Source organism: Globicephala melas, chromosome 3 (assembly GCF_963455315.2).
Source record: "Globicephala melas chromosome 3, mGloMel1.2, whole genome shotgun sequence".
NCBI lineage: Eukaryota > Metazoa > Chordata > Mammalia > Artiodactyla > Delphinidae > Globicephala > Globicephala melas.
In genome coordinates, this window is record NC_083316.1 from 153,609,380 (window position 1) to 153,897,737 (window position 288,358).

Genomic DNA, 288,358 nt, shown 5'->3' on the forward strand with positions numbered 1-288,358 from the left:
CAGCAAAATAGATTTACTTCACTAGAACAGTCCACCTAAGTCACCAAACAAATAAACAAGCAAACAACAACAACTAGGCTGGGGGTGGGGGGTGGGGATGAAGACCAGTATCCAAATTTGTTAACATATATTTTCTAAAATTTCCGGTTTCCAACAAAAAGTTACAAGATGTGAAAAGAAACAGGAACATCTGCCCATGCATGAGGAAAAAATAAAGCAGACAACACAAACTACCTATGAGAGGACCAAGATGTCAGATGTAACAGACAAAAACTTCAAAGCAGCCATTGTAAATATGTTCAAAGAACTAAAGGAAACTGTGCTTAAAGAAATAAAGGTTGATATGATGACAATGTCTCATCAAACAGAGAATACAAATAAAGAGATATAAAATTATAAAGAGGAAGAAAATGGAAATCTGGGGTCGAAAGCATAGTAACTGAAGTGAAAAAATTACTAAAAGGGCTCAAGAGTATATTTGAACTGGCAGAAGAAAGAAATAGCAAACTAGAAGATATATTGATTCAGATTATACAACTTGAAGATCAAAGAGAAAAAAAGAACAAAAAAAAGTAAACAGGGCTTCAAAGAAATGTGAGATTCTATTAATCTCACCAACATATGCATAATGGGAAGAATAGAAGGAGAGGAAAGAGAGAAAGGAACAGAAAAAATTGTTTGAAAAATAATAGCTAAAAATTTGTCAAATTTGATGGAAATTATTAATCTATACATTTAAGAAGCTCAGCAAACTCCAACTAGGATAAACTCAAAGACATCCACATACAGACATATCATAGTAAAAATTCTGAAAGAGAAGGAGAAAAACGTTTGAAAATCTTTGAAGCAGCAAAAAAACCCCAGCCCATCATGTACAAGAGAACATCATCAGAATCAAAGGTAGGCAGTGAGATGATGCATTCAAAGTGCTGAAAGAAAAATATGTGTCAACCAAGAATCTTATACCCAGCATGACTATCTTTCAAAGAGTAGGCTGAGCTCTGGGAAGTGTCTTGTGACTAAATGGCAGGTACAAGAGTAGGGGACGGAAAGCAAAGTAGGTGGCTAATGCACAAAGAGGTGTTTGGCTTTTACCCTTTAAGTCCTTGAGATCCAAGGGTCACAGTCCCTAACAAGGTCACATTCTTTTCCAGAAATATGGTCCTATGATCAGTGTGCTAGGTGAAAACGAAGGTATAGCTGAGGACAAGGAGGTCAGCAAGGAACTGAGAAAGAGGGTAAGAAGTGAAGGAGAGAAACATGGCTGGGTGGATGAATGATTGGATGGAGCAGAAGTGATGGGAACAGACAGTGCTAAGGAAGTGGATTGACAGAACTTGGGGACTGACTGATTGTGAGGGGGCAATGTGGGAGTAGGATGCTGATGACCAGAGCTGGAAGGAAATAACAAAGATCAGAGCAGAAATAAATAAAATAGAAACAAGAAAATAACAGTAGAAAAGATCAATGAAACCAAAAGCTGATTTTTTGGAAAATATAAAATTGATAAGTCTTTAGCCTGGCTCATTAAGAAAAAAAGACAGAGGACCAAGTAAACAAAATAGGAAATAAAAGAGGAGAAATCACAATCAATAATACATAGATATAATCGTAAAAGTATACTATGAACAGTTATATGCCAACAAATTGGCAACTTAGAAAAAATGGAAGAATTTCTAGAAACATACAAAATTTCCAAAACTGAATCAGGAAGAAATAGATAACCTGAACAGACCAATTACTAGTATAGAAATCAAATCAGTATTCAAAAAACTCCCAGCAAACAAAAGTCCAGGACCAGATGTCTTCACAGGGGAATTCTCCCAAACATATGAAGAAGAGTTAATACCAATCCTTCTCAAACTATTCCAAAAAATTTAAGAGGAGGAAACACTCTCAAATTCATTCTACAAGGCTACCATTGCCCTGATACCAAAACCAGACAGACACTACAAAAAATAAAATAAAATTACAGGCCAATATCTCTGATGAATATAGATACAAAGATCCTCAACAAAATATCAGCAAACTGAATTCAACAATATAGAAAAGGATCATACACCATGATCAAGTGGGATTTATTCCAGGGATGCAAGGATGGTTCAATATCTGCATGTCAATCAATGTGATACACCACATTAACAAACAAAGGATAAAATCACATGATCATCTCAATAGATGTAGAAAAAAAGCATTTGACAAAATTCAATATCCATTTATGATAAAAACTCTCAAAAAGTTTGTATAAAGGGAACATATCTCAACATATTAAAGGCTATTTATGACAAAACCACAGCTAACATCATACTCAGTAGTGTAAAGTGAAAGCTTTTCCTCTAAATTCAGGAACAGAAAAATGATGCCCACTTTCACCACTTCTATTTAACATAATATTAGAAATCCTAGCCACAGCAATCAAATAAGTAAAAGAAATAAAAGGCATCCAAATTGGAAGGAAAGTAGTAAAACTGTCACTATTTGCAGATGACATGATACTATATACAGGAAACTCTAAAGTCTCCACCAAAAAACCATTAGAACTAATAAATGAATTTAGTAACGTTGCAAGATACAAGATTTATATACAGAAATCGATTGCTTTTCTACACACTAAAAACAAACTATCAGAAAGAGAAAGCAAGAAAACAATCCCATTTATAACCACACCAAAAAGAATAAAATACCTAGGAATAAACTTAACCAAGGAGGTGAAAGATCTATACTCTGAGAACTATAATATATTGATGAAGGAAATTGAAGATGTTTCAAATAAACAGAAAGATACCCCATGTTCATGGATTGGAAGAAGTAATATTGTTAAAATGTCCATACTACCCAAAGCAATCTACAGATTTAATGCAATCCCTATGAAAATACCCATGACCTTTTTCACAGAACTAGAACAAATAAGCCTAAAATTTGTATGGAACCACAAAAGAAAAAACAAAAAAAGAATAGCCAAAGCAATCTTGAGAAAAAAAGAATAAAGCTGGAGGTATGAGGCTCCTTGACTTCAGACTATATTCCAAAGCTACAGTAATCAAAATAGTATGTTACTGGCACAAAGCAGACACATAGATCAATGGAACAGAATAGAGAAATTTAATCTATGACAAAGGAGACAAAAATATAAAATAAGGAAAAGAATCTCTTCAATAAGTGGTTCTGGGAAAATCAACAAGGGGACCTAATTAAACTTAAAAGTTTTTGTACAGCATAGGTAACCATCAACAAAACAAAAAGACAACCTACTGAATGGGAGAAAATATTTGTAAATGGTATGTCTGATAAGGGGTTAATATCCAAAATATATAAAGAGTTCATACAACTCAACATCATATCAAACAAACTGATTGCAAAATGGGCAGAAGATCTGAATAGACATTTCTCCAAAGAAGACATACACATGACCAACAGGCACATGAAAAGATGCTCAACATCGCTAATCATCAGAGAAATGCAAATCAAAACCACAATGAGATATTACTTCATACCTGTCAGAATGGCTATCATCAAAAAGACAACAAATAATAAATGTTGGCAAGGATGTGGAGAAAAGGGAACCCAAGTACACAGTTGGTGGAAATGTAAATTTGTATAGCCACTGTGGAAGACAGTATGGAGGTTCCTCAAAAAACTAAAAATAGAGCTACCATATGATCCAGCAATTCCACTCCTGGGTATACATCCAAAGAAAATGAAAACACAAATTCAGAAAGATAAATGCACCCCAATATTGCAGAATTATTCACAGTAGCCAAGGTATGGAAGCAACCTAAGTGTCCATCAACAGATGAATAGATAAAGAAGATGTGGTATATACATACAAGGAAGATGTGGTATATACATACAAGGAATACTACTCAGCCATAAAAAGGAATGAAAATTTGCCACTTGCAACAACATAGATGGACCTGGAGGGTATTATGCTTAGTGAAATAAGTCAGACAGAGAAGACAAGTACTGTATGTTTTCACTTATTATATGGAATCAAAAAATAAAATGAATGAATATAACAAAACAGAAACAGACTCACAGATACAGAGAACAAACTAGTGGTTACCAATGGGAAGAGGAGTGAGGGGAGGATCAAGATAGGAGAAGGGGACTAAGAGATACAAACTACTATGTATATAATAAATAAGATACAAGGATGTAATGTACAGCACAAAGAATATAGCCACTCTTTTATAATAACTTTAAATGGAGTATAATCTATAAAAATATCACTATGTTTTCCACTTGAAACTAATATAATATTGTAAATCAACTATACTTCAATTAAGAAAAATAAATACAAAAAAGAAAGAAAAACAAAACTCTTTAAGAATCAGGAAAAAAACAAGTTAAAACCAAGATGAAATACAACTTTTATGCCCAAACTTCAAAATTTAGGAAGGTAGGGACTTCCCCGGTGGCACAGTGGTTAAGAATCCAGCAGCCAATGCATGGGACACGAGTTTGAGCCCTGGTCCAGGAAGATCCCACATGCTGCAGAGCAACTAAACGCACGAGCCACAGCTACTGAGTCCACATGCCACAACTACTGAAGCCCGCGTGCCTAGAGCCCGTGCTCCACAACAAGAGAAGCCACCACAATGAGAAGCCCATGCACCTCAACGAAGAGTAGCGCCCACTCGCCGCAACTAGAGAAAGCCAGTGAGCAACAGTGAAGACCCAACGTAGCCAAATAAAAAGTTAGGAAGGTAGATAATATCAAATATTGATGAGAATGTGAGGGGATGAGGCCTCTCATTTGCTGATGAGGGAGTTTATGTGTGCTGGCCATGCTGGCAAATGCTTTAGCAGTATTTTGAATAATTGTGTGCATATTTCCTATAAACCAGTGATCCCACTTCTTGGTATAATTCTCCTCTCTCCCTAAAATGATTGCTCAGGGATGTAGAAGATAAATCAATCAGATTCCAGACAAGAGAAATTAAAATCATGCTAAATGGGAGTACTTAATACAGGGACCTGATATAAAAACTTAAATGGATTTTTAAAAATATTTATTTACTTACTTGGTTGCGCCAGGTCATAGTTGTGGCTCGTGGGCTCCTTAGTTGCGGCAGGCGGGCTCCTCAGTTGCGGCTGAAGGGCTCCTTAGTGGCAGCTCGCTGGATCCTTAGTTGTGGCAGTAGGCTCCTTAGTTGTGGCATGTGAACTCTTAGTTGCAGCATGCATGTGAGATCTAGTTGCCTGATCAGGGATTGAACCCAGGCCCCCCACACTGGGAGCATGGAGTCTTATCTACTGCACCACTAGGGAAGTCCTTAAATGGATTTTTTTTTAATGCAATGATAGCTCCAAAGGAGAAGTGGGTTTTAAATTTTAGTAAGTATCGACCAATTACTTTCCAAAAGGGTTGTGTCAATACTCAGTCCTTTCAGTCATGAGGGAAAGAAATGGTCAAAGAGAGCCCTGCTAAAGCCACTGTCATCCCAGGACACCCAGGACACCCCAGGAAGGGCATGAGAGTGCCCTTCTGTGATGCTATGGCCAGCACCAGGGGCTTTTATTCTCTAATTTTTGCCAAGTTTCCAATAAAACTTTATTTAAAAAAACAAAAACAGGTGGCCAGTATATAGACAATAGTTTCCTGATTTAATTTTTTTACTACTGCATTAAAATATTTATCTTGTTTGCTGAGTTTTTTGGCTCCCCTTTGGTTAAATTCTGCACCTGGGTTGAAGCCCTGTTGAGTTGTCTGCTTGGAGTCTCACAAAGACCAAAGCTGGTGCCAGTGCTGCATGGGGCTACCAGGGAGGCGCCCTTCTTCTGACACCCCCAACCCGGCTCAGGCATGCATCTGTAGAGCAGGCAGTCCCAGCCAACCTGTCCCCAAAGCCATGCTGGGCCTCCTGCACCTTCAATGCCAGATATCAGATGCCTAACTGGATGGTAAAATTCCTCTGCCAACCTCCCCGCATCAGTTGCTCACAGATCTGTGTCCATTTCTTCTTCACAATGCCCTGGGATCTATTCCCTCCTCTCCATCAAGCAGCCCTCCCTGGGGACTGGCCTCAGTCCCTCTCACCTTGGGTTCTGAAGGGCATCAGGGGAGCCGTGGCCTCACAGCTTGAGAGCTTGCCCTAAATTCAAAGTTGACTGTATACCCCCTGCTCACAGACAATCCTTTCCTTCAGCCAGACATGAGCTTCCTGAGAGCCTTCTGTGTGTGTTAGAGATGGAGCACCCATGGTACTCACACCCTGAGGGGACTAAGGCAAAGGAGGCACTTTCCTCCATGCAAAATGTAAAATAGTGCCCCAAAATTCAACCATCAAGATTAATAATATTTTAATGCAATATTTTAAAAAATCAAAACTAAGGCAAAAAATCCATGGGGAACAGAAGATCAACATTTTAAATAGAGACAGGATTTGATTTTCCCTTTTGCCTCAGGCTCCAGCACTTTGACGGATCCTATCTTTGATTTTTTAAAATATTGCATAAAAATAGTATTTATGCTGATGACTGAGGTTTGGGGCATGCTTCTTATATTTTGTACCTGAGATAAGTGCTTCTTCACTCACTGTACCCTAACCCTGGCCCTGGTAGATACAGTCAATAAATAGTAGGCCCAGTAGTAATTTCAGAAAGTGATAAGAGCTCTAAGTGATAAGAACTCTAAAGTGATAAGAACTTTCATTTTCAAGAGAGATGAAAATAGACATTCACACAAGAACATGTACGTGAATGTTCATAGCAGCATAATTCATAACAGCCAAAGAGTGAAAACAACCCAAATGTCCATCAACTGATGAACTGATGAACAAAATGTGGTCACTTTATGCAATGGAATATTATTCAGCCATAAAAAAGATTAAGGTATTGATATATGCTACAACATGGGTGAACCTTGAAAATAATGTCCTAAGTGAAAAAAGTCAAACATGAAAGGCCACAGATTGTATGATTCCATTTATGTGAAATGCCCAAAATAGGCAAATCCATAGAGAAAGTAGATTAGTGGTTGCAGGGTTGGGGGAGGGGGATGAGGAGAGAATGCTAATGAGCATAGGGTTTCCTTTTGGAGTAATGGGTGTTATTGGAATTGGAATTGGACATTGATGGTGGTTGAACAATCTTGCGAATACACTCAAAAGCACTGACTGTATACTTTTAAATGGTGAGTTTTATGTTACATGAAATTTTATATTATGTTAATTATATCTCAAGTTAAAGAAAAATTAAATAAAGCAGGATGACAAATAAAGACTGAGAGGTAGGATATTAGAGAGTCAGGGAAGTCCTCTCTGAGGTGAGGACACTTAATGGGACCTGAGTAACAAGAAGGAGCCAAATGTGTGTTGAGGAGGAAGAAGTTTCCCGACAAAGGCACCAGCCCACGCCAAGGCCCTTAGGCGGAAACAACTTGTAGTGTGTTCCTTCATTCATTCGTTCCACAAGTAGTTATTTAGCACCCACTGTGTGTTAGGCACTGCTCTCTGAGGATACAGCTGGGAACAAAACATCCTATAATGTGATGTTAGAATGTGGAAGCAGCTGTGGACTAGGAAGAAAAATTGTTTGGAAGGGAGAGAGTTTGGGGTGGGAAAGACTACATTATATAGGGAGATCAGAGGAAGTCTTACTGAGAAAGTAACATTTGAGCAAAGGGGCAAACGCAATGGTGGAGAATGACAGCAGAGAGGTGGAGGCATCCAGGGCCTGAGGCCATGAGCTGGCCAAGGACTGGACTATGAATGTATGGGGAGCCGCTGGAGGGTGTGAGCAGACAAGTGGCATGGCTGGACTCGTTTTCAAAAACTCAAGCTTGCTCTGCCTGCCTTAGATTCCATGCTCCCACTGCCCACATCAGCAAAGCTTGATAGCAAACTTTATTTAGCAGGTGGGATTGTTTTTTAAAGGAACTCTTATGTCACCTAAGTCCCAAATATGACACTGACTGGAGCTAAACAGCTCTGGATGTCTGGATTCCTCAGGGCTCCATGATGAACTTTAGCCAGGGTTCTCAAATCCAGAAGTTTAAAAGGAACTATTGCTGTGGCACCTGTGGCAGATGCAGGGTCCTAAGCACTACCCATGGGGCTCAGGCCCAGGAGTCCCACTGGTAACCTGTGTCCCCAGGTGATGCTGACACAGGTGGTCCACAATCCCCATGTTGAGGATACAGTGGCCTGGGCACCACAGAGCATGGTATCAGGCAGAGGCACAGTTGGAGACCCACATTCTGGTCCAGACCCCTTGGGCCAGGCCTGCGTGGTGGCTGCAGTTTAGTTACTTGGAAGCAAACATTTAGAACTGGAGATTGTATATACCAATCTGGGTCTCAGGCTTCTCTTGAGAAGCTGCTGCACCTCTGCCAGCTCTGGGCCACAGCAATTCTGTACAATCCCAATGGCCTTCTCGTCTCTTCCTGTGGCTTGCCTGGGCTGTAGTCAGTTGTGTTCAGGACCCTGAGGAGGCTGTGAGGCTGGCATCCATTCAGATGAAATCTATCCACAGCCCTCTGTCATCTGGTCTGGGCTTAATTTCCCATTCACTTGAAAATTACACTATTCGTTTTTTCCTTTTTTACACCCAAAAGAGAAGGTTCCAGAACCTGTCAGGTATGCCTGGTGGCCCTTCCTCATAGGTGGGTTCTGAGTGATGGAGTCAGGATTGGTCAAGCTGGGGGAATAAGTCAGGTTGGCTCCCAGGGAAGGCATATGTCCCCTCTGTCACCAGAATGGAACTCACCTACGAATCTCAGAGGAGCAGCTGAGCAGTGAAGGAGGCATTGAGGGCACTCTGGTTAGGGACCAGGGAGAAGGGCAGAGGTTCCTATCCAGACCTCCAAGAGGACAGAGGACTTGTTGTGGGCTGTAGCCTCAGTGTGGGCCTAGGGGAACAGCCTCTTCCTCTGTGACTGGCCAGCAGATGCTGTGGAAGCCCATCCCATGCCAAGCATGGTGTAGGTGCTGAGACAGGCAAGGACATTTAGCAGTGGCCTCTAACCCTAGCTGGAAAGACAGGCATGCATGACAAAATGAATTGAAACTTTTGCCCTGGCCACTGGGAAGCTCACTGGGGCTTGCAGAAGTGGTGAGAGCATAGCATTGCTCATGCAGACACTCAAGAGGAAGTATTTACAATGGCCCCTCTGAAGAGAAAAAGACCAGAAGGAGGCACATGCACTGTAAGCATAATCATGCCAGGGTGACTGCATGAGGCTGAATAATGGCTCCCAAAGATGTCCAATCCTAATCCCGGGAACCTGTGACTGTTACCTTGCATGGCAAAAGGGACTGCAGATGTGATTAAGTTAAGGATCTTGAGATGGGAGATTATCCTGAATTATCCAAGTGGGCCTTAAATGAAATCACAAGTATACTTATAAGTGTACTTACAGAAGGAGACTCGACTGCAGAGGAAGGTGATGTGATGGTGGAAGCAGAGATTGGAGTGATGAGCTTTGAGGATGGAGGAAGGGGCCATAAGCCCAGGAACACAGGTGACCACTAGAAAGTGAAAAAGTCTGGGAAATGGATTCTCCCCTGAAGCCTCCAGAAGGAACCAGCCCTCTCGCCACCTTCACTTTAGCCCAGTGAGACTGATTTAGGACTTCTGACCTCTAGAACTGTGAGAGGATGGAAGTGTGTGATTTTAAGCCACCAAGTTTGTGGTGATTTGTATCACAGCACCAGGAAGGGAATACAGTGACTCTCTCCCAAGTAGTGGGGTCCAATTCCATGAGCAAGAAGAATGTGTGGAACAGCTTCAGTGGTCTGCAGACCTTGCTTTTGGTCATTGGGTGAGTGTATTTGACTCTAGGGCCCCAGAGAAAAAAATTACCACAGCTTTGCTGGTGTGGGACCTGAAACTAACAGTCCCAGGCTCCCCCAACCCCCGTACCCCTGCCATCACCAGGAAAGCAAAGCTCACTCCCTCAGTGTCAGCTCCTGAGGACCCAGCTGGGGGTCACATCTCCAATACACCCCAGCCTGCCCTGCCTGGGGATGCTGACTCGAGGCCTTTGGCAAGAAAATGTCGTAAACCTCTTGGCCAGGGCAGGAGTTGGGGAGGCTTTGCCAAGGAGGTGACATTTGTGTGAGCCTTGCCCGGGTAACAGTTCAGAAGGGAGAAAGCAGAGTGGGAGGGGCTGTGGGCCCAGGGACCCCATGCACAGAACTGACAGGCCTAGCTCCCCATCTCTCCACGGGGCTGATTATGAACAGCGGTGCCTGCAAACAACAGAAGCGAACTCTTTTTGACTCAGCAGAGAAGGGATTTATTGGAAGCCTACCAGGCAGCTGACAAGGTCAAGAGGAAGGTGGGAGAGGCAGGCTTGGGCAGGAACCAAGGAGCCAAGGAGAGCTGAGACAGGAATTGATGGGGAACCATCCACTCTGGGGCCTCAAAGCCATGCCTCTGAACTCTGCGACATACAGTGGCATCGTGCCCCAGGGCACTCCTCGGCACTGCTGTCCCATGAAGGGCCTCTGCTGACCTCAGGCTCCAGGAGGGCCACCACGAGGCTGCATGCCCATACCCTGGCTCCTGGGGACAGGAAGACAAATCTGCTCCCTCAGTTTCCTTTGATTCCAGGAACCAGAGCCTGGGGCATCTGTGTAGCCACTGCAGGTAAAGGAGAAGTTGGTCCTGCACTGTGAGACCCACTGGGCTCAGGGCTGTGTGCTCCCTCACTGATGTGTTCTCTGCCAGGAGAAGCCTGGGCTCAGAGGGAATCCCTCCTTCCCTCCCTTCCTTCCTCCCTCCCTCCCTCCCTTCCTTCTTCCTTTCCTTTTTTCTTTTCTTTCCTCCATGCTACAAATTGAATGTTTGTGCCTCTCCAAGTGCACATGTTGAAGCCCACATGAATAGGATTACTGCCCTTATAAAAGTAGCTCAAGAAAGCTCTCTTGCCCCTTTCACCGTATGAGGTTACAGCAAAAAGATATCTAGGAAGCAGGCTCTCACAAGACACTCAATCTGCTGGCGCCTTGATCTTGGACTTCCAGGACCAAGAAATGTGAGAAATAAATTTGTTATTTATAAGCTACCCAGTCTATGGTATTTTTGTTGCAGCAGCCCACATGGTCTGAGATGCTCCAAATTCAAATAATTTTCCCTAATCAAATTAATAATAACTTACTATATTATTATTATTAATTTAAATTTAATAATACTTAAAAACATAAAGGAAAAGTAAATATAAACAGAAGTCCATTTTCCAGTGATAACCACTGTTAACCTTTTAATAAATATATTTCCAGAAATGGTTAAAATTTGTCTTTACATATCTGCCTCCACATAAATAGGTTTATGTGTATGCATTCATGTAATTAGGATTACATTTCCAGTGTGATTTTTCAACTTTCTTTTTTGCTTGGCCTTTCCCCTTCTCCTTCCCCCTCCACCCAATCTCCATGCTCCAGAGGTAGCCTAATATGCACCCTTCCATATTTTATATAATTTTTATCACAAGGGGTTTGGGTCATTTTTAAAATTGGTTCTATTACAGATGCTTTCCTGCATCTTGCTTTTCTCAACCACCAATACTCCTGGAAATCCCTCCCAGTCCACAGAAAAGCTTTAATTCATTATTTTTAACAGCTTTATAATATCCCTCTATATAGATGCACCATTATTGATTCAGCCATTCTCTTTCTTTTTAATGTATCTTTATTGGAGTATAATTGCTTCACAATGCTGTGTTAGTTTCTGTTGTACAACAAAGTGAATCAGCCATATACATACATATATCTCCATATCCCCTCCCTCTTCAGCCTCCCTCCCACCCTCCCTATCCCAACCCTCTAGGTCATTGCAAAGCACCGAGCTGGTCTCCCTGTGCTATGCTGCTGCTTCCCACTAGCTATCTATTTTACATTTGGTAGTGTACATATGTCGATGTTACTCTCACTTTGCCCCAGCTTCCCCCTCCCCTCTCTGTGACCTCAAGTCCATTCTCTATGTCTACGTCTTTATTCCTTCCCTGCCACTATGTTCATCAGTACCATTTTTATTTTTTAGATTCCATATATATGCATTAGCATACGGTATTTGTTTTTCTCTTTCTGACTTACTTCACTCTGTATGACAGACTCTAGGTCCATCCACCTCACTACAAATAACTCAATTTCATTTCTTTTTATGACTGAGTAATATTCCATTGTATATATGTGCCATATCTTCTTTATCCATTCATCTGTCAATGGACAGTTAGGTTGCTTCCATGTCCTGGTTATTGTAAATAGTGCAGCAATGAACATTGTGGTACGTCTCTTTTTGAATTATGGTTTTCTCAGGGTATACGCCCAGTAGTGGGCTGGGTCATATGGTAGTTCTATTTTTAGTTTTTAAAGGAACTTCCATACTGTTCTCCATAGTGATTGTATCAGTTTACATTCCCACCAACAGTGCAGGAGGGTACCCTTTTCACCACACCCTTTCCAGCATTTATTGTTTCTAGATTTTTTGATAATGGCCATTCGGACTGGTGTGAGGTGATACCTCAATGTAGTTTTGATTTGCATTTCTCTAATGATTTGTGTTGTTGAGCATCTTTTCATGTGTCTCTTGGCCATCTGTATGTCTTCTTTGGTGAAATGTCTATTTAGGTCTTCTGCTCATTTTTTAATTGGGTTGTTTGTTTTATGATATTGAGCTCCACGAGATCTTTGTATATTTTGGAGATTAATCCTTTGTCCGTTGTTTCATTTGAAAATATTTTCTCCCATTCTGAGCATTGTCTTTTTGTCTTGTTTATGGTTTCCTTTGCTGTACAACAGCTTTGAAGCTTAATTTGGTCCCATTTGTTTATTTTTCTTTTTATTTTTGTTACTCTAGGAGGTGGATCTTGCTGTGGTTTATGTCAAAGAGTGTTTTTCCTATGTTTTCTTCTAAGAGTTTTATAGTGTCTGGTCTTACATTTATGTCTTTAATCCATTTGGAGTTTATTTTTGTGTATGGTCTTAGGGAGTGTTCTAATTTCATTCTGTAACATGTAGCTGTCCAGTTCTCCCAGCACCACTTATTGAAGAGGTTGTCTTTTCTCCATTGTATGTTCTTCCCTCCTTTGTCATAAATTAGGTGACTATATATGCGTCGGTTTACCTCTGGGCTTTCTATCCTGTACAATTGATCTATATTTCTGTTTTTGTGCCAGTACCATACTGTCTTGGTTACTGTAGCTTTGTAGTATAGTTTGAAGTCAGGAAGCCTGATTCCTCCAGCTCAGTTTTTCCCTCTCTAGATTGCTTTGGCTATTCGAGGTCTTTTGTGTTTCCATAAGAATTTTAAATTTTTTTAATTTAATTCTGTGAAGAATGGCATTGGTAGTTTGATAGGGATTGCACTGAATCTGTAGATTGCTTTGGGTAGTATAGTCATTTTCACAGTATTGATTCTTCCAATCCAAGAACATGGTATATTTCTCCAACTGTTTATGTCATCTTTGATTTCTTTCATCAGTGTCTTATAGTTTTCTGCATACAGGTCTTTTGCCTCCTTAGGTAGATTTATTCATAGGTATTTTATTCTTTTTCTTGCAATGGTAAATGGGATTGTTTCCTTAATTTCTCTTTCTGATTTTTCATTGTTATTGTATAGGAATGCCAGAGATTTCTATGCATTAACTTTGTATCCTGCAACCTTACCAAATTCATTGATTAGTTCTAGTAGTTTTTTGGTGGCATTTTTAGGATTTTCTATGTACAGTATCATGTCATCTGCAAAGAGTGACAGTTTTACTTCTTCTTTTCCAATTTGCATTCCTTTCATTTCTTTTTCTTCTCTGATTGCCTTGGCTAGGACTTCCAAAACTATGTTGAATAAGATTGGCGAGAGTGGACATCCTTGTCTTGTTCCTGATCTTAGTGGAAATGCTTTCAGTTTTTCACCATTGAGTATGATGTTTGCTGTGGGTTTGTCATATATGGCCTTTATTACGTGGAGGTAGGTTCCCTTTATGCCCATTTTCTGGAGAGTTTTTTATCATAAATGGGTGTTGAATTTTGTCAAAAGCTTTTTCATATGTTTTTTATTTCTTAATTTGTTAATATGGTGTATCACATTGAGTGATTTGCATATATTGAAGATTCCTTGCAACCCTGGGATAAATCCCACTTGATCATGGTGTATGATCCTTTTGATATGTTGTTGGATTCTGTTTGCTGGCATTTTGTTGAGGATTTTTGCATCCATGTTCATCAGTGATATTGGTCTATAATTTTCTTTCTGTGTGATATCTTTTTCTGGTTTTGGTATCAGGGTGATGGTGGCTTTGTAGAATGAATTTGGGAGTGTTCCTCTCTCTGCAATATTTTGGAAGAGTTTGAGAAAGATCAGTTTTAGCTCTTCTCTAAATATTTGATAGAATTCACCTGTGAAGCCATCTGGTCCTGGACTTTTGTTTGTTGGAAGATTTTTAATTACAGTTTCAATTTCATTACTTGTGAGAGGTCTGTTTATATTTTCTAATTCTTCCTGGTTCAGTCTTAAATTGTACTTTTCCGAGAATTTGTCCATTTCTTCATGGTTGTGCATTTTATTGGCATAGAGTTGTTTGTAGTAGTCTCTTATGATCCTTTGTATTTCTGCAGTGTCAGTTGTGATTTCTCCTTTTTCATTTCTAATTTTATTGGTTTGTGTCCTCTCCCTTTTTTCTTGATGAGCCTGGCTAAGGGTTTATCAATTTTGTTTATTTTCTCAAAGAACCAGCTTTTAGTTTCATTGATCTTTGCTGTTGTTTTCTTCATTACTATTTCATTTATTTCTGCCATGTTCTTTATGACTTCTTTCCTTCTACTGACTTTGGGTTTTCATTGTTCTTCTTTCTCTAGTTGCTTTAGGTGTAGGGTTAGATTTTTTATTTGAGATTTTTCTTGTTTCTTGAGGTGAGATTGAATTGCTATAAACTTCCCTCTTAGAAGTGTTTTTGCTGCATCCCAAAGGTTTTGGGTTGTCATGTTTTTGTTGGCGTTTGTTTCTGCATATTTTTTTATTTTTTCAGTGATCTCTTGGTTATTTACTAGTGCACTGTTTAGCCTCCATGTATTTGTGTTTTTTTACAGTTTTTTTCCTGTAATTGATTTCCAATCTCATAGCATTGTGGTCAGAAAAGATACCTGATACAATTTCAATCTTCTTAAATTTTCCAATCCTTGATTTTTGACCCAAGATGTGATCTATTCTGGAGACTGTTCTGTGTGCACTTGAAAAGAAAGTGTATTGTGCCACTTTCGGGTGGAATGTTCTATAAATATCAATTAAATCTATTTGGTCTATTGTGTAATTTAAAGCTTGTGTTTCCTTATTTATTTTCTGTTTGGCTGATCTGTCCATTGGTGTAAGTGGGGTGTTAAAGTCCCCTACTAATACTGTGTTATTGTTGATTTCCTCTTTTATGGCTGTTAACATTTGTCTTATGTATTGAGGTGCTGCTATGTTGGGTGCATAGATATTTATAATTGTTTTATCTTCTTGGATTGATCCTTTGATCATTATGTAGTGTCCTTCCTTGTCTCTTATAACATTCTTTATTTTAAAGTTTATTTTATCTGATACAAGTATTGCTACTCCAAGTTTCTTTTGATTTCTATTTGCATGGAATATCTTTTTCCATCCCTTCACTTTCAGTCTGTATGTGTCATTAGGTCTGAAGTGGGTCTCTTGTAGACAGCATATATACAGGTCTTGTTTTTGTATCTATTCAGCCAGTCTGTGTCTTTTGGTTGGAGCATTTAATCCATTTACATTCAAAGTGATTATCAGTATGTATGTTCCTATTACCATTTTCTTAATTGTTCTGGGTTTGTTTTGTGGGTCTTTTTCTTTTCTTGTTTTTCCTGCCTAGAGAAGTACCTTTAGCATTTGTTGTAGAGTTGGTTTGGTGGTGCTGAATTCTCTTAGCTTTTGCTTGTCTGAAAAGCTTTTGATTTCTCCATTGAATCTGAATGAGATCCTTGCTGGGTAGAATAATGTTGGTTGTAGGTTTTTCTCTTTCATCACTTTAAGTATATCCTGCCACTCCCTTCTGGCCTGCAGAGTTTCTGCTGAAAAATCAGCTGATAACCTTATGGGGATTCCTTTATATGTTATTTTTTGTTTTTCCCTTGCTGATTTTAACCTTTTTTCTTTGAATTTAATTTTTGTTAATTTGATTAATATGTGTCTTGGTGTGTTTCTCCTAGGGTTTATCCTGTATGGGACTCTCTGTACTTCCTGGACTTGGTGACTATTTCCTTTCCCATGTTAGGGAAGTTATCTACTATAATCCTTCAAATATTTTCTCAGACCCTTTCTTTTTCTCTTCTTCTTCTGGGACCCCTATAATTCAAATGCTGGTGCATTTAGTGTTGTCCCAGAGGTCTCTGAGATTGTCTTCAGTTCTTTTCATTCTTTTTTCTTTATTCTGCTCCTCAGCAGTTATTTCCACCATTCTGTCTTCCAGCTCACTTATTCATCCTTCTGCCTCAGTTATCCTGCTTGATACCTTCTAATGTATTTTTCATTTCAGTTATTGTGTTGTTCATCTCTGTTTGTTTGTTCTTTAGTTCTTCTAGATCTTTGTTAAAAATTTCTTGTATTTTCTCAATCCATGCCTCCATTCTATTTCCAAGATTCTGGATCATCTTTACTATCATTACTCTGAATTCTTTTTCAGGTAGATTGCCTATTTCCTCTTCATTTATTTGGTTTTGTAGATTTTTACCTTGCTTCTTCATCTGTGACATATTTTTTGGCCATCTCATTTTCTTTTTCTTTTTTTTTGATGGTTGGGATTGTGTTTCTGTCTTAATGGTTGTTTGGCCTGAGGCTTCCAACTGGAGCCTGTAGGCTGTTGGGTAAAGCTGGGTCTTGGTGCCAAGATGAGGACCTCCGGGAGACCTCACTCCTATGAATATTCACTGGGGTCTGAGGTTCTCTGTTAGTCCAGTGGTTTGGACTCAGAGCTCCCACTGCAGGAACTTTAGCCCAACCCCCAGCAGTTCACTTGGGGGTTCCTTCCATCTCCTTGGGGATTGAGGTCACACACCAGCATCTGACAAGCACCCTGGTTGTGGGAGATGCGAACTCTGCATCTTCCCAGGCTGCCATCTTGACTCCACCTCTCCAGCCATTCTCTTATTGATGAGTATTCATTTTGCTTTTGGATTTTTTTGCACCCAAAAAATCAATGCTGCAATAGCCATACTTATACACAGTAATTACATATCACTGATTTTATTCCTGTGAGATAAATTTCCAGGAGTGAGATTGCTGGGTTGAATAGTGTATCTTTCAAATTTTAATTGATGTTGCCAGATTTCTCTCAACCAGCCATGTATGAGAATAAATTCTTCCCCATATTTTTACCAACAATGGAAGATTTAGCTCTTTTCAATTTTCAGACATTTCGTTTGGGACACACACATACATTAAACGGCACCATAACATAGAAGCTGTTTTAAAACTAGCTATTTTCCATTTAACTTTATGTCATGGACAGATTTCTATATCATTATGGAAATTTGGTACCTCTTAGCATCCCTGATCCTTCTTTTGGTAACAGCACCCCACTTCCTTTTGGGATATGAAATCTGCCCCATTGTATCCACTTTCAGTGGAACTTTAAATGAGAGTCTTTCCTCTCAGGCCAAGGAGAGAAATTGTGAACAAAACTGGACCAGACAGACTCTCTTAAAAGGAAGGTGCACAGCAGTTCCTGCTCCATAACAATTCTGAATTCCACTTGGGAATTTGTTGCCAATTCCCTGACTTGGGTTCTTCTCCCTGGGAATGAGTCTCCATGAGAATCATTGGGTTTGCCTTCTGAGTCATTCTTAAAAAAAAAAAAAAAAATACCCTGTGTTTTCACTTGCTTCCTACTCACAGAAAGTTGGGGGTCCAAAAGGCCACAATGAATCTTTATTGTCTTGTAATTCCTTTTAAAATGTTGTACACTTACTGTGTATCCAATTGTAAGCCACTCCATTGGATAAAAGCCACATCTTCATTTCTTTCCGGAATAAGCCTTTTTCATAGCTTGGGCTGAGAATCAGGGTGCTATGGGACAAGGCCCTCAGGATTCTTGGAAGCCTGCTTATCTAGTTGAAAGAGTCTGGGAGATACATTCTTAAAATTCTTAGAGGCCCACTTGTTTTGCAGGGATTCGTAGGAACCCTACTGAGCACACTGTTAAATCTTTCTTAGTGTTTCAGATCTTTGCCCTAACTTTGAGAATCTTTTGCTGGTAAAGGCTAGGGATGAAAATTTTTATTTTTCAAACCTATGTAGTCCTGGCTTTTAACTATTTTATCTAAGATCTGCTTCAAAGTTGAACTGCAAATTTTTTACTTCATTTCTTCTCATATTTTCTTACAGGCAGTCAGAAAAGGGCAGTTGGCCTTTTCTAAAATCTCCCCAGAATTCTCACCAACCAGGTTCACAGGTTCAGTAAGTACAGTTTCTATTTTCCGCAATGCTACAGGTGACAGTGTTGCCAAACTACATAACAAGGGTCCCAGTCTCCTTTTCTCCCGCCTCCAAATAACATTCTCTTCACTGTCCTTCAGGTGTTCATCAACAGTCTCCTCAAGGCCCCTTAAGTGCCCAACCACCAACCAGTCCCTATGCCAATGCCCCATGTTTCAGGTTTCCATTAAGATAGCACCCCACTGCCAAGTACTGAAATATGTCCCAGTTAGCTATTGCTGCATAAAAAATTACCCCAAAACTTAGTGGCTTCCACAATCATTCTATTTTATCTCACAGTTTTGTTGGTCATGTATTCAAGGAGGGTTTAGCTGCAGATTCTTCTGCTCCATGTAACATCAACTGAGGTTGTTTGGTGATATTTAACTAACAGATAGGTTGGTCCAAGAGAATCTCACCGTAAAGGAAAAACCCAGATTTCCCCGTCCTATGTAGAGAAAAACCCCTTTCTTCCTTACTATGACTTTCTTCCCTATGAGTCTCCTTTATTAACTCACACAGAGCATTTTACTTCTGACACATCTGGTCACAACAAGCAATTCTCTGTGACATCAGCTGTGTGTTCTAAAATTTAACTCAATTCTAACACTATCTACCTGGAGATAGCTACTGTCAGGTCCCACAGGGTAAGGGCCCAGTCCCATAAGACAGTCCCCCCAACTTCAGATGCCAGTCATAAAACCAGGTTGTCACCTTTGCTTCTGACCAACCAGTTACAGATCAGAGGTTCCAACAACCCCCTCCTTGGGTTCAATTAATTTGCTAGAGCTCACAGAACTCAGGGAAACACTTACTTACATTTACCAGTTTATTAAAGGGTATGACTTTTGTACAGATAAACAGCCAGATGAAGAGATACATAGGGCAAGGTCTGAGAGGGTCCAAAGTGCAGGAGTTTCTGTCCCCATGGAGTTGGGGTGCATCACCTTCCCAGTGTGTATGTATTCACCAACCTAGAAGCTCTCCAAACCTCCTACTCCTGGGATTTTATGAAGGCTTCCTCACATAGGCATGATCAATTATTAAAACTGTTTCTAGCCCTTCTCCCTTCTCTGGAGAATGGGGTGGGGAATTGGGGCTGAAAGTTTCAAACTTCTCAACATAACTTGGTCTTGCTAGTGACAAGCCCCATCCAGGAGCTCACTCACAGTTACCTCAATAGAACAAAAGATGATCATAGTGCTTTTATCACTTAGAAATTAACAAGGGTTGGGACTTCCCTGGTAGCGCGGTGGTTAAGAATCTGCCTGCCAATGCAGGGGCATGGGTTCGAGCCCTGATCTAAGAAGATCCCACATGCCACGGAGCAACTAAGCCTGTGTGCTACAACTACTGAGCCTGCACTCTAGAGCCTGCAAGCCACAACTACTGAAGCCCGCGCACTGTCACAAAGAGTAGTCCCCGCTAGCTGCAACTAGAGAAAGCCCACGTGCAGCAATGAAGATCCAACGCAGCCAAAAATAAATAAATAAGTAAATATATTTTTTAAAAAAGAGAGAGAAACTCACAAGGGTTTTAGGAGTCCTGTGTCAGGGATGGGATCAAAAACAAATATTAGAATAAGAGATGTTTCCTAATGTTTTAATCACTTAGGAAATTATAAGGGTACCAGGAGCTCTGTACCAAGAACTGGGGGCAGAGACCAATATATATTTTCTGTAATCTCACACTCACTGGTATGACTAGCACACTGGGGGATAACCATAAGGTTGAGCTCAGTGGAGACTATCAACTGGAGCACCTATGGTTGTTCTGTATGTATGATTAGCTTAGGATGCCTCACAGCATGGCAGCCTCAGGGTAATCAGGTTTCCTACATGGTCACCAGATTGCTACAAAATTGGCATTCTAATAGGATAAATGGAAAGTGAATGATTTCTTATGATTTAGCCTGAAAAGTCCAAGAATATTACTTCCACGGCATTCTGTTGTTTAAGTGGATTCTAAGCCCAGCCTAGATACAAGGAAAATAACGGAATAGATTTTAACTCTTGATGGGAAAATTGCCTTAGCATTCAGGGTGGGAAGTAGTTGATGACAAATATCATGGAGACAAGTTATTACAAATAGAACATATCCAAATTGAAGCACAGAGATTTTTTAAAAATAAAAGAAAATACAGAAAACAGTGTTAGAGACATGTGGATCACATGAGTGAGAGAGAAAACATGGAAATTGGGGCCCCATAAAGTGAGAAGAGAGAAATGGAGAAGAAGCAATATTTGAGGAGAGAATGGTTGAGAATTTTCCAAAATTAATTAAAGACATCAAAGCACAGATTCAAGTTGCACTGCAAACCCCAGAAAGATAAGTACAAAGAAAACCACACTTAAGCATATTATAGTAAGAATGCTGAAAACCAAAGGAAAAAAAGAGGAAATCTTAAAAGCACTGAAGCCACTTCCAATGCAGCGCAGGGGGGCAGTTTCCCACACATACAACCAAGTAATTATTGTACACCAGAGGAGTATCCAAGAATTCAATTCAACTCAGTTCTGACACTATATACCAGGAGATAGCATCAGATTCCACAGGCTAAGAGTTCAATCCTTCAAGACTGCCCACAACCAACTTTTCAGATGCCAGTCACAAGCCAAGGTGCTTCTGACCACCAGCTATAGATTGGAGGTTCTCATGACCCGCTCCTTGGACTTCAGACACCAGTCACAAGGCAATTGTTTTTTTAGACATAATGCTATGTCACACAACAGACAACAGTAACATAACCTTTTTTAAAATTTATTTATTTTATTTATTTATCTTTGGCTGTGTTGGGTCTTCGTTGCTGTGCGCAGGCTTTCTCTAGGTGCAGCGAGCGGGGGCTACTCTTCGTTGTGGTGCGCAGGCTTCTCATTGTGGTGGCTTCTCTTGTTGAGGAGCACGGGCTCTAGGCATGTGAGTTTCAGTAGTTGTGGCTCACGGGCTCTAGAGCACAGGCTCAGTAGTTGTGGCACACGGGCTTTGTTGCTCCGCAGCATGTAGGATCTTCTCAGACCAGGGCTCGAACCCGTGTCCCCTGCATTGACAGGCGGATTCTTAACCACTGCGCCATCAGGGAAGCCCTAACATAACTTTCATATGCACTAGGAAACAAAAAAAAATTGTGTGACTCACCTGATTGCAATATTCACTTTATTGCAATATTCACGTTACTGTGGTGGTCTGGAACCAAACCTACAATATCTCCATGGTATGCCTGTACATTACCTTCAAAGAAGCAAAAATAAGATCGATGGCAGACTTCTCATCAGAAATGACGCAAACCAGAATACAATGAAACATCTTTAAAATACTGAAACAAAATAATTACTAAAATTTTATAGCCAAAGAAAATGTCCATCAAAAATGGAGGGATATAAGGGCTTTTCAAGAATTAAAAAACCAAGAGAAATTCATTCTTAGCAAACTTATTATAAAACCTAAAATCTCAATAAAGTTCTTAAGTCAGAAGAAAAGTAATCTCAGAGAGAATTACAGAATTGAAAAAAGAAATGAAAAGCACAGAAAGGGTAAATATATGGGTTAAAATAAATGAATACAAAACAATAAAAGTAATATCATGTGGGAGTTAAAATACATGTAGAAATAAACACATACCAAAGTAATGCACAACTCAGGAAGAGTCTATGGAATTGAACTGTTTTGAGCATCTAACATTAATAGGGAAAAGGTAAAGGGAATAATTTGTATTAAGAAATGGTAAAAAGTAATAATTTGTTACATTCTTTTTTTAACATCTTTATTGGAGTATAATTGCTTTACAATGGTGTGTTAGTTACTGCTTTATAACAAAGTGAATCAACTATACATATCCATGTATCCCCATATCTCCTCCCTCTTGCGTCTCCCTCCCACCCTCTCTATCCCACCCCTCTAGGTGGTCACAAAGCACTGAGCTGATCTTCCTGTGCTATGTGGCTGCTTCCCACTAGCTATCTATTTTACATTTGGTAGTGTATATATGTCCACGCCACTCTCTCACTTCGTCCCAGCTTACACTTTCCCCTCCCTGTGTCCTCAAACCCATTCTCTATGTCTGCACCTTTATTCCTGTCCTGCCCCTTAGGTTCTTCAGAACCATTTTGTTTTTTTTTTTAGATTCCATATATATGTGTTAGCATAACAAGAATGTTTGTTGCACTCTTTAGGTTAACTATGAAAAGACTAACAAAAGAAGTGTAGTTAACTATAAAATGAAATAATCCAGAAGATTTGATTAGTCCAAAGAATTCAACAGAGAAGTGAAAAAGTAAAATTGGTCAAAGATTAATAAGATAGTAGATATCAACACAATTATACATTAAATAGGAACAAGCTAAATATTGCAAGTAAAAGATCACAATTGTCAGACTAGATTTTTAAAAATCAACCACACAGTACTTAAAAGAAATAAACCTTAAATATAAGGACACCAAAAGGTTGGAATTTAAATGATGGAAAAAGATATACTAGGCAAATATTAACCAAAAGAAATTTGGTCTAGCTATACGAATGTCAGATATAGGAGAATTAGAGGCAAGAAGAATTAGTAAAGGTAAAAAGAGACATCATATAATGTCTTGGTCCATTCAGGTAGCTATAACAAAATATCATTGACTAGGTAGCTTGTAAACAGCAGAAATTTATTGCTTACAGTTCTGGAGGCTGGGAAGTCCTAGATCAAGGTACCAGTGTGGTCTCCTTCTGGTGATACCCCTCTTCCTGGTTCATAATTGGTACCTTCTCACTATGTCCCCACATAGTGGAAGGGGCAGAGGGCTCCACCCTCCTGACCTACATACCTCTCAAAGGCCCCACCTCTTAATACCATCATCTTTGGGTATTAGGATTTCAACATATGAATTTTGAGGGAATACAAACATTCAAACCATAGTATATAATGATAAATAACTCAATTCAGCAGTAAGACAACACAATTCTAAATCTGTATGGACCCAACAACATAGTTTCAAATACATAAAACAAAACTTAAAAGAACTGAAAAGAGAAATCCAAAGTTATAGAGGGAGACTTTAACATACCTCTCCCAACAGTTGACAAATACATATATAAACTTGCAAGAAAGTAAGAGAAGTCACTCTTACCCAACCCTTAGATGACTGCCTTCTTACATTTTGCTGCTAAGGTATACCATCCCCTTATTACTTGGCCAAATAAGGAGTTCCTAGAAATAGAAAAGAATAAAACCAAACAACCTAATAGAAAGATAGGTAAAGAATGAACAAACAATTCATACACACACACACACACACACACACAAAGAAATGAGAGGTCCTTAAATATATGAAACAGTGCATGTTCTCACCAATAACAGAAGAACTGCAAATTAAAATCACACCAGCTTTTTTTTTTTCACACATAATATTGACAACACACTCTTGACAAATTGTCAAGTTTGTGGGAAAATGGGTCTGCTCAGGCTTCCATAACAAAATACCATAGACTGGGTGGGTTAAGTAATAGAATTCATTTTCTCACAGTTCTGGAAGCTGGGAAGTCCAAGGTCAAGGTGCCAGTTGATTTAGTTCCTGGTGGGAGCTCTGTTCTTGACTTGTCGGCACTCACTATGTGCATCTCACTATGTGCTCACATGACCTCTTCTTTGTGCACATGTGGAAAGAGAGAGAGAAAGCAAGCTTTCTGGTGTCCCTTCTTAAAAGGGTGCTGTGGGACTTTCCTTGTGGCACAGTGGTTAGGAATCCCCCTGTCAAAGCAGGGGACACGGGTTTGAGCCCTGGTCTGGGAAGATCCCACATGCCGCGGAGCAACTAAGCCTGTGTGCCACAACAACTGATCTTGCGCTCTAGAGCCCACAAGCCACAACTACTGAGCCTGCGTGCCACAACTACTGAAGCCCATGCTCCTAGAGCCCATGTTCCACAACAAGAGAAGCCACCACAATGAGAAGCCCATGCACCACAATGAAGAGTAGCCCCTGCTTGACACAACTAGAGAAAGCCCGCATGCAGCAGTGAAGACCCAATGCAGCCAAAAATAAATAAATACATTTATTTTTAAAAAATAAATAAAAGGGTGCTAATCACATCAGACCAGGGCCCCACCCTCAAGACCTTATCTAACCCTAACTACTACTCCAAAGCCCCACCTCAAAATACCATGACATTCAAGGGAACACAAACATTCGGTCCATTATAGCATCCCATGAAGGGCAATTTGGTAATGGCTATCAAAATTACATTACATTTATCCTTTGACCCAGCTATCCTGCTGCCAACCAATATAGCAGTTGTTATGGACTGAATTGTATGTCCCTGTCCCCAAATTCACATGTTGAAGTCCTAACCCCAAGTAACTCAGAATGTGACTATATTTGGAGATAGGACATTTATAGAAACAATTAAGGTAAAATGAGGTCATATTGGTGGACTGCAATTCAATATGACTGGTGTCCATATAAGAAGATTAGATTAGGACACAGACACACATGGAGGGAAGACCACATGAAAATATATGAAGGCCATGTACAAGCCAAAGAGAGAGGCCTCAGAATTAAGTCAACCCTGCTGGCACCTTGATCTTGGATTTCTAGCCTCCAAAATTGTGAGAAGATAAATTCCTGTTGTTTAAGCCACCATATCTGTGGTATTTGTTATGGCAGCCCTAGCAAACTAATACAGTAGCACACATGCAAAATTCCTTACTTTACTCATTGTTTATGATAGGAAAGATAGGTAACACTCCAAGTGTTCATCTAGAGGGTGCCCACAGTTAATAGATGGTGCTGATTAAAATAACTGTGGGCCACCTAAGTGATAGAATGCTAGGTAGCTGTGTAAAAAATGGCAGAAACTGTGTATTAAAAAAGACATGATGTTAAGTTTATAAAAAAACATATTACAGAGCTGGACGGGAAGATGGCGGAAGAGCAAGATGCGGAGATCACCTTCCTCCCCACAGATACATCAGAAATACATCTACACGTGGAACTGCTCCTATAGAACACCCACTGAATGCTGGCAGAAGACCTCAGACCTCCAAAAAGGCAAGAAATTCCCCATGTACCTGGGTAGGGCAAAAGAAAAAAGAATAAACACAGACAAAAGAATAGGGACAGGACCTGCATCAGTGGAAGGGAGCTGTGAAGGAGGAAAGGTTTCCACACACTAGGAAGCCCCTTCGTGGGCAGAGACTGCAGGTGGTGGAGAGGGGAAGCTTCGGAGCCGTGGAGGAGAGCGCAGCAACAGGGGTGCGGAGGGTAAAGCGGTGAGATTCCTGCACAGAGGTTCGGTGCCGACCAGCACTCACCAGCCCGAGAGGCTTGTCTGCTCACCCACCAGGGCAGGCAGGGGCTGGGAGCTGAGGTTCCGGTTTCGGTCGGATCGCAGGGAGAGGACTGGGGTTGGCGGCGCAATCACAGCCTGAAGGGGTTAGTGCACGACGGCTCGCTGGGAGGGAGTCCAGGAAAAAGTCTGGAACAGCCGAAGAGGCAAGAGACTTTTTCTTCCCTCTTTGTTTCCAGGTGCATGAGGAGAGGGGATTAAGAGTGCTGCTTAAAGGAGCTCCAGGGATGGGCGCGAACTGTGGCTAACAGCGTGGACCCCAGAGACGGGCATGAGATGCTAAGGCTGCTGCTGCAGTCACCAAGAAGCCTGTGTGCGAGCACAGGTCACTCTCCACACCTCCCCTCCCAGGAGCCTGTGCAGGCTGCTACTGCCAGGGTCCTGTGATCCAGGGACAACTTCCCTGGGAAAACGCACGGCGAGCCTCAGGCTGGTGCAACGTCAAGCCAGCCTCTGCTGCTGCAGACTCGCCCCGCACTCCATAACCCTCCCTCCCCCTGGCCTGAGTGAGCCAGAGCCACCGAATCAGCTGTTCCTTTAATCCTGTCCTGTCTGAGCGAAGAACAGACGCCCTCAGGCGACCTACAAATAGAGGCGGGGCCAAATCCAAAGCTGAACCCTGGGAGCTGTCTGAACAAAGAAGAGAAAGGGAAATTTCTCCCAGCAACCTCAGGAGCAACGGATTAAATCTCTACAATCAACTTGATGTACCCTGCATCTGTAGAATACCTGAATAGACAACGAATCATCCCAAATTGAGGAGGTGGACTTTGAGAACAAGATATATTATTTTTTCCCCGTTTCCTATTTTTGTCAGTGTGTATGTGTATGCTTCTGTGTGAGATTTTGTCTGTATAGCTTTGCTTTCACCATTTGTCCTAGGGTTCTGCCAGTCTGTTTTTTTTTTTACTTAAAAAAATTTTTTTTCTTAATAATTATTTTTTATTTTAATAACTTTATTTTTTTATTTTACTTTTTTAAAATTTTACCCTCTTTATTTCTTTCTTTCTACTTTTTCTCCCTTTTATTCTGAGCCGTGTAGATGAAAGACTCTTGGTGCTCCAGCCAGGAGTCAGTGCTGTGTCTCTGAGGTGGGAGAGCCAACTTCAGGTCACTGGTCCACAAGAGATCTCCCAGCACCACGTAATATCAAATGGCGAAAATCTCCCAGAGATCTCCATCTCAACGCCAACACCCAGCTTCACTCAACGACCAACAAGCTACAGTGCTGGACACCCTATGCCAAACAACTAGTAAGACAAGAACACAGCCCCGTCCATTAGCAAAGAGGCTGCCTAAAATCATAATAAGGCCACAGACAGCCCAAAACACACCACCAGATGTGAACCTGCCCACCAGAAAACAAATTCCAGCCTCATCCACCAAAAACACAGGCACTAGTCCCCTCCACCAGGAAGCCTACACAACCCACTGAACCAACTGGGGACAGACACAAAAAACAACGGGAACTATGAACCTGCAGCCTGCCAAAAGGAGACCCCAAACACAGTAAGATAAGCAAACTGAGAAGACAGAAAAACACACAGCAGATGAAGGAGCAAGGTAAAAACCCACCAGACCCAACAGATGAAGACGAAATAGGCAGTCTACCTGAAGAAGAATTCAGAATGATAATATTAAAGATGATCCAAAATCGTGGAAATAGAATAGAGAAAATGCAAGAAACATTTAACAAGAACCTAGAAGAACTAAATATGAAACAAGCAACGATGAACAACACAATAAATGAAATTAAAAATACTCTAGATGGGATCAATAGCAGAATAACTGAGGCAGAAGAAAGGATAAGTGACCTGGAAGATAAAATAGTGGAAATAACTACTGCAGAGCAGAATAAAGAAAGAAAAGAACTGAGGACAGTCTCAGAGACCTCTGGGACAACATTAAACGCACCAACATTCGAATTATATGGGTTCCAGAAGAAGAAGAGAAAAAGAAAGGGACTGAGAAAATATTTGAAGAGATTATAGTTGGGAACTTCCCTAATATGGGAAAGGAAATAGTTAATCAAGTCCAGGAAGCACAGGGAGTCCATACAGGATAAATCCAAGGAGAAACACGCCAAGACACATATTAATCAAACTGTCAAAAATTAAATACAAAGAAAATATATTAAAAGCAGCAAGGGAAAAACAGCAAATAACACACATGGGAATCCCCATAAGGTTAACAGCTGATCTTTCAGCAGAAACTCTGCAAGGCAGAAGGGACTGGCAGGACATATTTAAAGTGATGAAAGAGAGAAATCTACAACCAAGATTACTCTACCGAGCAAGGGTCTCATTCAAATTTGATGGAGAAATTAAACAATTTACAGACAACCAAAAGCTGAGAGAGTTCAGCACCACCAAACCAGCTTTACAACAAATGCAAAAGGACTATCTCTAGGCAAGAAACACAAGAAAAGGAAAAGACCTACAATAACAAACCCAAAACAATTAAGAAAATGGTAATAGGAACATAACATATCGATAATTACCTTAAATGTAAATGGATTAAATGCTCCAACCAAAAGACACAGACTGGCTGAATGGATACAAAAACAAGACCCATATACATGCTGTCTACAAGAGACCCACATAAGACCTAGAGACACATATAGACTGAAAGTGAGGGGATGGAAAAAGATATTCCATGCAAATGGAATCCAAAAGAAAGCTGGAGTAGCAATTCTCATATCAGACAAAATAAACTTTAAAATAAAGACTATCAGAAGAGACAAAGAAGGACACTACATAATAATCAAGGGATTGATACAAGAAGATGATATAACAATTGTAAATATTTATGCACCCAACATAGGAGCACCTCAATACATAAGGCAAATACTAGCAGCCATAAAAGGGGAAATCGACAGTAACACATTCATAGTAGGGGACTCTAACACCCCACTTTCACCAATGGACAGATCATCCAAAATGAAAATAAATAAGGAAACACAAGCTTTAAATGATACATTAAACAAGATGGACTTAATTGATATTTATAGGACATTCCATCCAAAAACAACAGAATACACATTTTTCTCGAGTGCTCATGGAACATTCTCCAGGATAGATCATATCCTGGGTCACAAATCAAGCATTGGTAAATTTAAGAAAATTGAAATTGTATCAAGTATCTTTTCCAACCACCACGCTATGAGACTAGATATCAATTACAGGAAAAGATCTGTAAAAAATACAATCACATGGAGGCTAGACAATACACTACTTAATAACGAAGTGATCACTGAAGAAATCAAAGAGGAAATCAAAAAATACCTAGAAACAAATGACAATGGAGACACGACAACCCAAAACCTATGGGATGCAGCAAAAGCAGTTCTAAGAGGGAAGTTTATAGCAATACATTCTTACCATAAGAAACAGTAAACATCTCGAATAAACAAGCTAACCTTGCACCTAAAGCAATTAGAGAAACAAGAACAAAAAAAAACCCAAGTTAGCAGAAGGAAAGAAATCATACAGATCAGATCAGAAATAAATGAAAAAGAAATGAAGGAAACAATAGCAAAGATCAAAAAAACTAAAAGCTGGTTCTTTGAGAAGATAAACAAAATTGATAAACCATTAGACTCATCAAGAAAAAAAGGGAGAAGACTCAACTCAATAGAATTAGAAATGAAAAGGAGAAGTAACAACTGACACTGCAGAAATACAAAGGATAATGAGAGATTATTACAAGCAACTCTATGCCAATAAAATGGACAACCTGGAAGAAATGGACAAATGCTTAGAAAAGCACAACCTGCCAAGATTGAATCAGGAAGAAATAGAAAATATGAACAGACCAATCACAAGCACTGAAATTGAAACTGTGATTAAAAATCTTCCAACAAACAAAAGCCCAGGACCAGATGGCTTCACAGGCGAATTCTATCTAACATTTAGAGAAGAGCTAACACCAATCCTTCTCAAACTCTTCCAAAATATAGCAGACGGAGGAACACTCCCAAACTCATTCTACAAGGCCACCATCACCCTGATACCAAAACCAGACAAGGATGTCACAAAGAAAGAAAACTACAGGCCCATATCACTGATGAACATAGATGCAAAAATCCTCAACAAAATACTAGCCAACAGAATCCAACAACACATTAAAAGGATCATACACCATGATCAAATGGGGTTTATTCTAGGAATGCAAGGATTCTTCAATATATGCAAATCAATCAATGTGATACACCATATTAACAGACTGAAGGAGAAAAACCATATGGTCATCTCAACAGATGCAGAGAAAGCTTTTGACAAAATTCAACACCCATTTGTGATAAAAATCCTGCAGAAAGTAGGCATAGAGGGAACTTTCCTCAACATAATAAAGTCCATATATGACAAATCCACAGCAAACATTGACCTCAATGGTGAAAAACTGAAAGCATTTCCACTAAGATCAGGAACAAGACAAGGTTGCCCACTCTCACCACTCTTATTCAACATAGTTTTGGAAGTTTTAGCCACAGCAATCAGAGAAGAAAAAGAAATAAATGGAATCCAAATCGGAAAAGAAGAAGTAAAGCTGTCACTGTTTGCAGATGACATGATACTATACATAGAGGATCCTGAAGATGCTACCAGAAAACTACTAGAGCTAATCAATGAATTTGGTAAAGTAGCAGGATACAAAATTAATGCACAGAAATCTCTAGCATTCCTATACAATAATGATGAAAAATCTGAAAGTGAAATTAAGAAAACACTCCCATTTACCATTGCAAGAAAAAGAATAAAATATCTAGGAATAAACCTACCTAAGGAGAAAAAACACCTGTATGCAGAAAATTATAAGACACTGATGAAAGAAATTAAAGATGATAGAAGTAGATGGAAAGATATACCATGTTCTTGGATTGGAAGAATCAACATTGTGAAAATGACTGTACTACCCAAAGCAATCTACAGATTCAATGCAATCCTTATCAAACTACCACTGGCATTTTTCATAGAACTAGAACAAAAAATTTCACAATTTGTATGGAAACACAAAAGACCCCGAATAGCCAAAGCAAACTTGAGAAGGAAAACGGAGCTGGAGGAATCAGGCTCCCTGACTTCAGACTATACTACAAACTACAGTAATCAAGACAGTATGATACTGTCACAAAAACAGAAAGATAGATCAATGGAACAGGATAGAAAACCCAGAGATAAACCCACGCACATATGGTCACCTTATCTTTGATAAAGGAGGCAAGAATATACAGTGGAGAAAAGACAGCCTCTTCAATAAGTGGTGCTGGGAAAACTGGACAGGTACATGTAAAAGTATGAGATTAGAACACTCCCTAACACCATACACAAAAATAAGCTCAAAATGGATTAAAGACCTAAATGTAAGGCCAGAAACTATCAAACTCTTAGAGGAAAACATAGGCAGAACACTCTATGACATAAATCACAGCAAGATCCTTTTTGACCCACCTCCTAGAGAAATGGAAATAAAAACAAAAATAAACAAATGGGACCCAATGAAACTTCAAAGTTTTTGCACAGCAAAGGAAACCATAAACAAGACCAAAAGACAACCCTCAGAATGGGAGAAAATATTTGCAAATGAAGCAAATGACAAAGGATTAATCTCCAAAATTTACAAGCAGCTCATGCAGCTCAATAACAAAAAAACAAACAACCCAATCCAAAAATGGGCAGAAGACCTAAACAGACATTTCTCCAAAGAAGACATACAGACTGCCAACAAACACATGAAAGAATGCTCAACATCATTAATCATCAGAGAAATGCAAATCAAAACTACAATGAGATATCATCTCACACTGGTCAAAATGGCCATCATCAAAAAATCTAGAAACAATAAATGCTGGAGTGGGTGTGGAGAAAAGGGTACACTCTTGCACTGCTGGTGGGAATGCAAATTGATACAGCCACTATGGAGAACAGTATGGAGGTTCCTTAGAAAACTACAAATAGAACTACCATATGACCCAGCAATTCCACTACTGGGCATATATCCTTAGAAAACCATAATTCAAAAAGAGTCATGCACCAAAATGTTCATTGCAGCTCTATTTACAATAGCCAGGAGATATAAGCAACCTAAGTGTCCATCGTCGGATGAATAGATAAAGAAGATGTGGCACATATATACAATGGAATATTACTCAGCCATAAAAGAAACGAAATTGAGTTCTTTGTAGTGAGGTGGATGGACCTAGAGTCTGTCATATACAGTGAAGTAAGTCAGAAAGAGAAAGACAAATACCGTATGCTAACACATATATATGGAATATAAGAAAAATGAAGAACCTAGGGGTAAGACAGGAATAAAGACACAGACCTACTAGAGAATGGACTTGAGGATATGGGGAGGGGGAAGGGTAAGCTGTGACAAAGTGAGAGAGTGGCATGGACATATATACACTACCAAACGTAAAATAGACAGCTAGTGGGAAGCAGCCGCATAGCACAGGGAGATCAGCTCGGTGCTTTGTGACCACCTGGAGGTGTGGGATAGGGAGGGCAGGAGGGAGGGAGACGCAAGAGGGAAGAGCTATGGGAACATATGTATATGTATAACTGATTCACTTTTTTATAAAACAGAAACTAACACACCATTGTAAAGCAATTATACTCCAATAAAGATGTTAAAAAAAAAACTGCCTAAAAAATAAACCAACAAATTACAGAACAGAATATATAATATATATATTTAATATTTAATGTGTAAATATATTCATTTTACCCATGTTGAGAGAGGAGATAAGATATACAAGCATTTATTTGTATTTGCATAAAGAAATATGAAAAATGGAAGTTTACACAGAAATCAATAAAAGTGCTTATCTGTTTGGTGGGGAGGATTGCTTGATCTCTGAAACATTTGACTATATTCCAGTGATGTATCCCATGTGAATATATCCCACATGAATGTCCCATTCTGATAGTCATTAGTGCTGTTCACTGATCCTTCTTGTTTTCCTCCTGCTAGACCCATGATCAGACTGCACTTCTGCATCCCTTGGAAGTTAGATGCAGTCATGTGACTTGCTTCAATCAATGAAATGTGTGCAGAAGTGACAGGTGCTATGCACTTCTTCTCACTCCAGAGATCAGTAGTGTCCAAGCAGTGAGATCTCTGCTGGCCAGAGTCCTTGAGTAAGAAGTCCATGAAGTGAAGCTGCCAACAACTCGGGATGAACATGTAGCCCAAACAAGGTTGGAAAGTCAATGGAACTTTGGCATTGTTTGTTACCACAGAACAACCTAGCCCATCCTGACTGACACACTTACCTGTTCAAGAATAAAATAAAATTAGAATTAAAAATAAAAATACATGTATCAGTCTGAATCCAGTCAGGAGAGAGAAGTCACTGAGTAATTTGAACAGAAAAATTTAATACAACAAATTATTAACCACAAGAGGGGGTTGGAATAACAAGGGGTTGGTTGGTAAGAAGTAAAGAGAACTATAAAGAATAAGAGAGCATTATAAAGAAGAACTTCATGCTAAAAATAAAAATGACAACGTGAGGGCTTCCCTGGTGGTGCAGTGGTTGGGAGTCTGCCTGCTGATGCAGGGGACACGGGTTCGTGCCCCGATCCGGGAGGATCCCACATGCCGCGGAGCGGCTGGGCCCATGAGCCATGACCGCTGGACCTGCGCGTCCGCAGCCTGTGCTCCGCGGCGGGAGAGGCCACAGCAGTGAGAGGTCCGCGTACCGCAAAAAAAAAAAAAAAAATGACAGCGTGATAAATGTGGCAGTTTCCTAAAACATAGAAAATTTTAAAACTGACAAGAAATTGAAAACTTTGAATAGGCCTGTAATCTTAAAGTAGTCAAGCAGCTCTGCATTCTGTTTTATTAAGGAAAAGGGCCTTTATTTCCTCACAGGCTACATCTGCCAGGACTCTTTTGGTGGTGAATAATAGGGATCCAACACAAACTGGTCCCAGCAAAATTCCAGAGTCCTTGGCTCAAGAAACTTGAAAGTCCAGCTCAGCTATGCCTTGAGGCCTACCTGCACCTGCGATACTATCAAAAGCGTGTTCTTTCCTCCTGTCCTGGTTCCCCTCTTGGGAAGACCCTCCCCAAGTGGGTGGGCAGCACAACCCCTCTCCCAGCTGTAGCTCACAGCTGACCTTCCATGAGTTTGGCAACCCTTCTCCCCATAAATTCCAGCAAGGATTTGGAACACCACCCCCTTGCAGACCAGCCAGAAGCACATGTCCACACTGGGCTCTTTGCTGGCCTGTCAGCAGGTCTGCATCGTGATTTTCAGGCCCCTGGGACTTCTGCCCTCATGGGCCCCTTCCTCCATAAAACATATTTTATAATCTATTTCACAATCGCATTGGTATGAAGATGAATATAATCTTAGACCCCTAAAAGATAATGTTTTTTCTTCTGATTTTAAGAGAAATTGAAACACTGCTGTGAGCCCCTGGAAGTATTGTGGGCCCCAGACACTGTGCCTTCTGTGCCTAAAGGACAAATCAACCTTGCTTTGGGGTGACTTTCTTGGCCAAGCTGGGACAACTAGCTCCTCTTGAACCTAAGGAGGCAGGGCTCACCCAGAAGCACGTGAGCCAAGAGCAGAGTGAGGGTTCCAGAAAGAAAACTCAAGGGTCTTTCATCAAAGAAGGTAGTTATGTAAAGAGGTTCCATACAAGCAAATCACAGATGATCCCAGGCCAGGCACAGCTGAGGAGCTTGCACCCCCTCTCAGATACACACTTCCTGTGCCAGATCTGCAACTGAGCTGGGGTGGGAGTGAGGGAAATGGGAATAGGCAGTGAAGGTATGGAGAAAAAGGTATATTGAGCTCTGACCTTGAGGGGTTCACAGGAAGGACCTGTTTTCCTGGAGATCGATCTGTTTGAGAGCTGTATGGCTGTTAGCCTAACTGATGCCATCTTGGGTCCTTACAGTTCCTCCTGTCCTTTCTGTGACCCTACCCAGGACTGTACTGTAAAGTAAGTCACCTCTTTGTCATCAAGGGCTTTTTAGTTAATAGGTATTGCTTAATAATCATTGGGACCAGGTGGCCTCTATGTCCCCAAACAACAATGAAAAGCTTCACTGACCCAGTGCCAATGAGACTAGTTACCCATTAACACATTTTGACTTAGGAATGTATGTCCTATTTCCAAGCACCTTGTGCCAGTGGTCCCTTGGTGGTGTGGCACGCAGCTATAAATACTTCTGGATCATTGTCCCTCAATCCCATCCTGTGAGTAAGTTACCCTATAATAACGTGCTCCATGGATTATATGGAGCTACCTGCCTTGTTTTTTGGTCTCCAGATGCCTTCTCAGTTCAGTGGGCACTTTCCATTCCTTCTGTCCTCCAACAAGAATAAAATCCAACATCCTGCTAGAAATGCTGGCTGGTCAACAGACCTGGGGCTGAATTCATTCGTTTGTTCTTCAGTCAACTTTCATTGAGTGTTGAAACCACTGGTCTAAGTGGAAAGTGCAAATAGGGCCTGCAGGGCACACAGCAATGAGATGGGTGGGGAAGGGAACACACCATATTTTAGTGTGTTTAGTGTTTCCTTGAACTTTTAATTAGCGGTCTTAACTATAGTCACCAGGCTGTACATAGATCCCCAGAACTTACTCGTCTTATAACTGGAAGTTTGTACCCTTTGACTAACATGTCCCCATTTACCCCACCCCCACCCCCCAGGCAACCACCAATCTACTCTCTGTTTCTATGAGTTCAGCTTTTTTAGATTCCATATATACAGGCAAACCTCGGAGACATTGCAGGTTCAGTTCTAGACCATCACAATAAGGCAAATATCACAATAAAGCAAGTTACACGCATTTTTTTGTTTCCCAGTGCATATAAAAGTTATGTTTACACTATACTGTAGTCTATTAAGTGTGAAATAGCATTATGTCTATAAAAAAAAGATGTACATACCTTAATCTAAAATGCTTTATTGTTAAAAATGCTAACCATCATCTGAGCCTTCAGCAAGTCGTAGTAGCAACATCACAGATCACTATAACAAACATAATAATAATGAAAAAGTAAAATATTGCAAGAATTACCAAACGTGAAACAGAGATGGCACTGATAGACTTGCCTGATGCAGGGTTACCACAAACCTTTAATTTGTAAAAAAATGCAGTATCCACAAAGTACAATAAAGGGAAGCACAATAAAACAAGGTAAGCCTGTAAGTGAGATCATATGATTTTCCTCTTTGTCTGACATTTCATTTAGCATAATGCCTTCAAGTCCATCCATGTTGCTGAAGAAGGCAAGATTTCCTTATTTTTATGGTTGAATAATATTCCATTTTTGCTCTTGAGTTGTATGAGTTCCTTATATATTTTGGATATTAACCCTTTATCAGATATATGATTTGCCAATATTTTCTTCCTTTCCATAGGCTGTCTGTTCATTTGTTGATTGTTTCTTTTGCTGTGCAGAGCTTTTTATTTTGATGTAGACCCACTTGTTTATTTGTGCTTTTGTTACTTGCATTTTCGGTGTCATATTCAAAAAGTTATTGCCAAGACCAATGTCAAGAAGGCTTTTTCCCTATGTTTTCTTCTAGAAGTTTTACAGTTTCAGGTCTTATGTTTAGGTCTTGAATCCATTTTGAGTTAATTTTTGTGAGTGGTATAGGACAGAGGTCCAATTTCATTCTTTTGCCTATGAATATCCAGTTTGCTCAACACCATTTATTGAAGAGACTGTCCTTTCCCCATTGAATATTCTCCTTTGTCATATATTAATTGACCACATATGAGAGATTTTGTTTCTGGGTTCTTGATTCTGTTCCATTGGTCTATGTGTCTGTTTTTATGCCAGTATCATACTGCTTTGATTACTACAGTTTTGTAATATAGTTTGAAATCAAGAAATGTGATGCCTCCAGTTTTGCTCTTCTTTCTCAGGATTGCTTTGGCTATTCAACCTCTTTTGTGATTCCATACAAATTTAAAGATTGCTTTTACTTTTGCTGTGAAAATTTTGTTAGAGATTGCTTGAATCTATAGATGGCTTTGGGTAGTATGGACATTTTAACAATACTAGTTCTTCCAATGCATGAAGACAGCATTCAAGGTTTATTCTTATCTTCAGTTTTCATTAACTTGATTATAATGTGTTTTCCTTTGAGTGTGGTTTTCTTTGAGTTTAGCCTCGAGATTTGCTGAGCTTCTTGAATCTGGAAATGTTTGCCTTTCATCAAATTTGGGGATTTTTCAGCCATTATTTCTTCAATTTTTTTTCTGTACTAATCAATTTCTCCTCTCTTTCTGAGACTCCAATAACACTAGTCATAAACCTTTTGATATTGTTCCATGATCTGTGAGCTCTTCATTTTTTTCACATTTTGTTTCTTTGTATTTTTCAAATTGGATAATTTCTAGTGCTCTACCATCAAGTCAACGATTTCCTCTGTCATCTCCATTATGCTATATATCCCACCCAGGGAATTTTTAATTCAAATATGGGGGAGGGGGGGTTCTTGTTCTAAAATTTCCGTTTGGTTGTTTCTATTTCTATGCTGAGAATATTTATCTTTCCTTTTTTTAAAGAGTGTTACTTTTACCTCCTGAAGCATAGTTATAATAGCTACTTCAACATTTGGGTTATCTGGGGGTTGGCATCTTTGTTGATTATCTTTTCCCTTTAGAATTAGTCATATTTTCCTCATCATTGATACTTCAAGTAATTTTAGATTGTATCCTGGACATTTTGAATATCATGTTGTGAGGTTCTGGGTACTGTTAAAATCCACTGGAGAATGATCTTTTCGTTGTGGTGGTTTTAGCAATCAATCGGTCCTAGTTAGGTTCAGACTATAAGTTCTGTCTTATCTTCTGTGGGTAGTAGATCCAATGTCACCTTAGTTTTCAAAGGCTTTGTTTGGCAGGAATGTAAAGTGGCACAGCTACTCTGGAAAATATTTTGGCAGTTCCTTATAAACTAAACATGCACTTACCATATGACCCAGCAATTTCCCTCTTGGGCACTTATCTCAGAGAACTGAAAACTTATGTTCACACAAAACCTGTATACAAATGTTCATAGCAATAGTGGCTTTATTAATAATAGCCCCAAGCTGGAAACAACCCAAATGTCCTTCATCAGGTGCATGATCAAATGAACTCTGGTACAACCATACAAAGGAATATTGCTCAATGATAAAAAGAAACAGACTATTGATACATATCACAACTTGGCTGGATCTCATAGGAATTATGTTAGTGGACAAAGCCAGTCTTAGAAGGTTACATACTGTATGATTTCATTTATATGATGTTCTCAAAATGACAAAATGACATAAATGGATACCAGGTTAGTAGTTGGCAGAGGACAGGGATGGGGGTGGGTACAACTATAAAGGGGCAACAGGAGGGGGTCTATTTGTGGGGATGGAGCAATGTTGTGTCTTGATTGTGGTGGTGGTTACACAAATCCATACATGGGATAAAACTGCATAAAACTACACACACACACACACACACACACACACACAAGTGCATGTAAAAGCTGGTGAAATCTGAATAAGGTCTGTATCTAGTTAATAGTATTACACCAATGTCAACTTCCTGGTTTTGATATTACATGTGTAAGTTATATAAGATGTCTCCACTGGGGGAGGTGGGTGAAGTTTACACAGGATTTTTAACTTCCTATGAATCTATAATTATTTCAAAATAAAATGCTTTTTAAAAGACTTTGTCACTTTGCTTTGGGTCTGCTCTGTGCAGGTTGGAGGTGAGCCTGGGATATATATCTGCTCACCCATAGAATTCGGGATCCCTCCTCCAGCTATCTCCTCTCTGGGAATTGCCCCACACTCTCTGGCTCATATGAGTTTCCTATTGGAACTTTAGGTATTCACACTGTTGGTACAGTATTGCAGGTTTGCAACTAAGGCTGTCCTCAGGGCAGGGAGAGGGTAGAAAAAAGAAAGGAAAAATAAAATGAGCCCAAGGATTTTCCCACACATACTTCATCTTGCAGAGGCTCCTTTCCTAGTCCTCTGGATAGAGAGATGGTTTCTCTGCACAGTTTTATACTGGGACTGACCTCAATTCAAAACTGGGAGATGGGGGCTTCCCTGGTGGCGCAGTGGTTGGGAATCCACCTGCCAATGCAGGGGACTACAGGTTCAAGCCCTGGTCTGGGAAGATCCACTCCAACGAAGAGTAGCCCCTACTCGCCGCAACTAGAGAAAGATTTTGCGCAGCAGCCAAGACCCAACACAGCCAAAAATAAATAAATAAATTTATTTTAAAAAAACTGGGAGATAACAGAAGAAAAGAATCTGGGAATCTTGTGTCCATTATGGGTTATTCTTCAAGTTTTGGATCTTCTCTCCAATCTGCCTGTCATTGCTAACATGTTTACTTGTTTACTTTGTCCAGAGTTTTTAGTTGTAATCAATGAGATAGATAGAATTTAGTGGTCTTCATCTTGGCTAGCCTCAGAACCCTTAAATGTAATGTTTAATCTTTCCAGTTACCATGTGAGATCAATAGTACCTCTCCTATTTTAAAGATAAATAACTTGAGGTTTAATGAGGTATAGTCTCCTGCCCAAACCCATATAGCCAATGCTAAGGTGAAAATATATATACAATTAAAATTAGCTCATGAAACAAGCTGTTGAGTGGAGTCAGAAAGCAGGAGGGGGCAAAAAAGAAACACTCTGTTAGAACAGAGTGGTGGGGAGATCAATGGTGAAAAGGGACAGGAAGGGGAGAGAGTAGGGAAGGCGAGTAGGTCTCTTCCTGATGGGTCAGGGCTGTATCAGGCAACAGCTGCTCTGCATTGAGGGTACTTACCCAGAACTCACCCCCTTTACATGCACCTCCATGGATTTCTTGTGAGCTAACAGGCCAGTCTAAGCAATGATGTAATTCTATTCCCTTTTCCAGTCAGGGCCCAGGCTTAACCCAATCAGCCTTGGCATTTCCTTGTTGACCACATTTGTCCAGGGGCACCTGGGCAGGTCACCACAATTGGCTGAATATGAGGTTTTTATTCTACAGATGAGAGAAGGCTTTCTCTCTTCCCACCCAACAGGAACAAGGAAATATGTTGTTCTACTTACTGCTGGCATCCATCTGCAGCTGTGAGAAAAGACAGGCTTGGACAAAGCCCATGCAAGATAGCCTGCCTGGAATCTCCTTTTCCGCTAGATTTCCTTCTCAAGTGAGTCAATTTAGGTCAGTGTTTCTGTTACTTGCAGCCTAAAACGTCCAAATGGACCCCTCCCAGCCTGAGCCACTCTTAGACATGTTCCAGGAGCCACCTGATCCCAAGTTGGTGCTGGAGAACCTTCTGACTCTGAGCCCAGGATAACAGCAAGCCTGCCTCTGGTCACAGGTTGGGACTCCAAGTGCATCTGTTATTGTCCCTACCTAGATCTATGTCCCATATGCTTGTGAGTGCATCCTTGGGAAACCACTGTGTTTTTTTTCCACACCAATAACCAATTCCTCAACTCTCCAGACACCAGCCAATTCTGACAACAACTGGGTGTCCCATAATCTAATTCAATCCTGACACTAACTACTTGGAGTTAACATCAGACTCCACAGGTTAAGGGCTCAGTCTCACAAGACTGTCCCCACTTCAGATGCCAGTTGCAAGTATCAGATCCCCAGGTAATCCTCACTTCTGTCCAGCTCCCCAGGTGTTTCCCCACACACACACACACACATGTTCCATATTTGATAGAATGACTCATAGGATTCAGTAAAATACTAATTATTACCAGTTCATTATAAAGGATACAACTCATGGGCTTCCCTGGTGGCACAGTGGTTAAGAATCCACCTGCCAATGCAGGGGACACGGGTTTGAGCCCTGGTCCGGGAAGATCCCACATGCTGCAGAGCAACTAAGCCCGTGCGCCACAACTACTGAGCCTGCGCTCTAGAGCCTGCAAGCCATAACTACTGAGCCCACGTGCTACAACTACTGAAGCCCACGTGCCTAGAGCCCATGCTCCGCCACAAGAGAAATCACCACAATGAGAAGCCTGTGCACTGCACCAAAGAGTAGCCCCCACTCAATGCAACTGGAGAAAGCCCACGTGCGGCAACGAAGACCCAATGCGGCGAAAAATAAATAAATAAAATAAATAAATGAAAGGATACAACTCAGGAAAAGCCAAATGGAAGAAATGGGGACAAGATATGGGGAAGGAGGGTGTGTGGAGTTTCCATGCCCTCTCTGGGCATGCCACCCTTCCAGCACCTCAAATGTGTTCACCAACCTGAGAACTCTTCAAACTCTGTTGTTTAGTAGTTTTATGGAGCTTCTAATACACAGGCATGATTGATGAAATGGTTGGCCATTGGTGATTAACTCAGTCTCCTCACTGGAGATTGGGGGGTGGGGCTAAGTGTTCCAACCCTCTAATCATGCCTTGGTCTTTCTGGTAACGAGCCCCTATGCCTGAAGCTATCTAGGGGCTCCCAGCCACCTCATCTCCTTAGCATACAGAAGATACTCTATCACTCTGTAGATGCCATGGTTTTAGGGGCTGCATGACAGGAACCAGGGGCAAATATCAAATACTTATTTTTTACTGTACCACAGGCTCCATTCTCAGTCCATGGGGTTGTGTTGAAGGGACTCCATGTCTGCCTCCAGGAGTGCCCATGGGGTAAGGTTTGGCCAGTCAGAGCATTTATCCACTTGGTCACAATGGCTATCTCAGTGATGAACTCATGAAATAAGACAAACCAATGAGACTCAGAATACAGAATGGAAAATCCATTGAGAAAGAAAAGAATTTTCTGTCCTGCTATGCCCTTCTGGGATTCTGAAAGAACAGAATGCTCCCCCTGGACCTGCTGGAGGTCATCTTGTACCCATATGGGGAGAGCCCACCTGAGAATGAATGAAGGCAACCAAAAAGAGAGCAAGGCTGAGAGTGGGTCAGAGGAAGCCCAGCTCTGATGATATCATTTGACCTCTTAGATTCACTTGTGCCTGAGCTTAGACCATGCCCAGACTTTTCATAAGTGACCAAATAAAATTTCCTCAATAATGAGCTGGATTTCTGGTATCTGCAACTAAAATGGCCCCAATTAGTACATACCACCCCATGCCTACAGGGCCACCAGGCTGTTGTGGGGTCTGCCCCAACTGCCCTCTTCACTCATACCCCAAAATCCTCACTCCTTCTTCATTCTTAGAGTTGGGTCCCCTCAGTCAGGAGGCCTAATTTAAGAATCTTCTAAAATGAGCGGGACAGGTGACATTTGCCTTCAGGATGTCAAGACATCCAGAGGCCAGGCATAGAGTTTTTCTGCACTCCCACTTTCTCTATATCAGTGAGGACTGCTTTCAGATACAAATAATGGGAAATCTTCCACACAGTGGTTTAAAAAAGAAGCACAAAAGAATACAGAAGGACCCAGGCTCCTTCACCCTCCCTTCTCCACCACCCTTAGTGTGTGGTTTCCATCCTCATGATCCCATGTGGGCAGGAGAAAGGGTAAGATGTGGCAGCAGCAGACCTTCCCTCCCAAGACACTAGCCAGAAATGCATCTTGGTTGGAATGTGCCCTGAGGGAGGGGATCTTTATTTGCTTATGTATTCCAAGTTCTTAGAACTGCTGCTCAGTCAAAATGAGCTTAATGAAGGAGTGAATAGATGAATGGATGGATGGATGCCGTACAGGAAAACTGAGTTTTTACCTCCTATAGCCTCTACAGTGGAGTCAGGCAAGAGAGGAGGGGCTGGAATGGCCACTGAATGATACCTCACAGCACCTGCCACCCATTCCCCAAGTTGGCATGCGGTCTCCTGGCTCTCCCCATGGCCCTTCATCCTCCACAGGTAGGATCTCTTTTCATACATCTGAGCAGGTCTGGATACCCCCACCCCAAACTTTCTTAGGAGATTCTCACCCACCAGGGGGCATATGCTTCACTGGGAGATGTGTTCTCCACGTTTTGGTAACGTCTCCTAGGGCAAAAATGATTGGCAGGAAGGAGATCCAACTGTGACTGCAGCCTGGGTAACAAGCTGCTCCCCCCTGCCTTCAGTAACAACATTAAACCAAACTGGCACAATTTTTGAGTAAGGACTAATAGGAATATTGCCTGCATTCATACCTGATGTGCTGCAATAATGTGAGATTTATCTTCAGCGAAGATGCACACAGTCAATAGACCAAATTTATGTCTATTTTTGCTCCAAGGGCTGGGGACAGAATCGTTCAATGTATGGAGAGTATTAGGCCTGTGAAGGAGAATTTGACTGAGGGTCACTGGGAGCCACCGCCCCCCCAATTCTGCCAGCCCAACACTGTACAATCTCCCTACCCTTGGCTCCACAATCCCACTACTTCTAATAGGTTCTAATAGGTTCTTCAGTGGTCTCTTGATGGGTCATCAGAGATAGCTTTTTTATAATTGCAAAAGGAACACAACATTTTGAAAATAGAAAAAAAATGTAAAGTAAAAACAATTACCTTCTTGGCCTTATTCACACATGTGAACTTATTTTACAGAGTGATAACCAGAGATTTATTTTGTATTCTGTGTCTACGCTCAACAGTACATCATAAGCATTCTTCACATTGCTACAACTTGTTCAATATATTAATAGCTGCATAATCATCCTCAAATTTGTTGTACCATAATTTGCTTAACAAGTAAATGAGCTTATTTCCAACGTTTTGCCCATATAGCTAATGCTGCAATAAACATCTTTGTGCACATAGTTTTATTTTTCTTGTGTTCCACATTGTTTTAAAAGCAGCATGAAGCCTGGTGTCAGCTCTGGACTGGCAGTTTGCTTTGCAGTAATCCCCAGGTGAAAGAAAAGCTTCTGGGACTTTAATATTAGTCTTGAAGCGGATCACAAATAAATGGAAGCAGCACGGCCTCCCAGCTGGATGACGGGTCTGAAGAGAAAGATTCGAAACCCCACTTCTACTTCTGGAAGAAACCAGCGGCATTCACCTGGCAGGAAGTAGGATCAAGCAACCTGTGTGGTTTTCCTGCAGCAGACAGAGCTGCCCTTGTCTCCTGTGCCACCGGGCTATGTCAGCTCTGGGGGCTATTTCTCCTCCACTGATGTTCCCTTGGCAGGCTGACAGTCAAGGTGCCCTGAGTTACTAGGATCAAGGTGTAGGCACCTGACTCAAACTAGACCAGTCAGATGCTTTCTTCCTGAAGGGATGCAACGGTGACTTAGCCCAACAGCTGTGCCCTGATGAAGCCACCCCTCTGTTCCCACTGCTCAGACTCCCAGAGTCGGCTGGGTGTTGTCCTTTCTGAGACTGACCCTGCTACCTTGCCTTCACCAGACAGCTTTCCAAAAGAGTCTCTTTCTGTACACATCTCTCCAGCCTGTGAACAGAGGGTCCTTCCAGATACAGCCAGGACCCCTGGCAAGGGGCCCTAGGGATCCCAGGGGCCACCACCCCAGGTCAGCCTGAGGACCAGCAGTCAGACATGAGGGCTGGTCTGCCCAGGCTAGCTCAGCCCAGCTGGCGTCTCCTCTCTCAGTCATTCGTCACTCTGACCAAATAAATCTTGACAAAGGACGAGGTGATGCCTTCAATCCTGCTAAAAGGTTCCCACCCCAGCAGCCTGTGCCCACTCAGCATCAGCCCCAGGCCCCACCCGAACTCCTGGAGGAGCCTCTGGCTTCCTGGCCTGGGCCAAGTACCAGGAAATCCAGGCATCTTCTGAATCCTGAGCCTGGCACCAACCTGCAGGACTGAAATGAGTGAGGGTCCTAGAGCTGGCCAAGACTGGTCTCCACCCCAGGGACACCACCTCATTAGCTGGGACAAGTTCACTGGGCAAAAATCTCACTTCTCTGAGCTTCAGTCTCCTCATCTGAAGAATGGGCATACAATCCCTATGTTTGAGAGTCCTCAGGAGAATTAAATTCTGGACTCAGGACCTTTACAGGTTCCAGATCTGAGCCGTTTTGTCTCTTATCACTCCTCTGTCTACAGAGATTTTCATAGCATCACCCAATCCAACGCCAGGCCCACTCTCATGGAGGTGGCCTATGAGCCCACGGCTCAGAGGACCGCCAGTGTGGCAGGTCCTCACTACCCACGTCCCGCCATTACTTCCCTGACACCACCCCACCAGGAAAGGGAGGGAAGGCTGCCACTTCCTTCGTCTAGTGGTCCTTTTGGAGGTGAGAAGACCCTGGGTCACTTCCATTTTTTGAGGTTCTTGGTATATTAAAAATGAGGAAATTTACAGTAACTGTGGTATAACTTAAGTGTCCACATAAAAAAGTATGAAAAAAATAGTATTCATATTATTGACAAGACAATGGCAGAAAATGCAGTATATTTTCTGGTGAACTCTAAACAGTATATCTGGGGTAGGACACAAGCTCAAATTTGCAGGACGGCCATCTACTTCTTATGATCTGCTGGAGCTGGGCCTGTGACCTCAAAGTCTGAATTTCTAGAAAAAGACATAACCAAACCCAATGCAGAAACTTCATTTGATCCCATTCAAAGAAAACATGGGGGCCAGGGGGGATTTTTAGACGTTTAGGAACCTTTGAATAGGGTAAGATATGGATTATTTTACAGAATTGCTATTCATTGTTTTGGTCATGGTAATATAGAAGAACAGCCCAAAGGGTCATAAAATGGTTCAGGAAAACAATTTTAAAATAAAAGCGATAGGTAAAGCAACCAAATGTTAACACTGGCTGAACCCAAGTGATGAGGTACAGGGCTTCACTGTGCCATCCTCCAACTTTTTCTTATACTTGAAGTTTTTAGTTAGGAAAGATTAAGAGTTTTGGATTACCAGTACAAATGTATTTTACATTTTTCTAAATAAAATGCTGTTACCTTGTGCCCCTGCTTGCAGTGGGGCTCCCGGTGCCTGCGTGTACAGGATACTGACCAGCCTGAGGGTCTATCCGTTTGGGACAGTCTGTTCTGGGTAATGGCTGTGGGAGGGCAGTACTGCAGTCCTCACCCAGGCAGCCACTCAAACCCTCACAAGTCCCTGTGCCTCCAGTAGCAAGTCAGAGGGAAATGGGGTGACTGCAGCAGCTATAGCTTCCAGGCACCCATCATCTGATTTGTAGCTCTCAGGACTATAGAGAGAGAGGTCATTAGTATCACTTCACAGAGGGAAATTGACCTCAGAGGGAACATGAGCTTGCAGAGGTCACACAGTTGACATGTAGCCAAGCAGGGATTTGAACCAGTGGCATTCTGGTACACCACTCACAATAGTCGAAAGGTTGAAGCAATCCAAGTGTCCATTGACAGACTGATAAACAAAGTATGGTATATACATACAATGGAATATTATTAATCCTTAAAAAGGAAAGATTCAGACACATGCTACATGACTGAGCCTGAAGGACATTATGCTAAGTGAAATAAGCTAGTGACAGAAGGACGTATACTGTATGATTCCACTTATATGAGTGGAATAGTGAAATTGGTAGAAACAGAAAATAGAATGGTGGTCCCAGGGGCTGGGGGGAGGGAAAAGTTATTGTTTAATGGGTACAGAGCTATCAGTTTTACAAGATGAGAAGAGACTGGAGGCGCATGGTGATGACAGTTGCATAATAATGTCAGTGTATTTGAGGGCTTCCCTGGTGGCGCAGTGGTTGAGAGTCCGCCTGCGGATGCAGGGGACACGGGTTCATGCCCCGGTCTGGGAAGATCCCACATGCCGCGGAGCGGCTGGGCCCGTGAGCCATGGCCGCTGAGCCTGTGCGTCTGGAGCCTGTGCCCTGCAACGGGAGAGGCCACAACAGTGAGAGGCCCGTGTACCGCAAAAAAACAAATAATAATAATAATGTCAGTGTATTTGATATCACTGAACTGTGCACTTAAAATGGTTATGACGATAAATTTTATGTTAGGTGTATTTTACCACAATTTTTTTAAAGGTAGCTTTGTATCACTACTTATAAATGAAAAATCTCTTGACCTAATGGAAAGGTCTCCATAAAATTAAAGACTATTACACTCCAAACGCAGGTTGTTGTTAACATTGCTCTAGATGCTGGTGCCTGCTGAAGCTGTGTACGAAGACCTCATCCCACTTTGTTTGAAGGGGGATCATGTTAAAAGCACTTTAGATCCAACTTTCTCCTTGACAAATTCAGAAGGGCCAAAAGAGAGCTTGAAAGGACCTGCTTTCTCCCCAACTGACTTAACAGGGTGGCGTCTGTGGGTCTCTGTAATTGTTTCTTATGCCAGGGGGCAGGAGCACCCCACACTCTGAAACACCCTTGTAAGGACAAGGTAGTAGGGGGCATGAGCTTTTCAAGCAGGGGCAGGCCACAGCACGTTAAGTAATAGGAGCAGAGTAAGAAGATCCCACCACAAAGAGCCCTACCATGTAGGCCCGAAGAGGCCCAGGACTGTTTGGAAAGGGAATTCCTAGGTCTCAGGTGCCTGAGCAGAGGTACCTTGGTTCCAAGGACTCCTTGCCCTGTGAGAGGGGTCCAGCTGTGAGAGGGCCAGAGCAGATCCCTCTTTCAGTACAGGGCCTAGGATGGTGGCCTGGTTACTTCCTGTATGCAAGTAAATAAAACGCAGTCTCAGGACAGGACATGGACTAGACAAACAAAGGTAGTGGGGACGGAAGGGAAGGAATTGGAGGGAGAAATGGTTAAGAATGTCGATAAGAAGGCACCAGTGGACATCTGATGTGTTGGCCTGCACTACATCCATACCCTTTCCCTGGAAACTGCGCCTCAGCTTTCCTTCGGGATGCTGCCTCTCTCTGGGATTCTCAGTACAGTTGGTTGAGCAAGGATGACTTCCACCCCCTTTCCACTATAGGAGGCAGGAGATCCAGGCCTGGCTCGTCAGAAGATGCCATCCTTCCTCCCTGCTTCATGGCAATGATGAGTATGCTGCCCAATATCATATAAGCTCCTGAATTCAGCTACACCCAAATCTAGACTCACCCTTCCCTTTCATTTATGCTTTAGAAGGGTGCACAGCTTAACTGATACGGTGTGTGTGTGTGTGTGTGTGTATAGGGTAGCGTGTGTGCTGGGGGGTCTGGGGTGGGGGGAAAGTCTCACCACAGTCTCCACCTTGTCCAAGGGACTCTGGAGGTTTCATCTAGTCTGTAGGGGTCCTTCCTAATAACTCAGATGTCCTTAAAGATCCGGGCCTAGTGAGCCCTTGTACTCTTATTTGCACAGAAGCATCCTCCCTGTGATGCCAATTATATGACTTGGAGTTGACCAGTTGAAATGTGTAATCCCATTGACATTTAATCTTTAAATTAATTTTAAAGTTTTAGCTCTTTTTCTTTTGTAACCTCATCTCAAACTCTTCCAGAGGCCCTTGGAAAGCACCCGGGCTCTAGATCCTAGGCGCATCACGCCTGACGTATAAACACGTCCGAGCTCGGGTTAAGAAAGCGCCGGGGCCTCCTAGGGCCCTCGTGCAGGCGGCCGGGAGCGGACAGGCCCTCGCACGCATGCGCGTGGAGGCGGGGCTGAGCCCCAAGCCTGCGCCGTGCCACCCGGCTGACAGTGGGCGGGGCGGTGGCGAGCGCGCGCCTGAGGCAGCAGCTCGGCGACCGGGACTTTGTGTTCCAGAGACCCTTCTTCGGGCGCATCTCCCACCTCTGTCGTGTCCTTGCGAGGCGCCCCCACTCGGCGGGACCGGCCCCGGGGAATGGAGAGGGCCCGCCCCCATGGCCCTGGAGGGACCCGGAGGAGACTATCGCGCGCGGGCTGACCCGTCGTCCTCGCCGAAGGGGCCCATGGGCGCGTCCCCGTGGGCGAGCCGCGGACGTGAGGGCGGCGAGCAGCAGGGCCGCGGCACCGAGGAGGGCCGTGCTCGTGCCCGGCCCTGCACCGGCCGCGCGCGTGCGCTCCCGGAGCCGCGGCGGCCGCACCCGCGCCGCCTCTCGGCGCCGGCCCGGGAGCCCGGTCCGAGAGCAGCGGCGGCGGCAGCCGGAGGGACGATGAGCGGTGCGGCGCGGGCGGGCCCGGCCCGGCTCGCCGCGCTCGCGCTGCTGACCTGCAGCCTGTGGCCGGCGCGGGCAGACAACGCGAGCCAGGAGTACTACACGGCGCTCATCAACGTGACGGTGCAGGAGCCCGGCCGCGGCGCCCCGCTCACATTCCGCATCGACCGCGGGCGCTACGGGCTCGACTCGCCCAAGGCCGAGGTCCGCGGTCAGGTGCTGGCGCCGCTGCCCATCCACGGAGGTGAGTGCCTGGCAGCGGAGAGAGAAGCCGTGGCGAAGCGGCGGGCGATGGTCCCCGGTCCCTGGCCCCGCGGGAGCCGCAGCCTGGGCGCGGGGGCGGCGGGCGCGGCGCCCCAACCCCGGCCCGGATTGTCGCGCAGCTCGGCGGGCGGCCCCAGGGTCGAGGTTCCCGTCGTGTGCACCCCCGCCTGCTCACTCCTGGGATGAGGCTTCAGACGCGTTGTTGGGTTCTTCTTTTGAGAAAGACTTAGAACGTTCCTTTTTGGTTTAGTTAGCTTGTTTACAGGAAGGCATTGAACTGCGAGTTTGCAGGGACAGCTCAGACAAAGGAGGTGGTGGAAGAGCGCAAAACTAGTTCATGATGGATGAGGTCTTAACCTGTATTTTGGAATCCGCAGGTTCGTTCCCGAAATCACAGACTTAGCGCTGCGTTGAATCTCAAAGGATGAGGCCCTTTTCTAATGTAGAGGCGTGCCGTTTTTCTTAAGTGGCAAGTGAGAGGAGGGTGGAGGAGAAAAATGGGCATCTTCTCTGTTGCTTTTGGCTGTTATTCTGCCCCACCAGCTTTACTGTAATTTGACGCCTGAAAATCATACGTTATGAAGAATCCAATACCAATTGGAACCTGTAGCCAAGTCTTCAGGTCACGGGAGTCTACCAAAGGGGAAATAGGTAAAATTTTCGAGAGTTGTCTCTGAAGCGTTTGGCTTAACCTTACGTCTTCCTATTATCATAGGCTCTGTTTAATTATTTGGTATAAAGCATATATTTGTATAAATTTCTGGCCATGTTTTAAAGGAAACTTTTCCCACACTGTGGAGTATGATTTTGTTTTTTGGCCCACAGCAAACTTTTTGGAAAAATGCCTACTATTCTTCTCAACCTCCACCCACTCTCACCCTGAGAATGCTGAGAGGGGACTCTTTTTTAAGCTGCTGTTCATGTTAACATGACCTAAACTAGGCAACCTAAATAAGGTAATGGTGTTTGGTTTTATACTCTAAAATATTAAAACATCATGCGCCTTCTGAGATCTGTATTTGGATGCTAACGTGCTAAGCTGTTTTCTTCTTTGAGGCAATCTAGCTGAGGAAGAAGAATCAGGTAAGGCTTTGACTGTAGCCTGTCCCCAGTTTACACCTGCCTTTTAAAAGTTCATTTTTACACCAGTAATCAAGTGTTAGGGTACACTTCTCATCTCCACTTTGTTAAAAAAAGGCAGTTAGGGTCCCACCTTGCCCACAGAAACAACTTTGGCCTTTGGTTCGTTCAGTAAATATTTGCCTGCTTGTTCTGTGCCAGTCACTGTGGTTGGGACACATAATGTTGCCAAACTATGGCACTGACAATGGTAGTCTATTTTCTGGTGCTTAGATCTGTGAGGGTCACGTGGAAGGGGAGGAAGAGGAAGAGAGAGAGGCAAACTGTTCTAGAGCAAGAGCTGGCCCTGTGCAGTATTTTGAAATCTGTGGTTTGCTTTGGGGCTTGATTCCCCCAGGCACCCCAAATACATGATCCTCATTTTAGATACTTACCTCATAAGTGATCCATGTTCTGAAACTACTTGTTGCTTGCCCATCACCCCAAACAAAAGCTCCATCTTTAAGAAAACTTGTTTTAGGTGTTTGGAGAGAAAGGTATTGGGCACTGATGTGTGGGTAAAGGTTAGTCCTATTCCCCTGTCAACGAGGTGGTAGCATTAAAGGATTAAAGGTTCTGAGTCGTGCTGTACATAAACTGTGTGACACTGGGAAAGTACTTTGTGACTCTAAGAAAGTAATTCGGCCTTTTAGCCTCAGTTTCATCTGCAAAGTGGAATGGTGAAATGTTTACACCATAAGGTTATTGAGAAGTTTAAATGATTCCTGCATTCTTTCAAGAGGAGATTTGTTAACCTAAATGAATCTCTAAATTGGTGGAGTTTAAACACGGCATCAATGTGAATACATTGGAGCAGTGTGTGGAAACTGAGTCTGCAGTCAGTTCCCCTGAGTGTCTGTCTTCTCTTCCTGTCCTCTGTTCTCTAGAGGCTCAATTTGTATCTGCACAGCATGAGATTGCTCCATGTTTTCTCATGGTGTTGGTGGGATCCTGCAGGTTTGGGTCTGGCTTTGTACTAAGGGGTCTGCACACATAGGGTTTTTCAATCCAGCAAATACTAATTGAAAACCTACTGGTACCAGCCACCATCCAAGGCACTGGGGCAGAGGGAGGGGCCACAGCAGTGAACAAAACAAATCTCTCTCCTCTTCCTGAATCTCACAAGTCTAGTGGCGGTTTTTATGTCAGTTTACCTGTAAATTGTTTCTAAACCGATGGATTAACATGAAATCTAAGACATTTTTGTGCTTTTGCAGCAGGAATTTAGGATGTATTTTATTTTTGGTTTTTTTTTGTTTCTTGGTTTTTTTGGCTGCACCATGCACTTGCAGGATCTTTAGTTCCCTGACCAGGGATTTGCAGAGTCCCAACCACTGGACTGCCAGGGAAGTCCCAGGAATGTATTTGAAAAACAAGAATTGTGGTAGAAATCTCTTAAAACTTTTCCTGTTTAAGAAAATGGCTTATGTCAATTATACCTCAAATAAAAAAAGAAAGAAAACGGTTTAAAATTTGAGTAATATTTGGGTATTTCACATTATGATATTCTTGATTTAGTGAGTCTCAAATTTTTGTATTTTTAGAAAAAATTATGCATTCCTTCTGACTCTTAAGCTCTTATAATTTGATTCTTAACATGTTTATTGAAGATTTACTGTGTGTTGACACTGAACAAAGTGATGTTCAAATTACAAAAAACAGTTATGAGACAGAATTCCTGGCAAAAAAAAACAGCTGTGGTCAATAGATGGGAAATTAATGAAAATTCATTTTGAGGACAAATGTTTGGGAGAAATGAACATAAAGACAAAATAACTTTACAGTTTTCCTAGAGCTTAACATGATGACTCATTTTAAATCTATGACTTGGTTTGTGAAAGTAAAAACCTTTCTTGTTATTTTGCATTGTTTCTATTGATTAGGCATGTATGAATTACTGAGCAAGATTTATTTGTCCTATATCTTTAAAGGGCAAATTGGCTATTTTTTCCTTAGATGCTTTAGTATTTTAAAAGTACATTTTGGAAACTTTAAACTTTATAAAATATTTCATAAACAAGTGTTGTACTTTGAAAATATATTCTTTATCATTAAATAGATGTAAATGGAGATTCATTTGTTTGGTGACAACAAATTTCATATTTTAACTGATAAAGAATTCATTTTTAGAAATGGACTTTTGAAAGAACACACCTTATATTTATGTACAGATCGTGGTTCATGGTTGCTTTCTTACTACTTACTCAAAGGGTGAGCTTAGATCTAGAAACAAATGTAAACTAGCTAGCATTTACTGTGCAGTGGACATTGTAAATGTGCTTTATGTGTGTGCACACTAACTTTTTGTTTGACCCTAGCGTGGGGGTTGGAAGAGGAGAAGGCCCTGTTGTTGATGATGTCATTTTGTATGCAGATGTGCTGGTGGGAAGAATTTGGTAATGGCCACTTAGCCTAGGAATGTTCAGGATTGGATGTTACAGCCTTGGAGAGCAATTTTACCAAATAATAAACTTTTTTTGGCCATCTTGCTGACTGTAGGGATACAATAACATTTTTTTAAAAATCTTAGATTCTTATGTTTTATGTGATTCTGTTGGAAGAATCCATTAAGCCTGAATTTGATTTTTAAAATTCTGAGAGTAAAGGTGATTAATGTGGAAACAAGATCTTGGATGAAAAGGGCCATGTGATGTTCAGTTTCATAATGGCAAAGGCAGGGGCTACTGGATATAGTTAGAGATTTCAAAATATTCAGAGAAAAAGTAAGTGTGATCCTAGAAGCAGAGATCCTGAAAGGAAGGAGAATTCAGGAGATGGAGGCTCTAAAAACCAGATTTTGATATAAATTAGATGACCAAGCAATATATGATAAATTATATTTGTGTTGAAATTTAATAATTTAGAATTTAACAATTTAGAAAATGTTTTTACATACTGTATTTTTCCTTTGCTTTTGGATGATTCATTAGCATATAAATATTTGAATATATATATTTAAACATTTGACCTCCCCACCAAATATCCATCCTGCTGCCATCCCATTTCTCTGTTTCTCTTTATGGCAAAGTGTTGTCTATACTTGTTGCCTTCAATTTTTCCTCCTGTTATTCTTCACATTGTGAAGTTCTTTGATTGTTGTGCCAGTGATTTTGATAAAGACATGACATATTTAACTGAAATATTGGACTACAGGATCCTTAGGATCTCAGTATATGGAATGGTGGGCTGAAACTAAGAAAAAAGTTAATAGGAATGAATATGTAGTCTTGATTTGGGTAAAAAAAAAATTAGCTGCAGGGAAGGGAGTTGAGGGGAGATGAGGCTTAGAGCTGCATGTCACAGGACAAAGCCTGCTCACTGACGAGCTCATTCTAATCTTGCATGCATTTGAGCATCTGGATCCTGGGTGGCACTGGTCGCACTTCGTTATAGGCCAAGCACACCTTTAGTTCATGTTCAATTCTGACTATGAGTTTTAAGAGATGAACAAACTACAGAGCATTGTTTTGAATATTACAAAAGGGAAATCCTTCATTTGAAGGAACGTTCGATTAGATGGCTTCCAGGATTCCCTCCATCTTGAACAAAGTGTGACTGTAAAGTAATAAGACAAATCTTGTTAAACAAACCTGCCGGAATAAACCCATTAAGGATACTGTTTTTTTCACATCAGTCACATGGGTGTGTATGTGTGCATATATATACATACATACTGTACAACAATGAAAACAAATTTAAACACTTAGAATTTGTTTTGTGAGATTATCTTTTTGATTGAACAATTTGAAAAATACATGCAATATACCAAATCTTTGTCTTTTCTGGATAGATTTTAATTTTGACAATTGAAAATTATTTTTGATGCAGTTTTTTAACGTGCTTGTGAACTCTTTCTTTAGATAATTCTCAAAGAAGTCTGGTAGTGTTTTGGACCATGTCCACATCACTGGGATGCATGAATAGTCCTCACAGCTGGTTCTTTTATGTATAGCAACCTTGACTTATTTACAAAATGAAATTAAGTTGTCAGGATCATCAACATTTGTTTGTTTTATCATCTTAGAGTATTTTATGCACTAGGCATTCATTTTTTTCCGTAAAGCATAGTAAGTGTAGATTTCTTTACTGCTGGAAGCAATTTTGAGTGAAATAAAGGGAACCCTTCAAATGTCAAATGAAGTAAATTAAAAAGTCCTTGATAAGCACCTACACTGTGCTTGTGTTATACAGGTTCTGTGGTGTGTGCAAAAGACATAGTATGTAATTGTACCTGAGAGAACTTGGTTTTCTTGTTGAGATCAGTCTTGTCTGGATGGCACAAACAGGACATGCCATTGTAGAAGGTGGTGCAAGCTGTCTGCAAACTCCAGCCAGGGGGCCAGCCACCTGTTATTGTAAACAGAGCTTATTGGAACACAGCCATGCCCATTCACTCACATGTCTGTGGTTACTTTCAAGGTACACCGGCAGAGTTGAGCAGTTATTACAGGAGCCTGTATGGCTTCCAAGCCTAAACTACTTATTCTCTGGCCCTTTAAGAAAACTTTTGACAACCCACAATCCCTGTTCTAAAGGTTCGTTTATACCTTAGTTTTTCCCATTAAAACTATTTTATGGATTTATGGGTGAGAATTTGATTACTCAGTTGTCCCAAACTGTGAGCTCTTGGAAATTAGGGACAGTGTCTTCTTTGTTTCAGCCAAACACCTAGGACTGTGCCTGTCACTAGCAAGCCACTGTAATATGTGATTGCATTTAATCCTGTGGTGCTTGGTCTGGTAGTGAAACTGATAGCAGGCATTGCTGGAAGCTGTATGGTGGGATGGGGGATGGTGGGGTGTTGATGGACAGAATATACTGTAGGGCCTCTGTTATTATGCTAGATCGTAAATGGTACAAAGATCAGAGAAATGAAAAATTATTTGGACTTGTAGTCTAGAGAAGTTCCATTGAAAATGTGGAAGTTGAAGTCAAACTTGATTAGTTCTGCTTCCAGCCATAATGGAGTAACAGACACCAGGTTTATCTTGCCACCTAAAGTGACTGGGAAACCTGACAAAGTTGTTTTAGAAATAGGTCAAAAAACAGCACAAGACAGTGATCCCTGAGAGAAAGGAAATAAACAACAGAGCTCTGTGACCGCCTCAGTTTACCTCCTGGAGAGTTTCCAAGCTGCAGCACAGGGAGGGGGGGACCCAGAAAGAATCTGGTGGTCTCCCCGAGTTGATGAGACAGAGTTCAGAGCTCAGGGAGGCAAAGGCAGCTTGAATGTGTGAGGAGGTCAAGTATAGGAGAGGAGGGAGCTGCACAGAGAGCAAGCTCTGGAAAGCTGCAAGGGGGTACCCTCAAGCCTTTGGCTGAGTACTGATCTGCACGTTTTATGGAGAACTGTTAAAACTTAGCAGGTGGAAGAATTGTTGGAGTTCGCACAAGGCTGGGAATAGTTCATATTCTCACTAATCAGAGTAGAAAGACCTGATGCACAAGGCATGGAGTGAGGCCAAATTAGCCCTGGAGAAAGCCTGTTCTGGACCCACCTACCAAAGCTTAGAAGCAGACCTTAAAAGGATCAGATTTATTCGAAGTAACTAATCCTGAACAAACCCCAATAATATTTAAAGGAATACAGTAAAATCCAGCTCCCCAAAACATGAAATCCAAGACTAGCATCCAATCAAAAATTAGCAGACAAGCTAAGAAATAGAAAAACATGACCCATAACCAGACAGGAAACAGGCAGTAGAAACAGTCCCAGAAATGGGGCAAATGATGGAATTGCAGATAAGGATGTTAACACAGCTATAACAAATATACTCAGTTTGTTCAGGGAGGTAAAAGAAAACTTGAACATAATAAGGAGAGAAATGGATCTAAAAAAGACCCACATCAAACTTCTAGCAGTAAACTCAAACCTGAAAAAGTACAGGATTTATATTGACAGAGGAAGGAGTATACTGAGAGGATGGTATTTCCTGCTTTGGTGTTCTCTCTTTATCCCAGGCAGTGATATAGTTAATATATATTGGGTAACTACTGTGTACCAAGAATGGTGCCAAATACTGTACATGGATTATCATTTAATACTTGTAACAGCTCTCGGTAGTACTATATCCTCATTCTGTGGGTGGGAATTTAAGGCACTCCAGTCTCGCACTTAGTGGGTTTTTTTCTTTATAGCACTTAACATGGTTGGAAATTATATATCTATCTTGTCTGTTTCTGAAGGGAGAGATCCTGTCTCAGTGTCCACTCTTGCATACTCAGTGCTTAGTGTTGAGCCTGGAACATAGGAGGGTGGCACTGGTAATTAGTGTTGGACGAATTAAAGCGAGTGAGGTAATCCACCAGCTGAATCTTGTGGTGATTCGGTAGAGTTTGGACTTGATGTAGGTCTGTCTGACTGCAGAGCTTATACTTTAACCACATCTTGTATCGCTTCCCAAGTGGGTTTAATAAATTATGATATATCTATTTAGTGGAATGTTACATAGCCATTAAAGGGGATCATTGTGAAAGCTGGCTGTATCCTACAAAAGTAAATGCATAGTGATTGAACTGTGACTGTGTTAAATATGCTTACAGTGGACAGGGACTCAAAGTAATATGCAAAGATTAAAATGGTTGTGTTATGTTGATTGGATTGTGGGTGACATTTCTCATTTTCTTTTCTCTCTCATTTTTTTGAAATTATTTTTAATATAAAACCTTCTCCATAGGGGGAAAGTCATACTCTCTAAAGTGAACAAGTATGTGTCTAAGGTTGGTATTTTTTTTAAGTTTATTCCCTAGCTTCAAGAAGAACTGAATGAATTCCAAGCAGTGGTTAGAATGAGTAGAAAACTGGAAGACACTAGAAATAACTGAAGAGGGCATGTTTTTCACCAATAAGAAAAGAGGAACTCTCATGTTTTTCACCAATAAGAAAAGAGGAACTCTAAGACCAAGTGTTCTTGTCTTAACAGGAATCAAGCTAAAATGTGTCATCGTTTTGAGCAGTTAGTAAATCCTAGAAAGGGACAGGACTTGGCTTTTGTATGATATTTTTATCATGATGATATTAATGCTTTTATTGGTTTTGTTGGCTTTCACTGTTTAAGATCAATCTGTAGTTAAAGCATGAAGACTTAACTATGGGTAATCTCCACTTTTTGAAAGTTCGCTTTACACTTTGCTTTTACAAAAGACCTACATTAGTACCTTTTTTTTTTTTTTTTTTTTCTTGTGGTATGCGGGCCTCTCACTGTTGTGGCCTCTCCCGTTGCGGAGCACAGGCTCCGGACGTGCAGGTTCAGCGGCCATGGCTCACGGGCCTAGCCGCTCCATGGCATGTGGGATCTTCCCGGACCGGGTCACGAACCTGTGTCCCCTGCATCGGCAGGCGGACTCTCAACCACTGTGCCACCAGGGAAGCCCTAGTACCTATTTTTGATTTCCTCTTCAGAAATCTGAAGAGGATTTTCGCTTTTAATGGAAAAAAGGCAAGAAGCGAAAATAGCATTCAGCATTTGTTTTGTAGCCTGACAAGCCAGTGTAGAGACAGCTGCACCCAGAGCAGTGAGAGCGGCCCCGCCAAGCTCCTGCCCCGGAACGACACTCAGCATCTTAACATTGAGCTGCCGTAGCTGTGAACCGTGTCTGTGAGCATCTGTGCTCTATCTTGATTTATTTTGTGGGTCCGTTAGCAAGATGTGTCCTGCAGTAATTGCTTCTTCTCTTTTTGCCATTTTGGCTTACAAAAGGTTTCACAGGAATGCTCGACTTTTGTGTAGCAGAGAAACCTGTATAATTGCAGACCAGAAAGGAAATGTTATCAACCTTAAGAGTATACAATTATAAATAGATGACAAAGCTGGAGAAATAGAAGAGAGAAAGGAGATATTAGGGACAGGTGAGGGCCAGTATCTTCATCTCATCTCACAGGTGAGGATTCAAGAGATAGTCTGTAATTGCAGAAACTAGAAATGTTTAACTGCAGTGGAAAATAATGAAATAATAAAATCAGAAGAGAGGGAAGATGGAGAAGTGTTAAGTGAGCAGAATCCTAATTTGTGACATCGTAAATCCACACACAATGTCTAAAGTTGAGAAACCAGGAAATAATGGCTGTAAGCCTTTTTAGAACTAGTGGAAGGTGACCACCGGAAGAACTAAAAAAGAGCTAGTTAAAAGTGGTTGCCTCTGGCGACTGGGGGTGATGGGGTGAATGGGGCTGATGCACTTTGCTGTATGCCATTGGGTGAATTTGTCTTTTTTTAATCCATGTACACAGTATGATTCCCACTCTTTCCCCTGTGTGCACTGCAAATGAATTCTGCCCCCTATTTTTTTTTCTTTGAAGAAGCTCCCTGTTTTCCCAACATCTGAGCTCCTCTCCATTCATCTTCTCCATGCTTTCTGTCACCCAAGCAGCTGAATGTTGCTGGAGAAAAATCTTAGAACCCAACTGACTGAGGTTTGAGATCATAAAACTTAAGCAAAAATAAATGGGCACTTAACAATATCCAGTAATCCAAAAATATTTTCTTGTAAAGAAATAAGAGAACTCTTTGTGACAACAATTTTTTCCTCTCTCCACATGCCTCCTGCGACAGCTTCCTGTATCTTTACTTTTAGCCTAATCTTCTCCTCTGAGCTCTGGATTCGTATATTCAACTGCCTACTTGGTATCTTTAACTTAAATTTCTCAGAGACACCTCCAGATTGATAAGCTTCAAATGGAGCTTTTGATATATATCTATTTTTTGCCTTCCAGTCTGCTACCACTGTTCCCCAGTCTTCTCCATCTCAGTAAATGACATTGCTGTCCGCTCTTGTTATTTAAACAAATTTCATCCTGGCTTCTTTTCCTCACATTCCACATCTGATCCATCCTCCACAGTTTACCTTCAGGGTGTATCATATCTATCTATTGCTTGCCATTTTCACTCCTGCCATCTTGGTACAGGCAGCAACCATCTCTTACCCTTTTTTGGTCTTTCTGCTTTTTCTCTTAACTTCCATCAGTCTTTTCTCCCTGGTAGCCACAGTGATCTTGAAGCTTCACCCAGTCATGTCACTCCTTGCTTAAACTACCCTTCAGTGGTTTCTTATTGTCCTTAGAATGGAAATCTGAACTCCTTACTGTGGTATACAAGGCACTTGCTGCTTGGTCTGGCTCCAGCCTTTCCTTCCCTCAGGCCATTCATCTCACCCTTGCTCACCATGCTGAAGCTACCTGTATTCTGATATTCTTTCGTTCCTAGGGCTTCTGAGTTTTCTTTACAATGTGTACCTTCTTGCTGGCATCCCACTCACCTCTACCTCCTACTCTCCCACACAGTGTTTGCTGTATTAGTAGAGCTTTATGGTTCTTTGATACTGTATAATGGCCAGTTAAAAGGGCCATGGAGATGGAGACATGGGGAAGGAATTTTAGAATCTGAGAACTTAACAGTCATCAGTGATCATCAAGTCTAACCACCCATCTGAGGCCTCAGCATTACTATCCAATGGTTTTACAGCTCAAGCTTGAACAAATGAGTGACAGAAATCTACCACATTCATCTCTGGAAAACAGAATGTTAGAAAGTCTTTTTTTCTTTTGGAGGAAAAAAAGGCAGTTCAAAAATTTGTAGACAGTAGTTAATTTCCTTGTCTGACTCAAGTCCTCTAACCCTTAGACTTCATATTCCTATTTCTATTGACCATTCTTAAGAATATGGTATTGTAAACCATAGAAAGCAATATTCCACTTAAAGGATGCAGTGAGTTGAATAGTGTCCTACAAAACTTCATGTCCACCTGGAAGCTCAGAATGTGATCTTATTTGGAAATAGGATCTTTGCAGATGTAAGTAGTTAAGGATCAAGATAAGATCATACTAGTTTAGGGTGGAGCCTAAATCCAGTGACTGGTGTACTTATAAGGAGAAGAGAGGATACAGAGAGACAATGGGAAGATAGAGGTAGACAGAGATAGGAGTTACGCTGCCATCACCAGGGAGTGCCAAGGATTGCTGGCAACCACCAGAGGCTTCGGAGAGAGACATGGGACTATTTCTCCCTTGGAGCCTCCAGAAGGAGCCAGCCCTGCCAACACCTTCACTTTGACTTCTGGCCTGAACTGTGAGACAATAAATTTATGTTGTTTTAAGCCACCAGGTTTGTAGTCATTTGTTATGGCGGCCCAAAGAGAAAAGCATAATTGAACAGTATTGCAACTTGGTTTCACCAATGCAGAAAAGAGTAGAATGCTTTTTTTCCATCATTCTGAACACCTGCCTAGAGTCATGTAGGTTCTTTTGGTAGCCCTGATCACTGACTCATACTGAGATTACTGCTGATTAGACCTTCTAGGTCTTTTTCATGGAGGCTGCCCTAAGCCAAGTGATTTTACCTTTACGGGGTTCAGCCTGTTCATTCAGCCTTTCAGGATACTTTTTGAATCCTGATTTTTCATCCAGTCTTTACTCTTTTTAGCAGCTTTGTGTCACCCGTGAAGGTGATGAGCATACTTCCTGTGTCTTCATGTAGGTCAGTGGTTCTTAACCTTCTGGGATTATGGATTCCTATTAAGACTTTAATGAAAGCTGTGGACCTTTCTGATGAAAAATACTTATTTGTGTATATGTACACAGAGTTTTCAATAAAGTTTAAGAGGTTCAGATGCCTGTTGAGGCCTCAAGTGGTCCACGGACCCAAAGTTAAGAACGCTGCTCTAAGTTATTGATAAAAGTATCGGAAGAGTGTGAATGAACAGACCCTTGTAGTGTGTTTCTAAAAACCTTCTAAGATGGTTGACATTATTCCATTAATCAGCACTTCTGGGGGAGTGGGGAGGGCATTTAACCATTTTCTAATTTACTTTATTGACTTTGCATGTAGTACATATTTCTTTGTCTTATGATATCATAAAAGACATAATCAAGTTCTTTGATGGAAAAAAACAAATATATTGTATTTACTTTGTTTCTGATTTGCTAGGAAGGAGAAGAAGTGCATTTTTATGGCTTAATAGTATGTTATTTTCCTATTGCCACTGTGATCAATTACCTCAAACCAGGTGGATTAAAAGAACACAAATTTATTATCCTACAGTTTTGGAAGTGAGAAGTCCTAAATGGGTTTCACTGGGCTAAAATCAAGGTGTTGGGCAAGACTGTATTCCTTCTGGATGGTCTGAGGGAGAATCCATTTCCTTGTTTTTTCCAGCTTCTAGAGACTGCCTGTATTCATTGGCTCATGGCCCCTTCCTCTATCTTCAAAATCAGCAGTGAGGCATCTTCAGAGCTTTCTGTGACTCTGATTTCCTACCTCTCTTCCACATTTAAGACCCTGTGATTACATTGGGCCCACCCACATAGTCCAAGGTAATCTCTTTATTTTAAAGTCAACTGATTACCAACCTTAATTCCCTCTTGTCATGTTACCTAACATATTCACAGGTCCCAGGGATTAGGATGGAGACATTGGGAGGATTGGGAGGAGGGCATTATTCTGTCTCCCACACATTGTGAACCTGTGCAAGCACCCCATGATTATAGCTTCCTCCTCTAAGTGTCTACAAATTATTCCTTGAATAATTATTTCTGAAATTTTTCTAGGGATTAATAGTACCCTAACTAGCCCATAATCTACACAGTCCATCTTTATCAGTTTATAAATATTGGAGTGCTATTTACACAGGTTAGTTTTCTAATGTCTCTCTTTTATGATTGCTCAAAGATCATTGTCAATGATGCAGTTTCTCATTTGCATGTTGTCACCAGACTATAATTCATCTGGATCAGAAATCCTAAACTCATGTGGGACAGCTCTTCAAATACTCATTCAGCAAATAATTATTAAACACGTGTACGGCAGGCAGGACAAGAAGTTCCTTCATGCTGTCTGGTGGCTGTCTAGTGGAAGAAGCAAGGTGAGTCAGCCCCTGTGTATTGTCTAGTGGTGAAAACAAACATTAAACAGATAATAACACAAGTAATAATTTAATAATAATTCTTGGGGAAAGTATCAGGATGCTGAGAGAGCATAAATGAGAGAACTAACCCAGTCTAGGATGCTCAGGGCAGGCTTCTCGGAAGAAACGATGTTTAAGCTGAGGCTAAAGCAGGAGCAGATATTAAACTAAAAGGGGCACAGAAAGGAAGACCATTTCAGGCCAGGAAAATATATGAAGACCAAAGGTACAAAGAAACCCTTGGTGTGCTTGAGAAACTGAAAGGAGTTGAGAGTAAGGGGAAGAGTGGTATACAGCAGAGGTGAAAAGGTGGGTCAGTACTTTCTAGGCTGTGTTAGGATTTTGGACTTTATCCCAAGAGGAGTAGAAAATTACTGAAGGGTTGATTGGTTCGTTTGTTCGTTTAATTTTTAATTATGGTAAAATACATGTAACATGAAGTTTACCATCTTAACCATTTTAGATGTACAGTTCAGTAGTGTTGACTAGATTCACGTTGTTGTGGAACCAATCTCTAGAAGTCTTTTCATCTTGCAAAACGGAAACCCTATACCCATTAAGCTATGCCTTTCCTTCTCCCCCCAGCCCCTGGCAGCCACCCTTCTACTTTCTGTCTCTATGAATTTGACTACTCTAGAAACCTCATATAAATGGAGTCATACAGTATTTGTCTGCTATAACATACACAGAAAAATACACCATCATAAGTCCACAGCTTGATGAATTACTACAGCGACCACATTGACGTCACTCTGAACCTTGTCAAGAAATAGAGCATTATGAGCTCCACAGAGCTCCCTGGGAGTCCCCTTTCAATCACTACTTCTCCCTTGCTCCCTCCCCAAAAGTAAATACTGTCCTGACTTTGAACACTAGAGATTATGCCTGCTTTTTAACTTATATACATAGAATCATGGTATGTATTCTTTTTCATCTTGTGATTAGTTTCTTTTGCTCACATCATACTGGTGAAATAAATTCATGTCATTGCATATAGCAATAGTTTTGTCAGTGATCCAGTGCATGAATATATCACATTTTACCTATTCTGCTGTTGAAGGACATGTGGGTTGCCTGTTTTTTGACTGTTACAAGTAATGCTGTCATAAACATGGTGTACATGTCTTCTGTTACATAAAATATATAACATTTTATTGGAGGTATGCTTAGGGAGTGGAATTATTCTCTCCCTCTCAATTTTCTTTCAAGCCTGGTATGTCCACAACAGTTCATCATCTTTCCTCCAAAAATCTGTTTCTCCTCCAACGTTTGCTGTTTCAGTCAACACCACCTTCTACCCAGTGTGTTATGCCAGAAACTAGGACATCATCTTTAGACCCCAACCCCCTCATATCTAATTAATTACCAAGTCCTGTTGATCCAAATTCCTGAATATCTCTAAAATGTATCTATTTCTCTCCACATCCATTGCAACCTTCTCTAATCTCTTACCTAGACTGTGGCCTCCTAACTGGCTTCCCTGTGTCTACTGGTGCCCTCTCTAACCCATTCCCTGTAGTACTGGGGCACAGACTTTTTTGGTTGTGCGTGTACATTTATCCCCAATATATGTATTATACTTAGAAATGTTAAACCACACTATTGGTCTTCTTTGACATAGTACCTTAAAGCCTAACACTTAGGTTAATAGCTAATAACAGCTGTAATAAGTGTATTTCTAATAGTGTTTCATGATCATTTCTAATTTGGGGGCTTTCTTTTACAAATCTGATTAGTTGGGTTTTTTAAAACCTTTTATGGTAACTAAAAAGAGGTTGTACAAGAGTAGAAATGTCAGCTCTTCCAATTTATTTTTGCTTTATTTTGTAGGGATGTTTTTAAGGCATTGTCCATTTAATGAGGGACATTTAGTTAAAAGTAGATGGTATCATGTATAAATCCATGTAACTGAGTATATATGCTATTTTGCAATAAACTGAAAAAACACATGTGTGAGGGAGTCACTGACATCCGCTTTACATTTGTGGGATCACTCTTCATTCAGGATACCTCAGATACCATATGAGATACACAACCATCTGCCATGGATTGAGAAAGGCAGCCTGTGTTAATCCATAATTAAATGTCATTAAACCTTTGTTTCTCATTTATTATTACAGAGTGATTTTTCTTAAAGTTGAGTAAATTTAGAAAGGTCACTAGATACAAGATCAATAAAAACACACACACAGTCAGTTGTACTTCTGTATGCCAGAACAAACAATTAGAAAATATATTTTTAATATCATTTAAAATGTCATTGGCCTTGAAAACTACAAAATACTGTCACAAGAAATTCCAGAAGACCTAAGTAAATGGAAAGACATCCCATGTTCATGAATCTAAAGACTTAATACTGTTATAGTGACAGCACTCCCCCAAACTGACCTACAGATTCAATAACCCTAAGAAAATACCAGCTGGCTTTTTGCAGAAATTGGCCAGCAAAATGTATGTGGACGTAGAATTGTCAAAACAATCTTGCAAAAGAAAAACAAAATTAGAGGGCTACATTTCCTGATTTCAAAACTTACAAGTCACTGTGGACTGGCATAGACATATAGATCAATGGCATAGAACTGAGAACCAGAAATAAACCCTTAATTTATGATCAATTGATTTTTGACAAAGGTGCCAACACAATTGAGTGAGGAAAAGAACAGTCTTTTCAACAGAGGGTGCTGGGACAACTGGATAGCCAAGAAGACTGAGAAGGAGAAGGAAGAGACCAAAGAAATATATATTGTCTTAAAAGTTAAGTGGTTTGCTACCTCTGACACTGCTGAGGAGGATGGCATGCTGAGGACTGGGAAGTAGTCTTTGCATTTGATGATGTAAAGCAAAGTGACTAGAAATTTGGAAGAAAGCAACTATAACATTTTTAAGTTTGCAAACACCAGGGCAAAGAAAGCTGGGTAATTATAAATTATTTTAATGGAATGAGAGATTACTTGAAGAAACCAGCATGAATGCACAAGCTATGAACAGCAGTTTTACTGAACTGGGAGACCTATCCTAAGAATATATTTGCTTTCTTATGAACTCAACCCATTTCCAGGGTGCTTTAGCCTTGCTCTGGTCGTCTTAGTTCTCAGGTTGTTCTCCTTTACAGGGAAACAAGCAAAAAAGTTTTTGAGAAATGTTTTCATCCATTGTTTTGTTGGCCCTGAGCGGTGGACCTATTTCTTTCCTATTCTTCTTGCTCAGAAAAAACTTAAATCTTTTGGGAAGGGATTGAGAGAAGCCCCTTTGCTTGTTCCTGTCATTATCGGCAACTTTCAACTCTTTCTGGGCTTTTTAGTTTTGGGGAGAATTTTTATAAGTCTATATTGTCATCCTGCATTGGCCTTTACTTTGTACGAGTCTTCCTTAAAGTTGAATTTATCTTGTGCATTCTTGCTGGCTTCTTCATTTCCTTTCTCATCAAGATGATTTGTAATTACCCAGCTTTTTTGCCCTGGGTTTTGCGTACTGTAAAATGATAGGTTGCTTTCTTCCAAGTTACTAGTCACTTCACAGTCTGGGTATATGTTATGTTCTGGGTAGCATTTTCCTCTGGTTACCCCTAGCAATTATCCTTTGGGAGACAAAATGAACAGTAAAGCAGATCAGGAACTTGTTAGACATCCTGCTTTTAGCTAAATGAGATTTCTGCAGTTTTGTAGATGACTGGAACCCCTATCAGTACTCTATCTTGTCTGCCAGTTTTGTGATCTGTAAAGAACTTTTGTATTTACTCCATTTGGCCAGTTGACCTTGGTATATTGCCCCCGTCAAAGTCTCATTTCTATCTCTCAGACATATTCTGAATTCTTCTTTTCACTTAAATTTTCTTGAAGGATGAACATTGTCTTGATGTAAAATAACTGCTTTTCCTTTTTTCCTCCGAATAGTAGGTTCTTAGGTAAAGTATTCTTTTCTATTATTATCGGCCAATCTTGAGACCCACTTCAACAAATCTCATTGGTTATTTTGTATATTTAGGATAAACTTTAAATATTTTTCTCATTACTTACATTTATTGGTTTACAAACATCTCAGATTATGAAAACTTTAAACTTCCTGTTCTCATTTGTTTTCTTATATGAATAGTCTCTCACCGTGTTATTTTTTTTCTAATTGTCCTCAATAGGGACTGATTTCATGATTTTTTTTTCATGTTCTCTTACCTCCTTCCTCAGCAGTTTCACTTAAAGTCCTTCCTTCAGTCAGTGGTTAGTTAGCCTCTGGACAAATACTTCTCCTGTTAGTGTGAGTGACATTGTTCCTAGCCCGTAATTTTTTTTTTTCATGAGAATGAGTCATCTCTTTTAACTAACATCATTAATTCAAGGGATAACAGCAATATCACACACTTAGCTAGCACCTGTGAAATGTAAGAAATAGTGGGGAACTGTGTCAATAGAAATTTGCATGAAACAAGGACCATTGTTTTTGTGTATGGTGTAAGATAGTGGTCCAGTTTCATTCTTTTGCACGTGGCTGTCCAGTTTTCCCATCACTGTTTATTGAAGAGACTGTCCTTTCCCTATTGCATGTTCTTGGCCCCTTTGTAGGAAATTGATTGACCATATATGTGTGGGTTTGTTTCTGGAGACTATTCTGTTCCATTGATCTATGTGTCTGTTTTTATGCCAATATCATACTATTTTGATTACTGTAGTCCTGTAATATAGTTTGAAATCTGGAAGCATGATGCCTCTAGCTTTGTTCTTCTTTCTCAAGATTGCTTTGGCTATTTGGGGTATTTTGTGCTTCCATACAAATTGTAGGATTGTTTATTCAGTTTCTGTGAAAAATGTCATTGGACTTTTTGTAGGGGTTACACTGAATCTGTAGATTGCTTTGGGTAGAATGGACATTTTAACAATATTAATTCTTCCAGTCTGTGAGCACAGATTATTTTTCCATTTATTTGTGTCTTTTTCAGTTTCTTTTGTCAGTGTCTTATAGTTTTCATTGTACGGGTCTTCCACCTCCTTGGTTAAGTTTATTCCTAGGTATTTCATTCTTTTTAGATTTGATGTATTTATTTATTTATTTTTTATTGGCTGCGTTGGGTCTTCGTTGCTGCACGCAGGCTTTCTTTAGTTGCAGCGAGTGGGGGCATTGCAGTGCGAGGGCTTCTCACTGCCGTGGCTTCTCTTGTTGCAGAGCACAGGCTCTAGGCTCACAGGTTTCAGTAGTTGTGGCACGCGGGCTTCAGTATTTGTGACTTGCATGCTCTAGAGCACAGGCTCAGTAGTTGTGGTGCATGGGCTTAGTTGCTCTGCGGCATGTGGGATCTTCCTGGATCAGGGCTCGAACCCATGTCCCCTGCATTGGCCAGTGGACTCTTAACCACTGCACCACGGGGGAAGACCCTATTTCATTCTTTTTGATGTGATTGTAAATGCGATTGTTTTCTTAATTTATCTTTCTGATAGTCTGTTATCAGTATATAGAAACACAGCTGATTTACATATATTGATCTTGTATCCTGCAACTTTATGGAATTTGTTTATTAGTTCTAACAGTTTTTTGGTGGAGTCTTTGGAGTTTTCTATATACAATATCATGTCATCTACAAATAGAGACAGTCTTACTTCTTCTTTTCAGATTTGGATGCCTTTTATTTCTTTTTCTTGTCTAATTGCACTGGCTAGGACTTCGAGTACTGTGTTGCATAAAAGTGGCAAGAGTGGGTATCCTTGTCTTTTTCCTGATCTTAGAGGAAAAGCTTTTAGGTTTTCACTGTTGAGTATGATGTTAGCTGTGGGCTTATCATTATGTTGAGGTACATTCCCTCTCTACCCATTTTACTTTGTTGAGAGTTTTTATCATAAATGGATGCTGAATTTTATCATATGCTTTTTCTGCATCTATGGCGATGATCATATGACTTTTATCCTTCTTTTTGTTAATGTGGTGTATCACATTGATTTGTGGATGTTGAACCATCCTTGTGGTGGGAGGAATACATGATGGATAGGAGCCAGCAGAAAAGAGAGCCTCAGAAATAGTTGTATTCAGTGTTATGATGCTTTTGTGGAATGGGGAGTGCTGTGGATAAAATAATTAGCACTTGTGTATGTGTACTATGATACCATGATTGTACAAGGACCTAGCAGTGATTTTTAGTTATTTTGATTTATAGCATCTCTTATGCATGAAGTATTTGTTACATCAGTTTTAATAGAAATTATTTCTGAACATGACTTTTCAAGTTAAGTGATTTGAGTTAGCCATCATTTAAAATTACTGTTAAGATGCTTTTTATTATGTCATGGAGAACATCCAACAGATATATGTAAGTTCTAAGGATGTAAAAAATAATCAAAATCCATTTGAGATCTACAGTAACTAAGTATAGAAGACAAACGATAATGGATAGCTATTGGCAATTAAACTTGCTGACAGTTCAGCTACGTATGACCCTTCTTGCAATGTTGATTGATATATCCAGCACTCTAGGTGTACAGAAGATATTATATTGTTTCCTTTTCCTTTAAAATTCTATATGAAAAGGTAGTGAAAAGTTTGTTTCTTCAGAATATATCCGAAGAGGTTAAAATTGGTGATTAATAGATCATATTTATTTTACTTCTTAAAAATATTAGATGCAAAAGTAAAAAGTAGGTAACATTTGAGAGCCTAGATAATTAAAATGTTTTGTTCAGCCTCTTCTCAACATGAGAAGCAGAAGACAATGGAATATTATCTTTAGTGTGCTAACAGAACAATAACAATCTAGACTTTTTACCCTAATTTATCATTCAAGAATGAGGGAAAGTGAAAGAAGTTTTCAGATGTGTAAAGACAAGTTTACCTGAAAAAGCAAGTTTACCCTTAAAGATCTTCATTGAAAGAAATTCTAAAAGATGTAGAATAAGTGAGAAGGAGGAAACACAGAAGGGAAAATTGAGATGTGAGGAGTACTGTGATGGTTAATTTTATGTGTCACCTTCACGGGGCCACAGGGTTCCCAGGTATTTGGTCAAACATCATTCTGGGTGTTTCTGTGAGGGTATTTTTCGATGACATTAACACATAAATTGATAGATTGAATAAAGCAGATTAAAGCAGGTTGCCCTCCCTGTTGTGGGTGGACCTCATCCAGTCACTTGAAGGCCTGGATGAAACAGAAGGGCTGATTATCCTCCAAATAAGAGAGAATTCGTCTTGCCTGACTGCCTTCAAACTGGACATTGGCTTTTTCCTGCCTTCGGAGTTAAACTGAAACATCATCGCGCCCTGGGTCTCGTGCCTGCCAGCCTTCGGACTGGAACTCCACCATCAATTCTCCAGCTTGCTGACTTACCCTGCAGATCTTGGGACTTGTCAGCCTCTGTAATTGCATGAGCCAGTTCCTTACAAAATAAATCTCTTTATACACACAGAAATATCTTACTGGTCTGTTTCTCTGGAGAACCCTGACTAATGTAAGGACTGACAAGCATCTGTAGGTAAAGTTTAACAAACATTGACTGTATGAAACATTGAGGGGATAATTAAAGTAAGGTGGAACTGCATAGTGGGCAGTTACACATACGATGAAAGGTGGTGGTTGGAGTCTCATTCTGAAGCGGGGGTGAATGGTCGTCTCCCCGGAGTACATTCACGTCCTAATCCTTGGAACCTGTGAATGTGGAAACGTTATTTGGAAAAAAGGTCTTTGCAGATGTAATTAAATTAAAGATCTTTAGATGAGATCATCCTTGATTGCGTAGGTGTGTCCTAAATCCAATGATGAGTGTCTTTATAAGAGACAGAAGTGAAGAGACAGACACAGAGGAGAAGGCCATGTGAAGACAGAAGCAGAGGTTGGAGTGATGCAGCCACAAGCCAAGGTCACCTGGAGCTCCAGAAGCCAAAAGAGGCAAGCAAGGATTCTCCACTAGGACCTTCAGAGGGAAGATGGCCCTGCCAACAACCTTGATTTAAGACTTCTGGCCTTCAGAACTGTGAGAGAATAAGTTTCTGTTGTTTAAACCACGAAGTTTATAGTACTTTGTTATGGCAGCCCTTTTAAGAGCCTTGTGTTATTAAGGAAGAAGATAGAGGCATTGATTAAATGTAAACTTTTTATCAGGTATGCATGTTAATTTTTTAAGGGTAACTTCTAAAAAATAGAACTTGAGTATGAAAAGAGGGTAATAAGAAAAGAGGGTAATAAAGAGGGTAATAAAGAAAATTTTTTTTATTCATTCAGAAGTGGGGGTGGGGGTAGTATAAAGAAGCTTAGGGATAATAAGAACAAAGTAAAGTAATAGAAACAGATACAAATATGTCATATAACTTAAACAAACTAAACCTGGCAGTTGAGACTCCTTTTGCAGTCTAGTGAAAAAGAAAACTGTGGACTTCTTCTCAGGATAGTGATCAGTACAAAAGTAAATAGGATTAAAGGAAACCAAGTATACTGAAACAAGTATCAACGTATTTAAAATATTTGTGACATAGTAATAGATGTGATTATTAACATATCAAGTAACAAGCTCTTGGTGTGGGTTTAATAACTTTAATTACCAGTATTTTGAGATAACAAAAATTAATGTAGTTGCTATTGGTTACAGAATTACAGATGAAGAAAATGCTAAATGTCAGTTAGCGTTTAGTGAAAGTAAAGACGATTTCCCTGGCCTCCTGGATTCTACCCATGTATCCTTATCAAGAACCCTTGCTTTAAATGTTAGTCTTCATATACTACCAAACGTAAGGTAGATAGCTAGTGGGAAGCAGCCGCATAGCACAGGGAGATCAGCTCGGTGCTTTGTGACCACCTGGAGGGGTGGGATAGGGAGGGTGGGAGGGAGGGAGACACAAGAGGGAAGAGATATGGGAACATATGTATATGTATAACTGATTCACTTTGTTATAAAGCAGAAACTAACACACCATTGTAAAGCAATTATACTCCAATAAAGATATTAAAAAAAAAATGTTTGTCTTCAAGTGAAGCTCTCCACTCCTGAATAGCTACCACTCCCCTCGAAGGAGGGAGGCAAAGAATTGGCATCACAGCTGCCTCCCTGTGTCAAAGGACTTTTCCAAGAAGCTTTCTTCTTATGATTTGATCTTCTTGGTGGGTTTGAGTTGCCAAGGATCCTGATGGATTAAGAGAGCCCCTCAGCAGGGATAAAGCCCCAGTCTTGACCTTTGCCACTTGACTCACATGAGAAGTGTGAGTGCTCCAAGTAACAAATTCCTGCTTAGATTGATTACAGATAAGGAGGACATTAATCCTGTGTCAGAACTGGAAACTCCAAGGTAGGGCAGCTTTCAGGGTTCAGAGATTCAGCACTCAGCAGTGTTACCAAGGATCTTGTCCCTTTCAGTGTCCCTTTGTCATCATAGCTTTAACTTTATCCTAAGATTGTTCCCCTCTTTATCACAAAATGACTGCGAGCAACAACTGGAGTCACATGTTTCCTATTCACATCCTGTGGAAAACAGAGAAAAGGCCTCTCCTTCATATGTAATTTAACTTCTGTGTGCCTCATCTTAGATCGTCTGTCTACCTCCCTCCCCCCTAAAGCTTGCTCTCAAGTAGGTGTCACTTAAAGCATGACTGTGTAGAGGTGATGCCCAAATTAAATTAGGTTTCTGTTTCTGGTTTTGGTTTGGGGTGGGTTTTTTTGGCAACTGATAGAATCCATTTGAAACCTCAAGGTGATCCCATGGCCTTGCCTGGAAGTGGGGCAAAGCTGCCAGGAAACAAATAAATTAGAAAGTGACTGTCCATTCACCTGCCTACAGGTGCTCTCCTATGCCTCCTTCTGTGTGAACCAGTAAAGACATTCAAGAATGTCTGTTAGCTCATCAAAGCAAGACCATCTCTTCCCTGCATTTAATTATCTGTATTCCTCTCCTGATTCTTAGCATTCTGATTTAGTTGTATATATTGGAAACTATGGATTTATAGAAGTAAAATTTGAAAAATAGTTTCTCAGAAAAGGGCTGATTGGCATGAAATGTTAGTGAGCATCGTTATTCCAGTAAAAAAAAGTCTGCCATCAACGTAGAGAGAATTCTAGCTCTGGAGAGCCTTAGACCTATGTCCAAGTGGTTTGAGTGTTCATGTGGAGGGAATGGAGTCAGTCAAGAAGACTAGGAAGGAGGGCTGTGAAGGAAGAGGAGGAAGAGGAAAGCCAGGAAGATGAGAGCCCTGAAAGCCAAGAGAGAAGAGTGCTCAGCTGGGACAGATGTTACTGCGAGGTCAGTTTGGAAGAGGATTAGGCATGTCCTGGGATTTAGCAACACCAAGGTTATTGGTGCCTTTTAATTAGAGCACTTTTAGTGGAGTGGCTGGATGCAGAGATTAAAATGTGATGAGGAATGGGGTGGATACTGAGGAGATGAGAATCACAGGTACAGGCAGCTCTTGAGAACAGTGGCAGTAAAATGGAGTCTTTTGAGATATCTTTCCTTCTTCTCCTTTATTTTTAAGATGGAAGAGACAAGCAGGTTTAAATGAGAGGAAAAAGAAAAAGAGGGAATGATCATTAATACAAGGTTCCTGAGAAATCAAGAAGGGCTAGGGTCCAGATCACTTTTGCAGGCCATTATGATAACAGATCCTAACAGAAAAAAAATATAACAGAAGTATGGGGTAGGGGGATTTTAAAAAGTATATACAAGGTTAAGAGAAAAAATTGAAACTTGCAAATAAGTTAGCAGAAAGTTAAAACAAAAGGAAGAGTAAACATTTTCAACTAGACTAAACAACTGATAAAGATAAGTAATAAAAAGAAATGAGATGTTAGATTTCAGTGAAAGTGTAGAAATAGTAAGAAAGTAAATTTATCTATGGAAGTGTGAAGGGATGAAAGCTAGATACTTAAGTCCAGTAGCTGAATGTATAAAATTAAGAAAATTGGGTGAAAAACAAACTTGTGGTTACCAAAGGGGAAAGGGCAGGAGGGAGAAATTTGGGATTAACAGATACACACTACTATATATAAAATAAACAACAGGGACCTACTGTATAGCACAGGGAACTATATTCAGCATCATTTAATAACCTATAATGGAAAACAATCTGAAAAAGGATATATATATGTATACATATACACACATACATACACGTACACACACACATATATAAAACTGAATCACTTTGCTGTACACCTGAAACTAGTACAATATTGTAAATCAGTTATACTTCAATTAAAAAAAAAGTTGGGAACAAAAATAAAGAATTGTATTTTTTCCTTTGAATCATAAAATTAAAATTTAACAAACGGAAAATAAAGACAAGGTAGAAGTAAGAAATCTAAAGATTAAAGAGATTATAATTAATGTGAAAACAGAAAAGCAAATAATCAGAACATACTGATAATGGAAACATCTAAATTTAGGGTAACTAGTTAGGCTCATTTTTATTTTTACTTCTTTTGTAGGAAACAACTGATAGAACATTACCCCTGTCAGAACATTACCACATGAAACAGAGAGGTCTTTCGCACAGCTTTTTCTTTATATCAGGTCTTGCTTAATCTCCCTCTGTCGTTCTTCTCTTGCTCCCGTCATCAGGTAAGTTAAGTGTCTGCTGTATGCCAGAGATACTGGCAGAGATGCTAGATCTCATGCTTTAGGAGAGACTTAGAATAAACAGCCAGTTACTAATAAAGTGTGATAAATGCTAAAATAAATGGAATCTCAGGGTACCATGGAAACATGAATAAAACACCCAACTCAGCCTTAGGAGACTGGGAAGGCGTTCCAGAGAAGATATTTTAGCACAATCCTGAGGCTTAGGAGGTGGTCAGCAAAGGAGTGGTGGGACTGGCATTTAAGGTGGAGGAAACAAGACACGCAGCCTCTGAGAGCAAGTGTCACATTGGGGTACCTGTGCTGCGTGCCTAAGGAATCCAGCAACCATGCATCAGTGCCCTAGCCCCACAAGGCTCTTGCAAGTTCTCAGGGCGCAGAAGGAAACATCACCCACACAACAATGTGGACATCACTACTTAGCAGATGGAGTGTTTGCATTTTTAAGAAATGGTGTGAAATTATTAAGTGAAATTAATCAAAGTGGAGAACTTCCGGCTGCTCTGGGGTAGGGAAGAGAGATTTTATTTATTTATTATCCACTCAGAGAGCCCTTTAAATATTCATATATTTAATATCAGCCTTTCAATATATCATCTTATTTGATTTTCACAAGAGTTTGAGAGAGGCTCTTAATCTTCGTTCTGTGTTCTTGTGCTAGTCACTTGTACACCCGCCTCCTTTCTGCTTGAGCAGTTTTCAAGTGTCTTAGCCTCCAACTTCCACTAAACCTTGAACCATTATGTTGCTCTTTTCCTTTCCTAAATTTCTAAGCACTCTCTGTGTTGGCACTTTAAACTACCTAGCTGATATTTAATTTCTGTGACAGGCATGCCTCCTCAATACATTTAGTGGTTCTTTAACACTTAAGACCAAGATGTTTGGTTCTATTGTATTTCTCTTTGGTATTTAGTACGATGCTGAGCACTTAAGTTAGTATTCGTTGAGGTGAGGATTCCATAATTGTTCCTGTCCAGAATTGTTTGGTTCTTGTCAAGGAATAAATAAAAGTCTCGTAACTATTTCTGGACTCAACAGGAAAGGCCATACAGAAAAAAACTGAAGTTTTTCAGTGATGTAAAATTTTTTTCCAGATTTACTGAGGTATAATTGACAAATAAAATTGTAAAATACTTTAATATTTTATATCACCTATAATTTCACATTTTCATTATGACTTTTAATGAAAAAAATTTACTGGTTCATAGATCTTTTATGCCATACTACCATGTCTTCACTTAATAAATTGCTTCAAGTATAAACAACTGGTATTAAATTTTGCAGTAGTGCTACTTAATCACAATCAGTCATCAGTCCTCTTGGGAATTTGTTTTAGAGCTGTTGACATTATTTTCATTGTTCAAGTTATTTTTTGATTACAGAAAAGAATAGATAGATAAAATAAACGTACCATGGTACTGATTATGAAAACCCCTTATTTTCTTTTTCTGAATAACTACTTCCTTGAACAAGAACTGGAATTTCTTATTATTGCATATTATATTCTTACTGATACAAATGTTTTCAAAGACCTTTTGTGAATGATGATTTGGATAAATTTGGGGGAGCAGGAACATTCTTTTGCTCATACAGTCTGTTGTTGGCATTTGTTTTGATAATGCAGTTGTTCATAGAATCTGTTCTTAGTGGGTGGGCATTCCTTAAGAGAATTTTAAAGTTTTCCTTCAGTGTATTTGATTTTGCTCTGTTGTTGCTCCCCTCGGTGTCTTTTCAGTGTTAGACATTGTGACAATTAGTGAACTGCTGTTCTTCTAAGTTGACAATGATACTGTCAGAGCATCAGGGAGAAAGAATGAAACAGAGTGGTAGTTATTAGGAGCAAAGGGTATGGAGTGGAGGTGTGCTGCCGGGCTGTGGGTAGACGTCACACACATTTGTGTAGAACATCCCCATGGCACCAAGCTGGATCACTAGGACAAGATAGGATGGCACCCAAAAAACTAAGGGAAGGGAAGTTAATTTTTTCAGCACTCAAGGGTAGAAGAATTACTATAGACTTTTTCACATACGTAACTCTGGTAAGGTAAGAATTGTATTTCAATCTTTTTTTTTTTAATTGGAGTATAATTGATTGACAGTGTTGTGTTAGTTTCAGGTGTACAGCAAAGTGAATCTGTAATAGAAATACATGTATCCACTCTTTTTTAGATTCTTTTCCCATATAGGCCATTACAGGGTATTGAGTAGAGTTTTTTGTGCTGTACAGTAGGTCCTTATTAGTTATCTGTCTTATATACAGTAGTGTGTATGTGTCAGTCCCAAATTGGAAGATTGGGATTGACACATACAGTCTTTATAAATTAGTAGAAATAGAAGATCAGAAAATTGAACCTGTGACAGTGCTCGACTAAGAAATCGTTGATCTAGAATTTGGACCCCAGGTCTTGCTGCTTCCATAACTGTGTTGTTTTCTCTTTACTGCACTGTGAATGAGTAAGAAATCTTAGGGAGGACAGGATAAGTCACAGGAAAAATAGTGAATGTTTCACAGAAGACAAGCATACAGATCTCTTCAGATATTCTTGAAAATTTTCCCAAGACAGTGAGGTTATCATAACACATTGGCTAAACGCTTATATTTTTAAACAGCATAATTATCTGTGAAACAGATATTACTGAAAGTAAAGTCTGTTTCAGGATTTTAAAGTTTCATGATGCCTTGACTGTGTCTTTCAATAGTTGACTACTAAAATCATGACATAAGCTTTTTTCTGTCTGTTTAATTTGACTGAGAAAGGACTAAAGTTTCAGAGTGCAGAAACTGTTTAAGGAAAAGGATGAGTCATAGTCGTCGACAATATCAACCATGGCGAATTGTGAAATCATTTATCTCCCACTTACTGTGTATTAGGAGACCCCTGGTAGCAAATATGCTCTCATTGCCATCCATCACCATGATAATAAGAGAATTTCTTTTGCTAAGCAATGTGCTTCTGGGGTGTAGAAAGCAAACATTTCCCCACTGGTGTTGTCTTTTTATACACTTTATTATTGATTAATATTTATTTAATATTTTCATTATTTATTTGCTTCTAGTGTTACCTTTTTGTGCTGTGTTCCTCTCCCTCCCTCCCTCTCAGCACTCGAAGTACTGGTGACCGGCTCCAGGAAGGGCTTGGGCCCATTGTCCTCTGGCACTGCATACATACCTGCAGTCTTCAAAATAACATTTGTGACTTTTTTCCTCCTTCTGAACTGCCCTTCCCTTTTCATTTTAACCTGTTATAAATGCGAGAATGAGGAGTGGAAAGAGCAACCGGGACAGCTTTTTAAGATTTGCGAAGAGTGCCTGAGCTATGATTACCGTATTTGCAGGATCAGAAATTGATGAGCTTCAAGTACAAATTTAAATGTACTTGAAAAAACTGTCCCTCCAAATCTAGGACAATGACCATGTAATTTATTGTCCCAAGGGATAGTTTTGGTGTCTCTATGTATCTTGTTAGACAAGTGGATATAGTAAGTTAATATATGTATGCTAATGTGAAACTGTAGGGTAATATTTACCAGTAAATATAAATTAGAGGAATAACATCTTAATTCTAGTTTCATGTTATTTTAGCTAATTTAAACTTTCAAATACAGGCCTGAACTTTTCTAATTTCCTTTGACACTTACTGAGAAATTGGTTCAAGCATGCTTGAATTTCAACAAGACTGCTGGGTAACTGAACCAAAGTTTAGTTTGGCTTCCTCATTTACCCCAAGCAAAATCAGTCTCCTTGTGGTGATGGTGGGAGATGGGGATCAAGAGATGAGTAACTGCAGATGAATGAGCAAAAGTCAGGGTAGCTCAGTCACTTGGGTTTCTGGGGGGTTCTCTGTATTTGCGTTTTTTCCCTCCTCTCTTCACCAGCCTACGTTGGATATTATCAGTCTTTTATATTTTTGTCAATCTATAAAGTTAAACAGAATTTTTCACGGTTTTAATTTGCATTACAGGTAACATTTTAATGAAGCATCTCTCTCCCTGTGCAGATATAGATTCAGATTCATTGCATTGTCCTTTGTGGATGTATTTATAGCTCTGCTGGCAGTGAGCTGCTTGAAGTGCTGTAGAGCTGTATGGTATCCAGAGAATAGTTGAGCACTTTGATGAAGACTTGATTGATTTTATTTACTTGAGGAAAAAATTAATGTCTGTTTTCTTTTTCTTTTCTCATCTATTTAGTTGCTGATCATCTGGGCTGTGATCCTCAAACACGGTTCTTTGTCCCTCCTAACATCAAACAGTGGATTGCCTTGCTGCAGAGGGGAAATTGCACCTTTAAAGAGAAAATATCACGGGCTGCTTTCCACAATGCAGTTGCTGTAGTCATCTACAATAATAAATCCAAAGAGGAGCCAGTCACCATGACTCATCCAGGTAAACAAAAAAAGGAAACTGTAGACTTTGTTTTTCTTCTGAGAAATGATTGCTTTATAGGTAGGAATTCTACCTCTTGCTCAAACCATATCATTTCCAACATAATTCAATGATTATATTTATTTTTGGTATTGCCATTTCTTTGTTGAGATGCATGTCTTTTTTTCCTTTAGTTGAACTTTTTTCTTAAATAATGACCATAAAAGCCTGTAAAACTTGCACCTATTAAGTAACTGGCTGTGACTGAATCCTTAGTCATTTTACATTTTACTTGATAACTTTGAAAAATAATATATTAGATTTAGAATCATTCATCCAAGTTATGTCATGGATTCTTAAGGATTACCTGTTTGAGAAGGATGCTTTTTATCTTATCAGGATAAATGTTGAAACTGACTTAGTAAGTATTATAATTACAGTAGTAATATTTCTTCATTTCTTGTGGAAGCATTTAGGATATTTCTAATGTACCTGTTTTAATAACAATAGTTGCAGTTTATTGAGCACTGCTGTGTATATGGCAGGCACTATATGGCTATGAGCTTTTTTGGGTTTTAATAGAATTTATTTTTTAGAGCAATTTTATGTTCCCAGCAAAACCTGGGCTTTTGCAGACTGGGTTTTTTCATTTAGTAATATGCATTTAGGTTTCCTCCGTGTCTTTTCATGACTTAATAGCTCATTTCTTTTGAGTGCTGAATAATATTCCATTGTCTGGATATACCACAGTTTATCGAGTCACCTACTGAGGGACATCTCGGTTGCTACCAGGTTTTGGCAATTATGAATAAAGCCACTATAAACATTTGTGTGCAGGTTTTTATGTGGTCATAAGTTTCCAGCTCCCCTGGATAAATACCAAGGAGCATGATTGCTGAGTTGTATGGTAAGAGGATGTTTAGTTTTGTAACGAACAGTCAAACTGTCTTCCAGAGTGGCTGTACCATTTTGTATTCCCACCAGCAGTGAATGAGAGTTCCTGTTGCTCCACATCCTCACCAGCATTTAGTGTTATCACTTTTTGTATCTTGGCCGTTGTAATAGGTTGTTTTAATTTATGTTTCTCTGATGACATGTGATGTAGAGGAGCCCCCTTTTTATATATTTTCATAGCCAATCCTCACCATAACCATGTATGGTACAGGTACTCTCCCACTTACAGACCAGGAGACTGAAGCAGGCAAGGGCCAGCAGAAGAGAGGCTTAGACAAAGGTTTTTTGATGGTCTTTCAGTTCACCAGTTCACTCTCTTAAAATTGAAACCTAGATAAACTTTCATTCTGCATTCATAAAAATTTTAAAGATTAATGACTTATTTAAAGAATTAACTTTTTTTTTTTTGGCTACGTTGGGTCTTCGTTGCTGCGTGCGGGCTTTCTCTAGTTGCAGCGAGCGGGGGCTGCTCCTTATTGCGGTTTGCGGGCTTCTCATTGTGGTGGCTTCTCTTGTTGTGGAGCACGGGCTCTAGGCGCACGAGCTTCAGTAGCTGTGGTTCACAGGCTCTAGAGCACAGGCTCAGTTGTAGCACATGGGCTTAGTTGCTCCACGGCATGTGGGATCTTCCCGGACCAGGGCTCGAACCCGTGTCCCCTGCAGGAGGATTCTTAACCACTGTGCCACCCAGGAAGCCCAAGAATTAACATTTTAATCATGTAGTTAATATTCACATAATCGATTTCAGACAGTTATCTTGCAAAGATCTCACCCTAATTGAGGGTCATTGATACTTTTGTGTGTATCTTGATAGGATAATGCAGACAGATTTAAATTTTATTGCTCTGACTTGTTTTCTTCCCTTCAAATTAAGAACTAAAAATTTTTTTTTGTAATTGCAAAAGTAACACATGCTCATTGTAGAAAAACTGAAACTAAAGAAAAGTTATAAAGAATAAAATAGAAAGAACGTGTGATTTTCACTATCCAGGGATCACTTTTCATTTCTTCAGGGAAACCAAAAGGAAATTAAGGGTCAGTCTGATTTTGCAGGACATCATGTGTGGGAACACTGAATTCAAGACTGGTTTTTCAAACTTTCAGTTACCAGGGGTAAGGTGGGGGGATAAATTGGAAGATTGGGATTGACATATACACACTACTATATATAAAATAGATAACTAATAAGGACTTACTGTGTGGCACAGGGAACTCTACTTAATACTCTGTAATGGCCTATATGGGAAAAGAATCTAAAAAAGAGTGGATATATGTATATGTATAACTGATTCACTTTGCTGTACACCTGAAACTAACACAACATTGTAAATCAACTATACTCCAATAAAAGTTTTTTTAAAAAAAGACTGGTTTTTCTGCTTAGGTCTCAGAGCAGGTGACAGTTTGCTCTCCTCAGCTGCCTTAGAGGTAAGAAAAACTTTGAAATTTTGGACCTTATCGATTTCTTCTTACTGAAAACATGAAAAATGAATAGGGAGAAATTCAGCTGAGCAGATTGTGTTTTTCTTCCTCTGTGATGTTATTTTACATACACAGAACCACAGAGAAGTAGCGAGAATGAGAGTCTTTTAAGTATAAGAAGATCTGGGGATTATTAGAGAGGGAATTGAATTTTTTTTAATTATTTTTGTTTAAAAAAGGAGGGAATTCTCTATAAATTAACATGGATTTCCCATCTGTGTTCCTTGAAATGTTAGTGTATCCAGATATGTTCCATAGATGACCCATGGAGAAAAAAGGTAAATGATAAAATAAGTTTTGGAAAATGCTTGAAAAGTATTCCACTATTATCCTAATAAACATAATGAGGTCTCTGAGAAGTCTTAAAGACTTGTTTTAATTGATGAACCTATGGTTTCCTAATTTATTTGACCATGTAACTTTTATCACATTTTAGTATACAACAACAAAAATAAGGAAATTTAGGGATAGAGTTTGAGGATATATTCTTAGGAAATGGAACTTTTGTTACGGCAAATGGAATGTAAGAGCAATAGGAAATGGCTTTATGTTGTAATTAGATACACAGAAAATTAGAAAGAATAATATGAGACGGTGACTTGATAACAATACTTTGGAGAGAAATTTAGCACCATCTGATACGTTAAAGAACTCACACATTGTGATCCAGTAATTTCACATCTAGATACGTGCTCTGGAATACTCTTCAAAGTTTGATGTGCGTGTGGATCCCCTGGAAATTTTGTTAAAATACAGATTCTGATTCAGTAGGTCTGGGGTATAGCCTGAGATTCTGTATTTTTAATAAGTTTCCAGGTGAGGCTAATGCCACTGGCCCACAGATCTTGCTTTGAGAAATAGGTAAAGACAAGAAAACTAGGTTTTAGTCTCAGATTTTTCACTGACCTCCTCTGTGATGTAGGCCACGTTGCCTACTGTGTGGGAAGACCTTTTTCGTCTCTAAATCTATTTCTCTGGAAGGCCATGAATCCCTATTATGTAGGATGACAACATAGAAAATCTTTATGCTCTGAGAACCACTTGTTTTCCTGGCTCACTAATGTGTCACTGCTTCTCTCTCCCTCCATAGAGCCCCTTCTTTTCCTGTTTCTACATGAGGTTCAAGGACCCTTCCATCAGAGTCACTAGATTCCCCCAGTGACCTATAACTCCACATCTCAAGGGGTAGACCCAAAGATCCATGCTTTAGTCCTCCCTTGCTCTCATGTCAATTCTATCCACCCTTCATTTAAGAAAAAAAACCTTTGTGCTATGCGTTGTGACATGAACTAATACGAAATGGTAAGAGTTGAAAAAAAGACCCCTGGTCACACCCTCAGTGAGTTTACTATCCAAGGCCCCTGCAGTCTTCACGGTGTCTTTTTGTACCTCTTGACAGTACTGTCCTTTTGCTTTTATGTTGTCATCATTTGCATACTAGACTGGCAGTAGAGAGAAGACTGCGGGTTTCTTTAAGTTAAAGTTTGTGTCTTATCTTTCTATTCTCTGCAGTGGGCAGCAGAATACCTTGAACAAAATAAGTATGTGCTACATTGAAATGATTTCATGAAGACATTTAGCTTTGTTAAGGTTTCTTTCCATTTAAGGATATATTTTATAACTAATTTTTAAATTTCACATTGTTAAGTATAGGTATTTCATTTTCTTGCCTTGTTGATGATGTTTCAGGAGCTTGTTCATGTTTGTTCTAATGAATGCCCTTCATCTGGTGACTGAAGGACATCTTTTCTGGCGTAGTGTCCATGACATCACTGACAGGAAGACCGCTCAATTTGTGGTTTTATTTGTTACCTCTAGTTGGCAGAATAAGTTCTTTGTAGTGAACAGATATGTGGCAGTGTAAAGGGGGAAGTTATGGGCTCTTGGATAGTTTAAAATAATGCACATTAAAATAATACACATTTGTCTGAAAGTTAAGGATTTATGTTCCTGGTTTTTAAAAATTGATATAGACTTTACTGTTTAACAGTCATAAATTGTGTCAGATCATTGTCAAATTGGAGATCTCTTTTATAGTTTTATTTGTATGTCTGTAAGAATCTGTGGACATTTTTTTCATTGTTAATGGGAAGATGAAGTAATTTAGATAAACATGTAACCAAATAATAATGCTGCTTTTCTATCTTTATGTCAGTTAGCAGTATCAAATGCTGCTTAGTGTTTCTTTGGCTGGTTGAATAGAATTAGTTAAATAGCTCTTCACCTTTTTCCCATCATATTCTCTTTTAAAAAAAAAAGTATATAGCTCTATATTTATTATCTAGCAATGAATAGAAAAAAAACACTTTGTAAAATATAGAATAAATCACTTTGTGAATAGTAAAAATTCACACTTTATGAAAACAAATAAAGATAAATCACAAACATATTGCAAAATATCTTTAAATATCCATAATTTGGGGCCACTTGGTGTCAATCTGTTATTTTATTCTAAAGCCCATCAAGAAAATGGGCTTTTAATAATATATATTATTAATATATAATAATACATTATAATATCAATATAATAGTCATACTATTGTTTTAACTGTTTAAAGTTTTTAGGTTCTAATTGAATATGGATTTAATTACCTCAGAAAAGGTTGAGCTTGCATTAAATGTACTGCTATAGCAGGAAACAGTCTTAATTGTATCTTTTGGCCTGAGTTTGCATATATCTCTTCTGTATCTTCCATATGATCCATCTACTTTTTCAAAAATTCATAATTATCAAGAAAAATCTGACACTGAAACATATAGGCAGTAGCTTTTAAAAAATAACAGCTTTTTGGGCTTCCCTGGTGGCGCAGTGGTTGAGAGTCCTCCTGCCGATGCAGGGGACACGGGTTCGTTCCCCGGTCTGGGAAGATCCCACATGCCGTGGAGCGGCTGGGCCCATGAGCCATGGCTGCTGAGCCTGCACGTCCGGAGCCTGTGCTCCGCAGCGGGAGAGGCCGCAACAGTGAGAGGCCCGTGTACCCCCCAAAAAATAAATAAATAAAAATAACAGCTTTTTAAAAAAATGACTGCTGATGATTCTGTTTAAAAACATTTCTTATAAGCTCTAAATTTGTCCTTTATTTCTCTGGAAATGGAGCGCCCCTCCCTCTGCCAGATACTTAAGACAACTTATCTTCTAGCCTTCCTGTCTAACACGGACATTGCAGGCTCAGCATCCTGAGTAAATTGTTTGGACTCATCACTTAATTTGCCTTTTTTAAATTAATTAATTTATTTATTGGCTGAGTTTGGTCTTTGTTGCTGCGTGGGCTTTCTCTAGTTGCGGCGAGTGGGGGCTATTCTTCATTGTGGTGCGTGGACTTCTCATTGTAGTGGCTTCTCTTGCTGTGGAGCACAGGCTCTAGGCTTGCGGGCTTCAGTAGTTGTGGCTCACGGGCTTAGTTGCTCCGCGGCATGTGGGATCTTCCTGGACCAGGGCTCGAACCTGTGGTCCCCTGCATTGGCAGGCAGATTCTTAACCACTGCGCCACCAGGGAAGCCCCTTGATTTGCCTTTTTATCTTGCCTGTGCTTATCCTTTCCTCTCCAGCAACAGAAGAGGAAGAAGCTAAAATAATGTAAAGGATCTGCGTGGGGTTTAGAATACTGGCTTAGAAATCAGGTCCATAGGTTACAGGACAAAAGACATTTTTTACTTGGTTGCTTTTCGTATGATGATGACCTGGATTTACAGTTGCAAGCTCAGAATTAGTCCCACAGGCACAGCTGCTAAGGAAGATGATGCAGCCTGGCTGCATGTGTCAGAGGTCTGGTGAGGCTACTTACCCCTTAATTGATGCCTTACAGTGCTCCTCAATTCAGGTTTTTCAGGGGGTGGGATGTGAGTCATATCGGGGCAGGATAATTCTTTGCTCTGCAGAACTGTCCTTTGTATTTACAGAATGTTTAGCCTCCCAGGCCCATTCCTACTAAATGCCAGAGGCACCCCTCCATGTTTGTAACAGTATAAAATCCCCCAGAGTTTCTAGACAGTTTCTCCCTAGGAGGGCTTTTCTACCTACTGTCAAATTCTAAGTCTGCAGAGCCTTTAGAGGAGGAATGAAAAGAGATCCTTTGTTGGTGAGGGTAATGGCAACAGAAAAACTGATGAAGGGAAAAGTGATAGGCTTTTATATTTACTCACATATAAGCATTTCTGGTGTTCTTTTTTTCTTTCTACAGTTACAAGTTCCATCTGGTGTCATTTCCCTTTCAATATAGATAATTTTTTTAATCATTTCTTGCAGTGCAGATCTGCTGTGATGAATTCTCTCATCATTCATTTACCTGAAAGTGTCTTTTTTTGCCATCATTTTTCAAGGACTTCAGATACAGAATTCTGGATTTCAGCACTTTAAAAGTGTTGTTTGTTTTCTAGCCTCCTTTTTTTCTGATGAGTTGTTCCCTTTTATAGAATGACTCTTTCTAAAAATAAACCTTTTAGAACAGATTTACATTTACAGAAAAATTGCAAAGATAGTACAAATAATTCACATAGACCCTGCACCCAGTTTCTCTTATAATTAACATCTTACTTTAGTATGGTACATTTGTTATACTTAATGAACCAATATTGGTACATTATTATTAACTAAAGGCCATACTTTATTGAGATTTCTTTAGTTTTTATCTAATGTCCTTTTTTAGTTCCAGGATCCCATCCAGGATATCACATTACATTTGGTCATTATGTCTCCTTAGGCTCCTCTTGGTTATGACAGTTTTTTGAGGACTACTGTTCAGGTATTTTGTAGAATGTCCTTCAGTGGGATTTGTTTGTTTTTCTTATGATTAGACTGAGGATATGGGTTTGGGGAGGAAGACCACAGAGGTAAAGTGTCATTCTCATCATATCATATCATGTACTACCAATATGAGTGATCACTGTTGATGTTGACCTTGACCACCTGGCTGTTTGTCAGGCTTCTCCACTATAAAGTTTCTCTTTTAGGACTTCTTTAGTGGTCCAGTGGTTAAGAATCCGCCTTCTAGTGCAGGGGATGCAGATTCAATCCCTGGTCGGGAAGCTAAGATCCCACATGCCGTGGGGCAACTAAGCCCACACGCCGCAACTACTGAGCCCACACGCCACAACTAGAGAGCCTCTGTGCTGCAACTACAGAGCCCACGGGCTCTGGAGGCCGCATGCCACAACTAGAGAAAAGCCTGCATGCCACAACGAAAAGATCCTGTGTGCTACAACTAAGACCTGATGCAGCCAAAACAAATTATAATAATAAAATAAATAAATAAATAAAGTTTCTCTTTTCTCTCTTCCATGCAACACTCTTCAGGAGGTCATTGTGCACAGCCCACACTTAAGGAGTGGGGAGTTAGACTTCCCCTCCTTAGGGTAAAGTATTACATATTTACTTGGAATTATTTCATCTGGATGATTCATCTCTTCTCTATAATTTATTCAGTCATTTATATGTATCAATATGGACTCATGGATATTTATTTTATACTTTGTATTGTAATACAGTGTTACTTATTTTTTTGATCAAATTATTTCAGCTTTGGCCATTGAGAGTTCTTTCAGTTGACTCCTGTGTCCTTTGACATGTTGCCATTACCATGGGTGTCGGTTTTTTGTTTGTTTTGCTTTTTTGAGGACTTTCTTCTTTTCTGGTTCTGTAAGATGCTCCAGGATCATCTTGTGTATATTTCCTGTCCCAGTCCTAGAATCAGCCATTTCTCTGAGGAACCCTAGTTTCCATTTATTGGAGAATGATATTAGAAACCAGGCTCTGGGTATTAAGTGTACTTGTTACTACTAAGGTTCTGTTGCTTCTGGGCCTTCCCAGTTGACAGAGCAAGGAAATATATGTGTGTATACTAATACCTGTATATGCACATATGTATAAATATTTCTACATATAACCATTTGCATCTATATTAAGCTAAGAATAAGTTCATACTTAGGTCTCCAACTCTAATCCATTACATTCTAATCCATTACATTACATAGATCATTCTAATTTTCTCTCTTTGCTTACCTGTAAACTCCCACTCCAAAAGCGAGAAACCTGGCTGACACCAACCACCATCCATTTTCTTAATTGTTCAGTTCACAGAGCTCTCAGACTTAGAAGTTCTTAAACATAAGTAACATATTGTAAGGCCTTTGGAGTGCTGGTGCTTGGTGTGAAAGCTAATGTAAATTACTTTCTTCTCAACTTAAATCTTCCCTGGCTGGAATGCCTAACTGTGTACTTAACTTTTCTTTCTCCACTCATTAAAAATTTTTTATCAAGAACTTGTATCTAATCAAACTTATAAGCTTTTATACAGCAAAGGAAACCATAAACAAAATGAAAAGACAACCTATAGACTGGGAGAAAATATTTGCAAGTGGTTCAACTGACAAGGGCTTAATTTCCAAAATATACAAACAGCTCATATAGCTCAATATCAAAAAACAAACAACCCAATCGAAAAATGGGCAGAAGACCTAAAGAGACATTTCTCCAGAAAAGACATACAGATGGCCACTAGGCACATGAGAAGATGCTCATCATCACTAATTATTAGAGAAATGCAAATCAAAACTACAATGAGGTACCACTTCACACTGGTCAGATGGCCATCATTAAAAAGTTTACAAATAATAAATGCTGGAGAGGGTGTGGAGAAAAGGGAACCTCTTACACTGTTGGTGGGAATGTAAATTGGTGCAGCCACTATGGAAAACAGTATGGAGGTTCCTCAAAAAACTAAAAATAGAGTTGCCATATGATCCAGCAAACCCCACTCCTGAGCATATATAAAGACAAAACTATAATTCAAAAAGATACATGCACCCCTATGTTCATAGCAGCACTATTCACAATAGCCAAGACATGGAAACAACCTAAATTTCCATCAATAGATGAATGGATAAAGAAGATGTGGTATATATATATACAATGGAATATTACTTGGCCATAAAAAAGAATGAAATAATGCCATTTGTAGCAACACTGATGGATCTAGAGATTAATATACTAAGGGAAGTAAGTCAGAAAGAGAAAGACAAATACCATATGATATCACTTACATGTGTAATCTAAAATGTGCCACAAATGAACATATCTATGAAACAGAGACAGAGAACAGACTTGTGGTTGCCAAGGGGGAGGGGGTATGGAGGAGGGAAGGATTGGGAGTTTGGGATTAGTAGATGCAAACTGTTATATACAGGATGGATAAACAACAAGGTCCTACTACTGTATAGCACCGGGAACTATATTCAGTATCCTGTGATAAACCATAATGGAAAAGAATATGAAAAAGAATATGTGTACATATAGCTGAATCACTTTGCTATACAGCAGAAATTAACACAACATTTTAAATCAACTATACTTCAATAAAATTTTTTTAAATTGAAAAAAACTTATAAGAAAACATAAATATAAGTATCTTAACTTGAAAATGACACAAAACTAGGTGGATCTTGGAACATATAACAACAAAAAGGAAGTATTTATTAGGTCAGCCTGCAAATGGGTTTAAAAAAAGTTAGTAACAAGGTTTTGTGGAGACGCGGCTTAAGTTAACAGTTCAAGTGGAGGACAGCTGGGAACCTTCAATCATGTAAGCTCAGCATATGCTAACATGTGCCATGGCTGCTAAAAAATATATTGAAGGCTTGGCCTGTATCCTTGTGAACATAATATTCAGATGAAGGAAGACATTAGTCTCATACTGCTCTTGATATTGGAAGTATTCATTCTTTGTTGAAAGAATTGAAAAAGACATTGAAAAATGATGTCCAAAAAAAGAACAGGATGGAAAAAGTCTATAAACGTGTTTTATCAAACACAGTTTGGAATTTGAGCATCAAAATGAATAATGATAGTATTTTAGACCATTAAGTAAAAAAAAAAAAATAGTAACTATGACTTCATACTGATCTAAAAAGTAAAATAAATTGAAAGTTTGATGAGGAATGGAATACTTACCTGGTCTCGAAATACCTCCCTACAGAATATTTAATAATTACTAGGGGAAAAAGAGTAACTTCACAGTGGAAATGCCTGGAGGACATCTCTTTTACAAAATGATCAAAGTGAATGTCACCAGTAATGGGATATATCAAAACTGCGCCACCTGGGAGTATTCACTGAAAAGAGCACAGCATCACTTCTGTGATGTTACTGCCAGAGGTATATGACCTGAGTCTAGCCACAAGGAAACACCAGATAAATCCAGAATGAGGGACATTATACAAAATAACTGGGCTGTAGACTTCAAAAGTGTCAAGGTCGTGAACATCAAGCAAAGTCTGAGAGACTATTCCAGACTGATGGAGACTAATGAGACATGACAGTTAAATGCAATACATGGCTCTCATCTGGGCCGCTATAAAGGACATTATTGGGAAATTGAGTAAATTGAATGGACTCTTAGATTAGTAATGTATCAGTGTTAATTTCTTGATTTTGATGGTTGTACTCTGTTTATAAATGGTTTTTTGTTTGTAGAATACACACTAAATATTTGGGGGTAATGTGGCGGCATGCTGGTAACTTACTCTTGAATGGTTTGGGGGAAAGGTTTTTGTATGATATTTCTAACTTGTAAATGTTAGATTCTTTAAAAAATCTTTTAAAAAAGAATAATTTGGGACTTTGTGAATAATTAGTATGGAGAAAAGATTGAGGTAGAGCCCCAGGGAAGATGATGTCTTTGACTATCAGAAGGACTGTTGTGTAGAAGAGGAATTTTCATTGATTCTAGAAGGTGTTTCTTATATTTGATGGCATCTTACAGTTTATTGACAGGATACAGTGATGATGCACCTTACAGTTGATGGTATTTTACACCATCAGTAAATGAAATACAGTTTATTCAGTGGTGCTTCCAAGAGCCATGAATGGGCACTTAGGAATCAAGATTTTAGTTATAAAAAAGACCTTTCTAATACTTAAAACTACCCATGGATAGAACCAGTTACCTACAAAGAGTCAGTGATTTATAGGGTGTTACTGTATTATGTTGAAGATGACCCCTAAGAGCTCTTCTATCTAAAAGATTTGATGACTCTCTTAGTGTCTGGTGATGTCTTCCTAATTACTTTCCTACCTTTCTGCCTCTCTACATTGAAGGAAGAAAGTGGCTTTCTTTTCCATGCTGGTCTTTGCTCCTGAGATCTTTTCTTTTTTATGATGTAGAGATTACCTGATGAACGCATATAGGCAGGAGGTAGTATAAGAAAAGAAACTGACATTTGAGTGCTGGGCATTGAGCCTTTGCTCCACTTGTGTGAGGTTGAAGAACTTCCTACTCAAGGAATAAAAGAACAAGGATTCAGTAGACCCTTGTTCTTTTTGAGGTCAAACTACAGTTGAGGATCATCAGGAATTATCAAGCAACTCTGGAATCGCTCAGTGGCTCACACATGGAGCTCCTGTATGTCAGCCTCGGGGCAGGAGGTTTAGGTTCAGACTTCAGCACAATTTCAAGTTAGTCAGTGTTGTGAACCTTGTGGGCATCAGCTGTATACCCATGGTGCTGGCATTTTCTTGAATCAGTACAGCTGCTCTCAAACCAGTGCACTTCCACAATGACAAAACTTCACCTTTCATTCTCTTGCTCCATACCCTGTGTCCCTCCTTTATCACAGTCATTCACTTCCCTGCCTGTCACTTCTCAGAGGCCTTGACTCCTGACAGACTTACCCACACATGGTCCTGCAATCATCCTGGCCAACTTCAGACCTTGTGGAGAGTGAACACCCAAACCTAAAATTCTTTCCTCAGATCCTTTGACCATTCCACCTCACCAAGAACCTAGGCCTCATTATTTCCTGGAATTTTTATATTCTGGAGTCTCAACTCCAGTGTCCTATTCTCCGACTGTTGCTTCTTTTTCTCTCCCTCTCCTGTCATTTGGGTTTGTTGAAGCTTCCTGTTCCTTGGGCTCTCTCTCTGTTTTCTCCCACTTATCCTCCTCCACACTTCACACTTACATTCTACTTAGATCACAAGCCACTATTTCAGTCACTTTGACAGCTTCATTTGGTTAAGAAGTGTCTACCATCACATGACTATCAGTTACCTTTAGGTCCATTTGCCTCCCAAAATGCCCTGAGTGTCAAGGAGTTTGAATTTTATTTAGTTGATGGAAGGGACACATGAAAGTCTTTGAACAGAGGAATGACATGACAGATGTGTTTTAGAAAAACCACTGACAAATCTCAGTAGGAGATATATAATTGATACAACCTGTCATCCACATTGATCAGAATTACTGCTGTATTCATTTCATAATAGAATGTAACATCTTTTTTTCTCCCTTGAATTCTTTAAGGGGTCAGTGAAGACACAAGTGAATATACTACATTTGAATAAGTGAAAGTATTGTAGATTAACATCTGAGAAGGACTTAAGTCAGTGGAAGTGAGAGTTAAGAGAAGCCCTCAGATCATAAGTGAGCAGATTCATTGAGGCACAAGCACACAGGGCTCAGCCAGTCTGTGCAATGTGACTGGTAGGTTAGTACAGAAAATCCCTGACCTACACCTACCTTTTCCTTCAGCAGCAGCCATTCTAGACCTTTAAAGAAATTTTAATCTCTTTCACTTACAATATATGGTGTTCTACTTTACATATAAAGAGGTCATTGAATTCTGTAGGAATAACTGATGCCACTATCAGAAGTTATAAAAGTATCATTGCAGACACTTAATGTGGGAATGCAGCATTCCCCTGAGCTATTTTTTATGGGAAATTTCCTAAAATTATTTAAGAGCTTTAAAATTCCTTAAAACATTGGCAGCTGATTTGAACTTAACAAACAAGTTCATCTATTAAGGCATAAAACCTCTGCTAAATGGGATTTTGCAGGTAAGCTTATAGTACAAAAGTGAAAGAGCTTATAGTAAAAGCACTTTCTCCACTTGTGGCCTAGTGCCTCAAACAGTTCATTTGCTCTTTTCCTGTATCTGCCTTTCTAGAGTTAAAGTATCAGCTGCCCGACTGAATTGGGCTTGCCCTGAGAGTCATTCTCAGGAGCGGGGTGACGAAGACAGTTGAGGGGAGAGGATGGTGATTTCTGATACTTCCCAACTGCGGGGACTCCCTGAGGTGAAGCTCAAATCCTCTTGGAAGCCAGGAGGATTGTGTTGGTCAGCAGATACCTGAGTGTTTCCCAAGGTGGTGGGAGAAATTAGAATAGGAGTTCCAAAATATTGTGGTGGGGGCTTTGTGGTTTCCTCCAAAGAATGCCTTCCTCTGCTTTCCATGAGTAATAATAATACAAGTAGAATAAGCTCAGTAAGCTGTAGCATTTATTGAGCATCGGCCATGAAGCCTGCAGGTAATATCATTTTTTGAAAGAAGAAACTGAAGTTCAGAGAGGTTAAGTATCATGCTGGAATTTGAACTTAGACATCCTGACTTCAGAGCCCAAAGGAGGTTAATTCTGAGGTTCATTTTTTGGCCCCTGAAAATGGATTTTGTAGTCAGGATTATAGCAGCATTACCATATTTTTCCACTTACCCTTTTTTCCCATTAAAAAATAGAAGTGCTAAGTGTTGCGGGGAGGGGGACTCTTTTTTACAGAAAAAATGCCAACCCAGAAGTTCTGTTTATTTAGTAGGAAAAAAAGATAAGTAGAAAAATACTGAGTACAGAACCACTTTACAAAATGTAGAAGAAATCATAGTGTTAGAAAAATCACCATTTTGCAAACACTATTATAGTAACTGATTCAGGTGGGCATTAGTGGGTGCTCAGAGCATTGAATGAAAGATTATTATTAGCCAAGTGATAAAATTCACCTTCATCAATAAAGGTAAAACCCGACATATGCTTCCTGATGTAGCATACTAGAAGGACATAACGTCACCTGTGTAGCATTCCTACCAAAAATGTTTACTTTGGAGATCTAATCATGAGGAAACAATCAGACAGATCCAGGTTGAGGGACATTTTTAAAACATATTGCCTGGACTCATCAAAAAAGTTAATGTCGTGAATGACCAAAAGGGACTGAGGAACCTGTTTTAGATCAGAAGAGACTAACAAGAAGAGACAACTATGCACAGTACCCACATCCTGATTAGGTACTGGGTACTCAACTAACCTAAACAGTTCTCAGAGTCATTATTAGAATCAGGTATTTTGAATGTGGACAGTATGTTGCAGAACAACATCATATCAGAGTTCAGTTTCTTGAGTATGATAAATGAACTGTGTCCTTGTTCTTAGGAGATAATACTGAAGTATTTAAGAAGGAAATGTCATGACGTTTGCAACTGATTCTCAATTGGTTCAGCAAAAATAAACACACACAGAAAAGGTGAAGTGTTACCAGTTGACAGATCTAATATAAAGTGCATGAGTGTTCATATAGTATTGAAATTATACTGTCGGCTTGAAAATTCTCAAAAGAAGAATAGAATTGTTTATTAAAGTAGCCATACTCAAGCAGAGGAAACAGATTCACATTAAAGAATAACAATGGAGAAAGTTTTCAATAAAATAGGTGAAATCAGGTATCGCAACTAGGTTTTTACTTAATCGGCATCTCTGGCAAATTAATCCTGGCTGCTGGGCATGTTGAAATGCATGGGATTCTGAGGCCATATTCATGATTTATTAGTATTGTTTGTCAAGGGCTTCAGATGTGAGAGTGGTGATGAATGTTCCAAATATTTGTCATCTTTCCTTGAATGTTCACATCATTACAGTCTAACTAGTTCTTAACTCTTTATCAGTCACTACTTGATCTAACCATAATTTTATCCTGAGCTTACATATTCTCTGGCATTAATATCCTCCCCCCACCCCACCCCACCCCAGAAGCTGGGCCAAGGCTTCACAGTCTTTAAAAGTGAAGTGTCTGAGCCAATCCTTAAATTAAGTTCTTTGAGCCCAGATCACCTTTTATGGGTGGGGAATGAGGAAGTCTGTGAACCTCTTCTGAAATTAGAAGGGGGTGCCCTACCATCAGATTCCCTAAGGGATTTACGACCTAAAATGGTTGAGACTAATGCCTTTGCTGGTATTCTGATGATCTGCTGTAATTATTTTTCACTTTGTTTGACCAGCAGTGTTTTAGTCTCCTTTCCTGTCACTCTTCCCAGTCTCCTCCATTGTAGTAGCATCATGAGACTACCTGTGTTTGGCTCCTCTCTCTAGTCCCTTTAAAATTGTCCTTTGCTCTTTGAGAGCAGATGCAGTTTTCATGTAATCAAGAGCAGGTGTAAAGGAAAAAGCACTCTTGTGTGTCTCTTTTACTACTCACACGGAAAACTTCACTTCCGACACTTCTGGTCACCAAATGTTTGTGGGGTTTTCCCCATACCAAGCAATTTTCAGCAACACTAGCTGGGTGTCCTGTAATTCAATTTGATTCTGACACTGTCTGCCTGGGGTTAGCATCAGATCCCACAAGTTAAGGGCTCAGTCCCACAAGACATCCCACCCCCCACACCACCGCTTCAGAAGCCAGTTGCAAGTCCCACGTTGTCACCAGTACTTCTGACCCACTAGCAGTAAGTTGAGGTTCCCACAACCCCGTCCTCCGGTCCAAAAATTTGTTAGAATGGCTCACAGAACTCAGGGGAAAACTTATATTTACTGATTCATTATAAAGGATATAATAAAGAATACAGGTGAAAACGTACATAGGGCAAGGTGTGTGAGAAGGGGCTCTCTGGCATGCCATCCTCACACCACCTCCATGTGTTCACCAATGTGGACGCCCTCTGACCTCCATACTTTGGCATTTTTATGCAGGCTTCACATCTGTAGTCCCTCTCCCTCCCCAGAGGATTGAGGAGTGGGGCCGAAAGGTCCAAGCTTCTCCTCATGGCTTGGTCTCTGGTGACCTGCCCGCATCCTGCAGCTATCCAGGAGCCCGCCAAGATTCACCCCATTAGAACAAAAGACACTCCCATCACCCAGGGAATTCCAAGGCTTTTAGGAGCTCTGTGTCAGGAACCAAGCTCAGAGACCTAATATTAGAACAAAAGATACTCCTAGTGCTGTCACTTAGGAAGTTGCAAGGGTTTTAGGAGCTTTGTCCCAGGAACCAGGGACAGAGACCAATATGTATCTTTTCTACTATTTCACAGCAGATAATTTTCCACTCTCTTTGCAAAGTGAACATTAAGGAGCCTTGATGATAGGATATGCTCAATAAATACTGTTGAAGGGATGGTTGAAATAATTAAATGCTTCTTCTCCCAAACAGCTTTCCAATTGAAATTAGGTGGTGCTCATTTAGTGTTGTTTGAATGAATGACGTTACATGGATTGGTTCCCTTGGCTACCTGTGCAGCTTTCCCACCTCCTTTTCCAGCTTGAGTCTTCAAGAGGGAGCCTCAGAACTGATTTCTAAAACCATTTGTACCTGGTGTGATTATAAAGCAATGAGACTGATTGTCATGTGTTGTTTGTGGGATCCGTCTCAGTTACTTTATAGCCATACCTGGTATCTTATACTGCAGATCATTGCCTGTTGAACAACATTTTAAAAGCACTTAAGGTTTCTAAATGGAAATTTTAAATGGTTTAGCATCGTTTTATGATTTTTTTCTGACTTATCAGAACTCTTACTTCAGAAAGATAATTAGAGTTAACTTTGTTGCTTGCTTTAATTTTGCAGTTTTCTTTCTGTTTTTGGATTTTTAATCAGTATTCTGATAAACTGCTGATAAATTCTCATGAAATGACTGGCACAATTTTGAATAAGGTTATACAAAGGTGTATGTTCCATTGGGTTAAACTTTTCTTAAAACTTTTTATTATTAAATTTCTTTTCAGTTGTATATGGTCTTTTGACTGCACATTGTACAAGGATAGTCCTTTTAGTTAAATATGATAAATGAAACATATAAACTAAATATTTAGTAGTAGTAGTCATTGAAGCCTTCGAAGGGCAAGTTTGGGGGGTTTTGATTTTGTTTTGGTGGTTTACATTTATATGCACAAACTTTATTCACATTTAAGTAAATGGTTATAATTTTCTCTTTCCCAAAATAAAATGTCTGTTCTCCTTCCTTTGACCCCCACAGTCTCGGGGCTCTTTGAAGAAGGCCTATTGTAAAAGTTGCATGTTGCCACAGGCAGCTTCCCTTATGAAAGGATGATCACTGACAGCTGGATTGGTGATAGAAAGGCTTCTCTTTTTGCTTAAAAGAAAGTGGTAAATTATTCCCTTTCTGGAGAAGGAAAGGGATAGAAATTTCATGCTGTGCATAGGAGAGAGAGTCACTTGCCTTTACTGTATTACTGCTTATGTAATTGAAAGAACTGGACGACTAGGAGAGCAACTTACAAACATCCTTATAAGTAACTTAGATAGTGGCTGTAGCGGAACCTCTGGACAGCTGTTAGAAGCAGCAAATATTTTGATGCCAGACTAGTCCAGAGTTTTAAAGTTTGGGCATTTCTCAGGAAGGGTTTGATTTCCACAAGATTTCTGGGGTAAATGAAAAAGGAACCTTCCTCCAGTCTGACATACACATAGGATCAAAGTTAGTTTCAACTGTTATTGATCAAAGATACCACCATTTGGCATTTTGCTGTTGGAACTCTATTATCAGATTTGTGTCCTAAGTCAGTGAAATTATAAAACTTTATATCCTGTACTTCTGCTTCTTTCTATTCCTTGTGCTAGTTCTACACACAATAGGTGCTCCATAAACATTTGTAAGAAAAATTAATGTAAAAAGTACCAATATTTATACTATAAATGCTTTTCCACCTTTTTATAAGGAGTTGGGACTCTCGAAAGAACATTTTAAGATGGAAAAAGTTTTACAGTGAAAACCTGCCATGATTTTATCACATTTCTATTGGTGTATAATACAATGCTGTGTACCATCTTTTGTTACATTTGGCTGATTTAATAATCTGTTTTTTAAATATAGTTGTGAGATAAGTTAATATGGTTCTTAACACTGCAATCATTTTATGCTTTAAGTGCGTTTAAGTCTTAAGTAGTACACAACAAGTTTCTGTTCCCACTTGGTGCCAGCATACCCAACTGCAACTTCATTTCATTTGAAAAGTTGAATCTGAAAACCCTTGCCATTAGCAAAAATTACAGTAGTTTTGCTAAGTAGCATTTTTATATATTTGATGTTCTATAAATTTTAAATGTCACTTGAGTATATATATTTATTTTACATTACAGGCACTGGAGATATTATTGCTGTCATGATTACAGAATTGAGGGGTAAGGATATTTTGAGTTACCTGGAGAAAAACATCTCTGTACAAATGACAATAGCAGTTGGAACTCGAATGCCGCCAAAGAACTTCAGCCGTGGTTCTCTAGTCTTCGTGTCAATATCCTTTATTGTTTTGATGATTATTTCTTCAGCATGGCTTATATTCTACTTCATTCAGAAGATCAGGTACACAAATGCCCGGGACAGGAACCAGGTGAGCTACCAGTACTCTATATTGATTGATGCTTACTGGCCATAATTCATAGACATCTGTTGTAATCATACATAATATGAATATTTTTTCATTAAAAAAAGTGGTAACCCTCAATCATTTTAATATGTTGAAAACATATCTATACAAGTATTTTAAGGATATTTGAAATACCTAAATGGAGAAATTATTAAATTTACAGTGATCACTTGGAATATTCCAGGTAAATGGTTAGCTTAATATCATAGTGTGATCTAGCTAATTCTGGTAATTTGAAGAAATATTACAAAGTTGCATTTTTAAGCTGGTAACACTGTTGTCAGTGGCAGGGGAGTTGGAAGGGTGGGGGAGGGAGACTTTTCACTATATATATTTTTGTTCCATGTGAAATTTTTTTCCTATGTGAATTTTGAACTATGTATTATCTATTCAGAAAAAATAAATTAAAAATAAATTATCTGTCCTATTTAAGCTTAGCCATGGGGCAGTGATGAGGTGGGGAAGGACCAATAGAAGAGATATATCTAGATAGTCATCCTAGAAATTCCACTGACCAGCGCAGTGGATTTCAGATGAATGAACAAAAACAGAAAAGACAACATACTGCTCTGTAGTAAAGGGCTTGCAGATGGTTTTCTGTGAGTTTATTACTTAGTTTGTTTGATGTGCTATATATAGAATATCTACCCTGGAGCCAGGTTTGAGGTATTAGGTCCCATTACCAGTCCTATGCTTTTCTAGGACACTAAGAAGTAAATTGCTTGGAGAGTGGTTTGAAGACAATTTTTATATAACACCATCCTCTCCTCAGAGTACATCTAAGTCCCCATGGAGGGGTGTGAAATTTTCATCCTTCCTCATTCTAGTGAAAAGAGCACAGACTTTGGTGTGGAGTTCAAATCCTAACCTTACCACCAGTTTGCCCTTGTCCCTCTTGCACAGTTTTTTAAGCTTCTCAACTTGTTTCTGCATCTGAAAATATGTATAAAATATCTGAAAACTATAATTTATTGAACATTTGTGTGCCAGGCTCTGTGCAGCATCCTGTACATCTTTAAAATTTTTATCATGATAATTTTTATTATTTATAATTTCAGGCTTACAGAAAGTTGCAAGAGTAATATAAAGTATTTCCTTGCCCAAATTCTCCAACTGTTAACATTTTACCATATTTCCTTTTTAACCATTTGAGAGTAAGTTTGAGATAAGATGCCCCTTTACCCTTAAATACTTCATTGTGTACTTTCTAAAAGCAAGAGCATTCTCTTATATAACCACAGTGTATAATTATCAAAATAGTGAAATTAACATTAATATCATTATCTGATCTATAGACCTTTTCTAAGTTTTGTGAAATTATCTTAATAATGTCCTTTATAGCAAAGAAAACCCTGGATTGATCCAGTCAAATTGTATGTTGTGTTCAGTTGTCACGTCTCTTTTAATCTGTTTCATGACATTGACATTATTGAAGAGTACAGGCCAGTTGTTTTGGATTTGAGCTTGTCTGATGTCTGATGTTCCTTCATGATTAGATCCAGGTTATATGCATTTTTGTCAGGAATACCAGTCCTTTACATTTGTTAGTTTTTTATTTTGAGATAGGTGTCATTTCACATACGTTTATGAGAAATAATACAGAGAGATCCCAAATATCCTTCACCCATTTTCTCCCAGTGGTAAAATCTTGCATAACTACAGTAAATATCACAACCAGGATATCAACATTGATAAAATCCACTGATCTTATTCAGATTTCTCCAGTTAAACTTGTGCTGGTGTGTGTATAGTTCTGTGCAGTTTCAGGTGACCAAGTCAAGATACAGACCCATTATCACAGGGATCTCTTGTGCAAATTCTTTTATAGCCACAGCCACCTCTCTCCTACACCCCTACATAACCCCTGACTACACTAGTCTGTTCCCCACTCTGTAATTTTGTCACTTCAAGAATGCTATATAAATGGAATCACATAGTATTTAACTTCTAGAGTTTGGATTTCTTCATCTAACCTAATTCCCTTGAGATCCTTCCAAATTGTTATATGTCAATAGTTTATTCCTTTTTATTGCTGAGTAGTATTCTGTGGCTTGGATGTACTATAACTTGGTTAACAAAATTGTTTCCAGTTTTGGCTATTATAAATAAAGTGACTATGAACATTCATATACAGGTTTTTGTGTGAACATGAGTTTTCATTTCCTTGGCATAAATGTTCAAGAGTGCAATTTTTTGAGTTATTATGATAAGCACATATTTAATTTTGTAAGAAACTGCCATACTCTTTTCCCAAGCAACTGTACTATTTTACATTCCCAGTAGAAATGTATCCCTGATACAGTTCATCTGCATCCTTGACAGCATTTGGTGTTGTCACTATTTTTCATTTTAGCCATTCTGATAGGTGTATAGTAATATCTCTTTTGTGATTTTAATTTGCATTTCTCCAATGACTGCTGATGTTGAACATCTTTCATGTGCTAAATGCCACCTGTATATCCTCTTCAGTGAAATGTTTATTCGTGTCTTTTACCCATTTTCTACTGGGTTGTTTGTTTTTTACTGTTGAGTTTTGAGAGTTCTTCATACATTCAAAATACAGGCCTTTTGTCAGAACTGTGGTTTGCAAATACTTTCTCCCAGTTTCTCCCAGGGTCTTTTGAAGAGCAAAATTTTTAATTTTGATGAAGCTTAATTTATCAGTTTTTCCTTTTATAAATTGTGCTTTTGCTGGCAAGTCTAAAAAAAAACTCTTTGACTACCCCTAGATACCAAAGATTTTCTAATTTTTTTCAAAAAGTTTTACATTTAAGTCCATGATCCATTTTGAATTAATTTTTGTGTAAAGTGTGAGGTTTAGGTTGAGGTTCCTTTTTTTGCTTATGTCTGTCCAGTATTGCACCTTTGTCTAAACAAAGCTTGATTCTTTGCCCAGTCTTTTCCTCCTTCTAATTCTTGTTTCCCAGCAACAAGTCACCTCTTTCAACTCTTTCATCTGTTCCTTCTGTTATTAACTTCATATAACTAAGTAGCATGCTATACTCCTTTTTAAAATAAATTAAAGGTGTTTTTTAAATACATTGCCATCATGAAAGAGTGAAAGTAAAATGATCAAGAGTAGCTCTAAAAGGGTGTTCTTGACAAGAAAACCCTAAAATATTGGTTTGAATGTAGTGCATCTCAAGGACTTTTGAAAAAAGCAAATGGTTTGTCCCAGGAGCCTGCTCTTTGACGGTACTGCTTTAATTAGCACCCACCATGGGGCCTGTGTGTGATGAAGGACTCAGCATAGTCACCATCTGGCGCAGGCCACAAACGGGAACTGGTTTTGCGGCTGACTGCGCGCAGACTTCCTAAGCATTCTTCTCCAGACGCTGCTGTAGCAGAGTGGTATTCTGACCTTTGTTCCTCCTTCCGTTTTTCCTAAGGTTGAGAAGCACTTGATGAAATTTTTATGTGGCTTAAAAAGCTTAGCTTATTAAAGTTTAATACGAAGGTGGCAGCAACTCAACTGGTTGAAACCTTTGGCTATTTTAAAAGAGAAACCAGAACTATTAGTGAAGAAAAATAAGTGAGTTTAAGGAGAGACTCATTTTCTCCCACAAACTGTCATCGTGAAGCAGTTCTTTCTACAGAATATGCTACCAAAGAGAGCCATGTGTTGTGAATAACTTTCTAAGCACAGTGTAATGTACACAATTGACACCATTTTATACTGGAAATAAGAATCAAATGCTTTGGCTTTTTAGTGTACTGCCAGGTATCTGTGGTTGCTCTTCTTGAAAACTTGTTAGAATACATCTGAATACAAATAGGTCAGATGATGGCTGACAGTAAACTTAAATGTCACCTTCTAATAAGACAGTGATAGTTATTCCACACAAGAGGATAGATGTTTGGTGTGTTTTATTGAAAGGGTACTTAAGGTTTTTCTGAGAAATGTAAACTTGTTCACAATTACATAGTTAATATTGTACCCTTAATCCCAAAGTGGTCAAGTTTGACAAACCAGAACAATAAAACTTTTATTTTACTGTTGAGGAATAAGGCAGGTATAAAAAAATTCCATAACCTAGGACTACTGAGTTTAGAAGGTCTTCTTAGGAAATCCCCTGAAAATGCATATGGTTTTAGGTATTTAAAACTCGTTATAGCTTCTTGCCAAAATGTATATGCAGTATTCTTAGACTTTATACATATCTCAAGGTTACTGAAATGAAATACGCTTTTGCTGCCCATTTTTATCTCAGAAGATAGCTAACTGAAGAATGCACTTGCACGTGCGAGCATGGAAGAACACTGAATGTTCTTCAGAGGAAGGCTAGTACTTTGCATGTATAATCTTCAAAAATGGTGGGTTCAAAAGTCTTTTCCTTCCAGATTGGAAGGGGGGAAGTTATTGTGCATACTGTCAAGGTTTTTCCCCTAGGAAAAGATTAGGTAGTCAAAAAGGGACAGATTTCTTCATAGTTGGATGGTAGATTGAATTTTATTATGTTTTTTAGGGATTGACAATTCCAGAAGAACTAGAAAAGGAAACTAGATCTTTGAACTGAGAATGTATTATTTTACCACTTTTTAAGTATATTGCAAGTGTTCTTTCTTTTTATGTCTTGCTATTATGATCAATTTACATAAATAAATACCACTTTCTATATTCAGAGACTATATGCCTTCTAAACATTATATCAAAGCTTAAGACTTTGTTTTTCTAGCACAAAATATTTTCTTGAGGGCTTCCGTGGTAGCGCAGTGGTTGGGAGTCCACCTGCCGATGCAGGGGACACGGGTTCGTGCCCCGGTCCGGGAGGATCCCACGTGCCGTGGAGCAGCTGGGCCCGTGGGCCATGGCCGCTGGGCCTGTGCGTCTGGAGCCTGTGCTCCGCGGCAGGAGAGGCCACAACAGTGAGAGGCCCACGTACCGCAAAAATATATATATATATATTTTTTTCTTGAGATCAGAGTGTTTCTAAGATATTCAGTTCTACATCCTTGGGGTTTAGCACAGGGCCTGGCATGTCACAGTATCTCAATAAATGCTTAAATGAATTAAAGAATGAGATTACATTCTATTGGGAAGGCAGACAGGTGTAATCAAAATACCGTGTAGTGTAAGAGTTATTCTTTTGGAGCAGAGTGATATTATTAGAGTGTTATCCAGAGGAGATAGTGACATTTGAGCTGAATTTTAAAGGATGAATAAGACTTCATCAGACAGGAACTGGGTGGAAATTCAGGCAAAGGGATCATTTTCCACAGAGCTGTGGGGAGATAAAAGGAGAGACAGAAGAGTTGAATGGCATCAGAAATAGTAGGGAGGAGACCTGAGACTGAACTGATACTGGATGAGCATATTGACACTAGAAGATGAAGGGCTTGACTCTCATGCTGAAAAATTTAGACTTTACTCTCTAAGCAGTAAGGAGTCAGCAAAGGTTTTTTAGCAGTGGAGTGATAAAAGATTCTTTTCCATTAGGAGAGGCTTGGGGGAAAGAGTTCTTAAAGAGGAAAATATTGAAGAGCAAAGGAAAATAATATTAATGAAGCAAGGTTATGTAGAGAGCTGGGGGAAGGATAGGGGCACAGACAAATGGTTACCTTGGAAAACTGTTGGGGATACTTCTTTTCAGGCAAAAGAGAAAAAGGTAGTAGTGATGAGAGAGTGAATGAAAGAAGGTGCTGACTACAAGACAGTTATCTCAGTCAGGGAAAAATTATATTTACAGCACCTGAATTTCACCAGTGTCTAAAAGAAGAAAGCCCTATTATCTGCTGATATAGACCTAATTCTGTATTTATGGGAGAGTTCTGATGACTGAACAGAAACCAGAGATGAGTCTCATTAAAGTGACCTACCATCAACATATTGTGAACCATCTGGCTTTGAACAGATCATTCCTGTTAAATTAAGCAGTATAAGCTGTTTTAAATTGTTTTCTACCAATTTAAAACTTTTGGATACTCTGCACCCAAATATAGAATAGTGTTCACATTGGTATTCTTGATGTCTTTAACCAAGTGAAATAAATTAATCTAGCCCCTGATGGTCAATATCCCTTCATATTTTATAATATGGGAAGTCTTTTAGGCATTTATAATGGAAAAAGAACTGGACTAGAAGGTCAGGAGACCAAAGTTTCTGGTCCCAGCACTTTTACTAACTTTAGGTAGATCACCTTAGTTCTCTCTGGATTTGGGTTTTCTCCTTTGTATAATAAAATGATGCATCCCTGTGGTTTTGTCCCATTCTGTAATGTTCTGTGTGTGGTGAGGTGGAAACTTGAGTAACTTTATTAACTAAAGTCAGAAGTATGGAGAATATGAGTGGGTAGAGGGTTATGGGAAATGCTTTGGAAGCTAGGGTTGGTAGTTTATACTTAGTATAGTGAGTCTCAAATTTTACTATGCAAAAGAATCATGTGGGGGCACTTTTTCCCCCTCCTTCCCCTCCTCTTTTTCTTCTTCTCCTCCTCCTCCTCCTCCTTTACTTTCAAAAACTGCAGATTCCCAAGACACCTCCTCCCTCCAGTCTTTTCAGGAAGTCTGGATAAGACATATTTACCAACTCTCAATCTGAGCAAATTACTTAATCTCTCTGTGCCTCAATTTCCTCTTCTGTAAAATGGGAATACTGTAATTCTTTCTCATAAAATGATTGTGAAGGTGTCATGAGTCAGTACATGTGAAGGACTTACCACAGTACCTAGCACATGGTATGTACTGAATAAATCTTAGTTACTATAAATATCATAATTATTTCACATTATTATTAAGTACCTGGCATGGTAGGTGACGGTAAGGGATCTTAAAAAAAAAATGATCTTCACAAAAGGAATTTGTGCTTCATCTTAGATATTTGAGTCAGCATGACGCAAATAGTATCAAAATCAAGAGGTGGGGGGAAAATGGCTTTTAGACAGATTCAAGTAAGAGAACAAAATCATAGCTGAGGTATACCTGTCACAAAGTGATGGGAAATGTTGAGGCAGGTATTTAAAACTCAAGGGATGGTCCAAAAGAAGGTAGTAACACAGAAGCCAAGTTCCAAGAAAAATATTACAATGAAGATATTTGACATTATTATCAAACACAAGGAAAAGATGTTTTTTACTTTTGCTACAGGACATTTTGAAAGTTCAGAAGTGGAAGTGATGATATATCTAAATATTTATGGAGATCTCTAATTAGGTGCCCTACATACATTCAGATCAACTTGCTGAAGCTGAACTCCTCCCATCAGTGCCTGCTCTCCTCTCTCTGCCAATCTTTCATCTACCATGATTCCTCTCCCACATAGCCAGTCACTAACTAGAAAGCTGGGATGGCCATTCTTGACTTCCCTCTCTTCTTATTCCCCCGCATCAGTCAGTCATTAGGTTCTGTCAGTCTTACCTCCTAAATCTTTCTTACTTTGTCCTCTCCTCTTGCCCCACTACTACTTGCCTAATTCAAGCCCTACTTATCTCTCTGAAGTACTAGACTCTACCTGGTCTCTCTGTCTCCAGTCTTTTCTGTGTCACATACATTCTTCTCTGGAAGTCAGATCTGAATTCTCCAGAATTCAGATCTCATCATGGAACTCTTTTGTTTAAAATTCTTCAGTAGAATTCTGATCTGAGCAGGATGGAAGCAGTGGGTATTTTGTTTAATCTTCCCAAATCCCTTTTAAAAATACAAAGAACAACTAGGATAGCAAAAGGAAAAACCCACAGACAGCATCTTCAGTGATGCCAAGGAGCAGGGTACCTCCAAGAACTTCTGGAAAAGGAGTGGTCATGCCAGACAACTAGCAGCAACAAGACCTGCACTGTAGCTCCAAGAAAAGGAGTCAAAAGAAGAAAAGGGTGGTCCTAAGAACCAGAAATCAGAATGAAAGGGCTTGACTCAGAGGGGAAACCTCAGCAAATAAATCTGAGAACAACTGGTAAAATAGCTATAGCACCACAGACTCTAATTTGTAAACAATTGAAAAAAAGACCTTGGAAACCCATTAAGGAACTTTAGGGAACACAGGGTGGTGGGGCAGCCTCAGTCCTTGAGGCAGTCAGTAACACACATGAGCATACACACTCAGCCTGGATGGATAGATGGATGGATGGATGGATGGATCAATCTAGGTAAAAACTTTAAAACTGTATAAAATCTATATGAGAAGAAGTACAAAATACTCCTGAAAGATGTATATACTTAAACAAATATATATACTGTATATATACAATATATACTTAAACAAATGGAAAAGACACCTTCTTCCTATTGAATATAATCATTCAATACAATGAATATATCAGTTCTTCCTAAATTCACTCATAAGTTTAACTTAAGCCCAATAAAACTATTTTCAGATATTTTTCTGGGGTTAGATAAGGTAATTATAAAATTTATTTAGAAGAATAAGTAATGAAGAAAAAAATCCTGAAAAAGAGGAGCAGTGAACAGGTGGCTAGCCACACCAAGTTTTATAATACCTAATAAAGCCTCTTATTTAAAAGAGTGTTAAGAGTTAATCCATGAATAAACAGAGCAATAGAACAAAATGCAAAATCCAAAAATAGACACAACTGAGTGTTGAAATTTAATACAAAGCATCATCTCAAATCAGTGGAGAAATACGAACTTTTTAATAAATGGTATGGGACAATTGGAAGAAGACAAAATTAGATCCATTCCTCAGTTGTACACCAGGATAAATTTCAAATGAAGCAGAGATCTGATTATAAGCAATAAAACTACACATATTAGGAGAAAATGAAGGCTAAATTTTCCTTTTTGATGGAGAATTGGGAAAACTTTGAATTATGGCTCAAAATTCCAGTAGAGTAATAAAGATGATTGATAAATTTGACTATTTTTTAAAGGAAAAATCGAAAAAATGAGTGACAAAAAAGATATTTGCAATTTACATTATAGACAAAGCGTTAACGACACTGATACATAAAGAAGACCTCCCCCCCCAAAAAAAGACAGAAAACCTGATAGAAAAAAATGGGCAAAAAAACGAAATAGTTCACCAGAAAGAAATGCAAATAGTTCTTAAAATGTTAAAAGATGTTCAACCACATTCATAAGTTAAATATGACTTAAAACCAAACTGAGATACACACTCATAAGTTAAATATGACTTAAAACCAAACTAAGATTTCTTATTAATCAGTGCAGGGGAAAAAATATTCTAAGGTATGACAACATACTTTCTTGACGAGGTTATAGGGAAAACAAGCATACTCATACATTGATGATGAGAATGCAAAATGGTACAGTTCCTGTGGTGGGGAAGTGGGAATTTGTAATATCTTGCAAAATGCATATGCACTTATCCTTTGTCTTAGTAACCTCACTAGTAGGAAATTAGCCTGATAATGAACTTGCAAAAGTAAAAAATGACATATTTGTTATACAATTCATTGTAATATTATTTATAATAACAAAAGACTTGAAACATTCAAATGTCCATCAATAGGAGTTTGCTTGAATAAACTAGTACTCTACACATGAAATACTCTAAATGCAATGGAGTAGTGTATAACTGTAACAGAGACTGGTTTCTAAAGCTCTCTGGATGCTGCTATGGGGTGACCTCTTAGTGCAGAACAGTTTTAGCATACCAATTTATTGTAAGAAACGGGGGGAGGGGACCATGAAAACATTGATATATATAGAGAGAGATACATATCACATATATACATATATGCACATGTACATAATGTGCATTTATTTTCAAAAGGAAACAATGTAAGGATAAAGCAAAAATTAACAAAGAGTTATTATTTGGGGGGAAGGGAACAGGATGGAGGAGATAGAGATTGATGAGACTTCCCCGTACTGGTTTTATAGTTTTGACTTTGGAACCATCTAAATGTTTTAGATCTTATTTTTAAAAAACAAAAGAAATCATCAAAATTGAAAATAAATGGAACCTAAATATATTTCAAGATGATGATATAAGCACATAGAGAAATGAATTGTTTTAGGGGACTTTTCTTTAACAGTACATTTCTATTGGGATACATTCAAAGGATAAAAAAAAAGTCTAAGCTGGAGCTTTCAGCAGCAAGGAGATACTTGAGAACAAGCTCCTGTAAATGTGAAACTCTGGGCCATTGATAAGAAAATGTTTTCAAACAATGATGAGGACAGGACTCATCAAGTATACCGAGTATATGGAATTTTTAAAAAGCAGGCCACAGGATAGAACCAAGATGGCAGAGCATAAGGACGTGCTCTCACTCCCTCTTGCAAGAACACCAGAATCACAACTAACTGCTGAACAATCATCGACAGGAAGACACTGGAACTCACCAAAACAGATAGCCCACATCCAAAGACAAAGGAGAAGCCACAATGAGACGGTAGGAGGGGTGCAATCAAAATAAAATCAAATCCCATAACTGCTGGGTGGGTGACTCACAAACTGGAGAACCCTTATACAATAGAAGTCCACCCACTGGAGTGAAGGTTCTGAGCCCCATGTCAGGCTTCCCAACCTGGGGCTCCGGCAACAGGAGGAGGAATTCCTAGAGAATCAGACTTTGAAGGCTAGCGGGATTTGACTGCAGGACTCTGACAGGACTGAGGGAAACAGAGACTCCACTCTTGGAGGGCACACACAAAGAAGTGTGTGCATCGGGACCCAGGGGAAGGAGCAGTGACCCCAGAGGAGACTGAACCAGACCTACCTGCTAGTGTTGGAGGGTCTCCTGCAGAGGCAGGGGGTGGCTGTGGCTCACCGTGAGGACAAGGACACTGACAGCAGAAGTTCTGGGAAATACTCCTTGGCGTGAGCCCTCCTAGAGTCTGCCATTAGCCCCACCAAAGAGCTGGGTAGGCTCCAGTGTTGGGTTGCCTCAAGCCAAACAACCAACAGGGAGGGAACCCAGCCCCACCCATCAGCAGACAAGCAGATTATAGTTTTACTGAGCTCTGCCCACCAGAGCAACACCCATCTCTACCCACCACCAGTCTCTCCCATCAGGAAACTTGCTCAAGCTTCTAAGATAGCATCATCCACCAGAGGGCAGACAGCAGAAGCAAGAACTACAGTCCTGCAGCCAGTGGAACAAAAACAACATTCACAGAAAGATAGACGAGATGAAAAGGCAGAGGGCTATGTACCAGATGAAGGGACAAGATAAAACCCCAGAAAAACAACTAAATGAAGCGGAAGTAGGCAAACTTCCAGAGAAAGAATTCAGAATAATGATAGTGAAGATGATCCAGGACCTCGGTAAAACAATGGAGGCAAAGATTAAGATGATGCACGAAATGTTTAACAAAAACCTAGAAGAATTAAAGAACAAACAAACAGAGATGAACAATACAATAACTGAAATGAAAACTACACTACAAGGAATCAATAGCAGAAAAACTGAGGCAGAAGAATAGATAAGTGACCTGGAAAACGGAATGGTGGAATTCACTGCTGCAGAACAGAATAAAGAAGAAAGAATGAAAAGAAATGAAAACAGCCTAAGAGACCTCTGGGACAACAATAAACACAACAACATTTGCATTATAGAGGTCCCAGAAGGAGAAGAGAGAGAGAAAGGACCTGAAAAAATATTTGAAGGGATTATAGTAGAAAACTTCCCTAACATGGGAAAGGAAATACCCACCCAAGTCCAGTAAGCACAGAGAGTCCCATACAGGATAAACCCAAGGAGAAACATGCCAAGACACATAGTAATCAAATGGGCAAAAATTAAAGACAAAGAAAAATTTATTAAAAGCAACAAGGAAAAAACGACAAATAACATACAAGGGAAAATTATTGAAAGCAGCAAGGGAAAAATGACAAATAACATACAAGGGAACTCCCATAAGGTTAACAGCTGATTTCTTAGCAGAAACTGTACAAGCCAGAAGGGAGTGGCATGATATACTTAAAGCGATGAAGGGAAGAACCTACAACCAAGATTACCCTACCCAGCAAGGATCTCATTCAGATTCGATGGAGAAATCAAAAGCTTTACAGATAAGCAAAAGCTAAGAGAATTCAGCACCACCAAACCAACTCTACAACAGATGCTAAAGGAACTTCTCTAAGTGAGAAGCACAAGAGGAGAAAAGGACCTACAAAAACAAACCCAAAACAATTAAGAAAATGGTCATAGGAACACACATATCGATAATTACCTTAAACGTGAATGGATTAAATGCTCCAACCAAAAGACACAGGCTTGCTGAATGGATACAAAAACAAGACCCATGTATATGCTGTCTACAAGAGATCCACTTCAGACCTAGGGACACATACAGACTGAAAGTGAGGGGATGGAAAAAGATATTCCATGTAAATGGAAATCAAAAGAAAATTGGAGTAGCAATACTCATATCAGATAAAATAGACTTTAAAATAAAGAATCTTACAAGAGACAAGGAAGGACACTACATAATATGGTAAAGGGATCAATCCAAGAAGAAGATATAACAATTATAAATATATATGCACCCAACATAGGAGCACCTCAATACATAAGGCTAACAGCTATAAAACAGGAAATCGACAGTAACACAATAATAGTGGGGGACTTTAACACCTCACTTACACCAATGGACAGATCATCCAAACAGAAAATAAGGAAACACAAGCTTTAAATGACACAATAGACCAGAGAGATTTAATTGATATTTATAGGACATCCCATCCAAAAACAGCAGATTACACTTTCTTCTCAAGTGTGCACAGAATATTCTCCAGGATAGAGCACATCTTGGGTCACAAATCAAGCCTTAGTAAGGTTAAGAAAATTGAAATCATATCAAGCATCTTTTCTGACCACAATGCTGTGAGATTAGAAATGAATTACAGGGGAAAAAAACATAAAAAATACCAACACATGGAGGCTAAACAACACATTACTAAATAACCAAGAGATCACTGAAGAAATCAAAGAGGAAGTCAAAAAATACCTGGAGACAAATGTCAATCCAAAACCTATGAGATGCAGCAAAAGCAGTTCTAAGAGGGAAGCTTACAGCTATACAAGCCTACCTCAAGAAACAAGAAAAATCTCAAAACAACCTAATGTTACACCTAAAGGAACTAGAGAAAGAAGAACAAACAAAACCCAAAGTTAGCAGAAGGAAAGAAATCATCAATATCAGACCAGAAATAAATGAAACAGAAGCAAAGAAAACAATAGCAAAAATCAATAAAACTAAAAGCTGGTTCTTTGAAAAGATAAACAAAATTGATAAACCATTAGCCAGACTCATCAAGAAAGGGAGAGGACTGGAATCAATAAAATTAGAAATGAAAAAGGAGAAGTTACAACAGACACCGCAAAAATACAAAGCATCCTAAGAGACTACTACAAGCAACTCTATGCCAATAAAATGGACAACCTGGAAGAAATTCTTAGAATTTCTTCTAAATTCTTAGAAATTCTTAAATTTAAGAAATTCTTCTTAAATTCTTAGAAAGGTATAACCTTCCAAAACTGAACCAGGAAGAAGCAGAAATTATGAACAGACCAATCACAAGTAATGAAATTGAAACTGAGTAAAAATCTTCCAACAAACAAAAGTCCAGGACCAGATGGCTTCACAGGTGAATTCTATCAAACATTTAGAGAAGAACTAACACTGATCCTTCTCAAACTCTTGCAAAAATTTGCAGAGGAAGGAACACTCCCAAACTCATTCTATGAGGCCACCATCACCCTGATAACCAAAACCTGACAAAGATACTACAAAAAAAGAAAATTACCAATATCACTCATGAATATAGATGCAAAAATCCTCAACAAAATACTAGCGAACAGAATCCAACAACACATTAAAAGGGTCATACACCATGGTCAACTGGGATTTATCCCAGGGATGCAAGGATTCTTCAATATACACAAATCAATCAATGTGATATGCCATATTAACAAATTGAAGAAGAAAAACCATATGATCATCTCAATAGATGCAGAAAAAGCTTTTGACAAAATTCAACACCCATTTATGATAAAAACTCTCCATAAGGTGGGCATAGAGGGAACCTACCTCAACATAATAAAGGCCATATATGACAAACCCACAGCAAACATCATTCTCAATGGTGAAAAGCTGAAAGCATTTCCTCTAAGATCAGGAACAAGACGAGGATGTCCACTCTCACCGCTATTAATCAATATAGTTTTGGAAGTCCTAGCCACGGCAATCAGAGAAGAAAAGGAAATAAAAGGAATCCAAATCGGAAAAGAAGAAGCAAAACTGTCACTGTTTGCAGATGACATGATACTATACATAGAGAATCCTAAAGATACCACCAGAAAACTACTAGAGCTAATCAGTGAATTTGGTAAAGTTGCAGGATACAAAATTAATGCACAGAAATCTCTTGCATTCCTATACACTAATGATGAAAAATCTGAAAGAGAAATTAAAAAAACACTCCCATTTACCATTGCAGCAAAAAGAATAAAATACCTAGGAATCAACCTATCTAGGGAGACAAAAGACCTGTATGCAGAAAACTATAAGACACTATTGAGAGAAATTAAAGATGATACCAGCAGATGGAGAGATATACCATGTTCTTGGATTGGAAGAATCAATATTGTGAAAATGACTATACTACTCAAAGCAATCTACAGTTTCAATGCAATCCCTATCAAATTACCAATGGCATTTTTTACGGAACTAGAACAAAAAATCTTAAAATTTGTTTGGAGACACAAAAGACCACGAATAGCCAAGCATTCTTGAGGGAAAAAAACGGAGCTGGAGGAATCAGACTCCCTGACTTCAGACTATACTACAAAGCTACAGTAATCAAGACAATATGGTACTGGCACAATAACAGAAACATAAATCAATGGAACAAGATAGAAAGCCCAAAGATAAACCCACACACCTATGGTCAACTAATCTATGACAAAGGAGGCAAGGATATACAATGGAGAAAAGACAGTCTCCTCAGTAAGTGGTGCTGGGGAAACTGGACAGCTACATGTAAAAGAATGAAATTAGAACACTCCCTAACACCATACACAAAAATAAACTCAAAGTGGATTCAAGACCTACATGTAAAACCAGACACTGTAAAACTCTTAGAGGGCTTCCCTGGTGGCGCAGTGGTTGAGAGTCCGCCTGCCGATGCAGGGGACACAGGTTTGTGCCCTGGTCCAGGAAGATCCCACATGCCGCGGAGCGGCTGGGCCCGTGAGCCATGGCCACTGAGCCTGCGCGTCTGGAGCCTGTGCTCAGCAATGGGAGAGGCCACAACAGTGAGAAGCCCGCATACCGCAAAAAAAAAAAAAAAAAAAAACTTCTTAGAGGAGAACATAGGAAGAACAAACACTCTTTGACGTAAATCACAGCAAGATCTTTTTTTTGCGGTATGCGGGCCTCTCACTGTTGTGGCCTCTCCCGTTGCGGAGCACAGGCTTTGGACCTGCAGGCTCAGCGGCCATGACTCACGGGCCTAGCCGCTCCGCGGCATGTGGGATCTTCCCGGACCGGGGCACGAACCCGTGTCCCCTGCATCGGCAGGCAGACTCCCAACCACTGCACCACCAGGGAAGCCCAGGAAGATCTTGTTTGATCCACCTCCTAGAGTAATGGAAATAAAAACAAAAATAAACAAATGGGACCTAGTGAAACTTCAAAGCTTTTCCACAGCAAAGGAAACCATAAACAAGACAAAAAGATAACTCTCAGAATGGGAGAAAATATTTGCAAATGAATCAACAAAGGATTAATCTTCAAAATATATAAACAGCTCATGCAGCTCAATATTAAAAAGCAAACAACCCAATCCAAAAATGGGCAGAAGACCTAAATAGACATTTCTCCAAAGAAGACATACAGATGGCCAAGAAGCACATGAAAAGCTTCTCAACATCACTAATTATTAGAGAAATGCAAATCAAAACTACAATGAGGTATCACCTCACATCAGTTAGAATGAGCATCATCAGAAAATCTACAAACAACAAATGCTGGGACAGGGTGGGGAGAAAAGGGAACCCTCTTGCACTGTTGGTGGGAATGTAAATTGATACAGCCACTATGGAGAACAGTAAGGAGGTTCCTTAAAAAACTAAAAATAGAATTACCATATGATCCAGCAATCCCACTACTGGGCATATACCCAGAGAAAACCATAATTCAAAAAGATCCATGCACCCCAATGTTCATTGCAGCACGCTTTACAATAGCCAGGTCATGGAAGCAACCTAAATGCCCATCGACAGATGAATGGATAAAGATGTGGTACATATGTAAAAGGGAACAAAATTGGGTGATTTGTTGAGATGTGGATGGATCTAGAGACTGTCATACAGAGTGAAGTAAGTCAGAAGGAGAAAAACAAATATCGTATATTAACACATATATGTGGAACCTAAAAAATGGAACAGATGAACCAGTTTTCACAGCAGAAATTGAGACACAGATGTAGAGAACAAACGTATGGACATCAAGGGGGGAAAGCGGCAGGGGGGTGGGGGTGGAGGTGTGATGAACTGGGCGATTGGGATTGACATGTGTACACTGATGTGTATAAAATTGATGACTGATAAGAACCTGCTGTATAAAAAAATTTTTAAAAGAATTAAGAGAGATAAAAAAGAAAAAAGAAGAATACAAACAAGCTTTAGGAAAAGGTTTACTGGTTTGGTTGGTCCACATTTTCCTTTTATGTTTGCAGAAGACTGATGCATGATAAAAAATATATGATCAATTAAGTCTAAATTTTTTTCTCTGTGTGTAAAATAGAAATTATAAAGAATAAGAAAGTATATAATCAAATATTAATTAGCAATGTCTTTATCTTTCTAAAATATATAAAAATAATAATATGTCTTAAAATAATGGTACGTTTCCTTGGATTAAAAAAAGTTTGGTATTGTGGGCAAAAAATAAAGCAACCCACAGTATAAGACTGAATCATCTCTTGTGTGAGGATCTGTATTAAAGATCAGATGACTAAGATGAAAAGTTCCAAGAAGAAGTTTATTATCCTTTAATCCTGAATTTAACTTCCCAAATTAAATTCTTTTTATGTTGCAGTTCTGAGGTATCAAAAGCTTTTCTTTTCTTGATATTATATATTATCATAATAACTCAGTTTACCATAGGAATTGGAATAAAACATCAGCTTTTGTTTCTTAGGAATATACTGATAGTCACTGAAATTCATTTCTTTGTCTCTAAGCTTATTTTATTTTAAAGAGTATATATTTTATCATTAAAAAGAATATTGACAACTGACCTCTTTTGAAAAATAGTTATTTTGTCTAATTTTTCTTTTGAAAACAGAACCATCACTAAATAGTGACGTACAGAGTATGTGAGCTAAATGGGAGTGCAACCCCAATTAAGATTTCATTTTTGAGAGCTAGAATGTTAAACTGGCCTTTTTGTTTTATATTTGTATTTTTGGTGAAGAAATGGTGTTAAAAAATCAAATTCATATTTTGTGTCAGTGATAGAAAAATCTTAATGGATATCTATTGAATTTTCTTAAATGCAATTTTACTGTTCCTTACTTGGGTATTTCTTTTGGTTAACTTATTGTTTCTGATTACATTTTTTTCTTCCACATAATTTTTTCTTTATATTTCTGGTAAAAGGGCAATAAAATTCAAATATGATGTCATGTGAGACTATATTAAAAAAATTACTCTATTGGCAAAAAGAAAAAAGTCTAAGCTGCATTTAATAGCCTTATTGTTGGTAGTATTGTTATTTTGAAACTATTATATGTAGATTGTAGAATAAAGCAAATAAGTAATTATGTTGATGATATTAGAAGGCAAGAATCAGAGTAAGAGAATAAATATTTAAAATACAGAAATATTATAATAATCCTTTAATCTTATTGAATTGAAAATGTCAGTATGGACTCCTGGTTTATTTTCCTTTTACTAAAGAATACAGAGCTCCTCTGTCCATGGCAATGACAACCCAGTAACAATGAATACCTCTCTTTATAGAAGAATTCCAACTAATAAGTGTAAAAGGGGACTTCCCTGGTGGCACAGTGATTAAGGATCCACCTGCCAGTGCAGGGGGTGTTCTATCCCTGGTCCGGGAAGATCCCACATGCCGCGGAGCAGCTAAGCCTGTGCACCACAACTACTGAGCCTGTGCTCTAGAGCCCGTGAGCCACAACTACTGAGCCCACGTATCAAAACTACCAAAGCCTGCGTGCCCTAGAACCCGCAAGCCACAACTACTGAGCCCGCATGCTTCAATTACTGAAGCCCACATGCCTAGAGCTCATGCTCTGCCACAAGAGAAGCCACTGCAATGAGAAGCCCACGCACTGCAACAAAGAGTAGCCCCTGCTCGCTGCAACTAGAGAAAGCCTGTGTGCAGCAACAAAGACCCAATGCAGCCAAATAAATGCAGAAGGAATGACAGAATTAGAAAATTATTTTATATTCTTAATAAAATAATGAATCTCCATTCCCACCCCATTCCACCCTCAGACTGCTCTAGGGTTATTTTCAAATACCATTTCCCACTCAAAAAAAAACCACCCAGGCATCCTTGGAGAAAAGGCTTTTTTTAGGTTTAGGGAAGCAAATTTATAAGATGAATATTGTACCAATTAGCAAGGAAGCTATTGAAGACTACTGTGGTGGTATCAAAATGACCTGGGTGCCATCTTAAAGGAGCTCCCTGTATCAGTCAAATATGAGACTGAGCATTCAGGGAATAAATATTGCAGTTGATTGAAACTGCAGGTTGTTAGAGAACCAATTTGTTATTCTGAAAATCAGTTTTTAAAAACTGACTCATCTATTTTTTCTGTACAAATTGTATTGCATAGTAACCAGCTAGTTGATGAGGGAAACTTCTTTATAGAAGAATTCCAACTAACAAATGAATTATAGAATTAGAATATCACCATTTCATTACCCTCAATGAAATGATGGATTTATAGTGCTCATCTGTGGATGCTAAAATCAGATGAAAGACTGATGGGAGCTTCATAATGGATGGATCAAGCACTTAGGACTGTCAGAACCCGTTTTCTCTTCCCTCCACTACTTCAGCACAGCTGCTGATGGTGTATCTGTAGAATAATGCTGTAGTTTGTGGTTTGACCCCACCTACTTGTAGTCTGGGGTTTGTGAGATACCCTTTCACCTGGTTTTGTTAAAGATGTTTGTGGGCTTTTACTTTTACTCTCAAAGTTTCTCTGTGCATTTTTATGAGGAAATTTGGTAAGATTTTAAAAGGTACACTGACACCACCACCTTGTGCCAGTTGAAGGCCATTGCATCAGGCTTTTCTTCCTGTCCTTCCACTGAACGATTATTGTCGAGGCCACCGTGACCTCTACTTGCCATCTCCAGTAGTCACTTCTTAGTTCTCGGGATACTTCCTCAAACTTCATACACCCAAAACTGAACTTTTGATTTCCCCTTCCAAATCTGCTCTTCCTGAATCTTCCTTATGTCTCTAAGCTGCTCAGCATCATCTTTGACCCCTTTCTTTCTCCCATATTCCACACTTAATCTATCAGTCCTCTCAGATCTACCTTCAAAATATATCCTGTATACTAACACTGAACAAAAAGGAAATTAAGGAAACAATATGCATTTACAATAGCATCAAAAAGAGTAAAATATTTAAGAATAAACTTAACCAAGGAGGTAAAAGACTTATACACTGAAAACTACAAAACGTTGCTGAAAGAAATTAAAGATGCAAATAATTGGAAAGTCATACTATGTTCATGGATTAGAAGACTTAATATCGTAAAGATGACAATAGTACCCAGATTCAGTGCAATCCCTATCAAAATCCCAATTGCTTTTTTGCAAAGATAGAAAATCCTATCCTAAAATTCATATTGAATCTCAAGGGGTCCAAATAGTCAAAACAACCTTGAAAAAGAAGAACAAAGTTGGAGGTCTCAAACTTCTGGATTTCAGAACTTAGTACAAAGCTACAGTAATCAAAACAGTGTGGTTCTGGCATACAGACAGACCAGTGGAATAGAATTGAGAGCCCAGAAATAAACCCTCACATATATGTTCAAATGATTTTTGATAAGGTGCCAGGACCATTCAGTGAGGAACAGACAGTCTTTTCAACAAATGATGCTGGGAAAACTGGATATCCACATGCAAAAAAATGAAGTTGGACCATTACCTTACACTATGTACAAAAATTAACTTGAAATGGGTCAGAGACCTTAGCATAAGAGCTAAAACTATACAACAATATAAGGGAAATGCTTCATAACATTGGATTTAGCAGTGACTTCTTAGATATGACACTAAACGTACAAGTAATAAAAATTATAGATAAATTGGACTGTATCAAAATTTTAAATGTCTGTGTAGCAAAGGACACAGTAAATTAGAATGAAGAGGCAACCCACAGAATAGGAGACAATATTGGCAAATTGTGTATCTGGCAAGGGTTAATATCCAGAATATATAAAGAACTCCCACAATTCAACAAAACAGGCAAACCTGGTTTTTTAAATATGCAAAAGACTTAAAAAGACATTTCTCAAAAAGAGATATACAGGGACTTCCTGGTGGTCCAGTGGTTAAGAATTGCCTTCCAATGCAGGGGATGTGTGTTCAATCCCTGGTCGGGGAACTAAGATCCCACATGCCGCTGGGCACCTAAGCCCGCGCACCACAACTAGAGAAGTCCGTGTGCCTCAACAAAAGATCCCACATGCCGCTTCGAGGATCCCACGTGCCACAACTAAGACCCAAAGCAACCCAAAAAAGAGAGATATACAAATGGCCAATAACCACATGAAAAGATGTTCAACATACTAATCATTAGGGAAATGCAAATCAAAACCACAATGAAATATCACTTCACAATCATTAGAGCTAATATTTTTTAAAAAACAAATATTTCTTGGATGAGGAGAAACTAGAACCCTTAGGCATTGCAAAATGGTGAGGCCACTGTGGAAGACAGTATAGCAATTCCTCAAAATATTAAACATAGAAATACCATACGACCTGGCAATTTCACTTCCGGGTATATACCAAAAGAATTGAAAGCAGGATCTCAATGAGATTATTTTATACCCATGTTCAATAGCAGCATTATTCACAATAGCCAAAAGTGGAAGCAACTTGGGTGTACATAAATAGATGAATGTATAAAGGAAATGTAGTGTATACATACAATATCACTCAGCCTTAAATATTATTAAGCCTCATTATTATTCAGCCTTAAAAAGGAAGAAAATTCTGACACATGCTACATTGTGGAGGAACCTTGAGGACACTATGGCAAGTGAAACAAACCAGTCATAAAAAGACAAATACTGTATGATTCCTCTTACATGAGGTACCTAGAGTAATCAAATTCAAAGACAGAAAGTAAAATGGTGGTTGCCAGAGACTCGGGGTGGGGGTGGAAGGAGGGAATGTTTAATGGATATATAGAGTTTCAGTTTTGCAAGACAAAAGAGTTTGGGAGATTTGATGCATAAAAATGTGAATGTACATAACATTACCAAAGTGTACACTTAGAGATGGGTAAGATAGTAAATTTTATGTTACATGTTTTTACCACAATTAAAAGATTTTTTAATTTGTAAGATATTTGTATAAAGAAATGTGATAATATATAATGGAGTTATATGAGTAAAATGGGTGACAACAGCACAAAAGCTGAGAGGGATGAAATGAAAGAATACTGTCGTAAGGCTCTTACACTATATGTAAAGTAGTATAATCACCTGAAATTAGACTGTGATAAGTTAAAGATGCATACTTAAAACCTAAAGTAACCACTAAAGTAACACTACAAAGAGTTATAGCTAAATCCAACGGAGACAAATGAAATTGTAAAAAGACAAGACAAAACAAAACAAAAAACTCAATCCTAAACAAAACAAAAAAGCAGGAAAAGAGAATAAAGAACAGATGGGACAAATAGATAACAAATACCAAAATGATATACATAAACATAATCATATCATAGCCACATTAAAGTATACCCTCTAAACACGCAGTTAAAAGCAGAGGTTAGCAGATTGGATTAAAAAAGGAAGACCAACCATATGCTGCTTGTAAGAAACCTACTTTAAATATAAAAATATAAATAGGTTAAAAGGGTGAAGAAGGCTACACAAAACCAACACAAATCAAAATAAAGTTGAAGAGGCTAATTAATATCAGGAGATTTCAGAGCAAACCTGTTGCCAGGGATACACTTAAACACTTATGCAGGTAATAACAAAGCTAAAAAAAAAATGAAGTGAAAACTGATAGACCTGCAGTGAGAAATAGACAAACCTGCAATTATAGTCTGATTTCATTACCCCTCTCTCAATTGAAAGAATAAGGAGACAGAAAATCATTGAGTACGTAAAAGACTTGAACAGCATAATCAACTAACTTTACCTGATTGATGTTTACAGAACACTCTCTCTAACAAAAGCAGAACATACATTCTTTGGAAATGCTCTCTGGGCCATAAAACAAGTCTCAAAATTTTAAGAGGATTCAAGTCACACAAAATATGTTCTCTGACCTCCTGGAGTTAAATTAGAAATCAGTAACAGAAAAATCTCTGGAAAACCCCCAAATATGTGGAAACGAACTTCTAAATAACCCATGAGGTAAAGAAGAAATCAAAAGGGAAATTAGAAGATCATTTGAACTGAATGAAAATGAAAACAATATATCAAAATTTTGAATGTGCCACTAAAGCAATTTCTATATTAGAGAAGAATGTCTGGAATTAATACTCTCAGCTTACACCTTAAGAAATTGGAGAAAGAAGAGCAAATTAAACCAAAAGTAGAAGAAAGGTAATAAGAAAGATCAGAGCAGCAGTTGGTGAACTAGAAAACAGAAAAACAGAGAAAATTACTCAAAGAATTAGTTCCTTGAGAAAGTCAATAAAATTGATAAGCCTCTGGCCAAACTGATCAGGAGAAAAAGAGAAGGCACAAATTAGCAATATCAAAAATGGGATGACATCGCTACAGTTTATAGAGATAGTAAGGAAATCTTGTGAACAAGTTTATGCCAATAAATTTGACAACTTCTATGAAATGGATGAATTCCATTAGTGTGGTCATTCCATACTAATGACCAAAGCTCACTCAAGGTGAATAGATAAATTAAATAGCCCTATATCTATTAAGGAAATTGCATTTAAAACTATCCGAAAAAAGAAAACTCCAGGTACAGATGGTTTCTGGTGAGTTCTACAAAAACTTAAGGAAGAAATAATAACAATTCTATGCCAACTCCAGAAAACTGAAAAGATAGGAATACTTCCCATTTCATTCTATGAAGCCAGCATCATCCTGGTACCAAAACCAGACAAAAACATTACAAAACAGAAAACTACAGAATCCCTCTTGAACATAGATTTTAAAATTCTAAACAAATTTTACCAAATCATATCTAACAATATATAAAAAAGATAGTTCATCATGACCAGGTGGCATTTATCCCAAGAATGCAGGTTGATTTAACATTCAAAAAATTAATCAGGACTTCCCTGGTGGTGCAGTGGTTGAGAGTCCGCCTGCCGATGCAGGGGACACGGGTCCGTGCCCCGGTCCGGGAAGATCCCACATGCCGCGGAGCAGCTGGGCCCATGAGCCATGGGTGCTGAACCTGCGCGTCAGGAGTCTGTGCTCCGCAATGGGAGAGGCCACAACAGTGAGAGGCCCGCTTACCACAAAAAAAAAAAAAAAAAAAAAAAAATTAATATAATTTTCTATATTAACAGACCAAAAAAAGGAAAACCATATGATCTCAACAGATGCAGGAAAAAAACATTTACCAAAATCCAGCATATATTCCTGATTAAAAACTTTTAGCAGGGTGTCTGGGATGATATAGGGTCCAGGGACGGCAGTGTACAGGGCCTAGGGGTCAGCTGGCCAAGGGTTGGCCAACCTGCAGTATCCCTGGTCTCCAGCCCTCACCCAAGACTATCCAAGAGGACAAAGCCTCCCCAATGGCAGGCTCAGCATGTGGGAACCACCTCTCTGAGGCCTTCCTTGGGCCCTGAGCCAGACGGAGGGCCTGGTTCCTGGAATGACAGGCTGACAGTGACAAGAGTCCCTTCCCCTGGGCTGGGCCCCTCTATAGCCAGGAGCCAGTGGCCCAGGACAGAGCCAAACCCTGTGAGCTGAACCAAGAGAAATACAATGCTGATGACAACATGAAGATCATCTGCCAGTGGGACAGCACCATGGGCAAGCCCAAATTTATGGAGAGATTTATCATAGATGGATTTCAGCCACAGCAGCTGTCCACATACACCCTGACCCTGTATAAGCACATGGCCATGGTGGACAGTATCTTACTGGTCTCATCTTTGTGGACTTTTTGGACACAGCAAGCCAGGAGCAGTTCCAGAGCACACATGCCTCCTACTGCAAGGCCCACACCTACATCGTGCTGTTTGATGTCAGAGGAAAGTCACCTACAAGAACCTGAGCACCTTGGGAAATGGGGCTTTGGGAGTTCAGGCCAGAGATCCTGTGCATCTGGTGGCCAAAAAAATTGTTGCAGACATAAAGGTGACCCCCAAAATCTTCAGTTTTGCCCAGTTCTCCCTGCTCCCATACTTTGTCTCAACCGCTGATGGTACCAACAGTGAAAAGCTTTCCAGTGATGCAGTTCAGTTGGCTGTGTCTTAGAACACCCTGTACACTTCATGGATGAGGTTTTGCAGGAGCTTGAGGACTTTGACTTGGATAGAAGGAGCAGAAGGAGGAGGATATGCCCAACTAAGAAGCAATGGGGCAGCATTGTGAGCCCATCTCAAAACTGAGAAGCCCTTCCAAGCCATCTCCCACGAACCTCCTGAAAACCCACCAATCCCATTTGCCTCCCCTACTTCATTGCCCATGATACCTTCTCACAGTTGTCTCCTCCCCTGTACTCAGGGACAGGGATGAGGATAGCACCAGCAAGTGCCCTCAACCGATGTAAGAGGTCCACATTAGACCGTAAAGCAGAATTAGAGATCAGTATTACAACCTTCCCTCCATGGCCAGACAGTAAAGAGAATCAGGGAACATGCTTTGTGTGTCTCTTAGAAATTTAGGTGAGTTTTTTTTTTTCTCCCAGAACTGACCTCAGGGTCCATTCATTGCATCTCCACCAAGGGAATGATTTCTAATCCTTGATTACCCCCATTTCCATCCCCGTGGAATTTGGGAAGCCTCCATCCTTTTTACACATGACCTACCATCCTTTATCCTTTTTAGTCTCCCAACAAACTTTTTAAAAAATGGTTTTGAGCAGACAGCTGTTCACTTCACGGATTTTTGAGCACCTATGGTATTTCACGAGCTCTTGTAGGTACAGCCAGTACCTTGGTGAACAGTGAGGCCAAGACCACAGGCACAGATTTGCCATTAAAATCAAGTGAAAGGGCTTCCCTGGTGGCGCAGTGGTTGAGAGTCCGCCTGCCGATGCAGGGGACATGGGTTCGTGCCCCGGTCTGGGAAGATCCCACATGCCACGGAGCGGCTGGGCCCGTGAGCCATGGCCGCTGAGCCTGCACGTCCGGAGCCTGTGCTCCGCAACGGGAGAGGCCACAACAGTGAGAGGCCCGCGTACCGCAAAAAAAAAAAAAAAAAAAAATCAAGTGAAAGGTGTCAGATCTGGCCGTACACAAACTTTGTTGGTAAACGTCAAAGGTCAGTAGGCCATTGGGTCCAAACCCATTTGGATTACAAGAACTTGACTTCTTAAAGAGGTACTGTTAAAACCCCTCAATCATCATATGAGGCTTTCTCTCATTTTTTGAAGACTAGTATGGACGTTGTGTGACTCTGTCCTTTGGTGACAGAGGCTGCAAAAGAACCATCCTGCTGCCTTTTCCGCTTCTTTCTAGTACTTGTGGCTCACTAATGTGTTTTTATGATCATCTTGTGCATTATTTCCATTGTTTTTATTTTTTTCTGTTTTTTTTTTTACAGTAAGCGTTGAATTACATTTTAGAAATCTCTTAGCAAAGTAGGCATAAAATGTAACTTCCTTAAACTGAAGAGGGGCATCTATGAAAAACTGACAGCTACCATCATACTTAAAGGGGAAGACTAAATGGTTTTTCCTAAGATTAGAAACGAAACTGATGTGTGCTCTTATGACTTTTGTTTCCACATTATACTGGAGGTTCTAGCCAGCACAATAAGGAAAAAGAAAAATAAAAGGTACCCATATTAGAAATGAAGAAGTAAAACTGTCATTTGCAGATGACGTTATTGTCTATGAAGAAAATTTGACGGCATTTATTAAAAAGCTACTAGAAGTAACAAATGGGTTTAACAAGGTTGCAAGATATAAGATCATTATACATTTTTATAACTATTTTTTTAATATTTTTTTTTATTTATTTATTTGGTTGCACCAGGTCTTAGTTGCGGCTGGTGGGCTCCTTAGCTGTGGCTCACGGATTCCTTAGTTGCAGCTTGCTGGCTCCTTAGTTGTGGCATGTGGGCTCCTTAGTTGTGGCATGTGAACTCTTAGTTGCAGCATGCATGTGGGATCTAGTTCCCTGACCAGGGATCAAACCTGGGCCCCTTGCATTGGGAGCTCAGAGTCTTAACCACTGTGCCACCAGGGAAGTCCCAAGATCATTATACATTAATGAATTTTATTTCTATACAAGAAATGAATGGGAATTGAATATTTTAAATACCATTTTCATTAGCATCAAACAGGAAATAACATAAACAGGAAATTCTTAGAGATCTCACAAAAGATATATAAGATCTATACAGTGAAATCTATAAAATATTGTTGAGAAAAATAAAAACTAAATAAATGGAGAGATATACAGTGTTCGGGGAACCACTCAATATTGTTAAGATGTCATTTGTCTCCCAATTGTTCTATATATTCAGTGCAATCCCAGTGTAGATCCCAGGAGGCTTTTGTTTTTAATAGAAATTGACAAGATGGACCTAAAATTAATATGGGAATGCAGAGGATCAAGAACAACCAAAAAGACATTGGAAAAGGAGAAAAAAATTGGAGTTGATTTCAGATTTGTTACGAAGCAACAGAAATCATGACAGTGTGGTATTTACTTAATGATAGACAAATAGATACATGGTACAAAATAGTGTTCAGCCATAGATCAACACATACATGGGCAACAGATTTTTGCCAAACGTACAAAGGCAATTCAGTGGAGGAAGGACAGCCTTTTCAACAAATGGTGCTGGGACAATTGTGTGTCATATGAAAAAAAAAAACTTTGATCCATACCTTGAACCATATGCAAAAGTAACTCAAATGGATCAGAGGCCTACATATAAAGGCCTACATATAACTTCTAGAAAAGAAAATAGGGAGAACTCTTGTAACCTTGAGATAAGGCAAAGATTACTTAGATACAATACCAGAGCACAATCAACAAATGAAACATTGATAAACTGACTTCATCAAAATTAAAAACTTCTGCCAGAATGAGAGAAAATATATGCAAAATGAATTATATCTCGAGTATGTAAACTACTCTCTAGGTGGCTCTGTAGCACAATGGATAGCACACTGGACTTCTAGAATATGTAAAATACTCTCAAGTCAATAATAACAACTCTAGGAAAAGTGGGCCAAAGATTCTAGCAGACACTTCCCCAGAGAAGATATGCAGATGGCAAATGAGTACATGAAAAGATGCTTAACATCATCAGTCATTATAGAAATACAAATTAAAACCACAATGAGATACCACTGCACACCTATTAGAATGGTTACAATCAAATGAAAAAGACTGGGCATACCAAGTGTTGGTGAGGATTTGGAGGAACTGGGATTTTCATACACTGCTGGTGGAAATGTAAAATGGTACACTCACTTTAGCAAACACTTTGGCAGTCTCTTAAAAAGTCACACACGCCTACCATATTAGCCAGTCTTCCCTACTTCATAGCTATTTACCCCAGCACAAGGAAAGTATAAATCCTTACAAAGACATGTACGCTGTTTGAAAAGTAAAGACTGCTGTTTTTAGCTTTATTCATTGCAGCCAGAACTGGAAAACAATACAAATGTCCCATCAACAGGGAAAAGGATAAATAAGTTGTGTTATGTCTATACAATGGGATACTACATAGCATAAGAAATGAACTATTGATGCATGCAACAACATGGATTAATCTCAAGATAATTATGCTGAGTGAAAGAAAGCGTGCACAAAATAGAACATACTGTCATTCCATTTATATAAGACTCTCAAAAATACAAACTATAGTAGCAGAAAGTAGTTCATGGAGGATGAAGTGAAAAGGTGGCAGGAAGAAGGGATTAAGAAGAGGCACAAGGAAATTTGGGGAGGATGATAGACTATGTTGATTGTTGTGATGGTTTCATAGTCAAGTTAAAACATCAAATTGTACACTTTATGCAGTTTAAGTCAGTTATATCTCCATAAGCCTATTTTAAAAATATTTATGTATGTATGCATGTATATGTATATATGCATATATGTGATAGAGGGGACTCAGATTAAAAGAGACTTGAGACACATAGCAACCAAATGCAATGTTTGGACTTTGTATCTTGATTCAAGCATTCTGGAGGCAGCTGGGGAAATAGTCTGAGTGTTAGATTATGTTGATTAATTATTGTTAGTTTTGTTAGATAAGACAGTGGCACCAAACAAAAGCCCATATCTGTTAGACATAGTTCACTTGGGGTGACTTTATGGGTGAAAGCCTACAGTGCTTGTGATGTGCTTTGAAATCCTCTAGCATAATAAAGGGGGGGGAATAGATGAAGAATATAGGTAAATACTGATAATTGAAAGTCAATGATAAATACATTAAAGGTCCATTAAATTCCGGTTTCTTTTGTGTACTTTAAAATTCCTCCTAAAATTTTATGTTGTTTTTGTCTTATCCTCAGTGTAGAATCCAAGGTCTCCTTTGTTTTAGCTCCCACCATACCCCTTCAGCCTCACCATCTGCCTCGCACCACAGTTTAGGATCTGGTTATATGCAGGGTGACAATCTGTCCCAGTGTGCCTGGAACAGTCTTGGTTTGCGCCCGTTGTCCCAGTGTAATTATTAACAGGGCCCTCTGACTCTCAAAATATTCTAATTTGAGTAATATATGCTTACCCTAGTTATAGTTATATTGAACTGTAATTGCCTTCACATACCTGTGCTTCACACCTGTTTGTCTTTACTAGACTATTCCTTTGTCCAGAATCCCCCTTCCTATCACAATGCTCTCCTTATCTAACTCCTTCCTACTCACTTTTCCAAGTCTTAGCTCAGGCATCATTTTCTCAAAGCCTTCCCTGGCAGTCCTCTGCTGCCCTATCCCACCCCACCTGCATTATTTTGCCTTCTTTGTGCTGCCACACCACCTGGGCATGCTCCGTCATACAGCACTTGATGAAAATGTGTTTACTGGTCTGCTTTCCAATTCAGTTAGCTTTTCAAGGTTAGGGGTACACTGTCTTTTCATCTTTGGGTACTTGGTGTCTAACAGTGTTGGCAATGTCTGCAAAATGCTGGATAAATTCAGCCTTAGAGATTTTCTGACTTAACCTTCTTAGATAAATGAGAAAAACTCAAGCTTGGAAAGGTAAATGCACCTTCCTAAGATCACGGAGCATAGCAGTGGCAGAGTCAGAAGTAGAGCTCATGATTGTATCCCTTCTCCCACAGTGATATGATAAGCAATTTTAAGGAGCTTTAGAGGTGTCTTTTCACAAAGACAGAGCTTATATATCTAATAAGGGTCATCCTTGGAGCAGAACAGGAAAGCTATTAGAACAGTGGCAGTAGCTCTGACATGTACAAGAACTAGATGTTGATAATGCTGTAATATTTCACATTTGTTAGATACAAAATGCAATGGTGATTATGACACCTGGCTTTTTTACTATATACACTTATTTACCAGAATGCTAAATCTGTGGGGAAAACTGCCAGTTTTTCTCTTTTTTAAATTATTTTTTTAGAATCCTCTCATACGATATGACATGGAAAGTAATGTAGGATAATAGGGACTTTATACATTTAATTATTTTAAAATAAAGAACATCATCTAGAGTGCATCTTAAAAGTTCTCAGCACAAGAAGAAAAACATTCTGTATGGTGATAGATGTTAACTAGACTTATTGTGATCATTTCAAAACATACAACTATCAAATCATGTTGTACACCTGAAACTAATATAATGTGTATCTCAATTATACCTCAATTAAAAATTTTAATAAAATAAAGTTAGCTGAAATATCAGAAAAAAAAAAAGAACATCCAGAGATCTTGCACTTAATGTCTGTTTTTCTTTGCAATTTTCATAGCGTCGTCTTGGAGATGCAGCCAAGAAAGCCATCAGCAAATTAACAACCAGAACAGTGAAAAAGGGTGATAAGGTACAGTAATGAAATCACTTTAACACTATAAAAACAGTAAAGTATTTTGCTTTTGATTTGGTGGGCGGGAGTATACCCTAACCATTTGTGTCTCCTTTGTTAGATTATTCTTTTTCTCCAAGCATACTATCTAAAGTAGCTTCTCTTTGAAATCTTATTTTTAGTATGCCTGTCATTCAGAGACCCTCCATACAGTTCTCTAATTTTCCTGGATTTTAAATGCCCCTGTCATAATTAGCATCACCGGACTACTTACAGTTTCCCTAGCTGTGGTGTTCAACGGTTTTCTTCTGCTAAAACCTAGCATATTTGGGGGAAGAACTCTAAGTAGCCAGGAATGTGCATTCTCTTCCTGTGCTTCATGCGACTTTGCGTCTCTCTTCTGTGTTTTGGTTCTTCACCAGTTAGCTGGAGAACTAGAGACCCACATTCAAGGGAGTGTTGGTTAACAAGGTGCTTTCTGTACAGTGGGCTAAGCAGTTTGAAAGAAGGGCACAGTTTGTTAGGGTTGGATCTAGTGGCTTAGGGGAAATGACTCAGAGAGGTAGTGATAGAGGCCATCTATGGCTGAGATTCCTGACTCTAATTCTTCAGTCAGATCTCAAAATTAGGTAGAGCCCTGTTTCTGCTCTCTATGGACAAAACAGCAACTTAATGTGAGACCCTGTGTTCAATATATTTAAGGTTATCTAGAATGAAGAAATTGCATCTCTGAAGTTATAAAACCAAACCTGTCTTCTGCCCCAAAACCAACTCTAATTTTTTACCAGAGAGCTCTGGAAGGATAATTACAGGTGATTCTCCATCCTCTTAAGTTTTACCACTTTCTTGACTTTACTCATTTTTATTCCCACTGCCTTGACACTCCACATCTAGTTTTCCTTGACACAGCTCCAGAAGATAGAAACATTTTCAATGAACTTCATGGTATACTAAAGAAAGAAAAAAGTAAAAACACTTGCAGAAAATATAAGCAGCATCACAACAGCTGTACTTTAACCCCAGAGGAGTGGTCACCAATATAAATGCTTTTTTGACCTGGTAGCCTTCAGCTGCCACATTAATTTGAACTTCCCTGGAGCTCACCCAACCTACCCATCCTACTTTGTCCCCCCATGCTAATACAAAACCATCTTTCCTTATTAAAACCAACACTTTTTTAAAGTTTGTACCTCCTAGACCTGTCAAGAGTTACCCTACTGAGTTTCAGTCCAAGCGGCAGTGACACAGCAAATAGTGTTGCCTTTCCTGGTAGTGCTCTGTTTAATGACAAGGCAGGGGAACCCTTCCCCAATCCAGAGGAGGAAGGAGATCAGTTACCCTGGGTGACCAAAAACCTGGCTGACTCTTCCTGACCCTTGATAAAGACCTAGTATAGAGTTGAGTCCATGACTGTTCTCTACCCCAAATCTATGACCAGATGCACAGCTCCTATCCTTGGGGTGAGTCTTTAGGGGGCTCAACCATCTTTTCTGCCTGTACTTAACTGTGTGGTCAGATGAGCGTCCTGATGAGGAAAATCTACTCAGACCAGTATAGTGATCCAGCACTAGATGGTCCAAGGTGATAGCTGATTTGAATCTTAAAAAAAAATTAGTATTCTGATTTCTAAGACGTTTCACAAAAAGAATTAGTATTAATTGTTACACCATAGTTTAAAAACAAAATAGACTGGCTTAGTTACAATTTGGGTCAATACAGTTAAGCAAATGGAAACATTACATTTTTTTTTTAATAACCTTTCACTTTATAATCACCTGTTTACCACAGTTGCCACAGGAAAAATCTTAGCTGGATCGTATCTCCTCCATTTAGGTACTTACAGCTTTAGCGTATAACTTTCATTGCTGTGCTTTTCATTTCAGGAAACAGACCCAGACTTTGATCATTGTGCAGTCTGCATAGAAAGCTATAAACAGAATGATGTTGTCCGGATTCTCCCCTGCAAGTATGTCAAATTTCTTCGTTTAAAATAGAATGATACTGGGCTTCCCTGGTGGTGCAGTGGTTGAGAGTCAGCCTGCGATGGAGGGGACACGGGTTCGTGCCCTGGTCTGGGAGGATCCCACATGCCGCAGAGTGGCTGGGCCCGTGGGCCATGGCCACTGGGCCTGTGTGTCCGGAGCCTGTGCTCCGCAACGGGAGAGGCCGCGGCGGTGAGAGGCCCACGTACCACAAAAAAATAAAAAAAAGAATAGAATGATACTAATGTGATTTGTACATCTCCCTTTCAGAGTGGGTATCCACTTAATTTTGAGAGCCACCTTACCCACGGCTTTTCTGGTAGGCAGAGGCCCAGCTGCACACTGCACATAGTGGTGAGCCATGTGCCTCAGCAAGAACTGATTGCAAAGCCTTTTCTAGTTATGAGAAACACAGGGGCACAACCTCCACAGGTTGTGTGGAGGCACATTAGTAGCCTAAAAACATTAAGGTCAAGAATTTTTATTTCTGTAACTTCTGTGGTTTTCAGAACTAGCCACTGTTCCTCTCCTTCTTAAATCAGAGTACATCACTAGGCTCTCTGATAAAGCCTCAGCAGTGTTCACTTGGTGCTGGGTACCAGAACTCTAGGACTTGGATTAAATCTTTTTTTGAGCCTTGGCTGTGTAAAGTGGGGAGGACTGGTATGTGCTGTGTGCCTGCCCCACGTCAGGTACTCTGCTCTGTGCAGTTTACATCTACTCTCTCCCCATTGTCCAGTAAGGGATGGCAAAGTCAATAGTAGAGCTGCCAGGGTCACACAAGTCAGAAATGGCAGAGCCAATATAAAGGTGTGCCTCTGTATTATTTCTGCTCTTTATGTAGGGCCACATGCCTCCCTCCAAAAGGAGGATGTTCACCTATACTCTGGTGCCCTAAAAAGAGTGTGTGGATTTCTACCATGGTGCTATGCCAAGCTAGGGAGTATGAGACACTAAGATACACAATTCTGAGCATTGACTGGAAAAATATGAGGTCACCTACTGAGGAGCCTAAAATCAAAAGACTTTTCCTTCTCCCTTCTCTTTTAAAAGACATCCACATAACTCTTACCTTCTAATTATATGGAACATGTGAATGAATAGAATAATTAGTAGTAGTTGTCTCCATGAGGCTACTGGTGTTAGTTTACTTATTCACAAAGTTATATATTTTGAGCCTAGAAAGATCTGGGTTTTTTAAATCAAAACTTAAGAATAATTCCATATACTGAAACAGAAAACGAAGATTCAGGAAGTCAAATCATTTAGTTTACATATAAAGGGAAATCTGTAAAACTAAATTTAACCTGTCCTATAGAAAATTAAACTGTGTAATTACAGTTTTTCCAGTATAAAAACATGAGGCTAAAGGAAATACACATACAAATAACAGTTGACCCTGTACAACTCGGGTGTGAACTGCACCGGTCCACCTATTTCAGTAGTAAATACTGCAGTACTACATGATCAGCAATTGGTTGAATGTGCAGAACTGCGGATACGGAGGGCTGACTGTAAAGTTATATGTGGATTATCAGCTGCATGGGGGCATCAACACCTCTAACCCCACCCCACCCCTAGGTTGTTCAAAGGTCAACTATGCAGATCAGGGGAAAGATTAGTATGATACATTATAAAGCATAATCAGCTCTTACTTGCTTTTAAAAATTGTTTTTACCTGCACAGATTTCTTTTGACACTGGAGTAGCCAGGAAGAAGCCGAGTCTTTCAAAATTCTCTGGCTTCGTATCTCAGTCCAGGGGCCCTTGGGACCATCTGAGACCTAAGAACGAAAGCTGCCAAAACCACTGATGGTTATTAATAAGGTGACACTGTTTTCCTCAGGGGAGCCTCAGCTGAAAATAGATTATGCTGGGAAGTTTGCTCCATTTTCTCTCTGTCCCTCAAGCATTGGCTTTTTCAAGAGTTTCATTCTTATTTCTCTTTTTTTCTTCCAAAAATCAGAATCAGTGGGGAGCTTTCAGAAACAAATCCTGAGGGGAGACCCGGGCATGTTTGTTTTTATTAAGTACCTGGGTGACTCTGATGCTGCAAGACCATACCATCTATTTTTTTTTTAACATCTTTATTGGAGTATAATTGCTTTACAATGGTGTGCTAGTTTCTGCTTTATAACAAAGTGAATCAGTTATACATATACATATGTTCCCATCTCTCTTCCCTCTTGCGTCTCCCTCCCTCCCACCCTCCCTATCCCACCCCTCTAGGTGGTCACAAAGCACCGAGCTGATCTCCCTGTGCTATGCGGCTGCTTCCCACTAGCTATCTATTTTACGTTTGGTAGTGTATATATGTCCATGCCTCTCTCTCGCTTTGTCACAGCTTACCCTTCCCCCTCCCCATATCCTCAAGTCCATTCTCTAGTAGGTCTGTGTCTTTATTCCTGTCTTACCCCTAGGTTCTTCATGACATTTTTTTTTCTTATATTCCATATATATGTGTTAGCATACGGTATTTGTCTTTCTCTTTCGAACTTACTTCACTCTGTATGACAGACTCTAAGTCCATCCACCTCATTGCAAATAGCTCAATTTCGTTTCTTTTTATGGCTGAGTAATATTCCATTGTATATATGTGCCACATCTTCTTTATCCATTCATCCGATGATGGACACCTAGGTTGTTTCCATCTCTGGGCTATTGTAAGTAGAGCTGCAATGAACATTTTGGTACATGACTCTTTTTGAATTATGGTTTTCTCAGGGTATATGCCCAGTAGTGGGATTGCTGGGTCATATGGTAGTTCCATTTGTAGATTTTTAAGGAACCTCCATACTGTTCTCCATAGTGGCTGTACCAATTCACATTCCCACCACAGTGCAAGAATGTTCCCTTTTCTCCACACCCTCTCCAGCATTTATTGTTTCTAGATTTTTTGATGATGGCCATTCTGACTGGTGTGAGATGATATCTCATTGAAGTTTTGATTTGCATTTCTCTAATGATTAATGATGTTGAGCATTCTTTCATGTGTTTGTTGGCAGTCTGTATATCTTCTTTGGAGAAACATCTGTTTAGGTCTTCTGCCCATTTTTGGATTGGGTTGTTTGTTTTTTTGTTATTGAGCTGCATGAGCTGCTTGTAAATTTTGGAGATTAACCCTTTGTCAGTTGCTTCATTTGCAAATATTTTCTCCCATTCTGAGGTTTGTCTTTTGGTCTTGTTTATGGTTTCCTTTGCTGTGCAAAAGCTTTGAAGTTTCATTAGGTCCCATTTGTTTATTTTTGTTTTTATTTCCATTTCTCTGGGAGGTGGGTCAAAAAGGATCTTGCTGTGATTTATGTCATAGAGTGTTCTGCCTATGTTTTCCTCTAAGAGTTTGATAGTTTCTGGCCTTACATTTAGGTCTTTAATCCATTTTGAGCTTATTTTTGTGTATGGTGTTAAGGAGTGATCTAATCTCATACTTTTACATGTACCTGTCCAGTTTTCCCAGCACCACTTATTGAAGAGGCTGTCCTTTCTCCACTGTACATTCCTGCCTCCTTTATCAAAGATAAGGTGACCATATGTGCGTGGGTTTATCTCTGGGCTTTCTATCCTGTTCCATTGATCTATATTTCTGTTTTTGTGCCAGCACCATACTGTAGCTTTGTAGTATAGTCTGAAGTCAGGAAGCCTGATTCCTCCAGCTCCATTTTTCGTTCTCAAGATTGCTTTGGCTATTCGGGGTCTTTTGTGTTTCTATACAAATTGTGAAATTTTTTGTTCTAGTTTTGTGAAAAATGCCAGTGGTAGTTTGATAGGGATTGCATTGAATCTGTAGATTGCTTTGGGTAGTAGAGTCATTTTCACAATATTGATTCTTCCAATCCAAGAACATGGTATATCTCTCCATCTATTTGTATCATCTTTAATTTCTTTCATCAGTGTCTTATAGTTTTCTGCATACAGGTCTTTTGTCTCCTTAGGTAGGTTTATTCCTAGATATTTTATTCTTTTTGTTGCAATGGTAAATGGGAGTGTTTTCTTGATTTCACTTTCAGATTTTTCATCATTAGTGTATAGGAATGCTAGAGATTTCTGTGCATTAATTTTGTATCCTGCTACTTTACCAAATTCATTGATTAGCTCTAGTAGTTTTCTGGTGGCATCTTTAGGATTCTCTATGTAAAGTATCATGTCATCTGCAAACAGTGACAGCTTTACTTCTTCTTTTCCGATTTGGATTCCTTTTATTTCCTTTTCTTCTCTGATTGCTGTGGCTAAAACTTCCAAAACTATGTTGAATAAGAGTGGTGAGAGTGGGCAACCTTGTCTTGTTCCTGATCTTAGTGGAAATGCTTTCAGTTTTTCACCATTGAGGAAGATGTTGGCTGTGGGTTTGTCATATATGTCCTTTATTATGTTGAGGAAAGTTCCCTCTATGCCTACTTTCTGCAGGATTTTTATCATAAATGGGTGTTGAATTTTGTCAAAAGCTTTCTCTGCATCTATTGAGATGACCATATGGTTTTTCTCCTTCAGTTTGTTAATATGATGTATCACGTTGATTAATTTGCGTATATTGAAGAATCCTTGCATTCCTAGAATAAACCCCACTTGATCACGGTGTATGATCCTTTTAATGTGCTACTGGATTCTGTTGGCTAGTATTTTATTGAGGAATTTTGCATCTATGTTCATCAGTGATATGGGCCTGTAGTTTTCTTTCTTTATGACATCCTTGTCTGGTTTTGGTATCAGGGTGATGGTGGCCTCATAGAATGAGTTTGGGAGTGTTCCTCCCTCTGCTATATTTTGGAAGAGTTTGAGAAGGATAGGTGTTAGCTCTTCTCTAAATGTTTGATAGAATTCGCCTGTGAAGCCATCTGGTCCTGGGCTTTTGTTTGTTGGAAGATTTTTAATCACAGTTTCAATTTCAGTGCTTGTGATTGGTCTGTTCATATTTTCTATTTCTTCTTGATTCAGTCTTGGCAGGTTGTGCTTTTCTAAGCATTTGTCCATTTCTTCCAGGTTGTCCATTTTATTGGCATAGAGTTGCTTGTAGTAATCTCTCATGATCTTTTGTATTTCTGCAGTGTCAGTTGTTACTTCTCCTTTTTCATTTCTAATTCTGTTGATTTGAGTCTACTCCCTTTTTTTTTGATGAGTCTGGCTAATGGTTTATCAATTTTGTTTATCTTCTCAAAGAACCAGCTTTTAGTTTTATTGATCTTTGCTGTCGTTTCCTTCATTTCTTTTTCATTTATTTCTGATCTGATCTTTATGATTTCTTTCCTTCTGCTAACTTTGGGGTTTTTTTGGTTCTTCTTTCTCTAATTGGTTTAGGTGCAAGGTTAGCTTGTTTATTTGAGATGTTTCCTGTTTCTTAAGGTAGGATTGTATTGCTATAAACTTCCCTCTTAGAACTGCTTTTGCTGCATCCCATAGGTTTTGGGTCGTCGTGTCTCCATTGTCATTTGTTTCTAGGTATTTTTTGATTTCCTCTTTGATTTCTTCAGTGATCACTTCGTTATTAAGTCATGTATTGTTTAGCCTCCATGTGTTTGTATTTTTTACAGATCTTTTCCTGTAATTGATATCTAGTCTCATAGCGTTGTGGTCGGAAAAGATACTTGATACAATTTCAATTTTCTTAAATTTACCAAGGCTTGATTTGTGACCCAAGATACGATCTATCCTGGAGAATGTTCCATGAGCACTTGAGAAAAATGTGTATTCTGTTGTTTTTGGATGGAATGTCCTATAAATATCAATTAAGTCCATTTTGTTTAATGTATCGTTTAAAGCTTGTGTTTCCTTATTTATTTTCATTTTGGATGAACTGTCCATTGGTGAAAGTGGGGTGTTAGAGTCCCCTACTATGAATGTGTTACTCTCGATTTCCCTTTTTCTGGCTGTTAGTATTTGCCTTATGTAATGAGGTGCTCCTATGTTGGGTGCATAAATATTTACAATTGTTATATCATCTTCTTGGATTGATCCCTTGATCATTATGTAGTGTCCTTCTTTGTCTCTTCTGATAGTCTTTATTTCAAAGTCTATTTTGTCTGATATGAGAATTGCTACTCCAGCTTTCTTTTGGTTTCCATTTGCATGGAATATCTTTTTCCATCCCCTCACTTTCAGTCTGTGTGTGTCTCTGAGTCTGAAGTGGGTCTCTTATAGACAGCATATATATGGGTCTTGCTTTTGTATCCATTCAGCCAGTCTGTGTCTTTTGGTGGGAGCATTTAATCCATTTACATTTAAGGTAATTATCAATATGTATTTTCCTATTCCCATCTTCTTAATTGTTTTGGGTTTGTTATTGTAGGTCTTTTCCTTCTCTTGTGTTTCTTGCCTAGAGAAGGTCCTTTTGCATTTGTTGTAAAGCTGGTTCGGTGGTGCTGAACTCTCTCAGCTTTTGCTTGTCTGTAAAGATTTTAATTTCTCCATCGAATCTGAATGAGATCCTTGCGGGGTAGAGTAATCTTGGTTGTAGGTTTTTCTCCTTCATCACTTTAAATATGTCCTGCCAGTCCCGTCTGGCTTGCAGAGTTTCTGCTGAAAGATCAGCTGTTAACCTTATGGGGATTCCCTTGTGTGTTATTTGTTGTTTTACCCTTGCTGCTTTTAATATGTTTTCTTTGTATTTAATTTTTGACAGTTTGATTAATATGTGTCTTGGCGTGTTTCTCCTTGGATTTATCCTGTATGGGACTCTCTGTGCTTCCTGGACTTGATTAACTATTTCCTCTCCCATATTAGGGAAGTTTTCAACTATAATCTCTTCAAATATTTTCTCAGTCCCTTTCTTTTTCTCTTCTTCTTCTGGAAACCCTATAATTCGAATGTTGGTGCATTTAATGTTGTCCCAGAGGTCTCTGAGACTGTCCTTAAGTTCTTTTCATTCTTTTTTCTTTATTCTGCTCTGCAGTAGTTATTTCCACTATTTTATCTTCCAGGTCACTTATCCTTTCTTCTGCCTCAGTTATTCTGCTATTGATCCCATCTAGAGTATTTTTAATTTCATTTATTGTGTTGTTCATCGTTGCTTGTTTCACCTTTAGTTCTTCTAGGTCCTTGTTAAATGTTTCTTGCATTTTCTCTATTCTATTTCCACAATTTTGGATCATCTTTACTATCATCATTCTGAATTCTTTTTCAGGTAGACTGCCTATTTCCTCTTCATTTGTTAGGTCTGGTGGGTTTTTATCTTGCTCCTTCATCTGCTGTGTGTTTTTCTGTCTTCTCAATTTGCTTATCTTACTGTGTTTGGGGTCTCCTTTTTGCAGGCTGCAGGTTCGTAGTTCCCGTTGTTTTTGGTGTCTGTCCCCAGTGGCTAAAGTTGTTTCAGACGGTTGTATAGGCTTCCTGGTGGAGGGGACTAGTGCCTGTGTTCTGGTGGATGAGGCTGGATCTTGTCTTTCTGGTGGGCAGGTCCACGTCTGGTGGTGTGTTTTGGGGTGTCTGTGAACTTATTATGATTTTAGGCAGCCTCTCTGCTAATGGGTGGGGTTGTGTTCCTGTCTTGCTAGTTGCTTGGCATAGAGTGTCCAGCACTGTAGCTTGCTGGTCGTTGAGTGAAGCTGGGTGCTGGTGTTGAGATGGAGATCTCTGGGAGATTTTTGCCATTTGATATTATGTGGAGCTGGGAGGTCTCTTGTGGACCAGTGTCCTGAAGTTGGCTCTCCCACCTCAGAGGCACAGCACTGACTCCTGGCTGCAGCACCAAGAGCCTTTCATCCACACAGCTCAGAATAAAAGGGAGAAAAAGTAGAAAGAGAGGGAGAGAGGGAGGGAGAGAGAAAGGAAGAAAGGAAGAAAGAAAGAGGAAAGAAAGGAAGGAGGGAAGGAAGGAAGCAGGGAAGGAAGGAAGAAAGAAGGAAAAGAAAGAAAGAGGAAAGAGGATAAAATAAAATCAAGTACAATAAAATAAAATAACGTTATTAAAATAAAAAATAATTATTAAGAAAAAAAATTTTTTAAGAAAAAAGCGGACAGATAGAACCCTAGGACAAATGGTGACAGCAAAGCTATACAGACAAATTCTCACATAGAAGCATACACATACACACTCACAAAAAGAGGAAAAGGGGAAAAAATAGTAAATCTTGCTCTCAAAGTCCACCTCCTCAATTTGGGATGATTCGTTGTCTATTCATGTATTCCACAGATGCAGGGTACATCAAGTTGATTGTGGAGCTTTAATCCGCTGCTTCTGAGGCTGCTGGGAGAGATTTCCCTTTCTCTTCTTTGTTCTCACAGCTCCCGGGGCTCAGCTTTGGATTTGGCCCTGCCTCTGCGTGTAGGTCGCCGGAGGGCATCTGTTCTCCGCTCAGACAGGACGGGGTTAAAGGAGCAGCTGCTTCGGGGGCTCTGGCTCACTCAGGCCAGGGGGAGGGAGGGGTGCGGATGCGGGGCGAGCCTGCGGCGGCAGAGGCCGCTGGAACGTTGCACCAGCCTGAGGCACGCCGTGCATTATCCCGGGGAAGTTGTCCCTGGATCCCGGGACCCTGGCAGTGGCGGGCTGCACAGGCTCCCCAGAAGGGAGGTGTGGATAGTGACCTGTGCTCGCACACATGCTTCTTGGTGGCGGCAGCAGCAGCCTTAGCGTCTCATGCCCGTCTCTGGGGTCCGCGCTGTTAGCCGCGGCTCGTGCCCGTCTCTGGAGCTCCTTTAAGCAGCGCTCTTAATCCCCTCTCCTCGCGCACCAGGAAACAAAGAGGGAAGAAAAAGTCTCTTGCCTCTTCGGCAGGTGCAGACTTTTCCCCGGACTCCTTCCCGGCTAACCATGGTGCACTAACCCCCTGCGAGCTGTGTTCACGCTCTCCCTGCGCTCCGACCAAAGCCCAGCCTCAGCTCCCAGCCCCGCCCGCCCCGGCAGGTGAGCAGACAAGCCTCTCGGGCTGGTGAGTGCTGGTCGGCACCGATCCTCTGTGAGGGAATCTCACCGCTTTGCCCTCCGCACCCCTGTTGCTGTGCTCTCTTCCGCGGCACCGAAGCTCCCCGCCTCCGCCACCCGCAGTCTCCGCCCGCAAAGGGGCTTCCTAGTGTATGGAAACTTTTCCTCCTTCACAGCTCCCTCCCACTGGTGCAGGTCCCGTCCCTATTCTTTTGTCTCTGTTTATTATTTTTTTTTTGCCCTACCCAGGTACGTGGGGAGTTTCTTGCCTTTTGGGAGGTCTGAGGTCTTCTGCCAGTGTTCAGTAGGTGTTCTGTAGGAGTTGTTCCACGTGTAGATGTATTTCTGGTGTATTTGTGGGGAGGAAGGTGATCTCCCCGTCTTACTCTTCCGCCGTCTTCCCAATCTCTCCATACCATCTATTGAAGTCTAGAGCTTTGCTTGATCTCAGCCATTTCTATGGCTGCACCTTCCACCAGAGGAGGGGTCTCAACCTTTGTGTTTGTGGTCTGCTTTCCAGTATGAGAATTTGGCAAACTTAACAGCATTTCTATGCACCTGTAATTAGGTCACTGCTCACTTGGTTGTCCTTTGATCCTTGTCTAGACTATACATGCCCACTGCCCCGACTTCCCCTTTTGCTTTGAAGCAGGTTGTAGCTTTCTCTGTGTTGCACAGCCTCCTCAGCAAAACATTTCACCTAACTGAAATGGTGACAACAGCATGATTCTCAGGTGCAGTAAAGACTAACTTTGCACATCAAGCAACATTTTGTATGACCCAAGTTGACAACTTTTGACCTAGAGCAGGGTCTCTCCACCTGGGCACTGTGGACATTTGGGACCAGATAATTCTTTGTTGGGCAGGTTGGGGTGCTGCCTGTGCATTGTGGGTTATTTAGCTGTATCTTTGGCTCCACTCACTAGGCGCCAATAGCACCCCCTGCACACAGTTCTGACAACCACAGATGTCTCCGGTTGAGAACCACTGACCTAGAGGATGGCTCAACACAAATATTCATCTTTACTTTACTCATCTTTACTCATCTTTATCTTCTCCAAGCCTCTGTTTTCCAGTGGATTCCTCTCAAGTACCTTTGAATTAACTCTAGTGCCACTACTTGCTTTTTTCCCTCTGCCTGAGATACCCTGCCCTTCCTCTTTTGTCTATAGGTCTTTAAAACTGAGCCGAGGTGTGACTCTGCTATGTCTTCCTTTAGCTCTGGTTGCCAGACAGCTCTGCTACCTCCCTGCCTCCCGTGGGGCTCCAACCAGCCCTCCAGCTGTGCCGGGGGCACTGCCCGGAGCCCCTCTCTTTCCCTGGTCATTTCTCCCTACTCCTCAAGCAGCACATCCAGGTGTATTCATTCTCCTTAAACACCCTAACTCATCCCTTTATTCCTCACTCTCATCAGGTAACTTCACCATAAATCTCACAGAAAATAATGGCTGTTAGACAGCCGAAATTCTCCCAGCCTGCTGTCCCCAAGCCTTCATGCGTACCTGCCTCCACACCCACCCTTGCAGCCTTCCCTCCCATTAGGATGGAGAGGACAGCCTCCTTGGTTCTAATGTGCTCTTTCAACCTAGGCCTCTGTGTGCCAACACCTTCCCTTCCTTGGGGACCTTGCTGTATTGACTATCTGCTCCCTCCAGTTTTTGTTGTTTCTGTCTCTACCCACCAGCATTTCATCATGCTCAAGCATTTTCTATCCAGTTTTTATAATTCTCTTTCAAACCCATCTCCAAAGCTGTACCACTCTACAGCTTCTCCCCTTTACAGCCAGACTCTGGAAAGCATCTGCACTCACTGTCCCTTCTTCCCCTGAGTAAGGGGAGAAGAAAAGCTCAGATGCCTTTGTCTGTCCTTCCTTTTAACAAGCCTATCTCGAGACTGAACTAAGACTTTCTGTAGATAGCAAACCTCTCATGGATTGCTGGCTTTTTGTTGCATGACCTTTACTTTTTACCTTCTGTCATGTTAATTTACTGTGGACAGATGGCAGTTGGCATTGCTTTGGGACCTCATACTTGTGGCAGTTGATTACAGTTGATCATCCTTTGGATGTTAGCCAACACATCTTAGAAACTGGAAAACTGGCACTTTATTTAGGCCTCTTTTATTTAAAGGTCAGCCACAAAATGTTTAGTGGTTAAAAATACTTTTCAGAAGTAGAGTTCTGCAGCTTAGATAACCGTATGTCTAAGATGCCACTTCGGGAGCTAAGATGGGTCAGTCATCTGGCTGCTGGCAGAGGCATTACCGTGATGCCCCCTCCTCAGAGGGAGGGCCTGTTTCAACATTGTCTGCTGCCAGTCCCAGTTCAGGGAAAAGAGTTCTTTCCTCTGACCTTTAATAATCCTGGATCCTTTTATATTTGCCAGGTTCTTGCACGGCACCAAGAGGCTGCAGAACTGTGAAAACAACTCACCCTCAGTGTAGACTCCTCACCCCACCCCCAGCCGTTGTTCTGATCACTCTAGCTTATGGTGTACGTGGGAAGTGGGAGAGTGGGAAAGCATCGTATTTCAGTATTATTGGTTTGGTTCCTTTTATGTTCTATACACTTCACATTCTGTATCCCAAAGTATTTCTAATAGGAATAAAGGACTTTTGTTGAAGCTCTGATACGCTTATCCTTTTCACGTTTCACTGTTCCTCAGCACATCACCTGCTTTCCATTCCCGTACACCACTCAGCCCTAAATATGTTGGGCCCTTTTCTGCTTCTATGTGCATTTTTATTATTCAAGTCTTCTATAAAAATGAGAAGGGGGCTTCTGTTCAAGGTCTGGCTGGCCCCAGCTGCCACCCTCTGAGGTGTCTGTGCATGCTTGTGGTATGTCTGCAAGCTTGTAAGAGGTCACTCTGGTGCTGGCCATGCTGGGACCTGAGGCACACTCAAGTGTTCTGACCACGTATCAGGATATCATGTGAAATGTTGACATTACTTTGCCTGAATGTATGTTTAATGACACCTTTCATCTGCATGTCCTTGGTGCCTTTTCTAAGTTTTTCACTTACTGCTCCAAACAGCTTCACAAGATAGATGGCAGGCAACCTTCCCCACTGCGACCCACACCCGCAGTGTTCAGATGAGACAGCTGGGAGTCAGAAAGGGCAGTTTGTCAAGGCTCAGAGTGTTGTAGTAGCAGAACTTTCCCTAGGAGGAAGGGAAGGCCATGTGGAGTTTGGTAAAACAGTAGACCTGAGAAGATAGAAGCAAGAGGTAAAAAGGATGGGTGACAAAGAAGCAATGAGTACAGGGCAGCTCTTCACCACAGTTCTGTCAGTGACCTGAAGCAGAGTGATAGGCATGTGTCAGAAGGGCCAGTAGGTGAAGACAGACATTGTCGGGTTTTGTTTTCAGAAGAGGGAGATGTGCTGTGGGAATCGGACTGATGGTCTCTGGGCCAGGTGCAGGAGCTGGACTGTTGGGAACCTGGAAAGACAGCACAGATGGAGGAGGGAGTGTGGGAGGGAGGGAGGGACGGATCACTGGCTGGGCTGGGGACAGGGGGTAGGAAAGCCATGGGGTAAACAGATAGTCAAAAGGAAAAGTTATTTTTTTATGAAAGAAAATATTTCTTTGTGATTTTGAGTTAGCTAAGGAGGGGAGGCTTTCTTTCTCAGCTTGTCCCTAGAAAACCAGTTAGTCTTTGTTTTCCTTCATTACAGTGCCCCACAGCAGGGGACCAGATACTTTCTTTTAGATCAGCAAACCTACAAGGAAACAATTAAGAACCCCAACATAAGAGAAATCCATTTATAACTAAGGTTAAAGGAACAGATAAATAGAGAACACTAAACTTATGCAGCTTTAAAAATTAAATATAGGATTATACCATTTTGTTCCTTTCTGAATAACCAGTAATAGAAAAGACCAGACAATAAGAAAAGGGGAAAGCAAAAACGCTGGTAAGAGTGGGAAGGTGAAAGCCAGGCCACCGCTGCTGGCTTAAACCAAGGTCCCCACAAACAGCCGGCTCAAGTCAGCTGCCCCACACCAAAGCAGCTGCATCAGAGATCACAAAACCTTATCTCTTCTGTCACCTGCCAGCTGGCCAAAGTCCATTGTCCACACTACATAGAACTGGCTTAGAGAACCTTCCCGGCCACCCAACACTAACCAAACCCTCAGTGGTCCATAGGCCTTTCAAAAAGTATGCCAGATATTAGGCAGATGCACCCTTGCAAGGGGGAGAATCTGTCATTTATGTCAGACCTAAAGGGTATGTATCTTCAAAAAGGACTAGAGGTCTTGTTCTAGTCTTTGTTAGGCCACAGCCAGCACTGGCACAGTTCACAGCTGCTGGGGAGTAAACCCCACATCTGAGAACACGCCCTCGGTGGAACCCTGTGGTAAGGAGCCTTCATCTCCCTTTTGGAGTACACTCATACTTGGATGCAGGGAACAGGAAACAGACGTGACAGTGCATTGTGTATACTGAATGAATTTAGGTCTTGCCTATGGTTTGATGACTTTCACCTCTTAAGTAAAAACCCTCAGTTTTAAATAAAAGCCTCCAAGGCTGATGAGGTTCTGGTTCATTGCATTATCTGTAAATTTCAGACTAGATGAATATATTTAATTGTCAAGATTTTTATTCTTACCCCAAAGAAATGGGTACAAGGCTACCAAGTGATGTTAGGTTGTTTGGGTTGAAGCTGTAAGCATGAATGTTTCTTCCAAATCCCAATTTTAAAAGTGAGTTTTCTAGATCTCCTACTTTTTAAAATCAAAACTTCATTTTAAAACAGGTGTATATAACTGCTTATAAGTTATATATAAATTATACATTAACAAAGTTTAAAAGGCAAACCATGGTTCAATTTGATATCTTTCTCAAAATTTATTCTGGCTTATCTGAACACTCTGATTATAGTGCTTCCAAAGGTGCCCGGAACATCTGTCCTGGCACCTGCCCCTGCCTCTGCTTGGCCAGGACTCTGGGGCTTCCGTGTGGCCTCATTTCAGGTTCTCAGAGCTACCATGGAGAGGTACTTGAGCTTGAGAAATGATGTCAACAGCTCCTTCACAATCTTTTCTCCTTTCCAAAGGACACAGGCATCTTTTTCAAGAATGCAAAACCGTCCATGATTTATTTCCAGTCACAAGGATGTGACTTTCTGCTTTCTGGAATAAGAGAGAAAATCACCCATCCTCTCTCTCCCTTCAACATTTCAACTGGAAATTGCTACTAAATGTTATCTGATCCTTAAGCACAGAGCATCCCTAAAAATATTTCCAACCACCCAATGTTTATAACTTTACAAACATTTAACCTGGGTTGCTTAGAAGTCTTTTTAAATAATATTTTAAATGACATTTAAACAGAGGTCCATGAAACTAATTATATAGAGAACTCTTCATTTTAACTTCTGGTTAATATTTTCTTGAAATTCTATTTCTACTTTAGATATTATTGAAAACAACTGATTTATAACGTATAATTCATTATCTTCATTGTTAATAAATTTCCTACTTTTCCTCAAATCTTTTTTGGAATTTGGTGGAGTAAAAACACCAAACAGCCAAATACTACGTATCAGTACTCATTATACAGTGCTATCAACGTACAAGATTGGATTCAGCTTGCCAGCTCATTCAGCTATCAACATACAAGATTGGATTCAGATTGCCAGCTCAATTTTAATACATCCCCAATATCTGTCTCTTGGTACCAAACAGACTAACTAAAAATTCCATTTCTTTACATTTTGGCCTAGAAGTTTTTTAGTATATAATTTGTGATATAATTCTCCATTTTTTTTATAGACATGTTTTCCACAAATCCAGCTCAATTTCCACAAATGCCAGCTCAATTTTAATACATCCCCAATATTTGTCTCTTGGTACCAAACAGACTAACTAAAAATTCCATTTCTTTACATTTTGGCCTAGGAGTTTTTTAGTATATAATTTGTGATATAATTCTCCATTTTTTTTATAGGCATGTTTTCCACAAATCCTGCGTGGATCCCTGGCTTAGTGAACATTGTACCTGTCCTATGTGCAAACTTAATATTTTGAAGGCCCTGGGAATTGTGGTATGTTTCCTATTTTGTTAATACATTTGTGTAGTGTTATCTCTAAGCATAACATAACATAGCACAAGTGGATGGTTAAAAGTCTCACAAGAAAACACTGGCTTTCTCTGCCAGATAATCCTGTTAGTCCAACACTGCCTTTTTTCCCACATTACTTAAAGTCCAGCCCACCTCAGGGAACTTCTGGAAGAGCAGATAAAGAACTGTGCTAGTCCACTTTACAGCCTGCTTCTGTTGGGTGGTGGATGTGTGATGAAGAACTGAGGTAGAGAGAAGGACGTGATTTTCCTCTATTCCAATATTTTTTTTTTTTAAGGAATAGAATGTAGACTTTTAACTCTGGTCCAATAGTAATTTTTTCTGCATTCAGCATGGTATAAAACTATGTCATCACTTATGTTCCTTCCTCTTAAATTTGGCTTTGCTCTCCTGGGCGATGGTAATTGCAGTCAGTGAAGGTGGGCAGTGCCAGCCCTGGGCAGACCTTTGACAGCTGGGCAGGGGTTTTGGTTGGGTGCCGGCCACATAGGGCACTTCAGCCCTGGCCAGGAGAGTCAGCACTGACTAACTGAGGACCTTGGAGACTTCCTGCAGTTCCTTCCTTAAGAGAAGTGTATGTCCAGGATTATTGCTTTTTACAGGAAAGTGAAATACTTTCTGGTCTCATAAAAGAGTGAATGAATAATCTCCATATAGAGAGGAAAGTTTATTTTGACCCAACAGATGAATTCCTTGTTTTAGCTTTACAGATCTAAGTAGTCCTATTTGAAATCTGTTATCAGATGACAGTTTAGATGTAATCTAGTTAGATAGTGATGCCCCATTTATCCTCCATCTCCAGAGATTACATCAGTGATGTTGTAGTTTCTTCACCTCTTCACCACTGACACTGGCCTAGGTAATTCCTTCTGGTGAGGGCCGTCCTTGACACTGTCTAGCAGCATCCCTGGACTTTCATATCCACTTTTTAGTTGGTAGGCTTTGACCCCACAGCAGCTCTGTACCTCTTCTTCAGCATTAGATGCTTAGGTTTTTTTTGTTGTTGTTGTTGCACTGGGTCTTAGTTGTGACAGGCGGGCTCCTTAGTTGTGGCATGCGAACTCTTAGTTGCGACATGCATGTGGGATCTAGTTCCCGTACCAGGAATCGAACCCAGGCCCCCTGCATTGGGAGCGCAGAGTCTTAACCACGGTGGCCCCAGGGAAGTCCCAATGCTTAGGTTTTGAAACATAGTTTTCTTAGAGTTCAAAAGTCTTTTCAATGTTGATCTGCTCTTGGTTGTATGCTTTACTTATGTTTAAAGATAGAAGATATTTAAAAACTGACTAGCAGATAGATGGGGGTATTACAGAGAAGTTAATAGGGTGAAAGGATATTTTATGTTACCTGTATTAACATACAAGCCAGTGATACACTGCACTGTTTGTCAGCTTTATAATAATCCTTCTGCCTGTGAGCCATGTCCACAAAAGGTTGTCACTTTATAAAGATGAAGTGTTCAATTTTCTCAGTTCTGCAATGGATTTTGGCTTTCCTTAGTACCATTTTGTGGAAGAAATCATCTGTTTCTTTTAAATAAAAATTCTTGGAATTAGAGTGGAAGGTGTAGATGGGGAGAGAAATGAGAGGAAATCACCTGGAAAAAACTTGGTAAAGTCTTTGCAACAGGATGTCAAACATTTAGAATTGTATAAAACGATTTGTTAATCTTACAAGTACTTTTAATCTGGAAATATTTTGCAGCCAAATTTGCCATGTACTGATAACGTAGCATTTGATATGGAAAGGCTCACCAGAACCCAAGCAGTTAACCGAAGATCAGCCCTAGGTGACCTCGCCAGTGACAACTCCCTTGGCCTCGAGCCACTTCGAACTTCGGGGATCTCGCCTCTTCCTCAGGATGGGGATCTCACTCCTAGAACAGGAGAGATCAACATCGCAGTAACAAGTAAGTGGGACCTGTGCCCAGGGCACAGGACAGATTTGCTGCTGGTATTTGATGTGTGGTGGAGAGTTGAGGCAATCACCAGGGACAGTGACTTAGTCTGTAACTGAGAAAGTAATGGTTACTTTTGTTAAAACAGATATTTGGAATAACAAAACTTCCTTTATAGTAAGAAGCTTGTGTACTTGTGTGTAGTTAATAGGAATAGTTGCCATTTGATGACTAGCTGATCAGAGGTTTGTCTTAATAGCTGGTTATAAGCCTGATTTGAAACGATTGCATTGCAGACAGGGATGTAAGGTAGGACGTCAGCAGCATCTCAGTGAGCACTGTGAGCACCAGTGGTCTCTAGTACCTAGGCTGCAGGCAACCTAGTAAAAAACTAATCCAGAATTTGAACCTAAAAATTCAGTTGAGATGGCCAGCTGCTGCTCACTTTATTTTACACTTTTATGAAATTTGGTGTCTTAGCACTTACCTCTTTGGTATAATTGTACAAGAAGTGTGAGAAGACCCAAAAGGTAATCTACTTTTAAAATATGCTCTGGGCTATTTATGAACGTCATGATTGTTGAACTGTTGACGAGAAGGAAAAAAAAATGCTCTGAGTGTTTTGATGGCCTTGCCAAAGTATGAGTGGGCTGGCAGGCGTGCGAGTGGGCCTCGTGGACATTCACTCCGTAACAAGCCAGCTGTTTTCAATCCATTCTTTATGTGTTACTTTCATCTAACAACCTTTCACCCCATCTTCCTCGTCATCACCCTGGTGCTGCCTTTTTCAGTATATCTGTTGCTTACCTATAGCTTCGAGCCCTAACCCTAATGGGACTCCTCTCAACTCTGGGAGTCAGTAAAATGGATAAAGCTGTTAAAAAGAGTTTTCCCTTAAATAGTAAGACTTGTGTGGTCTATTCAATTGAAGTATACGTGATCTTAACTAACCAAAAATTATTGTTAGAAAATGATTTCCCAAGTTTTATTTTCTCATTTTCTAAACTCAAGGAGACTTCATTCAGTTATAAAATAAGTAAAACTATTCTTTGATACAATTTGACTGATTTCTTACCATTTACCAATGGTTTGTTTTAACAGCATTTCATGTTGTCCTGCTTTGACATTTAGGTTTTATGGGCTAGATTTTTAAAAATTGATCTAGTAGTAATAAAGGAGACAAAGGTTGTCTGTTTACTAATGAGTTTTTGGTAGGTCCTTCATTGATCGACATTTATTGAGCACCTACTACTACATAAAGTACTGATCCCATTATATTTTATATAGAAATATCCTTTCAAAATCTTATGTTTTGATGATAAAAATATTACTTCATGTATCAAATTAATCACCTTCAGCAGAATTTGTACATGTTAATAAATAAAACTCATGCGGTTAAATTAGACCAAAGCTACCTCTACTTTAACATCAAAGGTCTGTAGTGCCATAGTAACCACAGTGCGTTCAACCAGCATCCACTGTTTGCAAGGCACTGTGCTAACTACACACTGAGGAGAACAGAGGTGACCGAGATCCCAGCTGCAGTAGGTTGGTGCTAAAATACCTCTGGGCCCATCGGGTATTATTACGACAGTGTTTACTTCTTTTTGGTTACTAATTTTTATAACTGAAATGCCATGCATGTATGGATGCTATATTCAAATTGGAAACATAGACATAATTGAAGTTCTAAAAGTTAGTCTGCTTATCATGTATAAAAGTCTAAGAAGAAAAAAATAAAGAATGCTATGTTAAGCTTCTTGAAATTGATTATCAGCCATCTCTTAATTTTTTTTAAATGCCAGTATATATTTTTTCTAACTTAAAATATATGTGGGTAAAAATGGTGGATTTTGCATGGGTTCTTCAATGTTTATTTTGACTTAAATAAAAACCTTGTAAATTCACTCTATTGATGAGGAATTTGTATTCCAAGAAGCAGTGGCTGCACTGTTATCTAAAATGAAAGAGTTTGCTGTGCATTTTAATAATGTAAACCAAGGTGGGCAGAGAAATGCGCATAGAACAACTCAGCATCCTGGAATCCTGAAGAACAGTTCTTCTTAACCTTTTGAAGATCACAACCTTTAAAATTCAGTGAAAGTATAATAACCTTTTTCTAGAAAAATTCCTAGGCACACACAGTTTTGCATAGATGTAGGATTCATGAAAACCAGATTAAGAAACGCCCATGTTATACAAAGCTTTCGCATATAAACATTTGGCATTCCAAGTATAAATTTCTTCTCTGCATTATTGCAGATGTATAGGGAACTTTACTGTGTAACACTTTGTTAAACCAGCCCTAGTTTGTTTATATTTTAGGAAATATAGTTAAGACTTTTTAGGAAGTCAGATTGGTTCTCAGGTTATTTTTGTGGTTCTCAGTAAGTACAGTTTTTGGAATGTTACCTTGATGATACAGAGTTTGAAAACTTAAGGGAAAATATTAACCTATCCGGATCTAGAGAGAAACTAGATAAAAACCTTTAGAGTTCTGTGTACCAGAGGTTTTCAACTCTTTGATGAGCCAAGAGTTGGAATAACCTACCCTTTCTACTTCTGTTTAATAAAGCCAGAACAGCCAGTGCCGCTTCCCAGCAGTGGGGTTGTGAAGGGTAGTTCTTTTCTTTGCAGGAGACACCAATAAGATGTCCTTTTTAAATAAAGACTATAAGTAAACCCACTCATAAGCGAAAAGAATATAGATGTGAATGCCATGGAAGGCCAGCCCACAGACTGCTTGGAGTACCCACGAGATCTTTGGGAACCACTGCTCCATATTTCTAAGCCTTTCTTTAAGAATGAGGGACACAGCCATGCAGAAGTGACAAAATGAAGAAAGAAAGGTTATAAGTATGGCTAGTCCACTTTACTGTCATTTAAATTAACAATTTTTAAAACCTATGTCCATGTGCGATTTTATATACATCTTTTTACTACATACTTTTTGGTGGCCACACTTCTCACAAACCTCAGGACTTTTAACTGGAAGAAATGTTTGGGCCATGCTTTCCTTGCAGCTTTCACCACTACTTCCACTAACCTTCTCCACTTAGTAGCTCTCTGGCAAACCTCCTCCTGCTTCACTTCCTTGGGCCAGTCTTGGCTTACACCTCCGTTGACGTCTGCTTCGTTGCATTTGAGGGAAATGTTGACATCGATTTGACATAAGCCTTCTCCCCAGAGTGATTTCCTCCCTTTCCTTTGTCAACAGAAGAATGGTTTATTATTGCCAGTTTTGGCCTCCTCAGTGCTCTCACACTCTGCTACATGATCATCAGAGCCACAGCTAGCTTGAATGCTAATGAGTAAGTAACCAATTGTTTCTTGGATTGCATGTGCCAGATGATCCCAAGAGAATATGTAATTTTCATAAAGATCATGAGAATTGCCTTCTACCAATTTCATACTGATCCTGATGGGATCATACCTAGGAAAATAGTTTATTTCATGAACAGTAACACTGATTGGGAGTTCACCTTGCTCAGCAACAACTGCTCACTTTAGAAAAGATCTCAGGGCTTTCATTAGCCACAAGCTTAGAATAAATCAACAATGGAACAAATGCCAAGGGAACCAATACAGTCGTAGTATTTGGAGAATGCCCGTGTCCTAATCATAGACAGGATTAGCCCCACTTCGCTGTGTGCTTATCAGACTTTACCTGGAGTCTTATCTACTTAGCTTTTGGTGGAGTACTGGCACCCTGGCCTGTGGTCAAAGGAACATGGATGTTTAACCTGCAAGAAAGAAGCAGTCAGAAAGACCTGTGACTTCCAAATATTAGAAAGACTGTCAGGAGAAAAAGAAAATAAGCATAAACTATATTTCCATAGGACAAAATGAGGACCAAAGGGTAGGTTACAGGAAGGCAAAATTTCGCCTTGGTAAAAAGAAGAACATCTGTCAGCAAGGCTGTTTACCAGTGAGATGGTTTGCCGTTGGGGTAGGGAGTGCTCAGGATAAGAATGCAGGCGGAAGGAAGCTGGGTGTTGTCAAGGCTGTTGTCAGTAAAACGTTTTTTAGAGGATGGAAAATTGGGCTGGGTAACAGTTGAGGTCCATTTTGATCCAATGGTTTTCCAAGAGTAGCTTTCCATGGGGGTAAGATAAAGAAAAGGTTTTATTGGCTTTATTTATTTTGCTTTAAATTTTTGGCATTTACTGTAGGATACTATTCAGTCCTTTCTTTTAAGGAGTATTCATGAAAACTAATTCAAGATGAAAGCATCCCTGGGACACTGCCCAAATTTGAACCTGAATTGGTAGAATTCCTGTGCTCTCTATATTCAGTTATGTCCTGGCATTTTAATTGATTGATAACAACCAACCAAGCTCATTTAATTGATTTAATTAAATACTCATAGTCCAACTGTAGAAACAATGGGCAAGTAACCTCCACTTCCAGTGACATGATTTTATTACCTCTAACCTGATCTTTTGGCTAGATACTTGTAAGAAGTACCCTTTGGCATCCTTGACATATTGTATATTGGGAGGATGTCATGTCAGTTGGCATTCTTCAACCTGCAGATAAATAGCCTCAGCCTCATCCAGCAGGTCAACAGCTAGCTGCTTCTGTTGGGCCCACCTGATGCAGTTTTACTTCAACATAGCACAATGTTAATTGCCCAGATTCTGGAGTCAGGCATACCTGGACTTGACTCCCTGCTCCTCCATATTTTTCTTGTGAGACCTAGGCAGTTATATTTATCTGAAGCTTATTTTAGTCATCCATAAAACAAGAAGTTAGGAGTACATCATAGGGTTGTTGTGAGAATTAGCATATAAAGTGCTTAGCACAGTGCCTCGTACATAATAAGTGCTCAATAAATGTTAGCCAAAACAATTCCTCTGCAATTCTTTCAGAGTTCTATGAATAAGATGGCCATCTGCCTTTATCCTTTGGCAAATGAATTTAATTTTCTTCCATGAAGTAGAATACCGAATCATAAGAGCTCATGAGTACCTGTAATGCAAACCTCAGTTTGGAGAGAAATATTTATTTCACCTGCAGTCACCTCTTTTGTTTACTCCCATACCAACCCATCAAACTAGATGATAATGTAAGCCCACTTCTTTAAAATTTCACAAAAGAGTGAAAACAAATCACAGCAAGTAGCTGCACACTGGGCACTTTTAGAGAATTATTAAGTAATTTAGTAGTCACCTTACTGCCACTCAGAATCATCCAGGTGCTCAGTCCATGTATCAGATATTTTAGAGAATGCTCAATAGACATGTTACCTATTGTAAGTTAGAGTTCCGCTCATAAATGCCTGCATGACTCAGAATCTAAGTCATAGATCTTAGATCCATGTCTTAGTCCATCCCTTCTCCCATTAGCCTTTGTAGAGGGTTGATACTACAATTGTTCATTTGACTATTATTTCTGTGCCTTCAGTCAAAACCACTCTGAAGGACAATTTCCATGATTCCATTTAGAGAGAGAAATTGAGAGAGAGAGAGGGAGGGGGAGAGAGAGAGAGAAACAGAGAGAGAGAGAGAGAGAGTGTGTGTGTGTGTGTGTGTGTGTATACACACACATATGGATGCATGAAAGGATGGTCACCAAAATATTAATGGTGATTATCTTAATTTAGTACAATTTTGGGTGATGTTTTGCTCTCCTGTTGTGCTTTTATGTGTTGATTTTTTTTGTAACTGTAATTACTTAATTTTTTTAAAGACCCTTTTAATTGTAGGGGATAAAAAAAATAATAGCCAGGAACTCCCTGGTGGTCCAATGGTTAGCACTCTGCACTTCCACTGCCAGGGTCTTGGGTTCAATCCTTGGTCTGGGAACTAAGATCCCACAAGCCGTGCAGTGCAGCCAAAAAAAAAAAAAAAGATAGCCACTCTTACTCAATGTCTCTTTCCCAAAAATGTTGATGAAAAATTCCTGTGTGGTTTAATTCCGGAGAAAAGTTTATTTTAGCAGATAAATTTATAATTATTCTTCATTAATGAAGTCTTTGAAATCTATCTTACCTTTTAACTTTTACCAAAAAATTACAATCAAAGTGAGATTGCCTTTTCAATTTAATTGCTCTGTTTCAATTTTCTGGGTAACCTCATCCATTTGTAAGATAGTCTTCTGTATAAATAGATTCTATCTTTTCACATTTTAATGATTTGTCTGGAAATTAGTAGTAAATTCCACCTTATGCTTTCTATCTACTGTTATAGTTTACTTTTCTGACAGTGTTACACTGATTGTATTGTGATGTCAATAAGACCTTGACCCAGTCTAGTCACTGGTGAAACCCTGTGGGCAAGATGAAGCAGTACTGGCCATATATAAAGGCAGGGCTGCGGAACCCAGGCAGGTCCAGGCCTCCATGGGTTGCTGCTCCACTAGGGGTGAAAGCACTCCGCCTCCCTCACTACGCTCTGCGTGTTCACTCAGGGCCTAACTCAGAGATCAATGAAAAGTCCATGTATCTGGGGTCACCCTCTTCTATCGTGATGAAATACTATTTATGTAAGTACTCAACCATGACTACAAACAAATCTACTGAATTTTGAGACTTTGCAAATTTAAACAGGATAGTAGTCAAAGAGGCAAATAAATGTAAGTTAAATATATTTATACATATTAGCTTCCCTAACACTTGTTGTACCTAAGTAAGCAACATTATTGAATTTCAGTTCCCAGAGGAGGTTTTCTGCTCTACTTCATTATTCAAGTAAACCTTGTTAAATCCCAACATTTACCAGCTTACATTTATATAAATCCATTTTTCCCTCAACATAAAAAAGTAAATGTTTATTTGAAAAATAATATTTGTTTTTATTTGAGGAACAAGTTATAAGATATGTGGATGATGTAGGAGAGATTTTGAGTCAAATGGGAGGTTCAGCTAGGTATTCTCTACAGCCCTTTCTTAGTTCCTGGATTCTGATGCATAGAAATCATGTTCTGAGATTTGCAGAGGATTGTAGCCCAGGCATTCAAGATTCAGAAGAGTCGCAGGAGGAGGAAATGAATCTGATGTGGTTAACTTGATGAAATAACTGGAACAAATATGAAATCCTGTAGCATAACTGAAGACCAAGAAGCCCTAGCTCTGCGGCAGGTCATTGGTCTTCAGTTGTCCACACCAGTGTTCCCCTTGAGCTGTCCTCCTCTGAGGTTAGTGGTAGAAATTTTTAAGCCAGGTCAAAGGAACTGATGTTTCTATTTTACTCTCTACTCAATATTTCTGAATTGTTTTGCTCGGACTCTTTAATAGGAACGTTGACATATTTCAGTATGAAAGAGTCTGAAAACGTAATCATTTCTATCTTAGGGATGCTTACCTTAGAGGAGACTGGGGTGATGTAAGAGGTGTCCCCAGGTATTTGGAGGACCGCCAAAGATGAGAACAGCTACTGTTTATTGTATGCCTACCAAGAAATTACTCTTGTTTTGGGCTCTGTTACTACCCACATTGCCCCATTTAATACTCATAATGGTCCTGTGGTGACTAGCCAGTGCATACAGAGGGTGATACTTACTGTGTAGCTCTGGAGATATCTACAGGGAGGTAGATTTCCATTTCATGTAAGAAAGAACTTCCTGCCAGTCAGAATTGTCCATCCCTGACATGGGCTGTGTTGAAAGCTAATGAGCTTGCTGGGACCTGCGTATTCAGACAGAAGTTACAAGGCTGAGCTGTTTGGAGGCAGATCCTGAGTCAGGTAGAAGTTCTAAGACTCCTTCTAGTTCTCAGAGTTCCTCTTGAATTGTCTGTCCTAAATGGTCCCTTCCTAGGAGAGATCAGAGCCCAAGGAGAGGGGTAGGGGTCTCTGCTGGCTGCCTCTTTTAGAACCTTCAGGGTCAAAAGCAATGTTTTGTTTGTTTGTTTGTTTTTAACTTATTTATTTTTGGCTGAGTTGGGTCTTTGTTGCTGCGCGCCAGCTTTCTCTAGTTGTGGTGAGTGGGGGCTACTCTTCGTTGCAGTGTGCGGGCTTCTCACTGCAGTGGCTTCTCTTGTTGTGGAGCACAGGCTCTAGGTGTGTGGGCTTCAGTAGTTGTGGCTCGCAGGCTCTAGAGCACATGCATGCTCAGCAGTTGTAGCACTCGGGCTTAGTTGCTCCACTGCATGTGGGATCTTCCCAGACCAGGGCTCGAACCCATGTCCCCTGCATTGGCAGGTGGATTCTTAACCACTGTGCCACCAGGGAAGTCCAAAAGCAATGTTTTTAAAACTCTTTTTTTAACCATCTCCTACTGTAAGAAATACATTTTATATTTTGACCGTGCCCCCACATGTATAACTGAAACAGAAGTTCCACAGACATTTTCCTTACTACATCAGTATTCTCTGATCTATTCTTCTCTGTGCTTTTTTGTTGTGTTGTTGTTAATGTTGGTCATGAACTCCTGCATTGATTTTATGATCCATTAATAGGTTACAGCCTGCAGTTTGAGAAACACTGATCTAAAGATTTTTGAATTTTTAGTTTTCAACCTAAAAACTTTTGCTCACACTAGCACACATCTCTGATTGTTTATTTTCCTGAGACAGCCTTTTTTGTAGCAATACCAGCAAAGATTTGCCCCCAGTTTGATCATGAATACTCTTCTTTGTCTTAGTATTTAGTTCTTTTAGCCACTCTGAGCCTGAGATATATACACAGAGGAGTACCCTGAGGCCCAGAGGGGCTGAGTGACCCCCAAGAAATGCCATAGGAAGAAGGGCATGGGATTCAAGCCCAGTATTTCTGGTTCCAACTCTTTCCTTTACACTGCTTGTCTTTGACTACTCCAGAGAGCCATTTAAGGGCTCCAAATAATGCGGATGAAAAAGATAAATTTGGTTTTCTAAAAACATGGTGACAAAAAGAAGATTACAGCAGCAGAAGCCTTGACTGGACTTCTGTCTTTGACAGTGGTCAATCTTTCACTTTTCAGAAGTGCCTTTAATGTTTGGCTGCATAGTTGTTTATAATTTCTTAGGCAGAAAAAAAAAAGTAAGCTTAAAAATCTTTATTTGCCCATTGAAAGTCCTATATCCAGTTTTTCAGAGGAAATGTTATAAAAACAATGTGTTGTCTTAAATATGACCTACAATAAACAAGTGTAGAGCCCTGTTTGCAGTTTCTGTGAATGGCCTTCATACCCAGCCTTTCATTCATTAGGCACCATCTCCCCAGTGTTTGAGGCACCAGGCCTTGCCCTGCAGGAGCCCTGGGGAAAGGGAAGGGGGCTGCACTGCTCAGTGCTCTGCACTGCGGTGCTGGTTGAAGTGACGGAAGAGCCAGGGAGTACCTGCGGACCCAGCACAAGATGACAGGAGTATCACACAGACACAGGGGAACTGCTACTTTTGCCCTGAGGGAGTTGAAAAAGGCTTCCTGGAGGGAGTGACTTAGAAATCAGGCCAGGCATAATTAAAGCACAAGGTGGGAAAAAGCAGAGCAGGTTCAGGGAGTTGTGTGGTTTGACGTGTCTGCTGTAGGTGGTGGCGACAGTAGGCAGACTACAGAATTTGGACTGTTTTTTTGTAACTAGCAGGTGATATCTAAGGCTTTTCAGCAAAAAGAAAATTGCTGATGGCTGAGAAGTTGCTTTCATGGTAGAGACTGGAAGCAAGAAGATAGGTTAGGTGAAAATACAGAGCTGAAGGAGAAAGTCAGGATGATGGGGAGGAGATAAAACAGGAGATGCTGGAGAGTTGTATGTTGACCAAAGATTAAGAGGTTTGAAGTATGGGTCTGGAATTCTGCCGGGAAAAAAGAGAGCAGAATTGAAGATATGATGTGGGAACCATAGAAATGAACCAGATTCTGTAAGGGTTCAGGAACTAGGGCAGTCCCACAGTGCCAGGCTGCAGAGGGGGCAGCATTAGCCTGAGGGTAATGCAGGAAACTTCCAAAGATGTCAGGTACCTTCAGGCACCTGATTTAGGGACACACACACACACACACACACACACACGCACGCACGCACGTAAAATCTGGGGAATTCCTGTAAGAAAGCCTTACATCCCTGGGAGTCTGTACTCCTCAAATCTTACTTCAAAATAAATAATGACATATTTGTTTGAGGTATAAAGCAGGAGCATATTGTAAAGACAGCAGCTACAGATTTCAGGGCACTCAGCATTTAGAACATGTGTTCAAACCAGGAAAAGTTGTAAATTGTACCACACTTGTCCCTGCATTTTTAAACAAAGTGCTGTTAACCTGTACTTTTCCCTGCCTTCCTTTTGGAAGTACTAACACACTTTTAAGTGACTGAGCCACTTGACCTCAGATCTATAGCTGCTGAGTTCAGGAAAATGCTAGTGACTTACTGGCTTTACCCAATTGGTCTGGGAAATACTTGGGGACAACCCCAGGCCACCATTCAGTTAGGATTACTTTCTCTGTTATTTTAAAACATTGACAACTACCCGTTAACTAATTCTTGACCTCTCTTTTTTCCTTTTATTCCATAGGGTAGAATGGTTTTGAAGAAGGAAAAGAATGCTTTCTGACTGATTGCCTTGAGGGAAAAAAGAACCTATTTTTGTGCATCATTTACCAATCATGCCACACAAGCATTTATTTTTAGTACATTTTATTTTTTCATAAAATTGCTAATGCCAAAGCTTTGTATTAAAATAAATAAATAATAAAATTAAAAGACTGTGTTGTTGCGTGTTATTCACCCACTTGTGTTTGGAAGGCTGATTTGGAGATCACATACCCAAAGTTCATTTGTGTGTGTTTCAGAGACAGAACATGCTCGTACTCCCCAGGGGAGGAACAGTGATGCTGTTTCTTTTGGTCTTTTCACATTGGCTCCTGTTGTGCCCAGGTAGGACCCAAGTGTGGGGACATCCTGTGTGGTGATGCTCCCTCGGGCCCTGAACTGAGTTGCTCCATTTTGTTTTCTTCAAGGTCGCCATTCACTCTCTGATAATTTCTTGTTCCTTTGTCGGTGGTTGATCTGACTCCTCTAGAACGTCAGCTCCACAGCCACAGGGACATTTAACTGTGTCACTTGCCACTGTATCTCTGGTACCTAGTAGAGTACTTTGCACATAGTAAGTGCTCAATAAATATTTGGTGGGATGAAAGCGTGAGTGTACGAAAAATTTTCCAAAATACATAACTGATTAGTAATAAATTATATCTGTCCGAGATTTTTTTTTTATGTAGTTTGTACTGTATTCTTTTAAAAACAGTGAATTCTGAAGTTGGATGAGAGCAATTTTACATGTATAAATGAAGTTTTTTTGCATTACTTGTGAGGAAGATGTTGAAATATTTTATGTTATATGAATCTTATGCTTGAAGGGATTATCAGTATGTGTAAATGTGCCCAACCTTCCACCTCAGCATACCTGAGAGTTGAGAATATTCCCACTAGTAGTAATAGGTCCACTACAGCAGTCAATACTCAAATCAGTAGGGGTTGAAGATTCTTTTCTTTTTTTTATTGAGATATTATTCACATACCATGAAATTTACCCTTTTAAAGGGTAAAGCCACTGCAGTGGTTTTTAGTATGTTCACAAGGTCGTACAGCCATCACAACTATCTAATTCCAGAACGTTTTTGTCATCCCAGAAAGAAGCCTCATACCCATTAACAGTAACCTCTCACCCCTGCCAGCCCAAAAACCACTAATCTACTCTATGTGTCTATGGATTTGCCTGTTCAGGACATTTTGTTTGTTTGTTTTTTGTCTTTGTGGTATGCGGGCCTCTCACTGTTGTGGCCTTTTCCGTTGGGGAGCACAGGCTCCGGACGCGCAGGCTCAGCGGCCATGGCTCATGGGCCTAGCCGGTCCGCGGCATGTGGGATCTTCCTGGACCGGGGCACGAGCCCATGTCCCCTGCATCGGCAGGCGGACTCTCAACCAGTGCGCCACCAGGGAAGCCCTGTCCAGGACATTTTGTATAAATAGAATCATACAATATGTGGCCTTTTGTGTTTGGCTTCTTTCACTTAGTATACTGTTTTCAAAATTCATCCAGTTGTAGCATGTATCAGTACTTTGTTCTTTTTTGTAGCTGAATAATATTCCATTGTATGGATATATGCTGCATTTTTTTCATCCATCCATTGATGGACATTTGGGTCGTTTCCACATTTTGGCTTTTATGAATAATGCTTCTATGAACATTTGTATACAAATTTTTGTGTGAACATATCTTTTTAATTCTCTTGGGTATATCCCTAGGAGTAGAATTGCTGGGGTATATGTTAACTCTAAGTTTAACTTGTTGAAAAACTACCAAACTGTTTGCCAAGCATCTGTAAAATTTCACATTCCTACCAGCAATGTACGGGTTCCAGTTTCTCTACATCCTCACCAGTGCGTATTATTTTCCTTTTTCTAAAAACTTATAGCCATGTCTAGTGAGTGTGAAGTGGCACCTCACTGTAGTTTTGATTTGCATTTTCCTAGTGACTAATGACGTTTCACATCTTTTCATGTGCTTGTTGGCTACTTGAATATCTTCTTTGGAGAAATGTCTATTTAAGTCCTTTGCCCATTTTTAATTGGATTATTTGTCTTTTTGTTACTGAGTTGTAAGAGTTCTTTATACATTCCAGATACTAGGCCCTTATCAAATATGTGATTTGCGAATATTTTCTCCTATAAGTTCTCTATTCACTTTCTTGATAGAATCTTTTGAAGTACAAGTTTTTTTGTTTTGGGGGTTTTTGGGGGGGAGTCCAATTTGTCTATCTTTTCTTTGGTTTGTGTTTTAGGAGTCATATCTAAGAAACCATTGCCTAATTCAAGGTCACAAAAACTTTCAAGAGTTTTATAGTTTTAGCTCTTATATTTAGTTCTCTCATCCATTTTGAGTTAATATGTGTATATGATGTGAGGTAGAGGTCCAACTTCATTTTTTTTTTTTTTTTTGCATGTTGGATATTTATTTGTCTCAGTACCATTTGTTAAAGAGATTATTCTCTCTTCCCCAGATGAATGGTCTTGGCACTCTTGTCAAAAGTTAGTTAGGCATAATATATGAATTTATTTCTAGACTCTCAGTTCTATTTTATTGGTCCCTATTCTGTCCTTGTGCCAGTATCCCATGGTATTGATTACTATTACTTTGTAGTAAGTTTGAAATTGGGAAGTGTGGGTCCTCCAGCTTTTTCACGATTGTTTTGGCTATTCAAGGCCCCTTGCATTTCCATATAAATTTTAGGATCAGTTTTTAATCTCTGCAAAAAAAGCCCCCTGGGATTTTGATAGGAATTTCCTTGAATTTGCAAGTCATTTTAGGTAGTAGAGTCATCTTAACAATATTAAGTCTTCCAATCCATGAACAGGAGATGCCTTCCTATTTATTTATTTAATTTCTGCAGAAATGTGATTGATTTTTGTACATTGATCTTTTATCCTTGCAACCCTGCTGCACTCATTTACTAGCGCTAATAGTTTTTTAGTGGATGCCTTAGAATTTTCTATATACGAGATCATGTCATCTGCAAATAGAGATAGTTTTACTTCTTCCTTTCCAGTCAGGCTGCCTTTTATTTCATTTTCTTTTTTTTTTTTTTTTTGCGGTACGCGGGCCTCTCACTGTTGTGGCCTCTCCCGTTGCGGAGCACAGGCTCCGGACGCGCAGACTCAGCGACAATGGCTCACGGACCCAGCCGCTCCGCGGCATGTGGGATCTTCCCAGACCGGGACACGAACCGGTGTGCCCTGAATCGGCAGGCGGACTCTCAACCACTGCGCCACCAGGGAAGCCCCATTTTCTTAATTGCCCCTGGCTAGAGCCTTCATTAGTAGAATGTTGGATAGAAGTTGTAAAAGCAGACATCTATGTCTTGTTCCTGATCTTGAGGGAAAAGCGTTTAGTCTTATCACTGTTGAGTATGATGTTAGCTGTGGGATTTTCACTGATGTCCTTTTATCAGGTTGAAAAGTTCCCTTTTGCTTCTAGCTTGTTGCGTGTTTTTATCATAAACGAGTTTGGGTTCTGTCAAATGCTTTTTCTGTACCTGTTGAGATGATCGTGTGGTTTTTGTCTTATTTTGTTAATATGGTATACTATATTAATTGATTTTCATATGTTGAACCAACCTTACATTCCTGAGATAAATCCCAATTGGTCATAATAGGATTATGTTTTTCTATGTTTCAGGATTCAGTTTCCTAGTATTTTGCTGAGGATTATTATATCTATATTCAATGAGGAATATTGGTCTGTAATTTTCTTGTGATGTCTTTGTCTGACTTGGTATTAGTGTAATGCTGGCCTCATATAATGAATTATGAAGTGTTTCCTTCTCTTCTGTTTTTTGAAAGCGTTTGAGAGGAATTGGTGTTAATTCTTAATTGGTGGAATCCACCAGTAAAGCCATCCGGTCGTGGTCTTTTCTTTGTGGGAAGTTTTTTGATTACTGATTTACTCTCTTACTTCTTATAGGCCTAGTCAGGTTTTCTATTTCTAGTTAAGTCAATTTCAGTAATTTGTGTCTCTCTAGGAATTTGTCCATTTCATCTAGGTTATCACATTTGTTGGCATACAATTGTCCATAAGATTCCCTTATAATCCTTTTTGTTTCTTCAGTGTCAGTAGTAATGTCCCCTTTCATTCCTGATTTTAGTAATTTGAGTTCTTTTTTGCCTGGTCAAAGATATATGCACCTAACACTTATCCATGGTTTAGCTAGTTATGCCTTGCTAAAGGTTTGTAAATTTTGATCTTTTCAAGGAATGAACTTTTGGTTTTATTGCTTTGTCTATTTTTCTATTCTCTACTTTATTAATTTTCACTCACATCTTTATTATTTTCTCCCTTCTTCTTGCTTTGGGTCTCATTTTTTTTCTTCTTCTCTTAAGGTGGAAGATTATGTTATAGATTTCAGATCTTTCTTTTTTAATATAAGCATTTACAGCTATAAATTTCTCTGTAAGCACAATTTCACCCATCCATAATTTTAGTATGTTTTGGTTTTTATATCATTCATCTTAAGAGTACTTTCTAGTTTCTGCTATGATTTTCCTTTTGATCCATTGCTTGTTTAAATCCCACCTATTTGTGAATTTCCCAAATTTCCTTCTGTTATAGAGTTCTAACTTCTTTCCGTTGTGGTTGGAGAACATACTTCGTATGATTTCAGTCATTTTACTTATAGTGAGGCTTGTTTTATAACCTAACATATGGTCTATCCTGGAGAATGTTCCATGTGCAGTTGAGAAGAATATATAGATTGTTGTTGCTGGGTGGAGTGCTCTATAGGTCTAGTTGGTTAATAGTGTTATTTAAATCTTCTCTTTCCTTCTTTATCTTCTATCTAGTGTTCTATCCATTATTGAAAGTAAAGTATTGAAGCCTCCAATGACTGTTGTTGAATTGTCTATTTCTCCCTTTGATTATGTCTGCTTTTGCTTCATGTGTTTGGAGGCTCTCTTGTTAAGTGCATATGGGGTTAAAGGATTTTTAAAAGCTGCACAGGTTATTCATTACATCATTATTCATTGAGATTCACTGGTTCAGTCGTCCTCCTGATATTTCCAGCCAACTCTAAATGCTAGAGAGTTAAGCTCAGTGTGTTTGATCTTACCCTCTAGAATGGGTTCTGTTGCCTTGACATTCTCCTTAATACCTACAAAATGTTTTTCACTTATTAGTATTTTCATCAATTAATAGTATAGTTCCTCCCCGCCTACCTTTATCCAGTGAAAATCAAATTAGTTGTTCCCGCTCCTCTATTTCCCATTTATGATGAATTGTTATTTTCCTTCATCAACAGTCAGGAAATGTAGGACTATTTAATAGCAATGTTACTGTTTCTATTACTGTTACTTTCACCCTTTTCACATTATTTCAAGTCCTAGCAGAGAGTAAGACTAAGAAAAGTAGGTGCTGTTCAGACCAAATACAGACTTTTTACAAAAGCTAAGAAATAAAATGAGTGAATTACTAGGATAGGGCTTTCCATTAATCTTAGGGAAGATTTGCATCATCCATTGAAATTTGAACCTTCTGTTTTGTGGCTTTGAGATTGAACTGACATTGTCAAGTTTTTACATCTCAATTATTTCATGGTCTCAGTGCTCTTTAAAGTGTGGGATTTGTTCCTTAGAACCAAAGTTAGAATTAGCATCAAAATACAGTTGCTTATTTCTTCATGGGCATGGTGCTATCAACTAAGAAATCAGCTTTATGAATTGAAGCAATGTATGAAATTGAATAATTTCTTGTTTACTATTTTAAAAATTATTGAGTGATCAGAAATTAGTCTGGAACAGATGTGATATTTCAGAGTTTTTAAACCCTTCTTGGACAGACTTTTGTAATGCATGAGGCATAGGTTGTTTTGTTTTGTTTTTTACACACACACATATAGTATTATTCAAGAGTATTTTATTTCAAGGAAGCCTCAGTGTTTACAATAGACCAAAAGTTGGTAAGAATTTAGTCCAAAGAGCCTCCAACAGGAATGCAGCTTACCTGATCCTGCCTGGCAACTTCAGACCTGAAGAAATTAAATCTGACTTCTCTTTGGCCAGCTGGGTTGTAACTTTAGGCTTTTTAATAGTTGAGAAAAGATCCTGAAGGTTCCTTGACTTTTTATCTACCAAATTATTTGGTTATGCTAAATTCCTTATCAAGACAGTTTAAGAATAGAACTTAATGGCAACAGATAATACAAAGAATCCAGTTGAAATAGAAACTGCCATTCTAGATCTCTACTGTGAAGCTGGGCAGGAGAAAACTTAACTATAGCTAGCAGTTCAGATCACAGGATGTGCCAGACACCATGCTGAGTGTTTTATATACATTATAATTTTCATCTTGGCAGCATCCCAATGAGAGAAGTTATAGCTCTTCTCTTACAAATTAAGAAATTGAGGCTTAGAGAAGGTCAAGTAACTTGGCCAAAATGACTCACCTATTAAGTGGCAAAGTCAGAAATGAGACCCTGGCAGCCCAGGGTTATTGTTCCTAACTGCTGGCCACCCTTCATCCATGAGACAATTGGGCCAGTATTTGTTAGGTTGTGCACAGTTTTTTTGTTGTTGTTGTTGTTTTGCAGTACGCGGGCCTCTCACTGCTGTGGCCTCTCGCGTTGCGGAGCACAGGCTCCGGACGGGCAGGCTCAGCGGCCACGGCTCACGGGCCCAGCCGCTCCGCGGCATGCGGGATCCTCCCGGACCGGGGCAGGAGAGTCGGCAGGCGGACTCTTAACCACTGCGCCACCAGGGAAGCCCTGTGCACAGTTCTTGTACTTGAGGAATTCAGAGTCTCAGGAGAAAAACAGGAAAATAAACAGAGGGAACTGAAGGGAAAGCTTTATATATGCACACATATTATATATATATATACACACACCAATATATAGTGTATGTATTTATTTGTTTTATATATAGTGTGTGTGTATCACAGAAAAATGGACAGAGTATATATACACACACTATGTTTTTAAAGTTAATGAATAACCACAATAATAATAGCTAACCTATAGTGCTTACTATGTGATAGGCACTCTTCTAAACATTTTGCATATATTAACTCATTTAATCCTTGCAACAATCCTATTATTAACCCCATTTTACAGATGAGGAAACAAGTTTAGAGAAATCCAATAACTTGCCAAGGTTAAAGTGCTAGTAAGTAGCTGCAGCTAGACTCCAGTGCATATAGCCTGGCTCCGGTGTCTGTTCTAACCCCCTTTCTGCTTTGTCTCTTAGAGAAGCTCACCAAGTGGAAGGTAGGTTACAGGGCATGCTGACCACAGGACCCATGTGTGCAAAGCATAATAGTAGGAAAGTCTGAGAAGTGTGATGGGCTTGGATTTAGGACACAAGCAGGGCTGGTGAGAAGAGTTTTTCTCGAGCTAGAGATGGCGATGCTCTGCACAGAGCATGGGCTTTCCAGTGGGGAGCCATGAAGAGGCTCGTGCATTTTAGCAGGTATGAATTAGAGGCAGACTGGCTCCTGAAATTAAAATACTGGGGTCACTGAAGAAAGCAGGTAGAGGTGCTGGTTTAGAACATTACAGCTTAGAAGCTACCTTAAACAAGCCAGCAGGTAAGAAATGGGATGAAAACAGTTGGGTCAGTGACAAGGGGAAGATTCTAGAAACCCGTAAGTAAGGAGACCTCTAGGAAGAATTCACTCAGTGCAGCAGAGCTTTATGAGTGCATTTATGCTGACTCAGAGTACAGCTCAGAGAAGAGTTTTGAAATTGTCTTGGGGAAATACTTTCTTTACTGAGGAGTCAAAAAGCAGGTATAAATAACAGGAGCTAGGGTAGCAGCTAAACCTGAGTTTGACCTGAGCATAAGAAAGGGTAATGGCAAACCCAGGTGATGAAAAGATGCCCAAGATGGGTGGGCTATATTGGTGGCAACAGCCTGGCCATTCTTTGACGAGGCTTCAAAAAACTGAGAAGAAATCTAGTAAATCTTAAAATTATCCAGTTCCTTTTTCATGAAAGTTCCTTTTGAGGAAAGTGTCAGTCAGTCTTTCCTAATCAAGGGAAAAGGGCTTTTCTCACCCTGGGTGAGGAAGCTGAGGCACCATTGCCCTCTGCCTTAAGGGGGTGCCTCTTCCTGCTCAGGCTGCCCCAAAGCTCAGGGCGAAGTTGGGCACTTGGCCAGAGGTGGACCTGACCTGACCCTTCCTCTGGGAGGCTTCTTGCCTCATGACCTCCATACACACACGCTACCACACGTGACTAAAACAAGAACAGCCTACACACGTGGGCAACGAAGAATGTTCAGAATTCAAGGCACAAATGACTTAATTTCTGTCCCAGAAAAGGGAGTTCTCCAGCATTTTGCTTTTGGTCACAGGCATATCATAACTATAGTGTAGGGAAGTTGTGTCTTAGCAGGTAGGGGTAGTTTATAAAGGCAAAAGACAAAGTGTAGCCCAAATTACATTTGAAAAATCCCTCAAATCCCAGTGAAATGCTGACAGGGGGTATACAGGAGACTGCAACTTACTGAAGAAACGTCAGAGTCATGTACTCCTGTCACTCTTCTAGCAGGGCAGATACTCCTGGTATGGGGTGACAGGCAGACTCACCCCCACTATTTAAATGTTCTCTCTCTCACCCTCCTCTTCCACCTTTCTCTCCTGGCATTTATTGTTGAGTGGATATATAAATGTACATTGAAACTCAGGCTCCCACTCTCTAAACCGGGATGGAATCCTCTTCAACAGAAGTATTCATGTGCAGCCTAAGACAGACATAAAAGTTCACAGCAGCAGAGCATAGTATTTAGGTTCCTGTCAAGGCCAGCACTGCTAAGCTTTGGGAGAAGCAAATTGAATTTTTATTGACCCTCGGAGTACTTAACCTACACAGCCAGCTAAGTTAACTGAAACAACAAAGCAGCATCTCTTTGGTGCTGTAGACCGATGTGATCCACACATTCGAACGTGTAGTCAGGCGACAGAGGTATGAGTCCCAGACCAGCCCCTTCCTGACTGGGTCAGTCACTTACCCTCTCACAACCTCAGTTTCTCAGCAGTGGAATGAAAGTTACAATAATAGCCACACAGGGCTGTGAGAAATAGATGATTTGTGAAGGTGCCTGGCATATAGTGTTACCCAATAATGTTTGTTCCTTCCTTGTATGGAAAGATGGACTGACCTATAAAAGTCGTTCCTAGTGTTGATAATAGGAAAGCCTTGCTCAGGCATCCTTCGGACCAGGAAAGGCTCCACACTGCTGAGGTTTTACAACTGATCTTCTATTCCATGCTTGGGTCCATTGGGCACCACTACCTCTCCCTCATGTCTACCCATGCTCATCTTCATCAAGGAACAGGGGTCCTGGGTCCAGGCGAGAACTCATGAAGCCCTTTGAAAGGTCTCTTGGAAAAGCTGTCTCACCTCCAACCACGATCCCTGTTTTACATGAGGAAAGCTTATGGGAAAATTCTGGTCATTTATCACTTTTCAACAGGTGCAACCACCATTAAACCTAAAGCTTTGCTGCTTGTGAGCAAATATTTGCATCTGATCTAGAAATGGGGCCCACAGGCTAGAAATGATGCAAAGAAAATAGGAGGAAAGGGGACTAGGAAGGGGGGTGTAGTAGCCCCCATTCACAGAGCTAAGCACCGTCACCCCTGGAGCCTCACTCCAAGTGAACTCTTGATTCCTCAGGGTAAAGAAGACTTGAGCATTGTCTAATTTCTTTAAGAAGACACAAGATAAAGATTTGTAGATTACATTGTTACATTAATTATAGGAATGCAAGGTTTCCATAGTGAAAGTAATTCTTAAAATTTGCTGAAAACTTGTGTCTTCACTTATGTTCTATTTTTTTAATTTCTTGAAAAGAAAGAGAAGTAGTAGCAACATTGTATTTTTTTATTTTTTATTTATTTTTTTTTTATTTTTGGCTGCGTTGGGTTTTCGTTGCTGTGCGCGGGCTTTCTCTGTTTGCGGCGAGCAGGGGCTACTCTTCGTTGTGGTGTGTGGGCTTCTCATTGCGGTGGCTTCTCTTGTTGTGGAGCACGGGCTCTAGGCACGCGGGCTTCAGTAGTTGTGGCACACATGCTCAGTAGTTGTGGCTCGCAGGCTCTAGAGCACAGGCTCAGTAGTTGTGGCGCACGGGCTTAGTTGCTCCGCGGCATGTGGGATCTTCCTGGACCAGGGCTCGAACCCGTGTCCCCTGCATTGGCAGGCGGATTCTTAACCACTGCACCACCAGGGAAGCCCAACATTGTATTTTTTAAATCCAAGTTGTTACCAGAACTTTTGTAAAGTCCTTGGGAAGTTTTTGAAGTTTAATTAAATTTTGATTGCCTTAGAAAAGGTATACCTTCTTATTTACTATTGCCATTTCTTATGCAGCATAAGAAACAAATCAGTTAATGGTGTTGCAACTAGGGTGTTTTAAATTATCGTTAAACGTTTTTTGCAGTTTGATCATAACTGTAATCCAAGTTACTTATGTTTTAAGGGTACAAAACTGAAAGATAACTTAAGTTTTGGATTCAGATTTACCAGGATTCAACTTCTAGCTTTATGATCTTGAGCAAGTTTTTTAATCTCTCTGAGCCTTAGTTTCCTCTCTGTGAAATAAGAATAACTTTTCTATCTTATGGGATTGTTGTGAAATTGTATATAAATGTTAAGTTTTCCTGGGACTTACCTGGTAGTCCAGTGGCTAAGACTCTGTGCTCCCAATGCAGGGGACCCAGGTTCAATACCTGGTCAGGGAACTAGATCCCACATGCTGCAACTAAGAGTGTGCATGCCACAGCTAAAAACCCGCATGCCACAACGAAGATCCTGCACTCAGTGACGAAGATCCCGCATGCTGCAACTAAAACCCGATGCAGCCAAATAAATAAATAAATAAATATTTTAAAAATAAATGTTAAGTTTTTCCCTTTTATCACCTTTTTCTTGTACTTAGAAATCATTTCAAATTATTTTTCTGAATAAATAATGTATGTACATGATTTTTTAAAAAGTCAAAATAGTACAGAAGAGTGTAAGATGAAAAGTACATCTCCCTGTCACCCTGACCCAGTGCCCCAGGCCTCATCCAGCAGTCTCTGTTGCCTACATGTACAGTTCCAGAGAGATTTCATGCAGAGAGAAGCATATTCTTTCACACGCACCTTTTTAAAACAGTTACTAGCATCATATATGATGCTTCCCCCCCACAAAATCTCTCCTATACATAGTTTTAAACATATTATCTATTGGTCACTGATCTATTAATTTTCCTTTATCCCCAAAGGAAAAAAAAGAAAGACATTTCTGAGGCTTTCTGCCAAACCACAGACAGAAAACAGTTAGATGACAAGTTAGCCTAGGGTGTTTCAAGAATTAAATGTTAACATCCCTGAAGAAAACTTTACACGTTTGAAGTAAAGAAATCTCAGAGAGAGACTCACAAATACTGTCACAAGATGCTCTAATGGTTACATTTGTAAACAATTAGGACTTATGCTTTTGTGAATGTTTCCTGTCTTCATGTTAACCTTACAAGTGTCCCCTAAATGGCTCTACAGGATTCTCTTTCGTTTTTACATCTGCATCAACTATCCCCTTAACTGTCTAAATTCCTTTTTACAAAAGCTTGCAATGTCAAGGCATAGACAGGCTTCCATTTTCTCTTTGCTAGAACTGAGTCAGAAAACATATACTTAAAATTTGAGACCAAGAATTTAGGAAACAATAGGTTATCCAGAAAATAATATGCAGACCATTATATTCTTCTCCCCCAATATTTGGAGATTTTCCCACATCAGTGCATACATATCTGTCTGCCTCATTTTCTTTAATATTAACAAATGCATTGTGTATTGAATCAGTTCTCAATTGATGGACATTTCAGTTACTTAAAATCTTCATAATCTTTATGAAAGTCATATAGCTGCCAAAAATCAGTGATATACAGAAGTAGCAAGTGGTGGTTAATTACTGGCTTTTTGATTGTATCTTACTGTGAAAGCCCTTTTTATTTCATGCTGAGAGAGTTCCAAGTTAAAACTATTTAAACACTAATTAGTGGTTGCTAATTGGGATAGTATACATCCCAGTCAGCTCAATTTTATGGAGTATTTACTGGCCCAATGTGAAGACACTGAAATAAAATATATCTGAGTTGTATCCATGAGTAGTTTTTGGTCTAATTGGGGAAGGAAGATTAAAAAAAAAAAAAACAACAACAAGTAGGACAACACACATAATCAGGTACTTATATTTTGCAGAGAATTGCAAAATCTTCTCTTTTATCTTTTTAAATTGCATTCATCAATTTCAGGATTTGAAGGTCTAGAAGGGACTTTAAGCCACACTAAGAGAACTCTAAGCCAATTGATAATAAATTGATCAGGTTTCCACTATTGGAAATGTGGTTATGTCATTACTAACTTGTTGCAGTTCAACCATCATACCAAGCACAACCAGCAAATATGGAAAAAGCATTTTTTCAAACATTCTATCTTAAGACATTGAAGAGCTATCAATGCAGTGAGGACTTCAGGAGCCACAAGCCCAGAGAAAAAGGAAGTTCAACAATGAGCATTTGAGGCATTTGCTAATTCATAAACAATAGCTGTGAAGTGACCAAAATGTGGTGGCTGACAGACGGAGATGAGGAGAGCTCAGGCAGTCCTGTTGGGCTTGTGAGACAAAACTTAGAGTTCAGGGCCCACCAAGGAGAACAAACCCTGATAAACACCCTAGGCTTTCCATTGGAATCCCCAGAGGGCTTACTCTGCAACTAGAGGATGAACTAGAATTTGACTAGCCTTCTCAAAAACTGAAGTGCAACTCTGAATTTGCTTAATTTCTGATTGGATTAACGTGACATACCCATACCCTAAAAGTGGTATGTTTCCACCCAAGGCAATAGGAAATCCTCTGGAGGAAGCTACCACCATCAGCAGCCTCAGATTATCACACTTTTCATATATAATGTCTAGCAATCCATCAAAAGTACCACGCATACCAGATGACCAAGTGACCAAAAAAGAGAAAAAGCAAAGAATAGAACTAGATCCACAAGAAATACAAATATTGGAAATATAAGACATAGAATTTAAAATAACTTTAAGTATTTTTAGGAAACCAATGACAAGATGGATAATTTCAGCAACTAAATAGAAACAACAAAGAATTATATGGAATGTGAGGACTGAAAAATATACTAGTTGAAAGTAATAACTCAATAGAAGGTTTAACATCAACTTAAACATCACTGAAGAAAGGATTTATGACCTGGAAAGGAGAAAATATGCAACCTGAAACACAAAAAGAAAAAGAGGAGAAAAATACAGAAAAAGGCATAAGAGAGTTTAGATTGTGATGAAAAAAATCTAATTTACATGTAATTCAAGTCATAGAAGGCAAGGAGATAAATTGAGGCAGAGCAATATTTGGATAGATAATGGCTGGGAATTTTCCAGAACTAACAAAAGACATCAAACCACTGATTCAAGGAAACCACACCAATAGTAAAAGTGAAAAAAAAAAGGGCAAAGAAAAATTTAAAAGCAGTTAGAGGAATAAAAGATACTTCCTTAACTGAAAAGAAATTCACATAACAAAAAATTAACCATTTTAAAGTGAACAATGGCATTTAGTATATTCACAATATTGTGTAACCACCACTTCTATCTAGTTTTTTAAAGTTTTCAACATCCCAAAAGGAAACCCCCTACCCATTAAGTCATTGCTCCCTATTCCACTCTCCCCAGCCCCTGGTAACCACCTCATCTGTGTTCTGTCTCCATGGGTATGCCTGTTCTGAATATTTCTAATAATTGAATCATATGGAATACGTGACCTTTTTTGTCTACCTTCTTTCACTTAGCATGTTTCAAGGATCATCCACATCATAGTATGCATGTATCTGTGCTTCATGCCCTTTTATGGTTGAATAATAGTATAATAGTTTGTTGTATCTATATATATGCCACAATTTGTTCATCCATTCATCTATTGATGAACATTTGGTCTACTTCCACCTTTTGGCTGCTGTAAATAATACTGCTATGAATTGGTGTACAAGAATTTGTTTGCATCCCTCTTTTTTTTCTTTTTTTTCGTAGTACATGAGCCTCTCACTGTTGTGGCCTCTCCCATTGCGGAGCACAGGCTCCGGACTTGCAGGTTCAGCGGCCATGGCTCACGGGCCTAGCCACTCCACAGCATGTGGGATCTTCCCAGACCGGGGCATGAAACCGTGTCCCCTGCATCGGCAGGCAGACTCTCAACCACTGCGCCACCAGGGAAGCCCCTGCATCCCTCTTTTTAATTCTTTTAGGTATATACCTAGGAGTGGAATAGCTGAGTCATGTGATAATTAATTCTATGTTTAACTTTCTGAGGAACCTCCAAACTGTTTTCTACAGTGGCTGAACCATTTTATATTCCCACCAGCAATGTACAAGGATTCAAATTTCTCTACATTCTCATCGGGACTTATTATTTTCCTTTTCTTTTTAAATTATAGCCAATTCTAGTGGGTGTGAAGTAGCACCTCATCATGGTTTTGATTTGATTTTCCTAATGACTAATGTCATTGAGCATCTTTTCTTGTGCTTGTTGACCACTTATATGTTCTTTAGAGAAATGTATATTCAAGTCCTTTGCCCATTTTTTATAAATTGATTTATTTTATTTATTTATTTTTGACTGCATTGGGTCTTCATTGCTGCATGTGGGCTTTCTCTAGTTACAGCGAGTGGGGGGCTCCGCTTTGTGGCAGTGCACGGGCTTCTCATTTTGGTGGTGGGCTTCTCATTGTGGTGGCTTCTCTTGTTGCAGAGCACAGGCTCTAGGTGCGCGGGCTTCAGTATTTGTGGTGTGCGGGCTCAGTAGTTGTGACTTGTAGGCTCTAGAGTACAGGCTCAGTAGTCGTGGCGAACAGGCTTAGTTGCTCTGCAGCATGCGGCATCTTCCCAGACCAGGGCTCAAACCCATGTCCCCTGCATTGGCAAGCAGATTCCTAACCACTCTCCCACCAGGAAAGCCCTGCCCATTTTTAAATTGGATTGTTTGTCTTTTTGTTACTGAGTTGTAAGAGTTCCTTATATATTTCAGATACTACACCCTTATCAGATATATGATTTTCAAAGAGTTTCTTTCATTCTTTGTCTATTCACTTTCTTGATAATGTCTTTCAAGCACAAATTTTTAATTTTGAAGGAGTCTTTTTTTTCTTTCATTGTTTGTGTTTTTAGGTGTCATATCTGAGAGACCATTGCCTAATTCAAAGTCACAAAAACTTCCAGAGTTTTGTAGTTTTAGCTCTTATGTTTAGATCTTCATCCATTTTGAGTCAACATATGTATGTGATGTGAGGTAGAGATACAAATTCTTTTGCATGTACATATCCATTTGTCCCAGTACCATTTGTTGAAGAGATTATTCATTTTTCCCTGTTGAATAGTCTTGGTACCCTTGTCAAAATTCAGTTGAGCATAATATATGAGTTTATTCATGGACTCTCAATTCTATTTTATTGACTCTATGTCTGTCCTTGTGCCAGGATCACATGGTATTGATTACTGTTGCTTTGTAGTAACTTTGAAATTGGGAAGTGTGAGTCTTCCAACTCTGTTTTTCCTCCTTCAATATGAAATATATTACTTTCTTAATTTTAATTTTATTGGAGTATCATTGATTTACAATGTTGTGTTAGTTTCAGGTGTACAGCAAAGTGATTCAGTTATACATATAATATATTCATTATTCTTTAGATTCTTTTCTCTTATAGGTTATCCTAGAACATTGAGTACAGTTCCCTGTGCTGTACAGTTGGGCCTTGCTGGTTATCTATCTTATATGAAATATATTACTTTTAAAGTAGCAACAGAGGACTGACAGTTGGTGTCTTGACAGAAACAATGGAAACCAGAAAACAGTGGAATGAAGTGTTATGGGAAAAACATGCCAACCTAAAAACCTAGGGAAAAAAATTCATCAAAAATAAAGATGAGGGGACTTCCCTGGTGGTCCAGTGGTTAAGAATCCATAGTGCAATGCAGGGGACACCGGTTCAATCCCTGGTCAGGGAACTAAGATCCCACATGCCGCGGGGCAACTAAACCCTCATGCCATAACTACAGAGCCTACTCTGGAGCCTGCACACCACAACTAGAGAGAATCCCTCACACCACAACAAAGAGCCCACGGGCTGCAACTAAGACCCAATACAGCCAATAAATAAATAAATAAATATTTTTTTTTAATTATGATACTCTTAAAAGTTTTTTTAAAAATAAAGATAAACTTATAAAAATAAAGATGAAACAAGACATTTTCCAACAAACAGAAACACTGAAAGGGAGTTCTTCAGGCAGAAGAAAATTATTCCAGATAAAAACATTGAGATGCAGGAAAATTCAACAGCAACATCAAGGGTAAATATTCAGGTAAAATGACAATCGATGTAATATAAAACACTAATAATAATGTCTTGTGGAAATTAGTTGACATTAATTGCACAAAAAGATGGGAGAGGATAAATGGAATAAAAGTATTCTTAAGACACTTGTATTTACAGGAGTAATTAAAAACACCAATTTATATTAGATGTTAATAAATCAAAGATACATGTTGTGATCCAGGGTAACAACTAAAAAAATAATGGTCTCTAGGTTAGCAAAACCACTAAAAGAATAATAAATAATATATAATAAACTTATGAGGGAGAATGGAATAATAAAGTCATCTTTAAGAAGAGTTAAAAATAAAAAGGAGGAAAATAATATGGAACAGGTCGGATAAATACAAAACAATATAATGATAAATTTAAATCCCAATATGTCAGTAATGAATGTAAATGGATGCTTAAATACTCAAAGATAAATATAGACTAGATTTAAAATTTATATACATATACATCAATGAATGTGTAATAGTTCTTTAATATGAGACAGAAATGTTGAAAGTAAAATGATAGAAAAATATATACCATGTAAATATTAACCAAAAGAAAATTCTTATATAAATATAACAAAATACACTTTAAGGTAAAGAGAGACACTTCATAATGATGAAGGAGTTAATCCATCATGAAGAAAACAGTTCTAAATTTCTGCACCTAATATATCTTCAAAATATATGAAGGAAAAATTGACAGATCTAAAATAAGACAGTTCCACTATCACAGTGGGAATTTTATTTTTTTAATTAATTAATTTTATTTATTTATTTTTGGCTGTGTTGTGTCTTTGCTGCTGCACTCAGGCTTTCTCTAGTTGTGGCGAGCGGGGGCTACTCTTCATTGCGGTGCACAGGCTTCTCATTGCAGTGGCGCCTCTTGTTCTCTTGTTGAGCACAGGCTGTAGTTACCTGGGCTTCAGTAGTTGTGGCACAGGGGCTCAGTAGTTGTGGCTCACGGGCTCTAGAGCGCAGGCTCAGTTGTTGTGGCATACAGGCTTAGTTGCTCCGCGGCATGTGGGATCTTCCCAGGCCAGGGATTGAACCCGTGTCCCCTGCATTGGCAGGCAGATTCTTAACCACTGTGCCACCACCAGGGAAGTCCCAGTGGGAATTTTAAACACACCTCTTGGTAACAAGCAGAGAAATACTCATTAAGGATCTAGATTTGAACAACATAATTAATAGACAAAATGTAATTGACATATATATGGCACTCGTCAACTACAGGATATATATTATTTTCAAGTGTACATAGATCATTTACTAGAATAGACCATATTCTTGGTGATAAAGCAAATGTCAACAAATATATAAGGATTGATGTCATACAGAGTATGTTTTCTGACCACTGGAATTAAGTTAGAAATCAATAACAAAAAGATATTGGAATGATAGGAATCAAGTAATAAACTTCTAAAAAAAACCCTCATGAGTCAAGAAATTGCAGCTGTAATTATAAAAAAATTTTTTAATTGAATGCCAACAAAATCACAGCATATCAAAACTTGTGTGATGGGGCTTCCCTGGTGGCGCAGTGGTTGAGAGTCCGCCTGCCGATGCAGGGGACGCGGGTTCGTGCCGCGGTCCGGGAGGATCCCACATGCCGCAGAGTGGCCGGAGCCTGTGCTCCGCAACGGGAGGGGCCGCAGCGGTGAGAGGCCCGCGTACCGCAAAAAAAAAAAAAACTTGTGTGATGCAGCTAAAGCCATGTTAGAGGGAAATCTGTGGCTTTAAATGCATATATTAGAACAGAAGAAAGGCTAAAAATCAGTTTTGTAAGCATTCCTCTCAGTTAAAGAACAGCAAACTGAATCAAAGGAAATAATAAAGATCATAAATTAATTTACTAGAAAACAAATATACAGTAGAAAAAAAATTAACCAAGTAAAAGTTGTTTCTTTGAAAAGACTAATAAAATTGACAACCTCTGCTGATCAAGAAAAAAGACCCAAATGACCCATAAGAAGAACAAAAAAGAGGACATCAGTACAGAGCTTACATACATTAAAAATAAGAATAATAAAGTTCATAAAAGCAGAAAGTAAAATGGTAGTCACCAGGGATCAGAAGGAGGGGGGGGAATGGAAATTGTTGTTTAATGGGTATAGATTTCAGATTTGCAAGGTGAAAAAGTTCTTCAGATGTTTCACAACAATGTGAATATACTTAACACTACTCAACTATACACTTAAAAATGGTTAAGATGGCAAATTTTATGTTATGTTTTTTACTATAATAAAAAAATTAATAATAAGAGTATTATGACAACTTTGTGTTAAGAATCTCTGAAATTTAAATGAAAATGGACAAATTCCTTGAAAAATACTAATTACCAAAATTGACACAGAAGAAACAGGAAATCTGAATTCTCCTACATCTAAGTAATAAATTAAAGTCATATTTTAAAATCTTCCCTCAAAGAAAAACTCTAGGGGTAGGAGATTAACAGGTACAAACTACTATGTATAAAATAAGCAAGATACAAGGATATAGTGTACAGCACAGGGAATATAGCCAAATTTTATAATAATTTTAAATGGAGTATAATCTATAAAAATATTGAATCACTATGCTGTATACCTGAAACTAATGTAACATTATAGATATTATATTATTAATGTTATAACATCAACTATAATTTTTTAAATAATTAATTAATTTAAAAAAAATTTTTAAACTCTAGGCCTAGGTGGTTTCACTGATGAATTGTTTATAACATGTAAGGAAGAAATAAAACAGTCTTACACAAATTTGTCCAGAGACGAGAAAAAGAGGAATACTTCCAAGTCCTTCACTGAGAGCAGCATAACACTAACACCAAATCATGACAAAGACATTACAAAAAGGAAAATTACAAGTTAATTTACTATATGAATATAGATACAAATATTCTAAATAAAATATTAGCTAAATGAATCTGACAATATATAAGTAGGAAAAATTACAGCCAAGTTAGATTTGTTAAAAAATGCAAGGTTGAAAATCAGTGCGATTCAACACATTAACAGAATGAAAGTGAAAAGTCGTATTTTTATCTTAATAGATACAGAAAAGACATTTGCTGTAATTCAGCACCCATTCTTCCTTATCTAATAGTGAGTATTTTCAAAACTACAGCAAACATCATACTAAATAATGAAATATTTAAAACTTTTCCCTAAGATTGGAAATCAAGATACCTCCTGTGATTTCTCCAACATTTTATTGGCAGTCTTAGCCAATATGAAAAGACAAGAAAAAGAAATAGATGTAAGGATTGGAAAGGAAGAAATAAAACTGTCACTATTTACAAACAACATAGTAGTATATGTAAAAACTCCAAAAGACTCCACAAATCAGCTCTTAAAATGAATAAGTAAATTTAGCAAGGTCAATTTTCTTTCTATATGCCAACAATAAGCAATTAAAAATGAAATTTTTTAAAAGATACCATTTACAAAAGCATCAAATATGCATCAAATACTGAGGAATAAATCTAAAAGAATATGTGCAAGATTTCTACACAGAGAACTATAAAGCATTGAGAGAAATTAAAGATGACTGAAATAAATGAATATACCAGGTTGATAGGTTCTAAGACTCAATATTATAAAGATGTTAATTCTCCCCAGATTGACCACTGCAGGTTCAAACAGACCCCAGTAGGGGTGTGTGTGTGTGTGTGTGTGTGTGTGTAAAAAAATTTGACAAGCTGATTGTAAAATTTACATGGAAATTTAAAAGGCCAAAAATAACAAGACAATCTTGAAGAATGATGAAGTGGAGGAATTACTGAACTCGATATTAAGACTTTTTATAAAGGTACAGTAATTAAGATTGTGAGGTATTGATACAAGGATGGACAAATAGCTGAATAGAACAGAATATGGTCCTAAAACGACCATGCATTTATGAACACTTGAATCATACAAAGGTATCACTGTACCATAGTGAGTATAAGGATGGTCTTTTCAATAAGTGGTGCTGCATCAACTGAATATCTGTAAAGAAAGAATGAATCTTGATTCCTACTTCACACCATACTCAAAAATGAATTTGAAGTGGAGCATAGACCTAAATATGAATGGTAGAACAATGAAGCTTCTGAAAGATAAAGTAGAATATCTTCAAAACCTTGGGATAGGCAGTTTCTTAAACAGGACTCAGAAGAGCACTAACCATAAAATAAAAGATAGATAAATTGGTCCACACTAAAATTAAGAAATTCTGTTCATCACAATACACTATTTTAGAAGAAAACCTATAATACTTATAGCAAAGTAATAACTAATACATATATTACTTACATAATGTCATAAGTAATACTTACGACAAAGGACTCATACTCAGAATAAAGAAGGAAAAGACTGACAACCTGATAGAAAAATGAGCAAAAGAAATAAATACATGTTTCAGGATGAGCAAGATGTATAAACAGCCTAAAAACATATTAAAAAGTGCTCATCCTTTTTAGACATCAGGGGATGTAAGTTAAAACCACAATGAAATACCATTATATACCCACCAGAAGTGCAAAAATTTAAAAGTCAGAAAATATCAACAATTAGTGTAGATATAGAACAACTGGAATTCTTATCCACTGGTGGGGGTAAAAATTGTTACAGCCACTTTGGAAAACTGCCAGTATCTGCCAAAACTGCCAGTATATGCATACCCTAAGACCCAACAATTTCACCCCTAGTTTACCTAAGAGAATTGCATACACATGTACAAAAAAGAAACACAAGAATATTCCTAACAGCAATATTCATAATAGCTCCAAAATGGAAACAAAGCAAACGTCCATCAATAGAAGATTGGATAAATAAATTGTGGGGTAGTCATACAATGGAATATCATGCAGCAGTGAAAATGAACAAACTACTGCTATATTCAATGACATGGATGAATGTCACAACATAATATTGTCTGAAAGAATCCAGACACAAAAGAAGATATACTCTGTTTCTATTTATGTAAAATTGAAAATAGGCAAAACTAAACCATGGTCTGAAAAGTCTGGATTGTGGTTTCCTTTGGAGGAGAAGAGAGGGCCTAGTGACTGGGATCAATAGAGGTCCTTGTGGGGTGCTTGTAGGGTTCTAGTTCTTGATCCAGTGATTTCATGGGTGTGTTCTCTTTGTAAAAATTCACTGAGCTGTATACTTATACTTTGTGCACATCTGTATATAGGTTATACCTCAAGAGTTCACTTAATAACATTACATAGCCAATAACAAAAATAATAATAATCAGTTAATCAGTAAATAGGATGTTTCCAGGTGTTGAAAAATATGCTGTGCTTTCTTGGCAAAGCCAGCATCATGCCTTTCTCTGAAATTCAGCTGCTTGTGTGTTCCTCTCTTGATATTATATTTTTCTCAAGTAAACTGGTTAATAGCTGGGTAGATTACTGAGTAAATTCTGACCCATTATTTATTACCAAAGATTTAGTGTCAGCTGATCAGTACACTAACACAAAAACTTAGGTCATTTCCACTTCTGGCAGCTTTAGTTCTTCCTGCAGAGCAGGAAGCCGCTTCTTTTGCTGGGTTTCTTTTGTTTGTTTGGTTTGGTTTTTAAATCTTTAACCCTGGGACTTCCCTGATGGCACAGTAGATAAGACTCTGCCCAATTCAGGGGGCCCAGGTTGGATCCCTGGTCAGGGAACTAGATCCCACATGCGTGCCACAACTAAGAGTTCACATGCCACAACTAAGGAGCCCACATGCCACAACTAAGGAGCTTGTGAGCCACAACTAAGGAGCCCTGGAGCCACAACTAAGGGGCCTGCCTGCTGCAACTAAGACCCTGTGCAACCAAATTTAAAAAAAAATCTTTAACCCTTTAGCCCTGTTGGACTATGCAGATTCCTCTGAGGGTTGAGACTCAGCTGTCAGAGATCAAAGATCCCATCTTTTACTTGGGACTCCTCTAAGAGGTCTGCTTATACAGATGGTAAGCATCTTTGAATTCATCCCAGTTTTTTAAATGTAGAAGTTTTTAATATAGGAAAGTTAAACAAGAAAATAGAAATGGTCCTACTACTCATACTAGTGCATGAAATGCTTTCATTTAATACTTGTCTATACTCCTTATAACAGCCTTCCTCTCCTCCCTGCCCATCATATCATTTGAACAATAAGAACAAAGTTACAGAACTTATAATACCTGATTTCAAGATTTAAAAAGCTGTAGTAATCAAGACAGTGTTATATTAGTGTAAAGATAGACAAACGAATTGCTGGAATAATGCCCAGAAAAAGACCATACACATTGATCAATGGATTTTCAACCAAAGTGCCAAGGCAATTCTATTGGGAAAGGATAATCTTATAAACAAATGATGCTGGAACAATTAAATATCCATAGGCAAAAGCTGAACTTCAACCTTTATTTCTCACCATATACAAAAATGTATTTGAAGTGGATCATCTAAATGTAAGAGCTAAAAATATAAAACATGAACACATAGGAGAAAATTTTAATGACCTTGGATTTGGCTAATATTTTTTTATTCAGACACAAAAAGCACAAACTATAAAAGGAAAAATCAATAAATTGGATTTTATCAAAATTCAAAACTTTTTCCTTTTCAAAGGGCATTGTTATAAAAATTAAAAGGCAAGCTACAGACCAGGAGAAAATATTTGCAAAACATATATCTGACAAAGGACTTGTTTCTAGAATTTTTTTTAAAAAAATCTTACAAGTCAATAATAGGAAGACAACTCAATTTTTTTAGTGGGCAAAAGATTTGAACAAAAGCCTTCACAAAAGAAGGCTAATAAGCACAGGAAAAGATGCCAAATATCAGAGAAATGCAAACTAAAACCACAATGAGATACTACTACACTCCTACTAGAATGACTGAAATGTAAAAAATTGACCATGTAAATGCCGACGAGGAGCCAAGGAACTGGAATTCTCATTCACTGCTGGTGGGGTACCACCATTTTTGAAAAGTAAACATACTTTTCCAGTGATTCCACTCCTAGGTACCTACCAGAGAGAAAGGAAGGCACATGTCCACACTGAGACTTGTACACAGATGTTCATAGCAGCTTTTTATTTGTAAAAGCCAATAAATTACCGTATGATTCCACTTAAATCAAATTCTAAAAAGATGCAAATTAATCTGTGGTCTACCTGGAGAGATAGGAGTAGAGTTGGAGAAGTGCAAGAATTATCAGAGACACCAGGAAAGTTTTGAAGGTGATGGAGGTGTCCACTATCTTGATTCAGGTGATGGCTTCAGGGGTGCATACATATGTCCAAACTTGTCAAACTGTACACCTTAAATATGTGCATTTTGTTGTATTTTGTTGTATTTCACATATACTTCAATAAGGCTGTAAAAACAAACAGTTGTTCAGAAAAGGAAGGACCAGAGTAAGCATGGCTCAGCTCTGAATAGCACAAATAGTCAAATAATGTAGACACAATCTTTTAAATCTTTTTTTTAATTAATTAATTTATTTATTTGGCTGTGTTGGGTCTTCGTTGCTGCCTGCGGGCTTCCTCTAGTTGCAGCAAGCAGGGGCTACTCTTCGTTGCAGTGCAAGGGCTTCTCATTGTGGTGGCTTCTCTGGTTGCGGAGCACGGGCTCTAGGTGCGCGGGCTTCAATAGTTGTGGCACGTGGGCTCAGTAGTTGTGGCTTGCCGGCTTTAGAGCACAGGCTCAGTAGTTGTGGTGCACGGGCTTAGTTGCTCCACAGCATGTGGGATCTTCCTGGACCAGGGCTCAAACCCGTGTCCCCTGCATTGGCAGGCAGATTCTTAACCACTGCGCCACAAGGGAAGCCCTAAATCTTTCTTTAAATTGAAGTATAGTTGATTTTCAATGTTGTGTTAGTTTCTGGTATGATTCAGATATATATATGGATATATAGGTATGTATCTATATATATACTTTTTGATATTCTTTTCCATTATAGTTTATTATAAGATATTGAATATAGTTCCTTGTGCTATACAGTAGGACCTTGTTGTTAACACTGAATTTTTTAATCAAAATATAGTTATATTGGGGCAATGGAAAATATGTGTGGATGTGGTAGAGGGGAGGGGAAAAATCCTCATTTTCCATAGGAGGAGTGTAGTAGATAAAGTCTAAGACTGAAACAATTAGGAAGGATCAACACAGGCATATTATTTAGGGACATGGATCAGCGCAAAGTGGCTGTCTGAGAAAGGAGGACTGGAGATTACTGGTCTTAACATGTGTAGAATTAACAATGTAAATGAACTTTGATATAAATAAAAACTTCTTAATGCATTATCAGAGCTTCAAAGTCACATCTGTCAGTCTGCTCAGCTGATGACTCTGTGCCCACCCTACCCCCACCATCGGGCTCAGCCCAGAACAGGTGCTCAAACAGGAGGTTTGACAGTTCTCCACGTGACCGTGTGTCCCCAGACAGAAGTCTTCAAATGTATAAGTGGAATCTTTTTCTCTTAAGAAAAAGACAGGCAGCTTTTGCTTGAAGAACTCCAGTGGTTAATCTCTTGGGGATCCAAGCACTGGAATTTATGTGTTTAAAGTGTGCTTACACTGAGGGATGCCTGTATTCTTTTCATGATAAGAGCCCAAAATGGAGATATTTGAGAAAATGTGATCGTTTGAAGTAGTCTGTGTTCTTTCCTTCAAGCCATGTGGGGAGTATAGGCCTGACGACCTATTAAGTCTGTTTTTCTTGTTCCTTTTTTAGGCGGTCACTTCTTTCATCGGAACTCTCTGTCCCCTCGGAGCCTGGTGTATGAAAGTGAATTCTCCACAATCGAACCTTCTTTGGACATGTATGATGAGAACAAAACCTGATTTTTAAAAATGGGCTGTCACCTCTTTTGTGATTTGATTTATGATCACCTTTCTTATTTTGTATTCTTCTGTCAGTGTCCATTTTGGAAGAATGGCAGTGCTTTCCAAGCACAGGTTGGGGCTTAGGGTTAAATTGCCAAGTTCCCCCAAGGTGAGGCTTTGAGGACAACGTTATTGCCCAGGTAGCCTCATGGCACCGAAAACCTACCCAAAGCTAGCCACTGAGTATGGGCCCCAGCAAGCCTGGCTGTTTCCAGAGAAGAGGCGGGGCCCAGGGGTTAATGTTGCATTGCCAACGTGTCTCTGAATAATCACATGCTATTCTGTGTTGGGGTGCCGCTGGGGGTTTTTAAATACCTTTTGTGCCCCCCACTTATAATGCATACTAAAGCCTGCAGGCACTGCTTCTTACTGATGTAGGGCACAAGTTGCTGCTCCTTGGCCCCCTCTGTATTTTCCTGTCTCTTACTTTACTTCCTGTTAAAGGACCTCTTTCTAAAGGTTCCTAAGAGAAAGCCTTGCCTTTTGTCCCTCCTCTGAGACTGACCCAGCGCACTGCAGTGGAGCTGCAGGCTGTGCAGGATGGGCAGTTGTCTGTGTTGTTGCCAGCGTCCCTCATAGAGCATGACATAAGGTGACAAGTGCTTATGTGACCACTGAAACACTGAAGGCCCTGTCCCTGAGGCCAGTGGACTTGTCTTCTTGGCAACTGCTGAGGTGTATGGGGAGATAGTGCCCAGGAGGCCAGCTGGGCATGGTGATCCCCAGGTGACGGCCAGTGGTTGTCAAAATCAGAATGTTCTGAGTGCTTTCTTGAGAAAACCAAACCACCTCCTTGCTGTTAGATACCATATAAGCACCCGTCTTCAGTCTTCACACATCCAGCCCAGTCCCCTCCCACCAGCCTCAGCTTCAGCATGAAGCAGGCACAGGAGCTTACAGGAAAGCCTTGGTAGCCAGCGTGGCAGACATGAGGGACACACATGCTCTTCCCACATGCCTGGGATGACGTCAAGTTAACATCGCAAGAAACATGTATCTTAAGAGTAATCCCAACACAGAACCACAGTGAGTAAATTTATAAAAATTACGCATCCTTTTTGCTTAAGGACACATCATAGTTCAGCCTGTTTCTCCCATCGATATAAGCTATGGAGAGATGTAAATGTAAATCCTCACATCCTTGTATGAGAGTGGAAACTTCAGTTCCATATGCCTAGATCCAGCAGCAAGCCATGCAGAGTTGCCCTGTGATTTGTATTGACTCTGTAGGACAGAGTTTGAAGTGAACACTTGCCATTTTTCGTGTGCAGCTGGCTTCTCCTCTTGTGATGTGTTGCTAAGATGCCTCAGACACAGTTGTGCCTGGAACAAAACCCCTCAGAGAACCAGGGAGTGACATCACCTCCGAGTGACCAGCAGCATGTTATTATCATTTGAGGCTGGAACAGTGCAGAGTTTTAAGGTTGTAGCAGCTTTTTCTTTTTACCTTTAACCAAGGGCTTTTGTTTGGTTTTCCTTTGTACTATAGTCTTTGTACTGTAAAAATATTTTTGATAAACAGTTCCAAGAGAACACTATTCAGAAAGACAGGTTTGTCCCACTGGCTTTACAGTGAGAGAATATGTCTCAAGGAGATTAGAACTCAGTCTGCCAGAGGTTCCAGACACTCACCTGCGTTTATCTTTGGTTTGGCTCACCTGACAGAGAAAATGGCTTAGTTCTGACTATGTCGACCCTACCATGACCTTGTTTTCCTGAACCAGAACTCAGATCCGAATGGAGTGTTTTCTTCTGATTAGTAAAATCTTATAAAAGCATATACAGGGGCTTCCCTGGTGGCGCAGTGGTTAAGAATGCACCCGCCAATGCAGTGGGCACGGGTTTGAGCCCTGGGCTGGGAAGATCCCACATGCCACAGAGCAACTAAGCCCGTGCGCCACAACTACTGAGCCCACGCACCTAGAGCCCGCGAGCCACAACTACTGAGCCCGCTTGCCACAACTACTGAAGCCCGCGTGCCTAGAGCCCGTGCTCCACAACAAGAGAAGCCACTGCAATGAGAAGCCTGCGCACCACAATGAAGAGTAGCCCCCGCTCGCCGCAACTAGAGAAAGCCCAGGCGCAGCAACGAAGACCCAAGGCAGCCATAAATAAATAAATAAAACAAATACTACATTTCATATATATTTTAAAAAAAAAGCATATACATTAAATTTCACTCCAGATATTACTGAAAAGAAATGAAATTACTTGAGATGAAATTAAATATTCAGGTGCCTAAAAGTCCACCTATTAATATAATATTTGAATTTCTGGTAAATCTAGGCACACATTCACTGTCAAATAACCAAGGAGGCATTTCTGACAGGGGAATTCTCTCAGCATAGTGCTTTAGATCCCAGCTCAACACCCTTTTCCTAAAAATTGGGGCCACTTTCCTGCTCAGCTAGAGAATGTCCTGCCTTTGTCAGGAGAGGCAGTAACTTCTCTGGGGAGGTCATATACTCCAGGAATAGCGAGGGTAGCATTTTTCATCCCAAACAACAGAGCTTTGCTGTCTGCTGAGCCGAGGGGAAAGCCTCGGCCCAGCCGCCCCCAGGACCCTGGCAGGGGATAGGGCACCAGGGCTGCTTGTCCTGTGAGCTTTGTGAGAAGGAACTTCTCACCGTGGGCAGTCCTGCCCGTGAGAAGCTTGCGGTGCGGGGAGCCGAGTGCCTTGGCCATGTGGCAAAGTTGGGGTGTGGAGAGGTGCTTCTGCCCTGTATGAGTATCTCAGTTGTTGCAAGTCTTCCGGCTGCAGTGATCATTAGCCAGGAATAATATGATAACCTCTGATTGTTTTTTGTAGGCTTTGGGGGGAAGGGGGTGGGGAGTACTATTTGAAGAGTGGAAGGGGCAGAGGAGTGAGCTTCTTACACCATAAACCCTCTGTCCCTCCAGTGGACTGCTCTGAGCTGGGCCTGACTCCAGCCTCTTCCTCCTGGCAAGGCCTCTACCTTGTCTCCAAGCTGAGCTGGGTACAGAACCAGCAGGCACCACAGGACGAGGGTGGAGCAGGGTCCGGAGCAGCCAGAACCGTCAGCTGATCTGCGAGGAATTCGGTTGTGACAGTTAAAATGCAAACGCTTACAATTTGGTGATTTTTAACTTCCTAAGGGAAGAACTGCCCATAGCCCTCCTTTCCTGTTATTTTCAGGAGAGCAGAGAGGCGGCTGGCCAGATAACAGCCAAACTGTCCGCAGTACAAGGGTCGGGCTTGGTGGTGTGAGTGGGCAGCATGTCTGTCCAGGGCTGCCTGCCTCTACCCCCTCAGGGGAAGACACGTTCCACCACCAGGTGGTTAATACCCCCTGACAAAGTCTGGTGAGTCCCACTTTTGAAGAAAGGCTCCATCTCCTGGTCCCTCCTCAGCCCTGTCTCAGAGGAACATCATGAAGCACTTCCCTGAACACCGGTTTGAACTGATGCATGCAACAGCCTAGCTTCCGAAAGATGCGGCCGCAAAGGGTTTAAGCAAAATAGGATTACTAAATTTGACTAACTTGATATTTCCTGTGGACTTCATAAGCTCTTCTCCTATTTTTATTATCCCTCACATCCAGTTCTTTCCTTGATCTACATGTTAAATGAAACTGGTTTTAATTGAAGAAAAATCAAAATGTTATCTTGCTTGCTGTTCACCTTTATTATCTAGGCAGTGGTTCTGCTGTAGGAAAACAAGGAGATGGTGTTAATGTCAGGTCACCTTGACAATGGTTGCTGCTCATAAATGTCGTGAAACAAAAGCACTATTTCCAGGAAGCAGCATTTAGAAGGAAAAAGGTAGTAAGTTCTCACTATGTACCAAACACACATACAGGGAGTTAAGTTGAATCCAGTGATTATTAAAATTTTAGCTGTTATGGGAACTGGCACATTAACAACCAACTGGGATATAAGCCCAAATGAAATGATGGTGAATGGTGAAGAGGGGGTTTCAGGGCATAGATGGAAGGGCACGGTGCAGCACAGGGACCCCACCAACAGGACCTGTGGTTGCCGAGGATGCTACACCCCCAGTGAAGACAGGCCAAGAGAAGCTGAGACCAGCAAGGCCGTGGGTTTCACCTCCTGGGCAGGGACGGCTTTGCTATGGGGAGGGCCCAAACCTCTGTTTTGGAAAGAGAGGGAGATGGGGTCAGGGTGAGCTGGGTAGGCCCTGCAATGCCTGAGTGCTGGGGTCTGACAGTGGGAAAGGAGGGAGCCATGAGATTGAAGAGGAAGCCCAGGCGCCAGTCTTGGTGACCCAGTGGTTGTTGGTGGGACACAGGGAGAGAGAGCCCTTGTGGGGACACTTTAGATCTGGGGGCTGGCAGGACCTCTAGGGGAGGCACAGAGATGTAACCTTGGATCTCAGGCAGTGGTTTGGTGAGGCCCCTCTGTGCCTCAGAATCCTGGGAAGCTGTGTTTTAAATGTACATGTCACCTACACCTACCAAAGTAGTCTCCATGTAATCCAGTCCCTCAGGTGCCCCAAATCTCTCCCTCTCCCCCCTCCCACACACACTCACTGGAGTTAGAATCTCCCAGAGTGGGTGTCCAGCCAGGCCTGGGGTTCCTAAGCGAAGTTCAGATGATGATGGAAATCAGAATGGGGTGAAAACTGCCCAGTGATTTGAGAAACAGGCTTGGGATAAAGCCCTGGGTACACTGATATTTAAGGACAGAAGGGGCTATAGACAGCAACTGATTTAGAAAAACCACTGAGTGTAACTTCCCTATTCAAGAAAAGTGGTGTTCACCTCACTGCCATGCCAGGAGCAGCCTCACTCATGCCCAGAGATGGGGTTTGGAGTTATTAAACTCAGCATTCACTCCCAACTCCACATACGGGAGTCGACACCCACAGCTTAAAATAAGTGTCTCTTCCCTGTTAAAGGCAATTGTTACAAGTGGGATGCATCTAGTGTTGCCTTTTCTTTTGGCTTTGTTGGTAAATCATTCCAAAGTCCATTTGGAAAAGGAAGAAATGAATGTCGAGTATACAGGTTCATTTGACATCTGTAGATGGTTAAGATCCTTTCAGCAGGACTGGAAAATGCCTTAAAGATTTTGCTTCATAACATCAGAGAAAATTCAGAAAGAAGGATACAGAAGTAAGGTGCCTGTGTTTCCTTCGTGGAACTGTGCTTTTTTTTTTTACTGTCCTGCAAAGCAGCAGGAAAAGCAAAGCATGGCAGTTCCCACAACCAGGGAGAAGGGTTTCTCCCACAGGGGCCGTGTCCCCAACTGGCCAGGTTCTATCACTCCTCTGGGAGTCAAGTCAGGAGGTTTGCCCTCTTTCTTGGGGGTGCCCTGAAAGATCCCAAAAGACTGAGCCTTGAAGAAGAGAGTCCAGTGGGTCCTCACCAGACATAGGGTAAAAGCAGTCACCTGTGTTCTCCAGAGCTGCGTCCCACCAGCCTTCAGTGACCACAGAGGGGAGGCGATGCCAACGGTCTCGACTGCTAAAAGGACACGTCTGCCCAAGACTTGGTTCTAATGGTCTCACAAGGCCCTGGTGGGGGGGCCCAGTCCGTAACCTGGGACTTATCTGGGGTTTTGCCTCTTGCAGTTCCACCATAGCTCAAGCCATTTTTTTCTTCACTCTGACTTGGGGAAGAGGGAAGATAATTTATGACAAACAAAAAACAGAGAAACGTTGAACTTCATACAAACTTGAGAATTAAAGTTTCATAAGGATTCAGTGCAGTTGGAGTCACTCAGACCTGTCCCAGGCTTTCCTGGTCCCTCCCACTGACTCTTCCACATACACATACACAAAAAAATGGAGGTTTGAAGTGACACAGACCCAGTTTGGCAGCCTGAAAGGAGTGACTTTCTCAGAAACAACAGGCCTGGGGAAGCATTGCTGGTGGCTCAGAGGCAGCTGCCAGAGCATGCATGCTCAAGCCAAGGCTGGCATCCAGCTCAGCTGTAAACACCTTTACAAACCACACACATTCTTCTGTGGAAAAGCCAAGAGCTGGAGGATGTCATTAGCACATTCTTCTCAGCTGCAGTGGGCCCTTGATCCCCTGGGACACAGCTTCTAGGGTCCCCCCCTCGTTTAATGCTGGGCTGAAACGGCTTATTTGTCACCAGTCCATTTGGGCAGGTGTGTGTGTAAGGAAGGGTCATGCCGGACATCTGGCAAGTCTGACTGGCCTTCATCAGCTCCTTATCCCTCAGCTGATTATCACCCTCTCTCTCCAGCTCTCTTTACAGCTATTAGTTACAGATGAATGTTCTGAGCTATTTTTTACAAATTTAACCCAACACAAAGTGAACTCTAATTTGCTCTTAGAATTATCCTTCATCCATAATTTGGTCCAAGGATATTTACACTATGTGATATTAAAGGAGTTTTCTAGTGACTCGGAGGTACTGAGCCAAGATGTTTGTGGAATACAAAAGATGTGGGATAGGTAAACTATCACACCTCAGGCCATATCTTTCCCAGGTGAGTAAGCTGTTCCTAAGCAGAAAGGCTAACTGCCTACTGCTTACTGCCACTGCATCCCACGTGGACCAGGTCAGTAGGTGCGGCCCGTGCCAGAGTCCTAGCTCCTTTGCTGGGTGCCCAGCCTGAGATGACATGTGCCATCCTAGAGAGAAGTGGAGAGGGCACTATGTCTGTTCATCCCCTAGAAGCCCAGGGCTGTCTTGCTGACCCAGCTGGATGAGGGGTACCCTCGGACCATGCTTGGGGCCAGAATCTGGTGTCTTAAGCTGAGAATGGAAAGCAGGGTCTAATTCTGAGCAGCAATGGCTCTGGCTAAGGAAACTTGACCAGTGTGATTACAGAAACAGGAAAAGACTCCAAGCTAGGACATGCTATTTGGAATATGGGGAACACCATCACCTAATAGAACAATCCTGTTCCTGTACAAGAGAAGGAGTTGGTCCAAGTCCTAGGCCACATATGTCACAATTGTTTTTTTACCTTCAGTAGCTTTTATACTCATATCAAAGTTACTGCTTTCATATTTAGGTCACTCAAAGAGTTCCTCTTACTCTGGGTTCCTGCTAACTATGCACAACATCTCAGAGGGTGAGTTACAAAACTATTTTTCTAACTGTAGCAAAGGTAATTTGGGGTGGGGGAGGCTTGGGATATACCTAAATGTAGCTAATGACATTGTCCACCTTGAGGGATGAAAGGGAAACTGCACTTAAATTTAATTCACCATTGGATAGCTCGTGCCGTAAAGAACACACATCAAATATCCAAGAAGCAAAATTGATCATTAGCTTAATTTGGGAGCTCACTATAGGGGGGTTACTTTGTCTAGAACACAGGCACCTGCAAGTAGAATGTGAGCTGACTTCTTGGCAATCAGATCTTAGCCCTTTGAAATGTATGGTTGATGTAAGTATAATTAAGTAGTAAACTTGTATGGTATATACCTATATTCCAATAGTGTATACCTGTATGTGTGGGATTTGCTAATAATATAACCATTTCAATAAAAACCTATTGAAAAAGATGCATTGGCCACATGGAGTACTGTTGGTGGTAACCTGTATCAGTGAAGACTCTTGGTTGCAAATGTCAGAAACCCCAACCCAAACTGGCTTAAGCCAAAGAGAAGTATGGTGTCTCACAAAAGCTTAAATGCCATGGGTATGCTTACGTCACTTATAGCATGGTTTGGCCCTCAGACACTGACACCAGGACACATTTGCTAGCCTTGCTTCCTCCAAGCAAACTGCATTCTCAGGCTCAGAGAGGTCATAGCCCCATCAGCACAAGAGCTGGTTTACTTCCCCAGGAGACCAGAATGGCATCTCCTTGACCCTGATTGGCTTGGTTGGAAGCACATGGACATCACCGAACCACTATGGTCACAGAGGTAGAATGTGCCATTAGCTAAGGCCAACATGGGCTCTACTTCTGCAGCCCAGGAGTGCATTCAGCTTCACCTGAAAGATAGGAGCTGAGAGTTGTAAGGTGTGGTTGCCACAGCAAAATCATGATGCTGCACAGGAAGAAAAGGATGTTGGGGCAAAAACAGCCAATGTCCAATACATGTAGAATAGAGTTGGAACCTTAAAGGTCTGGACATTAATATTACCTCTGCCACTTATTAGTATGAAATTGGCAAATCACTTCACCTGTCTGGATTTCAGTTTTATCTCTTTAATATGGATCTTAAAATATCTACCTCGTAGGGTAAATGAGTGGGGATTGGATTTAAAATAATGAAAGTAGGCTTAATATCATATATCCAATAACAGTCTAGTATCTGGAATATATAAATAACTCTTACAGTTCAACAATCAAAACGACAACCGGGGTTTCCTTGGTGGCGCAGTGGTTAAGAATCTGCCTGCCAATACAGGGAACACGGGTTCTGAGCCCTGGTCCAGGAAGATCCACATGCAGCAGAGCAACTAAGCCCGTGTGCCACAACTACTGAGCCCGCGAGCCACAACTACTGAGCCCACGTGCCACAACTACTGAAGCCCGCTCGCCTAGAGCCCGTGCTCCGCAACCAGAGAAGCCACCACAATGAGAAGCCCGCGCACTGCAGCGGAGTAGCCCCCACTCAACGCAATTAGAGATAAGCCCATGCAGCAACAAAGACCCAACCAGCCAAAAATAAATAAATTTATTTAAAAAAAAAACACCTTAAGCCTCCAGGGATGATTCTAAAGTGCCCCCTTCCCTCTGGCCTCCTTCCGGATTCTGGCGGCCTCAGGCCAGATCCTGCATCCCAATTAGCCCTGGATATTCTGGATTCATGCCTATTGCCCCAGACGGCATTTAACTGCTCTCTCGTTCACTCAAAAGGGTCAATGTTTGGACTGTGAGGCGGTCGACCCCTACAGGCCAGCACTGGGAGAGCAGGGATCCACGTCCCCAGCCTCCCTTTGCTGCCCGCCCCATACCCGTTCAGAAGCCCCTGCTGGCCCCAGGGCAGGCCCTGCCCCCGACCCCAAGACCACTCAGCCTCAGTGATCCCATCTATAAAGTGAGGGACTGCACTGGTTTCTGAAGACCCTGCCAGCCTCAGAGCTTCCTGACAACCTGTCCTGGACTCCCGGAGGTTCTCTTTGTCTTAGGCCCAAGTGCCAAAATTGAGTTACCAAAATCGACTAACCCTTTTCCAGCCACCCTTTCCAATGTTAACACGCACTGGCTTGCCCTGCACAATCAGCCAAAACTGTATCTCCAAATGCTGTTTCTCTACATTTTCCCCGCAAACCCTGGATGGGTTTTTACAAAAGGCCAGAAGCCCTGCTATTTGTGGACCATGGACTCAACCATTCCGGCCAGAGGCGCGTGGCCCCGGCACCTGGCCGCTCCTCCTAGATGAGGCTGCAGCGCAGGGGCCTGCAGCGAGAAGGGCTAAAGTGAAGCGGACACGGCCGGGCTAAGCCGGCCTGTGGCCCGAGGACTGGGCGGGTGGGCGGGGCCGGGTGGGAAGAGCGAAGGGCCCGCTGGTCCCGGCGGCCGCAAGGGGGCGCCGCCCGCTCGCCTCGCCCCGCCCCGCCCCGCCCGCTCGGCTCCGCGCGGCGACTACCGCGGCGCTTCCGCCTGGCCGGCCACGGCCCGGTGTGAACGGCGCCGCGATGTGGCTGGGCCCGGAGGAGGTGCTGGTGGCCAACGCGCTGTGGGTGACGGAGCGGGCCAACCCCTTCTTCGTGCTGCAGCGGCGCCGGGGCCACGGCAAGGGCGGCGGCCTTACGGGTGAGAGGCGCGCGGCGACCGGGCCTGTGGGCGTCGCCGCGGGGCAGGCGAGGAGGGGGCGCCGGGCGGCGGGGCCCAGGACTAGCGGCCCAGGACAGGCCCAGCCTCGGCGCGTCACTGCGGACGCGCACGTCAGCGCGTGCGGCGGGGGCCTGGGGGCGCGAGGCCGGCACTGAGTGGGGGGTGGGAGGTAGGAACGCGAACCGCGCGTGGGAGGCAGGGACGGGGTGGGGTGGTGCGAGGTGAGGACGGGGCCAGGGACTCGAGGAAGACAGATGTGCTCGCGTTAGGAGGCGGATGGGGAGACTTCGGTCAACCAGGGCAGCCAGGAGAAGGCTGGAGGCGGCCTCTGCCCGGACTCGCTGCCCGTGAGCTTCCCGGTGCTTAGCGGAGGCGTGTGCTGCTTCCTGGAAGGGGATTTCACAGCTGAAAGTCCGCGAGATCTTCTGGTCTTCTGCTTCAGTTTCTCCAAGTGCCTCCAAGGAGGGGTCAAGTGATACAAGCATTCGTTTTCTTTTGCCTCCTTCATTCCCAACTCACCAAAGAATTGCCTTTTCAGCAAGATCAGAGTTCTCCCAGCTGCTGCTGGCCTCAGCCCCCATCCCTCCAGCTTCTCCTCACCCACCTTTCCTGCTTCTTGGTGCGTTGGAGCTGCAGACCGAGGCTTAGCCGAATCACCAGTATATGTGTTCCGGTGAACCAGCCAAGGTGCCTCTTTGCCCGTCTGGGTACTACACAGGACTAGACTAGACCGGCACCTCCTGGAGTGTGTGGCATTTGGGATCCAGGGGATGCCTACTGGGCATTCCCTCTACAGGGGTTGTCCAAGGTCCCTCATGCTCCAGGACCTGCCCCAGGCACTCCCAAGCAGACCTGGGTCAGTCTTAGGGCCAGACCAGTGCCTGCGCTCCTCGGGTGGCCCATTGTTGCCATTTAGGACCTCAGGCCCAATGTTGACAGGTCTTCCAGTTATCAAGAGATTTTCTGTGAAATGTCCTAATTTTAAACATTAGCAGCTAATGCAGTCCTACCAGATGCAGATAGAAGCTTCCCATAGGAGACCTCTTCCGTCAGTCTTTCCTGGGCCACACATCCTGATGTGGAAGAGACTGTACCATTCCCAAGAAAACTGTTCCCTTTGGTGCCTTGAGCTCTTTCCCAAAGGCCTCTAGAATCACAGGAGCCAGTGCTGGACCTGCCTCCTGGACTAGACTGTTCAGTGGAGGTTAGACAGCAGCCCCTCTGGAGAGACTGACCAGTGGTCAACCTTGAAGCCCAAGTAGAAAAGCAATGCTTGGGCGACCAGTATCTTTGGTTGCAGCAGCATACCGTTGTGTCAGATTTCAGGGCTTGTTCTGTGCTCTGTTTCTCCACAGATCATCTCAGCAGGTGGGTGGGTCCCTCTGTGCTCTGCTTTCCTGTACAGAGAAGGCCCTTTCTACCATACTCATCTCTCCATGTCCCCCAAGGCAGAGCTCCCCAGGTCCCCCCTGATAACCACACCTTGAACTCTCTGCTCCAGCTAGGTTTGGTGAGTTCTGGCATGGCCTCTGGCATGGCCTTCCCTGTGCCATCATGGACATAATGGCTTCCTGACCACTGTCTCCCTGGGGGAGGAACAGTTAGTGATGTGGTTTTATTCAAGCTGTCTTTTAAAAACAGCTACCAACCTAGATTCTTCATTGAAGAATGTGATGAGATGGCCTGCCCATTAAAAAGTTTTCAAGTCTTGCAGTATGGATATGCCAACAGTATAGGAATTAAAATAAAATTTCTGAGACCAGAAGAGAAACCTCAACACAAACAGTAAAAAGCAGTTTATTCCAAACACTGATAAGGCTTGAATATGCCGCTTTAACTGCAATTTAGAGAGGCATTTTAGAACATTTCAGTAAAACAGGTGAGAGATTACAGACTCCTGACTTGGATGTATGTGAAGAGTACCTTCTTTTGTAACTGGTTATTTTATTTATTAGAGACTGGAGGGGGGAAAAATCAAATTAAAAATGGAATATGAAACAGAAATGTTAAAATCGAGCAATAAAATCAATAGAAATTATTCTGATATCAACAGGAAAATGGTAACAAAATATTTTCAGATCATACCAAAAGTAGCTCTTCATGAAAAGGAAAAAATAAGTTTCAAATAGGAACAATGGACAGGCTTTTATGTAGCTGGATAATTCAATAAATGAAGAAGAATGAATCGGATAGTGGTAAAAGGTAGACATTTTCTCTAATTTATTGGGGAAATAGTGACATTGACAAATGTCAATGACATTGTGATGAGAAGGAAAACTTGAAATGCCCTAAAATGCTTCAGTTCAGAGGTGGAAAAAAAAAAACAAAACAGAATCGGTGTTTTCCTAAATTGGACAATTCTAAAAATTTGCATGTTCTTTTTATTCATGACTTTTGAGGCTACATTATCTTCCTGTTGTTGATGTGGAAAATGATGTTACAAAATCGTTGTCTTATGAAGAAGGCATCAGAGTACACAGCCAAAAAGGCCGCACATGTCAGAGAAACATGTCTTAAGAGATGTGTCTGGCAGTTAATAAAACATACTGTATTATTTTTTTGGATTTTGTGATATTTGTAGTATTGTTGTTTTTAATTGTCATTGTTGTACTTTCTTATTCTGAAGAAATACTTGTTTTCAAACCTGATTTTGTATTTTTCTTGAAGAGGGCCTCCCAGATCATCTAAGCTTTGGGCCCCATAAAACCTGAATCTGCCCCTGCCTGCAAGTATTTCTGAGTCAGGAGGACAAGCAGAAGCTTCCAGGAAGAAGTGGGAGGGGAGTTTTTGATAGGGATCAGACACTGGCTGAAGGCCTTTGAGGAAAAAGAAGTAATTTAACGGACCAGGGTAATGTAAGGTGTTTCACCCTCTTGGCTGGGGCTTTGGGGGCACTGCTACCCTCATGGCTGCCTCCAGCCAGGCCCAGCTCTCAGCCCAGCCCTCCCTCACCCTCCCCTCTCTCTGCCCTGTTGCCAGGTCTTCTCGTGGGCACCCTGGATGTGGTGCTGGACTCCAGTGCCCGGGTGGCCCCTTACCGCATCCTGCACCAGACCCAGGACTCGCAGGTCTACTGGACAGTGGCGTGCGGTAGGTGCCCTGAATCACAAGGGGTGCTGGGCAGGGCCTGCCCCAGAGAGGGAGGGGACGCAGGCTGCATTCCTGCATTGGACATGGCCCACTGAGAACCTGATGCTGCCCCTTGTTCAGACAGCACAGCCCAGGCCAGCATCCAGCTTAGGAAGGCAGCTCAGCTGTGCACAGATGCAGGGCAAGAGGACATGGGCCCCATGAAGCCCTGCGTGCCTCTCTGAGGGCTTGGCCTTGGGCAGTGTCCATGTTCTCCTGCTAACCTTTTCTCAAGGCGGATACAGCTTATCAGTATTCATGGACTACATATTTTTTTAATTCACCTACTCACTAAAAGTTATCTATAAACCCCAAAATCAGTACTTGTGGTACTTTTGGGGTCATTTGTGGACATCTGTGGAAATGTGTGTCTGCAGAGCAATGAAAAATTTGAGTCACCAGACACACAGGTTCCCAGCTGAGGTGGAACAAGGCATCCTTCTGCCTTCTTGTTTCAGCTCTCAAACCATAAACATGTCTCCTTTTAGAAGTTTAAGCACCGTGCTTCTCACATTTTGTGTTATCTGTTGGTGACTTTGCTGTTTAAAATGGCCCCAGGTATAATGCTGAAGTGCTGTGTGGTGTTTTTAAGCGCGGGAAGCTGTGATGTGCCTTATGGAGAAAATACAAGTTAGATGAGCTGCCTTCAGGCATGAGTTGCAGTGCTTCTGGCTGTCAGTTCAATGCTAGGGTATTAAAAATATATATTAAATGAGGTGTCTTTAAGCAGAAAGACATATAAGACAAAGTAGTGTATTGATCGGTTGGTGAAAATGTTGTGACCAGAGGCTCGCACGAACTTAGCCCTGTAGCTCCCCTGGGAGCAGTACTGGCAAATTCAGTGTTCCAGAAGACTTTGTAGAACATAACCACTGTGAATAACGAGAATCGCTGGTAGTTGTCCTTCTCGGAGGACACACCCACCCTCCCAAGAGTCCAGGAGGAAGTCCCCTTTCAGCCTGGCTGAGGTCCCTGGGATAAAACAGCAGTCATAGCTGGCACTCAGACAGCACTTCCTGCATGCCAGACATGTGAACCTCCCAACAACTCCAGAAGGTGGAACTTTGATTTTCCCCATTTTGAAGATGAGAAAACTGGGCCCAGAGGGGTTAAGTAACCCTCCCAAAGTCACACAGAACCACAGATCAGACCCAGAGCACCTGTTCGTGTCCACTGTGCTGAATACCTCTCTCTGCTAGAAGCCACAGTGTCACTGTCCCCCAGGATAGTGGTTTTCCTTGGAGACCTGAGAAGTGATGGGAGTGTTCACAGCTGGACTCCAGCTTGGGGGGGTGGGGGGAGAGGTCAAGGGGTGAAGGCACCAGGGTGCCCAGAGTGGGGCACTGGCAGGAGAGAGGCTTCCTATGTGGTAGGGCCCAGGGCAGTTGGTGTGTGCCTGGGCTAAGATGAGACGCTTCACTCTAAAATGGGCCCTTGAGATGTTCATCTTTGTCTCAAGGTGTTCCTTCTCAGGAGAAGGGCAGTGGTAGTGAGAGCAGCCTCTCTGTGGGGAGAGAGGAGTATGGCTACTCCGTGGGGCCTTGTGGGAACCCCATTGGTGGCATCAGGGCCTGCTGCTGGGGAGGGACCCAGATGCACTGTGGAGCCCCTGCCCTGGTCAGACCCCTGTGCTCATCTGCTCGTGCCTCTCTGTTTTTACCCACCACCTCTCTTCAGCTCTCCAAAAGCAGACACCTACTGACACCTGCCACTGAATCTCCACTCCTTAGACTGCCATTAAAGGACTTCTCAGGGTCTGCCTGCCTCCATTTCTGTCTTCCTCCCCCCACCAGCTCACACCTGGCCTTCGGCCAGACAAGACACTTGCAGGGCCTGAAGTTCTTAACTGTACCTGTCCTGGCTGGTGTACCTACAGCGTCGCCCCATGTCTACTTTACTTCCTCCTGCTCTGTTGAGTACCAACGCAGATGTCATATCCAATGGAAAACCTTCCCAGATTCCCCGGACTCATGTACCTACCCTTCTCCCTCCTCTAGACTTGCCGTGTCTCCACCAGCACTTTTGCATTGAAGGCTCACTGGCTCTCCCACTAGGCCAGCAATTCCTTGAGGGTGTGGGCAGGTTCTGCAGCTGGGCAGCCTGGATTAGCGTTATGGTGTGGTCACTTCCCAGCTAGGTGACCTTGGGCAACATACTCAACCTCTCTGTGCCTCAGCTTCATCCTATAAAATGAAAATAACTGTACCTGTCTCCAAGGTGCTCTAAGAATCAAATAAGATAATCCATAAAAAGTTTTGGAAAACAGAAATAGCACTTAATAATTTAATTAGCTATTATATTTTTTATTCCCAGTACCTAGCATAGAGATGACATAGTTTCAGTGTTTACTTAGTGCTAAATGAAGATTGAGTTGCTTTTAACTAATAATTATTTTAAGTGAATATATGTAAATATTTATAATTAAAGTGCAGACAGATCCACACAGGCATTGTGGACAAAATTCCTCTGTTTTAGGCTGCCGGGAACATGTGTGTAAGAGGGTTGCATCACATGCAAACTCAACTTCAAATTCAAATGTGGGTTCTTAGCAAAAAGAGCAAGAAAGAAAGAACTCACTTCACCTAACAACTAGACCTTGGCCTCTGTGCACTAGGGAAAGGAGGCCATAATAGATATACAAAGAAAAATGAAAAAAAAATAATTTATGGATGAATTAGGAACTTCCAGAGGTAATTTCTATTTATAGTTACCTATTGTTATGATTATCACTGTTGTATGATTCTGGGTTTAATCATTTTCACGTGGGCATCCTCCCACAGACCATGGGAGAGGGTCTTTCTGTGGAATCGCTTGTTAGGGTGGTGAGCCTCTTGGGTAAATGTAAAGAAACAAACAAATCAACCCTAACCAAGTCAGGCTGGACTGTGACATGTGACAGAGCAATGAGCAGATGCCTGGGCCAGAGGAGATGACAGGGACCAACTCAGCCTGGCCAGGGCGGGGTCAGAGCTGAGTCTTCAGCTGATGGAAAAGTTGTAGCCAGGTAGTGAAGGATGGGGTGACCAGGGATCGGGCGCCCAGCAAAAAACGTCTGTGGTCCACAGTCATGTCGGACTCACCTCTTTGCTAACGCTCCCTCCATGCCGAGTGTGTGGGCCTGCCGTGGTCACAGAAGCAACTGGGCCTTCTGGGTGCTTACAGTCCACAGACTGTCCCACACTAGGCTGCTGAAAAGGAAGCAGAGCTTTCACTCCTTTTCTTATTCTTGTGTTAATTCATTCAGAGAAGAGTTCTTAAGTGCAAAAACCCCATGCCAGACACATGAAAAACCCCAAAAAGTGGGGTGCCAGAGGGGCAGGGGAAGCCAGGCCTGGAAGGGACTTCCCTCATCCCTTCAATTTTCCTCCTGGGGCCCCTTTTCCCAATTCCCTGATGGAGGCAGAGAAAACAGCTGCCTCACTCTTTGGGAGTGGCAATGGGCCACCTCTCTGAGTTCTCCCATTTCCACTGGGCCTACAGTGCCCACAAGAACCCCTCCCTGAGGAGGGCAGGGACCCCCTCCTAGGTGGGGCAGACACTGGGGGCCAGCCAGACACTGAAAGGTCAGACAGGGGTTCCTGGAAGAGACGGGATCCAGGCTGGGATGTGAACTGGGATGAGGAGGAGGAGGCAAAGACCTGGGTGGGGCATCTGGCTTCAGAGAGAGGGATGAGCACCTCTGGCCCAGCAGGAGACCAGCCAGCCAGGGGCCTGGAGTCCTACAGGAAGCTCCAGCTGCCATCTGTGGATGCCTACATTCTCAGGAGAGCCACAGTCACCTATACCAAGTCTGACTGTGTCTGGCTAATCAGCTGTACATGGAAGACCACATTAAGTCCTTTTATCTCGAAGAAAAGTAAGCAAGCAAACCTGCAAATGTATAGACTATTTCTGGTAGGGCACAGAGGAAACTAGCAGTCACTCTTACTCTGGGCATTAGAGGGAAGTTGAGGCTTTATTTTCCTCATGACTCTGTAATTCTATTGGAATTTTTTTATTTTGTGTTTTTATCAGGACCATTTATGACTTTTGTCATATACATGAAGAAGGAAAGAGTAAGCAGCTCAAAGGTTGTAGTCACTTTGGTATAGCAAATTAGGTCAGCCATTTTAATCTCTCTTGAGTTTATATTTAAGGCCTGGTGATTTTATGATTTTCCTTTTCTTTATGCCACCAAACCTCTCCTAGGTTCTTCCCGCAAAGAGATCACAAAACACTGGGAATGGCTGGAAAATAACTTACTCCAGACACTGTCCATCTTTGACACTGAGGAAGACATCACCACCTTCGTCAAGGGCAAGATACACGTAAGATTCACTTTCCACTACTGGTTCTCACTCTCTTCTCTGGGCTACCAGTGTTCACCTTTGTCATCTTCTATAACTTTCAGAGAACACCGTGTAGTTCTTTCCCCCATTAAACAGAGATGGAAACGAAGGGTTTGATCTTCTTTTAGTGTTGAAAGGGGCAGTTGAACTCATTGTATGCAGGCCCCATCTACTGGCCAGCCACCGGAGTTTAAGCTTAGCTGGGAGTTTCCATTCCCTGCAAAGGGCCTCAGAGCAAATATGCAGATACACAACTCTGATAGCCAGTTCCTTGGCCAACAGAGGAAGAAGTTGGAAATGACAGGATAATTTTAGGTATATTTCTATTATAAAACTAACATTACTTCAAAATGCACAGACACTTTGACCCAGCAAGTCCATTCCTTGGAATTTACCCTACAGTGTATTCATATGTCCAGAATGACGTATGTATCAGGATGTTCCCTGCAACACTGTTAGCAAAAAGGCTGGAAACAATGCCTCCCAGTCCCATGGTAAGAGGGGAAGCAGCTGTTCTTTCCTCTGCAAATTGAGAGGGCTCATACTTGCTAACATAGCATTTATTGAGTATTTTCTTTATGAGTACTGTGCTGAGCACTGTATATTCAGGGGACTTGGTCAGTCATATGTGGTATTCTTAGTAGAATATTTTACAGCTAGCAAAATAATTATGAAGATTGTAGCAATGTGTGAAAACATCACAGTGATGTTTAGATTGTTTCCTCTTTAGTGAATAATTACATAATGAGCATTTATCTGAGTTATCTGTGTGTGTGTGTGTGTGTGTCTTTTTCTTTCTGTTGGATTATTGCCTTGGATTAGATTCCTCAGAGCGGTGTTACCAGGTCAAAGTTTCATGATGCAAACTTACTTTGGGCAAGCCCTTGTGACTTCATTATACCAGAACCTCCTAGACCTGGGCAGATGGCACCAAGAGTTCCTCAGCAGTTCTCTGTGTACCTTGGGGTTCAGGGTGGGACCTGTGTTGCCTTTCTAGTTCCAGGAAAATAGACAAAGAGAGCAGAGGCAAGTCTTCACTCTCCTAATGAGCCAGCTGGGCAATAATAATAATAACAGCAACATTATGGAATGTTTCCTTTATGCCAGGCCCAAACAAACTAACCAACAGAACAGAATAAAGTTCTAGATGAGTCAAAGGAAAAAATGGAAATTAGAAAATATTGAGGGAATCCCCAGGCCATCCAGTGGTTAGGACTTGGCACTTTCACTGCTGGGGCCCAGGTTCAATCCCTGGTCAGGGAACTAAGATCCTGTAAGATGCGAGGCCACAAAAAAAAAAACAAAAAAACTGAGAACTGGGAAATTTTGGAAATACTACTGTTTATCAGAATTTGTGAGATGTAGCAAAAGCAGGACACAGGAGGAAATTTAAAGCCTTACATTTTCTGTTTTATAATGTGAGGAAAAGAAGAAAGGGTGGTAATTAATGAGCCAGGTGTCCAATTCAGTAAGTTAGAACGCCAGAGAAACCAGGAAATTAGAAAGAAGGAAATATAGTTATCACAAAAAAATTACTATTCGCTGAAGACTCAGATTATAGTTAGCATTTTTTTAGCAACAAAGTATTTTTTAATTAAGATAAGTACCTTATTTTTTTAGACATAACGCTATTGCGTATTTAATATACCACAGTATAGTGTAGACTTAAGTTCTATATGCACTGGGAAACCAAAAAATTTGTGTGACTTGCTTTAGTGTGACATTTGCTTTATTGCTATGGTTCAGAACCAAACCTGCAATATCTTCAGGGTATGCCTGTAACAAAGGGAAGAAGTTAATTCCTTAGAAAATAAAGGAATGATACAGAAGAGCAACAGGTCCAAAAACAGATGTAAAATATAAACAAACCTGTGGCAAAAGTGATCCAGGACAAAAGAGAGAAACCTCAAATAAGTAATGTTGGGAATGAAATATGATAGCATCTATTTACAATGCAAAGTTAGGGGCTTCCCTGGTGGCACAGTGGTTAAGAATCCACCTGACAGTGCAGGGGACACGGGTTCAAGCCCTGGTCCGGAATGATCCCACATGCTGCGGAGCAGCTAAGCCTGTGTGCCACAACTACTGAGCCTGTGCTCTAGAGCACATGAGCCACAACTACTGAGCCCACATGCCACAATACTGAAGCCCGTGCGCCTAGAGCCCATGCTCTGCAACAAGAGAAGCCACTGCAATGAGAAGCCTGCGCACCACAACAAAGAGAGTAGCCCCCGCTTGCCATGACTAGAGAAAGCCCACGTGCAGCAACGAAGACCCAATGCAGCCAAAAATAAGTAAAATTTTAAAATAAAAATTAAAAAAATAAATAAATAAATCAGGGTTAAGAAAAAAGAGAGTAAGGGGACTTCCCTGGTGGTCCAGTGGTTAAGACTTCACCTTCCAATGCAGTGGGTGTGGGTTCGATCCCTGGTCCAGGAGCTAAGATCCCACATGCCTCGTGGCCACAAAACCAAAACATAAAACAGAAGCAATATTGTAACAAATTCAATAAAGACTTTAAAAATGGTCCACATCAAAAAAATCTTTAAAAAAAGAGAGAGAAAGAGAATGCCATAAACAGCTTTAAGCCCATAAATAGTAAGAAGTGAGACAAGATGGACACTCTTAAAATAATATGTTTTAGTTTCCAGTTGCTACTGTAACAAGTTACCATAAACTTAGTGGTTTAAAACAACACAAGTTCCTTTTCTTACAGTTCTGGAGGTCAGAAGTCTGAAATGAATCTCACAGGCTAAAATCAAGGAATTGGCAAGGCTGACTCCTGGAGGCTCTAAGGGGAGAATCTGTTTCCTTGCCTTTTCCAGCTTTCAGGAGCTTCGTATCCGTGATTCTTGGCCCTTACCTTTCTCTTGAATGCCAGCAGCATGGCCTCTTTAGTCAACCAGTCAGTCTCTCAACCCTTCTGGGGATTGGGATGTAAACATCTTTGGGGGGGCTATTATTTGGTCTACCACATAATAGAACTTAAACTGAGACTCACAAAGAAATAGCAAACTTGAATATGCTTAAAACTATTAAAGAAATTGAATCAGTAATTTAAAATCTGCCCAGTGATTTTTACAGTCCACTTGTATCAGCAAACAAACAAAATCCCAGTCCTGTGGGCCAGGCCGTTCATTCCCATTGGCGAGGACCATTACTCCTGAGTAGAGGCCAGCGGACAATGCAGAGGAAAATGCAAAGCAGAGTGTCAGCCCCTCTGCTCCCTGCTTGGGGGTCTCCCAGGTGCAGCTGAAGGAGTGGGGAAAGGGGACTGCCAACTGAGACCCAGGAAGGTGGCCTGAGGGACAGGGTGCCGTGATGGCCCACAGGCTGTCTGGGGCCCACCTTTCCACTGGTGGGGCCCCTTTCCCAACCTCCCAGTAGGTGCATTTGAGGGAAGCAGAAGACAAGGGCAGGGCCTTAGTAACAAGAAGGGTGCTTTGCCAGAGCCTCTTTCCCAGACATAGAGCTAATTCCTGCAGTAGTGTTCTGGGGAGGCACCAGAGGCAGCTTGAGAGAGAGAAGAGGTTGGAGTTGCAGCTACAGTGGTACTGGCTATACTGAGATGGAGTTACATCTTACCTTTGGGTCTTCACCCAAACTCCTGGCTGTTCTCCCTGCTCATGGTTACAGGAATTCGAGGCTGCCAGGAGGCTCAGCAGAAGCAGCAATCTGGCCCACAGCAGTTGCCTTGAATTACTTTAGCTTATCAAGTCATCATCCTCCTGGAAAATCTGCATGTACATTTTGAGCCAAATGCACTAAGAACCTGTTTTACCCCAGGAGGTTTGGGGTTGGCTTTGTGGCCCAGGGTGATGTCTCTGGGCACCCTGAGCCCAGTGAAGATGCTGGTGGGATACAGCATAGATATGCCCTGAGTTGGTTGGCCCTGTGGCTGATCTCTGGACCCTGAACTGGGTAGGTCCTGAGCTGGGTGGGTCCTGCAGCTGGTCTGTGGGCCTTGAGCGGGGGCAAGAGGCAGAAGCCCCCTGGTATGTGGGGGGGGAGTATCAAGTACAGAAGATCCTCCAAGACATTGTCACAAGAAATGCACGTCACAGAACAGTGCCACAGCAAGTTCCCATTTGGGCAAAGAAAGAGGGGAAAGAGCAGATTGCATGTATTTGCTTAAAGGTGCATCAGTGCCAGCCTGTCTGGGAGGAAACCAACAAAGTGGCTACAACAGCAGAGGAGATGGAGACTCCCTTCTCACTGAACACACTTTTTTACTACTTGCATTTTTTTACCATGTTTATGTATTATATTTTTCAGATATTTACATTAAAATAGCTAAAATGTAAATTTAAAAATTCCCTTCTCTGATCCAGTAGAGATAATAGCTCAGGAAGTTAGGGGAAATTGCCCAGCATCTGTCTGGCCAGAGCAGACGACAGGCCTACCTGCTTGTGGCCCTTGGGCCAGCGACCAAGAGTCCTGGGTCCCACCACTTGAGTTCCCTGCGGGAACCAGTCCCCTTGTCCTCCTACAGGGCATCATCGCAGAAGAGAACAAGAACCTGCAGCCCCAGGGAGATGAGGACCCTGGGAAATTCAAGGAGGCCGAGCTGAAAATGCGGAAGCAGTTTGGGATGCCCGAGGGAGAGAAGCTGGTGAACTACTACTCCTGCAGCTACTGGAAGGGCCGCGTGCCCCGGCAGGGCTGGCTCTACCTGACCGTCAACCACCTGTGCTTCTACTCCTTCCTGCTGGGCAAGGAGGGTGAGTGCAGGCAGCAGGAGTGCCCCCTGTGTCCCCCCTAGCACCAGTCCCCCAGCTGGCCCCGTCATCCTCAGGGCATCCTCCTCTGCCCTCACCCTCGACCTCGCCTCTATAAAGTGTACCGCCTCCCCAGACTGTCGAAGTTCCTGAGGGCTGTCCCTCCTCGGCCCCCAGATATTCTGTCCCCACATACCCACCAGAGAGTCTCCCCAGAACCTAGTGGCCCATGACCAGAACTCCAGACTTGAACCAGGCATCACCGGGCTCTTGGGGGCTCCTGTCATGTATACATCAACTAGCACAGTTCTTCACGTAGTGACTTTCTGCACAGGGCCTCCCCTCTTTCAAGTAGAGTGCCGGGCACCCATCATCCCTGAGCGGCTCCAGGTTACATGGTGTCTTGGACGTGTGCCCCTGCAGCCACCTGCTGCAGGTCCCTCCCCACAGGAAGCCCTGGCCTCAGGACAAAAGGCAGACTCCCAGCCAGTGAACTCTGCTGCATGTCGCCCCCAGAAAGAGCCCCCAGGGCTTTAGCTGCTCTCAGTGTGGCCTTTCCTGGGCCCAGCAAGGCCGGCTCCCAGCCATGCACACACACCTGTCACAACCTCCCCTGCCTTTCTCCCACCTTTGCATCTTCTCACCAGGCAGGGGCCAGCATCCTCTCTGTGCTGGTCACACCATGTTGTGACTTGTTCCCACATCAGTGCACTCCCACTAGGTGGGGCTTCTCAAGTCCAGGGTCTCAGCTAGCTCACCTCTGTTTGTTCATTCATCTCATCCTTTAGCCATTTGGTGGGCAAACCCAGGAGATTCTCGGGGCTGGGCACTGGGTTGGCCCAGGATGGCCCAGTCCCTCCTCGTGGAGCTGGTGTCCCAGCATAGCTAGGCTCAGGCATGGGGCCTGGGGGTGGGGAACGGGCAGGCAGTAGATGCTGCCCGCTCCCCCACATGGGTTCCAGGGCCAGGCAGGAGTCAGGAGCCTGCCTGCCCAGCCCTCCAGCTGGTTTGACCTGATGGTGTGTCTGTCCCCTCTGGTGTCCAGTGAGCCTGGTGGTGCAGTGGGTGGACGTCACACGGCTGGAGAAGAATGCCACGCTGCTCTTCCCTGAGAGCATCCGTGTGGACACCCGGGACCAGGAGCTCTTCTTCTCCATGTTCCTCAACATCAGCGAGACCTTCAAGCTCATGGAGCAGCTGGCCAACCTTGCCATGCGGCAGCTACTGGACAGCGAGGGCTTCCTGGAAGACAAAGCACTGCCCAGGCCCCCCCGGCCGCACAGCAACATCTCGGCTCTGAAGCGGTGCGTTGTGCCTCCCCCACCCCCAACAGGGACCTGCCCTCCTCACCCTTCACAGGCTCCCTGCGTGTAAAGGGGGCCAGGTGAAGGGGTGGTTTTCGGTAGTGGGGAGGGCACCAGGAGATTCACAGAGGCGTCGTCCTGAAAAACCTACTGCTGACGCTGACGTGGAGGGAGTTCTTCATGTATTACTTCTCAAAGCCCTGGGGTGGGGAGGCTCTCACAGGCTCCTTGGTCTCAGACAGGAAGCTGAGGCACAGGGAGGTAGAGCAGCTTGCCCCAGACCCCAATGCCTTAGCTCTAAGTGAGCAGTGGAGCCCAGCACAGGCGCCCCACCACGTCAGCCAGGGCATCCCCAGAGGCCTCTTCAGGAAGGCTTCAGAATCCCAGCTCAGGGTACACCGCCTCCATCCCGCCATGATTGACAGCTCTTCTCAGGACCCCTGGGCCCTGACCCCAGGCCCCAGGAGACAGCCCTGCACAGGTCTGAGGTCTCTGCCACCCTGTCTGTGGGAATTGGTAGACAGAGGAACGATTCACTAGGGCTGGCCCCTCCAGAGCACTCTGTTCTCGCTCTTCCGTTGCAGCTTAGGGGAAACCTGTAGGCCAGCCAGGAGCTCAGATATTCCCTGAGCCCCTGGAGCCCACAGCCAGATTCACACCTGTGTGTGCAGAGACTGTGGCCTAGGCCCAGACTCTTGGGTGCACCTTCAGGACCAGAATGCTGTCCAAGGATATTACTTTCCTGATGCAAGTGACACGGTGGCTTTCAGAACCTTCCAGAAAGAAAATGAGTAGGGCCGGACTTGATAGTCTCTGGCATTGTCCATCGAGGTGTGCCTGCCAGGCCGAGCTCAGGCTGCTAGCGGCCCCCATGGGGCTGGGAAGAGAGAGATGTTTACGAGGACAGGGCCACCGCGGGGGCGAGGAACAGGCTACCGGGCCCCTGCCTCACACAGCCATCGGACTGACGAGTGTGCATTTCCGTTAAGCAACAGCACCCTGTGTTTTTTTCTTTTGGCTGCACCACGTGACATGTGGAATCTTAGTTCCCCTACCAGGGATCGAACCCATGCCCCCTGCAGTGGAAGCATGGAGTCTTAACCACTGGACCGCTGGGGAAATCCCAGCACCCTGTGTTTTAGTCTTGACTCCACACCTGCCTGTCGGGAGGCCTTGTCTGAGTTTCCAGGTGGGGCTGGTCTTCCTAGTGAGAAGCGGCAGGGCGGGGCACCACCCACCCTCAGTACCGAGCATGCTGTTTGTTGACCACTCCTCTGCTGGTCATACGGATGTCCACATTTTACTACTTGACCATTCAGCGTGCATGTGTTATTGAACTCTGAGATCCCTGGGCACAACTTGCTCACAGGAGGACCCCCACGAGCCTGAGTCCAACGTGGAAACCGAGGGCATGAGGCCGCCTTGTGAGTGTGCTAGCCCCAACTCTTGTCTGCTTTTCTATCTCCCCCACCTTGGTTTCACCAGAGACCTGGACGCTCGAGCCAAGAACGAGTGCTACTGTGCCACGTTCCGGCTGCCCGGGGACGAGCGCCTGGACGGCCACACAGGCTGCACCCTGTGGACCCCATTCAACAAGCTGCACATCCCTGGCCAGATGTTTATCTCCAGCAACTACATCTGCTTTGCCAGCAAGGAAGAGGATGCTTGCCACCTCATCATACCCCTGCGGGAGGTGAGCCCTAGGTCCTTGCCAGCTCTTCCCTCTCTTACCAGGGCACGTGGCCAGGTCCCCAGCCCAGGAAGCCCCTCAGGATTTAGTGATGTAAGTACAGAGGGCACATGGTGGTTCATGTGCTCCCCGAGCACCTGTCCTGTACCAGGCCCTGGCGGGAGTGGGTGCACTGGATGCCCCCTCAGGGATCAACCTCACCTGGTGAGGAGATACGGTGGGCTTTGGCCTGCTAGCACAGCTCACAGTGGGACATACGAAAACCTCAACAAGGACCCACACCTCCCTGGTCAGAGCCCAGTGGCCTCCTGCAGGTGAGTGTCCCCTAGTCCTGCCTCCTTGGGCCTTGCAGTTAGACTTTGGCAAAGCCCTGCTTTGGCTTGGCTTGGAGGACTCTGATCCCACCCCAGCCCCATGTTACTCTCAGGGGCCACCTCACTGTTCCTCTCCTGACACCTGCCTTGGCTGTGGCTCAGGCTCTAGCAGAGTCATCGGAAGTCAGCCCTTTCAGGAGTGGGGTCAACTGTCACCTGTCAAGGGTGGAGTTAGCTCTCACCTATCAGAGTTATTTTTTCTCCAGTTTCTTGGGCTTCCACAGTGACTCTGGTAGAAACAAGGCCATTTGTCCTGTGCTGCCGTGAAGATGTAGACAGTGAGGGAGAGCCATCCACCCCTCCAAGGCCTCCTTTTCCTCATGGCCCAACAGGGCATACTGGCTGTTTAATTGAGGTTTAAGTGAGGTTCTTAAGCTATAAGCTAAAACACAGTATTTTGTTTCTATTTAAAATGTAGAGCAGTGGGACCTCCCTGGCCTTTGTACAAATCCCTGAAGTTGCAGGTATTGTTGCAAACAGGTGTGAGGTAGTGTACTGCCTCAGTTTCCCCAAGGGAAGTCAGAGGCAAAGGACTTAAAGGAGCCACAGCTCCAGGCTCAGGGACTCAGAGCTGGCCCCTGACCCCTCGCGCTCCTTTGGCACTAGGTCTGTGGATTTGTCCTGGGTGCTGTACTGATCTGACCCTGAGCCCTGGGGGCTGGCTACAGGGTCATGTTAGGCCCAGCTCCATTTCTCCTGATGAGTCCTGACATTCCTGATGGCAGAGAGCTCTGGCTGAGCCAGGAAGCTCTTGGGATGGGGCTCTGCAGCTGGTCCTGATGGAGGCCCCTGCCCAGCACTGACCTCAGTATCCTAGCCAGGGGGCTTCACAGGGGCTCCTCACTCATGCCAGCCACACTCATGTGTCCACTGGGCTCTTGAATTTGCACTCCCAAATCTCATCCTCGCCTCTGGAAGTGACACCCCTTCCATCCGTTTGCTGAGGTGGAAAGCGGGAGCCATCCTTGATTCTGACCTGGCCTCATTCCCACATCCTGACCATGGCATGTCCTGTCAGCTTGCTCTCCAGAGCATGTCCCTTCCTCTCTACAGCCACCATCTAAGACAAGCTGTCTCCTTGGCTCACCTCAGCAGTACCTTGTCTCCACCTAAGGCTTGAGGACCTATCCTTTAGATCCCATCCTTCCACAGCAGCCAACATAATTTAAAAATCTGCTCACCCTGGGTAGAATCCTCCGGTATCTTCTGTGATTAGAAGAATCTCCAGTTGCCACACACAGACATGCAGGCGCGCGCGCGCGCACACACACACACACACACACACAGACACACACACACACACACACACACACACCACAGCCCACCCCTTCTCACTCTGCCCCAGCTTCTCCGGTCTTTCTTTGTCCATCACGCCAGTCCAGCCCCCTCCTCAGGGTGGTTGCTGGCCTCTCCCCTAGCTCTTCGTCTGGCTGCACCGGGTCTCAGCTCAGTTACTGCCTCCCCAGAGGTGCCTTCAACAGGAAGCAGCCCAGCGGCCTCCCAGCTTGCCCTGTGGCCCCCACCAGCCCTGGTGACCGTGTTCATTAGCCTGCATGTCCATTGTTTGTACCCACCCCAGGCTGCAGGCCCTGCCCCCTAAAAGCCTATCCTATGCCCTGCACACTTGTACTGCTCTGTTCACACACCTCACAGTCAGAACTGGGCCCAGGACGCACATCAGGAAGTGCTGAGGGAATGAGTGTTCAGGAGGGCTTGCAGGCAGGGCTGCTCACTGTGCTTTAGGGCAGGGACATGACTGTCCATCTTGGGGAAGCTGATCAGGGCCAGCAGCTGGGCTCAGGCTTTACATTCTGTGTCACCATCCTGATGATGGTCCTGCAAGGCTGATATGTTCACACCCATCAACAGCTGAAAAAATGAGGCTCAGACATGCATGTAACTCACACAGCAGCAAGCGGTAGAGTCAGAATATGAATCGGCCAGGCCTGGAGAGCCCCTCGTCCACTCCCTGCCCCATGCCTGAGAGAAGACGACCTAAGCCCACCATGCTCTCAGCTTCACAAAACCATCTGGCTTTACATCCCAAGATACAGACCCCCAAATGGTGTTTTTGTCTTCTCAGGTGACCATTGTGGAAAAAGCTGATAGCTCCAGTGTCCTGCCCAGCCCTCTGTCCATTAGCACTAAGAGCAAAATGACCTTCCTGTTTGCCAACCTGAAAGACCGCGATTTCTTGGTTCAGAGGATCTCTGACTTCCTCCAGAAAATGCCATCCAAGCCGCCAGGCAACAGCAGAGCGGGGAGGAAAGCCAGCATTGTGGACTCAGCCCCAGAGGTGAGAGGGCCCTTCAGAGCAGTGGGGTGGGGGTCCGGGCCAGGAGAAGAGCCCAGGCAGCCCTGTGGTACCTGCCTTGGGCCTTGGGTGGGGAGGGTCCCCGCTTGGTGCAGGGTGGAAAACCTAACCCAGCCCCAGTCTCAGGTGTCCTGGCCACACACGCGATGCCTAGGGTCACAGCCCTCTCTGTACGCCGAGACGTGCCCCAGTCCTCCTGAGCGTCACCCCTGCCTGCCTCAAGTCCTATTCCACATAAGAAGCCTTCTCTGCCTGGCCCAGCCACCCTCATCTCTGTCCCTTATGAACTCTGCTGCACTGAGAGCCCTCTGTTTAGGCCTGTCCAGCTTGTGTTTATTTACCTGTTGGGAGATTGATTTCTCCCATCAATCTTTCTTACAGGGTTACCTTTTACTGCAATCTTTTTACTATACCAACAATATTAACAATAATTCTTTAACATCAAAAACTTGTATTTACATTTCCCCAGATGCACATGTTCTTTTTACAATTTAGTCATTTGGATTGAGGTACACATAGGTCATACACATGTTACAGTGGGTTGGTATAATCCCTTTTTATCTATAGGTTTCTACTCCTCCCTCTCTCTCTCTCTCTCTTTCTCTCTTTCTCTCTTTTTCTTTTCTTTTCTTTTCTTGCAGTATTTTGTTGAAGGAATTGGGTCATTTGTGCTATAGAGTTTCTCGCAGTCTGGTGTTTGCTGATTGCATCTCTTGGAAACGCTTAACGGATTCTTTTGTGCCCTGGTTCTTGTAAGTTGGTGGTTTAGTAATGAGATCCAGCTTAGATTTGGATTCAATTGTTTGTGTTGGGGAGTGGGGGGCAGGTCCACTTGTAGGCAGGATTGAGGTGCTGTGTACTTCCACCAACAGGTATGCAATACCTGATTATGTGCTGTTACCAGTCATTGACAAGCATTGCCTAGATAATTCATTAGGTAACTCATTAGGATTGCAAATGGGGGCACTCTAATTCTATCATTCCTTCTGTTCATTAGCTGGAATATTTCCATATAGAGAAATTTACCCTCAACAACTATTTGGTTACCATGAGGCACAGTTCATATAGAAAAGGCAGAATAAATCTTTTTTTTATTTACCAGTTGTTAAAATGATGAATTTGGTTTTCAAATATCCTCAAAATATGACCAATTCAGTTCTTTATGTTTACTTTTTAGTATAATTATGAACTTACAGATTTAAGCAACTTGATGTGTTTCAGTCCATGACAGTTATTATCCTCATTCCATCTGTGACCAGAGGAAGCTTATTCAGGTGACATCTGAGTCCTTTTGACATCACCCTGGCCATGTTTGATCACTCCCTTGCTTCTTGGTATCTTGGACAAGATGTGTGTGCTATTAACAATCTGGATTTGTGAAAACACTTCATGATTAGAAGAGTCCATATAAAAATCCACATATCTGGCTGCTCTGGAAAAATCAGGGGCCCTGACATTACAGGGCCCACATTCCCACTGAGTGGCATTGGAGCTGAGTGGTGGCATGTACACTTCAGCTCCCCAGAACCCCACCTGGTCTGGCCCATGAAAGCCTTTAAATTTTTCACCCCTGTAATCGATGCTCAGTCAACTATTAAATAGATAAGGAATGGAAGGGAAGGGAGTGGGCAGAATCAGTGTGCAGTGGAGACATTAAGAAAGGTTTCTTAGAGGAGGTTGGGCTTGATCTGGGATTTCAAGAAACAGTGAGGTTGGATTGGATGAAAAGAGATGTGAGCAGGAATGTTGAGCTGCCTTCTCAAGGCACAGTGCAACAAATGACAGGGCCTGACCAGCCAGTGTAAGCTTGGCCCAGTGGCCCCTTCCAAGCACCTGCCCTTCGTTCACCCAACACATTTTGTTGCATTCCCAGTAGGTGCCAGGAACTCTTCTAGGCACTAGGAATAGAGCAGATTAGACAAAATTCATGCCCTCTTAGAGCTTATATTCTAGTGAGAGAGACTGTCCATAAGCAAATAAACATACAATATGTCAGGTGGCAATAAGGGCCAAGGATAAAAATAAAACAGGGTGAAAGGATCAGGATTGCTAGGGGAAGCAGGGGGCTCTGATCAAGTGGTACTTGAAGGAAGTAAGGGAACAGCCCTAAGGTATCTGGGGAAAGGGTATTCGAGGCAGAGGGAATGGCAGGTGCTAAGGCCTGGAGGCAGGATTGAGCTTGGCACAGGCTGCTGAGATGAGTGGAGACAGGGTGCAGGTAATGAAATTAGAGAGGGAGTGGGAAGACAGGTCATGTAGTGCCCGTAGGCCCTTGGGAGTACTTAGCTTTGACTCTGAGTGAGATGGGAGCCAGTGGAGAGTTTGACCAGAGTAGGGACACAGTCTGTTTATGTTTTAGTAGAATTGCTATGGCTGTCATATTGAGAATGGAATAGAGGTGTAGCTGCCCAGTACAGTAGCCACACGTGACTATTGAGCACTTGAAAGGCAACCACACTGAAATGTGCTGTAAGCATAAACTACACACCAGAGGTGGAAGATTCAGTGTGAAAAAGAGAATGTAAAATATCTTGATTTTTTTTAATATTGATTACATGTTGAAATGATAATACTTTTACTATATTAAATAAAATATATTATTAAAGTTAACCTCACAATTTCTTTTATGTTTTTTAATGTGGCTACTAGAAAATTTTAAATTATGTGTGTGGCTCTCATTATATTTCTCTAGAACAGAGCTGGACTAGAGAGTGACGAGAATAGAAGCAGAGATGAGTTGGAAGGCTCTAACAGTTTTCAGGACACAAGATGATAGAGCCTTGGTCAAGGGTGGTAGCAGTGGAGTTGGTGAGAAGTGGTTAAATTCAGGATACATATATATATTTGTGTGCTTATGTGTGTGTGTGTGTGTGTGGTAAAATACATATAACATAAAATTTACCATCTTAACCATTTGTAAGTATACAGTTCAGTAGTATCAAGTATATTCACACTGTTATGCAGCCATTACCACCATCCATCTCCAAAGCTTTTTTCATCTTGGAAACTGAAACTCTGTACTCATTAAGTACTAACTCCTCATTTCCCACCCTCAAGCCCCTACCCCCCAGGCCCCAGCAATCACCATTCTACTTTCTGTCTCTATGAATTTGACTACTCCAGGTACCTCATATAAGGGGAGTCATACAGTAATGTGATCAGCTTTTGTGATCGGCTTATTTCACTTAGCATAATGTCCTCAAGGTTCATCTTCATTATAGAATCTGTCAGAATTTCCTTCCTTTTTAAGGCTGAATACATACTAGTGTGTGTGTGTGTGTGTGTGTGTGTGTGTGTGTGTGTGTGTGTGTGTATACATATGCCACATTTTGTGTTCATGGATTGGAAAACTTCATATTGTTAAGATGTTAGTATTACCCAAAGTGATCTATAGATTCAGGGCAATCCATTCATCTTTTAATGGACGTTTCAGTTACTGTCACCTTTTGGCTGTTGTGAATAATGCTGCTATGAACATGGGTGTTCAAATATCTCTTCAGACCCTACTTTCAGTTATTTGGGGTATGTACCCAGAAGTGGAATTGCTGCGTCATATGGTAAATCAGTGTTTAATATTTTGAGGAATTGCCATAACATCTTCCACAGTGGCTAGACCATTGTACACTCCTATCAGCAATGCATAAGGGTTCCAGTTTTTCCCCATCCATTCCAACACTGTTATTTTCTGTTATTTTTTACAATAACCATTCTAATGGATATGAAGTGGTATCTCATTGTGGTTTTGATTTGCATTTCCCCAGTGATTAGTGACATTGGGCATCTTTTCACATCTTATTGGCCATTTGTATATCTTCTTTGGAGAAATGTCTATTCAAGTCCTTTGCCTATTTCTTTTAATCGGGTTGTTTGTTTTTGTTGTCATGTTGTAGAACTTCTGGATATTAACCTCTTATCAGATACATGATTTGTAAATATTTTCCCCCATTCCATGGATTGCCTTCTCATTCTGATTGAGGATGATTGTGTCCTTTGATGTACATAAGTTTTAAATTTTTATGTAGTCCAATTTATTTTTCTTTTATTGTGCTTTTGATGTCATATCAAAGAAATAGTTGCCATACGCTTTTCTTCTATGTTTCGTTCTAAGAATTTTGTAGTTTTAGCTCTTACATTTAGGTCTTTGATCCATTTTGAGTTAATTTTGTAAATGGTATGAGATAGGTGTCCAAACTTATCATTTTACATGTGGATATCCAGTTTTCCAATGCCATTTGTTGTACAAAAAACTATCTGTTCCCCGTTGAATGGTCTTGGCACCCTTGTCAAAAATCAGTTGAACGTATGTATTGCAAGATTTATTTCTGGGCTCTCAATTCTATTCCATTGGTCTGTATCCTTATGCCAGTACTATACTGTTTTAACTACTCTAGCTTTATAGTAAATTTTTAAATCAGGAAATTTGAGACCTCCAACTTTGTTCTTTTTCCAAGCTTGTTTTGGCTATTTGGGGTCCCTTGAAATTCCATCTGAATTTTAGGATAGATTTTTTTATTTCTGCAAAAATGTCATTGGGATTTTAATAGCAATTGCCCTGAATCTATAGATCACTTTGGGTAATATTAACATCTTAACAATATGAAGTTTTCCAATCCATGAACACAAAATGTCTTTCCATTTGTTTGCATCTTTAATTTCTTTCATCAGCATTTTCTAGTTTCCAGCATACAGCATCTGGTCTTTCACCTACTTGGCTAAGTTTATCCCTAAGTATTTTATTCTTTTTGATGCTATTGTAAATAAAATCATTTTCGTAATTTCCTTTTCAGATTGTTCAGTGTTAGTGTACAGGATATAATTCGAAGGTAGATCTGAGAGAACTGACGAATTAGATGGAGGGTATGGGATAAAGAAGGGTTTACAAAAAGATGACCCTATAGTTTTTGGCCTGAGCAGCTTAGAGAATAGAATCACCATTTAATGACATGAGGAACAGCAGTTTTGGAAGGAGCAGTCAAGAGTTCAGTTTGGATCTGAGGTCAAGTATCATAAGAACTAAGAATTGACTACTGGAGATGGCAAGTAGAGGTCACGGTGGCCTTTTCAAGAGTTGTTCAGTGGAAGAACAGGAAGAAAAGCCCGGTGGAGTGGCCTTCAACGGGGATAAGCTGTTGGTTATTGGGGTAGCTTTTTAAACCTTACCAAATTTTCCATTAAAATGCACAAAGCAACTTTAAGAGTAAAAATAAAAGCCCACAGACAACAGCTTTAACAAAGCCAGGTGAAAGGGTATCTTACAAACCCCAGACTACAAGTAGGTGAGGCCAGACCACCAACTGCAGCATTATTCTACAGATACAGAATCAGCAGCTGTGCTGTGGTAGTGGAGGGAAGAGAAAAAGGGTTCTGACAGTCCCAAGAGCCAAGGAATCCAGAAATCACCAAAAATACTTCCCCACACACACCCTCCTCAAAAGAGACTACCCACTGAACAGAAACCTCAGCAAGTGACTAAGAGAAACCACCGGTGAAACTGCAGGCATATTTCTCAGGCTCCAGCTCACAGATGAGTTAACCAACAACACAAAACATGGGAATCCACTGACGAGCTAAGGGAAGATCAGAGAATGCTAGGACAAATCTGAAACACCCAACAAAAACTCCCTTCCAAAAGGAAAGAGCCCTCCCTGAGGAAAAAAGAGCTGGAACTGAGCAGGGCAGGAATACTGAGGAGTAAAGAGAGAGAAGCTTCTGACACTAGAGGAGACAGATCAGGAAGTCCTGGAGGGGGGCTCCATAGAGAGACTGCACCAGAAGACAGACCCCCAACCGTACAGTGCAAACAGCTACCCCATACATACAACATCCTCCTGTAAGTACAGAAAAAAAAAAAAAATTGGGGGGGGGGCAACCAGTCAAGAAGGACCAAGTCATTTATGAAGGAATGAAAATCAGAGAGGCATCAGGCTTTTTTTTTTTTTTTTTTTTTTTTTTTTTGCGGTACACAGGCCTCTCACTGTTGTGGCCTCTCCCGTTGCAGAGCACAGGCTCCGGACGCGCAAGCTCAGCGGCCATGGCTCACGGGCCCAGCCGCTCCGCGGCATGTGGGATCTTCCCAGACCGGGGCACGAACCTGTGTCCCCTGCATCGGCAGGCAGACTCTCAACCACTGCGCCACCAGGGAAGCCCAGGCATCAGACATTTTGATAGCAAAATTTTATACAAATAGAGTAACATTTTGTAAGATATACAGTAAAAAAGCTGTGACCCTAGGATTTTCTGTCTGGCAAACTGATGTTCAGGTATCAAAACCACAGACCGTCAGGAGCATGCAGGAATTCACAGAAGCTATCAGCTTTTGAGGCATCTAATAGTGAACAACCTCAGACAACCAAGAAATGACGGAAGAGGCTTTGGCAGAAGGTCTGGTGGGAGCATTGAATGTATCTAGCTGTAGAAATAGGACTAGATAACAAGGATAAAGGTGGCAAGTCATGTGTAATTTTATATGCTCTGAATACATAGAGTACAATGAAAACATGAGAAAAGAAGGTATGGAAAGTAGAATAAGCTCACTGACTGCCTTATTAAGTAAGAGCAAGGTATATCACTTTCAATTATATGTCGGCAGGGAAAGGAGTGGAGGGGGAAGATCAGGGCTACTCACTAATTTTAGTATTGCCCCTAGGAGGGAGTCCAGTGTATTAAAAAGAGGGGACCCAAGGTACTATATAAAGACATTAGTATAAAGGTAACTGTTAGAACATAAACATACATTTTCTGACACTTTCTCAAGAAAAAATTGGAAAGAGAGGGAAAGGATACAGTGAGTTTAGGCAACTCTTTCCAGAAACTTTGTAGAAAGGCCAGCTGAGAATCACAGGGGTCCCTTCAGGGTGTGACTTTGTAATTGGAGTGTGACGTATATACTCTAAAGTGCATGGATCCTAAGTGCACAACTTGATGCACTTTCGCAAAAGTGGACATAACATGTGAGCACCACCCAGTTGAAGAACGGGGAGGGCTTGTAGGGACAACAGCATGATTCTATGCTGATGGTAATTAATCCAGTGGAGAGGGGCCAGTTGATAGAAGAAGGTCCTGGAGGCGAGAGCGGTAGGATCTTGGGCTCGAGTCGGGGGAGAGTTGGGCCTGGCATGCGTGGCCACAGTTGTGGGAAGGTGGGCCGGTGGGGGTGACCGTGGATGGCTGTCAGATTGCTCCTGCTTCTGCTTGCTCAGTTCAGTAGTTGGCAGTAGGAAGTGAGGAAGATGGATGGTTTGGGAGGTTTGCACTGGAAAAATGTGTGAGACAGTTACCAAGAGGAAGGAGAGGGAGACTGGATTCCCAGGCAGTATGGGTCTGTGAGCTCACCATCACCCCAGGAACCTGTCTGTCACGAAGGATGGTTATTGCTGAGGTCACATCCTCGAGTCAATCTCCTTTCCGGCACTGAGGTTTTTGATTCTCTGCAGTGCTCTGTGGCCTGCAAGTCCATCTGTGTCCTTGTTCCTGCAGGGAACCTCGAGCCAGAAGCAGACTCTCTGCATCAGGATGCTTGGGGTCTGGACTGGGGTCATGTCCCTGGATTCGGGCAGTTTGTCATGAAAATGTATTTTAGTTGATCTAAAATCCATTTTGAAAACACCAGCCAGGGGCAGAGGGGCAGGCTGTGGATATGAACTTAGCAGAGTTCTCTTTTTTTTTTTCCTTTTTATTAAAAACAGTTCTACTGAGGTAAATTTGATATACAATATGCTGTACATATTGAAATAGCACAGCTTGATGAGTTTAGCATGTGTTCCCTGTGAAGCCATCACAGCTGTGGTACAGGTTCTCATGTGGAACACAGAGAGGGTGAAAGTCTCGGGGGAGGCGTCCAGCACCCCTGCTTGACCACAGCCAGTGGGATCAGAGCTGACAGGCACAAGGGCAGAAACTCAGCTCAGACCGGAGCATGCAGAAGGGGAGCTCACTGGCCCACGAAGCCAAGAAGTCCACACAGTTGGCCACCTATCATCAGAGCTGGGCTGTCTCCACTGGATGAGTGTCATCCCCGGGGCGTGTGTGGCACCAGCATGGTGGTGCAGCCCCTGCACCCTCCATGGCTCATCCTGACATTCCCTGCAGAGTGGCCGACACAGTACCCGAAGTCCCCGCAGGCATGGGAAATGCTAATTAGCTTGTGGCCACCACCGCAAACCTCAGTGGATTCCACAAAGTGTGGGTCCAAGAGTGGAGAGAGATGTGTTGCGCCCAAAAAAAATTGGAAGCCACTGCTGGCAGAAGGAGAAGTGGATTCAAGGGAGCCAGTGACCAGTGTCCACCCAAGAGCGGTGTTGTTCCTGCTGGTGGGCACTTGGGGAGCGAGCTGAGAGGAGGACAGACAGAGTGGGCACTGACTCTGTTCCACCTGACCCCCGGGCTAGGGAACAAACTCCCTGCCCAGGCCATTGCCCACGGCAGTGAGCTCACCTTGAAGTCAGGTGCCTGCAGGTAGAACACAATCCACAAGCAGGGGCAGTTGCCTGGTGTCACCCACACTGTACCTGAAGGGTACTAAGGTTCCAGAAAGCCAGGGGAAGAACCCTGAATGTTAGGGCTTCCTTTTAGACCTTTGTCCTTGATGCCCCCCTTTTCTTCTCCCAGCCCCATATTGCCCCCAAGTATGTTCCCAGAACCACCCAGGATCCATTTCTCTTGCTGTTTGGCCGTCCATGCAACGGGAAAGCAGATTCCCAGGTTCCTACACTGGAGAATGGCCTACAGCCCTACCAGAGCCCTGTTTATGGTTAGAGATGGCCCACAGGTGGGGACCCCCTCCCCACACACCTAGTTCTAGGCATATGTCTTTATTTTCACCTCCCAAAGCCCCACAGCCTTGTTGCAAGTGTGGCAGACTGCTAAGGAGAACCCGGTTTTGAGCTGCACAAGTGTCCGGAAAGAGGTGGTGTGGCCCAAGAGATGTGTGGCCACTGTAGACCACACCACACACCAGGCAAGTGGCCCAGAGAGAGGGAGCCTTGCGGACAGCCACCAGCCCTCAGAGTGCCTGGGGGCCCCTTCTTCTTTGAGGGGCCCTTGAGGGTACAGTGGACAGGTAGCCTGAGGGAGGGAGGAGAGGAAAGAGGACTCCTTCCCTCACTCAGCTGTCACTGAGGGCACCCGCAGGAGGCATGTCCTCAATTAGGACTCTGTCAGTCTGAAAAGGGTGAGGCAAGCTGTCAGCCTCGGGACGTACTGGGTGAGCAGGCCTGATGTCACCCTGCCTCTGCTCCACTTTCCCCTCCATGCTTGGGCTCCAGTGGGGGCCCCAGTGCTCTTTCCCAGCACTCCCCACTTGAGCCAATCACTGTGTCCAGGGGCCCCATGGGGCAGCGCTACAATGGTGGGACCCAAGAACAGTCCGGGCAGACGCCACCAGCAGCTGTCCCTACAGGGCTCGGCAGGGTCTGCACCCCAGAGGCTGGAGCAAGAAAGGCATCACAGGGAGCACCCATGAGTGCTGCCAGTCAAGCCCTTGTAGGGGACACAGAGTTCAGGAAGGGGCACGTGGAGCTGTCTCCTTGCGGTTTCTTCTCTCCTGGCCCTGACCTCACAGAGAGGGCCTGACAGGATGAGCACCAGAACCTGTCCCTGGTGAAGGAGGACAACACAGGTGTGTGTCTGGCCAGAGAGGATGTAGGGCTGAGCCACAGCATGGCCTCCTGCTCTTTCGCACACGGCCACCCCGCAGGCAGTGGGGCAGTTCACTCGCTCAGTGCTTTCCTTCCCATGTTGTATTTCCCAGTCTTCCCCAGCTCCTCAGGAGGTGTCAGAACAGCCTGCCAGCCCGACCTCACCCCTCGGTGGCCTCCAGGGGTCCCATGCACAGGAGGCTCCAACCGCTTCCCAGGGCCTGCTCAAACTCTTCCAGAGAAACACGCCCATGGAGGACCTGGGAGCCAAGGGGGTAAGCCCAGACTCGGGGCTCCACCACCATGCAGGCCAGATAGGGGGAAGGGCAGGGCCAGTCTGCGGCCCTTGGGTGACGATGTGCAGTGCCCAGGGACACCCTGAGTGACCTGTTCAGAAGTGCTGGTCATGGGCTTCAGGCCTCTGCAGGGGGTCCCGTGTCCCTGACGCCCGAGGGTGATGCCGTGCATAGCCCAGCCTGGGCTCGTGGCATTTTCGCCACAAGCCCTTGGAGGAGAGGTGGAGGGCCTGACACCTGCCTCAGCACTCAGGTCGCATTCACAGCCCCCCTGTCTGCTGTTCCCCCAGGCCAAGGAGAAGATGAAAGAGGAGTCGTGGCACATCCACTTTTTTGAGTACGGGCGCGGCATGTGCATGTACCGCACCGCCAGGACGCGGGAGCTGGTGCTGAAGGGCATCCCCGAGAGCCTCCGGGGGGAGCTGTGGCTCCTCTTCTCTGGTGAGCTGCCCTGGCCTCACGGCCCCACAGCCTCAGCCTCCATGACCCCCAGTTGGCCTCCTGAGTCGGCCGGGCAGGAACCACCAGCCTTTAGAGGGCGAGAACATGTCTCTCAGCCGTAATGAAGCTCATGTGTGCCAGGAGGGGCATTCCGGGGAGCAGAAACCAGTGAGGCGGTGCCTTCCCACCAGCAGTGGAAGGCAAACAGGCCTCCTGAGGCCTTCTTTCCTTGGGTCAGGCTCTGACAACATTCACACCCTTGGCCACTTGGATGATTTCAGGAGGGCAAGTCAGCCATTTGAACTTGGGTGGGGTGACTCCTCTCAGAAGCAATCATGAGGGAAACTCTGCCTGGCACCTCTTAGTTGGCCCCAAAGTGCCACTACTCTTCTGCAGTGCATTGACGTCTCCACCCTGCCCTGTTGCCCTCGAAGTCCCGGGAGGGGAGGAAGAGGGAGACAGCTACCAGCTGTGTCTCCACAGGGGCCTGGAATGAGATGGTGACTCACCCTGGCTACTATGCTGAGCTGGTGGAGAAGTCCACAGGGAAGTACAGCCTGGCCACGGAGGAGATCGAGCGAGACCTCCACCGCTCCATGCCCGAGCACCCTGCCTTCCAGAATGAGCTCGGGATCGCTGCACTCCGCCGGGTGCTGACTGCCTACGCTTTCCGAAACCCCACCATTGGCTACTGCCAGGTACAGGGGCTTAGCAGGGTCCAGAGACAGCATCTCCCACCAGAAGCTCACAGGAGCACCTCCGCATGGCTCTGGGCCTAAGTGATGGCCCCACACACCTGTGACTGTGCCCTGTTCCCCCCCCCCAGGAAGATCCTAATCACAGAAAAAGATGAAATTAGAAGCAGTGTTCATCGCTCACCTTATCCCCTTGCCACGTATGTGCTTCTGGTCTGGGTCCTGAGGCGTTTGATTGTTTTGTGTGTGTGGTAAAATACACATAACATAAAACTTGCCATCTTAATCATTTTAAGTTTACAGTTCAGTGGCATTAGGTATATCATTGTACAACCATCACCACTATCCATCTCCAGAACTCTTCTTCATCTTGCAAAATGGAAACTGTACCCATTAAACAACTCCCCTGCTTACCCCTGGCAACCACCATTATCTTTTCTGTCTCTATGATTTTGACTAAGTACCTCATATAAGCATCATACAGTATTGTCTTTTTGTGACTAGCTTATTTCATTTGCATAATGTTCTCAAGTTTCATCTATGTTGTAGCATGTGTCAAAATTTCCTTCCTTTTTAAGGCTGAAGAATATTCCGTTGTATGTATACAGCGTGTTTTGTTTATCCATTCATCATCCATGGCCACTTGGGTTGCTTCCACATTTTGGCTGTTGTGGATAGTGCTGCTATGAGCATAGGTGTACAATATCCAAACCCAGTTCTTCTGGGCATTATACCCAGAAGTGGAATTGCTGGATCATATATTTAATTTTTTGAATTATGAGAGTTGTCATAGCATTTTCCACACGAGCTGCACCATTCTTCATTCCTACCCACAATACACAAAGGCTATAGTTTCTCGCCACCCTCACCAACACTGGTTATTTTCTGGTTTTTTGATAGTAGCCATCGTAATGGTATGAGGTGGCATCTCACTGCAGTTGTTTTTTTTTTAGTTTTTTTTTTGCGGTACGCGGGCCTCTCACTGTTGTGGCCTCTCCCGTTGCGGAGCACAGGCTTCAGATGCGCAGGCTCAGCAGCCATGGCTCACGGGCCCAGCCGCTCCGCGGCATGTGGGATCTTCCTGGACCGGGGCACGAACCCGTGTCCCCTGCATCAGCAGGTGGACTCTCAACCACTGCGCCACCAGGAAAGCCCCTCACTGCAGTTTTGATTTGCATTTCCAGAGGCATTTGATTTTAAATCTAGTGGGCATTTTCATGACCAGGTCAGATGGCTTTCTGTTTCCCTATGACTGCCTCTGGATTTCAGAGAAATCACTTTTCTGTAGGACCAGTGTTCTGCAGGACATATTGCCAGTGCATGGAAAACCAGTGTGCTGGCTCTAAATCATTTTTAAGATAATTTGCCGCCATTGATGCTTTTTCTTACAAGCCTTGGTATCAGCTCAGGCTGTGCATGGTCACTACTTTGCCATGGCCTCCCTGCAGCCATGTGGCCATTGCATGCAGCTCACTCACACATCCTCCTGGCCCCGTGCTGCACCTGTGACACCAGACACCACCCCGAAGAAGGCCTCGCCTTCTCGGGTGTCCGAATGCCTGCAGGCCCAATTTGAGGAACTTGATTGACCGTTTTGGTCAAATTGATTTCCTGCAAATTGTCTTTTGGCACATTGCCCAGAGTTGGGTGGAAGAGTTTGTTGTTACCAGGCCTGCTGGTAGAGGAGGATGCATAGGCCACTTGGTGGGGGGGGGGGGGGGACAGCTCCATGACACCCCCTACCTGTCTCTGTGCCCATAGGCCATGAACATCGTCACCTCAGTGCTCCTGCTCTATGGCAGCGAGGAGGAGGCATTCTGGCTGCTGGTGGCCCTCTGTGAACGCATGCTGCCCGACTACTACAACACCAGGGTGGTTGGTGAGTGCCTGAGACTGGCAGCTCCCTGTGGGGGTGGCAGGCCTCCCTGGGCCAGGTCTACATTCAGCACATCCCACAGGTGAGCTCTTGGAGGCCTCACAGCCTTGCCCCAGGCTGCAGACAGTCACAGGTTCCGCTCCATAGATTAGGAAGCTGCTAAATCTTCACACAGCTGAAAAGTAGAGAGCCAAACACAGACCCCAACCGTCTCTCCCAGACTTTATGCGATTCCCTAGGAGTTGCCGGCAGTGAGAGAAGAAGTTAGCTTGGGGCCTAAATTCACATCCATCTAACTCTTCTTAAACATTTTTATTGTGGAAAATTTCCAGTATCACAGCTAGAGCATATAGTATACCTCCATGTCAACTGTTAGGAACTCACAGCCAGTAGAATCTGTGTTATTAAATGGAAGTGCACTTGCAAATATATTTAAGTACATATATAATTAAGTCTGTTATTCTAAAATGTCCTTCCCTTACTGTTTGCTTTTGGGGGTTTCCACTCTTGGGGTCCTTTAGAATTGCATCTGTTCACAAGCTTCAGGTCAGTACACACACAAGCTACTGAGATCACTGTTTACTTCTTTTTTTGGTTTGGTTTTTTTGTTTGTTTTTGTTTTTTTTTTTTAATTTTTCTTATTATTTTATTTATTTATTTTTAATATCTTTATTGGAGTATAATTGGTTTACAATCATGTGTTAGTTTCCGCTTTATAACAAAGTGAACAAAGTGATATACATGTATCCCCATATCTCTTCCCTCTTGCGTCTCCCTCCCTCCCACCCTCCCTATCCCACCCCTCTAGGTGGTCACAAAGCACCGAGCTGATCTCCCTGTGCTATGCAGCTGCTCACTGTTTACTTTTGACGCCCTAGAGAGAAATTAGTATTTCCCAAAAATAAAATCCAAGTATAGTGGAAGAAATCGTTTTTTCACACAGCGATTTGGAAGTAGTAGAAAGGAAACTTACATAATTTTTTCCGTTCTTGTTTTCTCCACCCCACCTGCCCCCCTCCAGCCCTCAGTTGTAAGCAGAGCTGGCTGGGGACCAGGTGAGCTTCTTGCAACTCAGACACTGGGGTCCCACATGAGGGCCTGCCTGAGTCAGGGGTGTGAGCTCACCATTCAGACTCCTTTGTTCTCTCCCTAGGGGCCCTGGTGGACCAAGGCATCTTCGAAGAGCTCACGAGAGACTTCCTGCCCCAGCTCTCCGAGAAGATGCAGGACCTGGGGGTGATTCCCAGCATCTCGCTCTCCTGGTTCCTGACCCTCTTTCTCAGCGTCATGCCCTTTGAGAGCGCTGCGGTCATTGTTGACTGCTTCTTCTATGAGGGCATCAAGGTGATCCTGCAGGTGGCCTTGGCCATCCTGGATGCCAACATGGAGCAGCTACTGGGCTGCAGCGACGAGGGCGAGGCCATGACCGTCCTGGGCAGGTGACTGAGCTGGCCTCCCTCCTCCTGCTGGGGAGCTGGCCAGCACTGACTGCAGCACCCCACCCCTCCCCAGCCCTATGTGCTTCTTGGTCAGCATCCTGGGACTGTACCTACCACGTGCCCAGACAGGACTAGACCTGGGGATACTCCAGGGGGGCAGAGAGAGCCTCCTTTCTGGAAGGAGACAGAACAGTACTGGAGTAGTAATAAGTGCTGGGAGAAGGTAAAACAGGTAGTGGGCCAGAGCACACTGGACTGGAGGGCTTGGTGGGCAGGAGGCAGCTGGAACAGCAGGGCCTCCCTCCTCTAGCGAAGGTTGGGTGTCTGTTATTCCCACAAAGCACTCCTGGTCGTGCCTTTCCCAGCTCAGTAGCATCACTGTCACCCCGTCACCTAGACAAGGGCCCATGTTGGGCCTACTGTAGCTGCTGAATGAGCTGATATCCACCAGGCACGCCTAAGGCCCAGGGTCATCCTGGCTGCCTTGTCCTCCCTCAGTCCCCGCATCCCATCCTCATGGACTCTCTCTGGGGTCCAGCCCCTCCCCTCAACCCCTACAGCCTCAGGGCAGACCCATGACACCCCTGCCAAGGGCCCTGTGTCTGCATCGTCACAGTTTTCCTTGTTCCAGTCTCATCCACCAGCATCCCACAGGGCTCTTCCTGATCAGAATCTGACCCTGTTCCTCCCTTGGGATATGGGAACTCCCTGTGCCACTGGTGGTTTTCTGGACAAAGGATCTAAGTCCCCTAGCCTGGCCTTCAAGACCTTTATAACCAGGTGCCTTCCTAGGGGGTGCTTACTGTGGCCCAGGCCCTGAGCTCTATACAGCCTTGCCAGCCCACGTGCATGTATTTGCCCAGCCTGGAATGCTCCTGGCCACCCGGGACAGCCAGGGACGCTGCCACCTGCCTGCCGAGCCAGCCCAGTGCTGACTGGGAACCTGTAAGGGTCCCAGGCTGGCAGAGTTGTTGCTTCTCTGCTATGGGCCATGCTTGCTCTTTGTCCTCAGTGATGACAAGATACTCAGCCCATGGCCAGAGTCGGCAAGTGGTTTTCATGCCCATCTCCCACACCAGACAGATGGGGCCCCTCCTTAGCAGCAGGGCCTGACCAGGAATGGTGCCGGAGCCAGTGGGTGTGTCCCACCTGAGTGTCAGGCCCAGCCAGAGAGCCTGGGAGAGTGTGAGGTCCTGGTTGGCCTAGTCCAGCCAAAGTCAGGCCCTGTCCCGAGGCTGTGTTCCTCGGACACCCCCACAGCAGGGCTCCTCCCTCGCCTTCCTCCTGGGACACTCCTTTGGTCCCTGATTCTTCCTGGCCAGGCAGGGAGTACTCACATCTGGCCCAGTGACACGCCAGATGGAGGAAGCATGTCATCCCTCCAGCTGGGACAAACCTCTCTCCTGGTTTGGTAGGGTCTGGACTTGTAAAGGTGCCCCCCGCCGTGAGACCCCAGTGGACAGCCTAGCTTTCTCAGAGTTAGTGCTCAAGCCTCTCAACTGCCTCCAGGGGGCATCCCTGATTTGCCAGGGTACCCATCCCTGATTTGCCTCTCCCCCTCCTCCCTGCAGTGGCTCATCTTTCTCTCTCCTGGAGGATGCCCGGCCCTCAGCACACTCACTCACTGATTGGGAGTCTGGGCAAATTACGTCTCTCCACGTCACTTAGCCATGGGTAAGACACCCCTGTCACCTGTGGGTGATCTAGATTTCTGTCCTTTAATCCTTACAGATACCTGGATAATGTGGTCAATAAGCAGAGTGTCTCTCCTCCTATCCCACACCTCCATGCCCTGCTGACGAGTGGAGATGACCCTCCTGAAGAGGTGGACATCTTCGACCTCCTGAAAGTGTCATATGAGGTCAGCACTCACTGCGGGCTTCTTGGCCAGACCACTCCCTTGGGCCGTGTGGGTGCAGTTGGCCATGGTGGGTGGCTGTCCTCTGCTCTGTGGTTCCACCTTATCTCACTGAATCACCTCTGACTGGTAGAAATTCAGCAGCCTGAGGGCCGAGGACATTGAACAGATGCGGTTTAAACAGAGGCTGAAAGTGATCCAGTCCTTGGAGGATACGGCCAAGAGGAGTGTGGTACGGATGGGCCCGGGCTCCCATGGCCCCAGGGTGCAGGCTGGGAGCTAGGGTGGGGATGGTGACCAAGTGGGCTGCTCCTGCCGAGCCATCTCCAGACTTCCCTGAGGAGCAGGGTGCAGGGTCCCCTAGCACTGTCTTGTGTGGGACTGGAATCCAGGAGTGAAGGGGCAAATTTAGGGAAGTGGGGAGAGGGCTGGTCACAATTTTCTACTTGCGGATTGGTCACAGGGAAGCTTCTCTGATGCCTCAATGCCTAAAGGCTAAGCATGATCCCACTCTGGACTGAGCCCTCAGGCCTGGCTTTAACCCCTGCCCCTGGGTAACAACACTCAGCCACCCAGCCCTCCATCCACTCAGCCCGCTGACCTCTGCTGCAAGCCTTTGTCCTCCTGTCTCTGGAGGGAGAAGTAACTGCGAAGTTCTAGGTCACCTTCCAAAGTGCCAGTGCCAGGGCCTTTCAAGGGATCCAGATAGCAGTGTCTTGATCACCGCCCCTCACCCTGTGTCCCTGACTGGGTGTTCAGAACAGAAAGGCACCCCCAGTGCCCACCAGGAAGGAGCTCAGGGAGTGTGAATTGAGTGACAGGATGGGTGATGAAGGGTAGGAGTGTAGACCACGCTTTCTTTCCTGAATGGACTACCCTCATGTGCTCGGCCAGCTGGCAACACCAAGAGGGCAGTTCGTGTCTTCGCCCTCATCCACATGGGGATTCTCTCAAAGAGCAGGAACTTGAGAATTCATTAATACATCCTGTTTCTCTTTCCTTCTAGGTTCGAGCTATACCTGGGGACATTGGTTTCTCAATTGAAGAGCTGGAGGACCTTTACATGGTGTTTAAGGTGACAGCCAAGAGCAAGGGAGGACCACTATCCCATCCTAGTCCCCTAAATTCATCCTCAGGGTAGCAGCCTCCTGCCAGGAGAGAAATAGGTTTAAAAGCATCCTCAGATGCAGTTACTACAAAGTTCACATGGTAGAATTTAATCCTTCTTGGAGTTTAGGCAGGACACTCTTTTAAGTGGAAGAAAATCCACTCAAGTCAGCTTATATAAAAGGGAATGCATTGGCTCATGAAACTGAAAAAGTCTAGGAATGTACAGCTTCAGGCATGACTGGATCTAGGTGTTCCAACATCCTGGCAAGCTCCCCTACCTCAGATATCACCTGGACTGCTCTTCCTACAGAGTGGCAGGACTGTTGTCAGCATCTCCAAGGTCATCCTGTCCGCTCAGTAACCCCAGTGAAAAGAAAATTTTTCTTTCCAAGTGGTTTTAGCAAAAAGCCTAGGGTTAATTGTTGGAATGACTCAAGTTAGGTGCTGTGGCTACAGGAGGGTGTTTGCTGCTGACCCAAAACTGGGCCACGTGCCCACTCCATGGCCTGAGGGTGGGACAAGAGAGGCTTTCCAGGAAAAGTTCAGGTGCTGTTAACAGAAGAAGGGGAAAGGGTGTGAAGAGCAGGCAGAAACAGCCATGTCTACAATGCCTTTCTGATCTCATTGTCGGGTCCCATCTGCCCCTCCAGCTGCCTCTGGTTCAACCCCCAAGATAACCACCCTGATATGGCCTTAAGGTCAGAGCAGTCCAGCCAGTGCTGCCTCTCACTCGCTGTGGCCGCCGTGGCTGGCAGTCCTAGGGCCCTGTCTTGACTCACACGGCTATAAACTAGTGACTGATGGTACCAACGCAGGAGGTTCTGCGAGATGCTCTGTGTAGCCCAGTGCTCACTATCCAGGACTCTGCAGACTTGGATGGAGGAGGAGGGTGAACACACCAACCAGCCTGGTAATCCTAAGCACCCAGGGGCCAGGAGGCCAGGCCATCTCACCAGGCTATGCTCCCTGCAGGCCAAGCAGCTGGCGAGTCAGTACTGGGGGAGCAGCCGCCCTGCAGCTGTACGTCGGGACCCCAGCCTGCCCTACCTGGAGCAGTACCGGATCGACACGAACCAGTTCCAGGAACTCTTTGCCAGCCTGACACCCTGGGCCTGTGGCTCCCACACATCCGTGCTGGCAGGGCGCATGTTTCGGCTCCTGGATGAAAATAAGGACTCGCTGATCAACTTCAAGGAGTTCGTGACAGGGATAAGTGAGTGGCTCCAGGGCCTGCAGGGGCCTTTCCGTGCCCACGCCCTTTCTGCGGAAGCCTCCAGATGCCAGCCCTGGCCAGTCTTCCCACTGCAGCGAGCTGAGGGCAGCCTGGAGCCCTTGACCCTTGATAAAGGAAGTGCAGTTTTCCCACTGGAGATACATGGAGATCCAATGGGAGCCCTCCCTCCCCTCCCCTCCCTCAGTCCACTGCTGGAGGCCGGGTCTGCAGGTCCCAGAGAAGGGGCAAGCCAGAGGCCTGGTGCTCACCCCCAGGGTCCTCTCCAGGAGAGAGTCAGGTGGTGAGGAGGGTCCCACCAGAACCCATTGGAAGGGGAGGTATTCGAATGTGGACTGGCTGTGGGACTCTTGTGCCCTTTTGCCAGCGTGCCTCCTTGCTGGCCTTCCTCCACAGGTAGGATGTACCATGGGGACCTGACAGAGAAGCTCAAGGTGCTCTACAAGCTGCACTTGCCTCCAGGTGAGAGCCTTCTGTCCCACTCCCCAGCAGGGGCTTCTCATGTGTCCAGAGCTGGAGGTGCAGCATTCCATGGCACAGGCCTCTGTGGAGTTCTGGGCCTTGCAGCAGCTAGGGTCCCAACATAGTGGAGGCTCGCCCATCCTGACAGAGAGTGGAGGAGCCAGAGCATGGGGGCTGAGGCCCAGCCCAATCTTGGTCTGAGAGCAGGGCCATGACCTGAGTGACCTGGGAGGGAATGTGTGGGAGTCTCAGGGAGGAGTCTGCCCACAGGCAAAGGCCCAGATGGAGCACTATGCCACTCAACTAGAACACCCCCTCGTGAGGGGGACTCACAGGAGTGGATATTCAGGTTTGAATCTCTTGTGTTCATTAGCTTATCATTAAGTCTCTCAAGGGTTCCTGTTTCTCACCAGAGGAGCGGCGTGGGGGTGCCAAGGCCAGGGAGCCCTGTTGTATGGCTGCTCTCCTCTGGCTTCTCTAGCAGTGCCGGGCCTGCTGGGACACTGACAGTGGGTCGTCCGCAGTAGCTGGTCCCAAAGCAGGGGCTCTTGCTGCTTCATGAGCCTAGCTCACCTGGCTCAGCAGGGGTGGCCACTCAGAGTTGTCCAAGTGCAGTGGGGGAGGCCTTCCCCATTTTCACAGGAGGGAATTGAGACGGGCTGGTGAAAATTTGGCCCCAGGGGTTCTGCTCTGGGGTGGAGCTGTCCTGGGTTCCTGCTGTTGTTCATGACCTGCCCCTGGGAGTCAGCAGCTGCCTCAGAGTTAGCCTGAGTGATTTTTCATCCCAGAGGCTCTCACTTGATTGGCCTGGGGCGGGGTCCAGACTGTAGTTTTAAAGCTTCCCCCAGGGTTGTTCTCTGCATCCAGAGTTGGAGAGACAACTGCTCCTGACACAGATATTCTCACCTTTGGCTGGTTGTTCCCTGTAACGCAACAAGGAACACTTCCATGGAAAGACTGGTATAGGCCACCTCTCATTCTGCTGAGAGAGAGGCCTGGGCTGGGCAGGCCCCACTGTGCCGAGAGCCTGTCCATGAGGGCACATGCGGCCAGCGCTGCCACTTCCAAGCCACCCCTGCCCGCCTTGCTTCATCTAGGGCTCTAGTGGCGACCCACACCTGCCACCTCCCCTTGTGCCATACACTGTTAAAACTCGCTCACTTCCTCCCCCTCTGTACAATGGGGAGAATAAGCCCCCTGCACAGAACCAAGTGGATCCGACACCCCAGAGACTACTTTATCGCAAAACGAGGCAGGCCAGTATGTGCTGGTGTGGAACAATGCCCAAGTGTATAAAGTGAGAACAAGTCACTTGTGCCTGGCCCGTCCCTGCATATGTACCTGCAGGAGCATAAAACATCCCAAAAGAATCCTCTGGGCCGCATCATCGTGGGGTAGGAGAAAGGATGGCCGCTCAACCAACTCCCAGCTGCACTGACTTGATTTTTATCTGGGATGTGTATATATTACATTTTCAAACACAATGCACGAGTCAACCAGAATCAGTCGTCAGCTGTTACCACTGTGACCATCCACCATATTGGTGGGGCTGGGAGCTGTGGAGCACACAGTGGCAGTTGCAGGGAGGGCCTTTGTCCAGGACTCAGGGAGATTTCGTTTGGTGAGAATCATGTTGTTCCCTCCTGCCCTCACTCTTCTTTTGCTCCGAGCACAGCCCTGAGCCCAGAGGAGGCTGAGTCAGCCCTGGAAGCGACCCATTATTTCACTGAGAACAGCTCCTCAGAAGGTGAGCACTCTGTATACCACTGGCCTCGGACCCTGTGCCAAGCAACACTGCTGTGGGGCGCATGCAGGTGGCCTACGGCCCTCCGTGGGCTCGGGGAGTGTGCTGCGTGGGGAGGTGCAGAGTGAGAGCCAGGGGAAGCTGCCTCACTCTCTAGGGCCAGGCCCCCCGGTGGTGTTCTCACTCCTGTTTCTCTTGTCTCTGCCTTCCCGGACCCGGGCTTCTCCCTCCCTCTGCCTCTGCTCCTCCTCTGCTGTCCCTTCCAGCATCTCCTCTGGCCTCCGACCTGGACCTTTTCCTGCCCTGGGAGGCTCAAGGTCAGTGCCTGGGGGGCAGGGGCGCCCCCTTTGCACTTGGCTTCCCCAGGGCCTTGGGTTTTATCTCCTGAACGCTCCCCTGCATGGTCAGGAGGCCTGGAAGCTCTTAGTTCCAGAGACGCCTCCTGTGTGGCTAAGTTCCGAGGAGGACCCAGAGCCAGCCGTGGACTGGGGTGGAGAGGGGCAGCTGCTGTGCTTGCGTGAGGGCAGTAAATGAGGACACACAGTATAGTGGGTGTTGCACAGGCACTAGGGTGTCACCTCCCCAGGCACGTGCAGAAAGTATTCTGTCATCATGGTCATAGGAAAAACACAAAATGCTATCATTGCAAAGCTGTCATTGTGAAACAGACAAAGCACAGATGAGCAGAGGTGGAGGAGAGTGGTAGATGCTTTCTTTGGAAACATTTTCATGTTCCACACAACTTTTTTGTTGGGGAAAAATACGTATGTTGAGTGCCTATTAGAAGTCATCCCTGTGCTACACTTAAAACCTGTTGGGAGTACTGGGTACAGGGTGATGGGGCATTCTGGGCCTGGGATTTGGCAATCAAGCTGGTGGTATGTAATACACCTAGAAAACCAACCAAAACACCGCCCTATAATTTCTCATGGGGGATAGGTAATAACACACCAAGGATAATACACACTCAAAAGTGAAAGTAAAAGGTACTATCAAGATATTATCGGGCTTCCCTGGTGGCGCAGTGGTTGGGAGTCCGCCTGCTGATGCAGGGGACACAGGTTCATGCCCCGGTCCGGGAGGATCCCACGTGCCGCGAAGCGGCTGGGCCCGTGGGCCGTGGCTGCTGGGCCTGCGCGTCCGGAGCCTGTGCTCCGCAACGGGAGAGGCCACAGCAGTGAGAGGCCCACGTACTGCAAAAAAAAAAAAAAGATATTATCAAGACACCCAAAGCAATCCTGTTGACAGTGCCAAAGTCTTACTTAACTTGACTATGAAGCTTGAGGACCTTGATTTCAAGTATACAAACTAAAGAAACAGATGTATCTTCTGTTATACTCGAGCAAATCAAGGATGCTTTAGGCTTGTCCCAGGCACTTGCAGGAGATGCCAGGGACTCGGGGTACAGATCCCTGTCCTCAGACCTCACATAGCCTCCAGGCAGCAGTCCGTTCCCTGGTGAGAAGCCTGAGCCTGGAGCACTGCGCCCTTCCCTGCCACCACATAGCTGCCAAGGGCCATTCAGAGCTGGGACGCTGCCGTTCCACCTGAGGTCCCCCCACCGGCCACATTCTCTCAGGGAACAGGTCTGCAAAAGCTGGGCAGCCTGCTCACCCCAAGTTTATGGTCACCATAAGGAGCACGGTGTATGCAGACTCCAGCAAACATGTCACTTTAAGAAATACAGTGCTGAGTGCAGGATTCACGTACATAAAATTCCTCATCAGCTAGTGTGGCAGTTGCAGGTTGAATTGGTAATTAGGACTCCCCTGAGTTTGACCTTTATCAGCAGAAACTATAGAAATCATTGGTCTCAGACTTCTTGCCCATAACGTGCGCCATCTTTTACTTAAGAACTGTGGTATGACTTGTATTCTTTTGAAAAGAGGATGTGAGGGTTCAGTGGCTCTGTGGTTCGGGTGGAGTGAGACAGCCCTTCTCAGAGAAGGCAGAGAAGAAGCAGCATCCAGGGCCAGGTCCGCTTCCGCAGGAGAGCACAGACTAGACCAACCACTCAAGGACCTTAGTGGTTTGGAGTCATAACAGAAGAATGTTCTTGTTCTTTTTATTCATCCCATTGTCCAGAAGCACTACAGCAGGAAGAGCAAGAGGGAGCTGGAAATGACATCCAAGAAAAAAGAAGAGGTGTATATATAGGCCAACATCTGCTGATGCTGGTAGAGGTCTCAGGGTGGGTGGGGTCTGGTTGCCCTGTCACTGCAGAAGAGCCCCGTACCCTGGGGAGATGGCAGATGCATGCCTGACACCACAGCTCTCCTTGAGGTGAATGCCCAGCCCATCAGCTGTGCAGCTGTCATCAGCCCCAGGCCTGAATCTCCTGTAGCTGTGAACACCCCCAGCCATCACCGCCTCCCTCTTGCGGTGCCTGCTTCCTGCCAGGACTCCTCTAGGTGCCCAGCTGGCCTCTCCTTCTCATGCCACCCTCTCTTCAGCCTCCACATGGTTCTGTCACCATCTTGGGGAAGACAGATTGGGGCTATCCTCATCAGCTTAGCTCAGACCTACTTCAGCATAACTTGGGAGACCCATGAGTGTTCTAGGGTATTTTTTCCATCACCACCTCCCCAAATGCCGGGGTGTTTTGTAATAGGGCCCAGGTAACTCCATGCCAGACAATACTTAAACCCACTTACCCCCTGCTACCAGCCCCCAGCCCTCTTTCTCTCATTTGACAGATGGAGATTAATTTTTTTCTCCCAACTCGCAGAGGAGAAGGGAACCAGCCCTCCTGACTATCGGCACTACCTTCGAATGTGGGCCAAGGAGAAAGAGGTTCAGAAGGAGACGATTAAGGATCTTCCCAAGATGAACCAGGTAGGCCCAGTCAGAACACGCAACAGATGTTTCTGGAAAATTCTGACCAAGGCTGAGCCCTCCCACCCGGCACCTCACCACCGTCCCAGCACCCCCTGGAATGTAGGGATTCTCCTGCCTACCTTTAGAACCTCTAGTCAGGCAGCAGTCAGGGACTATTCTAGTAGGACAAGGGGTCAGTTGCTTCAGGGCCTTGTCCAGAACACTCTGCTGATGATGACTTGCTTTGGTTTAATTGGTATCCGTGAACCAGAGGAGCACTGGGGAAGGTGAGCCTCAAAAGGCAGAGACTTACACCACCATTTATGAGACAACATCACAGCACTTCTGCTCCCTCCCATGCCCCGCTCGGAGCTGTGCACACACAGGCCCACTCAACCCACCACCCAATGTTTGTTTGCTGGTCTCTGCGTCAGGACCGTGGCATCTTGCCAAGGGTCTTACAGCCAGGACCACAGACATCTAACCAAAGGCAGCTGTTGAGCTGCAGCCTGACCACGGTCTGCTGTGCCCGAAGGGGAACCTTGCAATCTGGGTGCTCTCTCATCCACAGCCTGAAGAATGGGGTGCCCGTGGAGGGAGGTTTCATCCCATTCTCAGGCCAGGAAGCCTAAATATGGTTTCAGGACCTGGAACCTGACCTCTTCACCCTTCTCAACCAACCCAAGTTACCTTACCTTGTCATCACTCTCTAAAGAGCTTCATAAAGGAGAGTTGGAGGCGCTTCTGATTAAAGATATAAACAACTCAATGTGATTCTAAAACACAGTGAAGAAGTACTTGTAGTCACTGGGTTTAGAAAGGTATGATAGAAATAGGTCTGTCTCTGCTAACAGAATGGACATAGAGACAGGGAGAGACTCCAAATGTTCCTATATGTGCTGAAAGAATGGCAGCTGGAAAAGAAAGCCCTTTCCCTCTCTGCACCTCAGTGTCCTAATCTGTGAAATGGACATATCAAGACACAGGTGTACGGAGACAACTAATGGGACAACACCCTCACACCAATCATAATGGCCAGCACTGTGAGTCTGGATGATCTGAGGGCAATCTGACCCATTCTTTACCATCTCCCTGCCCTTTTTCTGTTTTTCCCCTTAAAAGGAGCAGTTCATAGAGCTGTGCAAGACGCTTTACAACATGTTCAGCGAAGACCCCATGGAGCAGGACTTGTACCACGCTATCGCCACGGTGGCCAGCCTGCTGCTCCGCATTGGGGAAGTGGGGAGGAGGTTCTCTGCATGGTCGGGCAGAGGAGAGTCCAGGGACAGTGCCCCTGAGGAGGGCGAGCCGCCAGCCCCACACCCCCCTCAAGACGTGGCCCAGGAGCTTCAGCCGCCAGCTGCAGGGGACCCCCAGGCCAAAGCGGGTGGAGACACCCACCTTGGGAAAGCACCGCAGGAGAGCCAGGTGGTGGGCGAAGGGGGCGGCGGCGAGGGGCGGGGCTCCCCCCCCCAGCCTCTGTCTGACGATGAAACCAAAGATGACATGTCCATGTCCTCGTACTCAGTGGTCAGCACGGGCTCCCTGCAGTGTGAGGACCTGGCTGATGACACAGTGCTGGTGGGTGGGGAGGCCCACAGCCCCGTGGCCACCACTCACAGTGGGGGTGCCGTTGATACAGACTGGTGCATCTCCTTCGAGCAGATCCTGGCCTCCATCCTGACAGAGTCCGTGCTGGTGAACTTCTTTGAGAAGAGGGTAGACATTGGACTCAAGATCAAGGACCAGAGGAAGGTGGAGAGACAGTTTAGCACCTCCAGTGACCATGAGCAGTCTGCAGTTTTGGGCTGAGGGCTCCAAGGCCTGGGGGCTGGCCTCTCTCTCCTCCCTCCCTCCCGTTCTGTTTTCTCTTGAAGGACACACCCCTCCAGTTCTCCCCAGAAGCAGTGAGTTGTAAATGGAAAGAAGGCTGAACAGTCGCAGTTGGGACCTAGGCAGGGGCTCCCCACCCCCTCGTTCTGCCTTGGACCTCCTGGCCCCTGCATAGTGTCAGGGGCTCTCTGATCTGCCCTTGCTTGCCCTGCACTGTGGCCAGGCCACACCCTGTCCTCCACCTCCTCTTCTGCAGCTGCGTGCTCCGGGGGCTTTCCTGCCACTTGGCGCCAGGTAGGGGGGTCGAGTGCCTATTGGGCACCAAAGTGGTGAGAACTTCGAGATGCTCTCCAGAAGCCCCTGAGCCTGAGCTTCTGGCTGGGGGACATGGGCAGAAAGCATCTGCTGCACCAGGGTGGGTGCCGCCTGCACAGGCGTTACTCTCAATTCTCTTTCAGCTCGTCATCCTCACCATTAACCTTAAAAGCATATCCCTCAGGTCCTGATATATTTCCTTGTATTCATTTCAGTTGGCTAAAAATCACACTATGCTCAATGCCTTAATAAATCCCTGAAAGAACTAAAAACTACACTGTGTATAGAGAATTAATGTGACCCTCAACCACTGCTTTGGCCTCCTGGCTTCTCCCCAGGCAGGTATGGGGCCCAGGCCATATTCCAGAGGTTCCCAACACTTAGTCTCTCACAGGAGGTGGGGGTTCAAGACCCCTAGGGAGGATGGGGACATGGAAGCTGCTGATGCAGGCTGGGCAGGGCCTGTGAAGACCTGCACCAGCAGAGGAAACCTGCTCCGCAGGTATAAACAGCCTGGGTCCAGATGCAGGACATGTGTGCTCAGGCCTGGGCTGCAGCAAGCCTTTGGGTTCAGAAAGCAGACTGTGGGGACACGGGCAACAGGCAGAGCCATGAGGACCCCTTAGCTTTGCAGCAGGAGCTGATCATCATGTCCAGCGTTTGCCCCCAACACAGGACCACTCTTATTTGTACTAAAAGATAACATCTCTGTGGCTGTTGTTTGGTTTTAAACTTAATAGCTTTATTGAGGCAAAACTTACATACCATAAAATTCACTTGTTTTAAGTTATTATTCAATGATTTTTTAGTAAACTTAGAGTTGTGCAAACATCACCACAATTGAACTTTAGAGTATTTCCATCACCCCAGAAAGATCCCTCCTGCCCATGTGCTGCCAATCTGTGTACCCTCCCCCAGCTCCAGGGAACCACCAATCTATTTTCTATCTCTTTAGATTTTATGGATGGTTTTAAAATAATCTCCGTGATTTTACCTTTACAACTGCTGAGTCACTTCTCGATAAATGCAGCAAAACAACATCAAGGAAACGGAACAGCTGTTTTCTTTCTTAATGACAACAACAACAAAAAGTAATTTCCTTTCTAGTATTTACACAAACTGACTACATGCTTTGTCATAAATTAATTTCAAAGAATTTATTGCTAGAAAGCCTACATTCTTGGGACTTCCCTGGTGGTCCAGTGGTAAAGAATCCGCCTTACAATGCAAGAGATGTGGGTTTGATCCCCAGTCAGGGAGCTAAGATCCCACATGCTGCGGGGCGACTAAGCCTGCCACCACAACTACTGAGCTTGCATACCTCAACTAGAGAGCCTGTGTGCTGCAAACTACAGAGCCCACGTGCTCTGAAGCCCGCGCATCCTGGAGCCTGCAGGCCACAACAAGAGAAGAGAAAACCCGCAGGCCATACTAGAGAGATGCCAACGCACCGCAAGGAGAGATCCCGCATACCTCAACGAAGATCCTGTGCTCCACAACTAAGACCTGATGCAGCCGGAAAAAAAGACTATGTTCTTGGTCATAATAAAATTAAGTAAAGATACACGTAAGAATTACACAAAATTGGCAGAGTCAAATTGATTGTAATCAATTAGATTTAAATGACTTGGAATTTTAAAATATTTATTTGGCTGCATCGGGTCTTAGTTGTGGCACGTGGGATCTTCTTTGGGACATGCGGGATCTTTCGTTACAGAGCGCGGGCTGTTCGTCGCGGCGCACGGGCTCAGTAATTGCAGCATGCAGACTTAGTTGCCCTGTGGCATGTGCGGTCTTAGTTCCCCGACCAGGGATCAAACCCTTGTCCCCTGCATTGGAAGGCAGATTCTTAACCACTGGACCACCACCAGGGAAGTCCTGGAATTTAAATAAATGTTTTATATGCCATGTAGAAGTATAAATTTGAGAATATACCAAAGAAAGTAAACAACATAAAAGAGGACACTATCCTTTTTACGTGATAAAAGAAGGTACAAAAATGTACAATAAAATAGTACTTTCATCCATTAATTATTTAACCTCGCATGATAAAATGTTTAACAAGAGCAGTAACACTAAATAATAAATGGATAATAAAGTTTTAAATATATTTGTGTTCTGTAAGTAAACATAATTGTATATTTTAAAACTCCTTACCAAGTGATATGTTGTACCAAACCATTCAAGTCATTCTTATAATTTCCAAGAAAAAAAATACGTATATGAATTTTTAAAGGATTACAGAAAGGAGGAAAAAACAGAAAAGTAGAAAAACAATTTTTCCTTGTATTTAAGACTACTAATTATTTTGGTGTTTTTCCCCTATATTTGTCTTTTTCAAAGTTGAACTCATACCACGTGTGAAATTTTTATTCTTCTCTTTTCATTAACCACAAAACATTCTTTGTAGTTGCCAGAAGCTCAGCCACAATGAGACACGTAGAGATAAACAAAAACCACCCAAATGAGAACAGGGACCATTTATCCAGAGCTTGCTATAGAAAAGAAGTCAGCCACCATTACTTGCGTTTGGCAGAGACTAAAATGTAGTCAGAAGAGTGGGAAGGCCTTATGGTGAAAGCAAGGGAAGGCTTCAGGTGTGCTCTGATTAGAGGCTGCTAGTGGGGAAACAGGCTGGCTAACCTGAAGCAGGATGTTTTCTGTAATTGGTTTGGGGAGCATAATTGGCATTCTCTTGGTTGGTCCTGAGATGAAGTGGGGAGGTGCAAAAAGGAGGGCAACTGGCAGTCATTGCCCAAGTCCTGACTGCTGCAGAAGTTGTGGTTTGGGGGGTGATGAGGGAGTCTGGTCACTCTCTGCATATTCAGTCTCAAACATAATTTTTTAAATTAATTTGGTTTTTTCTAATATATGCTATTGTGCAAAATTTGGAAAATATTAAAAATTTTAAACCATTTATAACCCTTGCCCGTGCACATCTGGAAATAAATAATGCCTGGTTTTACCTAACTGATATCATGTACACTTTGTAACCTCCTTGCTTCCCAACAATACACATGCCAGCATTTTCACTCCAAACTCTTTGTAATGGACCTGCATAATGGTCCATTCTTTAGAATACTTATTTCCATTTTTTCCTGTTATACTTCAGTTAACACTACTGCATAAACAATAAATCTGCGTGATTCAGATTATTAAGATAGCGATAACTGCCAGATTGTTTTTTCCTTTTACCGTTCTGTCAGCATCCTTCTCAGGATTGGGCGTTTTAAATTTTCTTTTAACAAGATTATTTATGTTGTCAGGCACGTGGGAATGTCTTGGCGGGCTGGCGTTAAGGTGAGGTTGGGACATGAGGGGTGCAATATTTTTCCTCTATGCCCAGACTGGGACTTGGGCTCCACCTTTTAGAGTGGGTCTTCCTCGGGACTGCAGTAAGGACTGATTTCATTTTCAACCGCCAGGCGTCTCCGTTTCCCTCTCTGAGAAGCGTAGGGTTGGTGAACTGCCTATTTTCCCAGGATTCTCGGTGCTCCGGCTCAAACGTTAACTAACCACCTCTGACCAGAGGTCCTGAAAATGCCTACCGTGGACCCCAGGGAGTGGGACCGAGCAGGGAGGCGCCCTCCGGCTCCCTCTCCCCGACTTGAAGAAGCAGAAGAAACTGTGCCAGCAAAGGCCGGACCCCCAGCGGTGGCTGGAGACCCAGCCCTTGCAACTTCAATCTTCCCAGGGAGCGCAGGCAGAAACGCTGGTTTAGATAGAGGCGGGAACTGCTTCGGGCTGAGACAGACAACCAGTGACCTGACGGACGCAAAGCCCAAACAACGCCCGACTCGGCAGCAGTGATACGGCCCGAGTCCTGAGGTCGCCCGGGGTCCCAGCTGACAGCCGACTAACGCTGAGCTTTCCGATGGCCCAAGTGCGCTTTAGGGGCGAAGCTCGAGTGGGCGGGAGTGCAGGGCGCACGCTCTCCAGGGGCGGTGCCTGAGGCCAGAGGGTCCCGAGCGCCTGAAGTGGGCGGAGCCAGGGCGGACAGGGTAACGCGGCGCACGCGCGGCGGCGACAGCCGTCGCAATGGCGCCTCCGCAGCAGGTTCGGGTGTTGCGGTGCTCCTGCTGCCGCCTCTTCCAGGCGCACCAGGTGGGGCCTCCTCCTCCTCAGAGCACGGGGATGGCGGGCAGGACGAGGTGGGGTCGCTGGGGGGCCAGACCGCCTCCCCCAGGCTGGGCGCCGTCTCGTGCGGTTGCGGGGTGTGTCTGGGTCCCGGACAAATGACGATGTCTGTCCTGAGAACTAGGTTTTATTGATGTCGCTTCTCGATAACGTTGTTCTGGGCTTTTTTCGTTTTTTGCTTGGTGGTTGTAAGATTCGCAGAAACCAGCCAATGGTTTCTGCCGAGGCGGCCTCGTGAATTCTATCTGGCCGGTGGTCGGGCACACCAGGTTGAGGGTAGAGGATAGCCTCCTTTATGCAGAGCCTAGCCCCCAAAATGGCTCCTTCTTCATTTAAGTGCAAGGGGAATGATAGTTTTAAAAACTGAGGCACGACTGGGCACCCCTGCTGGCACTCTTTGGCTCTGCCCGTAGTGAGGGCCTCGACGCCTATTCAGAGTGTAAATAATCTCGCGCCTTTAAACAGGATAATCGAAGTTTCTAAAACGTAATGCTTCCCTGACTCAAAACGTAAAATAGGGTATGTCACTTAACCTGTTCTTTCCTGAATCACGTTCTGTCTCCCTGCTTGATGCCGTCAAGGTTGTCATTGTATCCGCTTCTGGTAGTCCCGTGCTAATCTGCTGTGCCCTGAAGAAGGGTAGCATCAAATTGCATACAAAATGTACGTTTAAAAGCCAGTAAGAGGCTGGGTATGCACCTGTAAGTTCGCTGTGACTTTGTAAAGGTCATTTTAGGGGCTTAGAAACTTTTTACTTACTTCATTTTTTTGGTTCTAGGAGTTGAGAATAAATGGGAATCATTTCCACTTTTAAATTATTATATATATAATGTAGTTCGTGTTCTCATGGTCATTTTCAACTCTGAAAAGTGATTTGAAGCCAAGTGGGAAAAGAGGGTTAACAGTTTAATTCCAAGTCGGCTGTGTATCAGGCAGTTTCACACATCTCATTTAATTTCAACAGCTTCTGAATTCTGTATCTTCATTCCCCAGAGCTAGCCAGTTACTGTGTGTCCTTCCAGAGCTTTTATTATTTTTTTAATGCATTTCTTACTTGCATATGTACCTGTAGAAGAGACACAGTATTTTTATGGTGTTTGAAGGTAGATGCTGAGAAGTAGAATCTTAGGATATACCCACTTAAATTTGTAGTAGATGCTGCTTGTCCTCCTTAGAATCCTTTTAGGTACTTCCCCAAAAGCCCTGATGGTTTTTGTATTAGGATCATATTAATCATGTTAATTTTTATGAATCAACCGAGACATCTTTGTGATGTTAAGCATGGCATTTCATTCCATCTCTTAAAACAGTTTTGGTGCCCCTTGATAACATTTTCTTTGTTGCCTTTACAAATGGATTTATTTCTTTAATTATCTCTTCTAAGTAGATGTTTGCTTATAAGCTATATTAATTTTTGAAGATATATTAATTTTCTGCCTAGCCCCTATATTAGATTGTCTTACTGGTTTTAGCAGTTTTTCATTTAGTTATCTTGAGTTTTAAAGAAATAAATCATATCATCCATAAATAAGGATAGTTTTTTTTTTCCTTTCCATTTTCATACCTCTTGCTATGTTCTCTTTTCCAATTCCATCAGTTAGTACATCCAGAAAAAAATGGTAAATAATAGTGCAGATCCTTGACTTGTTCTTGACTTTCATGGGAATGCTGGTGGTGATTCTGCAGCTTTAGAGCTAGATGTAAGGCATTTTATTATGTTAAGAGAGAATCCATCTAGTCAGATTTATCAAGAATTGAAATGTCATGGAATTTTTTTTGAGAATCACATATAGTAGAGATCTAATTTGATTTCGTTTCATATGGATAGCCAGTTTTCCAGAAGCGCTTATTAAATAGTCTCTTCTTTTTTCACCTTTATAATATACTAAATTTTCATACATGTGTTGGTTTGTTTCTGGACTCTTTATTCTTTTCCACTGATCTCTTTATTATTTCTGATCTAGTTCCACCTGTTTCAAATAATTACTTTAGCTATAATTCTGAAATTTCATTGTAGGTGAAAAAGAGTCTCAAATGGACATGCAAAGCTTGTGGAGAGAAGCAGTCATTTTTGCGGGTGAGTCCCAAGCAGCAAAGTGTCTAATACCCATACCAGGAAGCAGGTGGGACCCAGCCCTGCAGAAACATATTTCTCATGGAACCCAGTGTTCCATTATTGGCTCAAGTTCATTGGATATAGCGCTCCTGCTCCCTAAGATCATCTTCCTTCAGGAAGCGAAATGAATGGAGCAGTGCCTGGAAAGTTACCTTCCTTTTTTTATTCAGTCAGTAAGTATTTACTGAGTAACTTCTGTATGCAGGCATGGGACACAATGGAAGGTAAGACCATGTTGTTAATTGCCTTCACCGATCTGCTGTTGTGGAACAGGATGAGAAACTAAAACACACACATGTAATTTAAAACTAGACTGAGCAAAATGAGAGGAAAGTACAGGGGTCTGTAAGAAGATAACTGAGTAATCAGACCTAACTGGGGATGGGCAGACAGCTGTTGGTAGATTCAGGGGTGTGAGAGGGGGCAGGCAGGTTGTGAAGGTAGTCAGGAGATGAAAGAGCATGTGGACTGAGGGGAGCATGTTGTAAATGCTCTTATTAGCCCAGTTTTTTCACCCAGCATCACAGTTCTTTTCAAGTCCATACCTACCGACCCACTTGATCTCTAATATCACAGGGTCCTCATTGAGCCCCTTGTTCACCTGCTCCAGCCCTTGATGCCACCTCTCCAGCCTCATCTCATCATTCTCCTCCTTCAGCCATAGGGGCTTTTCCTTCTGACCTTGAAACAATCCAAATCTGCTTCCCTCTTAGGGCCTTTGTGCTCATTGTTGGGGCTTCCCCTAGTTAATCTCATTACCCTGATCAGAAATATAGGCAAGTATGTTTATGTGAGTATTGTCCATCTGAGACTGTAAATTCTATGGGAAGAGAGGGTTTGCCTATTTTACTTATATACCCTTTTTAAAAAAATTGAAGTATAGTTGATTTACAATATTATGTTAGTATCAGGTGTATAGCAAAGTGATTCAGTTATACATATTTTTTTCTTATTTTCCATTATAGTTTATTATAAGAAATTGAATGTAGTTCCCTGTGCTATACAGTAAATCCTTGTTGTTAATCTATTTTATATAGTGTGTATCTGTTAATCCCATACTCCTAATTTATTCCTTTCTCCCTCTTCCCCTTTTGGTAACCATAAGTTTATTTTCTATGTCTGTGTGTTTCTTTCTGTTTTGTAAATAAATTCACTTGTATTATTTTTTTAGATTCCACATATAAGTGATATCATATAATATTTGTCTTTGTCTGACTTGCTTCATTTAATACGATACACTCTGGGTCCATCCTTGTTGTTGCAAATGGCAATTATTTCATTCTTTTTTATGACTAATATTCCATTATATATATGTGTGTGTGTGTGTGTGTGTGTGTGTGTATACACACACACACATACATACACCCCATATCTTCTTTATCCACTCATCTGTTGATGGACACTTATATACCCTTTTTTGTATGTTTTGCTGATGTACTCTTGGCACCTAGCACAGTGCCTGTCACATAGTCAGTGCTTGCTCAAGTAATGTTTGTTGAATGAGTTAAGTGACAAACCCCACACTGATGGGCATTTAGGTTGATTTTAGTTTTCATTGTTATGAACAACTCTGCAATGAAGCTTCTTACAAATACCTCTTTCTTCACTTGACCAATTATTTCCTTAGGACGAATTCCTAGAAGTTAAATCAGAGGAATTCTTTTGACCAAGGTTCTTTTAGTTGCAAATAATAGGAAAAAAACACTTCAGCAAAATTTAAAATGTACTGGCAAGGTAATGGGGTATCTTGGGGGGATCCAAGGAAGAAGCTTCATTCTTGACCCCTTGAAGAACCAACCCCAAGAACTGAAAAGCTGCCAACAACACAAGCATCATCTTTTCCCTCCCTTCTCCTCCCTTCACCCAGTTTCTCCCTATACCTTCCTCCCTCTCTCCCTATCTCCTCTCCTTCCCTTCCTCTCTGTTCCCAGTTCAAAGTAACATACTCCACTCACAGACCACAGAATCTCATTTCAAACCAACTGGAATAGCTGAGTCCCAATTATAAACTCCTGGGAGAAACAATCTGGTTGACCTGTTGATTCAGATGTCCATCACTAGTCCAGTCAGTTGGGATGGGTGGGAGTGGGGACAATTTGGTCATCTGTCAGTAAGTGTAGCTGCTGAGGCCTACCTTGAGATTGGGTCTCAGAAGGCAGGGGCTGGCTCATAGCTAGTGACTTCTGCTTGTTTTAGATGTCAGCATGTATTTCTGAATTCCTGAGGAAGCTTTGCCTTCCTCTCAGCACCCCCATGCTTGTGCAGTGGTATATGGCTTATGACTGACTAGGCCACAGTAATGAACAGACACCAAAATTGTGGTGGCTTAACGCAATAGAAGTTGTTTCTCTTGCTCTTGTAACACTCCTGGGAGAGATTGAGATCAGCAGGACAGCTGTCCTTGGTATGGTCATCCGGGGACTGAGGCACCTGTAATCTTGAGGTTCTGTTATTCCCTGAGGCTTGTCTCCCACTGCCTCTTGCCCTGCAAAGGAGCAAGATCAGAGAGGAGCTACCCAGGAAGGATCTGGAAGTGGCTTACATTCCACTGGGAAGAATCTAGTCTCATGGCCACACCTGACTGCAAGGAAGACTGGAAAATGTAGTCTAGTCTGCTCCCAGATGAGGGGAGAATGCATTTCAGTATTCAGGCAGCAGTCTCTGCTATGCAGGAGAGCATGCACCCTACCAGTTATGCCAGATATAAGTTGTCAGTCATTTTAGAATTTTGTTTTTCAATTTATTGTGTGGACGTATAGTTGAGTTACAATGTTGTGCTAATTTCTGTTGCACAGCAAAGTGATTCAGTTTTTTATTTACATATATGTGTGTGTGTATATACATACACACACACACACACACACACACATCCTTTTTCATATTTTTTTCCATTATGGTTTATCACAGAATATTGAATGTAGTTCCCTATGCTATACAGTAGGGCCTTGTTGTTTATCCATTCTATATATAATAGTTTGCATCGCTAATCCCAAACTCCCAATCCATCCCTCCCCCAGCCCACTCCCTCTTGGCAACCATAAATCAGTTATCAGTCTTTTTAAACTTTGCCTTTCCCCTCTCCAGTTCCTTTCCTCCCATTCTCACTTGAACTTTCCCCAGACGGGATTTCACTCCCCACCAGTCCGCTAAAATTGCTCATGTCAAAGTCAGCAGTGGTCTCTATGTTGCTAAAAATAATGGTTGGTTCTCAGTCCTCAAGTGACTTGACTTATTGGTGGCATTTGTCAGAGTTTGTCACTTCCTCCTCCTTGAAGCATTGTCTTCACTTGGACTTCTAGTCATCCTGCTCCTGGTTTTCCTCCTGTCTTCCTAGCTGGTTTCAATCCTCTTTGCTAGTTTTTTCCCATCTCCTCATCTTCTAAACCTTAGAGTGCTCTGGCACTCAGTTTTTGGACCTCTTGTCTAGCTACACTCATTCCCTTGGTCGTCTGAGATGAGACAATCTGACAATTCTCAAATGTCCATCTCAGACCCCAGACCTGCCCCTGAACTTGTGTATGCTTCCAACCAACCGCTCTCCTGGATATCTAAGAGGCATCCCAAACCTGTATCCCAAAACGAAGCCCTCACCTTACCCTCACCAACCTGCTCTTCCCACAGTCATCCCCAACTCTTAAGTGCCAAGTCCCTCTTTCTAGTTGTTTGGGCTAAAAACCTTGAACTCATCCCTGACTTCTCTTTTTCTTTTACACTCTTCATCTGATCCATCAGCAAATTTTGTCAGCCCTACCTTCAGGATATACCCAGACTGTGCCCACTTGCTACCACAGTGGTCTGAGTTGCCTCAGTATTTGCTGCAACCTCCTGACTGGTCACCTGCTTCTGCCATACAGTCTTAGCACCACAGCTGCAGGGTCCTACTGAAACATATGTAAGATCATGTCAGACCTTCCAGGTTAGAGCAACATTCATGCTCCTACAGACAGGGCCAGGTTGGGGCAGGGGGCCCCTTTTCAAAAGCAGGAAAAAAAAAATGCTATTAAAGGTACTAGAATATTAAGCTTTTCCTTTCTTTCATGGTCTCCTGACTTTTCCTGATGTCTTTTATTTACTGGTTTTAAAATTTACTATTTAATATCTTCCTGTGTCAAGAAAAACTAACATTTAAAATTGTGCAACACCATTTATATTGTGCAACACCAGTTATAAATGCAAAGAGCATTTAGTACATATGTGGAACATATGCAGAATAATATAAGAGCATTTGGTGTATACGTAGAATCATCAGAATTGCACAATTTGTATTTTGTAGCTCATACATGCCTACATATTTCATTCCTACCAGAACAGTGGAGATGTTGCACAAAATTAACTATTTTTACTTCACTGCTTGATACACACACATTCTACCCATACTCTCAACCTTTAGCTCACTGATGAGTAAGGAATACTGAGAGGAAAAGGAACTGGGAAAGATGGCCCTATCTTTCACTTTTTTTTCTGTGTTATTATTTTCAGCATAGGCTATTCCAGGGAGGTAACAGGAGTAAGAAAAGATATGACACGTTTCCTTGGTTGTTCATGTTTTTTCGAATACCCTTGCCTCCTTTCTGCAACTGAAGCAAGTTCTGATTCCAGTGGAAAGCCTGGCCTCTCAGGCTGAGGTTGCCCCCCACGTACTTTTGTTGTACTTTACTTTGTGTTGCTGTAAAGAAAGTTCTAATGAGGAAAAAATAAGTAATAAATGTTCTCTTTTTGGGAAAAAAAAAAGACTTGTACACACCGTCTGAACTTGGAGTCTCACTGAACTCCCACACCTTGTGAGTTCACTGCAATTCTGTGCTCCTCAGTCATCAGGCATGCTGTATGTAAAAGCAGTGACGAGAAACAGTGGACACATTTGGTGTCCACGACTCACAAACATGCTTCATTATATCATCAGACTTTACTTACACAATACAAGTTCAATGATTATTAAGAATTTCAAGATGGAGACAGCAGAGCAGATCTCATGCCTATAAGGCTGACTCTGCCTGTAACGGGGCCTACACTCTCAAACCTCATCTCCTACCATCTTCTCCCTAGGCCATTCAGCTCCAGCCACTTGGCCTCCTCACCGTTCCTCCAAAATGCCAGGCTCAGGGTCTTTGCACTCCTTTCCGTTTCATTGCTTCTGCTGAATGTTCTTCCCCTATATATCTACATGGCTTGTTTCTGCCTATCTTCCTATTTTGTGCTCAGATGTCACCCTCTCAGTGATCCACTCCTTGACTTCTTGAACACACATATAAAATTGTCTACTGTGTCCACACTCTGCCCCACCCCGCTTCATTGCCTTACTTTCCTCAGAAGCACTTCTCACCATCTGATGGCCATATAGGTGACTTATGTGCTTATTATCTGTCTATTCTCACTACAGTGTGAGCTCCGTAATGACAGTAGTGTTTGTCCATTCCTGTATTGTGTTGTCCTTACCTAGTTCAGGGCCTGGCACATAATAGGTGCTTAATAAATATTTATTGAACAAATGAGTGACTGCTAAGTGAAAAAATGTATCTCATCTATTTTATATTCTTTTGATTATGAGTGAGTGAGGTGTATCATTTCATATGTTTATTGGCAATTTGCATTACTTCTCTTCTGAATTTCTTATGTTCATTAACCAATTTGTGTGGGATTTTGGGTTGAGTTTAGCTTTGATATATAAAGTTCAGGGTGATGGTGGGCAGCCAGATAGACTGAAACTATTAGTCCCTGAGACTGTTAGTTTGTAAATCACTGCAGAAACAGCAATCATTGTTTGGGTTCCTGCATGGTGCTTTGGGCCTTGCGAAGTACAGTTTTATCCTCCCTGGGTTGCAGCTCTAATGGATCTATTTCTCAGCATTCTATCAACACTTTTTAAACTTGATATTTTTGTTTGTTTGTTTGTTTCTCAGGCTTACGGTGAGGGCTCTGGTGCTGACTGTAGACACCATGTCCAAAAATTAAATCTGCTGCAGGGACAGATTTCAGAGATGTCACTCAGGTATAGTAGTTTGAGGGAGGCATGGTTATCTTGCCCTGTTTTTATCTTGAGTGGATGGTGGAAGTCTATGACGGAGAAATCCCTTAGAGTTCCATGTCTTACAATATGGCAATTAGATATTGAACAATCTTCCCACTGAAATTAATTTAAAATGCCAGCCACAGTTTTTTTTGGGTTTTTTTGTTTTTTGTTTTTTTTGCGGTACGCAGGCCTCTCACTCTTGTGGCCTCTCCCATTGCGGAGCACAGGCTCCAGACGCGCAGGCTCAGCGGCCATGGCTCACAGGCCCAGCCGCTCCGCAGCATGTGGGATCCTCCCAGACCGGGGCACAAACCTGTGTCCCCTGCATCAGCAGGCGGACTCTCAGCCACTGCGCCACAGGGAAGCCCCCAGCCACAATATTTTAAGTGCACTGAAGAGATGACAAGAAGGTAAGTAACCATCAGAGGCCAAAAATGAAGCAAAAGCCAAAATCCAGAGAATAAGCAGCTGGGCTGCTGAGGCGATTGAAACCTGTTGCCCTTCAGCTTCCATGCATCTGGGAGGGAAGCAGGAGACAAAGACAAAGCCGAGGGTCTGTTTACTGTGGGAAGGTCCATAGGAGACCACCACATAAAGCTGAGTCCCCAAAGGACTATACCCTCAGCATTCAAATGAACTAGAAATGCACCCCCTCCATAGCAGGGACCCAGCCTGTGTTGACCTTGGCACTGACTGAAGAAGGGAAATACTGCTCCAGGATTTTATAAGCACAAGGAATCTGTCACATGGCCTTTAAGCCTTTTACACATGCTGTGTGAAAAGTCTCAAGCTGAGAACTTATTTTTAAATTGTCCCAGGAACAGAGGTAAATGCAGCTCCTTTTTGGAGCAATACATCTTCAACCCAGGTATCAAAGAATTCCTACATATAAAGTTCCAAGGAGCATATACCCAAAGTTAAAAATCATTTAACTTAAGGAAGTATGTCACCATGAGCAAAAGACAGCAGAAATGACAGAAAAGTCAGACCCAAAAAGAGTTCAGAATACATAATATTTCATGTTTAATATATTTAATGAAATTAAAAGAGGGGGGTTGCTAATATGAGGAGCAAGAGACTTTAAAAAATAACTAGTTTTTTAAAAAAACCAAAAAGTTTGTAGAAATGAAAAGTATAGTCATTGAAATTAAAAGTTTAGTGGACCATTAAACAGATCAAGTGCAACTGAAGAGAGAATTGGTGAAATGGAAGACCAATCTGAAGAAATTAATCAACAATGCAGCAGAGAAAGACAAAAAGGTGGAAAATATAAGTTCAGAGACATGAAGGATACAGAGAAGAGTTCCAGCAGGAGATAATAAAGAGAAGGGGACAAAGGCAATATTTGCAGGGAAATGAACAGAACATTTTCCAGAATCAAAGGGCTTACATTCTTAGATTAAGGAAACACAGTAAATCCCAAACTAGATGAAAACATTGTGTATGTAGGCAATCCTAATGAGCCTATCTATACAAAAGCTACTAGAACTAATAAGTTAATTTAGTAAGATCACAAGGATACATGGTCAACATACAAAACTAAATTTTATTTTTATATAAATGCAGTGAACAGTTGGAAAATAATTTTAAAAATCAAATACCATTTATAATACCATCAAAAAATAAAGGGGCTTCCCTGGTGGCACAGTGGTTGAGAGTCCACCTGCCAATGCAGGGGACACAGGTTCGTGCCCCGGTCCAGGAAGATCCCACATGCCGCGGAGCGGCTGGGCCCGTGAGCCATGGCCGCTGAGCCTGCACGTCCGGAGCCTATGCTCCGCAATGGGAGAGGCCACAACAGTGAGAGGCCCGCATACCGCAAAAGAAATAAAATATAAAAAAATAATAAAATGAAATAAAATACATAGGGATAAACATAACCCAAAAATGTGCAAGAAATTTTCAGTAAAAACGATAAAACATTGCTGAGAGAAATTAAAGAAGATGTAAATGAAAAAATATGACACGTTCATGGATTGGAAAACTCAATATTGTTAAGATGTCAGTTCATCCTAAATTGATCTGTAGAGTCTGCCATTAGGTTCCAATCAAAATTCCAGCAGTTTTGGTTTTTTTTTAAGAAATTGACAAACTGATCCTAAGATTTATATAGAAATGCAATTGCCAAAACAATGCTGATAAAGAACAAAACTGGAGGACTTCTACAGCCTGATTTCAAGATTCACTATAACACTATAGCAATCAAGATGATAGTGTGATTTTGGTGAAAGACTAGATATATAGATAACATCAGAAGGCAAATGAAGGGACTTCCCTGGTGGTCCAGTGGTAAAGAATCCGCCTTATGCAGGGGACATGGGTTCGATCTCTGGTCAGGGAACTAAGATCCCACATGCCGTGGGACAGCTGAGCCTGTGCACCACAACTACTGAGCTCACACGTCTCAACTAGAGAGCCTGTGTGCTGCAAACTACAGAACCCACATGCCCTTGAACCCGCACACCACAGCTAGAGAAGAGAAAACACGCACACCACAACTAGAGAGAAGCCCACGTGCCACAACTGAGACCCGACACAGCCAAAAATAAATAAATAGATTCAATGAAGGATGAAAAAAAAGGCAAGTGAATAAACAAATAGTGGTATTTCCATACAATAGAATACTACTCAGCAACAAAAACAACATGGGCAAACCTCAAAAACATTGCTAAGTGAAAGAAATCAGACACAAAAGACCACATACTATAGGGATGAGTGGTATTCTGGGGAGGGGGAATCACCTACAAAGGCATATAAGGGAACCTTGGGGTGATGACAATTTTCTATATCTTGCTAATTATATCTCAGTAAATTATTTTTCTATATCTTGATGGGAGTAATAGATTCAAAGATAAAATTTACCAAACTCATCTAATTGTACACTTAAATTGTTACATTTTAGTGTATATTAATTATAAATTATACCTCAATAAGTTAATTTTAAAAGACAAAAAAAATCTGCCCTTAGACACAACAACATAATGAAATTGCAGAACATGGAAGATAAAGGGAAGAGTTGAAAAGTAGCTGGAGAGAAGAGAGATCCCCTACACAAGAACAGTAGACACCCAGCTTCTCAGGGGTAACATAGAAGCGAGAAGACAGACCATTAACCTTCATATTGCTTAGAGATGTTCTGGAGTTGATGGAGTTGAGTTCCTGAATCATAGTACGGTGAGCAGAGTTCTGGCTAGTAGCTGGTAGGACACTGCTCAACTGGACATTGGAGTATTGACCATGTGGCACAGTAGGCAGTTCATATGCGTGATCTTATTTCATCTTCCTCATCACCCTGTGAGGATAATTGGCTTCTGTTTACAGAGGAAGAAACTGAAGTAGAGGTGCCCACATTTGGTAGAGTTGGGGTTCTCATTGTAGTTCTCTAGAGAGAGCTCCAATCTGATCGTGTGATGTAACAACCCTGTCTGACATGGGTGGATGTGGCTTTGGCGCTAACCTTCAGTCCTTGCACTATGAATGTTTTCACTGGCCATCCAGCCCTACTCGAGGCTGCAAAGGTTCCAGCTGCTCACTCTGCTTTATGTGGCAAAAGAGCCCTGCTGTCCCTGGGAGGCTGGATGAAGTCACTATGACACATCAAGCTCAGTAAAATGCCGCCTTTTGTAGTGGTTGAGATATAATACAACTGTAAAGACACTCATATGACCCTATGCAATGGGGACATCTCCATTGCTAATGGGAGGGACTCTGTGCTATCAGAGTTCAGCTGACATTAGTCTCTGTGTTCAGGCACTGAGCAGGGCACATGCACACGTATTGTCTTATTTATCTTCACAGTGACCCTTGCAATATTATCCCCATTTGTAAATAAGGAAACTGGGATACAGTGATATACCCAGAATCACAGTCAGTGACAGCCAGTCATTGGCAAAGCCATGATGCAAACTCTGGTCCTCTGGGTTAAGAGTGCCACTTCTGCCCTGTGTCACTTTTCCTCTTGCTCCAAGTAACAGATGGTCCCTCTGCCTGCTGAACTGCTGGAAGATTACCAAATCACATCAAAACAACAGAGATAAGTTCTAAGTTCCCCTAAACAGGCTTTGATATCAACATCAAGTTCGTGCATCTTGCTGTTCCCATCTTCATTGTCCTTCATCTTCCTGGTCATTTTACAAAAGACAACTGTACAATCTTTCCCTAAGGTCTCTGGAAGAATCCATAAATGCCGATGAGGAGGAAAATGTACGTCCTCGGCAGGCTGTGCCTGCAATCCTGCAGGTAAGCCAGCAGCACCATCTCGGCCCAGATGCCTGAGCCGGCTCTGTCACAGAGGGGGGTTCCATTTATTCATTCATTCCTCATTTCTTCAGCAGACGCTTGTTGATGTTACCGAATGATGAGCACTTGGCTTAAAGCTACAGGGAACTCAAAAATGAATAAACCTGTCCCTTTCATATGTGTGGAGGCAGCAGTGTAAAATAATTACAATACTGTGAAAAGAGCTTTTTCTTCTGGCTGCTTGGTGAATTCTTCTGAACTTAGCTTGAACTTCACCTCCTTGTGCTTCTCCCCTTGTCCCACAGCACTCTCAGCACACTTGTGGTAGGGAAGGCATGCTGTTGTAAAGTGCCTGGGTTTCCATGTTCCCTTTCTCCAGACTGAGACCCACAGCAGGGCTCACATCCAGTTGTTCATTCCCAGGGCCTGGTTAAAGTAGGTACTCAAACAGTGTTTGGATGGGCAGTGCATGTAAGAGCTTGAGTGACTGGGTAGGTGACGCCATTGGTACATCCAAGATGCCATGGGTACGTGGAACACTGTGTCCTGCCAGGGACGGGGGGAGTGGGAACAACTGACAGGCTCCCTGGCAGAGGCCCACCTCTGCTCACAGAATCACACTGGCAACGCCCGCTTTCCAGGTGCTCTTCATATTTTTATTATATCAATAAATAGGGGAGATGCTCGTAAGCACACTAACACATCAGCTCTTGCATATTTGGGTCTATACTTCCAGTTTCTTTACTTACAGACTTAATCTTTCATCATTCCTTCTGTAAGAAACACTTGTTTGCATCCTGGAATTTTCACTTACATCATATCTTCTATGTTGCTATATAGCTTTCAATTCTTTTCATTTCTAAAAAGTACCTACAGAATATAGTGGATATGGCAATATTTATTCCCTTCTTATTGGGCATTTAGGATGTTCGCAAACTTTTGCTACTGTAAATATTTGCTATTATTTGTAACACTTTGAACATCTTTATGCCTTTGTCTTCATTTGTAACTACTGGGCCAGGGAGTGTGGACATTTGCAAAGTTCTTGGTAAAGTTCTTGTGACCTGCAGCTTTCCCAAAGTGTGTGCCAGTGTGCTCCAGTCAAGATATCTGTCTCCCATTACCTTCCAATCAAATTCCTTTGCTGGTGACGGTGTAGACATGGGTCCTGAGGCCCTTAGGCCTCAGAGTTGCACTGGAGATTTTCAGTAAAGGTGTCTGCTTTCCAACTCTGAGAATAAACTTACTTCCCAATCCTGTAGGAAAAACTCCAGCCCTCAAAGAACCGCTGGCTGAAGTATCTGGAAAGGGACTCCAAAGAACAGCTGGAAGAAGGAGGAGTGTGTTTCATCAGACAGCCCTCATCCAAGAGAGAGAAGCCAAACCCTCCCTTCAGTACAGGCCTGCCTAGAAAAAGGTGCCAAGCTAGTACCTAATCCAGCCCTCACCCATGCCCACCTTGCTGACCTACGGTTGGGGGTACTGACGAGCAGCTTCCTGTGGTCAGCAGGAAGCCTGAGGGATGTAAGCCAGCAGGCGCCATCACCGCAGGCCCTCTGGCATGGCCAGGTACCAGGTGCAGCCAGTGCAGAGGTGAGGGCTAGGCAGGATTCCAGTGGGGGTGCCTTTTATGATGCTCACTTAATTCTGAACTTTTAGACTGCACTGACCTCAGGGAAGAACTTAAGGGCAAGGTTGAGAAAGTGAAGTGGGGCCAGAGAAGCCGACAGGCCTGGGAACCTTTAGCTAAGAGCAGGAAAGACCTGACTTTCATGGGTCTCTTCTCCAGTCTTAATCTGCATTTCAGTGAGCTTTCTTTTTTTTTTTTTTTTTTTAAAGATTTATTTATTTATTTTTGGCTGCATTGGTTGCAGCACTCGGGATCTTCACTGAGGCATGCAGGATCTTTCATTGTGGCACCCGGGCCCTTCATTGTGGTGCACAGGCTTCTCTCTAGTTGTGGCATGTGGGTTTTCTCTTCTTTATTTGCAGCATGCAGGTTTTCTCTCTGTAGTTGTGGCGCGCAGGCTCCAGGGTGTGTGGTCTCTGTAGTTGTGGCATGCGGGTTCCAGAGTGCATGGGCTCTGTAGTTTGCGGCGTGTGAGCTCAGTACTTGTGGCGTGCGGGCCTACTTGCCCCATGGCACATGGGGTCCTAATTCCCGTGTCCCCTGCATTGGAAGGCGGATTCTTTACCACTGGACCACCAGGGAAGTCCCTCAGTGAGTTTTCTGAGAGACTGCCTCATCTAGATTAGGATGGCTCTTCTAGGGCAGATGCTATTGGGAGGTAGATTCCAGTTCAGAATAAGAACTTTCTAGCAACTACAAGGTATAGAGCAGAGAAATGGACTGCCTTAGATGTCATTAGACAACCTGTTGTTGGCAGTGGGAAGCTATAAGGGATGGCAAGGTCCCTACCTGTGCTAGGTGTCAGACCAGGTGACCACCAAGTCAGACTAAGGGTCACTGTTCAATGGTAGAACTGGGTTCTTTTTTTTTTTAATTTTTATTGAAATATAGTTGATTTACAATGTTGTGTTAGTTTCAGGTGTACAGCAAAGTGATTCCGTTTATATATATATATATATATATAGAGAGAGAGAGAGAGAGAGAGAGAGAGAGGGGGAGAGAGAGAGAGAGAGAGATTCTTTTCCATTGTAATTACAAGAAAGACTGGATTCTTGACAGCACTTTTCCTCTGCCAGGAAATGGAGCCAGAGCACAGTCCAGCCTCCATGCAGCCCTAATATCCAGGACTCCAGAAACTGTGAGGTCACCTTGAAGTCCCTGAAGGTCAGTGATTGAGGACAGTGTCCCAGTGGCCATTGAGCAGACACAGGATTTTTAAATTGTTTTGTGGACAATTAAAGTATCACACTTACATCCCGTAAAAGCCCAACTTCCCACATGGGTGTCTTGTTTTCTGTGTCTTAAGCCAACTCCTTTCTCTGGCCTGCACTGTTTCCCTGCCACGCTCCTCCTGTCACTGATGTTAACTCGGGGTCAAAAGGGCAGCTTGATGCCTTGGAGGCAATCAAGGTTGACCAGTAGGGCTTTTCTGCATCAGGACCGTTCCCTTCATTCTGCATGGAGTACCGGGTCTTTGTCAGACTGTTCAGCTTGGGACCTGCCCTGGGTTTCTGAGGAACTGTCACCTTCATTTATCCAGGTGAGTTCTTGTGCATTTGAGGCACTCTCTCACCTAGGACCTGCTCTTGTTCCTGATGCTTCAAACCTAGACCTTCCAGGCCGCAGAATGCAGGTTTTGCTTTATGCCACAGGCACCCAGGCAGAGGAACTCTGCCAGGCATTTGTCACTGCCATGCCCCAACATAGGCCAGGGTCGTCCTGGCCAGCTTCAGACAGTAGTGGAGAGTGCCCGTCCAAAGCCAAGAGGCAGTGATCAAACTCTGGTGTTGCTACTAACTAGCTATGTGACCCCCAGGTAAGGATGTGGCCCTGAATCTCTAAATTATAATGAGTGTGACAGTTACTGATGTACCAGTCCCAGGGCTAAACATATTTTATGCACTAATTCTTACCACAAGCCTGTTTTGTTTTGAAGGTGAGGAACTAAGACTGGTGAAGGTTCAGTTGAGGTCACAGCAAATCAGTGGCAGAGCTGGCAGTCTCGAATCACTAACAACTGCCCACAGAGCCTCTTCCATACTGCCTGGGGGTGGTGATGCAGGGTCCCTCCTGTCATTGCTTGCAAATTCCTTTGTAGGCAGTGAAATCCAATTTTTTCTCTTTTTTTGAATTTTAGAATTTTTTTATACATCAGGTTCTTATTAGTCATCCATTTTATACACATCAGTGTATAAATGTCAATCCCAATCGCCCAATTCATCACACCACCACCCCACCCCCCGCCACTTTCCCCACTTGGTGTCTATACATTTGTCCTCTACATCTGTGTCTCTGTTTCTGCCCTGCAAACCGGTTCATCTGTACCATTTTTCTAGGAGTGAAACCCAATTTTCAATGCATCCTCGTTTTCTGAGGTAGAAGGGAGAAGCCAGGCCTCTGTCACTGTCATGTCCCCTGGGGTATTCTGTGCAGCCACTTGTACAGCTTCAAAACCCTGAACATCGTTCTAGAGAGACCTTCCCAGCTGCCTGGCAATAAGCACATGGTCTTTCCAGGTGGTCTCTAGGGCCCTTCCTGCTTGCACCCCTCAGGCACTCCCTCACCTGATGCTAAGGTCCCCATGACATACCCTGATTATAGGAGAACATCTTCCTTTTTTGGGAAGCCTGGTCATGGAATTTGGCAGAGGATTTGGAGTGACGGAGAGGGCATTTATTTGCTGTGCTTTGCTAAACCTCAAAATCAAGACATGTCCCTAGCCTGCCAGGCTACAGAATAGTAGACAGCACAGAGCAGAAAGTGTCAGCACCCAGAGGTACAGTCAAGGACTAGTACAGGCACAGGACCTCCTCTCCTTGTCCCTTGAGCCTGCTGGGCATTCTTCTGAATGGAGAACATGGCCATCATCTTGTGTTTCCACCTCAGGACCACACTGGCCTGACAGGGAAGGTCAAAGAAGGAAGCAGTCGTGAGGACTGGGACACCAGGGAGCTCATCGTTCCTCCGGGGGAACCACCGTGTCCTGCCCAGCAGGTCAGGACCGTGTCTCCTAAGTGGGAACAATTTCTTCCGCCACTTGGAAACAGCTCACATTTGGACACGGAGCCCCTGACCCCCCTGCAAAGAGGCCCCAGGCCAGCTCGAGCAGCACGGACTGAGCAGGGGACCCCCAGGACCCAGACCCCAAGGGAAGGCCTCTGCAGGACCCTTGGTGCACTCCAGCTTCCTCAGGCTACACACACTCCCACGCCTGGACCCAAGAGGCTCTGCGGAAAGACCCCCGAGCAGTCAGGGGGCACAGGCCCTTGGGCAGAGGGTGGGGCCTTGGTCAAAGGGATGCAGGAGCCTTCTTCACTCCTGCGACTATATGACCTCTTTAAAACCGGAGAGGACTTTGATGACCATCTGTGAATTGAAACTAATGTGTTACTAATGTAGACATATTTGTTAAGTGAGCCCTTCTCCACTTGATCTCTGTGCCACTGGAAACAGGGCTCCCCAAGTTTCTTTTAAATAGTAGGACTAAGGATGACTTATGGGAACTACCAAGAACCAACAATAAACATGACTATCAAACAGATCATCTCTCATCTCACCATCTCTGATTAAAGTGCTTATACCATTTAATTAAGATTGTTTGTTTACAAATAGAATGGCTACAAAGCGATTTTCTTACTTTAAAAGCAGTTGACACATTGGGAAATGAGAGAATTACAGTAGTTGTGAAACAGGCAGTACTCAGTGAACAACATCAGTTCCCCTGTCAGCCCTTCTTTATTCCCAGATGTTTAGCCAAAGTCCTGAGCTGTCCTACCCTCTAGTAATCACTACAGCACAGCCTCATCCGCCCCAACAGAATGTTGGCTATACTCTAGCCAAATTCAGAGTATATCAGATTTCTAGCAGAAAATCAGTTACACATCAGTATACCATAGTCATTTTAAAAAAAGCAAAAAAGCAGAAGGCCATTAGACAAGATCTATTCTGGACTGCTGGTGTAATCCTGCAGGGAGAGAGTGGGAATATGATGCAGTGTGGCCTCCGCGTCCTCCCCAGCAAGGAGTCTCTCACTCTGCCCCAGGGGGGCACCCCCGGCTGCAAGGAGGCAGGCGCCCACAGGAAGCTGGTTGGAATTACCCCGTGTCACTTGTTCTACTGCCCTAAATGGCTTTGTGCGTCCCCACCCCCCAGATTCTGGAAGAAGAATGCAGAGAAACTGGCCCTTACAGAGGCACTGGGGTTCTATACTAGCTTAACACAACTATGAGAGAAGAAAGGGGACACAGAATGGGTGAGCAGACTTTGTCACAACGGCGGTGGGTGTTTTGAATACTGGATGGTGTCTAGGGCAGCCCCGATGTCATAATCCTTGGTCTGTAGGAGCCTGGTGAGCCAGCCGCCTTCATCAGAGAACCCCATGGATAGCATCTGGGAGAGGGACTCAATCAGCCGGGGGTCAGCTTCTGCCAGAGAGAGTAATGACAGCCATAAGGAAGAGTCACTGGGCCCCAAATGTGACCTGTTATGTGGCAGCATCCTGTCCAGCCAGCAAGTACCCAGGGCCTGCAGGGCCTGGCCCTTTTACAAGGTCTTAACCCTCACAGGGACCCTCCAAGGCAGGAACTGGCAACCTTTTTCTATACAAGGTCAGAGAATAAATATTTTAAGCTGCTTTGCAGGCTATTTGTCCCTGTCACAACTACTCAACTCTGCTGTTACAAGCATAAAAGCAGCCAAACAAAATGTAAACAAATGATCATGGCTGTGTTCCAGTAAAACTTACATTTATGAACACAAATTTAAATTTCATCTAATTTTCCCATCTTGACTTTTTTCCAACCATTATAAAAATGAAAAAATCATTCTTGGCACATAGGGCATAGTTTGCCACTCCCTGCTTTAAGGCAGAGAAGATAAATACTGGTAGCCCAAGGGCTAAATTTGGCCCATAGAATGGATTTCCACTTGAATACTGTTTTAAAAGTCATTGCCATGTGACAGTGATGAACCAGAGCAGGGTGTGAGTGGCCTCTTTTATTCAGTGTGAGTTCTCCAGGCTGGCACACTCTCCACCCGATCATGCTGCTTCCACGCCACCTACTTTACATGGTGGCTTCCTGCCTGGCTCCTACCGGAGCCTTGGCTAGGACCCCTGCTCCAAGGTCAGCACTTTCCATGAGGAAACAGTGAAGATGGACCCCGAGTCCACTTTTAGTAGTGCCAAAGCCAGCGCCGCCACCACATCACATCTGCCTTCGTAATTCTGGGTCTGGATGTTAAGTTTTAGAAAGCTGAGCTTACTAAGGCTCAGTATAGACACAGAGGACAAAACCAACTCCCAATTTTCTCTTACGTCAACAGACAAGCCATGCAGTACAGAACATGATGTCTTTCTGTGTTGCAAAAAGCAAGTGATAGGATGCTCTGAACAGAAAAGACAAATATAAAATACTTGAAATCTCTTGCCTGGTGGCAGATGTGGGTACAATGCAGCTTCCTTCAGCCCTGTGGGTCCTTCCTGGGAAGGGTCCAGAGAGCTTGGCCCTTCAGATTCAGGCATCTGTAAAGACTGGAGTTCACCTGTAGACGGGTCCACCTCTTTTGAAGACAAATGAGTCCAGTCATCATCTCCTCCTGAACAGTTATCAGACTCCATCTGTTCCTGGAACAAAACCCCCCATGAGCACCAGGACAACAGGCCACCTGACCACAGCTGGGAGAGTCAGGGCACGGAGGACTAGCAAGAGGCTTTTGCTTTACAAAGTTCTAGCGGAGGGTTCACAGAACAACTTAAATGCCACCGACACTCTGCAACGGAAATGGGTCCCTCTGGCTGTGTGAGTGCCAGGGAAGGGCTGTGCCTGGGGTGCTGGGATAAGCTCTGGGTGGCCACAACCTGGGGATGGCGTGGGAGGGTGCTTGCCTCAGGCTGACCCCCTGACTCCAGGGCGATCTTGTTCACTTGCTCCACCAGAGACTGTGCCATGCCTTCCACGTCCCCGTCTGGCTTGCTGGGGTTGGAACAGCAGCTGCTTGTCTGAGAGCTACACTTCTCCTCTGGGGTGGAGCTGCCTGGGGAGGTGGGTGTCAGGCGGCTTCTCTTTCCTCCATGTTCCACGTCAATATCGACTTCAATGCCTGGAAGCCAAGGAGAAAACAAAAACTTGATTAATAGCTAGCATCCCAGGTGAGCTTCAGAGCCAGAAAGTCCATAAACAGACCTCGTTTTCCCCTAACCATGTAGGACAGCGGCTGCACAGCAGGCAGGGCCAGGCCCTTGGAACAGGGTGAGAGCCAAATACCACGTGTGGCCAGTACCACCTGTGCCACAGTGGTGAGGACCACATAAAGCATCGCACTTGTGTGCAGGGGCCTAGCGATGTGAAAAACATGCACACTGAACACACGGATTTTGTTTAGGCAGGCAGGCAGACAGCCCGTGCAAGGTCTGTGCAAGGCCCATGAGGCTGCAAGCACTGGCTGGCGTGTCTACCTCCAGTCTCTCACACTCTGGGGCACATGCTCACTGACGGGAAGGGAGGGGACAATCACCAGGGCTATGTTTTTAATTATTTTTAATTTCTCAAAGGGCATGCCCATAGCTTAGAGTCAAACAATTTTAAAAGACTATAGAATGGATAAACAACAAGGTCCTACTGTATAACACATGGAACCATATTCAATATCCTGTGATAAACCATAATAGAAAAGAATATGAAAAAGAATATATATATGTATTACTGAGTCACTTTGCTATACAGCAGAAATTAACACAACATTGTAAATCAACTACACTTCAATAAAATTTTAAAAAAAGACTACAGTCTTCTATAGAAGATTCCCTGCCCCCCGCCACACAGCCTGGCCCACTCCCCAGAGACAGCTGTCAACCCACAAATGCTCTTTCTTTCCTGACTGCTCAAGTTTACTGCTTATTTCTTACTCTGGAAGATCAACACTTTACCACCCCTTCCCCTATCCTTTCACAAACTCAAGTTTTGGTAAAAACAGCATTCAGTGTTTACATTAGTGCCACTACATAAATACTGTTGTTTGCTGGGCCAAATACTGGCCTTATTTACTCTACAGTCTGTTTCTGTAGCAGTAACGATGTCCTCCTTTTCACTTGCTAACTTCCCCCTTATTCTCCCACAGCTTCTCTATAGTGTTTTCTACAACACAGGTTACGTGTATCAGATGCCGCATCCGTTCTGTTTTTTTCCCTGGAGACCACCCCTGGCGGGCACGGAGCTTCCAGCTCCAGCCTGGACAGGCAACTCTCGGGGCCAGAGGCACAGCTACACCTTTCCTTCCATCCTGGCGACTCCTCTTGTCACTCTTTCATGTGTTGGGTACCATTTTCAAGCACCTCTTTCTTCATTCTGGGCTTATTTCTTCATTTTGGCCAGAGAAAGGGAGTTCAAGCCCAGGTAAGATGATTAAGACCCTTGCATTCCTGACAACTTTGTTCTGCTCCCACACGATCATTTTAGTTGGGTACAGAATTCGAGGTTGAAAAACCACTTTAGATGAGCCTTTTGAAGTCACTTGTCTGCCAGCTCTTGCTGTGCTCCTTGAATTCCCAAGCTTTTATAGCAACCTGGAGAGTTTCCAGAGTCTCTATCCCAAGGGTTCTGACACTTGACAATAACCTTTGGTGTGGGGTCTTTTTTTAGTCATTGTCCAAGGCATTTGGCGTCCCTTTCGATCCAGAGGTTAATGTCCTTAGTGGCAAGAGACTGTCTTGTATTCTTTGTTCATTTCCTCCCTACAGTATACTCTGTTCTCTTTCTGGAATTCCTTCATCCTATATTGGACCTCCAGGATTAATCCTCAAATTATCCCATCTTTTCTCTCCTTCTGCCTCTATTTGTTTTGCTTCTAGAATATTTCCTTGAGATGATCTTAAAATCTGAGACTTCTTTTGAAGTTGTCTTTTTTCTATTTTTTTTTAAATTTCCAAGAGCATTCTTATTCTGTTCCTTTATGTTATCATTTTTATGGTATCCTGTTTTTCATGGATACAAACTTTTTTGTATCTCACTGAGGATGTTACCATTCTCTTCCCTATTAAGTCCTTCCTCAAGTTCCTTCTTTCCCGTGCATGGAGGTTTTCCCCAAACTGTTGGTGATCCATAGCTGTCTGATCCTAACGAGGCACTAAGGAAAAGATGATGGGAAGCACTCTCCATGGGGCCAGGGCCGTCATTATCTTCCAACTGCAGGCTGACAGGGTGCCCAGCCAGGTAATAGGATCCTAGGTGGCAGAGCTGTCAGATGCTCCTCTGGTGCATTCAGCCTCTCCTGAGCAGGGACTCCCCAGCTTCTGCTGGACTCTCTCATTCATGATGCCCAGTTTCAGGCTGGTGCCTCACCCTGCCCTGTGTCCCTAGTGTCCCCACCTCTGAAGCTTCCCTGGGTCAAGTGCTCCAGCAATTAAATTAAACACCAGGTCTCCTGCAAGGGTTGGCAAGGGCCAGCATCTGGCTGACTGGGACTTTGAAGTCTCTACATGATCCTTAATAGGCGTCTTCAACCCCTCCCCTGGTTCCCTGGCCTTCTCTGGTCCCTGCACAGCCAGTCTTGCTTCTCAGTGGCATCTCTATGCAGGTGCATATGTTTCTGATGCCTCCACTCTGTTGGTTACTGTCCTCCATCCACTTCCCATCTTCCAAAGTTTGATAACTTCATTTTATCTTGTCCTCTATTACTTTTTTCTCTTGTTCTTTATCTATGATGCTTTATATTTTTTTGTTTAATCCCTTCACTATTATTTTAGTGGAGTTTGAGGAGCAAGCAGAGATGAAAGCAGGCTTAGCTACTGGTGCCCCATCTGCAAAATTTAAATTGTTCTTCTTCTTCCATTTCCCCCACAGCTTTTCATTAGGAAAAGGTTCAAGCAGTCAGAAAAGCTGGAAGAACAGTACAATGAATACCCATATACCTTCTCACTTTTCTAAATGGGTGAATGATGTGACGCTTCTGTAAATGGATCATTGAGATTTTTGAACTAGGGTTTCGCCAACTTAATGATAATCTGAGACTTCAGGGCTTACAAGACTGTACCAGTCTCTGCCATGCTGTCCCCAAAGCCTCTGTGTGGGGGCATTTATGGAAGACCCCATGACGAGGAAGGCCCTGCTATTTTACATCCTAGGTGTCGGTGACTTCGACCTCCACCCTGGGCCTCACAGTGTTGCTCAGCTGGCTCTCACAGCACCTACCAAAAAAAGGCCTCAGGTTTGCACTTTAAAGCCACCGACTCTCTGCACACATTGCCCTCTGGGAGGCGTCAATGGTTACATCCCCTCTGGGCCCATGCTCTGGGAACAAATGGTCCCTTGTGGGCAGTTAGCAGAGTAAGTCATCCTGTTAGTTCCTCATAAGAAAGGAAAATGCCCATAACTCCAACAAGAGTTTAACCCATTCCTCGAATGGCTCTTGTCAATGGAAATTACTCAAAAGCATATTTTACTGAAACTTTTCTTGTATTGTAGGGTTCCAGGCTCCTCCCTAGTTAGTAGAAACCAACTCCATCCACTTCGAAAGATCTGAAAAGGCCTTAATCCTTATCCCAAAAGACCTCTGAGCACTTGTGTCCTGAGTGGGGAATCCAGGTCAAGTTCTGAAACACTTCACAAGCTCAGATGGGTCTCGGGATGGAGAGCAAGCATAACGCAGAGTCTCCTGGGAAGCCTTCAGAACACACAGACCCCAGGCCCTACCCAAGACCCACTTACCGAATCAAGGGACCTGGGACTCCGCACTCTTTTAAAGTCCCCTGCCTGAACCTAGACTTGGTATTGTGACTTCCCAGGTCATCTCATTCATTCTTTTAGTGAAAAACTTTGTTCTTCAGAATAGTTTTAATAGTTTCCATACACCAAATTATATACCAAAAAACCAAAAAAAAAAACCCAACCCTTTGTTGGTGATTCTGATACTCAGCCAGAACCACTGTCCATTTACTATCTTCCAGAGAAAAACTTCCCATGGCCCCTAAGTAGCAACCCATTAGTTGGAATTTCTTAAAATTCTACTATGTCTTTCACTTATGTCTTAAGTGAGTGGCAGGGTTTAGGGATAACCTATCTCCCAATTATTTCATCACTACTCCACTGTTACCCTCCTTAGAAAGCATTAAATATAGCAATTCTTTTTCCTCACTCTCTCAAGAACCTTTAACTCCAGTACAGAAACCATGTGTGAATTGAGCTATTTCATGTAGCAGCAATACCAAGATGTCACTGTTGCTTCAAAGCTACTTCAATGAGTGTGAACAGAAATGGTCTCAGTTTGGAAGCAATGGCAGTCATGCTCTGTGAGCCACAAGGTGGATGGCGGGTGGGGTTGGGCACCCTCCTACAGCATTCTTTCAGACATGGACACATCTTTTGGACAGACCAGGTGGGCACTTTCTGCCGCTGCAGTCACAAGGATGAGCTCTCTTCTAGTCCAAGATCATGGATTCATCATAATCACCTTCATCAACTGATTCTTGCTGCCAAAACACAGCAAGTGCTTTCTAAATTCATGGAGCTTTTGGCCTCAGGCCGGGCACACTATGGAGGCTCATCCACCCAGACACCTACTCTGGGCCTGCGCACTGGGAACCTGGCAGCACACAGAGAACCTTCCTCCCTTACTCCTTTCTCTCCGGCACCGGCACAAGACCAGCACTCAGGAAGCGCCAGGAAAGGTTGGGGGTTGCAAAAAGGGAGGAAAGGCAAAATGGCGTCTCAACTAACTACTCACCCAAGTCCTTGAAGAAACCCCAAGACTCACACTAGGAGAAATACAGACTGGTCTTCTCCCAAAGGACAAACAGGCAGAAGATGACAGGCCAGCCCTGCAACTGAGCCTGGTCACCCTCCCTAGTGGGATTACTCCAACCAACGTTGGCTGATTCCACACTCCATGTGGAAAGCTCAAGAATCTGTCAGGGAATGCAACTTCAAGTGGCCTGTGGTGCAGCACTTGGCAAAGTTTGATATGTGGCAACAAATCTTTACTGGTCTCAAGCACACATCAACTGCCGCTCCTCTGCAGTATCCCAAGTGAAAGCCACAAAACAGCCACCTACACACTGGTTACCAAAATGCTCTGCTGATATCAAAGGACGGACAAGGCAACCACTTACCCAGAGGGCTGAGGGCAGCTGCCACACTCTCCCCTACATTCTTGAGGAAATTCACACTGGGATCCTCCGATGGACCAGAAGCTTTGATTTTAAAAAACAAAAACAAAGATACACTTAATTCAAAGCATGTCTCTCAATGACTGATACCTGTTGCAGTCCTGTCACCTTCATCCCAGGAGCCCTCCCCCCAGGGCCTTGTCCCAGCAGCCTACACTCCAGTGCTTCCCTCTCTCCCTCCCTCTCTAGGCCACCTCCTGGGCCCCTTCGTCCTTCAAACCACTTCCCCTTCTGCTCCCCCTTCATTTGTGTTCCTGGTGCCTAGGTACTCCACAGGGGGCTCAGTACATACAATATAAAATATTATTTACTCGAATCAAACGTCCCCATCTTTGTCTCTAAAGATAAAGTGAATCAAAGGACACAGTAAGATTAATAACATCAGAATAAAACCAGAATCCAAAAGTTCAGAATGCAAGCTATATGTAAGTTTTTGACTTGGGGACTGTTTTAAAAGACTCGTGCAAATTTGGCTCTGACTTTCCTGACAGCTAGCATAAAAGAGAAGGGAGTACACTGCAGAGATACAGGTGCTGGAGGGGGCCTCCCGTCTATATGTGAGGACCACCTCAGAGGGCAGCATGAGGAGGTGGGCAAGGGCAGATGCATTAGTGGCCTTGGGCACTTAGGCGCCTCAGTTTTCCCACCTGTACAATGGAGATAATGCTCCACACTTTGCTGGGTTTTGTGAGGATTAAATGCCAGGAATGGCCATGAAGTGTCCAGCCCAGCCATAGGCACACAGGATTTCAGGACACAGGGAAGGCCCTCCAGCTCTGCCAGCCCTCACATCTCGCCCTTCAGAGGCCAGCAGACACAAGCCTCACCTGATTCTGCAGCAGGGCCAGGGTGGGCATCCCCTGCTCGAGGAGGACGTGGGCTCCAGTTCCCCGGTGGGCCCATCTCCCAGCCAGGCCACCCAAAGTGCCCGTGTTTCAGCTTCCGCAGCCAGCGGCTGTGAGAGAAGCCCTGGGGAGGGGTAGACAGAGGGGCAGGGTGGTGCCAGGTCAGGGGGCTCCTGCCACCCTGCACCCACCCCGAGCCCACAGGGAGTCCCCACTCACCTCAGAAGGGCGCCCGAAGGGGCTGGGGAAGGCAAGCTTGCTGTGCTCCCTGTGCATGCCCTTCCCCTCGCAGACAGAGCATAGATCGTAGTCAGGACAGACGCTGCACTTGTAGCGGGTCCCCACCACTGGCCCGTTGCAACCATCACAGATAACGTTGGGGTGCACCATGTTTCGGGGCACCTCCTGAGCACACGGGGGTCGGTGGTCCCGCCGGCACTCCTTCTTCTCTGCAGGCAGGGCAGAAAGCCATGACACTCTTTGTGAGCCACGGAAGACTCCTGCTTGTCAGCACTATGGGGCCATCACAGTCAGCAGGTCCCTCATGCCACCCTTCAGACACCGAATCCAGGCGAATTCACTTACTCAAGTGACAACAACAACACAACCTCAGAGCCTACTAGGAGGTTCTCAATCCCTGCGCCTGTGACCTGGGGATGAGTGACCCTGGCAAGAGCAAAGCAACAGAGAGTTGTGTCTGCATGGCTTTGGCCTTGCCCCGCACTAAAATAAACCCTCAGCTCGTGGGCACAATCAAGAGTGAACCCAGGGACTTCCCTGGTGGCGCAGTGGTTAAGAATCCACTTGCCAATGCAGGGGACACGGGTTCAAGCCCTGGTCCGGGAAGATCCCACATGCCATGGAGCAACTAAGCCCGTGTGCCACAACTACTGAGCCTGTGCTCTAGAGCCCGCGAGCCACAACGACTGAAGCCCGCATGTCTAGAGCCAGTGCTCTGCAACAAGAGAAGCCAATGCACCGCAACAAAGAGCAGCCCCTGTCGCTGCAACAAGAGAAAGCCTGCGCACAGCAACGAAGACCCAATGCAACCAAAATGAAAAATAAATTATTTTTTTAAATTTATTATATATATATATATATATTTTTTTAAAGTGAACCCAGAGACCCTCCGACCTCACCCCCTGTGGTGGGCATATACTCCTTTTTCAGGCCAAGCACAGCGATGACTATGGCCCTGTCTTAAACAGCCTTCAGTCTCCTCTCCCCTTCTTTAGTGGAACGTCTCCATAACCTCAAGCCAGTTGTACTCAGCAGGAACACCTGGCTTCAGGCTGCCCCTTACCTTTAATGTAAATACGGAAGATGTCATCCTTCACATATGACATCGCCATCTTCAGTTCCTCGTCACTGGAAAAGGCAACCAAGTCCCCGTCCTCATCTAGATTGTTTAAAAGACAGCAAGTGAGCACCCAAGGCTTCTCAGTTGGACACAAGCTGCTGAAAAGGGCTGAGGCCAGTGCAAAAGGGGCACTTACAGGGCTATAAACTGAAGCCCACTTGTCTGAGCCAGGGGAAAGTAGGGCTGAGGCCAAACTGCCCATTCACTCTGCCACTGCCTGGAGAGTAAGTACTCCAACCTGGACCCGGGGCGCAAATGAGAGGCAGAGTACGTGTGTGCAGACGCAGCAATGGTAGCACCTGCCACCTGCCACTCTGCCTCTGCACTAGCTGCCCCGTCAGAAAGGTGCTGTCTCCATCCACATCCAACCAGACCCAGCCCCCCATCAACTGTGGGAGATCCCCATCTGTGACCTGCTCGTCAGGGGTCCAGCACCTCCAAAGGCCTTGGATCTCTTGTGTCTTAGGAGAGTAAAGTAGAATGCATCTGCCTGCTTCCTCCCCCAACAAAGCTAAAATTACGTATTTATATGTAGTCTCTAGTTTTTAGATGTTGGCTCAAATGGTTTAAAGGATCACCATGCAAGACAAACCACACCATACATCTGCAGGCTGGTTCAGGTCTATGGGTCACCCGATGCAACATCTACCATAAAAACAGGGGCTGTGTCAAAAGGTAGAAACAACCCAAATGTCCATCAACTAATACACAGCTCAACAAAATGTGCTGTGTTCATAAAATTGAAACTTTCCCAGCCCCAAAAAGGAATGAAATACTGATACATACTACAACATAGGTGAACCTAGAAAACATTATGCTAAGTAAAAGAAGCCAGTTACAATAGACTACATATTTTTACAGGAAATGTTCAGAATAGGGAAATCCATAAACAAGATTAGTGGTAGTTTAGGGCTGGGGGTATGGGATGATGGGGGATGGGAGGATAGCTAAAGTGCAGAGTTTCTTTATAAGGTGATGGAAAGGTTCCAAGATGACTGTGATAACGGCTGCACAAATCTGTAAATTTGCCAAAAACTGTACACTTTAAATGGATGAATTCTATAGTATGTGAACTGTAGCTCAATAAAACTGTTATTTTAAAAAAAGGTGGAAGAAATCCAAAAAAGAGGGGATATATGTGTACGTATGCCTGGTTTACTTTGCTGTACAGCAGAAACTAACACAACATTGTAAAGCAACTACACTCCAGTAAAAGTTTTAAAAATAAATAAACAACGATCTACTCTGAAAATAAATTTTAAAATTTGGGGCCCTGGCAAGATGGCAGCAGTCCTGAGGAAGGTCCTAGCACGGACCCACCTACCGGCAGGCCCGCCTCCGTCCCAGTCACAACAACCTCCCCCAACCCCACCCCCAGCAGCCACCAGTCTTGCCAGCGCAGCTAGAAACTGAGCTGGCTCCTGGGCTCTGTCCCTACACCAACACTTCTCAAGAACGTTTTCATCTGGTCCCTCTATCCACTGCCAATGGGATAACGTCTGGACTCCGCCTGGTCTTGGGCGTTCTGTGGTCTGTCCCCGATCTCCCCTCCCAGCCGCCGGCCCGGAACTCGCGGGCCAGGCCGCATAGCTGAGTCCTCCTCCCCAGCCAGCCCTTCCTCCTAGTCTGCCGGCCCAGGCTCTTCCGGGTTATTATCACAACCCCCCCTGGCACCAGCAGGCCCAGACTCGGCAGCAACAAGATGTCACTGTAACCTGAGTGCCCCTCTGACCACCCTGTGCCTGCTCGCGAGCCGGTGAGGACGCCCCGGTGCGCCTTCGCCAAGATCTGCAACATCATGGCGGGCGGGGGTGGGGGTGGGGGAGGAGGTCTCTTACGCCGCCAGGCCTGAGATCCGCCCGGAGAGCCTGGCAGCGCCTGACCCTACTAGGGCCGGCTGTAGTCACCACTCCTCGTCACCAGGATGGCACCCGAAACCTAACTAGGGACCCACGCGGGCCGCCGTCCACCCAGCGAGCAGCCAGAGCAAACCCCCGCAGACGCCACTAGGCCCGACGAGAAAGAAGAGACAGCCACCCCGCCAGCAGGGCAGGACTGCGTCACGACCCCGCGCCACTGCCTTAGGGCGTCCGGCCGCTCACCGCGGTAGTGAGCCTGGAAGCCGCCGGGCCGTAGTACGGGGAACAGGGCGGCCACCCGGCTCAGCAGCCGCTCGCAGGGCCGCGGGCCAGCTGTGGACTCAGCTTCCGCTTCGGGCTCCGCGCTAAAACAGAAGCTGAAGCGGCGGATCTCGCGGGCTGCGTCCTCCTTGCCCAGAAGGTAGGCCTTCACGGTGAGCGACGCCATCGCCGCCAGTTGCGAAGCAGGAGTGGAGCCGTTGGGGAACCGCTCAGGCGTGCGGCTTTTGTAGGGCACTCTGGGAGCTCCGCCCTCCCCACTTCCTGGGGGCGGCGTCTGAGCGCGCCCGGTCCAGTTCTTGTCGCCAGGCCGTAGCGCGCGAGCCACCCTGCTGGAGCCCCAGACTCACTACAGCCTCCTCGCCGCTGGGCCCCCTCATTGCCGCCCCCTTTCCTCATTGCCCCTAATGCATCAGGGACCCCAAGAGGCCGGCCCCGCAGTCCGACATCTCGGTCTGGCGCTCGCCTCTGCACGTAGGGAAAGGGACCGGCCAGGGTCCCGCCCCAGATCCCTCGCAGGTCTGGTCCTGACCGTGACTCAGCAGAGCAGAGCCCAGGCCGCCCGGAGATGGCCAGTGCAGGAGGGAGGTGGACAACAGAGGCCGGAAGCCAGGAAGTTCCTAGGCGCTCAGCAAGCACCGCCAGCTAGAACAAATTGGCTCCCGAGGTGCTGTCCTGACCTTGTCACTCTTGGCAGCCGACCCCATTCGAAGCCATCGGCTTTTCAGGTGGCAGCCCACTCCGCCATCCCCAGCATCCTCCATGACTGTCCCTTACTGAGTTGAGGGACAGACCCCCAACTGAAGCCTGAGCACCAGAGGAGCTCCCAGTTTGATAGGGGGTAGGGTTGAGAGGTGCCAGCAGGGCGCAGGATCTTCCCATCCCCACCTGACTGGAGGGCCTGCTAAGGCTTCCTGGAGTCTCAGTGGCCACCAAGTGTTCACTGCAGCCCAAGAGACTCCCCATTGGTGCCTGGACACCCACTAGTCAGCCGGTGGTGCCCAAGGGCTTGAGGGGTCTCAGGTATGTTGGCCTCATGGGCAGCCCAGTACTTAGCTCAACAGCCCCCAGCTAGGGACCAAGAAACAGAGGCTTTGGGCCTCTGTTGCCCACCTCCCTCCTGCGCTGGACATCTCCGGCTTTATGTGACAAAAGTGACCTGTTCAAATGGCCTGGGGGAAGGGAGTTGTTGCGGGTGGGTGTCTTAGAAGAAGGTAGGCAGGAAGGTTATGTCACCCTATGAATCCTCCCAGATACGGTTCTGTGAGTAGAAAGTCAAACCTACTGAGTCAAATTCATGCTTTTTCACGGTAGGGTTTGTGGAAGCAGGTAAAACTTCAAGGGATGGGAAACCTGTAGACCACAGGAAAGTAGGTTGGATTTGGTTAGTCAGGTGCAAGGGGGACTTGGTTGTGGAAGCACAGCAGGGACCTGTCCACAGGTGTGGCTTGTCCTTCGCAGAGAGCTCCAGAGCAGCCCTGTAGAGAGGACAGTCCCCTCTCAGGCTTCTCTCTGCATCCCTGCTGTAAGCCTGGGAAAGTGACCCTATCTGCCTGCTGCCCTACAGACAGGGTCAGGGGACAAAGAGGGAACAGCCTCCACTGGGCAGAGGCTGCAGTGGCCCACAGGTGCCCCAGTGTGACTCAGCAGCTTGGGAGCCACTCAGCCCTGGGCAGGCCAGGCCAAGAGCCCAGCTTCCTGACCCCAGAACTACATCATCCCCATCTGAGAGCGTGGGGTGTGCACAAGGAAAGCCCTGTGGCTCTAGGGAACCTCAGGTTTCAGGAAGGACTCCAGGCACAGCCTCTGTCTAAACAGGCAGCTGAGACAGAGGCCGACCCTAGGAACACATTTGGTTTCTTGCCTTTTGGCTCTGTTTGGGACCGTGGTGGGTTTGCAGGGAGGGATGGAAAGCTCAGGGAGAAAGGGGTTGGAAGGAAATGGGGCCCTGGGAAGCAGGGAGACCCCTGCCCCTGGAGAGCCCAGGTTCTGACCTTCCCAGCATGCCCCACTGCTGAGCCTTGCCCTCCTCCTGCCCTCCCCCAAGGCTTGCTAGAGGTAAACAAGGCTGCAGCTGGGGAACTCCCTTGCAGGGCCCTCTCCGCCTGCGCTTGTGGTCAGGTGGTCTGGCCGGCAGTGAGTCAGCGTCCCATGACCAGCTGTCATAACCAGGGGATCCCCGGCTCCCTTGCTGACACCCATCTCAATGACATCAGGCAGCCAGACAGCCGAGTTGAGGAGCTGTTGCATGGGTCTCTTCAGGACGCAGGGGCCAAAAGAGCAAGTAGAGGCCAGGGTGGCAGGGAGCTGGCCACCAGACCCTGTCGCTATGATCCAAGACCTCCTACCCACATCTGATTTCCTTACCCTCCCAGGGCTGCAGGGAGCTCCCTGCCCACTGACACCCCTCCCTACCCTCCAGGACATAGCATGCATACTCCGCCAATGGGAAAGCTTGGTGCCTGAATCAGGAGACCCACTATCCACCAGCCCTGCCACTGTTGGGCAAATGACCAGCCTCTCAGTTTCCTCACCTTTGAAATGGAACTGGAGTGGGACAATCTGAGTCACCGTTCCCTGGTGGTGCCCCCTAGGTGTGTTAGTTGTTGTTTGATTGCCTTTGGGGGTGTCAGCTGGGAGGGGGGGTGTCAAGCAGGAGACTACAGCCAAGATTGAGGTGAAAGAGTGGGGAGCACAGAAGAGACCTTGAGTCAAAAGGTTCTGGAAGATGAGAGGAGCAGGGGTGCCTGGAAAGCCTTCTGCTTTTATTGCTCTCTGGTGTGTTGTAACCACCTCCTCAGTTCTCCCTTCCAAAAATAATCCTGATACCCACCAGGGTTCTGGGCCTTCCCCAATCAACAGAAATTGACTAGAGGCCAGACAAGAAATTCAGGCAAGCCTTTCTTGGGACGCCTGCTGCAGCAGGGGGTAGCAAAAACACATAACAGGTTTCCTTACTCACTCTCTGTCTGGGGGGTGGGGGACAGTGAGCTTGTTTCTTATATGGGGTGAGGGTAGGGGCGTGTCCAGGGGCCAGGCCAGAGGGGTGGCTTAGGTGGTGTGCCCACCCCTCTGGTGGTGGTGCGTGTAGGGGGCACATGCAGTACCCTGCTTTTGCTGCCAACACCCTGTTTTTGCTCCCGGCTCTTCAGAAGTGGCAGTTGCGTTTTTTTGGTCTTTTTGTATCTTGTTGTCCATAATTTGCCCCAAATGCATATGTGAGCAGTTATTTTTAGTCCCTTATAGTTTCTTTGTGTTTCCTTGCTGAAGAAGTTTGTCCAGGTGCAAGCACTGCAGCAAAGAGTCACAGGTCCCAGCCTGTCTCAATCCCATCCCTTGGCAATGGTTTCCTGAAGTTCCCTTTAGTTTATTTTCTTTGGGGTGTGGAGCCAAGCCTAGAGGTAGGTGGTGGGGCAGCCAGAGACAAGGCCACCACAGGTCACAGGCTGAGCTGCTCTGGGCCACCATTTAGATTGAAGATCACAGGGGATCAAGCCTCTCCCCACCCCAAACCCAGGCCCAAGGTTTGAGTTTGTTTCTCCATGGGGGAACAGTGTCATGGGTAGGGTGCCTTCAGGACACACTGCCCAAGGACCTGTCTGCTATTCTCTTCCTCTCCCTAAGGAAGAAGGCACACACCCTCTCCTTGGTTCCTAACCAGTCAAATCGTTCCACCTGGTGAATTTTTCCTGGCTCCTCCCCTTGCCTGGACCACTTTCCCCACTGCCTCCAGTCGCTGCTTCCAGTGGCAACCTCCCACCCTAAATGCCATCTTCTCAGTGGGGCCTTCCCTGAGCACCCCCTCAGGAAAATCCCCAGGCACTGGACATCACCTCATTTTAGCCCTTCCTGCAAAAGCCCACAGCCCAGCCCAGAAGGCTGAGGGCCTTCTGAAAGGGGGGCTTCTGAAAGAAAAGGAGCTCAAAGAGTCAGTGGTCCTGGGGAAATAAAGCTACGGAGGAGACATGGTTGGAGAGTTACGTAATGCCAAGTTGTGGGCTACCTGGAAGCCCCGGGGCCCTCCTGCATGGCTGCTGGAGGGCACGATTGGCCTTTCTGGGCTGGGCTGCTCGCACTAGAAGGGGGAGGGGGGACACGACAGGCCCTGCAGGGGTCATCGAGGGGGCGCGGGCTGAGTTGGACGTTACCATGCTGTGCGCAGGGGACCGTGGAGACGGCTCTCACCTAAGCTGAGCGGGGAAAGGGAGGCCAAGGGAGGCCCAATGCCGGGCCACGTTTGTAAATACGTATCCGAAAGCTCGGCGCCCAAGATCAAAAGAAGCATGAGGGCTTCCCTGGTGGCGCAGTGGTTGAGTCTGCCTGCTAATGCAGGGGACACGGGTTCGAGCCCTGGTCTGGGAGGATCCCACATGCCACGGAGCAACTGGGCCCGTGGGCCACAACTACTGAGCCTGCGCGTCTGGAGCCTGTGCTCGGCAACAAGAGAGGCCCGCGCACCGTGATGAAGAGTGGCCCCCGCTTGACACAACTAGAGAAAGCCCTCGCACAGAAACGAAGACCCAACACAGCAAAAAATAAATTAATTAATTAATAAAACTCCTACCCCCAACATCTTAAAAAATAATAATAATAATCATGAGATCAGACGGGCGGCGCCAGGGACCTCTCCCGTTGAGACCCCTGCCCTGCGCGCCTGCCCGGAAGGAACCTGCGACCCGGAGCGGAAGCGGCCGGGGTTCGGGCCAAGGTGGGGGCGAGGGGCGCCGCGGGCTGCCTGGGGGAAGGCTGATCCGACCCCGGCAGTGTCCGCCAGCCAGCGCCTTCCCCTCCAACATGTGTCCTTGGGCTCCCGGCGCCGGGCGGTGTCCTTGCCTGACTGAAAAGCCGGCAGGGGCTTCGGTTTTCCCGCACGATAGGGAACGCACACCTCGCTCTATGCGTCAGATCCGCTGGTCAGAAGTGGTCTGGCCAGGCCGTCGGGTCGCAGGCCCCCTAAGACACTTAACGAAGTTAAGTAGAACCTGCCTGCCCCTGCCTGGGGTGGGGGGTGTAGCGGGGCTCGGACGAGGGTCACGATTGGGATCCGAAAGCCCCGGCCCTTGCCGGCCTCTCCGGTCGGTGGAGACCTACCCCCGGGCGCACAGGGCCCGGGGCCCCCAAAGCAGAGGACCAGCCTGACTGCGCAAGGTTCTGGAAAAATCAAGGGAGGAGCCATGAGGTGTGAGGGGAAGAGGAGCTGTGAGGAAACCACGCGGCGACCCCTGCCGGGAACTGGTGCCCCCGGCGTGTCCAGGCCGGAGACCCGCGGAGGTGCCTGGTCCTTCAGGACAGGTGGACAACAGCTCAAGGCAGAGGGGGAGGAGGAGGCGCGGGAGAAGGTGCGGGGGCTCCCAGCTGGGCTCGGGGCAGCAGAGGTCAGCGTAGCAGTCTCCCAGGAGCGTCACACCCAGGCCCAGCAGTGAGAGGGTGCCCGGGGGGCGGGAGCCGCTTTCCCGACCTGGTTGGGAGTTTAGGATCACATGGAACGGGCGGCCGCTGCCGGTCAGGCACAGGGCCCTTTCCCTCCTTTCTCCGTCGAAAACTTTATGGAAAGTTATCTGGCGTTCTCTCGTGCTCCGAAGTCCTGGCGCACGGCCCCTACGGCCAGGCTCCTGGCACCCACCAGTGCTTCTCTGGGAGGGGTACTTAAACGGTCGCCACCGCCCCCGGCCCTACACGCCCCGAGCACTCTCTTCTCTCTTGCCGCTCGGCCTCATGGCCGCGGCTGGCTCTCGCCACGGCCCTGCGCGCCCTCTGCTAATGGCGTGGGCTCTGGGCACCCCCTTTGCTCAGCCTGGGTGCCCGCGCCTGGCATTTGAGGGAGCTCAGGTAGCGTTTGCGGGGTGCGTGGGGGTCATGCGAGTGTTGGACGTAGCGTGTGTTCCTTATCGTGTAACCCTGACTCTCTGGAGAGGCGGCGGCGCGGTCCCCCTCGGACCTCTTGTAAAACCGTATCCCGGGTGCCCCCTTCCCATGACGGCTGCGTCGCGCAGGAGCCACCAGACCTGCCCACGAAAAGAAGGGGCCACGAGCACGGGCTCTGCGGGGGCCGCGGTGTGGGGCTGCATTGTTCCAGTCGCCCTGTCGTGGTGGCAAAAGAGTGTGTCCCAGGGCTTCCCTGGTGGCGCAGTGGTTGGGAGTCCGCCTGCCGATGCAGGGGACACGGGTTCGTACCCCGGTCCAGGAGGATCCCACATGCCGCGGAGCGGCTGGGCCCGTGAGCCATGGCCGCTGGGCCTGCGCGTCCGGAGCCTGTGCTCCACAACGGGAGAGGCCACAACAGTGAGAGGCCCGCGTACCAAAAAAAAAAAAAAAAGGTTGTGCCCGGGCTTCGCGGAAGCGACTGGGCAAGGGGAAGGCGTGCCCTGGCCCTGGAGGCTGAGGCAGGGTCCTCAGCAGCCGCTCTGCCTGGCGCCCAGTAGTTACTGTCTGGCAGGCCCTGAGCGGAGGAGAGAGTAGAGGACTGGAGAGCCCACAGAGCCTGAGCTTCTCGGGGACGTGCTAAAGTTGGCAGGATGGCAGCCACTGCGACCTGGTTAAAAGCATGTCAGGTAGGGAGAAGTCCACAGGGCATGGGTCACAGCTGCTGAGAAGGGCACAGCCCCCTCACCCCCAGGGACCCACACTCTTCCACCCTCAGACTGCAGTTCTAGAGGAGGAGCTGAGGTTCCCTTAGACAAGACTTCTGGAGAGAGAAGGAGGCTAAAGCCCCTCCCCACCCCTGGATTTTGCATTCCCTAGTCCCCTTGTTAACACCTGGGCTTATGGACTCTTTAATCAATAGAAATTGATAAGAGGCTAGGCCAGAAATTCAGGCAAGGCTTTATTGGGACTCCTGCTGCAGCAGAAAGGAGCGAAAACAAGTAACAGGTTCTCTTGCTCCCTCTCTCAGGGGAGGGGGGAGGGGGGGTGCAAACTGGTTCCTTAAATGGGGTGACAGTAGGGGCAGATTGGTGTGTCACTCTGGAGGGGTGGCTTAGGTGTCTGCCCATTCCCTTGGTGGTGCTGTGTGCAGGGATCATGCCTGGTACCCTGTTTTTGCTCCAGGCACCTCAGAAGTGGCCGTTGGGTTTTGGCCTTTTTGTATCTTATTGTTCATAATTTGCCCCAATTGTGCAAGCATGCAGTTTCTTTTAATCCCTTATAGTTTGTATTTTGTTGCTAGAGAAGATATTTGTCCAGGTGCAAGCACTGCTGTAAAGGGTCCCAGTTCCCAAGTCCCAGCCTATCTCACCCTCACCCTGCTCAATTTCCATCCCTTTTCTAGATGGAAATTTTCCTTTGGGGAGTCATTTCTCCCCTGCCATTGTGGGTAGGGTGGGGTATGCACATGACCCAGGCTTGGCCAGACAGAGCATTTGTAGCCCCCTGGGTCAGGGATGGTCATGGAAATGCCCACTGGGGCCACCTGAAAGCAGGAGCTTGCCTGTAAGCTTCTGGGTCCCTGCAGGCTCAGTGCTGGATCATGAAATGGCTTAAACCAGTTGATTTTGGTCTTGGTCAGTTGTATCCAAGAGTACTGAACCACCACCTCCCCACATGCCATGCCTGCCACAGGGTTCCCAATGGCGGTGATGGTCACCACAATGCAGACCAGAAATAGGGGAGTCAGCTGTGGCCATGCCATGCCCTCAAACCACCAGCAGTTCCTGTTGATTGTGCGTCCCCAAAAATAAAAGTAATAACACTCTTGTAGTGCTCCTCTTATGCTAGGGAGCATTCTCAATTTTTTATATATGTTAACTCACCTTCTCCCTTGAGGTGAGACCATGTGATTAGCTCTGGCCAAGCACCTGAGACAGAAGAGCCATTTATTTGCCAAAGCATTTATTTATTTGCCAAAGCCAGAGCTTCTAAAGCTCTCTTTCCCTTTTCCAGGGAAGCCTTCAGTGTTCAGGTGGTTACTCCTGGAGCCTGGGCAGGAACTACCAGACCCTCAGGCTTTGAAAAATATACCTTTATTAAGTCATAGAGACTTGGGGTTTTTGCAGCAGCATAATCAAACCCATCCAGACTGATTATTATCCCCAGTTTACATGTCGATGAAATGTGCACAGAAAGGATAAAGTAACTTGCCCAAGGTCACACAGCTTGTGTCAAGTGGAGCCAGTATTATGAACCCAGGCAGGCTGTCTTTCTAGTCCACGCTCTTGACCTCAATGATTAAAAATCTTCTAAAGAATGTCCTGAACCCATCTATTATTTATTTTTTTATTTTTTTTTTTTTTGCGGTATGCGGGCCTCTCACCACTGTGGCCTCTCCCATTGCGGAGCACTGGCTCTGGACGCGCAGGCCCAGCAGCCATGGCCCACGGGCCCAGCCGCTCCGCGGCACGCGGGATCCTCCCAGACCGGGGCACGAACCCGCGCCCCCTACATCGGCAGGCAGACTCTCAACCACTGCGCCACCAGGGAAGCCCCCCATTTACTTTTCATTTCCAATCCCTGTCCCCCATTCCAGACAATGTCTCTCCTAGCTGCCTATGTCAGGGCAGAAAACCTTTTCCTCTACCCTCTTAGATTCAGTACTTGGGGGCTGTGAATTAAACCAACAAAAGACAGATGAGCAAGAAAATGTTTTTATTCATGTACTAGAAAGTTATAATTTGGGGCTTATATACCAATTTAATGGGGTAGCAGAGAGGGAAGAGGGGGAGAAAGGTACTTATGTGGAAAACACATGACTTTTAGGAAGGATAAATGGGTCCTTAGGAGAATATCTGGGAGTTTTGTGACAACGTCTATTTGGGTTATCAGGTGAAAAGAGTCAATCTGTTGCTGAATGCAAGTTTGTGTGCCTGATGCACAGTGAGGCCAAACAAACCAAAACGTTGGGGTCCAGAGCAGAGAAAGGTTTATTGCAGGGCCACACAAGGAGAACACATGGCTCCTGCCGAAAAAACCCGGAACTCCCCAAAGGGTTTCAGCAAAGCATTTTTAAAGGCAAGGTGAGGGAGGGGTGTGGTTGGTTGTTGCAAACTTCTTGGTGCAGGAATCCTTTGTTCTTGTACCTGTCCACATAGGTCAGGTCACAACGTTCCTGTAAAGCTCCAGCAAGACAAATGTTATTCTCTGTTCTGCAACTTTTTATCTCTATATGAATGGAAAAGTGTTATACCCTTAAAGGTCAGAGCCTTGAGAATGGGCTATCTTGTATATTTCAGGCTATAGGCAACATTCTTCACTCAAACGTTAAAGTAAAAGAAACATCTAATATAGAGTCAGATTTGTTCTTCCCTATTACAAATCTTTCCCTACCTAGTTGCTCCCAGGGAGGGGATTTAGGACACTGGAATTCTTTGGGGAGGCTCTGCTTTTAGGCAGATAAGGGAGTTCCAGGAGAAAAAAAAACAAAAACAAAAACTATTCTCGAATGCCTTCAGCTCAAAATAATTTTTATGTCACAGTGGCACATCCTGGACCCCCTTCTTCTCTACCACAGCTCTGGCTGGTCGTCCTGCTTCCTCTTACTTTCTCCAGTTCCTTCTCCATGCCTGCCAAAGCAATCATTTCAGAATGCAAATATGACTCACTCCCACCACAGCCCCCGCTCCTCTCCCTGCTTTGGATGGATCCCACAGTCCCAAGGGTAAAAACCCAAATCCCTGACGAGGTGTGCTAGATGCTAGTGCTCTGCTCTGCCCCTGCTGGTTCCAGACCTCCTCTCTCACTGAGCTCTACCCAGGCTGGCACTGACTGCTTATGCTAATCAATCCTGTACTGAGGCAACTCCTTTTCTCCCCTGGGTCATACAGCTAACCTCACTTTCCCAGGGAGGCCCTCTGTCCTTGTGTGGTAATTCCCCACATTATAAGCTTTCTGAGCCCCATGGACCTTACCTTCCCAGCACTGGGCACAGTGGCTGCAGATGGGACTCTGGCAGGGTAGGGACTAGGTCGATGTCCGTGCACAGTGCTTCTATGTCACCAGTGACTCAAGCATGATCTGGCACAGGTGGATGCTCAGAACATTTGTTATGAATGAATAAGGAAATACCGTTGAGACAGGCTGGGACCTGAAACCTGGGATCTTTTGCTGCAGTGCCTGCATCTGGACAGACATCTCCTCCAGCAACAAAATACAAAGAAACTGTAAGGGACTAAAAATAACTGCCTGTGCATGCAAGTTGGGGCAAGTTATGAATAACAAGATACAAAAACCCAGCTGCCACTTCTGAGGAGCCAGGAGCAAAAGCAGGGTACCACACATGACCCCTGCACACAGCACCACCCAGGGGGTGGCAGACCACCTAAGCCACCCCTCAGGCCTGACCCCTGGACCCGCTCCTACCCTCACCCCATATAAGGAACCAGCTTGCCCCAGCCTCAGAAGCAAGCAACAGAAACTGTTAACTTGTTTTCACTCCCTCCTGCTGCAACACAGGTCCCAGTAAATCCTTGCCTGGATTTCTTGTCTGGCCTCTTATCAGTTTCTATTAATTAAGGAGTCTAAGAACCCTGGTCAATAACAGACTTTGTGGAGACTCCACAAAGGGACATTGTCTCCCTCCTGGGAGAGGATGTGGGCACCTCCAGGACCACTGAATGCAGCTGTCACCACACCTGGTAAGTCTCCCTTCCTGGTCCCTGAGGACCTCAGGACCCTCACTCAAGCAACGTTTTGCCCCTCCCCTTTGTCCTTTTACCCTCACTGCTTTCCCCCTCCCCTTTGTCCCTTTCCTCTCCTGATATCTACTTCTCTCTCCGTCTTCTCCTCTCTCTGTCCTCTCCTACTTCTGGCCTATCCTTCTGACCGTGGATGTTGCACAGCTACAGCATCACTCCTCTCAGCTCGTGAGACCTGCTCCCTCTGGCTGGCAATGGTTCACCTTGACTGGTGACAGAGGTGGGAGAGGCTCCCCTCACACCATGCAGATCTTGGTCCAGCAGGCTCTCCCTGAATGGGAGATTTATGAGAGTGATAGACGTTCAAATCATATCCTGTAGTGGCTAGAAGTCTTATCGTCGCAATATGCTCACCTTTATTTTCCTGCTGCCAAGAGAAGTCCTGTTGGGAGGAAACAGGCTGAAGCAGCAGATTTCTATATACTGGTGTATGTGTGGGTGAGAGTCTCACCTGTGGGTTGGAGTCCCACAGACGACTTACAACTGACTGGTTTCCAGGCTTGATCACCCTGGTGGGCAATGGACAGGGTGCTCCCTCCTTCACTGGTCCTTTCTGGAAGCACAGTCTGGTGCCTGAACAGACACCCACAGGGGGCAGGTTGAAATGGCAATCCCTCTCTTTTTTTCAGTCTTTTCTGTCCCTCCTCCCTTTACCTCTCCCTTGGTCCTCATACCTATACTCCCATCCCTTCCATCTTGGAGACTCCCTGTTGGCTCACCTTTTTCATGACCCCCCCATACTTTTCTGTTTTGTGTTCCTAACTCTGGCTGGCAGAAGGGCCAGCTGAGAGAGGAGTTGGGCTGGACAAAGTCCTCCAGAGGCCACCTCACCATAACACCATGTCTTTGTTTCTTGTTTGTGTCTTTAAGTTTCTGTCATTGGTACATGTTGAGTCTCAGTCAGTGAATGTAAAAGGATCTTTGTCTTATGTAGTTTTGTCTGTGCAACCACTCCTGCAAGTCTCTGCCTCATTGTGGGCATGGGTCGAGCACTTAAGCCTTGAAATACAAACACAGCTCACGTTGCCTGAGACTCCAGCCTTGGATTACTTAGTAGGACTTTAAAGAAGGGAGAGGGGGAGAAGGGAGCTTGCATTTCTCTCCCCTGCTTTTAAAATGTAACTGTTCTGCCTGAGCTCTCAGGAACTATCTGATCCATCTGTAGTCCCCAAGACTGAGGAGGAAAAAAAAAAGAGGCCTTTTTAAACTCAAGCAGGAAAACTGTGGTCTCTGGTGCTGTCTTTATGTAAAAATCAACCTGTAAATGAGCTATATTTAATTGGCTTAAAGGAAATAAGCACTTATATAAATTCTCAGAAATATAAAAGAAACTCACCAGAATACATTTCAGGTTCAGGTTCGTGTGATCTGGGAAATACTCAGTATTGAATTATTATCTGGATTAAAGTTAGCTTAAACTTGTAGGTTTAATTAATATAGACCTGTCTTTAGAGTCATCAACATTAAGTATAATATTTTATTGTACCTAGGGTTACTGAAAGTCAATAAGTACATATTGTTTCTGTTATAAAATTTGTCAACAAGGAAGATAACCGGATATGATTAAACTTTTAAGTAAATGTAACTGAGATAAGAGCTTTTTGGTAAACTCCATAGAAATAATTATATTTTGGAAATGTGCATCTAAAATAGTTTCTCCAAATTTTGATAACTTGAAACTAAATTAAGTTAAATGATAGGAATTCATTGAATATCCAGGCCATTTCAAATAAGATAAAATATTGGAATATTAATTGCTATACAGGTCTAAATTTACCTACTTTTCTCTTCCAAGAGGGAAATTAAATGTTTGGGTTTATTAGACACATGTCTTGTACCACACTGAGGAAAGAAATAGTGCTTTGGGAAGATGCATGTTTCTAGAGGTTACGGGATATTCCAATGAGAAAATGCTAGTATGACAAACAGTTTACAATTACTTGCTTCTTAGTTTTTTCTAGAGATTAAGACTTTAGGGCTTCCCTGGTGGCACAGTGGTTAAGAATCCGCCTGCCAATGCAGGGGGACACAGTTTGAGCCCTGGTCTGGGAAGATCCCACATACCGTGGAGCAACTAAGCTTGTGTGCTGCAACTACTGAGCCTGTGCTCTAGAGCATGCAAGCCACAACTACTGAGCCCACGTGCCACAACTACTGAAGCCCATGTGCCTAGAGCCCGTGCTCCGCAACAAGAGAAGCCACCGCAATGAGAAGCCTGTGCACCACAACTAAGAGTAGCCCCCGCTCACCACAACTAGAGAAAGCCTGCGCGCACAACAACAAAGACCCAACGCAGCCAAAAATAAAGAAATTAAATAAATTTAAATAAAAAAGAAAGACTTTAAGGTTAAGAATTATAAGGAAAACATTTCAGTGTGCAAGGAAAATGGGAAACATGTTTTCAGTAAATGAAGGTATGAGGAATGGAAATGCATTTTGTTAAAAGGAAAAAAAAAGTGATTTTGTCCTAGAGCTGGTTGTTTCTAAATGAAAAAGAAAATGAGGGACAGAATAATATATGATACATAAAGTTGGAAAAGGTTTGCTGGAAAAGGAACATTGGGAAAAGAATTTTGTATGTGGTCAGGATTTTCTAAGATTGGATTCAATTTAATTAGGTAAATGGATTTTAAGAGTAGACTGGTACAGGATTTGGTTTCCCTCTCTCTTAAGAGAACAAAGTTTTCTTGGAACCCTGCTTTTGATAACAGACTGTGAGAATTTCTTTGCCTTTAAATAATTTGTTCCCTGTTTGCCCTTTGAAATCTTTTATTGTCACTTTGGTTAAATGAGTATTAAAGTGACCTGTGATCCTATCTGACCAAGTGTTTTAAAACTTTTTGATATTTTTGACAGACTTTCCAAATAGCAAATTCTAATTAAAGTTCTTTTGACCTCCAGCTAACTTTGGGTTGCTTCAAGGGCCCCTGGAGCATCCCAAAGATGGACTTCCTAAAAATCTGGTATGTTCTGATAAAGTGTTATCAGTCATAATTCTAGTTGTTATGACCAAGTTTCTTTGTCAATTGCATTGTGATCAGGTGTTCACCTGTGCCTTAATTTTAAGTCTTTTGCCATTCATAGACAGTTAAGCCGATGGTTTGCAAAAATGCTTCATCTTCAAGAAGATTCACAGAAAGAGCTTTTTGACAAGTTCAGGTTTCTCATAACTTTCATATCATACCACTAAATTGGGTAAATGTGATGGCCTTATAAAACTGCTAAATGGGTTTGAGTGAACTGATGAATATGGTTACAATTTTTCAGTTTTGTCTAAGATATTACTGGCTTTTTTTTTTTTTTTTTTTAACATCTTTATTGGGGTATAATTGCTTTACAATGGTGTGTTAGTTTCTGCCTTATAACAAAGTGAATCAGTCATACACAAACCTATGTTCCCATATGTCTTCCCTGTTGCGTCTCCCTCCCTCCCACCCTCCCCATCCCACCCCTCCAGGCTGTCACAAAGCACCGAGCCAATATCCCTGTGCCATGTGGCTGCTTCCCACTAGCTATCTACCTTACTGCGTTTGTTAGTGTGTATATGCTATTACTGGCTTTTATTCTGTGTTTTCCAGATATAAGGAAATGCTTCCCCTCAAGCTAATTATAATTTACAGCAGTTTGGTAATTTACACCCCAAAGTAGAATTGAAACATTTATCTTTCCCTCTACCTGATCCCTCCAGAAATGGGAAACTCAGAGGTTCCCAGCAGCTTTATCAGGTAAATAAGAAAGGCCAGCTCCTAACAGGTGCAAGAATCTCAAAGTATTTTGGGGAGACCTCAAAAAGGGAGGAATTCATCCAAATCTGTAAGGCAAAATCTGTGATAAGTGCTTGGCATTGCTTTCCTGGCACTGAGCGGCCTTTTAAAGGTTTAGTCTGAGATTCCTTGTGAAAAGTTCCAGCACAATTAATTTAAAATAACCTATATGATCAATTACACTTACATAAGTAATCAAGTTTATTGAAATCAGACTTAATTTGCAATCAAATAAATTGTAATTTGGCTGTATTTGGGAAAAACAAGGGTAATTTTAGAGAGAAAAATATTGTGTTTCAGTGGACATCAAATTCCGATTCTGTTTTGAGGTCTGTATTTACTAAGACTACTTCCCAGATAGTTCTTTGTTGTCATGCTACATAATTGTAAGGTTTAATTGAACTATTATTTTTTAAATTGGGTTATAGTTGCTTTACAATGTTGTGTTAGTTTCTGCCGTACAGCGAAGTGAATCAGCTATATGTATACATATATCCCCTCATTTTTGGATTTCCTTCCCACTTAGGTCACCACAAAGCATTGAGTAGAGTTCCCTGTGCTATACAGCAGGTTCTCGTTAGTTATCTATTTTATATATAGTAGTGTACATATGTCAATCCCAATCTCCCAATTCATCCCACCCTCCCTTTCACCCCTTGGTGTTCATACAATTGTTCTCTACATCTGTGTCTCTATTTTTGCTTTGCAAATAGGTTCATCTGTACCATTTTTCTAGATTCCACATATGTGTTAATATACGATATTTGTTTTTCTTTCTGACTTACTTCACTCTGTATGACAGTCTCTAGATCCATCCACGTCTCTACAAATGACCCAATTTCATTCCTTTTTATGGCTAATATTCCATTGTATATGTGTACCACATCTTCTTTATCCATGCATCTGTTGATGGACATTTACGTTGCTTCCATGTCCTGGCTATTGTAATTTTTTTTTAATAAATTTATTTATTTTTGGCTGCATTGGGTCTTTGTTGCTGCGTGGGCTCTCTCTAGTTGCAGCGAGCAGGGGCTACTCTCGGTTGCAGTGCGTGGGCTTCTCATTGCGGTGGCTTCTTGTTGCAGAGCACAGGCTCTAGGCACGCAGGCTTCAGTAGTTGTAGCGTGCAGGCTCAGTAGTTGTGGTACACAGGCTTAGTTGCTCCATGGCATGTGGGATCTTCCCAGACCAGGGCTCAAACTGTATCCCCTGCATTGGCAGGCGGATTCTTAACCACTGTGCCACCAGGGAAGCCCTAAAGTCTTAATCTCTAGAAAAAACTAATTAAAAAAAAAGAAAGAATTCTTTAGTTTGGACTTCCAAAGTCCCTGTAGAGTGATAATGGGCCCTCTTTTATACCCAAAATCACACAGGGGCTCACAACAGCCCTAGGGATAGACTATAAACTACACACTTCTTGGGACCCCCAATCTTCAGGGAAAGTAGAGAAAATGAACCATACTTTAAAGAAACCTTAGCAAAACTCTGCCAAGAGACTCATGCACCCTGGCCCAACTTGCTTCCGATTGCACTCCTCAGGGTCCATGTAGCCCCCAGGAGTAGTGTGAGTCTTAGCCCATTTGAAATGACCTATAGGAGGCCTTTTCTTACTACTGACATTCTGCTAGATAAGAAAGTGAACCAGACCCTGAGATATATATATTTTTTAATATATTTATTTATTTTATTTATTTTTGGCTGCGTTGGGTCTTCGTTGCTGCACGTGGGCTTTCTCTAGTTGTGGCGAGTGGGGGCTACTCTTCGTTGCGGTGCGTGGGCTTCTCATTGCGGTGGCTCCTCTTGTTGCAGAGCACGGGCTCTAGGTGCATGGGCTTCAGTAGTTGCAGCACGTGGGCTCAGTAGTTAAGGCTCACGGGCTCTAGAGCGCAGGCTCAGTAGTTACGGTACACAGGCTTAGCTGCTCTGCGGCATGTGGGATCTTCCCGGACCAGGGCTCGAACTTGTGTCCCCTGCACTGGCAGGTGGATTCTTAACCACTGTGCCACCAGGGAAGTCCCGAGATATATTATTAATCTAGGACAAGTTCAGAAAGCAGTCGAGGACTATGCCAACAGGCACTGCCAGCTCCCACTAAAAATACAGTGGAAGGGGCAGTTCCTTCAAAAGTAAACCCCGGGGACCAAGTTCTTCTTAAAACCTGGAAAGAAGCGTCCCCGAAGACCAACTATGGCTAAAATGGAAGGGCCTCTATAAAGTAATTTTAGCCACGCCCACTGCTGTCAGACTTCAAGGGATAGCTAGTTGGGTACATTTGTCCAGACTAAAGCTTACCTCCAGAAACCCCAAAGGTCACAACAGAAGGACACTACACCTGTGAGCAGTGGAAAATCTGAGATACCTATTCAGAAGACAGGCACCATCGACAGATAAGTAAAATGATGTGGCGGTTTGGACTCCTATGTGCCATCCTTGCTATTGTAACTCTGGCTTGCCTTCTACCACTTTGCTCAGCTACCCCCACCAGGGAAGAAGCTCCTTTGTCTGCCCTGGGTTTAAGGGAAACAGTCCACTACAGAAATGCTCCTCCTATTGACTCTGTCTACCTCACCAGTCCCTGTAACTAGGGGATAATGGCAAGAAAACTCACTTACCAACATTTCCAGAATCATATCCTAAGGAGAGCATTTCAAAGAATGCTGGATGTGCCATCAACACCCCCAGCTGGCTACTGGCCCTCCTCTTGCATTTCCTCTGAACCTGCTGGTTCCAATGGTAATTAACCATCTAAATCAGGGATAATTACCACCCCCACAACCTCTGCTGGTCACACTTGCACCTTCCAGGGGGCTATTCCAATGCTTTAACCTGACTCCTCCATACAACTGGACGTGAGGGGTGGGGCATGCTATGTTAAATTGCACAAATGGCATTTGTTTCACATGTCCCAAGAACCCCCCAAGATATAGTTACACCAGGTATCCTGCCTCTTCTATAGAGATAAATTGTATCTACAACCTTACTCACTGGTGCCCTGTTTCAAATTATGGCCCCATACCCCTAAACAACACAGAAGGGGAATGTGAGTGGTGGAAAGGAAATGTCGTATCCACCTGGTCAATCCAATTCAACCCAGCTGTGGGATTCTTTGCTGTCGAGTGCAACCCTCTGACGGTACCAGCAGGATCACGCATGACCATCTTGTTAAAAATATCATAGAGCTTTATACGCTTAATTATCAACATAATGGTCTGCTGTCCCCTAATTATTCAAGTACTAACAACAGTTATGTCCTTCAAGGACTGTCCGCTTTTAACAACTGTGAGACAGACATCCAGGTCTGCATCCCTGAAGGGTTTGTTTTCCTCTGCAGACACCCAAACCAATATGTGTTATGGCATTATGGCCAGGCCCTGTCCTTTTTCCAACCAAGCTATGGCCTATAAATGCATTGATAATGTCCACTTCCTAGGAGAGTACACTCTAGGGACTATAGGAATATGAGGGATTTTTTAAATCTATAACAGGACCACTCCAGCTCACCACTGAACCCAGAGAGCACTAGGAATGATCTTAGCAGGGGCAGGGCTGGCCATAGGACTGGCAGCTCTATGGGGAGGCTTTACCTATCATGAAACAACACCAAGTAATCTCACCAGACAGCTTGGTTATATGATGGAACAGACAGGTCAAGCCTTAACAGGACATAAAACCTCTCTTCTTTCTTTGGCTAATGTAGTTCTTGACAGTCATCTAACTCTTGACTATCTTCTGGCAGAACAAGGTGGAGTTTGTACAATAACTAATACTTCTGCTGCACCTGGATCAATGCAACACGACAGGTAGAAGTTAATATTAAGGAAATATACACCCAAGCAGAATGGCTTCACAGTTTTGGCAGGGGCGATATTGCCTCTACTGTCTGGTCAACAGTTAAGGAAGCCCTTCCAAAGTTAATCTGGTCCCTTCCCTTCCTAGGCCCTTTAGTGGCTATTGTTGTTCTCTTTTTTGGCCCTTGTTTGTTTAATCTTGTGGTTAAGTTTGTGTCTTCTAGGCTCCAACAATTTCAAGTAAGGCTCATGATGGCTCAAGGAATTCAACCTATTCCAGCAGAGGGCAGCCTAAATCCTACAGGTCCTTGGAACAGTCAGCCAGGGACTTCTACACCTCTAGGTTAGGGTAGGGTCTGTGCCCCCTGTCCAGCAGGAAGAAATTTCAGAAGAAGAGACCTTTGGCTCCTTTAACATAGGAGGTAGATGGGCCCCAGGCTGAGCAGTTGGAGCTTGTCAGGCTGAGCAATTAGTGCTCCCCCTGATATATCAAGAAAAAGTTAACAGCAGGAGCAGAGAGGAACTAAGCTCTGCTGGAGTAGAAAAATAAGATGACCACATCTTTCATTCTTGAGGCCTAGAATGCTCCCCAACTGCACATGCGCAGAAAAGTTTCCTCAGGGGTCAAAAAGAGAGGGGGCACTAGCCCATAATATGTCTCATCAACCTCCCAGAGACCCTCCCACTGGAATCCATCTTGGCTAAAAGATGCGTGTACACATCGGGGAGAGCCTTGAGTCAGTTCAGATATGGGCAGCAAGCAAGGTGATTGGCCAAAGGGAACAAAGAAGACTGCCCCTACATAAATGATTAAGCCACCCCTTTAAGTGCACTCCTCATTAGCAAGGACACCCACACTCTTCTCTGAGTGTGTAGCTTCACTTTGCTTCTGTCCTAAATAAACTGCTTCTTTGTGTGCTCTCCCACACATACTGTGCTTCTGATGAACTCCGTGCCTATTTTACAACCTCAGTCACTTTGTAAAATAATTTTTTCAAAGAAGACAAGAGCCAGGGCTCTGCTTCTAGCCACTAGTCCCTGGTGGTCTTGCAGTTAGGATTCCTGGTTTTCACCCAGGTGGCCCAGGTTTGAGTCTCCGGTAGGGAACTAAGATCTCACTTCAAGCCACCACACACTGCTGTCACCCCAAGATCACTTTAACCCTTATGAATAAGGGGGGTAGAATCCCTCAGGGGGGAATGAGACAGGCTGGGACCTAAAACTTGGGACCTGGGACCCTTTGCTGCAGTGTTTGCACCTGGACAAACCCCCTCAAGCAACAAAATACAAAGAAAGTATAAGGGACTATAAATAACTGCGTGTGCATGGACAGCTGGGGCAAATTATGAATAACTAATAACAAGAACCCAACTGCCACTTTTGAGGAACCAGGAGCAAAAGCAGGGTGCTGCACATGCACCCTGCACACAGCACCACCAAGCGGGTGGGCAGACCACCTAAGACACCCCGGACTTCCCTGGTGGTGCAGTGGTTGGGCACCCACCTGCCAATGCAGGGGACACGGGTTCGAGCCCTGGTCCGGGAGGATCCCACATGCCGTGGAGCAGCTGAGCCTGTGCACCACGGCTGCTAAGCCTGCACTCTGGAGCCCGTGAGCCACAGCTGCTGAGGCCCGTGCACCTAGAGCCTGTGCTGCACACGGGAGAGGCCACTGCAATGAGAAGCCCGCGTGCTGCAACCAAGAGTGGCCCCCGCTCGCCACAACTGGAGGGAGCCCGCGCGCAGCAGTGAAGACCCAACACAGCCAAAAATAAATAAATAATGTATATTTAAAA

The 288,358-nt window shown here is 43.0% G+C and overlaps 4 protein-coding genes and 1 pseudogene across 13 annotated transcripts; 4 read left to right on the forward strand and 1 right to left on the reverse strand.

The window, feature by feature from the left end:
* Positions 1-48,228: 48,228 nt before the first annotated feature.
* Positions 48,229-188,915, forward strand: RNF130 (ring finger protein 130). Of its 3 annotated transcripts, XM_030844846.3 has the most exons (9): positions 48,230-48,908; positions 77,669-77,863; positions 96,413-96,663; positions 126,899-126,970; positions 128,836-128,918; positions 143,738-143,834; positions 145,578-145,782; positions 148,988-149,081; positions 156,200-156,393. In XM_030844846.3, exons 1-9 carry the CDS (start codon positions 48,389-48,391, stop codon positions 156,213-156,215), a joined length of 1,533 nt encoding a protein of 510 aa, XP_030700706.3. In that variant the 5' UTR covers positions 48,230-48,388; the 3' UTR covers positions 156,216-156,393. The 3 variants fall into 3 exon arrangements, with proteins under 3 accessions (XP_060152705.2, XP_060152706.2, XP_030700706.3); XM_060296722.2 differs by lacking the exons at positions 148,988-149,081; positions 156,200-156,393 and adding an exon at positions 181,295-188,915 and having other exon boundaries at positions 48,229-48,908; XM_060296723.2 differs by lacking the exon at positions 148,988-149,081 and having other exon boundaries at positions 48,229-48,908.
* On the forward strand, positions 103,566-122,155 carry LOC115846236 (rab-like protein 2A pseudogene; annotated as a pseudogene).
* A 2,018-nt stretch (positions 188,916-190,933) lies between the features above and the next one.
* TBC1D9B (TBC1 domain family member 9B) lies at positions 190,934-237,700 on the forward strand. Of its 3 annotated transcripts, XM_030844823.3 has the most exons (22): positions 190,934-191,122; positions 194,123-194,233; positions 198,461-198,579; positions 203,093-203,321; positions 204,364-204,622; positions 206,108-206,315; positions 208,770-208,982; positions 218,749-218,910; positions 219,222-219,372; positions 219,856-220,070; positions 221,829-221,946; positions 223,097-223,382; positions 225,114-225,243; positions 225,374-225,472; positions 226,247-226,315; positions 227,323-227,563; positions 227,978-228,043; positions 229,719-229,790; positions 230,054-230,104; positions 231,873-231,932; positions 232,516-232,622; positions 233,727-237,699. In XM_030844823.3, exons 1-22 carry the CDS (start codon positions 191,005-191,007, stop codon positions 234,414-234,416), a joined length of 3,774 nt encoding a protein of 1,257 aa, XP_030700683.1. In that variant the 5' UTR covers positions 190,934-191,004; the 3' UTR covers positions 234,417-237,699. The 3 variants fall into 3 exon arrangements, with proteins under 3 accessions (XP_030700683.1, XP_030700687.1, XP_030700684.1); XM_030844827.3 differs by lacking the exon at positions 218,749-218,910 and having other exon boundaries at positions 233,727-237,700; XM_030844824.3 differs by lacking the exon at positions 230,054-230,104.
* A 576-nt stretch (positions 237,701-238,276) lies between these two features.
* MRNIP (MRN complex interacting protein) lies at positions 238,277-256,425 on the forward strand. Of its 5 annotated transcripts, XM_030844788.3 has the most exons (8): positions 238,284-238,856; positions 240,907-240,966; positions 246,906-246,994; positions 251,179-251,254; positions 252,517-252,671; positions 253,961-254,048; positions 254,323-254,424; positions 255,771-256,425. In XM_030844788.3, exons 1-8 carry the CDS (start codon positions 238,791-238,793, stop codon positions 256,254-256,256), a joined length of 1,122 nt encoding a protein of 373 aa, XP_030700648.1. In that variant the 5' UTR covers positions 238,284-238,790; the 3' UTR covers positions 256,257-256,425. The 5 variants fall into 5 exon arrangements, with proteins under 5 accessions (XP_060152708.1, XP_030700648.1, XP_030700651.1 ...); XM_030844791.3 differs by lacking the exon at positions 254,323-254,424 and having other exon boundaries at positions 238,285-238,856; XM_030844790.1 differs by lacking the exons at positions 238,284-238,856; positions 240,907-240,966 and adding an exon at positions 240,973-241,178.
* A 20-nt stretch (positions 256,426-256,445) lies between these two features.
* SQSTM1 (sequestosome 1) lies at positions 256,446-268,638 on the reverse strand. Of its 2 annotated transcripts, none has more exons than XM_030844787.3 (8): positions 268,350-268,638; positions 266,191-266,286; positions 265,107-265,336; positions 264,870-265,011; positions 263,986-264,066; positions 258,769-258,983; positions 258,312-258,507; positions 256,446-257,308 (listed from the first exon to the last, which is right to left on the reverse strand). In XM_030844787.3, exons 1-8 carry the CDS (start codon positions 268,552-268,554, stop codon positions 257,151-257,153), a joined length of 1,323 nt encoding a protein of 440 aa, XP_030700647.1. In that variant the 5' UTR covers positions 268,555-268,638; the 3' UTR covers positions 256,446-257,150. The 2 variants fall into 2 exon arrangements, with proteins under 2 accessions (XP_030700647.1, XP_060152707.1); XM_060296724.2 differs by lacking the exon at positions 268,350-268,638 and adding an exon at positions 268,086-268,266.
* Positions 268,639-288,358: the final 19,720 nt, after the last annotated feature.

Coding starts and splice junctions, on each gene's coding strand:
- MRNIP (XM_030844788.3), top strand. CDS start 238,791: ATGGCGCCTCCGCAGCAGGTTCGGGTGTTGCGGTGCTCCTGCTGCCGC. Junction 252,672..253,960: donor ACAGGCCTGCCTAGAAAAAG/GTGCCAAGCTAG, acceptor TTCCTCTGCCAG/GAAATGGAGCCAGAGCACAG. Junction 254,425..255,770: donor TGTCACCTTCATTTATCCAG/GTGAGTTCTTGT, acceptor TTTCCACCTCAG/GACCACACTGGCCTGACAGG.
- RNF130 (XM_060296722.2), top strand. CDS start 48,389: ATGGCCCTGGAGGGACCCGGAGGAGACTATCGCGCGCGGGCTGACCCG. Junction 77,864..96,412: donor AGTCACCATGACTCATCCAG/GTAAACAAAAAA, acceptor TTTACATTACAG/GCACTGGAGATATTATTGCT. Junction 145,783..181,294: donor GATCAACATCGCAGTAACAA/GTAAGTGGGACC, acceptor TTCCTTTTTTAG/GCGGTCACTTCTTTCATCGG.
- SQSTM1 (XM_030844787.3), bottom strand. CDS start 268,554: ATGGCGTCGCTCACCGTGAAGGCCTACCTTCTGGGCAAGGAGGACGCA. Junction 265,012..265,106: donor CCTTCGGGCGCCCTTCTGAG/GTGAGTGGGGAC, acceptor ACCCCTCCCCAG/GGCTTCTCTCACAGCCGCTG. Junction 258,984..263,985: donor AGCTGCCCTCAGCCCTCTGG/GTAAGTGGTTGC, acceptor CTTGGCTTCCAG/GCATTGAAGTCGATATTGAC.
- TBC1D9B (XM_030844823.3), top strand. CDS start 191,005: ATGTGGCTGGGCCCGGAGGAGGTGCTGGTGGCCAACGCGCTGTGGGTG. Junction 220,071..221,828: donor CCACCATTGGCTACTGCCAG/GTACAGGGGCTT, acceptor CTGTGCCCATAG/GCCATGAACATCGTCACCTC. Junction 226,316..227,322: donor ACCTTTACATGGTGTTTAAG/GTGACAGCCAAG, acceptor TGCTCCCTGCAG/GCCAAGCAGCTGGCGAGTCA.